We start from the raw sequence: 248,578 nt of genomic DNA on the forward strand, positions 1-248,578 counted from the left end.
TTTGAATAATTGAAAGTAAAAACGTACCACAAATAAAATTTATTATAAATAAAAATAATACTTTTTAGAACGTATTATGAAATTTATTGTATATGAATTACGTATACATGGCGATATGGAATATTGATGAACAGATATAATATAAATACAATGTGGATACAATAGAATATTGATAGAGGTCTAGGTCATATTATTATTCACGTAATCAGTAACAGACACCATCTTTTTGAGTCAAATGTTAACAATGTCTAAAAGCAAAAATATATTTTATTTGTATTATAAATGTACAAAAATTCTGCACAAACGCAACAATTAAATAATTCTTATAGTTAAGATCGAATAAAGTAACAAATTCATATAACTACATTAACATAGCTATATATATCCAGTCGGAAGTCTAACGTCAGTTCAACATTGATTCGACGTCTAAGCGGTTGAGAACTCGTTAAGTCTAATCGAAAGTCGACTTTTGTGCGATATCGCTTATTATTTTGTAATGTTTCGTAATGTCTGAAATTATCTAAATTAAGTAATGTAAGTGATTTTTTATTATTACAGGTAACAAATATTATATAATAATATTATATAAATAGTATTATATATGAATAGTAAAAATTATATGTAAAAAATTTAAAATTAAAAATTTTGGATATATTATAAGTAATATGTTGAATAACATATTTTGGATATATTATAAATTTTGGATATAAGAGGATATTTTATTTAACAAAATACTTTTCGAAAAGATCGATGTGCCGAGAAGTGGAATAAACAATATTAAATATTAGGAATTTGGAATTATTTTACTTCAAACAAGAGAATGAAATAAATTAATTATATCGCAAGAAATTAATTATATCGAACATAGATCACAAATTAATAGGAATGTTACTAATTATCCGGTGATCACTAATCATAGACTTCTTTTTGATCATGAATTTTGCTGGAACGATGTTGAAATTTTAGATGAGATCCCATACTACAATAAAAGACTGATCTCAGAAATGCTTCATATTAAAAGACAAAAGAATGGCTTGAATTTACAGATGGACACAGATAACCTACCGGCCTTATATCAGGACATAATAAATAAGCTTCCGAGAATTTGAAAGTCATGTAATCGTATATAAACAATTTGTTTCGTTTGTTTATTTTTTCCACACATTAACTGTTCGACTTGAGAACGATACTGTTACTTTCATCCGTTATAATATTTTTATTGAACATTCTCTCTCTGTGAGTTTGAAAAAATCAGCGTTAAAGTGGTTTAGTAGAGTGCAATTAGATAATCTTTTTCATACACTTATATCGTGCCACTTTTTAGGATACGATTGGTACCGTTATCAGGTCGGAATGTGATAATAAAATATTCTACAGAAGATCTTGTGGCTCAACCACCATGAAGCCTTACATGGATAGCGTGAGCCCACCAACGATGCGTCTCAGGTCTGAATTGTTTAGGAGTGATCCACCGACAGTTGGTAGTTTAACATGGACTTTAACAAGTCTGTCCGATTTTACGACATTACGTAATTTTTAAATTTATATCGTTTATTAATGCGCTGAAGAAGGCTCAAAGCGAGAGCCAGAAACGTTCGCCTATTTATGTACATATTTTTATTACCGTTGTTTTTATTACCTTGAAAAATCTCGTTAAGAATTTATTCGAGTTTTTTGTATCACTGTGTAACGAATTATATTTTCTGATTATTTACTTTACTTTAAGTTAAATTTAATTCCCATGCTCTCTATTGCCTATTGTTTCTTTCTATTTGTTAATTAATTAATTATCTATTTGTTAATTAATTAATTATCTCTAACTCTTAATTTATGATGTAAATTTATTTTATTTTACTTTGAAATTAAATAATTTCAATTTCCTCTGTTTCTAATATTTTTTAATATTAATTTCTATTGCTAATATAAAAATTATAATTATAATTACATAAAATATTATATTATATTTATAATATTATATTTATTAGAAGTAACATTATTGAACTGAATAATGGACTTTGAACCATCTTTTTTCATATATATGTCGTATCTAAAATAATATATTTTCCTTCAATTTATAAAACATTTTATATGATATATAATTTGCGATGGAAGATAAAATTCTGCTTATTATATATATATATATATATATATATATATATATAAAACATATAAAATATAAGTAATATGATTTTTTATATGATTATTCTTTAAATATTTTTTATTTATTAAAATTAGTAGAATTTTATTGTGATTATCTAAACAAGATCATGTAAAATGAGTTTCAATCTGCAAAACATTTGGGCATAATTAATTGATTGACTCAATATCTCTCGAAATTATGTCGAAATGATAGTCAAAGATCATCAGCAATTAATATTATTTTCGATGTCGATTCAATTAGAAAATTTCAATTTTACTTCAACATTCGATTTCTGACATTAATTTGATGTCACATTAATTATATATTTCTGACTGGATATTACGCGAGATTTTACATAAATAATTATATAAAATTAAATAAAAAATATATATAAATTAAATAAAAGATACTTACGATCTTAATGTTTTACATTTAACAGTTAGTAATAAGTAAGAAAAATGGAATCAATTATTGTAATTATGTGGAAGAAAGACATGTAAATTAAGATTAAAATAACTTTTAATCGGAGGACAGTTAGATAAGAATAACAAATATAATCAAATGTTAGATAAGAATAATAAATACAAACAAAAAGAACCGTAAAAGTTTGAATATCTAATTAAATGAATAAATATGAGACAAGTGTCAAAAATTAACTTCTGATACTTCGCATAATATTTACATAAATATAAAAGTTGTGTGCCAACTTGTGAAATTTAAGATGGTAATTATCTAGAAGAACGGCAACCTCACCGATGACTTTGACCTTGACATATGTGGTCAAGGTCATGATCCTGAGTAACCTCCAAAAAGTTTTAGTTGGCGGTCATTGTTTATTAAGAAGTTATTAACAATTTAATTCTGTAGTAAAAACATAGTAAAAACATACATGGTACCAAGATGGTAAAGGTTGATATTAGGGGACTCACCTCCGATGAGCTTCACCTTGACATATGTTATCAAGGTCACTGTCCTGAGTAACATGCAAAAGATTTTAGCCGTCGCTCGTTGTTTATTAAAAAGTTATAAACAAAAGAAGTTTTACGAATTTCACATAATTTTCGGACACCATGTACAATAACAGACCTCTTGTCGCGTAGAAAGTTATAAACGTGAATAAACGTAAAGAAAAACGCAAAAAAAGGCAAATTAAAGGTAAATAAAAAAAAGGTAAACAATTTAAATTTATATAGAATTTAATACAATTTAATACAATTAAAAAATATCACAAATGTATGTGTACACGCACACACGCGGGGGGTGCAAGGGGGGCCTTCGGCCCCCTCCCTCCCGCAACCACCCCGCCGGTAGGCAAGGTGGACCTCGCTTTACAATTTACAGCATATATCCATTGTGATTGAACTCTTCGCAATGCGTTCCCTACCGGCGGGGTGGTTGGGGGAGGGGGGGCCGAAGGCACCCCCCGCGTGTGTGTGTGTGTGTGTGTGTGTACACATACATTTGAATTAAATGTATTTAAAATAATTATTTTTTTATATAACAGCTAAATTATTGTACATTTCTATTATAATCAATGAACTTGCTAATGAACATATATTATTGATAAATATGTATTTATTCAGCATTATTATTGTTAATGGGATACAAATCTTTTACATGTTACTCAGAACGGTGATCTTAATAACATATAGAGGTCTGTTATTGTACATGGTGTCCGAAAATTATGTGAAGTTATGATCGAAATCACACTACGTATCTACTCCTTCATCCTTCTTCTTATAAATTCCGGAACAGTACATCAAAACAATTACACAGCAGAAGTCTTACTTACATTGTTATAATAGCAATTCAAATATTTTCGGAATCGAATACATACAATAGCACATTTTGTTTCACTGAAAGCAGGAGAAGTGGGAACGATGTATATTGCATGAAAATAACATGGCAAAATACATGCAACAGAGTAGGTCTCCCCTGCGGGGGCCTTCACTTGCGGAAGATATAACCTAACCCAAAGCTATTTCTAATTTAAAACTAAATTTTGCTTGGAAATGGACCTTGCTTTGCGTGAACTGCAATTGCTCACAACTTTTTAACAAACAAAGACCGCCAAATAAAACTTTTTCGAGGTTACTCAGGATCATGACCTTGACCACATATGTCAGGGTCAAAGTCATCGGTAAGGTTGCTGTTCTTCTAGATAATTATATATACCTAGTCTATTGAATATATATAAATCAGGAAGAGAATAAAAGCGATAAAATTTTTATCTGTATTTATATTATATTTATTTATATTTATATGTATATAAAGTAAGTATTTTTTTATTAGATTAATATTACAAGAAGAATTATTAAAGCTGTACACACATAATAAAATTATCTGTGTATTTTATTATTAATAATTTATTATTAATAATTTTTCAAATTAAATTTTTTTGGATTGGACATTTTATGTCTAGATATTTATTTATTCATAATGATTATTTAAAAAATCCAAAGGTCTATTTTTATTAATTAAATTAATATTGTTTCATCTGTTATATATTTTTTATTTTCTTGCGCTTAAACTTTCATATTTATTGTATTTATTACTTAAAAACTTCAAAGAATCAAATAAAACTCAGAAACATGATAAACATACAGACGTTATACGTTTTAAAAATGTTTATCCCCTGGAAGTGAAAAACATTAATGATATCAAGTATACGTTAATATAATATGTAAAATTTAAAAAAATTTTTCAATATTTCAGATTTAATCAGATTGTGCTGAAACGTCATACAAGAAATCGCGATAACTTTTATAATATTGCTTTTAGTTTTAAATTGTTAACTCTCTATTTAACGTAAATATGCTATTTGGTCGCATTTTGAAAATTATCGCAAGCGCTAGTTTATTTTTGTGGTGAAATTCCACACAAAGCAAAGTATGGATATTCATATAAATCGAAACGATATTTTACATATGATCAGTGCGACATTAATTTATCAGCGATAGTAGCAGCGTCCAAAACTTATGTAATATTTCTCTAATGCAGCAAGAATAATAATCCGAGAGAAAGAAAGTTGCATGCATACTTATTGTTTGCGTGTTTTTTCTACCGTTGCACGCGTAATCTTTCAACGATAACGAAAAAATGCATTGTACTCTTGTAAATTGCATTTCCATCTCAATAAGAAAGCTTATAAAATTGAAAGCGCATGCGTTTTTGTCTGCTAGTATATTTTATTCAAAACACTGACATTTGATACATTTAAGTATCGACTTAATGTGTCTTTCTTAAGAGCAGAAAAAGTGAACAATTAATCTAGTAATAAATAATAAATTAAATTTGTTATAAATTACTCACCTCAAAGTTTGCTCGATGTCCCTTTTTGGTCTCCTTTTTTACTTCATGTTTACTGCTTCTTCTTTACATATGATTATGATATTCATCACTCTTTGACACACTTATAAAGTAATAGCTAATTATAATAAACACAGAAACTAATAACATTTTTTGAGTTATAATCCGACAACACACGGAGCTTCAATCTTTCTGTTCGAGTTTCACTGCACGAATCACATTAAATGCAGGGATGGGAAAGTTACATTTTAAAAGTAACTCGTTACCGTTATTAGTTTCTTATTTTTAAAAGTAACTAGTTACCGTTACTTCAAAAGTAACGATTCGTTACTTTTCCCGTTACTTTTAATGTTAAAACAAGATAGAATTAAATAAAAATTTACTTTGGTAATATTTTTTATTAAGATATTAATATAAAAGCAACAAATTCTGTATTTTAAATTTACAAAACCGTAAAAAATTTTTTAAAAATTTTAATTTCCATTAAATTTATAAATACAGCTAAATTTGCATTCTTTTATGCTCTCGTCCGATATTACGTCAAACTTAAAAGCTGGCCAATCACATCCATTTCTCAGAAGAATGAAATAACTGTGATTGATCAATGATGTCATTAATCGCTCCAGAGGTGTCTGTGAAGCTGGCACGACAATCTACGAATTTCAAAAAAATACTAAGAGTTCTGATAGCACTTTTCATAGTTCTACAATTCCTGATAAAAATTAAAAAGAGTTCCGCATTCTTTATATTAAAAAATCGAAATCGAAAAAATGTCGTGCTAACTTCGCGAATCTAGCACGACACACTTCCCTCCAAAGTACCAAAACGCGTTGAATATTATTTTTAGCAAGAGTTCCCGATAGTTCTGCTATAGTTCAGCCTATATATGTAATTTCAGATCGATATTCCAAAAATTAATAATTTTTTATGAATTTTTAATGTTCTTGACCAGCATGACATTTAGTGAAAATGTATCGTGCTAATAATTTTCCGTATTTTTAACGGCAGTTCTGGACGGTTCTATAAAAGTTCTATCCTTTAGGAACATTTTTACGCAGAGTTCCGACCGTTTACTATTTTTTAAACAATTTTTTACAATTACCCAGCACGACACTCTCCCTCTAAAATAGTAAAACGCGATGAAAATTATTATTTTTGACAACAGTTCTCGATAGTTCTGCTATAGTTTAGCCTATATATGCAATTTTAGATCGATATTCCAAAAATTAATAATTTTTTATGAATTTTTAATGTTCTTGACCAGCATGACATTTAGTGAAAATGTGTCCTGCTAATAATTTTCCGTATTTTTAACGGCAATTCTGGACAGTTCTATAAAAGTTCTATCCTTTAGAAACATTTTTACGCAGAGTTCCGACCGTTTACTATTTTATAAATAATTATTTGAAAAATCTCTCTGCTTGAAAAATGTTTCTAAAGAATAGAACTTTTATAGAACTGTCCAGAATTGCCGTTAAAAATACGGAAAATTATTAGCAGAACACATTTTCACTAAATGTCATGCTGGTCAAGAACATTAAAAATTCATAAAAAATTATTAATTTTTGGAATATCGATCTAAAATTGCATATATAGGCTAAACTATAGCAGAACTATCGAGAACTGTTGTCAAAAATAATAATTTTCATCGCGTTTTACTATTTTAGAGGGAGAGTGTCGTGCTGGATAATTGTAAAAAATTGTTTAAAAAATAGTAAACGGTCGGAACTCTGCGTAAAAATGTTCCTAAAGGATAGAACTTTTATAGAACCGTCCAGAACTGCCGTTAAAAATACGGAAAATTATTAGCACGACACATTTTCACTGAATGTCATGCTGGTCAAAAACATTAAAAATTCATAAAAAATTATTAATTTTTGGAATATCGATCTGAAATTACATATATAGGCTGAACTATAGCAGAATTATTGGGAACTCTTGCTAAAAATAATAATATTCAACGCGTTTTGGTTCTTTAGAGGGAAGAGTTAGATTCTGTCGTGCTAGATTCGCGAAGTTAGCACGACATTTTTTCGATTTCGATTTTTTAATATAAGGAATGTGGAACTCTTTTTAATTTTTATCAGGAATTGTAGAACTATGAAAAGTGCTATCAGAACTCTTAGTATTTTTTTGAAATTCGTAAATTGTCGTGTCAGCTTCACAGACACCTCTCAAAGCAATAAATTTCATCCAAAATATTATCAAATTTTATATGAATGTCGGTCGATGACTAAAAATTGAATATGACAGAAATACGATGTCATAAGTATTTTCAAAATATGAAAAGTAACGGTAAAAGTAACTGTAAAATTCGTTATCGTTACTTAAAAAATGTAACTACGTTATCGTTACAGTTACAGAAAAAAAATGTAACGCCGTTACCAGTCCGTTACCAAAAAAAAGTAACTATAACGGTAACGGCGTTACAAGTAACGCGTTACTTCCCAACCCTGATTAAATGTAATTTGAACAAAATGCAACATATAAATATTCAACGCGGAAATTATGTTATAATACATATGTTAAATACATTTCGGAACAACAAATCTGCTGTAACCTCAGTACATTGTGGCGTACTAATGTCTATATTTGTCATACAAATATTTGACCTTCGCGACGTTTAACACAATATTGAAATACGCAGGCCCCGTATATCATCGAATTATACTTCGAGAAGTGCTATTATTTACTAGGTTTATTATAATTAGTTATTAACTCATAAGTATGTCGAAACGATCGTAATTAAGCGAATGATGAGTATCGTAAACGTGCGCAAAGAAGCAATAAAAGATAAACCATGAAGTGAAAAAAGAGACCCAAAGAAACATCGAGCGATTGCGGAGCAATCTCGAGGTAAGCAATTTATAAATAATTTAACCCTTTGCGTCATGGTAGGTCGCTCATCGACCTACCTTTTTTTTCGTAGTTTTACATTGTTTTAATTATTTTTTTTAACAACAAATACCGGGCTTTTTATTTCTACAAAGTCCCTAGAACGTTAATAAATGTAAAAAAATATAATTATTAATTGTTAATTGCAAAAATAAGATATATAATAAAAACAAATAGTCAAAATTAATACTTTTTCACGGAATGAAGAATTAAAAGAATGAAGAAAATAATAAGTTTATGAAAGTTTCCGAAAGATTCCGTTAGTAACTTTTAATTCAATTTTTTTTTTTCAACGTATTTGTTTCTTCATTTGTTCCCTATACGAATTTATATGCTATATGAAATATGATATATATTCTGCGATGTAATTAATCCCACGAAAGTGAATTTTCTAGTATAAATAACAGATTGCGTTTTTCACAGTCACAATGAATCTTATTTTAAATTGAATGATTTGACGAAAAAAGTCTTTGTAATTTTGAAAAACTGTTATGACAAAAAATATCTTATGCATACCTTGCAATTGAAACGTTCTTCTCTCTTCAGGAATTCATTTTCTCTCATTAATTCATTCTAGGATCAGTTTTGAATTATTCAATTAACTTTATAATATTGACGAGATCTTAATCTCACATATGACAATATCTTGCACATTTTTTTTATATTCTTGGTAGACAAGAATTTTTGATAACCGTGCAAGCACAAGGAAACACACGATTGAGTCTTGTATATCTTTGTCAAGTATTGTCACATTAATTTTCCATAGAGTTATTACCCATAAAATTATATAAAATTATTATAGATTCGATTTATGAATGAATAATCTCTTTGGCGTATGCAAAAATGGCGGGAAGGAAGATAAATCGCAATTATTTTACGTGCATAGTAGTAGATACGCACAGCTAATTTACATAACCGAAGATGCGCGATTTCGCATTCATTTACATAAACAAATCAGCTATTTATTGTCACATCGTGCAAGTGTGATTCGCATATTTTTTCTGCATATTGACCATTTTTTCATTTAGAGAAGAATCGCAACAACTTAAGAGATAAATAATTTATAAAAGTCCCGAAAGTATGCAGCGTGATAGAGATTTATTTTATGTATAACATATTAATATAAGCGTTAATGTATAACTAAAATAATTTTGAATTTACAAATGAATAAATCAATTTTTCCTGTGAATGCAATATGAAGTTAATTTCTTTATAAAAAGCCTATTTCTATAAATAATAGAATTGACGCGAATCGCACCAATATATTTATATTTAAAAAAATTTCATGTATTATAATTTAGGACATCTTGACATATGAAAAATTTTGATATGTTCGATTTTTTTATTTTTCCACGTATAGATTTCAAATATGTCTCAATACGATAAGAAGAAAGCACCTTTACGAATATCAAATAAAATTTATTTTCAATATCTTATATCTTTCAGTTTTTTATTATTTATAAAATACAAAATAAAATATTTATTTCAATTTGTGAAATATTATAATACTAATCAATTAATTCTGAATTATTATTTTTATGTTAGTACATCAAAATGTTTCTACAAATTATCACCATAATATAAAATGTGTACATATGATAGTCTAAATATAAAAATACATCTCACATGTAATATATTACATTTTCCGAAATTAAAAAATTATTTATAGTAATATCATTAGGATGATATGTGATATCGATCTGATAAAAATTTAATTTATTTTTTATCGGTATATCCGTACGTGTTCCATTCTGTAAAAAAAAAAAGATAGAGATTAATTATAGTTACATAATTTTTTTCGCATTAACGAAGAGATGCCAGAGTATTATTTAATAATTCAAATGAGCATTTTCTCGTCAATTTTAATCACCTTTAATCTTATCTTCGTAATTTAGTATTGTTGGGTACCAATCGGCGCTAGTGTAATCTATTTCCGGCTGTTCACCGCCATAGTTTTTCGGTAAGTGGCTGGCAGGAATGTGAGTGTGAAGAGAGGACATATTGGTACCGTGGAAGAACATGCGTTTTCTCAGCTTTTCTCTAACAAACGGTTTAAACATTGTCCATACCATGTTAAATAGAAATGGTTGTTTTACAAAATGAACCTGAAACAATATCGAATAATTAGGAATACAATATTCATGTAATAAAAATAATTATTATACTCTTGATTAGTCAAGAATAATAATTATATTTCCAAATAAAGAGTACAGACACGTAACAATTAAATTTATCGATCACATTTAACTTAATCCGCGCAAAATATAAGAATAAGATTTTTTTTATACAAAAATAATTTTAGACTTAATATTATTGATACGAACCTCCTTTAAACGCAATGGCATTGCATCTTGAATGAAACTAAGAAGTTTTATGGAAAAGCTTGGTGGCATTCCCTTGACCTGTTTCATGGAGAGACCGTCGAAGTCCATTATAACAACAACTCCAAATATCTAAAAAAAAGATATACATAATAACTATGACGCGACAAAAAATAGACGCTTGACAAAATGATTCTGAAAAAATTGATTAATATCGATGCTATTATATTGTGTTTAATTTTAGAGTGTGGTATTATTATTTTTTTTCATGAATATTAAATTATTATTCATATTGAATTATTATTCATATTGAATTATATTACTTATCAACCGATTAAAGTACATAATCACGTCTTATTCATGTTTGTATCCTATTTAAGATTAAATTATTTTGCTTCAACATTGTTGAGGCTTAATTACAAAAAGAAATTGTTATTGCTGTTGGAATTTTGGTTCATCTCTAAGATATCCTTCTTATACAATCAGATTTACAATTTTGCTGTTGCATAAGTTACCGCATACACGCGATTCGATAGAATCACCCATACTTAACAATTTCTACAATTTTATATACATATATATACATATATACAGGGTGACCCATTTTAACTTAGGCAGCCAAATAACTCGAAAAATAAGCAAGATAGAGAAAAATGTTTTAGACAAAAGTTGTATGGTTTCGAGGGGGCCATAAGATGGTATCATTGGTTTGACCTCGAAGAGTCATTTGAAGGTCACGTGAAGGTCACTTCAATTTTTTTAAATGGAATACTCTATATATTTTTGTACATTCTTGTAGCTTATTTCGAGAGCTTTCCAAAACACTATAATTAAGTACCTTTCCGTTAAGTACTTTTTGAGTTATGATGCTTGAAATAATTTCTTAATTTTACATAAACCGTAAAATATCTTGTAAAATATTCATTTTTCGATTATCTTACCTTAATACTTTTATGTACAAAATAATGAGAGGAATCAATTGGTGTAAAGAAAACACATAGTTGTTTTTAAGAAAAAATATGGAATTGTTAATTGCAAATTACATATTTTTTCTTCGAAACAACTATGTGTTTTCTTTACACCAGTTGATTCCTCTCATTATTTTGTACATAAAACTATTAAGGTAAGGTAATCGAAAAATGAATATTTTACAAGATATTTTACGGTTTATGTAAAATTAAGAAATTATTTCAAGCCTCATAACTCAAAAAGTACTTAACGAAAATGTACTTAATTATAGTGTTTTGGAAAGCTCTCGAGATGAGCTACAAGAATGTACAAAAATATATAGGATGTTCCATTTAAAAAAATTGAATTGACCTTCACGTGACCTTCAAATGACTCTTCAAGGTCAAACCAATGATACCATCTTATGGCCCCCTCGAAACCATACAACTTTTGTCTAAAACATTTTTCTCTATCTTGCTTATTTTTCGAGTTATTTGGCTGCCTAAGTTAAAATGGGTCACCCTGTATATATATACAGGGTATATCTGAAATGATGCACTAAACTTTAGGAGAGTATTCTAGAGATCAAAATAAGACTTTTTTTTCCTATGAACATGGGTCCGCAAATGAACCCCCTTCCGAGCTAGAGGTCCCTAAAGTTTGGGGAAAAAATTGAAAATTGGCTGTATTTCAGAAAAAAAAAGGTTTTGACGTTACCTATCACCCTCTCTTGAGAGATAAATAAATTTGCGTTGCGGGTGTTTGGTCAATTTCACATATTTTCGAATTTTAGCTCGGAGGGGGGTTCATTTGCGGGCCCATGTTCATAAGAAAAAAAAGTCTTATTTTGACCTCTAGAATACGCTCCTAAAGTTTAGTGCATCATTTCAGATACACCCTGTATATATATATGTGTGTGTGTGTGTGTGTGTGTGTGTGTGTGTGTGTGTGTGTGTGTGTGTGTGTACAGGGTGTCCCGAAACAAACTCTTGATATTTTAAAAGCAGATTCTCTGGCCAATTTAAAAACGATTTTTCCTCAGCGAAAATGTCGAGGGAGATCATTATTTTTTGCATATTCCCAATTTTTGTCATCATGTATCTTTCTAACTAAGCCTTAAATTAAAATTCTATTAAAGTAAACTCTACCTAAAATTAATTAAAGAATGTGACTTTATTAATATTTTATTCCCATAAGCCTTAGTTTGCGAAAAACCCTTTATTTTCAATCGTTTATAACTCGAAAACTATTAGTGCCGCGATATTTTCGCTGAGGAAAAATCGTTTTTAAATTGACCAGAGAATCTGCCTTTAAAATATCAAGCGTTAGTTTCGGGACACCCTGTATATATATATATATATATATATATATATATATATATATATATATATATGTATATTTGTACATACAGAGATTTATAAATATACAAAGATTTAAAGGAAAATATCTGATTTTTAAACACAAATTACTTTTCTTTTTGCTGCATTGCAGTCGATATCTGAACATAATTTTCGATAATTTGGGTATTCAGCCTATAGAATTCACCCTGAAGAATGTATTGAACAATCACAGATTAAAAGCGCTACACACGTAAATACTTTATATATTTTTATATATTATATATTAGATACCTGCGATTCCTGCTCCTGTATGGCTATCAGATGAACTAAATAAAACATTCTCAATATTTGATCACTCGTAACCTTAGACGGGTCCCAAGTTTTGCCGGCTTGGACTATCATCACCCTGCGATTTTTATGATCTCTTGTTTTTAAAACGTTAATAACGTCGTGATTCACGATGGCATCTCTTTCATCACTCGGCAACAGATCATAGTAGAGAACTGCATGCTTATGTCTGAAATCCGCGATGCGTTTCATGAGTTCATATGCGCTCTGCGGATAAAACTTGCACGGACGGAGGAAAATCAGGAGAAAATCGTCGTCGGTGCAGTAGTACAGCGTTTTATCCTCTAAAATAAGAGAAAATTTTACATCAATCGGCGAAGTTATTAATTTTGACATAGGAATAATAGCTGAAGGATTACATATTTAACATATAAAGACCTCTTTATTATTTTGTTCATAAAATTTAGTTAAATTTAGATTTTTCAACCTAGACTTTAATTTGTAAAATCAACTAAGAGTCTTGATTTTGAAACTTTGAATCATAAATTGCTCTTTAAAAGAATCTTTTGTACATATTTTTGCTTCTTGAAAAAAAACAACTAAAAAATCAGGTACTAACATTTAAAGCACATGTTATAATCTGCTCGATACGTTGCTATAAATATTTAATGTTGTTTGAATGTAATCCTCTGTGCACGTGAACAATAAGAATAATCTTATGTGTACATATTTTTTTCAATAATGATTCACTATGCCAGCTATGATCATCCTTCTGATCTAAAAGAATCGTTGGACTTTGCAACGTTCTGTCATGTGTTATCGAAATGTGCTACTTGATCAAGGTACGTGGTTAACATGTCATCATAATCAATAAAAATTACGATTTATAGGTTTTTTTTAACGACTTTTGAACTATTCAAAAGAATAGATTAAGTTTTGCAACTCATTGAAAACAAGATTCTTCTAAAGATACGATATTCGCTAAATTGTAGTCATACAGATGGTTCTTTTGTCAATATTCTTTGTGGCCGTCTTGATAGCAAAAACGTTGACAAATCACTTTGGGGCGATTTCGCGTGCGAGGTCGGAATTCTATTCTTAAAGAAATCGTCTCGGTACTCCTTATTAAGGAAATTGCGAGGGTCACCATTTTTTATTCTACTTAAAGCCAAATAAATGCGCATGCCGTGTGTAAGGCAATACAAATGCGCAATAGCCGACGACGGAAATGAATGACGGACGACCAAAAACAATTTGCAGAACGTCTAGGAATGAAAATGCGCGATGACAAGAGTGCAGATCACGCTACGTATATCCGCATAGCGACTGAGATGCAAGATTATCCAGTTATTGAATAATGATATCAGCTTATCGTGTAATTATTTGCCTCAAATAATCAAATTTATCTCGTGATAAGTATTATGCGCTAAAATGTGTCCAGCATTTCGGATTTTCATTCTACAATCTTGAGATATTTCGTGTGAAAACAGTAACGAGTGTCAAGCATTCTCAAGTTTCAATAATTATCGTCAATAATTTATCGTCGAAAGTTCTAAAGGTTAACACTGCTCTTGAGCAGATACTTATTTGATAGCTACTTGATATCATGTATGTATCTTTTATACTTTATCATATACAAGGGTCAAGGTGCACTCAACTCGAATCGATCGTTGTTATTGTTAATTTTTTTTTATCTTTGGATAATTTACGTAAGGTACTTATGGCAAACAAATATTTTCCATCTGTTGCTAGGAATTACTTCTCATAGCATAGTGTATGTTTTAAGAAATTATAACTATATTTTTAATATACTTATAAAATATATTACACATGTAAAACAACTAGTATCTTATATAATTTTCTTATATAGAATCATATATATATATATATATATATATATATATATGATACTATATAAGAAATATCATGTAAATCGATGAGATAAAAATAATAATTTTAAAAATATATTTTAAATATTTTAAAAATATTATATTTTAATAATTTTAAAAAATTATCTTTAAAGATAATTATCTTTAAAGATAATTATTGTTTTTATCTCATCGATTCACAGATGATATTAGACTCGACAATGCTTAAAATCGAGAACAGTTGAAATTTACTTACAATTAATAGTTTGCAAATAATTATTTTAAGAATTTGTCATGACATGGTTTAAAATTTTAAGAAGCCTTAAAGCTTTCGTCTTAATTTCAGAAAAATAAATAAAAAAGATCAAAGAAATAAATCGAATCTGATTTAGTTCTTTGCAGTGAAACGAGAGAAAAGATAAAACGCGGAAAAAACATTATCAAAATGTCATAGGCGATTTCGATTTATTATTTTTCAATGCATCTATTCAGCAATATTTTACCGAAATGGCTCGTTTTAATTAACTTCAAAGATCATTACATTACATTAGAAAAAAAACTCGTAATTTTTTTTATATAAATTATTTTTAGTTATGTTTAAAATAATAAAAAAATAAATCTTTCGATTGATTCTTTTAATGCAAAACTAATATTTACTATATAAAAAAGATATATATATATATACAGGGTGATTCATATAAAGTGACCGATGTGAATATTAGCTAAAGTTGAAGAGCTATGAAAAAATTTTTATACCAAAAGATGTTTGACACAGAGGGGGACATCGTATGGTACACACAATATTTTTATAGATGAAGGCATTAAGGAGATTTCAAGATCAACTTAATTTTTTTAAATGGATCGCCATATATTTTATTACATATTCTTGTAGCTTACATACTCTTGTACAAGATAATGCTACGTACTCTTGTAGCATTATCTTGTAGCTTTCCAAAACACTATAATTAAGTTAGTTTTCATTAAGTACTTTCCGAGTTATGAGGCTTGAAATCGTTTCTTATTTTACATAAACCGTAAAATATCTTGTAAAATATTCATTTTTCGATTACCTCACCTTAATACTTTTATGTACAAAATAATGAGAGGAATTAATTGGAGTAAAGAAAACACATACTTGTTTCGAAAAAAAAATATATAATTTGCAATTAACAATTACATATTTTTTCTTAAAAATAACTATGTGTTTTCTTTATACCAATTGATATATATATATATATATATATAGTGTGTGTGTGTGTGTGTGTTATAAACAATTTTAATCATGATATAGTACTTATTATAATAAAAAATTCGATAAATTTGGCGTGATAACAATTAATCAACATATACCATACAAAAAAGAAATATTGCAACGTTCAATAATATCAATTTTTCAGATATTGTAGAGCCTCTCGAGTTACTGCACTAAATTCTCTAATCTTCGAGATAACATATCAACATTGTTTTTTATAAATGTAAATCGAGTCATAATTTTTTAGAATTATGCGCACGTAATGAGAATTCTGATTATATCCAGTAGACATATCCTTTCGATCTTTTCAATAGAAATTGAACCGGTTTTATTAAAATAATGATATTCTCAAATAAGTATTAAAGATCAGAAGGCTAAACTTGATAGCTTATCTCTTGTTATGAAGCGGAGCTTGAAATAAGAGAGGGCATAAATGATATATTATTTACATTGATTTTTTATAATTCGTAGCATTAAGGATTTTATTTCATTTTCTTAAATTTATATAATTATGCATCACAGATCACACGATTTTAATTGTAATAATAAATATAAATAAGTTAATTTAATAAGTGAAACTTTAATAGGAAAAAGAGAATAGAATATTTTCTTAAAAATATTCATCCCCTGGACACAGATTATTTTTTACAATAATACACAATAGAACGAATGTGCGTAATTCTTTTCAGCAAGATCACAGAAATAACATGCGGAAAAAATTGAATAACTTTGCAATATTTAAGGAAAAACATGCGCAAAAGACAAAGTCTTTGTAAACTTTTATTCAGAGATCCTCGAATGTTAATTTCTCTAAAATTTAGAATTAATAAAAATTCATGAAAGACGATATATAAATGTGTTTTGACTAACCATCAATATATTTCCTCAGGGTCTCGATGCCGTTCTTCACATTCTCCTCGGTTTCCCTGAGTTCTTTCTCGGCCAGAGCCCTAGCTTCAGGCCCGGGTGGACCCGTTAATATAGTGAAAGACATCTTCGATCGGTTTTTCTATCTTCTCACTGATCTTGGTTCTTACAAAATAATTCTCTAACTAACTGACTGAGACGAATAAACGTTCCTTCTGTCAGGACAACCGAGATTCATCTGCTGCACCACTACGATAAGAACAAGAGCACCTCTTGCGCCGAGGCAATCTTTGACCGCTCAAAGTCCACAAGTCCGATTTGTATCTTCTATCAGCGAGCATTGGTTCTCCACGCTGATTTCTCATATATGTGGAGAAAAATTTAATAACTGCCTGAATTCTTACTGATCTGGATCATGCTGAAGCTATGTTTCCGAAATAATACATCTCAGATAAATTTCTCCACCATTTTTTCGAATTTCATCTGTAAGCTTTTCATTTGATGATCGTGCGCGCGATCTAATCGACATATGTGCAGGTCATATAATTTCTTCGTACTCGAGATCTGTTTCTTTGTTAAAAGAGATTTCTTATTTTTCAAATAAAAAAATCAATTTTTATTTTTAGGAAGTCTACATTTTTTAAATATTTTTGAAATATGTATTTTGGAATAAAATAAAAAAAATTATGAAGTTATAATATTTTATAGAAAAAGCGCAAAAAGAAACAAGCATAAGCTCGATTTTTTATACTTGTTTTTGATACTTGTTTTTTTATCGAAGAATAGATGAACTCTCGTATCTCATCAATCTATATCTTGTATATATGTCACGTATTTCCAAGTCAGAATATTTTTGAATAAACATTAAGAAGCATGCTCTTATTCTTTGTACAAAATAGATACTATTTCAGTGCTGAAAACTAGAGAAAAAATATATGTTGAATAGAAAGGGATCTTATGGCAACAAATTTATTAAAAGTAATTTAACTTACTATAAGAACAACTGTAGAGAAAATGAAGAATGTAAAAAAATCAAGATATTCCAGTCAACTTATTGCACACATGGCTACTGTTAAATTTTTCAGATATTTTCTTAATAACAAATTTGTCAAATATAGATTTATTATAAAGATACTTCAAAACAACATGCAAAATCCTGATAATTTTGATTTCGACATTCGTTTCTTTATATCGCTTTTAAATATTTATATTTTTCTATCTATACAGCAAGAATAAAATAGCTAAGAACTTCACTTGAACCTAAACTAAGAACCTAATTTATATATTTTCAACGAGAAATATATGTTAATATCATACGAAAGCTATTGTCAGTTCAACAAAAATATATACAAATGCAAGAGACATCGCTTAGAGAGAATTGTACATCCAATTCATTAAAAAAGATTAATAGTTCGTATTGATGTAACTGCTGAGCAGGCATTTTTTTTTAAAGCAAGTAATTTTTCATAATTGTAAAGGATAATAAATTAATAATAAGAAACATAAATTTAATCTTATTTATCTGTAATCTTAATGCGAAACTTTGAACGCATTTTTCGCAAAACTATTTTTTCAAAACGTATTCCAAAAATTGATTTATGTGATTTCTCAAAAATTAAATAAGCTAGAATTATAATTGAATTAAAATTTTACAGAAACATAAAAATATACTCCTTTTGTTCAAATTACGAATAAATCGATATTTAAAAATTCTTTTTTATACAATTACTTGAAAAATATATAAAACTATATTAAAGTGTATTTTTTTAAATTAAATATATGAAAAATAATCTTTAAATACTTACAAAAAATCGAAAATTCCACTTAATAAAAATAATGATAATGGTAATAATAGTCGAAATTTGGATGTACATAAGAGGATTCTTTTTATACACACAAACAATAGAGAAATATTTTCCATTTTCTTTATTATATAATATTTTATCAAAAACGAGCAATCAATTCTTCTGTTCATCAGAACTGATTCAGCGTGCTAAAAGAAATCGATGCATGGATGGACGGATGAATTAATCATGAAGATAAAGCGAGAAAGAAGCGGTAGTCAGCAGTAGATTATGAGTAAATCATGAATTTAATTTATGAAACTTAAGACTTTGATTTACACAAGGAACTCTTCGGGAACAATCATCTATCTTTTATCGTGTAATGATCTTTCTGTTGATCGGAACTGATTAACTAACGTTAAGAAGCGAGCAAAGCATGGATGAGTTAATTTATAAAGATAAAAAAGAAATGATAATAACAAAATTGGAATAAATGCACTATAAGTTTAATTTAAAAAGCATAAGACTCGAAATGTTCTTAACTTACAAAGAAACTTCTATTCAAGAACATCAAATAATTGCATGTTTTCGCAGATTGCACGTGCGTTTTAAGCTATCTGACAATGAATCACAAAGTACATAATCTTGCATTCTTTTCTCGATGTGATATTTTTATCACTTATCAATTCTTCAATAATAAGACTATCATAAACGTATTAGATTAGAAATATCCAATATAACAAGATAACAAATATTTCATCATAATATATATAATTTATTACGGCGGGATATTCAAGAGAGTACAAAAGATATGCGATAAATATTATAATAATTTAGAAATAAAGATTAATTTTATACTCAAATGGCAAACAATGTTCTTTTTTATTTTTTGGAAATTTTTAAACATTTTTTATGTTTTTAGGAATTTTTATTAACACGCGCAATCTACAAAGAAATAATTAATTGGATGTTAGAAGGAACTTTCTTTATAAATTAAAAAAATACGGGTTTCATTAAATTTCTTAAATTAAATTTATATACTTATCATATTCCGTTGTCATTCACATCTCTTTCTCTTTCATTTTTCTTTCCATTTATTTTCATAAATTCATGCTTTTCTCGCTTAGCTAATCAACTCTGATCGATAAAAGACATCGAAAGATGATTATTAAGCTAGATATTAAGCTAGATAATTAAGATTTTAAAAAAGTCACTTATAATTTACTTTTGTTTTTAAGCAATCATTTCAAGAATAATTAATGACTTTATTTCTTAATCTGAAGAACGCACCCATTGTTACGCGTAGACAAATATTTTCATTCTTGTTTATTTAAATCGAACAGACATAACATCCGCATACGGTGTAGTAATATTGTAATGTAAAACTTTTTATTGCATATATTATATTATACTCCTGTTATCATCGTTTAATATATTTGTGAAAATGTTGTATTAATTATTATACACGCACGTATATTGCATATAATTTACTTTGTCTTAAATTACAATCTTCTATTAAAAAGAAAATAAAATAACTAATGTAATGTGTAATAAATAATAAATAAAATATATAATAAATAAATAAATATAATAAATATAATAAATATAATAAATATAAATATATAATAAATAATAAATAAAATACTAAAAATATGAACGGACTCTTTTATAAGCTTGATACTCATGATTACCAATTTGAATAAAATAAATCTGATTCATGCAAAACGACGATCATTCATCGCATATGTGATCAGCTGAGATGAAAGAAACAATGAAGTCTTTCCTAAGTTCTTACCTAGATGATGCTTCGATAGCATAACAATAGTAAAGAAGGGGAGAAGGAAGGAATTCAATTGCATCCAATTGGTCCAGCTACATGTGCGTGCGAATCTTCTGCGACTAATCAATTTTATCATTTCAATTAATATGCAATTTTATTTGCACTAGATAATTTATTCACTTGAAAATTATCAATAATGTCAAGAATATAGATGTAAGGGGATGCCGGAGTTCTGTTTTACCGATAAAATGTTATATTTTATTTTTGTCCGAAATCTTTTTATTAGTTGCACAAAATAATAAATGCTCCTCCACGATTAAAGTACATACAGAAACAAAGCGAAAACCTCCTGATTTTATATTAAAAATTTAAAAAAAATTGAAAAATCGTAAAAAGGTCATAACAATATTTGCTTAATATAAAAGTTTTACAGTTTGTATGCACAAAATAAGATAGGTTCCCGCTAGAGATTGTATGAAGGAATATAAATGGACTTTTAGAAATGAGTTTAGAAGCCTAATGAAAAAGATTTCGGTTTATTTACCGAAATCTTAAAAGTTCATTTATATTCCTTCATACAATCTCTAGCGGGAACCTATCTTATTTTGTACATACAAAGCAAATATTGTTACGATTTGACCCCAGAAGCCGATAAAAAACTGTAATTTTGCAATTTTTTCTTAATTTTTAACATAAAATCAGGAGGTTCCCGCTTTGTTTCTGTATGTACTTTAATCGTGGAGGAGCATTTATTATTCTGTGCAATTAATGAAAATGATTTCGGGCAAAAATGAAATATGACATTTTATCGGTAAAACAGGACTCCGGCATCCCCTTAAATTGAAATAAGTACTCCGGATTCTCAAAGAAAAGAATAGATAATAAGGAAAGTCCAGAGATTAAAGGCCGGAAAGAACGACTTTATTATCTCATTCCAGATACAGAAAGCGTAACGTTACGACACGAGAATATGGAACCTGCTCGGCCGAAAGATCCGCTTTCCCTGCATTTATTATACACGTATGTATTATATATTTTTTCTTTCTCTCCCTCTCTCCTATCGCATTTAGTTTCACCAATCAAACATCCCGATTCCCGACCTCGCTCGTTTACACGCAATTCTCCCCTATTCGTTCGTATTTAGATCGACCGCAGGAATTTAACCACCGAGTCGAGCATGGACGGAGCGCGTGGAGGGCGAGAAGGGCGAAGGGCACGGCAGCGACGATGCGTCGCGACGACGCGGCAGCGCGCGCGCGCGCGCGCGCGCGCTGATACGTTCGTCGACCGACTGCGGGGTCCGCGGAGCACGACGGCGCGACGTGACTGACAAGGTGAGGTGAGGCGAGGCTTGGGGTTCGACATGTTCCACCGGCGATGCGGCCACCGTGTCACCCTCAGCAACAACAATTGCACCGCCACGCGCAATTTCTCCGAGTACAATTACGGTCTGGTGTTCAGCGCCGAGCCGCTCCAGGATGACGAGCTGTTCGAAGTCACCATCGACAAGAAGGTACACACGCGCGCGCGCGCGCGTGTCACATACACGCGAATATTTTTCCCGAGAACGGCCTCGCGTCCATGTGTGTGTCCCTGTAAAACACAACAGTGCACCATCTCTGCGGTAATCTTATCGTGGGAATAATTGTGCGATGTAGGTTCTTGTACACGTGGTGCGGCGTTTTGTGTTTATTAGGTGGAAGCGTCCTGTGTGTTATTTTTCTCATCGAGTGCTTGCACGATTGAAATGTTTCGTTTGATTTATTTGAAGGCACTATAGCGATAGATATGTATTTTATGAAAATGTCGATAATTTTGCATTTTAAGCATTCGTTTATTACCTATTTATTGATCTTGTACAAACTGATATTGTATATATACATTTTGAAAATTGTACAGATGATATCATGGAGTGGCAGTATAGAAATTGGAGTGACAGAATGCGATCCGGAGACATTGGAAATACCATCCTGTGCCATAAATCTTCGCCATGGATCTTGGATTATGACTGGTTGTGGCATAGTTCACGATGGAGATCGAATTGTCGATGTATATGGAACGGATCTTAATGATCTGGAGGAGGGAAATACTGTAGGAGTAATGCGGACATCTAATGTAATTTGCAACTCGCTAGTCTGATTTATTATTATTTATACTGCGGATGGTAATTAATGATAATTTTTTATTTGTAATTCTAGCACGAGCTGGTATTTTATGTCAATGGTGTTTCGCAAGGCGTTGCTGTGAGCAACATTCCGGAGCATATTTTTGCTGTTGTAGATATGTATGGCGATTGTGTACAAGTCAATATAACTCATCCCAGACTTGCCACTTTATCTAATATGCCGAAAGATGAAGTTGAGATTAATAACGATTATGTTATGGGGGAAACCTCTAGTTCCTCAACAACAAATCTAGTCGCTAACTTAAATGTTAATTTAAATGTCAATGTAAATGTTAATTTACCGAAAAATCCCACTCCTGCCGCAATAAGGGAAGACAGATTGAAGTTTCATGAAAGAGTCGGAACGTTGGTAAAGCTGTCCAATAATGCCAGGACTGCCGAGAGGCGGAGACCGCTCGATGAATTTAATAATGGTGTCGTGATGACACATAGGCCATTACGAGATAATGAACTATTCGAAGTAAGTATCCAGAGATACATGTAAAGTTATACAAGAGCATTTATGTAAATTGCAACAGCATGTAACTGATTTTTTTCTTGCAATTTTTACAATTATTTTATATTAGAATTGTTTTATTATTTTTTATTTACTTTATAATTTACAAAATTTGTAGATACGAATAGATAGGCTAGTTTACAAATGGTCAGGAAGCATAGAAGTTGGTGTTACAACTCATAGTCCTACAGCGCTAGAATTTCCAGCAACAATGACCAATATGCGTTCTGGCACGACTATGATGTCTGGCTGTGGTATTTTAACGAACGGCAAAGGCACACAACGGGAATACGGAGAGTTCAATTTGGATGAATTGAGAGTAAGACTAGATTTATAATCCTAGACCTCTTGTTTTACTTTTTCCCTTTTGCATCAAATTTATTGTGCATCATTTTTTAGGAAGGAGACCGTGTGGGAATGATTAGGCAGAGTAATGGAGATCTTCATTATTTAATAAATGGTCTAGACCAAGGTATCGCTGCTAAAATACCAACAGGTGTATGGGGTGTAATAGATCTTTATGGAATGACCGTAAAAGTAACCATTGTCGATCGTGACGAAAGGGAAGAGCAAAATCTAGTTACAAGGAGAAACACATTGCAGCTACAGGGTCTGGAAAGTGAAGGTAATAATATGCGTATCTCAAGTTTCTATAGAAATAGAAAGTGCCGTTAACATAGATATTTAAAATATAATGAATTCTGCAGAAGTTGGAGAAGAAGAATTACCTGATAGACTAATGTTTCATCCTTGTTGTGGCACACATGCCGATGTAATCAATAACGGACGTACAGCACATAGACCTAAGTAAATTAAAAGATATATTTATGCAGATTTATTTAGTCATCCAATATATATAAATTTATAAATTCCAAAATCACATCTAATCTCTTCCTAACGATAGATATAAATCTTTTTCAGTGCCATAGATGATTTCAATAACGGAGTGGTATTAACTTCGAGACCATTGAAACCTAATGAATTATTTGAAGTCAGATTAGATAAAATCGTCACAAAATGGGCCGGTTCTATCGAGATAGGAGTTACCACGCATTCCCCGACGGAGTTGGAATTTCCTTTTACCATGACAAATGTTAGGTAGGTAAGGTCGTGAGCATCGGTTTTAAGCGAACTTACAAAGCATGAGGAACTACGAAGGGCGCGGTAAATTGTTTACCCGCTTATGTTATTGCTCGAAGGTGGCTCATATCGCTTGCAGATCCGGCACATGGATGATGACAGGCAACGGCGTGATGCATAACGGTACCACGATGATAGATCAATATGGTCAAAATCTGGACCGTCTGCAGATCGGTGATCGCGTGGGCGTGATGAGAAAGGATAATTCGACGCTACACTTTTACGTGAATGGCGCAGATCAGGGTGTGGCCGCGATGAATGTGCCCGACAGAGTCTACGGAGTGATTGATCTTTACGGGCAGGCCGCCCAAGCTACCATAGTTGATAATGTAGACTTTTACAGTCCAACCACGAACAATTCCAGTTTTAGCAATACGACGTTGTACAGGTACGATTATCCGCCAGAATTCGAGATACAGATTTATAGATTTATTGATATTATATCGTCGAACGTAGATGATGATTGTGCGAATCTGTTGACAGCGATCTAAGGTTTCATCACGTACATGGTAAAAATGCGAGGATCACGAACAATGGTTTAACAGCGTCCAGACCGCGAGCTCTGGGTGAATTCAACGAAGCTATTGTAATTGCGAATCGCGCACTACGCGATGGTGAAATGTTCGAAGTGACGATAGATAAAATGGTTGCTAGATGGTCTGGTGCTATAGAAGCAGGTAATTGCTGTCCCAATTATATATCTGTCAAACATAATAAAAGTTATCCATATAATTTCTCGATGACACAAAACTACAGGTGTTACTGTGATAAGACCCGATGAATTGGAATTCCCATCTACAATGACGGATATCGATCACGATACGTGGATGCTCTCAGGATCGACGGTGATGCGCGACGGAGTTACGTTGCGCAATAATTACTCTTGCGATTTAGATAAATTAGTGGAAGGCAATCGAATCGGAATGATGCGGTGCTCGGACTCCTCCTTACATTATTTCTTGGATGGAGTAGATCAAGGTCCTGCTTGTACGGGATTACCAGTGAACGTTTATCCAGTAATAGATCTATATGGACAATGCGCACAGGTATAACGAATAATGTTCGCTTGATAATGAGAATAATCGTACATTTTTCGCAACTAATTCCAACTGATTTTTTTCAGGTAACGATTGTATTGCCTGAGCGCAGAGATCCACTGACACAGCAATATTTACCATCTGAAAACAGTATCAGTCAACAACCGACTTCGGTGATCCAACCTCAGGCACAAACAGAGATTTTGCACAAGTTTCACGAATCGGTCGGACTGAATATACAATTGAATAGTGATAGAACTGTGGCAACCAGATGCAGAGAGTACAATAACGCCGTGCTGTTGAGTGACGCGCCGCTGGAAAATAATGAGTTATTCGAAATCGCGATTCAAGAAGTAGCGCGTGAGTGGAGCGGTTGTCTAAGAGTAGGTGTCTTGAGTAACGAGACAGGGAACTGGTTGACATCGATGAACCTTGTGCCTGGAATGACGTCCATACCTAGTGATGCTTGGTATCTAACTGGTAACGAGGTGAGGCATATGGGTTTCGCGCTTACCTCGAATTATTGCACGAGTCTGGATTGGTTACGAGTAAATGATAAGATCGGCGTGAAACGTACACCTGAGGGTAACCTTAAGTTCTATATGAATGGCGAGGATATGGGCGTGGCGGCATCTGACATACCGGAGATGGTGTATGCAGTGATCGAGCTATTTGGCAGTACTGTGGCCGTGAACATCACCAGCAGCAAGCAGCAAAATCCCGTGATATCTCCCAACGCCAGTCTGAGGCTGCAAGATTCGTTAGAGCTTTTGCTGGATCCAATGCCACCGAGAAATGACGCGGGAATGGATACCTCCATCGACGTGTCCGAGGGAAAATTAATGAACGAGGCGACGCTTACACCAACTCAACCCGTTGTCGCCAATGTAACTGTTGGTGACGGGGATTGGAGCTACGAGTTCCACGAGAATCACGGCAGGAATATACAGCTGGAGACAAAGACGATCGCCAAACGGGTAGCTAGTTATAATCAGGGTGTAGTGATGTCCAGTCGACCATTAATAAAAGGCAAGCCATTCCAAGTCAAGATAGAGAAGCTAAACGAACGTTGGGTATCGAATATTCTCTGCGGCGTTTCCTGTATATCACCGGAGAAACAGACGAGCTTCCCGTTGACGGCGCTCGGTTTTAAGAGACACTCGTGGATCATTTGCAGCGATTGGATATTTCACAACGGCATGAGAGTAAAAACAAAGTACGGCGCCGGTTTGGAAAATCTTCAGTGCAACTCTATCGTAGGTCTACTGATCGATGAAGACAATCGATTGCACTTATTCATCAACGGCATTGATCAAGGTGTGGCCGCTACCGATCTGCCGCCGTATGTCTTCGCCGTGATCGACCTATACGGTCAGTGCGAGCAAGTGTCCCTCGCAGGCGTCAATGAGGAGTCTACTTACACGAACGTCGCTATCGACAATGCACTCGTGGCTCCTATTGAGTGCACAAACGTGGAAGCGGAAGATGTAGAGAATTCGCGCGAGAAAGCAGATCTAGAACGTCACGAAAAAGAAAATGCGATGGCGACTACTTCGGATCTCTCGCCGTCTTCGACGTCCCCGAGTGTACCAAGTCAATGCGGTTCGAGCACTAGAGATGGCAACCTCGAAGCTGAGTATTCGTCTTTCGATAGTGCGAATCTGGCAAACAATAGTATAGTAAATAAAACTGTATCGAGTGCCGACAGTAATAATTCGGATTCGTGTTCGGAGTTGAGTAATGATGCACGAAGCGCCAAGAATAGAGTGTATCTCGATAATGCGGGACAACAAACGCCATTGAACAATCAGCCCGAAAACAACTCGAACGAGTCTAATCTCGACTCGGCGGGAAATCGCGCGCTTGTAAGCGTCTTAAGTATTAGAAACGAGTGTACAAATGTTGAAATAAACAACGCAACTAATATTAATATACAGAAAGGTATGGTCGCAAGTGCCAGTAATATGAGTAGCCTGAATGCGGCGATCACGGCGACGAATGCCAATAATGCAATTAATGAAAGCATAGCGTCCAATAGTCAAGTTGTCAATAGTAGTACGCAGCAGAACAATCTATCGGATCTTCCCAACAACGTTTGTTCCGGCTTTCACGAACCGCGCTCCTATGCAAGTCGAGACAATATTGCGTCAATCCGCGACAACTCAATCTTCAACGGGAATATACTTCCGAGCCAGAACGCGATGATCAATCAAACGCGAGACGCATCCTCGATACAGCTAATGCCGTCATTACCGTCCACTCCACTTGGCTCTACTGTCGTTGCATCCTCGAGGAAGTGCGACTACCTAAAGGCGTGTTTGCAGCTGAAAAAGTCGCTTGTTTTGCCGGACGAATTTTTCTCCGCCGATGAGATATTGTGCTACTGTAGCGCGTGTTACAAGGTGGACGGCGATAACACGATCTGCAAGAAGGGCGAACCACCTGCAGAGTTCGCGATACCGGTTGGCTGGGCTAGGTTCCCGTTGAAGCAAAGCATTAATGCCAATCAGATCCCACAGAGTACGACAGACAAGTGGCACGTTGCGTTCTATGGCATACGACTAGATGCGATAAGGTAATATGAATAATCTTGACTTTTTTCGATTATATATATATTACATATTGTTTTTCATATTAATTTACACATGACACATGTATAGATTGATCCTAGATAGAGGAGAGCTTATGACCAAAGAGCAATTAGACGTAAGCAACTTGACAGCGGGTATAAAAAGTGAAGATCAGAACTTGCAGGTATCGTTCTCGCCCAGTATCAAGTACGCTGCGTCCGACGAATTTACTAGAAAATATCCGTAAGTAGCTTGTTTATGTAAGAGATGTATGCGCGTTCTTTTTTATATCATAAATTTAATAATTTAAAATATAATTTAACCTTGTCAATCTTGTACATAGGTATATCGATATGCAGTCGAATAAAAAATTGAACGTATCAACTGCGTTCCAATTACTGGTAAGACCAGGCTCGTATACGATTAGTCCCGGCGACAAGGACAGCACCGATTTGCACTGCGAATCCAGCAAATGGGCCACCAAAGAAGCCGGAGCCACAGTGATCGTTGCCCTGCTCGTTCATTTGGATGGATTCTAATTCGTGTCTGTCTCGAAAGTGTTTTCATGGACTTAAGTATCATCACATCGATTTGCATCGAGCAGCGGACCGTGAGTGATTGTACATATGTACAATGTGCCGACCATGTTGAGAGACAGTCTTGTGATCGATATTTCAATTCCGTCGAAATCGCATCGTATATTTATGTTAGACACCGCGTAAGTTCTCCTCGTGCAGCCATTTAAGAATTGTGTCATCATGATTCGTATAATAGAGATTTAATCGAAGTTTTAGAGCATCTCCTTTAATGTTGTAACGTTTATGTACAGTACAGATAATTGTGTAATAGAGAGTTTACACTCGTTTATTTATATATAGAATACAACTCGAGCTTCGACTAGAAAAAGATTCTCCACGAATTCGCTGGATAGCTATGGCAATTTTGTGACGCACCATAAAGGACCTTATATAAGTTTTAAACATTTTAACACACGCGTCCCATATATTTGTCGCTAGACTGGCCTAGATTGATGCTCACGAGAACAAATAGCATAAATGATATATGATATCACCGCGGCGACGATCAGATTCGCCGAGAAGAGAACACAAGTATTTTTGACGCCAATCGATCGCTTTACGCCTAATCGATGTACCAAATCCTTATTGTATTGCATTAGTAAGTAAATCTTAAAACACGCGCGATACGATTTTTTTAACGCACTCTTCTGCAGCATCAATAGGAAAAACGAATAGTGTATTATGTCCATGTTATAGAAATAAACGATGCAAATGCAACTCGCATTGCCAATCAAACGTGAAGCTTACGAATTAATTATATTAATTAATTCCCATTTAATTAATTGATTAGATTAAATAATTTTCATCTTTAAAGTTGATAAGGAAATTTATTTTAAAGTAAAATTATTGAATATCACGCACAAGTATACGTTCGTAAGCTACACTGCTGATAAGAAAGGTAATATTAATGTAATTGTTTATGAAATGGAGATTTATTTTCAACAATATTTCGAAGAAATTTTATATATTTTGTAAAGTTTAGTTTAACGATGGATGCAAGTTGCGAACGCAGTTTAACGTAGATCGAGCTATTGATTATCACGTAATTGTAAACTAAATGAAAGAAGCAGTTTATATCGGTAAGAGCTTAATTGAACCAGGGACTGTGCAGGTTTCGTGCAAGAAGAATCGATCGGCTTTTTTAACATCAATATATTTTTGGTAATATATTTCGTCCGGTGTCTTCTCATCGATCACTTATGTAATCACTTGTTACCGTTCACACCCAAATTCGGACGTTCTGATCCCAGGAGCAACTGGCTACTGCCATCCCGTTGCCAGTGACACTGAGCGACGTCACTCTGTTCTCGTGGCCCGACAAAACACCTTGAAATAAGAACAAGCGTTTTTAAAAGTAACAAAGAGAAGAATTTTAAAAACGTCCGAAAATGTGATTGATACAAGATGCAACGAAAATTCTATCTTCGCGGATATATTTTATCAATATAATTATTAATTTTTGCATTATAAAAATACAGTTCTTCAGTACGAGACACGAATCGATAGATTTACCATTATGCTGATTCTTCAATGTATCCCATATGTGAATGGAATTATCATCACTGCCGCAAAATATGAATCTGCCGCTTAGAGACAAGCCGCATGATGTAAATCCAGGGTTGGAGTTCGGCGGCTTGAAGGTGGCCAACTGCTGGTCGGATCTAAAGTCCCATAGTCGCGCCGTTTTGTCCTCGGACGCTGTTACAAAGCCTTGCCCGGAAGGATGATACTAAATGAACAAAACAACACAATTCGCAACGTATAATCTGCTGAAATATCTCGAATGCAAATCTTGAAAGTACTTACGCAGACGGAGTTTACGTCAGCATCATGACCGAAGAACGTTTGCTTGGCTTTCTCCTCCCGTAGATCCCACAGTTTGCAAGTTTTGTCAACCGAGCCGGTGACATAAGTGTTGCCATCGGGAGACAAGCTAATGCTCACTACGTCGCCTGCATGCGCCTCGAAGTCCGTCGTCTTCTTGTTAGCCTCGAGATCCCATATACAACTAGAGACACACACAAGGTATATTCATCATTTGCATAATTGCTCGTAAAATATTGGCCATCTATCAACGTTATTAACAGATACATTTTCATGTCGCCGGACCCGGTGATGATCTTCTTATCGTCGAGGAATCTGCAGGACGACAGGAATCCTTCATAACCCAGCAGTTCCCTTACAATCTTGGCGGATCCCGTAGCATCGCGATTGTTCACATCATAAACGGTGCACATGTTGTCCATACCACCGCACGCAACAAAGTTGCCGGACTGCGCGAAAGCCACCGACATCACCCAGGCTGAACGCAACGGGATGACCTGTACCTTATTACCGCTCCATGAATCCCAGATGATCAACTTTCCATCCAACGAACCGGTCACGCAATGCCTACGTACGAAAGCATAAATCAATTTTCTCAATACTGAAGACTTATAAAAAATTTTCGATAAAAAAAATAAGTTTACGATTCGTGATTGAGAAATCGTAAAATCTGCTTTAGATGATCTATATAATTGACAGCAAAAATCGAATTCTATTTATAATTTTATGTGCCTTGTATAAAAAATATTCGAAAAAGTAAAATGTTAAAATATATTAGGATATGCGACGAATTATAGATCGTGTAAAGCACGCTTTATTAAGTAGAACTAACCGATTATCGCCGCTGTAATGCACCGAATTGACTTTATTAATATGTCCCTTCAGCAACTTCTTAGTCGACAATCTAACTTTCGGAGCAACCGCCACTCCGTTGCACGCTTGTTCCAATGTCGTATCCTGCTGCTTCTTTTGCTCTTCCTAATGAAGCGAATAAAACAAAGAGGTAAAGCGAATAAAGATAGAATTATACCAAAAAGTCTTATTTATGTATACTAAAAATTATAACCGTGATATAACATAAAACGCTTAAACCTTGCACTTGTTAATGAGATCTTCCAACTCTTTCTTTAGGGCTACAGTTTCTGCGTCTTCTTTGCCCATTTTTATCTGTTTATGTGCGCGATACTGTCTTTACCAGCGTTTAGAAACAAAAGGAAACTAAACACCACCGACGATCGACATGCGAAAACTGCTCAACAATTTTCAACAACACACAAAGGAAGCCTCAGGATCGTCCACTCTGCTGCCCCAGTAATTGTATTAAGTCGTCGGTTAATTCGATTTGTTCGAGCATTAGCTCGGCTCGTTCGCATAATTTAATTATCTATTATACATATATATTGACACTTTTCAAAGAAAACATATTTGTATATATGTTATTTTTCTTTTTTAAAAATACAGACGCTTCTCGGAGCATAAAATGAAGCAGGTACAAAAAATTGTATAAAATGCAAACTTCTTTATCTTTACCAAAGAAAGAAAGTTAATTAAAGATAATCATTTAATGCTGATATGTAAATGTGTGTTGTTCACAGACCAAATCACGGACTGGAATGTTTCGTTCACATTTCATTACAAAACGTCACGGACCGATGATGACATATTCGTCTGGGAATAGGAAATCGATTCGATCGTGCGACGATTAGCCGTTCTTTTCGACCACAAAAACCATCGGCCGTCTCGCTTTCGAGTTTCCCGCTTTCTCCTATAAATGCCCGAATTTTGATACCGATCTAGGCGATTCATCGGAGAGCGATCGATGCCGGATAAGCGCATATTCGAAGAAAACGATATAAATTTATTATTTAATTTATAAATATTTCAATACGGATATTGAAGGAACATGCAAAATATATAAATCAAACAATTGTTGAGATGGCACAGTAAAATAACAATTCCAATTCTCAGTAAATGCAATTATATAAAGCGTTACGAAGATATTTTCCGGCGCATGTGATAACAGTTTTGATAAGATGAGAGCACCGAGTGTCTCGAGAAGATTAACGCTGTTGATTGTTGTGCTCTCGTATCAAGGAAGTCGTCTTGCAGCGAAAAATGAAGAAGCGTGCAAGTTACATTATAATGTTTATGTGCCTTCGAATGATCTCCGATGCCAGGTCAATACTTTGGATAATGATTTATCCGTCATCGAGCGATACAGACCTACGAAGGAATCTTGCACATCAAATTTCGATTTGACAGGTATCTTATCTCTAGTATTTGCTTCACTAATTATAGTCAGAATTTCATTTTTTCAAAGTGCCCACAACATGTCCAATAAAATTTTATAGGAAATTCTATTTTATATATGTAACAAATATAAATATTTTGTTTTATTTTATTAATTGAGTAAAAATAAGATAATTTTTACTATAAAATATACATGCTTGATATTTTTTTGATTTATTATTGAGTTTCAATCTTTTACATTCTAATATTTAACTTTTTTATATATATTCACAAATTACTAATAATTTAATTTATTACATATATTTAACTTTCTTTTTAAATAATAATTGTAACAAGTGATATTTCTTATTTTATCGATATATGTAATAAATATAAATATTTTGTTTTATCTTATTAATTGAGTAAAAATAAGATAATTTTTACTATAAAATATAGATGCTTGATATTTTTTCATTTATTATTGAGTTTCAATTTTTTACATTCTAATATTTTTCTAAACTTTTTTATATATTCACAAATTATTAATAATTTAATTTATTACATATATTTAACTTTTTTTTAAAATAATAATTGTAACAAGTGATATTTCTTATTTTATCGATATATGTAATAAATATAAATATTTTGTTTTATCTTATTAATTGAGTAAAAATAAGATAATTTTTACTATAAAATATAGATGCTTGATATTTTTTTCATTTATTATTGAGTTTCAATCTTTTACATTCTAATATTTAACTTTTTTATATATATTCACAAATTACTAATAATTTAATTTATTACATATATTTAACTTTTTTTTTAAATAATAATTGTAACAAGTGATATTTCTTATTTTATCGATATATGTAATAAATATAAATATTTTGTTTTATCTTATTAATTGAGTAAAAATAAGATAATTTTTACTATAAAATATAGATGCTTGATATTTTTTTCATTTATTATTGAGTTTCAATCTTTTACATTCTAATATTTAACTTTTTTATATATATATTCACAAATTACTAATAATTTAATTTATTACATATATTTAGCTTTTTTTTTAAATAATAATTGTAACAAGTGATATTTCTTATTTTATCGATATATGTAATAAATATAAATATTTTGTTTTATCTTATTGAGTAAAAATAAGATAATTTTTACTATAAAATATAGATGCTTGATATTTTTTTCATTTATTATTGAGTTTCAATTTTTTACATTCTAATATTTTTCTAAACTTTTTTATATATTCACAAATTACTAATAATTTAATTTATTACATATATTTAACTTTTTTTTAAAATAATAATTGTAACAAGTGATATTTCTTATTTTATCGATATATGTAATAAATATAAATATTTTGTTTTATCTTATTGAGTAAAAATAAGATAATTTTTACTATAAAATATAGATGCTTGATATTTTTTCATTTATTATTGAGTTTCAATTTTTTACATTCTAATATTTTTCTAAACTTTTTTATATTCACAAATTACTAATAATTCAATTTATTACATATATTTAACTTTTTTTAAAATAATAATTGTAACAAGTGATATTTCTTATTTTATCGATTGAGTAAAAGGAAGTTGGTGATTGGTGGTTCTAGCTATGGCGGTTTTAGTAAAAGTAACAACTTTCTCGCGATTCCCTTTTAGATATCTGATACTCTTTTAGAGATCGTCTTAAAAGATGAGACTGACCATAAGTTGCTTAAGAGCTGTCGAATTTCTAGATTTCTCCGAGCTTCCACGTATATAAAATTCTTACATCCCTGTCGCATTGAAAATCACGTACTACGTACGGGGTGCCGTAATTCCTGATTACGGCTCTGCCCGATGGTTTTCATCAATTTCCGCACTCGTGATGCGCAGTCGGCGCTAAGCGACGAACGCGGACGCGCGTTATCGAGAAGTGGTGTGCATCAGCAGGATCCCGGGTCGGTCAGTGAAAGAAAGAGAGAGAAAGAGAGGGAGAGATGTTTGGCGACAAAGGGATGACAATCGGACGCTACCTCGCGTGGTGCTGTGTCTTCCTGACGTACCACGTGGTCAGCGAGGCTCCAGCAGCTGACGCTAACGGTATGTCAAGATTGCCCTTTCGGCGAACAAGAAGATCGATACAGAGAGAGAGAAAGAGAGAGAAACGTCAGCTTCGTTCATTTTTTTCGTTCATTCTTTTCTTCACGGTCGGAATGATTAAAACGCGGGGCGATTTCTTTCCTAATATTTTTATTTGAGGAGAGATTTAAAATTTTATTATTTTAAAATTTTAGATTAGAGATTTTAAATTTTATTGATTTAAAATTTAGATAATTCATTAAATCATTTCTTAGATATATACGTAAAAAATGTTAGAGATAAGAATTGAGAAAGAAAATGCATTAAAAAACAGTTCCATTGTTTACGTTAATCATCTAATTAATAAGAAATATAATATATTATAATTATCCATTTGATAAGAAATTATTCGTTAATTCATAAGGATATTATAACTTTTAAGAATATATTAAACTATTAATAGGAAAAGGAGATGCATCTCATTATGAAGGATTATGTCCGAAATTTTTTTATTGAATTAAAATTATTTATAATGAAAAAAAGACGGAACTCTCTCTCTTTATTTTTTTATGGTCTCTCTTATTTCCTTTGTTTTTCTACAACTAATATCCAAATGCATTTCGATATCCATCTGCGTTGATTCTCGATGAGGAGATGCCCGCTTTAAAAGATTTCATTTTAGTCACAATCAAGATATTGTTGAAAGATGTGCCACAAAACGATTTGCGGCAAAGAGTTAATAATATATAATTAATTTTTCTTGATGATATTAGTGGGAAAAGATGACAGCGAAAGTCGACGTTCGTTGACTCGTTTTGGTTCGGTTGACGATAAGTTTCGGCTCTTTTTCCTCCTCGAGGCGAAATGTCTGAATTAATTTATTTTACTTGCAAGGCACGCTTCGCGCATCTCGATATCCTCGTTGATTCTGGGATCCCAAAGTAAATTGAAACCTAATCATAATCCTAAAACATTACAGATTGTTTTCAGATTATTTCCTATAGCACAAGAATTATTAATATTTCAAGTATACGAAAAAATCTTACAATTTGTCTCGTACATCTAATTAATCGAATCTTCTTTCGAAATTCGAAGAATGCTAGAGATAAAGTCATAAAGGCTATCTGGAAGGCATAATCTAAAGTTAAATATTTCTTCTTGCGTGCAATCGGACTTGAATTGTTGCTTAAACGATTATATAATGTGGTCCTTAATTTTCATTGCAGTGATGTTCTTTGTATGGTAAAATGAAGGCTGGCGTTTATCCATCGAGGCGATAATTTATCATTCGATTCTCTACGATGATCAAGCGACATATAGAGGCATGACATAATCGTTTCATTTATGGAACGTGAACTATATAATTTAATACGACTCCGTTTTCTTAATCGACATTTAACCGGATCGAGTGTGTCCTTATCATTTCATTTCCGTTGTTGCTCATCACACGAATAGAAACGCGAGATTTCGAAATTTCTTGATTCCATGGTTATTTTTTTATAATTCGATGATTAACGCTAATCGCTCCTTTCATATTTAACTTCGAGATTAATATATCTCCTATCATTAATATGTTACATAGTATACACAGAAAAAAAGGACATTCTTGTTTTGAAAATATATTTAGTTTTAACATGTAAATCTTGAAATGAGATTATATTGCATTAATTAAAGAAAAATATAATTGCTTGAATAATTGCTTACTTGAATGAAGCCATTTTATATAGTTCAATTCAAGAAAAATATATTCTTATGATTTAAGATTTAATTTTCTTGAATGGAAAAGTAACAATGTTAGATAAAAAAATGATATTTTTAAATCAAAGATTATAATTTTCTTAAAGTAGAATTAAATAATTATATATTCTCGAGATGACAATTACAATATTAAAATAAGACTATAATATTATTGAAATTTAAAATTATTAAATTCTTCTAAGAAGATTATAAATTGTTGCATATATATGAAACAATAAACGCGTTAGTTTAAGTATATAAGTTTTGATTTGACACTTATTTTTTTTCTGTGTACATATATTTCCACGAGATTTTATATACAATTTTCTCGTAAATTGTTCAATAAAATATATAACGTTTCAATATCGTCCTTCAATCGCTTAAGAAAGTCCTAAAGGCATCTTTCCCCTCGAATTTCCACGAACATTCGAAATCGCCCGTTCTAAGAATATCCCGAGAACAGCTTGCGTAAGAGAATATTGACGGCTCAGTAATACAAGCAGAGTGGAAATGCAGCCGGTATACGTGCTGCGGTCCTCGTGGGCGCTACTTCTCGACGTGACATCACAAGCTTGATACGCGATGCTAACGAGTTGATCGGCTGGGTACCAATGACGGAATCGATATATAAAATTTGCTCCCAATGTTGGACAAGGATCCTTTTAACTTTTTAGCATCGTCGATTGAACCGCAAATTTTTTTTCTCTAAATGAAAATTTTGCGATTTATTTTTCAGATTTTTCTTAAAAAAAAAAATAATTTTGAAAAAAAATGATAAATATGTGAATTTTGTGACTAAATTTTCAATTATTATTTCTCTTTTCCGTCACGCTAATTTTGCTAATTATTACATTTCAGATGTCCTGGTATTTACTGTCGCATCCAACGAGACGGATGGCTTGCAAAGATACCTGAGATCAGTCGAAGTCTACAAATTTCGCGATAAATTGAGAATTCTCGGGCTGGGCGAGCCTTGGAGAGGCGGTAATGTTATGACTTATGCCGGCGGTGGATATAAAATCAATCTTCTGAAAAAGGCTTTAGAGGATTATCAGAATGATGAGAAGAAGATTGTCTTGTTCACTGATAGGTACATCATGTCGCGGAAACATTTGTTAACATATAAAGAATACATACATATATACATAATTCCTATTTTCAGTTACGATGTGATATTTCTCGGCGGTTTGTCTGCCATCGTCGAACGATTCCTGGATACCCATGCTAGAGTCTTATTCTCTGCGGAAGCGTATTGTTGGCCGGATAAATCCTTGGCGATTCATTATCCGACCGTATCTGGAGGTAAAAGATATTTGAACTCTGGGGGTTTCATCGGATACGCGTCCGATGTGTACGAGATCCTGGACAAGGCGGACATCAAGGATGAAGACGACGATCAGTTATTTTACACAACCGTCTATCTACAGGATGAGCTTAGGATGCGACACAAGATCAAGCTGGATCACAAATCCGAGATATTCCAGAATCTCTTCGGTGCGGTAGGTAAGGACAAACGCAAATCCGAGAAAGCATCGCGTAATATTAATTATAATTTAATTATTACTAATATCGTATAATTTTTACAGCCGATGTGGAGCTCAGATTTAAAGGAGAAGAAGCTTATGTTCAAAACATCGTTTACAATACGGTGCCCTTAATCCTCCATGGCAATGGATTCAGCAAGCTGGTCTTAAATTCCTTGGGCAATTATCTGGCTCGTGCTTGGACGGCAAATGAGGGATGTTTGGCCTGCTGGGACCGAACCATCGAGCTCGACAAAACTAAGCCGGAAACATATCCGATTATTTTAATAGCCATTTTTATCGAACAGCCTACACCGTTCTTGGAAGAATTCTTTCAAGCTATCTACCATCAAGCCTACCCAAAGTCAAGACTACATTTGTTTATTCACAACAATGTGCCCTATCACGAGAGTGTGATCTATGACTTCTTCGAGAAGACCAACCGCGAGTACCTAAGCGGGAAACAAATACTACCGAGTGATGAAATCAGCGAAGTTGACGCGAGAAAATTAGCATTGTAAGTGTAAAGGGAATGATTTTACAATAATTATCTAAAGAATTGAATGTTAGAGAAATGTTAGTGAATTATCTTTCAATATTAAAGCGACATTTATTAAGAATATTAAAAAGCGATCTACTTCACAGGGAGCATTGCTTGTTGAAGGAGTGTTCCGGATATCTGTCAGTTGACGCGGTTGCACACTTGGACAATGAACATACATTGAAATTACTGGTGGAGCAACAGAGAGGAATTGTCGCACCCTTACTCATTCGACCGTACAAAGCATGGAGTAACTTTTGGGGCGCCATAACGGATGATGGATTTTACGCGCGAAGTTTCGACTACATGGAGATAATAAAGAACGAACGCAGGTATAGTAAATTCACACATAAAAATCTTTTATATTTCTTTCTCAATCGACTATGATTGCGTGTCTGTTACTCATTCTATTTTAGAAGAAAGTTGCTTATTATTCTAGATAAATACTTCGCGATTTTCTAAGACGTTTCTCGCGATTGGGATTAAAAAGAATTTTTTTCTAATTTTTTATCAGGACGATTTATAGTTTTCCATTTCAGTATAAGTTACAATAAAAATATATATCGTTCTGAACCGTTTTTTCTTAGAATCTACCGCTTCATAATATCTATTGCAAAAACTTTACACGTTACCTGGAATTTACATGTTTTACCTAGTTTATATGTTTATTTCCGATCTCTCGCACTAATCGAAAGCGATGGAGAAATCAGTCTTAAAAGACCTTCGATCGATGCTGTACATGTTGTCCGCCGTGCATTCGTAAACCCCGGCATCCATCTGAGTGGCGGGATCGATCTCGAGTTTTGATTTCACTTTGTCAGAATCAACTTGCCACTCATGTATCTGCAAGGAAATGAGATATTATTTTAGCGCTGGATTATCAAAAGTTATTATAGATTATAAATGCGTGCCAACTTGCTTATTGCTTAAGGTTTTTCTAACGAGAAAAATCTTTAAACGCAAACAAAAGATTAATATTTTTTTACATATTGATAATGTACACTGACATGTAGATAATGATGTGTGTAAATCTCGGCGCCATCCTTGAACCATGTGATGTGCGGACGCGGATTACCACGAGCAACACAGAGGAAAGCTATCTTGTGTCCCAAAACATATTCCAGATCGAAGTGCGACGCTAGCAGTATCTTGGCTCCCTAAAAGGACCAATATGCCAACAACAATTTTAATTTGGCATTAGAAAAATGCGTGATAAATAAGCGCGAAGAAAGCTTTAGCGACTCTTCTTTTAGGCACTCTTCTATTTTACATACGTTGTTATTATTGTAATACTGATCACTTTCCGGATCACGGTACTTTCCGGTAATTGGCAATCCAATCTGCACACGAGATTTGCTTCTGCTTCTTCCCCGTCCTCTTCGACCAAGTGTTTCTTGGCAATTGAGCAATAAAATACCCACCAGGATCAGCAATAACATGGAACGTGACATGATAATCTGATAATACGGAATCAAACATTAATCCATTATATTTATAATCTTTGGAGCTGCAGATTTGAAACCATTTAATCAATGTGCAAATCAGAAGAGTGCTCGAAATTAACGTTACATTCGCACGAATCGAAAAATTAAATTTTATTATTGTAGATTTATATAGCGCGTAAAATTGATACTGGGAAGCCTGCTCAATTTAAACGTATTTGTATCAGAGCGAATGCGATGAGGATACTCACCGTATGTAGCAACGTTCGTCGATGACACGGAACTCCGATACAACTGACGGTCACCTACCTACTCATTACTCCCCTAGTATCCTCTCGTATCTATTACAGACTTATACGCAGATAAACTCTATGCGCTATACGTGCTGTGGTTATTCCTTTGGTCCACTACGTGATCACCATCAATTTCTATCAAATCTGCAGACCGCTTATCTATTAATTTAACCATATCCATTCCTTCCGGATGATTCACGTTTACAATTTGGCAATTTTTCAATTTCGAATATTTTTTGCATTTTCATATTAATTGTTTAACGCAAAAGATACGATTCGATTGAAATTAAAAAAAACTCACGAGAATATATTATATCGCATATATCGAAAAAATCAAAATCGAAGAAAAATAGAAGGAACTACAGTCGGAAAAAATAAGCATGTCCACAATGCATTGTAAACACTCGTGCTAATTGTTTATTTCATGTTTGTTATATAGGTTGCTGCGTTCGTCAATGATAATGCAATGAAATATGCCCTTCCATATCACTTTCATGTTATAGCACGACACAATTACCTTGTTAAATTCGCGATGATGAACCATTTTCGATATGTTCCTCACGCTACCCTTTATAATACTCAATCATGCTTTAACGAATAAGAACTGGGGAGGGGAACCTCCCATATTCGTATCTCTTTGCATATCTCATTGATAAATTGCATGAATCTGTTTTGTTTAAAGAAAAAAAGCAAATTATTCGTTTTACTGTCGTGCAAAATATTTTCTGATGTATTATACATATACTATATAAAAATTTTACATCATTGATACATGTTGTAGAGCAAATAGGAAAAGACGAAGAAAATGCTTGAATCTGTCTCGTCAATTATATGTGTGAATTTTTTCAATCAATTTCTTTAAATGATCTCAAGATGTTTGACGTGCGATGTCTCGACCAGTAACTAATAACGTGTCTATTTTATATCAGGTAAAAATATATCAAATAGTAAATCTCTTTGTAATAACAAATATCTATCAACTATTGTTAAAAAAAAATATTAATCTCATTCTAATAAACTATGCGGTCGCGGAGCTACGACTAGAGAACGCGTTTAATACGAGATCATGACATAGTCCGTTCTGAAGCCCCGACGATCGACGGCATATTGATTATCCGCTTGGCACTCGTAGTATCCCGCATCCTTCTGCGTCGCAGGATCGATCTCCATTTTCGATTTTATCGTGTCATTACCGACGGGCCATTCGTGCACCTAGCGATTTAAACGATTCCCTCGATTTTCTCGATCTTTCATGATAAACATTCTCTTAACAATGGATTTTTTTTTAGGACGGCGAGCATCTTTTTAACGGCTATTGAGACCTACCTGAAAGAATTTGTGATGGTACAGCTCGATCCCGTCCTTCAGCCAAGTGATTTCCGGCCTAGGGAAACCGGTAGCCATGCAGAAGAACGTGATCTTCCTGCCTAGCATGTAATCCAACTCAAAGTGCGATGATTTCACGATCTTGGCACCCTGCGAAAAACCCATTATCAGATGATTCGTCACTAGATCGTTCTAATTACATTCTCCTCAACTATCACGTCTCAACTCACATCTTTATTCTCGTAATAATTCGCGCTGGCGGGATTTCGATTAGGTATCAAGATGGGCATCCGCGAGCCCCATGTTCTTCCTCGGCTGCGACCTCTCCCTCCTCTGCCTCCGCCGCCCTTCTGCGCTTCTGTGCTTATCATTAGGGCCGTTAATAGGAACAGATAGAGCAGCCGGCATCTCGTCATTTGTTCTACAACCAGAAAGAGAGAGAGAGATTCTTGACCACCGGGATGACTAACGATGCGGGTAGACTCGTTCGCGCGAACACTTTATATACCTTTCGAACTTGTCCGTCACTATTATATACGCGAAGTATAATTCATCACTCTACTATAATATATTATTATATTATATCTATTGGCGAGCGCGTGAGAAATTCATTGATGAGATAAATGAGCCGCATTCCGCGGGCAATAACGACGAAGGTAATCTATAATGTAACCGCGTGCGCATTTTACGCTATTCACGCAACGTACATCTGCTGTGCTCTTACCGGAGGTTTTGAAGGACTCGGCTAATCCCTGACACGCAGAATGTATGACGGAGATTGGATCTGCTAGACCCTAAAATACGAATGGACCACACGACGCACGCCGGACACACGCAGTCACACGCTAGTGTGACAAGAGTTATGAATCTCAATTGGATAATTATGCATAACCCATTGCCAAGTATGTTCATCGGCCAATCGCGGCTACCACAAAATTACCACGATCACCTTACAAAACACTTAAGCAATGACCTCCGCAAAAACAACACGATGTTCGCTACAAGCGGACAAATACGTCTGCTTGTTGCGCTCGTTGCACGCGCTCTCGTTTCCGTCGTCTCTCGACTCGCGCGGTTCGTCGAATCACGTTAACACATCTGTTTCAGGGGACTGTGGAACGTGCCATTCGTCAGTAACTGCTACTTGATCAACGCGACCATTATAGCAAACAAGGCGACCCGACCGTCCTACGAGGATGCCGAGCTGGATACGGAAATGGCTTTCGCTCGGACAAACCGACAGAGAGGCCTCTTCATGTACCTCAACAATAGGCTCGACTTTGGTCATCTCGTCAATCCTGATACCTACGACATCCGACTTACCTATCCGGACATGTATCAGATTATGGACAACAAGCTGGATTGGGAGAAAAGATACATTCATCCGAATTACAGCGAGAATTTTAATCCCGATAAAAAACTGATGCAGGTAAATGGCTTCGTTAAAGATTTCTCCGAAGTAATGACTTTTATAATTTCCTTGTTTAACCGGGGTTACATAAGCCTATTGTTTGCAGCCATGTCCTGATGTTTATTGGTTCCCCATCGCTACTCTCAGGTTCACCAGTGAACTTATTGGGATCGTCGAGACTTTTGGGCAATGGTCCGATGGCTCTAATCACGTAAGTAGATTCTTTCAATTTGTTTATCAATTTATAGTCCAATAATATATAGAATAATAATAGAAATCCTTGTACTTGTAACGTACATTAAAATTTTCGGCAGGATCCACGCTTGACGGGTGGTTACGAAAACGTGCCGACCCGTGATATTCACATGAATCAAGTTCAATACGAACAACAGTGGTTATACTTTTTGAAAGAATACGTTAGACCATTGCAGGAGCACGTCTTCACCGGCTACTATCATGACGTAAGATTCATTTGTGTATGTCGGATCTCTCTTTCTAGGATTCTCGACTGGAATCCGGATACGAAGCGGTACCGACTCGCGATATTCACATGAACCAAGTCGGCCTCGAGGACGCCTGGTTAAAATTTCTCAAAGATTACATCAGTCCCTTGCAACAGCATGTCTTTACAGGATACGAGGATTACGTAAGATTCTGAGATATCCTGGTATACGGAAGTGATCTTATCGCGCACATAGATCTCGCAATGCACTCGGGTATATGCACAGCTTTCGGGTTACGATTTGCTCTCGTAGTCTGGTTGTACCGCTTCGTAAACGTTCTGGTTATACCGCTTCGGATAAAATTTGAAGAGATCTCTGCAGCATATGTAGAATTATGTCAACAAAGCTTTATTTGGAAAAGAAAGATACATTTATCATAAATCAATCTAGTTCGAATCGATTATTATATTAATTTAATGTCAACAGCCACCGCGGTCGCTTATGAATTTCGTCGTAAGATACCGCCCGGACGAGCAGCCATTCTTGCGGCCACATCACGACTCCTCGACCTATACCATCAACATCGCCTTGAACCAGGCGGGTGTGGATTACGAGGGTGGTGGATGCAAGTTCATCCGATACAACTGCTCCGTCACCGACACGAAGCCAGGCTGGATGCTGATGCATCCCGGAAGATTGACGCACTATCACGAGGGATTGCGAGTAACCGCGGGCACGCGTTACATTATGATCTCCTTCGTGGATCCGTGATGGGACTTATCGTACGCATGAATCTCAAATTATTCGACTGCCAATGTATTAAGAATACATGTTAGAATATAAAAAGAGAGGGAAAATAGAGAGCGTGAATTATAAGAAATATAATTCTATATAAATGCTCGTTGTTGTCGGCTAGAAACGTCAATTGCTACTGATGGACTGAATAGTGCATTTAACAGAAATGAAAACTGCTTGATCAATGTATTATTTTTGTACTTCAACGTAAAAATGTACGTTTGAGCGTGTTTTTTAGCGTATAGTTAACAATCGCAAATTTATAAAAAAATAAAAATTATATATTATACATATTTTACTATAATGTATCATATACATATACATATACATATACATATATATATATATATATATATATATATATATATATATATATATATATAAATTGTAACATTTATTAATATTTGAAATCACCAATCTTCAAAATATATGAACAAATCGATATAATATAGTTTATAATAATAAATGTTATTAAACATTGTGTTTGTCATCATTTATGCTAACATTTTCTTATTTTCTATTTTTAGGCATGGGGAGGGAGAGGTTTAAATCTTTTAAGATCAACGATTTTTTTTTGCTTTCGTTTCTCTTCATTGTATATCTATACAATTTGTTTAATATGTTACAACAGTAGGAACATTCACAGGATAAATAATTAAAAGTAACGTCACCGAATAGCAAATTTTCAAAAATTGATTTTAATTACATCCCTGCACATTTATTTACACAGTAAAAAACGTACCTCCCCTCGGAGTTAATCGCGACGGTACATGTGTTATTATCACACATGTGCAAAACTAACATAATTAAAGCCACGTTGTTTTTTTTTTTCACTATGGAGTAAGTACTCGCGTATGAATCAACTTGTTACATGGGAATTGCAAACACGGATTTATTTCGTTCACTATGTATATTGCTTTCTTATCTCACGAAATTGTCCGAAATACAGAATGTAACTCCATCGAAGTCAATCTTAAAGCACTCCTGGTTTTCACTTCCGTTTAGCGCCACTTGTGTGTATGTGTATACATGTTCAACTCTGGAATGCTACGCGCGTGTGATTTAAAGTGATTTAAAATCTAGCATAAGTATATATAAGAAGCGAGCAAAACGTAAAGCATTTACGCAAAAAATATGTTTCTTTCAACTGAATATTCAGTTGATTTCTCTAACCGCAGACGTTTGGTAATCACGAATGCTATAAATTTAAATTCACAATAACGTTTAAATTAACTAAGTCTTATTTACAGTTGCTTTGTTCGATCCATAGAAAAAGATGATTATATGCGTATCATTTCAGAAACCAGCCCGTTTCAATTCGTTTAACTGATGCGCCAGTTTCTCTTCCTTGGTTCGTCTCGCTTGGCCCAGCTTTCGACATTCGATATACGTGCTGAGAAAACGCTCGACATCGATTTTCCGGTTTAGAAAATCCTCGGCGATTTTTTCGCTCTCTTCGTGACTCTCATCTGCAGCTTCCCTCAAACACTCTTTTATATGATCCGGCGTGAAGACTTCGGACAATTTATTGTATCGTTGTATGAGATTATCGTATCTGGCTTTCAGCACCGTCACCGCTTTTACCTTGTCCGTCACATCAGCTTGCAGCTGCTCCAGCTCAGGTTCTTTGGCTGCGTTGGCTTCTACGAGAAAAGATACGGACTCATTGATAATTGATTGAAACGGAACAATTTAATATAGATATATAAGACAAAAGATAATGGAAGAAAGTAATATACAAAAACTAAATGTTTCACATAATATTTTAATAAAATATCCTTGTTTTTACCGGCAGTTTTTTCAACCCAATCCATAGCATCTTCGATTGCTGTATTTATCTCTTTAATTTGGGAATGTTTCTCCAGAAAGTCATCTAGCTTATCGTCATCTTCACCGAGCCTCTTTAATTCTTCATTAGTTAAATTATTTAATTCGGGAAATATTATGCTCTGCGGAACTTGCGTCTGCGATTGACTCGGCAATGGCTGTTGATAATTCGCGTTCGCGTAATGCGAATTCAAATAAGACGTGCCATGATGATTCGTGGTATATCCCGTGGGTGCGGCATTGTGAAGAGCGCTGCTTCTCGAAGAAATATATGCCGAGCGATGCGACGTATTGCCGAATGATTTCGAAGTCGAGACATACGTGTGACTGGAGTTTGTGTAATTATAATTGTAAATGCACGTATTTGCACTGGAGGACGACAAATGTGGAAACTGCGTATTGTAATACGAATTGAACGATGTCGACGGAATTTCGACAGGATACTGTTGAAGCGAAAAAGACGGCGAGTTCCTTCCTTGTAAATCTGCAATCGTGAAATGAAAAATACCTTATTTTATTGATGCAAGAAGGAATAAGTAAAATGTAAGATATAAGTAAAACATTAATGTATACCTCTATGAGGCTTAGCAGAACTAGGCGAAATGTCCTCTAATAACTTGGGTGGATTCTTACTGAATTCTCTGATGATAGCTTGAACAACCCGACCAAGATCACTGTGCACTGAAAACTAACATAAAAACAAAAATGATTATCTACTTTTAGATACATCGAGATAAAATATATAAAAGGAATATAAAATATAGAGAAAACAATATATGAATCTTTAACAATATATTTCCCAAATTATCAATACATGAATTTTTTTACTCACATTGAGTAATCCCGGTGCACTAGTGATTTCACTGTGCTCGTTGCACCAGGGATGGCTTATCGGTGGGGAAACTCTAAGTACTGGCTTCTCCAATGGGAAATTTGGCAGCAAGGAAACCATGATAGCCATTCGCCTCTCGCCAGCTTGAAATTCCACCTGATAGTCCACATTTTCTCTGAGCTCTATTACACTGCAACACGTCACTATACATTACACTGGTGCAAACATTTGTAAACAACATGACCTTGAGTCAACATTAATTATTTATTACACCAATTCGATTATATTTTCTCTATTAGAAAATATTTATTCAAACAAGTATTTTACTACAATTGCAAACATGATGCAGCAGCAATTTGAAAAAAAAAAAAAATTTCGAAAATAATTCTATCGTCGATGTGGACAATAGAAACCCTCTTTGATGCAAAAATAATATTACAAAGATAAACGTAGCGGATAATGCGATTATTTTCACGTAGGAACGTGGCTGTTTACGAGCGAAGATTGGTGGTAATAAATATATATGAGCGAGGTTAATGAGAGGTTACGACAACGACGACGATGACGAGAGGCTCGTCAGAGTTACTCTTACTTGTCATTAAAGATTTTCAGAGTGTCGATTTGCCGTTTGCGTTTGACCGCGACATTCTCATTTTCCCCACGAAATATTCGCGATATCATTTAAGGGCCTGGATTTCTGATAAATCATCCGCTTGATCCGTCGATCTCTCTGTCAAAGCAACCATCCAGCAGAACAGCTGTTTTTTAACCTCGTCACACTTTACGTACAGAAGGACAGAAGGGCTCTGCTCTATGGGGAATATATAACGTGACGTGAGAGAGGCTCGCTTATTCGCCCTGGCACCTGCCACTACAATTTTACGCTGTCAAATGGCGCTGTCGTCGTCCTCTTGCGGCGAAGATTCACGGAGATTCACGGAGATTTCGAAATTACACACGCCTGAGGAGAAAATCTCTCTTTTTTCTTTTTTTCATAATTAAAAAAAATGCACACAAAATTTCTCGCGCGTAAAAAAACCGTGTCTTTTCCCGCGAAATGAATATTAAATTTATTTTTTTTTTTTTCAGATGAAAGATAAATCCAGAATCTCTTGCGACGCGAATATTTCGTTGATCGTAGAGTTCCTCAAGAGTTAGGACACCGCGTGATGATTTCTGATTGGTCGCGCCATTTATAGGGAAGCAGTGAGTGAGAAAGAGACAGAGAAAAGAAGAAGGAAGAAGACAAAGCTATTCGAGACATGTCACGGTAAATAATGTATAGGTATGTATTAAAAATAATTCAAACATAACAAAGAATTAATTTTTATATCTATTTAATTTCATATAACGATTATTAAGTGATATTTATTAATAAAACGTATTCCTTTATTGTAAATTTATAAACTTAAAACTGAGATATAACTAACCTTAATGTAAAACTTTAAACTTATATATAAAAATAGTTTGGAAAGATAATTTTAAATTAAAAAGCAAATCATAAATTACAAATAGATACAAATAAATTACAATAATATAAATTAAAAACATAATATAAATAATTCCAAGTAGCAAACAAATGTATAAAAAAATGTTTCAAACTTATTTTCAAAGATATTTTTAAAATGGTAAAATAATTGGATAATATCCCTTTTTATTCATTAAAAGAACGTTTATTTTAATGTTACTGTAATATGAATATTTATTTAATGCTTATTAAATATTTATTTTATTAATATTTAATTAATATTTTATTAATGAAATATTAAATATTTAATAAACGTCAAATAAATATTTATATTACATTAACGTTAAAATTTGCTACTTAGAATATATTACAGAATTTTTTATTATTTATTAACATAAATGAAATATAAATCTCTATTTAATAGAATGTACATGATAGAATAGAATGATATATGTCTTTCAAATTGCGCGCGCTACAGTTCCCTATTAATGGCGGACGTTGTCCTAACTCTTACTTGAGGAACTCTAGTTGATCGTGAAATTGCGAGCGAAAACAAAAACTTTGACGGATCTCCGTGGTTCTCTTGGAGGGCCATATGTGGAAGACCCGGCGAGCTTTACGAGCGAGCGAAATTCGAATTCTATAGTTAGATGTAAATATCTCCCCGCCCTGGGCGAACAACCGCTTACACCGGCTTGTATTCTTTCTCCACGGAAATCGCGCAACGCGCCAAAAATAAATCACGAAATCGCCAGACTCCTCGAATGTGAACTTGAATGCTTAGGAGCTGTCGCGTCATGTCGTCCCTTGTGCAAATAGACGGTAGTTTGGGCGAAGGAGTGAGTATCGTATTGGAATTGATCCTCGAGTATTGCCATTTCTCTCTTGGATAAAGTATCTATCAGATTATATGTGCTAAGCGTGATAAATATTTGGTTTATCTCAAAAAAGGAAATGAGAAACGGCTTTGAATATTTTAATTTCTTCTTTACTATTTTCACACAGATGCCTAAATTTCATTGTGAAATATTTTATGCTGCAGAGTTCAGTTTACTTTGTTCAACATTTACGTAGTTTATTTTAGTTGTCAAAATAAATGATCGTTAGACATGCCATAAAAGCTAAATTATTTTATTTCTTTTCGTTATTGACTGCTTCTAATGTAAATCACATATCCCTTACACAATCTTAATTTCCTCTTTTATAGGGTGGGCAAGTATTAAGAATTGCTCTCTGTTTGAGTACGCTCTATGGCATTCCTATTGAAATTGAGAATATACGTGCTGGAAGGCCCAAGCCTGGTCTTGCTGCACAGCACTTGAAAGGTATGTTATAAATGCAAGAGGATTCAATATTTTCATACATTATATACATAAAGCATAGAAGATTTGAAATTATATATTGTTGTAGGGGTGGAACTCGCCAAAGAGATGTGTAACGCTCAAGTTAGAGGTGGATATATAGGATCAACGCATTTGGAATTTCGTCCTGGCCCATTAAACGCAAAGAAGCAACAGTTTGTAGCGGATACGCAAACTGCTGGATGTATTTGTTTGTTGGCCCAAGTAGCTTTACCATGCGCACTCTTTTTTCCATGCACTGATACAATCACGCTTGTTCTCAAGGGTGGCACAAATGTTCCGATGGGTCCACACATTGAATATCTAACAGAAGTGTTTAAGCCAATGTTGAATAAGTTTGGAGCAGATTTTGATTTCATTGTTGTGAGAAGGTATACACTCATCTTATTGCACCTGATCTTGAATTCTCCATGTTTTATTCCATTTATACTAAAATTAATGACAAATGGAGGGGGTATTATCCAAAGGGAGGAGGCGAAGTACATTTACGCATAAAACCAGTTCGTAACTTAAATGCGATTACTTTACTCGATCCGGGAGTTCCGCGAGGAATAACAGGATGGTCTTATGTAGCTGGAGCAGTTAATATAAATGTATGTATCATTTTAATTGAATCTACAAGCAAGGCCGGATTTAGGGGGGGGGGGGCAACAGGGACTGAAGTCCAGGGGCCTCCACAACACAAATTTTTGGGTAAAATTTCCTATCGAATGGTATATAACACTTACAAGGTCTATGTATATTGCTTGACCTTGTTATTTCGCAATAAATTATTTAAACAACGTAAAAATTTCTACTTGATTTGGTTAAAAAATGGTTAGGGGTCTCCACCTCTTTGTTGCCCCAGGGCTTCCACACCTTTAAATCCGGCCCTATCTACAAGGAAAAGTCAAGTCAAATTTGAATTAATCATAATCTTCTAGGAAGCGCATAAAATGGCAAGCGACGCTAAGATGACTTTAACAAATAAATTGATGAGAAGCAACGTTCGAGTGCCACCAATTACAATCGATGCTTACAGGGAAGACAGAGCAATGGCTGTAGGAAACGGCTCTGGTATCAAGTAAGAAATTATCGTGTATTAAAACTGTATTATATATTAAAATTCTTTTTTAATCTTAAATACATCTTAAATAAAAAAAACGCTAGCAATATATAAACATAAATGTGGATATTAGTATAGTATGCAATACCAGTACTGGATGTGTTCTCGGCGGCTCCGGCTTAGGCTCTGGACGTCACGAGGCGTCGTCGCCAGGTGAAACGGCGGCTATTGAGATTTTGAAACCGCTTCTAACAGGGGCATGTGTCGATGAACATACACAGGATCAAGTAAGTGTGTCCGAGGTAGATACAAGAAAAGCCATTTGACTTTCATGTTATCATGTTACTTGTTACAGATGATAATTCTAATGGCAATGGCGAAAGGTATTTCGAAGATTAAAGTTGGGAATAGGAAACTCACTTGTCATACGGAGACCGCGATGCAAGTCGCAGAAATGATGTTAGGTAAACGCGGACTCGCTTTCAATTTGTCGGAAAGCGCCGAAGGCGGAGATACTTTGTCCTACGTTCTGGAGTGTAAGGGCATATCCCCCCCATCAGCCCACATGACTGATTAATGAGAATGTAATTAAACAATGATCATATAATGATGCTTTATAACTTATCACTGCTCATGTGTTTTGATATAAGTATTACGCCAATCGTACAAATAGTTGGATCTTTGCTGTTACCATAAGTAAATTGCAACATCGATATTAACGTTCACATACTTTCATAAACTTTCGATATTCTCTAGTATTTCTAGAATTTTACGATTAATTTAAATATAAATTACACTTTGTTAACAATTATTGTTATACAATGTACTTGTGTATGCTAAATCATGATTATTTGTTCAATGTAATGTATCGTAAAATTAATGGACATTAAGTAAAAAGTCTCGCATCTCTTAACGAGTAAATATTGATTTGTCACATAGGAAACACTTATTTGTTATATATACATGCTATTACATACACAGGATAATATATAACATGTACCGAAAATGCGCATTCTAATTTTGAAAGGAGTCACACACACATCCATAATTTACCACTTTAGAAAAATTACAAGGCAACGAAATTACTCTTGTTTCGCTCGAAAAAACGGCTCGACCGCTCGTAGAAATTCTTTCTCGAAAAGCTGACACGAGAATCGGTTTACAGATGATCTGAAAAGAAAAGTCGAGATAATGGAATTCTTTTCATATCATTTTAATATCAAACAATTATGAATATATATACCTCGCAGCAATTCTAATAGCATTTCGTTCATCCTGATGCATATGTATAATGTACGCTAATACCTTCGCGTATTCTCCTTCGTCTTCTGCTAGGAATCCAGTCACGCTACCCGTTTGCGTTTCTATGATGTCTGCTCTAGGATCATGAGACAGTTTTTAATAAGAAAATAACCGTTTTTCGTTAAATTTTGGCGTTAATTTTTTGTTCCTAGTAAATACCTCGGTCCACCAGAAGCATGAGCCACCATAATCAATCCCGCGGCCATGCATTCCACAATACCGATACCAAAGTGTTCGTTCCACATTGTGTGCAGACCAATTGTTCCTCGTTGCAGTTCTAATACGAGTTCGGAGAACGGTATATTTAATTTGAATTCGACATTCTCGTCTAAAGCCAAGTGTTTAGCCAAATCTTGCATATCCTTGACGCGTGCTTCATCCTCTGCGTCTCGACAGGAACCGATGCAGATTAATTTGACCTAAATAATGTATATATAATTAATTCTAGAATGTATTTTTGTTCCTTCTCAATGTAAATCACTAACTTACTCTTTCCCAAACTTCCTCCTTGAGAATTGATCTCAATTCAAACATGGCTCTTAACATGAGCGGATGATTCTTTTCCGGTCTGAATTGCGCGAGCGCTACTATACGTATACAACCGCCTTTTTCCTCGTCACTAAGAAGCGGCAATTTGAGCAGATGCTCCACGTTGCACGGAGGATACACTCGATGGGTTTTTAATGGACATTTCCAGATAGAATTGATATGATCTTCGGTCCACGACGAGTTCACCATCACAGTTTCGGCGCAGCTACCGACTAGTCCGTACAACTACAATAATCTAATATCAAATAATTGTTTGAAAGCGATTTACCTTTTTCTTTTTATAAAAAAGAATTAATCAAATTTTATAATCTTAAATATATATTAATTATATAAATATATATATATACACTTACATGTGCAAATAATTTATAGTAAAGAATCTTCACTCCCAAGAGAAATGGATTCCTAGTAATGATTCGGCGATTGTTGTACGCGACAATTCTTTTGTAGACGTACCTTAACATATCGGTCGAAATGGTAGGATAATGTGTATACGATCCGACCCGGCAACCACCGATATATTTAAATAAAGGATATGTAAATGCATAGCCCATTGTATCGATATATACGTCTGCAATTTGTATATTTTTATGTACTTTTTATTTATATAATGGAAATTATATAGTAACATTATCAATATATTTAACAATTTATTACGTTACCTGGTGGAAGTCTGTTCAACGCCTCGATACCCAACCAGATAGATCCCAGACTTTGCCCCAGCAATGTGAAATAAGGATACATGGAAGCTTCCACCCATTTTCGCCTATGTAGGTAGACGAATTCAATGTTTGGACGCAATTGTACATTGAATGCTTTTTCGGTTCTGTTAAGAATCTTATCGGGATCAGCATCAAGATCACCAGTATATATAGCTATATGTACATCAGGATATCTAGAAGCATACAATGCGTAAATAATAATAAGAAATATAATTGTTCATATACGAGATGTATGATAACAGTGAAAGTATAGATATATTTTGATTTTGGTAGATTAATTTTTAATTTTTAACATAAATTTTTTAATATTAGATGCTGCAAATTTTATTGAGATACATACTTATTTTGTATAGCCTGAACCGCAGCCCAAAGCACTCTCTCGCCGCCTCCACCTGCATTGCAATATGGATGAAAGATTCCAACGACTGTGCCTCTCCGTTGTCTTTCTTCTCGCTTCTTTGAGTAAAACTTTCTCCATTTTATCAACAGGATTGGTAGAAGCACAAGGATACAGAGTAATTTACACACTGCCACTATTAACAGCATATTTATGGATAGGATGATGGATGTCCTATAATAATAAGCTTGTTTAAACAAATCACTTCTACAGGTAAATCTTATCTTATAAAAACATATCTAAATGTACTTCAATTAATATTAAAATATATATAATAGGCAAGGATAGATAATAAGCAATTAGATAATAAGCAATTAGATAATAAGCCATTTTATAATTAAAAGTACTTATTTTTCAAACAGAATGATCTCATAATATGAAGTAAAAAATCTAGTTAAATTGATGAAAGAAAGAAGTAAGGAAATAAAAATAGACTACAGATGAAGGGCAATTTTTAAGCTAGAAAAGAACCCAATTGCTATTACACACCATGCAGAGAATCGCACTAATGAGCCGTTTTAACGCGGTGTCCTTACATTAAAGAGTAAAGGATCATGCTTGCAGCTGCTCGTAGACTTGCACATGGGACAATCGGATTTGTCGACGTGTAACTGCGGTGATTCCTCAATCCTTATCACCGCGGACGCTTTTCTGTAACTAACCTCGTATTAACCTCGGAAAATCGTGGAAAACTCGAGAATACCTCTCCCTTTCATAGGATAGTCGATATATATTGCAGGTAAATATTTTTACGAGCATACGAATTTAACATTTCATTTTATACATTACATTTTTTAATACATCATATTTAATTTATACATTATCCCGTGGGATAAAAGATAGCATTTAATTGACCAATCAGGACAAAGAAATATCTCTTTGTTTTCTCGGATAGGATTTCCGTTCCAATTATTAATATAACTATTTTATAATCGAAATTAAAAAAAATATATATATATCAGGCGTATAATAATAATATAAGGAAAACTCAATATTTTTCACACGCACAAGTCGCGCGAGCCCATCAGCTGTGCACTTGGCTCGACGCGTCACGTGACTTGCGCGCGGAATTGACAGCGCATTTTGCACGCGTCGCGACGCGTCTCGCCTTTTCCTTGTTCCGCGTTCGTGTCATGCCGCGTGATTTCGGAATCGTGGTACGTGCGACAACGCGCGCTCTCCGCAGATCAATCTCCGACGTGATAATTCGTTACCCCCCGGAGGATACCCCTCTTCGTCGCGCCATCGCGAGAGAGCGATGCGCGGTGTTGTTACGGCTCCGAAAATCATCTGCGATCGAATTTCAGGGACAGGCGACCGCTCAGGTTAAAACCCCATATGAAGAGTCGCGGGAGGACGACGCGTATGTTGAACGGTACGTGTATGCGTGAGTGCGTTTGTTTGAACGCCCATGCACTCTCGGAAGTAGATGTGAAAGACACTCTCTGTGTGTCTGTCTTTTTGATGATGCCATTGCACGCGATTAAGCTGGCTTCTTCTGCCGATGTCCCAACGCCGAGAACAAAGACGGTTGTCGGTTGACACGATTCGCTCTAACATTTTTTAATTTTGTCTGATTGTAGAGGAGAATGAACATGACGAAGATAGAGGAGTGTCAGGCGGCTGTAAAACACATAGATAGAGGTGAGTGCAAGATAAATAATCTTAATTTCTCTAAATTATAAGGAAAGAATTTTGAAAGGTTTTTGCACTGCGATAAGAATGAGTACGATCGATGAGATTCGATGTTTAGAGAGCTTCTTGATAATATAGTGGATATTTTGATGTGTTACAGATGAGAGGAACGATAAAGCTAGAAATGATAAAGCTAAAAGCCAATCTATGAAGAAAAAGTGAGTAAGATATATTTTCCAATGAACAATCTTTTGTATGCATTTATATATTTGTCTGGGTTAAAATGAAGAGAGAACGAATTGAAGAGACAAAAATATATCTCCCAGAGAGAAAAGATTTTCCAATTGATTTTACATAATTTAGAATGAAGGTAAACCTTGAGATAAAGTACCTTGAGCGTTGTTAGTAAGTCATGCGTAGAGACTGTGGCATTGATTTTTATTTTTAATATTTGAATAAGAAATAATAAATACTATCGTATAAAAGATACGTCTTTGTAGTTTGGAGATCTCCAAGGAATGCTGCCGCTTAATTTTATCTTATCTGCTATTGGCTCTCGCTTTATAAAGCGTTGTCAACTGTGTATCATTCATATTATATATATGTATTTATACATTTGCATACAAAAAACGAGTCAGTTGATCGCGTTCAACTTCACTGAGAGCTTTGCATAATTATGTTCTATTCTAATATTGTTACGGTATATTCTAATATCGTTTTAGGACGACAAAGAAGCCGCGTTGCAACATTGGCTGTTGCATATTTTATCGCGTTTGATAAACTATTCCAAAGTATTTAAAATAGTAAGTATTTCAAATAAACTTTAAGCAAGTCTAAAGTTTATCTTAAATACTTACGCATGGCTCTTACTATCAGTTAAAAAATAATTGCTTACTCGATACGTGCTCGATGTGTCAGTAGTTTTTCGTCGAGTCGAAGTGCTCGATATTTGACGAGCTCTCTAATTTTTCCGCGCGTGAAAAAAAATTCCTTAACTCAAATCGCATATTATATATATCAATAATGAACGATTATTTAAGTGTGTCCTAATTCCTTAACCCTTTCGTATCTCCGGGACATATATGTCCCACCTACGAAAAAATTCATAACTTTTAAACAAATAATCCTATCGACTTCTACCTTGGCTTGTTTTAAAGAAGAAGGTTCAAGCTATATGTAAAAAAATCGTGCACTTTGAAATGTAATGTTTACAGTACAATATAATTATCTAAACTTTGCAAAAAATCAAACTTTTAGAGAATGAAGATTAACTGCATATTAATTGAAAAATCATAAAATTTATGCGCTAATTATAAACTTTAAATTTTATTTAAATGTGATTACAACTTTATTATGATAAATATTATAATAATTTATATGTGTAATGAAAGTAAGACGACGCGTGCGACGGACATCCAAGTCTCGCGGCAGATGCGTGGCTTGCAAAAAAAAATGTATAACAACGCTATGAATCGAACGTGTGTGTGTATATTCAGGAAAAAACATAATATATATTTAAAAAAAAATCCAAATAAAATCAAAGCTCATATTTTAAATATATTGATATTTAAGCTTTTCATTGCCATCTTGAATCTGTCATTTTGAATTTAAATTTTGATGGTAAATTTAGAATTAGCACCCCCAAAAACCTGTAAAACTGTCTTCATATGAAACACATCTCTTTTGGGAAAGCCGGAGGTACGAAAGGGTTAAAACAAACACAATTTCTTAAAACAAGATAATTTCTCATGTTGACAAACTGAAATTTTTGCGACGCGTAAGAAAATTCATTAAAGATAAATCTCTCATAATTTTATGAATAAAAATGTAACGTTAATGACACGATCTGTTTGATCTTTCAACCGTAATAGAATTCTTTTATCATCCAATTTACGTAGGCTAAACATACAAACACGAGAACATGATACTGTTTAATAACATAGATACGAGGACACTCTTGTAGTGTCATTTTGTAACCGGATTACCGATCGAATATCGAAATTGTAGTCTTGTAGATCATTCGCATTCGAATCCGCTTGCAGAATGTAATCTGGAAGTATTAACAGGTGCTTCGTGTGTTTTTTAATGTGTTATCGCGTGCATCGAGTCGTTCGATGCAACATGAACGTATGATTGAATTCGTAATAAGTGGGATGTGAGATGCATTATGACAGTTTCGTTATGTTTTAATTATTGTCTTGCTTTGAAAAAACAATCGTAGAAGGAGAGAAAAAAATTCGCTTTAATTAAAACACGCGAGAAATTCGGGGAAATTTTCCGAGTGACGTGACAAAAATGACAGGAAAATCTCAGGATACATGGAAATACAATGCGTTAATCGAGACGTTTGGGTAAGTCACATTACTATCGGAATATCTAAGATTCTTGAAGAATATTTCCACACTTTCGAATACATGAATCACACTTTTATTAGTGTCATTAATTTTCGATGATTATCCACCGTTTATAGCCGATGTATTTTCCGTTTGAAGATTCATCACTGGTGGTATTCAAGTTTGATTAGAGATAGATCCCGAGAGACGATCGATGAAATTGGCTTAATCCTCGTGGTCATTTTTACTTTATTAAAACACGAGTATGTATCATTGTGATTCTCGTTGTCTCGAGATAAATAGCAATCGGGACAATAAATTAAATGCTGCTCTCTATTCGCGCGTTTTAATAGCTATTAAAAGAGATCGCATGCATGAATAGTAACAACGTAACATTGTTGCTATTGAAAGCTATACATCGGACAGAAAAGTTAGATTAATTATATATAATATTGAAAATTAAGTTTAATTTATTTATTTATATGTAATATTAATAATTAATTAATAATATATAATATGAAAAATTATAATATTAATATTAATATTAATAATTTTGAGAATCTTTTAAGGAATAAATTTTATAGCAGGAAATTAATTCTAAATTAATGATTTGTAGATACATTTCTGGGATATTTTTGGATATTTTATTTGGAAAAAAACATATTTAATTTTTTTAATCCTGCTTTGCTGGAGATATTTAATGTATCCTTATTTCAAAACTTCTTAAGCGATTAGATGCAAATATTATCAATAAATTCTTCAAACAATATTTATACAAAATAACATAATATTTATGATGAAAATATTATCATGATTGCTTTTGACAATAACACAATAATTTGAGAGATTTTAATTAATAATTAATAATTACTGTAAATTATGTATCCTAAAGATATACATATCTTGTAAAAATATTTTATACACATATCAATGATATTAGATATTTTTACCTCACAATGCTATAGATCTACAATTTGATTTCGAGAACCAATTGTCGAATCAATTCTCAAAATAGTTCATCGTTTGTTGGAAATGCTTTATCTAGTAAGAATAGTAGAAATAATTTATATATTGCAATATAAATAACAAAATTACCAATAATGACCTATATTTAGTGCCAGACTCTGTGATATATTTCATTTTACTCCGAAATTTAATATCGAAGAATATCAAACTGCTTTGCGTTGGAGCGAGCGAATGTAATGAATTTTTTTTTTCTATCTTTCCATCACGCATAGTATGAAACCTTGTTCAATCCAGCGGAAGATATCACGATCTGGAGCATGCCTTTCTCTCTCGTTATACTTGTCTCAAATAGTCGATTCAGGTAGTTGGCTCATTCCTGGTTCCCCGGATATTCACTCTCGCCTTAACTTATGTTCGTTAAACACGTGCCGTTTTTCATGTCATGCGCTGCCATGATTTCGCCATGTGTCACGTATCTCTCGAGAAACTTTGAATGTTATACGTTCCATTTTTTAATATAATAATATATCTTATTTATATTTTTTAGTAAAAAATATAATATATACGTGCAGAGCTGTTACTTGTGTGTGCGAATGAATATTAAGGTGTTACAAAAAACGTTATTCATGACAATTATAATCGATAATAAAATTTGAAAGTGACCTTTGTTGGATCTTTTTAGACTCACGAAAAAATAGAACAAATTATCTCGCTTGCCTCATAGTCGCATGAGATTCTTACTATCTTATTTTTATAGTGATGTAAATATATTACTTAAAATTAAAATAATAGAGCTTCGAGAATATTTGGGAGAAGATAATATTATGATTTGATGTTATGTGATGTGACAATAAATCGCGAATTCGTGTTATGAGAATAAAAATATCGTGCGATTAAGCTGAGATGACCAAGTTTAAGGGTCCATTGGTCCATCGGGTGAAGCTGACGTATCACGATCTGATGGATATTTCTGTGGCGAACTATATGAGCTCGAGATTGCGCGAAAATATTAGGCTGCTTGGGTCAGTATTATTATTTGTAAGAGTAAAATATATTATATTTCTTTTAAAACCGTTTTTCGAAAAGCTAAGTTTCTTGATTTTTTAATTTTATTATATATATTTTCTCAGAAAAATTTTCAAAAAACGTATGAATCTTCAAATATATCATGTATATATTTTGACATAATGACTAATATCATTAGTTCCTTTTGTACATTTTGCACTATCTATTCTACGCATAATACATGCGTAAATATGCGTCGAACTTGCCAGATGAAAGTTCATCATGAGCAGAAAGCGTGAAAACCTTTTACTTGAATCGCAGTAACTTTCACATTAAAATTAAGATCAGCAATTCTTTATGCAAGATCTTTATACATGGTCTGTATATGAGAGATCAACGTTTTTTGCAATATTTTGCAATGCAAAATAGACCGAGTAGCTTTGCTTTATCTCAGTATATTAATCACCGACTTTTTTGAAAATGCTTCATTTATTGCATATGCATTCTGTGTTTGAGCCGCGATAAGATGCCGTATTGTTCAAGGATTAACAAATCAGCATGCTTATACGGAAATACTTTTGCAGTATAAATTACAGATTATAGAAAGACATTCTTTTCCATATTTATTGTAAAGCTAGAATAATATTAAGATACTTATTATTATAAAAATTGTAAAGTATCTTTTTTTTATTGTTTGTTAACAATTATCCATTTGTGCATCAAAATATTTGAATAATTACAATATTCCTTTGTAAAATATGTAATATGTATAATTAATATTATTGAGTAAAAGTATTGTAATTTCTCTCATATTTTAGCATGCACAAATTTTACTATAATATTTTCTCTAATATAGAAAAATAACGATGCGATGTAAAGAAATAACGAATGTCCTTATCTTTCGAATTTACTCTATTATAAAATGATAAATACTTATGAATGATACTTATGAATGAATATTATTATGCAATAAATATTATCATATTATATAATTGATCATATTATATAATTGATAAATGATAATTGATAATTTATTTATCGATAATTTATTTATCATTTAAATTTGAATGCTTAAAAATTTGACATGCTTGATGATAATTATGAGTAATGCCATTTGAGCAGCATCTTATTTTAAATATATTATTATCATGTATATCAAGAAACTTATCAAAACTTATGTAAGTAATAAAATAATACAATATGTATGTATATACAGAGTGGGCCATTTTAATCCGTCCACGGGAATATCTCCTCAGGTAGGGGCGATAGCGGAAAATGCCTCAGACAAAAGTTGTATGGCTTGAAGGGGGCCATAAGATGGTGTCATTGGTTTGACCTTGAAAAGTCGTTTGAAGGTCACGTGAAGGTCACCTTCAATTTTTTAAATGGAACCCCCTATTTTTTATTACACACTCTTGTAGCTTATCTCGAGAGCTTTCCAAAACACTATAATTAAGTTAGTTTTCATTAAGTACTTTCCGAGTTATGAAGCTTGAAATCATTTCTTAATTTTACATAAACCGTAAAATATCTTGTAAAATATTCATTTTTCGATTATCTTACCTTAATACTTTTATGTACAAAATAATGAGAGGAATCAATTGGTGTAAAGAAAAAACAGTTGTTTTTAAGAAAAAATATGGAATTTGCAATTAACAATTCCATATTTTTTCTTAAAAACAACTATATTTTCTTTACACCAATTGATTCCTCTCATTATTTTGTACATAAAAGTATTAAGGTAAAGTAATCGAAAAATGAATATTTTACAAGATATTTTACGATTTATGTAAAATTAAGAAATGATTTCAAGCCTCATAACTCGGAAAGTACTTAATGAAAACTAACTTAATTATAGTGTTTTGGAAAGCTCTCGAGATGAGCTACAAGAATATGCAAAAGCATATAGTGTGTCCCATTTAAAAAGTTGGAGGGGACCTTCACGTGACCTTCAGGTGACTCTTCAAGGTCAAACTAATGGCACCATCTTATGTCCCCCTCGAAACCATACAACTTTTGTCTGAAACATTTTTTCGTATCTTTTAGACTTTACGACATATTTCGATGGCAAAGTTAAAATGGAACACCCTGTATATATATAATATATATAATAATATATAAATGTGTACGTATAAGAACAATGTATAAGTTAATATAGATAAGATTAAAATAGAAATCGAAAAGAGGAAATTACTTTCTCGATATAAAAGAGAAAAATGCTGGATGAAATTTCATTTCTTGATAATGGCAAAATTAATCCGATTCTAATCATTCCTTATAAGTCCATCCATGGAATTCAAGTATTCCATGGAACTTAAAGTATTCACTCTTCATCGAGCGATTTTCCTGTGCCTCGCGTACAAAATACATGACCTGAAAAGAATATGCAAGATATATATATTTATTCACACGAACTTATATATTAGACGAATATTTCTTGTAATTAACATCAGCATTTTGCAAGATTGTCCAAGGAGCCTCGCTTTACTTCAATGTAGCATAATCGCGTATCAGCTCAATTGTTCGACTCCTTTTATATTCTCAGCAAAAGAAGTGCCGTGAGCAAAAAGATAGCACCGTGAGCAACTGACGAATCGTGGGATAGCGATTATCAGAGGAGTTATCAGTCGTTCGGAGATATCATCGAGAGTATGATGTGTATATTTTGGTGTCGTGATTTCCCCACTGTCGTCATAAGCACCTTCAGAAACTAGATTCTCGTTCAATTGTGGAAATCGACGAGGGATTTTTTTCGCATCATAAAAATCATAGAAGATAACAATCGCGCAATATACGTAATTTTCAATAAATAAATGGACAGTAGTTTGACGTTATACTTAAATCCTCTCTCTCTCTCTCTTCGTGGTAAATGACGATTCACGAGCAATCCGGAGCCTAACGGCGATTTAAATAGAAATCGCGACTCGATATCACGATTCTTTTATCGCAACGCGTCGATTAAAATATCCTTTGAGTATCTCGACGTCACGGAAACTCGTGCTTTTTCAAGCAATTATTAATCAAATCGATTTTATTCCAATATATGATACTCGTATTATTATTTCGCCAAAATATGCCTTGCGATAATATTGCATGAATAGAAATTTTTCGAAACAATTATTCTCCAAGATATAATCTTCCTAGATAATAATTTTCCAGAAATTTATCGAAACTTCGAATTTTGATATCTTGTTCAGAATCAATTGCGATTCATTACCGATCACATTACTATCATTTATAATTGTCGATTATAATTGACGTAATAAAACTTGCATTGTTTTTAAAAATATAAGTCTATTCACAAAAATACTTTCGTGCTTATCTATACTGTACTTTGTTGATAAGAAATAGATAATTCACAAAGGTCGAAATTGAGATAAAGAACCACGTAACAGTTTTCAATAATATCTTTCGAGAAATTTCAATTTTTGAATGATGAAAAAAGAGGATAAACTGCTCCTTCTTCATAAATATTATGACTCCGATATCATCTGGTAAGGCTTCATGAAGAACTCCAATGTTGTATACTTTAAGGAGGACTTGGTGTCCATATTTTCAGACCTTTTTTTTTATAAAACTTCAGACATTAAACAGAAATATCTGTGATTTTTTTAAATTCTGTCTTATCCAGACGCAATCTCGAAAAAAGAATAGAAAATCGGACAGATCTATGATTTTGATTAATGCTTTTGAAAATAATTTTTAGCTGCATTTTCTTCGACATTAACATAAGATAATGATACACGATTCAAGTTTTGGAAAGTATAATTAAATCAAAGAAGAAAGATATTAATCTTTTTATTTTATTAAGAAAAGAAATGTAAATGAACAAATTACATCTCAGAACATTTTTTTGGCTATATTTTAACTTCAAATGGATAACTTATAATACTTTGCCTACATTTTAACTTCAAATAGATAACTTATAATACTTTAGCTATATTTTAACTTCAAATAGATAACTTATAACTTTAATTATTAGTTTTTCAGCTTATTTGTCGTTTGCATATATGTATAACATACAGGGTGGCCGATTTATCTGAAAACATTGAAATATCTCAAAAACTAAGCCCAGCAAACAAAAATGTTTCAGACAAAAGTTGTATGGTTTCGAGAGGGACATAAGATGGTACCATTGGTTTGACCTTGAAGAGTCATTTGAAGGTCACGTGAAGGTCACTTCAATTTTTTTAAATGGAACACCCTATATATTTTTGCACATTCTTGTAGCTTATCTCGAGAGCTTTCCAAAACACTATAATTAAGTACCTTTTCGTTAAGTACTTTTTGAGTTATGAGGCTTGAAATAATTTCTTAATTTTACATATACCGTAAAATATCTTGTAAAATATTCATTTTTCGATTATCTTACCTTAATACTTTTATGTACAAAATAATGAGAGGAATCAATTGGTGTAAAGAAAACACATAGTTGTTTTTAAGAAAAAATATGGAATTGTTAATTGCAAATTCCATATTTTTTCTTAAAAACAACTATGTGTTTTCTTTACACCAATTGATTCCTCTCATTATTTTGTACGTAAAAGTATTAAGGTAAGATAATCGAAAAATGAATATTTTACAAGATATTTTACGGTTTATGTAAAATTAAGAAATTATTTCAAGCCTCATAACTCAAAAAGTACTTAACGAAAAGGTACTTAATTATAGTGTTTTGGAAAGCTCTCGAGATAAGCTACAAGAATATGCAATGACAAATAGTAGGTTCCATTTAAGAAATTGAAGGTGACCTTCATGTGACCTTCAAATAACTCTTCAAGGTCAAACCAATGGTACCATCTTATGTCCCCCTCGAAACCATACAACTTTTGTCTGAAACATTTTTGTTTGCTGGGCTTAGTTTTTGAGATATTTCAATGTCTTCAGATAAATCGGCCACCCTGTATATGATGTTGTTTAATGAACTTCGCAGGAATGATGCATAATTAATGGCACATCATTAATTTATTCATTTATCAAATCTGTGAATGTGTAATATTTTTATCTACGCTCTTTTTATTCGAGAAATGATGAATATGATACTACTCTAGCAGCTTACCGCGTTAAATGTGTATTGCATGAATTTATGAAAGAGATTATTGTTGTAAACAAAGCGTTATTCGCTTTTAAATACTATGAAAATCATCATAATAATTTATTTTACGATAATAAAATCTTGCAAATAGATACTTTAGTTGTTCTATTGGGTGTGAGATATAATCATATTGCTAAAAAATATCTAAATATATAAAATATCACTGCTTTGATGGACATAGTTTATCAACACGAAGTCGATAAATTCTAAACTCTCTCTGTTTGCCTCTTTATCTGGTCTCTCTAAATTTAAGATAAGTTATGGTCTGTATCTTTTCACAACGCCACATGATTAATTTATTAAAGCAGTAAAATATTATTCTTAGGAGAAATTATATTTAAAGATATTTCTGTGTAAAAATAGATGAAATTTAGTTCTTATTATATTAATCGGCATTTTTATCATTTTCATTTATCATATCGCATCGAATTTTAGTTACGAGATACATTGCATCATGAAAGTAATGTTAAGATCGAGCACATTTTCTGTTCTTATCGAACAAATGCCTAAATTATCTGTAAACATTTTTGAAGGGATAGCGATGATGACATCGACTACGAGAATCTGGTGCCACAGGAGCATTCCACGAAAGAGACCAGCGTGATTAAAATCGGTATCCAGGGCATGACATGCCAGAGTTGCGTGAGGAACATCGAGGGGATGATCAGCAAACGATCGGATGTCATCAGTATCAGAGTTGTCCTGGAGGAGATGGCCGGCTATATCGAGTACAGGATGCGTGAGACGACGCCGCGAGAATTGGCGGACGCGATCGAGGACATGGGATTTACCGCCAATCTACCAATGTCCAATGACGCCACGAAGAATGAAACCACGAATACCCTCGTCTCCTTAGTACCTGCCACCAAGACTTGCATCATACACGTGGACGGAATGACTTGCTCGTCGTGCGTTAAGAACATCACCGGTGAGTCAATGTACAGAATAGAGAAATAAATCCAGAATATGTGTGAGATTTTTCAGAGTTCATCAATGACTGAAGAGTGTATCTAAAACTTTATTTTTATTTGTTACATAATTTATTTTTATTTATTACTTTATTTTTGTTTATTACTTTATTTTTGTTTATTACTTATTTTTATTTATTACTTTATTTTTATTTATTACTTTATTTTTATTTATTACTTATTTTTATTTATTACTTTATTTTTATCTATTATATAATTATTATATAAATATTATATAATTATTTTATTAAATTATTATATAATTATTTTTATCTATTATGGAATTTCCTTGTTCTTGTTTGGAAAGAAATGCTTTTATATCTGTATAAGCAGAGTTGTTAAATGCGTTTGAAACTTTGTGAAACTTTGTAAAGTTTTTTATCTTTAAATTTATATTCGCGAATCACATGTATTGTAGCTTCCACATATTAAATCGTTTATATGTATTCCGTAGGTGTTCTCTCCGAAAAGCCCGATATAAAGGACGTCAATGTTAGTCTAGAGGATAAAGAAGCCAAGGTCTCTTACAGCAGCGATGTAACGGCCGATCAAATAGCAGCGTACATAGAAGACATGGGCTTTACGGCATACGTGAAGGAGATAGACGGTGTCAACAAAGTTGTGAAATCTCTTGTTGTCAATAATAATAAAAAAGCGGAACTGATGCAAGTGAACGGTGGTGGTGACATCAAGGGACAATTGTCAAAGTGTTTCTTACACATAACGGTACGTTATACTTTAATCTTCGACTTTAAATTAATTTATTCAAACTCCCCATACAATATAGCGTTTCGTGTTAGTTATATGGATGATGGATTCGTTTGTCGATTAAAGGGTATGACTTGCGCTTCCTGCGTCGCCGCGATAGAAAAACACTGTAAAAAGTTATATGGTGTAAACAGCATATTGGTAGCGTTAATGGCCGCCAAAGCAGAAATCATGTACAATCCCGATAAAATAAGAGCGGTGGATATTGCTTCCAGTATATCGGAATTGGGCTTTCCTACGACTCTAATCGAAGAATCTGGGACTGGAGAAGGCGAGATTGAATTGAAAGTAAGATAATTGACTTATAATTTTAGATTGGTATTAATATATATATATATATATATATATATATATATATCGAATATATTTTATATATATATATCGAAAATTGAGATAGATTGTCGATTAGATGGTTGAAAATCGCGATATATTATCTTTATATACATAGTTTATATTTTGGAAATAAATTATTCTGCTTGCGATATTATTTTTAAATGTATTTCTATTAGTATAAAAAGAAAGATTTGTTCAAGAATTTATGATTACTTGAAAATATGTAGTGGGAGCGCTGCACGTTTTTGATAAAATTAATTTCAGATCTTGGGTATGACATGTGCATCATGTGTAAACAAAATAGAATCGACCGTGAAGAGATTGCCCGGTATACGATCGGCAGTGGTCGCTCTCGCGACGCAACGGGGAAAGTTCAAGTACGACGCGGAAAAGATCGGTGTCAGGGATATTGTCGAAAGTATTAATAAATTAGGCTTCACTGCCAGTTTGTTCAGCAACCGAGATAAAGAGAATAGAGATTACTTGGACCAGAAGTAAGGATAATTTTCTCACGATATGCGTAAGTATCTTCCTTGCAAGATAGGAATTTTTTGGAATTATTGTTTTTCGTGTTGCAGAGAAGAGATAAGTAAATGGCGAACGGCGTTCTTGATATCATTGCTCTTCGGAGTTCCGTGCATGATAGTAATGACGTATTTCATGGTAAGCATGTCCATCGACAACACAACGCATGAGGAAATGTGTTGCATAGTACCTGGTCTCTCCTGGGAAAATTTAATACTTTTCGTGTTCTCCACACCGGTGCAGGTATGCGCAAGATAGAATGTTTATCTCGCTTATTCCGTTATACATGATATGCAGATTTATTTCTTATATTCTCTTTCTTTGCGCAGTTCTTTGGCGGCTGGCATTTTTACGTGCAAGCCTACAAAGCTATAAAACACCGCACAACCAATATGGATGTCTTGATCTCAATGACCACTACGATCTCATACTTTTATTCTGTCGCCGTCCTAACTGCCGCTATGATAATGCAAGAAAATGTCAGTCCACAGACATTCTTTGATACTCCGCCGATGCTGCTAGTCTTCATCAGTCTAGGAAGATGGCTTGAGCATGTGGCAAAGGTACTTTTTCAACAATGATTCAATAAATCACTTCTGCGAAAAGATATACACGACATTAAGAACGCTTTGTTTTTTAGGGGAAAACATCCGAAGCTCTTTCAAAATTGTTATCCTTGAAAGCCACGGATGCTGTATTAGTTACGCTTGGTCCGAATAATGAAATACTATCCGAGCGTTTAATAAGCATCGATCTAGTGCAACGCAACGACGTGTTGAAGGTGTTTCAGGGTGCCAAAGTGCCTGTTGACGGCCGCGTACTGTCTGGTCAGTCGACCTGCGACGAGAGTCTAATTACGGGGGAGAGTATGCCAGTGCCAAAGAATAAGGGTTCAGTAGTGATCGGCGGATCGATCAATCAAAACGGACCGCTATTAATCACCGCTACGCATACAGGCGAGCACACGACATTGGCGCAAATCGTTCGCTTAGTAGAGGAGGCGCAGACAAACAAAGCGCCAATCCAACAGCTGGCCGACAAGATAGCCGGTTATTTTATACCTGTGGTTATATTAGTCTCCATAGTGACATTGATAATCTGGATCATCATCGGTTACATGAATGTCGAGCAACTGCCTTTGGTGCACAACGATCAGATCAATAAGAATGGCATAAATCGTACAGAAATCATACTTCAATACGCTTTTCGAAGCGCCTTGGCGGTGCTCGCAATTGCCTGTCCTTGCGCACTTGGCTTAGCCACGCCAACCGCGGTTATGGTTGGTACAGGGGTAGGCGCGATGAACGGTATTTTGATCAAGGGTGCCGAACCATTGGAAAATGCGCACAAGGTTAAATGTGTTGTCTTCGACAAGACAGGAACGTTGACGCACGGTGTGCCGATCGTCACCAAGATTGGTTTGTTTGTGAATGAAAAGATCTGCTCGTTGGCAAAGTTTTTACTGATCATTGGCACGGCAGAAATAAATAGCGAACATCCTATTGCGTCGGGTAAATCTTTATTATTATCATATTTTATCATATATATTATCATATTTTCTATGTAATTATATTGAATCACATGACAATTGTTATTTTTTCTATTTTAAGCAATCGTACGCTATGTAAAAGATACGATCGGATCAGATGCTACTGGGCAGTGCACGAATTTTCAAGCGGTTGCTGGTTGTGGTCTCAAGTGTAAGGTGTCCCACCTGAACGTCGCTCTGTCCGATGCACTAAAGTCTGAGAAGATCATCAATTATGTGAATCAGAGCAATACGCCGGCCGGGATATATAATCTCAATAACGTGCCTGTCGACAATATACCGATTGTCGAATCGACGCGGGAGAGACAAAATTTAGATCTGCAATTACTGTTAAATCCTGATTCGCAAGGCGATCGGAATATCGCCGATGACATGTACGAAGTCTGTATCGGTAATCGGGAATGGATGCGCCGGAATGCAATCAATATTCCACAAGAGATCGATACGAGGATGGTTAACGAAGAGGATCTTGGACATACTGCCGTCTTAGTTGCTGTAAATAATGTTCTGATCGCCATGATCAGCGTCGCCGACACTGTGAAGCCCGAGGCGCATCTCGCGGTCTATACCTTAAAGAAAATGGGATTGCAAGTGATTCTTTTGACAGGTGATAATAGGAAAACCGCGGCTTCTATCGCTAGACAGGTACGGAGGAGATTCTGTTGCATATAAAAGATTTCATTTTTGTGGCTAAATTCATGTTTATCGGCTTCTTCTGCTTTTCGGAAATGTACAGGTTGGCATCAGCAAAGTTTTCGCGGAAGTGTTACCATCTCACAAAGTGGCTAAAATTCAACGACTACAAGATCAAGGTTTAAGAGTCGCCATGGTAGGAGATGGTGTCAATGACAGTCCGGCTCTAGCTCAATCGGATGTCGGTATCGCTATCGCATCGGGTACCGATGTTGCTGTAGAGGCTGCCGACGTAGTTCTGATGCGCGTAATTATACAACAAGCAGAAATAATGCGTCTTAATCGTTGTACAAAAGAAATAATGTCGCATTATATTGCAGAACGATCTTCTGGATGTAATCGCGTGCTTGGATTTATCACGGAGAACGGTCTACAGAATAAGATTAAATTTCTTATTCGCAAGTATCTACAATCTCTTAGGCATTCCCATAGCCGCTGGAATATTTAGTCCCATCGGTCTCTTCCTGCAACCGTGGATGTCTTCCGCCGCCATGGCTTTAAGTTCAGTTTCCGTAGTGGGAAGTTCTTTACTATTGAAACTGTAAGTAGATATATTGCCGAATCTTTGACTGTTGATTTGAAATAAAATTCTTTAATGACATTGTCTATTTTATAATCGATTCAAATATATTTCAATGCATACCGATTCTTTGTACAGTTATCGGAAACCTACTAAAGCCACATTGGAAACTGCAGAATACCTAGCAGCTATACATGCCCACTCCACAGCGCGAATGATTGATTTAGACGCAATATCACTTCATCGGGGATTGGACGATTCAGTCGCACCGGTCATGAACAGATCAACGTCCACATTATCCAGGTATGCGCAAACGAATGTGTTACTCTCAGGCGTTTCGCAAGACTATAATAACTCTATCGCTTAACGCATATATGTATAGCTAATTGCAAATTGATTTTAGCAAATAAAAAGTACATTATTTATTTATACTAATCTTGTACAGCGCCAGAATTATTTTTGATAATATAACACGCTCTTCCTTATTGTTCATTCACACATATATATTAATACAAATAATATCACTGGAGAATTAAACCAAATGTAACTAATCAATAATTATATGCTTGGAATATCATTTATAATTTATGATTTAATTACGTTCATTTGGTAAGCGGTTCTTTTTATCTGTTTTTAAACATTTATATATTGATAATTGTTTTTGAAAGGTTTTATGTATATGTTTTATGCATAATCTCCTTTTTACTAATCATTTTGAATTATGATGTACAAGTAATGTAAATATTTTTTTTAAAAAACAAATATATTGAAATAAATTCATTTTTTTTCACATGTTGTCACTCGCATTCGATAATAAAGATTTAAAGGTATTATTCTCAATTTTCATGGATTAATAAATATAAATAGTATTATATATATAAATAAATATATATATATAAATAGTGTGTAATCGTCTATTAAATTATTGCTTAGTTGAAAAGAATATTTCTGTTAGTGTTGTAATAAAAGTAATTTATTAATCATCGTAATAATGATTTGTCAGATATTTTTTCCCGAAAAAATTTTGCTTATCTTCTGATAATATTAGTTTATGACTTACAACAAAATATAAGACTGAAATTAAAAATTCATATTATTCAAGAGAAATATATCGTCAGGAAACTATATATATATACAAATATGTATATATTTTTGTTACATATAACATTTTGTAAAAAATGAATAAATAATAAAATGTATAGATTGTCGAGTGCAATATATTTGCTAAACTGTTGTTATAATGTATTATAAGTATGCAATTTTATTGTACAATTATTTTATGAATAAATACTCATGTGTATTTCCAGATAGATATAATATTGCTTCATTAATCCTAATTATTTATTGTTGATATGTATGCAATAATAAGTTGCCTTTTGTTTGTGCTTATTAGAATATAATTATATTTCACATGTGAAATATTTTACTTTTATGTATTTTAGGTGTAATCTCGTTATTTTTCCACTGGGAAAGATAACAAATAAGTGATTCATTGAAATGTGAAACTTTTTTTATAAAAAATATCATATACTAACATATTAACTTACAATCACTTGCAAGGCAATAAATAACATTTCTGTAACAAAAAAAGACCTATAAATTACTAATTTATTGTAAAATACTTCTGTGAAGCTTATTAATTCACTAATAGCGGAAGCAATTAACTAACATAAAGGTTGTCTATACAATTATTATTAAATTTTGTCTTGCATCGTGAAATTTATTTACAGAATATTTGGAAAGTCAAAATCCGATCCCGAAGGCCATCTTCTTGGTGAAGAAGTTGACGAGATTGATTTGGCTATGAATTTTTCACATTATCGTAAAAATGCGAAAAACTCTATAGATATAACTCCTGTATGAATCTTGCAGGGCTACATATGACAAACATGTTTCTTCCATTGACTTATATTTCATAGTAAATTAATAAAAAATTATCTATATTTTTAATATCTTTTACAATTAACTGTAAGAAGTTAACTGTATAGTCAACTAATAATTCTATTATTTATATTTATGATAATTTTTATCTACCGTATATTAGACATAAAAGTTATCAAAAATGATACTATTAACTAGTACAAGACTTTGTTGCTTTGTGAGTTCATACATAGATTAACAAATATATTTTTAAATAGACTTTGTATATTAAGTGTAAAAAAGAATATGATTTAATTTAACAAGTCTTTTATATTGTTTTTTTATTACAATTAACAAGTATAAGTCTTATACCAGTACTTTTTGATACGTACTGCATACAGGTGTACTTAATTTAAATAGCACAGGAAAGGGAAATCATATTTTATACATTAAAGAGAAAATATAATATATATTGTTTATTATAATTTGTCATATTTAGTTTTCAATTATACATGTTAGTTCTTTTGTCATTTTAGAAGTGTTTTATACTTAAATCAATTTGCATTAAACTAAAAATGTAAATATAATGATGAATGAACTAAATATGTAAATGTAATGATATTTAAAATATAAAAATAATTAGACTATAATTGCCATTAAATGAAAAAAAAAAAAAAAAAAAAACACGTGAGATATATTATATATTTGAACGTATTTATTCTTTTTTTAAATACTTAATGTATTATATAATGTACGTCAAATATCTAAGAAATGTAAGTTTGTATATTAAAAACAAAAATCTCTTTTAACACAAATTATTATGTATACATTAATAAAAGCATTTTGCAATAAAAAACAAAAATATATATATCAAAATGTCAAATATTACTATATCAAAATATTTTTAACAAAAAACATATAAAAAAACATATAAAAGAGTTTTCTGAGATATATAGTATTTAAAAAAAAAAAATGCCTACAAATTAGTATATCACATCTTTGTGTAAAATTACTATTGCTAATTTAATCTGCAAATAACATTAAATATATTTTTTTTTAAATATTAGATATGTTTGATGACCAATTTTTGTCCATCTCCTTAATATATGAGTAAGATTGAGATTCTTCAGATGTATTGGCTGTATTTGTTTCAGGAACAAAATTTGTAATGTCATATATTATATCGTTTTCATTGGATGTATTTTGCGATAAAGTATTTGTTGACTCAGAATCCAATCCATGCATATCAGTAGCTACTGAGTTTTCAAAGGTAGATATTGCAGATATTGGATTGAAATTTTTTTCCTTGTACTGATCCACAGACATGTTCACTTTTGCCAAATCTTTATTATAATAGTTACATTGTGTGCTAGTATTGTCTGTATAAAGAGAAGACGACGATAATGGTTCAGATGGCACAGACGCGTCCAAAGCAATATTTGTATTGTTATTACATGGAATCGTTAAGTGATTTATATGAGTATTCCAGTTATTTAATGGGGACATTATGTTTCTCCTTGCCATCACATTGTTGTATCCATTGTTAGTTGCATTATTTATTGTATTGAAACCGCTATAAAATAATCTTTTAAAATTGTAATCTGCTTGTAATGGTTGATAATTAGGAGGAAAGTAATTGAAAGATCCTACTGTAGTATTCCAAGCATTATTAGAAGTAGCAGCTAATGGAATATAACTTAAAGTGTTGTTGTTGACTATTTGTTGAAATGCATTGTTCATTTTTGGAAAAACTTCGCCGCATGCATGCATGTTGTTCCACATATTGCTCGTACAGGCATTGCACGAACAATGAAAAACTTTATTTTCCATACTAAGTAATTTATGGGAATCTGTAGATTTAATCGAAGGCTGAAAGTATGGATTTTCACTTTGTTTCAAATTGTAATCAGCAGCAGTGTATGAATTATGATATTGCTTATCATTAATGAAGCCAGATTGTTCTACTTGATTTTGCGTATTATTGTTTATGAAATTATGACCACTTTTTGATACAATTGGCCAAGGGTTAGGATTCATCAAAATTGGTTGTTTCTCAGATCTCAAATTATTGTAATCTAGATACTGTAACATGTTTCTATTATTATTTAAATTGTAATGTGATTCTTCTTGTTTTGCTATTCCATATGGAATATATTGCAATGCATTGTTCGCATTATTAGGCATAATGTACCTAAATGGTGGTAACATTGAGTTTTCATATCTTTGAGGTTCAAACTTCTTGTATAACATTGTTAATATCTCATTTGGTATCGTAGTCTGTGCTATTTTATTTGATTTCCTTGTTGTCTTCTTCTGCTTTAGTACCTTACCGCTGATAGTTGTTTTCACATTTTCTTTCTTATCATTTACTGATAAACGATTACTTCTTCTGATTCTTTTACTGTTTACTTCTGTGTTCATCTTTCTGTGTTCTTCTATCATTTTATCCGCTATAACTTTATCACGTTCATGTGCTTCATTCCCAATAGAAATATATCTTTCTTCATAATGTACTTTTTTATCCTCGCAACTTTGAACAGCCTCATTTCCTGGATTTGTGGAATTCAACATATTTGGTGAATATACATTATTACCATCAGCATCATCAGGTTGTATCATTGAAACACACTTGTCCATTTCGTGTTCTACTTTTATGATTTCATCAGTTATCAAATCTGAAAGAAGAAATATCTCATATTTATTAATAATTCAATAAAAATCAATAAAATATCACAAATAAGTAAAAAAATATATTGTTATCTAAATAAATAATTTCAAGAAATTCACATTCTATTAATAACTCAATTTAATTCGGAAGTAAAACTTTGTGTAATTAATTTTTATCATTTTTCAAGACAATAAAAAAATCATAAGCGAAGTAAAGAAATTATTTAATCGTGCAATTTACTTTACGTGGCTCTCGTGCTTATTTTCCGATATAACTACGTACCTTGATTTTCCATCATAGTCAAAGGAAATTTTGTTGAAATATCTTGATGTATTTTACGAAATACTTTAACTCGAGAGCCGAGAAAGAGCTTCCTAATAAAATGTCCTCACGTTCTTTGTTAAATATGTCGCAAGAATGTTAACCAAAAATGTTAACGCCTATTAATTCGATCAAACCATAATATCTGTATCATTGGAGAAATTTGAAATTTCAGTCTTTGTGTGTCGATGGTGTCGACAATAGTGCGTCAAATGCTGTCCAATAAAATCGCCAAGAATGATCTCGATTTTATTGGACAATAAAAACGCGCTCTTTTCAATTTAATAAAATCTTTGATATACATAATCGATGTTTGTTTTCATTTTAGTTTAAAAACAAAAAAGCTAAGTATTTTCAATAATGAAAAGATAAAAAAAATAGGCTATACATTTTTTCCTAATTTCAATGCACGTTATTACATCAGAATGGCAATTTTATTTAAAATATTTATCTTGTAACTAATTTTATTATATATATGACTTTTTAGTATTATATCGAAATAAAAATCAATCAGTTATAGAAATGTTTCTTTCAAATATATTTAATGTCTTAATTTTACATCCTTGTTAATATTTTCATATAATACATACATACGTAAATAAAGAATATTTTATATAGCTAAAAAAATTAAATTAAAATATAAAACAACGCATCCATAGAACATTTTATAATAATTTAATACTGTGTATGTTCGTGCAAAATTTTGCAATAATTATAAAATTCTCCATTTTCGGTTACTATTAACAGCATGTGATTCAAATAAATAATTTATACATATATCTATACAAAATTATATAAGAAAATGTTAAAATTATAAAACTATCAGATATTTGCAAAGAGCTTTTTCAAAAAAAATATTTTTCTGATAGCTATTGGTAGCAATTAAGACACATGATTTGCTCTTCGCGATTATATCTGAAATAAAAATTCAGTTATAAATTTCATGCATATTTAAAGCTTTGACAACAACGTGACTTGTAACTTACATAGGTAGAGAGCAATTCTGACAGAACATTTCTGAACAGCCAGTGCATGCAGACAGACAAGAAGAACATAATGTCTGATCACAGTAATAGCATTTGCTTATTGTAGATTGATCTATCAGTCGACAACATCCGCAAAGATCCACTTGGATATTCTAGAAGAAGGAATGTTGCAGAATCATGCAATCTGTCAAGTTATAATAGTCATATACAACTCACATTAATAATCTTATCGCTTAATTTCAGTTGTAATTTGTCGGTCAGTAGCATCTGTTTTAGATTGGACGTTGATTTTAATTTACAAGGCGACAGTGGAGGTAGATCTATAAAATCCATTTGCGCAGATACATTCAATTTGTGGGAGAGTGCCTTTGCACCTGTCCTTAGCAGAGCCAGGGTCTTATCTAAAAAATTTAATAAGAACAAAATATTAAAGCAACAAGGTGCATTATTGTCAAGAATTACAAGTAGAGACTTTTTAATATAAAGAAAAATGTAAGAATAGATGCAGAATTAATGAGAATAAAACAAACATCTTACCGTAAACATCCTTCATCCGTTCGTCTCTCGACACGCCGTTATCTACTTGTTTCTGTCCGACGTGCACTTTCATCTGCGGTAGCAAGTCCGCTTCGAAGGGACAAAGGCGTTTCGGCATTTTTAAAGCCAGCGTTTAGCGAATTCGATCAGCATAAATCGCTCTACTATCTCGCTATCACGACACAATACTCGATGCTTTTAACATTGATTGCGCAGAGTCATCTTATCTTCGTCAGAGAGAAGAATGACCGACACCATGGCTCGCTTTTATTTTAGGTTAGGTGAAACCGGAAATAAGTTAGCACTGGAAGTTCATATTTTTTAATAAACTATAGCTCAAACGATTGCTCCTCAATTGCTCCGTCCGAATCTACAATTGCTCCTCTTCTAAAATTAATAGTTTTTATAATATTTACAAAAAACAAAATTAACCATTTTTACTGAAAAACATAGTTCTAATGGTTTTCGGCAATTATATCCGGTATAAAACGATCCCTAATTGCTCCCTATTGCTCCATCATTAGTTTAACGATTATTGCATTATTTTATCGAAAATTAACAAATAAATCACTTCACAAATGACGACGACGCCACCTTATCGGAACTAAATGTTTAAATAGTTTTCGGCAATTATATCCAACATAAAACAATTGCTCCTTAATTGCTTTGCATTGCTCCATCGTTATAATTAATAATTATTGCATTTTTTTTATCGAAAATTTTATCGAAAATTAACAAATTAATCATTTCACTAGTGACGACGACGCCACCTGTCGGCCACTTATCGGAACTAAATGTTTAAATAGTTTTCGGCAATTATATCCAACATAAAACAATTGCTCCTTAATTGCTTTGTATTGCTCTATCGTTATAATTAATAATTATTGCATTTTTTTAATCGAAAATTAACAAATTAATCATTTCACTAGTGACGACGTCGCCAGCTGTCGGCCACTTATCGGAACTAAATATTTTAATAATTTTCGGCAATTATATCCAACATAAAACAATTGCTCCTTAATTGCTTTGCATTGCTCCATCGTTATAATTAATAATTATTGCATTTTTTTTATCGAAAATTTACAAATAAATCATTTCACAAGTGACGACGTCATCACTTGTGAAATGATCTTTTTCGTTAATTTTCGATAAAAAAAAATGCAACAGTTATTAAAATAATGATTTTATATTGGATATAATTGCCGAAAACTATTAAAACATGTAGTTCCGATAAGTGGTCGATAGGTGGCGACGTCGTCACTAGTGAAATGATTAATTTGATAATTTTCGATAAAGAAATGCAATAATTATTAATTATAACGAAGCAATCGTTTTATGTTGAATATAAGCGGGCCATGACATCTCTCAGTCTTCTCTCTGGTAGGATGTTCAAATGCCGGAACAACAGCGCCTCTGCACCTATTTAAAGCTCGTAGAACTACATAATCACATTCATTTTTTGATGCTGCTGATAAAATTTCTATTTGGTGCGTGTCCATGCTACGTCGAAAATTGTAGAGATCAGGAATAAGTATGGAAATATGAATTCAATGTTTTATTAGTTGCACATTTTTTCATTCTAGTATATACTAACTGGACAGGTACATATTGTTATTATTGAAATATTTTTATATATATAGTGTTCTCATTTAAAAAACTCTTTCTAAAGCAATTATATCTTAAATTTATAAGAAATTCGAATAGATGCATTAATGTGCACGATGCACATCAAATAATATTTTGTATAAATTTACAATAGGTAATAAGCAATATATAATAAGTAATTAAAACATTAAGATATACTACAAATTATTATTATTATTCATATTGAATACAAATATCAGTTGGACACATTCATTCATATACACATACATACATACACCATACAATGAATCATTTAATTTATTAAAAATCAAATATTTCCCTTATAAACACATATTAGATAATTAAAAAAACAAAATCCGTTTATATAAGTGCATTTTATTATATTAAACAAGAAAATCTGAAAAAATGATTTATCCGAAAGTTGTACAATTGTTTTCACTATTTTTGTTGCTTCTCATATAATAATTCAAGAATTCACTAATACGCGTGTGAATACTACAAAAGTCAATTTTATTAATTTTAATTTAATTAATTAATAATTTATGAGCATTAATCTTTACTGATATATATATTTTTACTATATATTTCTTTTTATTATGTTTAATCTTATGGATATTACATAGTACAGTTATCAAACTAAAATGCAATGTGTAATCATGCAATATTACATTTACTGAAATAAATATATATATATATATATATATATATATATATATATATATATATATATATATATAATGAGACCTTTTAAAGCGTTTTCAATTTAAAATATATGATTGTGTAACATACAAACAGTCAAAAAAACAGCTAGATTAGGTATAAACATAGGTGAACAACTCAATCTTATCAAGGTGTGTTGTACGAAGTATTTCTCGGTGATTGCGTTTGAAGAGTCTGTTGCTGATTTGACATAGCTTGTGTGGAGGCTATCGTCGTAGGAGCGATAACTCGTGCGTATACAGCACCACTCGTGGCTTTTAGTCCGGTTGGAGTAGGGATTACTTTGAGTCCATGCAATGTTTTAATATTAAGCAACTGACTTGGCAAAATAATCGGTTGTTGCGTTTGTTGTTGTTGTTGCTGTTGTTGTTGCTGTTGCTGCTGCTGTTGCTGCTGTGGCTGAGAGGTTGATTGCTTGCCTAATACTACATTTCCACCACTGGTGCTCACCGCAACACCGACATTCTTATTACCGCTAGCTAATACGATAGGTTTTCCCGCGAGTTGAGCGGTGACCATTCGAAGAGTCTGAGCCTGTTGTGGTTGAGATTGTGGCTGATGTTGGCTTACTGTTATTATTTTTGATGGACTAGATGATGCTTGCGCTTGTGATACCACCTACAAATATGAGCATTATAAAAAAAAATATTCTATTAATTTTAGAATCAACAAATACATATAAATGTTATAAATTCTTGTTTAATTTTAATTTCTTAATTTTTGATAAAACTATTTTAATATTTTTCTATCTTTAATAATACGAAAGAATGTTAAATGTAATTGTTCTTTTAGACCTAATACTTGTTATAAATAAATCTGACACTTTTTAACAATTTTTTTATTTCCAAAGATTAATATATCAAGTTTTCAAATTTTAATATATTTTATCTAATTTTACTGCCCTCTGTTTTGTTTACTATTGTTATATTATTTTCATTGTTAGTGTAATAGTGTATCATTACAAACATTATATCTTTCTGACATTTATGTAATTTTGCAGTTTTCTATTATCAAAATTATTTTGTTCCTGTTAATAAATAAATTTGACATCAAGAGATACAGTAGTGTTTGGCACCAAGACGTGGAAAAAGTTATGCGCAACAGTAACAAGGCTGCCTATCTCTATACGCGAACTGTTAAGCTATGAATACTTAAGATGGGATTTCAGTGGCTAATCGAGTTATTAATAAATTTAATCAATAACTTATTCAGAAGAAAAATTATATATTATGAAATTTAATTCTTTTATTATGATTTAATATTAAAATTATTATGCAATAATACACAAAAGTAATGCACAATATGATTGTGTATTTTAATAAGCCATTTGTATATATATTTTTTAATATGCTTGTATGTGTACCAACTTATATAGACACATAACTACAAAATATTCTCAGATAATGAATTTCTTGAAGCATAACATGTATTAATAAAGATAATAATTAAAAAATAATTAAGAATAAACAAAAAAATTTAAGGTAACAAAACTTGGTACCATTACATTAATTTTTATTCATTTGATTGTAATTATATATATATATATATATATATATATATATATATATATATATATATATATGTATATACACACACACATATAGCAGCATTTATAATTGTTATCTTTATTACATTTCAAGAAACTCTTTATCTGAAAATATTTGTAGTTATGTAGATTTATTTATATATATAAGCATATGTATAGATAGTATGTGTGTTTATATGAGTTGCCTATATTATATATAAGCATATTAAAAAATATACACAAATGCCTTAGTAAAATACATAATCATATTATGTTATTAGATACAACAATTATTATTATTAGATACAACAATTTTAATATTAAAATATGGTATGTATATAATAAAAGGATTAAATTTTATAGTGCGTATAATTTTTATTCCTAAGTAGCGCATTCTCTTCGAATAATTATTTCTGTAGAAGTGATTTAAGCATTTAATAATGTATTAAACACTTTTTTATGTAATTATTTTTTAGAGAAATGTACAGAATCACTTTCTTCTGTAATAATTTTTTAGACAAGCATGTGAATTTAATCTTTTATTTTATATATTTTTTGTTTTTAAGTTATTAAAAATTCTATAAATTAACTTTAAAAAATGTTTTATATAAAATGCGCACGTAATATGTTAAGTGTGTTTACCTGATATTGAGCTTGTATAACTTGTTTGCCTTGCCTATTAAGTTGATTTGCATGACCAGTGGTAGCCAATTTCAATCCTTTCTGGGCGAGCAAACTTTCGACAGAGATAATCTGTCCTCCACTGCTATTTGTTAAAACTTTCGCCAATATCTTCTGCTGCTGCTGCTGTTGTTGATGGGGTGATTGTTGTATTTGCACGGCAATCGGCTTTCCTCCGATTTGCGCGATTATACGTTGCATCCCCGGAGTCTGCTGTATAGGTTGCTGTTGACTAGCTACAGCACGTTGTTGTTGAAGTTGTTGTTGTTGTTGCTAATATTAAAATAAAATTAAAATCAAATCAAATAATATAATAGCAAAATTTATTTGCAAAGTTACCTTTAATTGTTGTTGCTGCTGTTGTGATTGATTGTTTGATGATGAAGATTGTTTGATAAATATAGTCTGGCCCTGAAGACTATGGCCTGTGAGTAATGACTTAATTTGACTTGAACTAACTAATTTAATCTGTGATGCTAAGAGAGTTTTGCCTGGTAATACATGTGGTTGTTGTTGTGATTGCTGTTGCTTTATATTAGTCGTTTGTAAAATACTTTTCCCTGCTTGATTCGTTACTATAGTTGGTTGTTGTTGCTGATTTTGCATTTTTGTACATGGCAATATTGTCGTCAAATTCGTTGTAGTTCCGTTCGTTACATTAGAACTACTGCTAGCTGAAATAGGTTGTTGTGCAGATTGCAATACAGAATGTCCGGCCAGACGAATAGTTTGCAGACCAGCGGATGTAGATACTTGAATTTGATGATGTGGAAAATTATGCTGATTTGATTGTAGGAGACTTTGTGTGGCATTTGTTTTAACTATAGCAACCGGTTTCCCTCCAATAGTAGATGTCTTTTTCACCATAGTTATTGGAGTGAGTTGCGGTTTCGTTTCCATTGAAACATAATCACGATCTGTATTCGTTATATTTGTCGTCGCAGTCGAAGAAGTTACAAGTGATGCATCTCCCGAAACAGTAGTTTCAGTGGTAGAAATAGTTGATGTTGTTATCGCGCTGACTGCCACTTCTACATTAGTATTAATGGAATGTTCAGTGGAGCTAGGATGTTCATTAACAACTTTCCCTTCAGTTTTACGCTGTTCTTTCCTATAATAATTATACATATATATTACATACACCCATACATTCATGCGCGAACGCACACACACACACACACACACGCACACACACACACACATACACATGTCAGATATTTACTTAGATACAACAGATTGTGCAGGTATAGCCGTTGCTCGCCTTTCTTTTTTGAGAATTTCCTTAGTATTTGGAGATTGCTCCTTATTCATATTAGTTGACTTGAGAATTGGTTGTAGCGCTTTATTTCGTGATGTATTCCCAACGTTTTTTTTATTCTTTGCAATACCTTGCAATTGCTGATGAACCATTTCTAAAATATAACAAAGCTTTTTATATAATCACATAAGCAAATTGAATATATAAATACATCGAAAACACAATTACAATAAATAATTAATAAAATAAGAACAAACCGAATTCAGATTCGGACCGTCCTCGATGAAGATAAAGCCATTCTTTTCGACGAGGATAATATCTAACACAAGGATCTGTTTCATAATGTAATCTATCGAGAGCTCCTGACACCACTGAATGGAGATATCCTTCTTTTTCATCATTGTCTTGTACTTTGAGGTATTGTGAATCTTTCAGTAACTGACAAATATCAGCTCGAGTTCCTTCACCATTAGGAAGTCGGGCGGTAGCATCTCTAACTAATGCTAAAATCGTTACGAAGTTCGGACGATCCTGCACCAGCAATGTATGCTCTCGCGCTTTAGATTGTCCCGAAGCTTGATTAATATAATCAAATTTAATTAGTTTTACATCTTTATATAAACATATATATGTTTGCATACACACATATATAATTAAATAAATGCGCGCACGCATATATATAATTTAAAAATTAATATATGTACGACCAATAATATTAATAAGAATATTTCTATAAAATACCAAACAAGTTTCATACCGATGTTGTGTTGATAAATTCCTTTCACCGGACCAACTACAGACGCGTAACCATGCATGCGATAAGTAAACGCCTTATGAGGTGCAGCATATCGCATACGTTCTTGTCTTCGAAATTCTTCTCGTTCTTCTGCTGTGGATGGGCGAACTTTCCATTCTGTAGGAAATAATGGGCGAGGTGGTTCTGAATCAGTTGCAGTGGGTCCAGCATCTATACTGGTAGATTCCAACACAGGACTTCCGCTTCTACCACTCTGTGAGCTTCCGCTTGTGATCGCGTTATTATTCATATTATTACTTAAAGAAGTAAGCTGAGCCTGCTGTGGTTTTGTAGCTGTTACAGCACTAGCAGTCGAAGTATACGGTGGTGTCAATACATCTCTATAGAAGTAAAATTATTTGTTGAATATAAAATTTTTTTATAACAGAATCATATCTAACTTGTGATTTGTCGTACGAGTATAACTAGATATTAAATGAATAGAGATAGGGACATTCGTAAACTGATTAAACATGAGAGAAATTAAAATAAAATGCTTATTTACGAGTGCCTAGTTAATTCTACTTTACAATATAGCAATCAAGAATTAAAAAGTTTATATTATAATACATAACTATGATACATACTTATACATAAGAAATTTTGCACACAAATCTTGTAATCGAGTATCAGAATCTCGTCCTGCACCAATCCATGCATATACACCTCGACCTTTATTTTCTAGATAGGGTACAAGCTCCTGGTCTCGTTCTTGTCGCTGATCCAAATCTTGAGAATATGTCAATTCGCCAGCAAGAAAACCTAGAGCTAATGGAACCAACGTAGGCCATGAAGATACCAAAGAATACCTACGAATATATAGTACTAGTTATATAATTTGTTAACTATTACTTTCTTCAACATCATAGGATTTTATTCGACGTTACCAGTCATTCAATGGTGAAATGGGATTGCTTTGCCACTGCATTACTGCCTCTTTCATTTCTGCTGCGCTCATGCGATATTCACCCTTAGATATGAAGGCATCTCGCAATAGAGAGAAGAAGCATGCATGTGTTTCTTGCATTAATTCTGCTCCATTGTTATCTATAGTATTTTCATTTGATGGTACAATCACTTCTTTTTCTGGTATCGAAATAACGCTCTCATTTTCGCACCTAATGTCAATTCATTGATTTGAATATTTATGATTATAATTGTAATATAATACTAACTGTAGATATAGAAATGATAGATTTACTTGACATCATTGAGTATATCAATTCCATCATCCAGTTGGATTGGTAACTGTATCATATCAATACTATCTAAATCAAGCTCCTTCTTAGATTCATTTTCCTCCTCTTCTTCAGTTTCAGCTAATATATCTTCATTTATGCCCGAACTTAATTCTGTTTTAACTTCATCATATTCCATATCTTCAACTTCTTTCTTTATTTCTAATGCACTGATTATTACTGATTTGTTATTTTTTGGAAACATTGGACTCCTGTAAATAAAAAATATGAGAAGAAAATAGCATAGTTTTATGTATCTATGTAACTTAAATAATATCAATCATAATTACATTTTCTTTTTAAGTGTTTGATGTGTTTCATATGCATCAATTGGTTCTGATTTTATAGGTGTTGTTATTCTATTATAATCCATGTCCGGAATATTAGGTTGTCTATTATCATCTGTTGTGTGGGAATAATCACTATTGTCACTTTCAAGTTTCACAGAATTGGAATTCGTAAATTTTAATGCGGGTGGACATAATGAATTTTGTTCCAATTTGATTTTCTTCTTGGCAGATGTAATTTTCATGAAATTACCAACTGAAAACTTGTGCTTTTGACCGATTTGCGACCTTTGTGTAAGATCGGCAAGCGCAATTCCTTGAGTGTTCAATTCTGGATGAATCTATGTAATCAATTTTATTTAAATAAATGATTCTAACATATATACCTCCTGGACAAAATTAACGCATAATTTTTTTTCACTTTTTCTTTAAAATTCTTCATTAAAATTTAAATATCAGCTTTTAAAGAAAAAAAAATTATGCGTTAATTTTATTCAGGAGTACATAAACATATGCATAAAGAAAACGAAAGATTATATACATACATCACGACGAGCCCTTCGTTTTTTATGTGCAGCTAACATGGCGCGATAAGTTTCTTCTGTCTGTTCACGTACAAACAGTGATCTGCTCGAAGCATATTCCATTCGCTGCAGAGTGGAAAACACAGGCCGAATTGTCTCGTCTTCGTGGTTGAGTTGTAAGCCTTTAACTAACAATCCTTGAAAACTCGTGGTAGAACGCCGCTTCCTTTTCTGTTTAGCCCCGGACGTTTGATAATAGGGATAATTCTCCTCGTTTTCGGATGTTGTATCAGCAGACAATCTTGTATTGGTTCCAAGTTCCGCTCGAACTGCATTTAGCTCCTCCATATAGCGCAGCTGGGTCTTCTCTTCAACTATCATTCATTTGCGCGTTAGTATTGTCTCCCAGAAGTTATTATATAATTCTCTGCCAAATGGCTGAAGTGTGGGAGGAGTATAAACAGCCGGAAAATATTTGACTATATTTTGCACATGAAATAAACACTTACCCATTACTGGTTTTGGTTTGCGCCATTGAAATTTAGATACTGTTCGATTTGCTGGTTGGCTGAAACCTTGTTTATATGCATTGGACAGTAAACTTTCTCGTGACTTAAGTAATTCTTTTGCTAATTCGTACGAACGTTTCTGTTCCTCAAACAATAATCTTTTTTTCTGCGCTTTATGAACTAAACTGCGTATTCTTTTAATATCGGGACGATAATGACCAGCGGAAAGATGATTGTGAAATGCATCTAATGCTGTTACACCAAATCTACAACAAATATATTATCCAAAATGATATAATATTAAATTATTTTAGAAAATATTTTATCTCTTTTTATTTTGCAAAAAATTTATTTAATGATTTCTACCTATTGTTTTCTCTGTTAAATAGCATTTGTAGTGATTTTTCCATTTGTGCTTCTATATTGCAATCTTTTGGAAAAGTAGGTAAAAGATTATATAATGTTTCTCTTTGACTTTCAGTAAGACATTCATTCCAAAAATGTGGATAATCTAACATTTCCTTAAAGATATTAAAATATTCACAAAAATCCTGTGGCAATTTTACTTTAGTATTGGCAGCAATACAAGTTTCCCATCTCTAAAAATCAATTTATTAGGTAGTAATAACAATAAACTTTATTTATTTTAGTAAATTAGCGAGCGTGAAAGCAGTACAAGATGCAAATCTTACCAAAGTGTCAGGTGGCTCTATGTTTTCCATATATTCTGCATTTTCATTCTCATCTTCATCTTCTTCTGCAGAATTATGGCTTTCGCTACTACTCGTAGCATGATCTGCACTATCCTCCTCACTGTCTGTTGTTGTACTACTGCCGCTCATGGTACTACTGCTACTATCAGTCCTAGAATCGTGCGTCGAAGCTTCATCTTCTTCTTCCTCTGCACCGCTATCTTCACCAGCTGAACATTCATCTATCTACAAGTATAATGCTTATTAATTTATGATGTTCATTCGATTGATTTGTATGTGTGTATAATAAAGTAACAAAATAATTTCATATAAAATGGGGAAAAATATTTTAATATTTTTTACAATATATCCTTTCCTATAATGATTCTTGCCAAATTTTTCTCTGTTACATTAATGCATTAACTATTATTAAGATAAAATGTATAAATAGTTGTAAAATATATCATGTCTAATAGGTAAATGTAATCTGTGTTATTGTTAAAAATATATGCCAAGGCTTGAGAGAAAGAATTTACAATATTATAACATATGGAATTGTATAATACATTGTATTTATATTAGAAAATAATTATATAGCATTGATTTTTCACACACACACACACATACACATACACACAGTAATTAATAAAGACCAACCTCCATTTTTGTGAGTGTCTAACTTTGTACACGTCTCTTTTTATAATGATTTGTATGGTTTAGATAATAAATTCTCATACACCTAATAATAAAACATGTAACTAAGATGTAACTCCACTGGAAAAAAAATCTAGATATTTTCTTGCTTATATAAACACTTCTATCAGTACAGAAAATTAAGTCTGTTCGTATTGTTTGCACTTTTTACTCTTAGATCCGTATTTATAGTTTGTTCTTAGATTGGACGCATCTAATTCATCGAACATCATTGAATTCTATACAGGGTGTCTGGAAAGGTAAGGTCAATCGAATAGGAGGTGAAAGAAATTTTTTTCGTATTCGCTATGGTTTAGAAAATACGCATTTTCGAGAAAAATGTTTTATACAAAAATTGTAGAGTTTTGGAAAGTCCTTGGGATAAGCTACAATAATATGCAATAAAAACTGAGGATACCCATTAAAAATGTCTAGGTTATCTTTACGACCTTGAGAACGCTATTCAAGGTCATACTAATTTTTCTGTGTAATGCTTCACTTAAAACCCTACAATTTTTGTATAAAACATTTTTCTCGAAAATGCATACTTTTCGAAATATTAAGGGATTTCAATACTTTTTATGCACCCCTATAAAGCGCTGTATTTTCTAAACCATAGCGAATACGAAAAAAATTTATTTACATTATGTGTTCTACTCATGCTCCTCTTTCACCTCCTATTCGATTGACCTTACCTTTCCAGACACCCTGTATATATCGAAAATCGGAATGAAGGGGGGAAATAGAACCGGTACAATTTTGAGGAAGAGACATTTGTATATCATGAGACCCAGTATATTATATGTATGAAATATATAAATTATAATTATATATAATATAGTCCCTACTTTCTTTATCTCTATTCTTATCCTCTTCTCTCGCCGACTTGAGACACTCTATTGATTTACTCTACCTTACCAGCTGATGGTCGGAATGTTTAAAATCTTAACATGATCGACGTTGGGGGAAGGGGGAAAGCAATAAACCCAAAGGATGAATGAATGAACAGCATGCCCAGGGCCGGATTTAGGGGGGGGGCAACAGGGGCTAAAGCCCAGGGGCCTCCACAAGAGGGGGGCCTCCACAATACAAATTTTTGGGTAAAATTTCCTATCGAATGGTATACAACACTTACAAGGTCTATGTATATTGCTTGACCTTGTTACTTCGCAATAAATTATTTAAACAACGTAAAAATTTCTATTTGATTTTGGTTCAAAAATGGTTAGGGGTCTCCACCTCTTCGTTGCCCCAGGGCCTCCACACCTTTAAATCCGACCCTGAGGATGCCTCGTTTCTGAATCGGTGTGGCATAAAAGTTCTCTTGCATTTTTTACAAGGAAAGTTGTGCAGCATATGCTGTTGCCAATTAATCTTTTCTTCCTTTACACATATGAAACTTATTTTACATATAAAATATATGATTATTTTGAATATCTCAAAAATTAAGAGGAAAAATATTTTTCATAAAATTTATAGAATTTCGAGAAGAGAAAAATTGATGATTATGAATTTTTAGATCATTTTTTTTCAGATTACATGTAAACGTTGTGCCTTGTTCTATTAAATGGAAAGAGAAATATTTTTTATAGCGAATAAATAAATAAATATATACAATTAGGCTGTTTATAAAATGGAACACTGTATATATCTGTATATACTATATAAAGTATTGTAAAGTAAAATTCCTTTAAATATCAACAACAGTAATAATTAATTTATTATTTTTTTCATTCATTAAAAATAAAGTCTTGAAGTTTAATTTACAAAGTCATCTTTGGTCGCGAAGTAAATGTATAATACACTTTTTTCTCTCTCCCCCTCTCTCTCTTTTCTAAAAGAGAATTAAATTAATAATAAATATATAAAACCGCACATTTTTGTAATAAAAGCGTGCATAAATATCACTGAAAAATAACAATCTTTTATATACATATGTATATGTATGTAATAACATAACGATGACTTTTGTTATTTCAGAGTGTGCCACACGTTGACAGATTTCCTTGGATTTTGAAGCACTGAAAACCAATGCAACCTTTCTGTTGAACCTCTCACTCCTTTTCCAAGTGCTACTTTACCAATAGATATATTAGCAGAGTTTCTGAACGAGCTGACAGAATCCTCGCTGTCACTTGCATGATCAACAATATTAGTGGACGATCCTTCTGGTAAAATCTACAATTTTTGGAAAGTATAATATAATCACAAAATATATCAAAATCAAAATATAAGTCTTCCTATTATAATCACAAAATATATTCTTATTCTACATTACTCGAAAAAGATAATCATTTGAAAATTTGCGAATTTTGTCAATTTTTAAAAAGTGTAGCCACTTATTTAGAGAGTCAAGACATTCAAGAGACCCATTCTTTGAAACGCGCCCCGAAAAATTGTCTTACAATCTTCCAAAACTGAGATGCAATCTCTTAAAAATCGACAAAATTTGCAAGTTTTAAAGCGATCTCCTAATTTTTTTGATAAGTAATTTATATGACACACGCATACATAAAATAATAAATATATTTTTCTATTTATATTTGGAATAATTGATGAAAATCTTTTATATATGATAAAAGTAATTTTTACCTTATTGCATAGCACAATAAGAAACTGGACCGTATCAAGCTGAGTGATTGGCAGATCAAACGTCAAAGTCTCGTTAAATTCAGGTTGCATAACAGCTCTCAAAAATTTAGTTTTCTTTTTTCCTATCTTTTTACCTGTTTTTCCGTTCAACATTAAGACTCTAACATATGGATCTACAATAAACATTAATTCGTTAAAAGCAATTTGCAAAACAAGTTATAATATCAATAGTAGGAGAAAATTGTCTAAATAGCATCATTTTCAAAAAAAGATTATACATATATTTCAAATATTACGAAATATTAAAGATAATAGATTTTGAATATACTATTATGAAGATGGATATTTTCTTATTTTCAATTTTTTGGAAAATTTTTACTGACACCTAAGTATAAAAAAGAAGAAATTATAAGCAAACGATGCCATTTAGACAAGAAGTTTCTTAAATCATATAATAAATTATCAAACTCTCACCCATTGCATAAAATTGAAAAAAAAACGTTTTATGAAATTTAGAAAATAAAATTATTTTTTGTAGACTTATATTTACTCAAATAAATAATATATCATTATTTAATTTTATAAATATTATAGGCTATCTAAAGCCAATTTTTTAGACGACTTTTTCTTATTAACTTACTAAATTTACTTAAATTGGACACCACTGATGTAAATTTAATGTTACGCAATTTAATAATAGTAATAGTCAGTCTCTCTGCGGTAGGCAAGTATTTTATGGCCAATAAAATATTGCCAAATTCCTAAAAAAAACAAATATATATATATGTATAATTACACATATCGTATGCATTTGGAACAGAAATGTCTTAATATATGAATTTAAGTACATATCAAAACATATATAAGAAATGCATGTGTTTTGATACGTGTATAAAATGACATGTTAAGAGGCATTTCCCGTACGTATACATTAATATATTATATAATATATTACCTGATAGGAAGGTTTCATTTTGTAATTGAATAGATGAATTTCTGGGCTATAGAAGATATTTTTCATGTCTTTTAGCGATATTTTAAGCGAAGACAATTCCGTGTGATTTGCATATCTGTCATGATCGTATGCAGTGATATCTAAAATCCATTCCTAAATCATCGAAACAAAATAATCGTCAAAAAAATGATTCAGAACAATTCGCTTTCTTATTCTCACCATAAGCTATTCTATTTGCCGCACAAGTGTTATTTGTATATCAATTATCCATTTACATATTGACATATCTTAACATATATAACATACGCGCTGTATTACATCCTTGCAAAATGTCAATTTACATGTCAAAAAAATTACGTTAACGGTTCGAAAAATATAATTTTTTCTTACGTAAACTCAAATGTATAATATATGTCGTATGATAAATTATTTACTCTGGCTTCTTGCGGTTTTACATTCGCAATAGCGAAAGTCTCCTTGTAAATTGGATTAGCGGTATGTCTGATACTCCTTGTTCTGAAACTATGCAATTTCTGTCGCTTCCTGTGACTCCATGATTGTTTCACGATGTTCAATGCTACGTAAGGTTCTAATGTGCCGTTGTACTGCTTTGGTGGAAGACCGCTCAATGCCTGTAAAACACAAAGAATGAGTTTCATTTTCTTTAAGTGATTTCATTTTGTAAAAGATATACTGAATTATTTTAATGATAAGTCGGCGCAAGATCATCAGCCTATTTTTAATATTTATTTAATATTTATTTATTGAAAATTTTCTTGTTTGTATATAAAATATGGATTGATGTTAAGGTACGCACTTCGATTCCGATAATAAGCTTCCCCGTGATAATACTGTCGCAAGGTGGTAGGTATTGCAAGCTTATTGTTAATTCGGTCGGAAACTCTTTTACCTTTTTGTCGTTCTTTTGCTTATCTATCTGAACCAAGTTCTGTAATTTTTAAAGAAAAATTAATATCAAACGCAATGTAATTTGCCCAACTCAATTATATATAATTACCAGCGTGGAAGAACATTCTGTGTTTTCGCATTTGGCATTGACAGAATTAAATGAATCCCTATGAGATCCCGCATTCTCGCTGATAGTACCTGGATAATACAATATTTGTCTTTGTTAATTTATTATAAGACAATTTCTCAATCGATGAATATTGATCAAGTTGATTAACCCTAAGATGATACTTTTGCATTTGACCTCTCGATCTTTTAGAGATATATATATAAATTATATTGAAATTATAAATTATAAATTTTAATTTAGATGAATTTTTTAAAGAAATTTTTTATTAAAGAGATATATGTATATTATAAATTAGATGTGAATTTATAATATCTATAATAATGAGAAAAAGTATTATTCATACAAAATACTGGCATTTCTTCCTTCTCTTGCTTATAATTCATGCCCCTAAAAGATGACTTAAAGACATTTCAGATATATCCTTAAGATGTTTTTTGACTTTTTTTTGTTTTATGAGAATAAACACGAAATAAAAACTAAATAAAACTTATCAAATGTAATAATCTTTCGTGCAAATAATTAAATTAAATACAATGACAAAAATTAATTATTTATTAAATTATTTTTAAATATATTATTTAAATTAATTAATTATTAAATTATTTAGAAAATTAATTATTTATTAAATTAATTATTTTGTTTAAATTTTTGTTAGAATTTCTTAATAATTTATTAAAATAATGTAAACATATTAATTTAAAAATTTATTTTTATATTATGATGTTCCAAAATAGCCTTTCTCATAATAATTATCCCCAATATATAATTAAACAAATCAATCAAATAATATTCTTTAATGATTTACAATTATTGTTCTTTTAATTTTTGATATAATATAATAGTTCATAATAAAATAATTAGTAAATAAACGGAATAACAAAGTAAATTGAACAAACATAGAATCAATTTCAAAAATCTTCTTAATATTTAAATTAAATGTTAATAAAAGTTTCATACCGTTATTATCATTTTCGTACAAACTACCCAGTCTCCAAGATCTGTAGCTAATATCACTCAATTTCAAATTTTTCTTTTCCTGATTGTTTGCTTGTAAATGAACATTCTTGTTCTCTTTACCTAGAAATAGAAAATCATTTTAAATACATTATTTTTTTCTCTTTTTATGTTTTATTATTATTATTAAATTTTATTTTTATTAGATCGCATAACAACTTAAGAAACATTCTTGCGCTTTTCTCTTGTCGCATATGAATTCCTATTTTTTCGATATATATATATTACCTATTATAGTTTTAATATTTATATAAGATATCTGAATATTTTCATTGCATATAAACGATTTTAATTAAAATATTAATTTTAATTAAAATATTAATTTAAAATATTAAGCGGTTCTTGATACGAAGGCTATGATCGCTAACCATTGTGTTTATAATTGCATAATATGTATATTAAATTTAACGTGTAAGATTTGTATTATGTGAAAAATATATTCGTGAAAATTCGAAATGATGATATAACATCATTCAGGCGTTTCCCGCATCATTATTGAAAGATTATTGTGCATTGTGTTGGCTAGTTGGCGTACCTAATTATATAACAGCAGAAGAAGCAAACTTATGGAACGTCATTTATTCATGTATATATGTCAAACAAGGTATGCAAAGGCGTCATTCGCATATATTTGTAGAATTATTATACATAACTTTGTAACGAGAGATTACTATAAAAATTATAATAAATGTCTATTCTTTAAAATTTATAAGTGTAATAATTGAAGCTGTGATCTATATTTATTGCAGAAATATCTAAAGAATCTAATCATTTATGTATGAAGCACGTATATGAAAAAGCATAATTCGTATACGTGGCTGGAAAATAAAATGTGAAATCGATACTTTGAACAGAAATCGATGTCAAGTACTTTGTACCAAGAATAACATTACGACTACGCTTGATGGCAGGAAAATTAATGATTGCTTTTATTTTTTTCAGAAATAGCGTTACTCGCAAATAATTATATATGCTTAATGCGCGAGGAAAATAAAAAGAAAATCGATGATCTTACTTTGCTTCCTGAAACATTCATAACCGATGCAACCAGGCGTGAGGAAGCAAGCGAACAGCAGCAGTGCAATCAGGATGATTCCTACTCCTATCACGATTATAATTAGCAGGCCCCATGGGCCGAAAAGGTCTTCGTACAACATTCACTGGAATGGACTGAAATTTAATTTTAAAATTTTATTTATATCAATGGCACATGCATATCAACATGTGACGGCGTATGACGAAACATAAAGGTGATTAATGGCCTGGATGAGAAGCTCTCGTATAATATACATATATTTCTTGCATTTGTTGTAATTATTTTGTAATAAAATGATTTTATAATATATCATTACTTTTTTTATTTCAATATTTTTGAAAAAGTATACGCTATATTATTGCATGAGACAGCGAAAATGTTTGACGTAGAATTAGTTTCGTAATGAAAACATCAGCTACTCACATTCAAAGATCCACGTCTTATATATTCCTTGTCGCACATCTGCCAATTGATATTTTCCGATATAAGAACGTGAAAAATAATTTGTATTAGCGTGCATACATCAGCGGAGAGAAAACACTTGTGTCACCAATAATTCGACGCTACGTCCAAACGAAAGTGAACAAAACAAACGATAACACGCAACGATAAGGCAAACCATCAAAACGTATTAGAATAGTTGTCCGTTTTTTCTTTCCGTTGAATAATTTCGATCTAAAAAAATTAAAGATGGCATAAAAATTAATAGAAAGTAATTTTAATTATTTTTTTTGATATTTAATTTTGCATTAAAATTTATTTAAACTCTAAATGTTATTTGATAAAAAAAAAATGAGATTAATTTTGCTTATAAAAAGCGTGTAATTGTAATACGTTAGTACTTTGCATTCATAGATTGCTGAACATTGTGGACTTACTGCGCAGATCAGCGTCATGAAGGTAATATGTATACGGAGGAATAATAAATTTTACACACCGAGGCAAAGTCGCGTTGTGAAGATTAAAAGTGATAATATCTACAATTACAACTAACTGTTGAACCATGTACTTAAAATAATGATAAATGTTCATCATTCCTCTTCATGTTATATATTATATATTATTTCAATCTCTTTTACACATTATGTATGCATGGATGACTGATATCGGCATTTCGACATTTATTTGAAATATTTAACGACATGATCCGCGAGATTTATCATTCGCTTTTTAGGAAATCTTACGAAGGCTTCGTCGCGCATTGCATTGTTGTGACCTTGTATGTATATACAACGTGTCTCACAACTTCCGCACAATATTTTAATAGTTTATTCTAGAGGTAAAATAGAATAAAAAATTCCAATAGGAAAATATAGAGACTATAACAGTTTTAGAGATATAATTGATCAAAATTCGATGATATATTGTGTAATTCAAACCTATAACTCTATTACACGCGTAACGATTTGTTATCTGTCGATTGATTTTTATAAAATAGATAATAAATAAATTCATTTCCATAAATACATCTCTGATAAAAACAAAAATAAACCTCGATTTTTAAATGTGTGAAAATATTAAATTTATAATTTTTTTAAATATAATAATTAGTTAACTATTTAAATTATTATTTAAGAAAAAATTACATATTTTGTTATAATTTATTAATATTATGATATTGATTGCCATAATCCACGTATACATATAAGAAACGATAAAATCAATAATAGATGACAGATCGGTAGGCGTTGGATTTGCGCGTGAGTTTTAAGTGATATAATTAGCAAATTTTAATTACTTATAATTCAAAAACTATTACGATCTTGATATTTTTTTATTAGAATTTTTGATTATTTTATTTCTAGAATATTAATTTGATTTTCTTATATCGAATAATCTGATAATTCATATAAATTATTGATTAATGATCGAGATGTCACTTGTGCGATTATGATAAATTGTTTCAAATTTAATTATCAATTACTTTTTCGCACTCGTTATAAATATCTAACAGTCTGATTTATTCTATCACATTGTAACCCAAAGAATGAATTATTTGCAGCTTGTTTTTGCACTCACAAATGCGAATTCGCGTTCGTATTCGATCCGATAACCGATTAATTGATTTAACGTTTTACTTTACTTCTTAAGCACCGCATTCTCATACGTGGTCGTTCGCGTCTCTGACGAACAAATGTATGTATGACAACGGCATCCCCCCTGCAAAGTTCTACGCTTCTGATTATCTTGCCGGTAGTTCGCGAATAGATGAGTAATGCATTGGCGGCTTCAATCAGGGGCCTATATGTACATTTTTAATACCAAGAATAATAAATTGCTATTGAATTTTTCTCATCTTTATAGCAATCCATTTATTTTAACACATGGAACTCCAAAAATGACGGAAAATTTATTAAAGAATCTTTGTTTATTTAATTCACTTCCTTTAAAGTTCAGCTAAGAGTTTTCGATATATATTTAAATGTGCAGAGAAAATTTTACAATAAAAATTACATGAAGAAAACATTCCTTTTTAACACTTTATTAAAATTGGAATATAATGATTATAGTATTTAATACTATAAAAATTGTAAAATTGATGATTAATAGAAAATATGATATTTATATTCATTAATAAAAGTAATTCACAATACACATTATAAAAATGCCAATAAAATAATTTTTCAAAATTATTAATCAAAATTAATTATTATTTAAAATTATTAATCAAAATTAATTATTATTCAAAATTATTAACATATAACTTTTACAATAAATTATTTCACAATAAATTATTTACATTAGCAATATATACAGTATTACTCCTATTCTAATTATGAATTATCTAGACAATATAGTAAGCCAATCAACCTCCTGCTTTTATGGTCTTATAAATTGATTACTTATCGCCGTTTTGGCACGTAATGTGTTGACGTGTCCTGTATACAAGAGCCTATACGTTAACTTCCAAGGTAGAAATTAGAAGTTGGCCATATCGCAAGACCGAAAATGAATAGGTAGATGTCGCCTGCGACATTTTTAAGATAAAATTCGTATAATTGGTATAATTAAAATAATTACATTCACTCATACATCGTTGTATTTACTTTAAAAATCGTTATAATTTCTGTTATATCGAAATATGTATATTACTAAAAAAATTATGCATATTATTTTTTAAAACAAATGATTTTTGTAAGCAATTTGTTGCAAGCTTTTGTAAGTATCGTTATACTAATTTTAGACTTCACTATAGATTTCAATTTGACCCAATTAATTTGATATATATATTTGTTATATTGTGTGTATAATTTATTTCTTTTAGTTTTTAAAAAATAAAAAAGGATCATGCACTTATGGCGGGTTATCCTGCATATATATTTTTGTATTTACACGCACATATATATATATATATATATATATATATATATATATGTATATACAGGGTGTCCGATTCCTGAGTGACCAAACGAAAAGTAGTGGTAGATTGGATCAAATTGAGAAGAAAAGTTCTCTACTATTTTGCAAAATTCGCAATAATTATTAAGAAATAAGCAAAAATGTTTCGGCGCATGAGAAGCGGTAGATCGCTCGCAGTGTCCGATTAATGAGTGATCAAACGAAAAGTGGTGGTAGATTGGGTCAAACTGGAAAGACAAGTCCTCTACCATTTTGCAAAATTCGCAATAATTATTAAGTTATAGGCAAAAATGTCTTAGCGCATGAGAAGCGATCTGTCTACCGCTTCTTATACTCTGAGACATTTTTGCCTATAACTTAATAATTATTGCGAATTTTGCAATATGGTAGAGAACTTTTCTTTTCAGTTTGACTCAATCTATCACCACTTTTCGTTTGATCACTTAATAATCACACACTACAAGCGGTTTACCGCTTCTCATGTACCGAGACATTTTTGCTTATTTTTTAATAATTATTGCGAATTTTGCAAAATGGTAGAGGACTTTTCTTCTCAATTTGACCCAATCTACTACTACTTTTCGTTTGGTCACTCAGGAATCGGACACCCTGTATATATGTACGTATATACGTGTATAAGTAGTGTATGCGGAAACTATGTGTTATCATTGATAACACACAAGCAAGTGCGTACATAATGTGCACATATTCTATAGTAAAACGTAATTGTTGATAAATATACATAGGTGAAGACCATATAAGAAACATCAAGTGACTGTTTAATTTTTTTTAACCAATATATAATCGAAATTTTTTCAAAAAAATGTTAAAAATATGAAAATATTTAAAAATTTCTTATTAATTGCTTTTTAATTTTTAATTATATTAAGTATTTAAGCTTCATATTAAAATTCTGTAAAAATAAGATTCACCTGGTCATAAAAAAATATGGCTTTCTTGTTCATTTGGCTTATTGAAATTTAATTCGTAAAATCTTTTTTTCCAATTATAATTCGAACATTATTGATATCTCAAGATTTTCTTATGTATTCCAAAATTTAATAAGTTAAAGTATTTTAATTCTCAATGTTAATTAAGTGTAGTTACACATATATATGTTCCTCAGATCTTTCACTCCTCTTTTTCGAAACATATCTCTTGTACGTAGAAAATAAGGAAAAGAAGTAGAATTTAGTGTACGCAGATGGAGTAAAAGAGAAATTTCTCAAAATTTTTGAAGAAAAGAGAAATAATTCTTAAAGTGGAATAATCAAAAGTATACAGAAAAAAGGACATTCTTGTTTTGAAAATATATTTAGTTTTAATATGGAAATCTTGAAATGAGATTATATTGCGTTAATTAAGGAAAAATATAATTGCTTGAATAATTGCTTACTTGAATGAAGCCATTTTATATAGTTCAAGAAAAATATATTCTTGATGATTTAAGATTTAATTTTCTTGAATGGAAAAGAAACAGTGTTAGATAGAAAATAATATTTTTAAATTAAAGATTATAATTTTCTTAAAGTAGAATTAAATAATTATATATTCGTGAGGTAACAATTACAATATTAAAATAAGACTATAATATTGTTGAAATTTAAAATTATTAAATTCTTCTAGGAAGGTTATAAATTGTTGTGTATATACGAAACAATGAACGCGTTAGTTTAAGTATATAAGTTTTGATTTGACACTTATTTTCTTTCTGTGTAATGACCTTTAAAAAAGGGAGTGAAAGAAAGAAGGAAAGAAAGAAGAACAATAGCTCGGAATAAAGATAGAGGAAGTCGATCATTTCAAATATTTAAATTATTCGTTACAAAAAAATGGTACACATACATAACAGATAGACATATTAATAAAAAATGGTTAAAAAGTGTGTATTATTTATATGCGTTATGAAACAATTATTGGATACAAAACAAAGAAAATTTGCTGTAAACTTTAAAAGAAAGATGTGAATGTGTTTGATTATTTAGTAAAAAATATCTTAATGAAGCAGAAATTTGAGGAAATTTGGAAAGATTATAATAGTAGAAGAGTGCTAAGATAAATATATAAAATAATCGCTTAGGATTAGATTGAAACAAGCCAGGATATATCAGAGAAGAAACAAAAATATAGTTTTTGAGAATAGAAACAGGCAAAAAACCAATTAGATTTGAGGAAAAAATTAAAGAAAAATTAAGTAATAATATATTAAAGAAATGCGTTTTAGGAAAATAGCGAAAGGTAGGGAAAACAAATGGGAGGTAGATAAAGAAATATATCTTTGTAGGAATGGAATATCTAGGACAGAAGTTAAAAGATTAAGAAAGAGAGAGAGAGAGAGAGAGAAAGAGAGAAAGAGAGAGAAGGAGGAGTTGGTATATAAATTATCTGAAAGAGATATAAAGATTCCAAAACAGATACAACATAATAAGATTCAGAATTCCAGATATGATACAAGATAAGAGTCATATACGATGGAAATTTCGGAATACTTAAGAAAACGAGGTCAGAGAGATTTTTAAAAATTATTACGGGATTTAGATGTGAAAACGAAGAACTTTGTAATAAATTTTAGCACACATAGAGAGAGAATATGCAATAAGATATATCAGAGTGAAGTCGAGACTTTAGAGCATTTAGCAACAAATTTATCGAAAAGATAAGAAATAATATAAGAATTAATTATTTGAAGAGAAGGGGGAAAAAGTAGAATGAAGAAAGCGCAAAGAAAGAAAATAAGATCAAAGAAAATTTAAGAAAATAAGCTTAGGAAGGAAATAAAAAATTTATTATTAAATAAAAATTATTTAGGCTAAGCGCGCGACACTGTTATATTTAATTTATATTTTATATGTACGTCATTATTATACTGTATAAATTGTAAAGTTTATATAAAAGAGCTCTTTCAAATTCGAAAAGCAAGAAATAAATAAATACCTATCTATCTTGAATAGTGAATTTCCTTTTCAGTAGTGAATTTCCTTTTCATTACGTTATGTCGAGCCGAGTAAATGTATATAATTTGGCTTGTGCATTTTTCAATAGTGACTCTTCAACATGTGCAACTCGCATGCCATATAGCAGAATGACGTTCTTGATTTGTTGATTGCCGATAGATCAGTGACACGAGGCCATCCTGCGACATAATGACCGCATCAATCCTATTCAAATAAAACATATAGCAATTTGTATGTAAATGCGCGACAGAGAGAAAAAGGAAAGAGAGAGTTTACCGAGAGTCGATATCGGCATTTGAATGACCTCGATCTCCGATCCGTTGCTTCTCCTTTCACTTTAAAAGTGCTACTCCTTCTCGCATTGGTTTGGCACCAAAGACATATTCACATTTCGTAACAATATTTCAGTTTATCCTAGAACGTTGATCGGTGAACTATCTCCCATCGGCTCGCCAGGTTTCACTTTCCATCCAAGTCCAAGAAGTCCCGTCTATTTTCGTTGTGTGACAACCTTTTCTTCACTGTATAATTAATCCAGCTAGTTTATTAACTCAATTATTCAACAATATTAATTAAGTTAAAAGCCATCTCCCGAATACATGTTTAATATTCATCGTATTAGTGCATTATATGAAAAATCAACAAGCAACAATTTGAGAAAAGAACGTCTACACTTTCTCGGGAAAATTGAACGTTGCACGCGATTACCCGCCACAAATCTCGCTTTTAGATTTTACTTTCGTGCAATTTTAACCGGAACATTTAGTTACGTGGAACAGTTGGTGGATTGAACACAGTTTAATATAAAATATATATAAGATACGCGAGTGCACATGTGAATAAAATAATAATGATAATTTGCAGTTTAAATTTGGCAAAAACATAAATTTGTGATGACAAACAATACTCTTGTAACAATACTTTTAGTGTGTCGTAAAATTCGTGCAAATAGATTGTGTAAAATTTCTGATTTAATGTCTGAAAATAATAATTTAGTTTGTTTGTGAATTTTATTTAAAGAGATGTAATATATCGATCCACGAAATTGTTATGCAACTTTTTGAGAAATGTTTCATTTTTGCTCTTTTTATAATAATTATTTAATAATAAAAGTTAACACGATCGAGAGCAATGTTATCCTATACAATTAACAGTTTATGTTTGGAAAATTAATTTTTGCTTATGTTCGATTGCAGAGTATCCACGAAAGCTAAGTCATGCATTGATTGAACACATAAGCGATACATGCAGGAATTTCCCTTTCAAAACAATGACAATGATAGTGAAAACTTCAGTCATACGGATATTGCTTTTGATTATTTTCTATGAAAGTAAATGTAATTCATTTGATTCATATGCAACATTCATCATTCAAATCAAAATAAGAATAAGAATTATGGAAAAAAACAATTTTCTTATAGCTGAAAACTAAGCAATTATTAAGATACAATTATATTAATCAATTAATATTAATTTCATTAATTTTCACAGAGCGTTTCGCTTATATTTGTTTATAATTTGTTTATAACAATTGTTAAAAATACACGACAATATATAAAAAAATTTACAGATGCAACAAGTTTGATTATACCAGAAGAACTACCAACAATACTTTCTCTAATTTACTCGAATATCCCACCAATTAAAAAAGGTCTGCATACAAATATATATTAGATAAATATCTATTAGAAATATACTACGGAATTAAATTGTTATAAATTTTTTTATCTTGCATGATTTAAGCTTTGTTAACGTTACATATATTTTATACATAAATTAAAATTGTTATACATTTTATTACTGAAGATAATCTTGAATCATTACTTTTATGTAACTCGCGACATATTTTGTTTTTAGTATTAAATATTAAATATTATTTTCATAAAATCTACTAAAGATTCTCGTTTAATTTCATATCGTTTAATCGTTATAATCATTTAATTTCACAAAATATATAGTGTGTACACATCTGTTATTTGCTTCTCGAAAGCACTTATTTATTCATTTATGCCTCTTCATTATATTAAAAAATTAAATTTTACAGGAACCGATTCCAGATTTGGTATAGGTTTTCGATTAGGTGAACATGCGGATTTTCAGATTCTCATTGAAATGGGTCCACAAACTGAGACAGATCAGATAGGTGCATCTAACGATGCTAAAAAACGACGAGATGTAAGAATTTAATATTTAATATACATAATGTTTTTATTATTTAATTACATAATTTTTAAATCCATATCATATAATTCATAAATTTAATTCAACAAACTTTTTTGTAAATAGGTAATGTTTGATGCCGCGATGAGAGGAGAGCTAGGATCATTCGCACAACAAGTAGCCAAATATCAAATAAAACAAAGACTCGAAAAAGAAAAAGAAAAAGTTAAAACAATAGAGAACAAATTTGAAAAGATACAAACGGAAAATAAGCAGGATGATAAAGATGTAAAAAACAGCTATTATGCTAATTTTTTAATTATAGATAAATCTTTACACAAAAAAAGTCATATTAATATATTTAATATAGTATATTTAATCATATCATATAAAATTATTTAATTCAATAATTCATTACATAATTATTCACAGAAATTTCATTTAAGCAAATTTGTTTCTATAAACACAACCGTCATAGAAAGTTTCTTTATTTAAAAATAACATTTCAATTTTTTAGACTGCTTCCAATAATTGGTTGACGAAATGGAGGAAAGAGATGTCACAATCATCAAAAGATAATATGCCATTAAATTCAGATGAAAATAAAGATGCAAAAATTCAACAAAGAATAGGGAAACCAATTAAATCTGATATTCAAACAGATAAATTGGAAGAACTAACAAAATTATATAAGTCACAAAATATGGATAACAAGGAAATTTTATCATAAATATGATATTAATACAAATCAATTTGACATCATTAGATATCAAAATGACGTGCGCTTGCAATTTGGATACATTTGAACTCATTTTCACTGCACGATCGATTTATTGTATAGTAGTTATATGCATGTACATTGTGATGATTATTAGGTGATATTGATTATTAATAATAAATCCTTAGATAGCAATGTATATTGCTCATTTAACGTCAATAGTTAGTCATTTTAGACCTTCGACATCATATGTGACCAATATAAAACATCATGTGTTTGATTAATTAGTGACTTCGTTATTTATCCTAATTATTATCTTTATAAATATCATTTTAATGATCATGTACTTATAACATCAAACTTTTTACGAATTAATAATAAATTAGTTAACTGATTATTCAGTGATGTATATGTATTATACGTACTAATAGAGATATCAGTGACCAAATAATAACGTTAACTATAATTTAAAAATTACTATATAAAATAATATTATTGCTGCATATTTTACTATAGTTAAATTTTTATCGCTTTTTACACAAAAGTAATAATAATAAATTTAAATTTAATTTTTATATTTTATTCTCTTTTTTGAGAGAGAGAGAGAGGACCCGGACAAGGACATTATCATTAATCACTTACTTTCACCAATTTTTTTAGTTAATGACAGTGAGATTAGAATCTTATTAATCGATGCCAATTTTAATCATAAAAGAAAAAAAAGATGACTTAGATGAATGTCTTTTATGATTTTTAAAATAGATGTTTAACTTAAAAAATGATGTTTTTAAACGTCCATTATTAACTGCTGACATTATAGATTATAAATGATTAAAAGTAGACATATATTATCTTCTCACTTTGATACTTCCCAGTGAGAAATAATAAGTTGAATAGACGTCTAAGACGTTTAATAGATGTCCAATAGACGTTTATTAGACATCTTAGACGTCTAACAAACGTCTATCCGACTTGTCATTTCTCACTGGGTTGAGAAAAGTCCGCTTCGAAAACAAAATTGATTTGTTTTGGCTCTTTTCGGTTATGAAATAAATGAGGTAAAAAGTTTTCAAATAAACATTTTGCAATATACATTATGCATAATATACAATATATGTGTGTTATGTGTAGTATGTACACATATATATGTACATTGTTGGCTGATTTGGCTATGAATACTGTATATGTGTACGTAATACATTAATATGTTATTAATTCAATTAATATAAATGTAATAAATACACAGTAATAAAAAAGTTTACAGTTTAGTTTCTTTGTAAAAAATTTCCAAAAAAGATTTAAAAAAAACGTTTTAACTAGAATATTCCTTAAAAAATGAGGCTTATGGGTAACTTCATAATTATAAATCTTATTTCTTTTTCGAAAAACTCTACATATATACATATATGTGTGTGTCTGTGTGTGTATATGCATACATGCAAAAATTTTATTTATACAAAACAGTTTCAGAATCGCAAATTTTGTTAAATTTAAAACTTACTTTTTCTTTACAAAAACTTGATTTTGAAAATAGCAAAATACAAAGATTTTCGATTTTTTATATTATGTATTATATTTAACAATATTAAATTGGTTTTAATATATTATAAATAATAATTATAAATGTTATAATACATTAATATATTATTAAATACTAATATATTATATTATTAATATAATTATAGTAATTATTAAATAATCATTATATTTCTCTTATACATTTATTAAGTAACTTTTAATTAAAATTCTATTATACATATATTATAAAATACAATTAAGGTTTATTGCAAGTTGCGTGTAATGAAATTTTTATAGTAATAATCTTCTTTTTAATTTTCATTACAATAGACATCTTTTTAAACAAAAAAATAGTACGATATTGTCCCAACCAAAAGCAGTTTTTGTAATATATCTTGTATATGTATTTGTATACAAATATATTTTATGATTAGTAATTAAATTTAGCTGAATTAATTACAAAATATAGATCAACGAAATAATATTTTAGATACATTTAAAAAATTTACATAATAGTGCAATCTTGTTGAGAGTCCACTCCAGATGGTAACGGCAGAATAGGATTTCCTTCAGAGTCAAATTGGAAAAGTGAACATTGTTCACCAACAAGATCTTCTGGTGCTTGACCATAATTTTGCATTTCTGTCATAAGCTTTAATATCGATTCAAACCGATGTTTTTTAATATCTTCTGTATCATCTTTGTTTTCCTCTTCCAATTCAATGCATACCTTATACAAAATATAAATTTGTTAATAACAGAAAGATTTATTGTTTTATTATTAATATACCTTTTTCATCAATTCTGATTGTTTTGTATATCTTTCTAGATCAGAAGAATTTATAGTTGTTTTGTGTTCTTCTAGCCATGCTGGATATTTATCTGATAATTCTTTCAATGATGGATAAAGAATTTCTTTTGACAAGAGATGTTCCATCATTCCTTGCATAAATGGTAATATATCACCAGTGTCGCTATCGAGAGATGTCCGTCCTAGCATAGCCGCTAAATCATCATTCTAAAAAGTATTTTATCTTCTTTAATTACAATTCTCTTAAAAAGATGAACTGAAAATAATATTATAATATTATAATATTACGAATTAATAAATACATATACATTTTTCATTATTATTATTATTATTACCTATTATTATTACTATTATTAATATCATTACTACTACATGCAAAATAAAAATGTAGATAAAAATAATAGTTGCAAATAATATATAAATGGTATCATTATTATTATTTTCTAGAATTAATGCAATCTCAATAAACATTTTCCATATTAATAAATAAAGCATTATTATGTTATAAGAATCAAAATACCTGTAAATTTTCAGAATTTGTAGTCAAATCCTTTAAAACTTGTGAAATAGTGGATTGAAAATCTGTACTAACATTGTCCTTTTCATCTGTTGCATTATTAGTTGATGCTTCTCCAAGCTTTTGCAAAGCAGCTCCTAATTCGTTACCGCCTAATAATATATTTTAATAGTAGTATATTTATTTTTTGTATATTTTATTAAACTCACCATTTTGTAATAAGGTTTGCAAATTTTTCTCAAATTGATCAGCTGTTTGTTTAAGAAAATCTTCCGTCCATTTCTCTGCAAATTCAGTTTCAGGTGTTTCACTTTGCTTATCAATTTGCTTCTGCAAATCCGATGTATTTGGATCCACTACGTTGTCTTTTTCAATATTTGACTCTTTGCCAAAATCTTGTAAAGCACCTAAGAAACGACAAAATTTAAATCTTAAAATATGCAATTAATATATTGGCCAAATCAAAATTTAATAGTTTATATGATTATAACTATATATGTTATATTCTTAATATGAAGAATATTTAAAAAAATCTAAATCATATATATATATATATATATGAAACAATTTCTTATATAACTATGAATCATTATTTATTGACAGAAACCAATCTATGCATGTATGTGCGTAAAAGTTAGTTGATTTTTTTTTTCTAAACGGAATATGATTCTACTTACTATCCAACAAGCTATTTAATTCTTGATCTTCCTCCTCACTTTTCGATTGTTTGGTATTGTCAGTCATTTTTGTATTATTATAAATATAACATTTAGACCTGTTTAAACCCCAACTTCAATTGTCTTATGGGTCAGTAAAAGCAGAGAGGTGACGAGCAAACTCCAAATTGATATTGGAGACCTCGTGCGGTGACGATGCGAAATTCTGAACTCAGGATTACCAATATTGAGAAATAAATTCTCAGATCTGACAATAAGATAAATGTGTATATACAGGGTGTCCCAGACCACCCATACACCCCTTTTAAAATGAAAATAAATGGGTGCATCCAGAAACACAACCGCTCACTGAGCGGCTAAGTAGCAATTGAATGTGATTGGTTTCTATCTTTGAATTCACCAATCACATTCGAGTGCTACTTAGCCGCTCAGTGAGCGGTTGTGCTTCTGGATGCACCCAATGGCTTTTATCAAAAATCGGGAACAATTTTTAAGTAAATCGGGTACGCTCTATAAAATGGTGATATTTTCAACTTTTGATTCCGACCGGAAATACGCCATCCGGATCGGAAGTTGAATTTTTTTAGGGGAACATGGTACTTTTTATTACAGATTCGAATTGTACGTGAAAAAATAAGAAACTTTTGTATCAAACGTTTTTTCTAAAAGTGCTTCTGTCAATCTTAAAATTGACCTTGAAGGTAACTGTGATGAAATAATGAAGATCAATTTTAAGATTGACAGAGGCACTTTCTAAATGAACTAAAGGGACTATAGGCGGCTGTGATATAAAACGATCACGCGCAAAAAGTTACAGTTGTTACAGTTTGTGCGTGCGTCTATAAATTATATTGGAAGTGATCTATACATGAGGATAAAATCTCTTTAAAAGTTCGAAAAATTGTATGTATATCTGTAATATGGCGAACAAAATAGTGAACATGTATTTATGTGTATATATTTAAATATTATGAGATGTATACACACAATTTTATTTAAATATCATGAGATATATACAGATTTATATTTCAAAATATAATACTTCTCGATTTTGAACTTTCGTAATTCTCGTTTTGTGAACTTGCTATACTTAAACTTTGAGATTTGGCGTATATAACAGAAATATGATCGTAATAGATTATTAGATAAATCACTATTGAAATTCAAAAAAGAATTGATCCGTTTGATTATTCATAAAACATGACAGAAATGTGTAACGTTACGATTTTATGGTTTTTCTTATTCTCAATATAAATACGAAACACCTAATGCATATCAAATATGTTCCTGAGCGTAAGTCTTTGACCATCAAAATTGCTTTCTTCGCGCGTATAACAATAAATTGCGTAAATACATTTCGATAAATTAATGAAATATATTATTAATATATCAATAAGCCATATCATGACTATGTTTTGATATACATAAATTTGATATACATAAATTAAGATTGACAGAGGCACTTTTAGAAAAAACGTTTGATATAAAAGTTTCTTATTTTTTCACGTACAATTTGAATCTGTAATAAAAAGTACCACGTTCTCCTAAAAAAATTCAACTTCCGATCCGGATGGCGTATTTCCGGTCGGAGTCAAAAGTTGAAAATATCACCATTTTATAGAGCGTACCCGATTTACTTAAAAATTGTTCGCGATTTTTGATAAAAACCATTTATTTTCATTTTAAAAGGGGCATACGTCTGGGACACCCTGTATATATATATATAATGTGTGTGTGTGTGTATGTGGTGTGTAACATATATTAAATGCTATATATATAAAATATATACATGTAGAAAGCAAAAAAATTTACTAATCATGTGTAAAAAATATCTAATACATTTTAATGTGTAATTATTATATTATTATTATTAATGAATTTTTTGCGTTGCATGACTGAAGACATCGCAGCGTCTGCTAGCATTTTCATGATTACGCATGCGCGAGATCGTCCCTCCCTTCATCAACCATCAACACTGCCTTGGCAAGGGCACCTTGTTGACTTTCACATAGTCTGTGGTGACCTTCGTTTGAACCTGACCCGACCGTGGAGTTGTGTTCTCTGATTAATAGTTAATCTTAAGATTTCTCTCTTTTTCTCTCTTTCTTTACTCTTGTTAAAAAATATTATAAACGGTGAGTCAAAGAATATGAATTACGGACATATTGCTGTGTGCTTTGTTTTAATCCAATTGCATACGAAACCAGTAGTCAAACATCATGCGGTAACAGTACTTATATATTTATCGTAGAGACCTCCGAGTATATTCGCGACATTCGTTTTAGAGTTTTCACGATTGTAATCGCGTATTATTTTATTTAAATAGAAAAAAATAGATCTCTTGTCGACAGAATTTTTTAAGAAGGAAAAACACATGTAAAGTTAAATATCAGGATAATTTGCTAGCACAAATTCGCGGTATCAATAATCTCTGAAAACTTGAGCTTTTGAGTGAACATAGATTTGGAAAAAAAAGAAATAACTAAATAAAGCAATTATATTTGATTACATCATACGATAGAAAATGATATTGATTTTTTTATTATTAAGATATATAAAGATAGATACCATACGTGTATGATTGCAATAACTTTTTCTGTGATAAAGTCAAACTTAATGAAGATAAAGTTCTCTGTTATTTTCCTATTAAAATATTTGAATAAAACATTGAAAAAATAAGTTTCTATTTTAATTATTAAAATGTTTGTTATTTTAAAATGTAATAATATGTATTTTTTAATTAATTAATAAGCTGTAAAATATTAAAAATACATATATTTTCTTATTCAAAAATCTAAATAGATACTAATTATATTTCACTAATTATATTTTATGTAACTTCTATAAATTTGATTTTAAAATTCTCCAAATAAATACTGGTTATATTATATTTTTGTCATACTTTATTTAAAAAAGAATAACATTAACATTGTACACTGTAATACCACTTTTTATAAAATAAAAGTTTAATATATATTATATAAAAGAGGAAGAAAATATATTTTATTAAACCTTATTTCACACTAATAAATATATATTACAGTCAACAAAATATTACAGAACAGTCAACAAAATGTCGAGAGAACGTGCTTCCAGAAGATTTTATCGTGTAGACAGTAGCAATGAATTATTTGAATTTATGGACCGTGGTTATACAGCTCAACATGAAAATCGGTGGAATTTTGAAGTTGCTTGGGAAGTTGCCAACAAAAGTATGACCATACATCTTATTTTTAGAAAGCAATTGTGTGAAACATAGTAAAAATAAAAAAAAAATAAGTTTTACTTGATTAGATAACTTTCATTATGATTAAATTGCAATATTCCTCACATGAAATTACTCCACAAAATTCAATGTTATATTGTGCCAGAATTCTTATTTAAAGCATCATATGTAATGTCTATATTTTGTTAATGAAAATAAATGAAAGTGATGACACTAAAAGAGGTGGCAAAGGAGTTTAAGAAATTGAATTGAAAATCAAGATATTTTTGTATGAAAAAAACAATATTTTTTTATTTTTTAATTAAATTTGTTATTAATTTTAAAGCCTCTCATTAAATTATATATATATTTATATATTAACATCTCACATAATTCAAAAATTCTTTTTCAGTTGGTGGCATTTACACTGTAATAAGATCTAAAGCTTATGTTTCAACTGAAGAAATGGGTGATCAATACTGTCTCATTGGTCCATATAAAGAACACTCAGCACGTACTGAAGTTGAAGAAGATAATTTTCCTCCTCACAATCCTTTACATCAAGCAGTGCAAGTTCTACGTGATCAAGGATATAAAGTAAGCTTGTAAATTTTTTAAATCACAAACTTAATGTGCACATGCATGCACATAATTAGTAATTTTGAAGCAAGTTACTTAAAGAGCTGTAAATGTTTATCAGTGATGTATTCGATGTATTGGTGTAGAGTATATTGTGGAAGAAGTTAAGGGACTAAAAAGAATTTATTAGATTTGTCATGAATACATATCTAATTCAGTGATATACATATATAATATATTTTCACTCATATGATTATTATCATTTATATCAGTATTATTATATCAGTATTATTTTACACATCTATCTACTATTATTCAAAAAATAAAAATTATATTTGTACTATATATCAGAATAAGTAAAAATATATAAGAATAATTAAATAAATAACTCATGTTTTTAAATATATATTTTTACTTTTTTACATAATTTGATAGCATAAATATTATTAATGTTTAGAAAGTTTGATATTTTTCCTTTGACTTAAATAAAGATCAAATTTTTCATGGCATTGTATTTAACTATTGAATTATTATCTTTATCATTATCTTAAACATATGTCTGTTTATTTTTTTATTACTCTAGTGCGTAATAAAAGTTTTGCAATCCAGAATATTTTAAAAAATATAAATTACTATTGAGATTGTAACAGGAACATGGTTGGTGGATGGAAATCCTCAAATAATTTTATTCGATATTGGAAGTGCCGCTTGGAAACTAGACGAATATAAACAAGAATTATGGAGCACTTGTAATCTTGGAATACCTCATCTTGATATTGAAGCTAATGATGCCGTGATACTCGGATATTTAGTTTGTCAATTTATTGCCGAATTTAGGTAGAACAAAATTACTATTACTTCTAAAATTATATTTATGTAACTTAAGTATATTGTATTGTATATAATTTTGCTACAATGAAATAATAGAAAAGCAGCCGAAAGATACTCAGACATTCCACCGAGAATAGTCGTGCATTGTCATGAATGGCAAGCAGGTGTTGGATTAATTGCTTTGAGAACAAGACACGTGGATGTGGCCACAGTATTTACTACTCATGCTACACTTTTAGGCAGATATCTTTGTGCAGGGAAGACGGATTTTTACAACAATTTAGATAAGGTAAAAAAAATCTCTCTTTCTCTCTTTTTCTCTCTTACTATTATGGATACATGTGTGTGTTTATATTAAGTTATATAAACAAAATTAAATTATTTCATATATAAAATGTATGCAATATACATATACAGAGTACTTTTTAGAAATTGACAAATTTTAGTAATACATTCTAGAGATACTTCTTATAAAAAAAAGTCATATATATTATACATATATGTTGATACATAATATACATTATATATAAATGTATATGTAGCTGTATATATGTATACTGTATGTATATATTTAATTATACAATTGGAAGCATATGCACATACACATACACATGAATTATTTTTTAATGCATCATTATGTCTTCTCTGATTGTATTACTTATCAAACACTTTTTGTTTGTATATGAGCACAGGTACATGTATACCTATACGTACAGATAATATGCTGTAATATATTTTTTTAGTTCAGTGTTGATGAAGAAGCAGGGAAACGTCAAATATATCACAGATATTGTATGGAACGTGCAGCTTCACATTTAGCACATGTATTTACAACTGTTTCGGATATCACTGGTTTTGAAGCTGAACACTTGCTCAAACGTAAACCTGATATTATAACGCCAAACGGATTAAATGTAAAGAAATTTGCAGCATTGCACGAATTTCAGAATTTACATGCTATTAGTAAAGAAAAAATAAATGAATTTGTACGAGGTCATTTTTATGGGTCTGTATTATACATATGATAATTTCTAAGATACTATTTTCATATTATATTTGAATTTATATATGTTTTTGCAGACATTATGATTTTGATATAGATAAAACATTATATTTTTTCATTGCTGGCCGATACGAATTCGGAAACAAAGGCGCTGATATTTTTATAGAAGCTCTAGCCAGATTAAATTATTACTTAAAATCATCTAAATCTGAATCAACAGTGGTTGCTTTCCTTATTTTTCCTGCAAGAACTAATAACTTTAATGTTGAATCTCTTCGTGGCCATGCTGTGAGTTGATATTAATATTTTTTTATAATAGTAATAATTGACAATCTGTTAATATTAAATTACCATTTGTTTGTTAATATTAAATTTAAATTATTATCATCAGGTAACTAAATCTTTACGCGACACTATCAATGATATACAACAGAAAATAGGAAAACGAATGTATGATATATGCCTCTCTGGTCGTCTGCCTGAAGCTCAAGACTTGTTGCAAAAAGAGGATACCATTAAAATAAAACGGTTTGTTAATTATCAAAATAACATTTGTAACGAATTTTAATTTATTGATTTCTATTCTTAATTTAATTTATTGATTTCTATTCTTAACTTAATTTATTGATTTCTATTCTGTTTTGTAGGTGTCTATATGCTCTTCAAAGAAATGGACTACCACCAATTACAACACATAATGTTGTTGATGATTGGAATGATCCAGTGTTAAATGCTGTTAGAAGGTGTAATCTCTTCAATACTGTCTCTGATCGTGTTAAGGTATGTACGGAGCGAAACTTTGCCAGTATATTTGAGAAATCATTCTAAAAAGATTCATCATGAGTCAAGTCAATCTTATTATTCGAAGTTTATTATAGTTAATAATCAAAGTTCAATTTTACATTCGATTATAATTTGCTTTTCCTACTTTTCTAATGTGATCAATTTTAAATAAAAGTATAAGACTAGAGAAAAATAAACAAGTGAAAATTATAAAGAATGCAATGGAATGTTTGCGTTATCCAATAATAATAAAAATTTAACTTTATTATTCCATATTTATACAAGGTGAATTATTTCAGTCCATAACAAAGTTGAATTCATCTACAGTATACTTTGTTTAAAATAATATCCTGAATACACTAAAAAACTTCATTCCTAAACTTTATATATAGTATACATTTCTACAAAATTTCGAGAAGAGAATTATATATATATGTAAGATTAATATACGTGTGATACATGTTATTTTATAAATTATATATCATTTACAGATAATATTTCATCCAGAGTTTCTGTCTTCGACAAATCCGTTATTTGGTCTCGATTATGAAGAATTCGTTAGAGGATGCCACTTGGGCGTTTTTCCTTCTTATTACGAACCATGGGGATATACACCAGCTGAATGCACGGTCCTGGGTATTCCTAGCATTACTACTAATTTATCAGGATTTGGATGCTTTATGCAGGAACACATAGCAGATCCAATGAGTTATGGTATTTACATTGTTGATAGACGTTATATCGGCTTGGAAGCGAGCGTTCAGCAGCTTGCTCAATATATGTTCGATTTTACACGACTTAATCGTCGTCAACGTATTATTCAGAGAAACCGTACAGAACGTCTTAGCGATCTTCTTGATTGGCGAAATCTTGGAATTGTAAGATACGAATATACAGATTCCCACATTCATATTTAATTATTTATCTTACATTGATTTTTTATGTACTTTCCATAGTATTATCGTCAAGCGAGAATAAGAGCTTTGACCACTGCATATCCGGATTTTGCTTCGGGATATGCTGAGGGTGGAGTTGGTCGATTCAATTATCCCAGGCCAATTAGCGAACCACCATCTCCATTATCTTCACGGCACACGACACCGGCTGCTTCTGTATACGGTTCAGATGATGAGGATGAGGATGAGGTTGATGAAGAAAAAGAGGTAAGTAGTTCAAATAACGATAATAATAATAAATTTATAATAAATTGTAAAATTAAGAAATATATAAAACTTGTGTGGTTAAGATATACTTTTGCATATTATCATATTTATGTACATCATTTATGTATATATTATAGTTAGAAGAATTGCGGCAATCAAATGGAAGATAAATACGAAAATAGCAATACAAAAGCGATAAGAACCAAAAGTAATAACGTACTACAAGGTTCAACAATAATGTCTGGAATACATAGCACACTGCCAAACATTAATTAATTGTGGTTCCTCCAAGTGTATATCTATGTATTCAAATTTCGAATGGCTGTTATTGATATCTGTCACTGTCATGCAAAACATAAAATAGAATGGTTAGGTAAGAACAAAGTAAAGATATACACATGCAGCAATAATTGCAATGGTTCACAATTATTGATTATTAATTGTTCACAATTCACAATTAATGATCATTATGTGCAATATTATTTTTCGATAAAACTTTATATTATTTTATTTTTTTAATATTATCACTTTTTATTGGAACTTTATATTCTTTAATGGCATGATTTATCCATTTAATTGATCTAATTTTTTGATTGTATATAGTATTAGTATATCCAAATAGTAATATCTCATTTTAATATACTAATACAATCAGAAGTCTGTGTACAAAAGAAGAGAAAAAGATCATATATGTTCGCGTTGCGTATCGCATCATATTTCAGATGCATGTTTATATGTTGTGTCTATACTCATGAGAGTCATACACAGCCATTAAATCTGATATACATAATTATATTATAAATAGAATATTTCTGTTATATATAGATTATATTTTTATTTTAGAATTGCTATTTTAATCAAAGTTTATCTACAAGGGTCAAATATTACTCAATCTTTATAATATATTCGCCACATTATTTACATAATATATATACATAATAATATGTTATATTATGAAAATATATTAATGATAGAAACTATATTATATAATAAGTAAAAGTTACTTCATTTCAATTAGAAGTTTTACTTTGTATCAATTATTAACATAATATACAAAATAATACATATAAAATGGCCAAGTTATATCATTTACGACATTTATAGAACACATTTGCATTTTGGACCAAATTTTCTATTATACATATATATATATATAAATTTTAAATAAATATTTACACGTTACAAAATGAATAATACACAATAATAACTTTATAGCTTATCATAACAAATGCAACAACATATAAAATATATCATAATTTTGGATAATTTGGGAATATATGTATTTAGTTAAAATAACAATACGATAATTTGGAATGACTTTTTCACTGCATGGAGCTAGTTGATTATTATTATATTCGCAATGAGATTCTATATTAGTCTACATATTTTTTAATTCATCCAATCATGCTTTCCTCTCTACACTAAACTATGTTAATAATGTTGACTTTAAATACAAAATGTCCTAATTCCTAATATGTTAATTATTATGTTATATTAATCAAGAATTAAAAAACTCGGACTTTTTTGTTTCCTCTCAATTATGGGGATGATATAATATAATATATAAGAATAAACTAGCATCTGTACCAGAAAAATTTCATGTCACTCAACATAATATCAACTAATTTTACAACTTATCTTCAATCAAAAATATTCACGAATATTGTGTTAAAAATATAACTCAGATAAATGAAAATTAATATTCCTGCAAGAAATAAATTAATGTACAAGCATAATAAATACTATTGTATATGACATTTTTAATCTAAATAGCACTCACATATTAAATACTAGAATTTTACAAAAATAATTAAGAAAAAATAAATAGAACATAAAATGAAAGTATACAACACATAAAAATTTAAAAAAGTATTATAATCATGATATATGTATTTTTACTATTTCGATAATTTAATATAATTTTTTTTTAAATTTATTGGAATATATTATTTGTTAATTGAGCATGAAATAGTTAAATTAAAATTGATAATTTTATGGAACTCTCTTTAGTTCTCCTTAGGAGAAATTGTCTTTAATCAATAATAATTTTATATATATACAGGGTGGCCCATTTTAATCCATCCAGTCGAATATCTCGAAAACCAAGCCCGGGAGAGAAAAATGTTTCAGACAAAAGTTGTATGGTTTCGAGGGGGCCGGGTAAGATGGTACCATTGGTTTGACCTTGAAGAGTCATTTGAAGGTCACGTGAAGGTCACTTCAATTTTTTTAAATGGAACACCCTATATATTTTTGCACATTCTTGTAGCTTATCTCGAGAGCTTTCCAAAACACTATAATTAAGTACCTTTTCGTTAAGTACTTTTTGAGTTATGAGGCTTGAAATAATTCTTAATTTTACATAAACCGTAAAATATCTTGTAAAATATTCATTTTTCGATTATCTTACCTTAATACTTTTACGTACAAAATAATAAGAGGAATCAATTGGTGTAAAGAAAACACATAGTTGTTTTTAAGAAAAAATATGTAATTTGCAATTAACAATTCCATATTTTTTCTTAAAAACAACTATGTGTTTTCTTTACACCAATTGATTCCTCTCATTATTTTGTACGTAAAAGTATTAAGGTAAGATAATCGAAAAATGAATATTTTACAAGATATTTTACGGTTTATGTAAAATTAAGAAATTATTTCAAGTCTCATAACTCAAAAAGTACTTAACGAAAAGGTACTTAATTATAGTGTTTTGGAAAGCTCTCGAGATAAGCTACAAGAATGTGCAAAAATATATAGGCTGTTCCATTTAAAAAAATTGAAGTGACCTTCACGTGACTTTCAAATGACTCTTCAAGGTCAAACCAATGGTACCTTCTTATGGCCCCCTCGAAACCATACAACTTTTGTCTGAAACATTTTTCTCTCCCGGGCTTGGTTTTCGAGATATTCGACTGGATGGATTAAAATGGGCCACCCTGTATATATATGAAAAAAATATTTCTATGATTTCTATGAATGAATTTAATTTAATAATATAATATTTAATGTGATATATATATATATAGTTATTACATGTATCATAATGAAAAATTAATTAATGATGATTTTTTCATTCAATGTTTGATTTTTTAAAAAGAAGTTTAATTTAATATAAAAGTTATGATACAGAGATATATCATAATTAGCCAGAATCAATTTGACTCTTGAGAATGTTTTTAAAAAAAATCTTTCTAATAGCGAATTCAGCTAGCTGCATTCATTCTTCACTTAATGCATACTAAAGATTGCTATCTAAAAGTAAGTAGTGTCTTGTGCCAAGAAAAACACTCAAAATCCTGAAAAATTATAATCCCAAAATTTGAGACATGAGACATCATCCTAAGAGAAATTCAAAATTATTAATCTAATTTAATACTGCAGGAAGTTTGTTTAGAAAATAGTGTGGATATTTTTCTTGTGAATAGCATTTCTTGATGTGAATTATCAAAAATAATGTGATATGATTACTTCAACTATTCAGAAATGTTATCCAGAAGAAAAATGTAGTTTTACTTTTTTCACATATACACATAAACAAACTTCCTGAAATATTTAAATTAGTTTAATAATTTTAAACTTTGAATATGTTTATTAAAATAATAATGAATTTAAACGGCATTCTTGCTTGTTGCAAAATTTACTATATATAATATATTTATATTAAATATTTCTTCAGATATTTAATATTTTATTTAAATATAAATAAGTATTATATAGTCATAGCATACTTTCAACAACTTTGTTACTAAAAGTAAGATAAATAATACACATTTTTCTTTATTATTACATTTATGTATATAAAACTTAAAAAGCATATATATTTACAAAAAAAATATTTTTTCTTTTAAATTAAAAATGAAGTCAAATCTATATACTATCTGAAAACCGTTATGAAGACTGTTATAAAGAAAACTGTTATGTTAAAAAATGTTTTTTTAATATATTTATATTTCTTTAATATATTTTAGCCCTCCAAAAATAGTCATGCAAAAAAATAATGTTCCAATATATACATTAAAATTCAATTCTTTTTTTTTATATCATATTATGAATCCCTTGTTTTATGATATCGAATGAAGCTCGTAATACAGATTATAGGTCAGACATGATAAACACGAGTCAAATTCGGGCTGATATAACGGGTCAAACGTGATAGACACGAATCAGACTCGTGGTACATATTACAAGTCAAATATGGAAGATATTTTACCAAACTTTTATTTAAGATATATATGTAAAAGATATTTTATACAATTCAGAATAATTAATTTTTTTTTTTAGCAATAAATTTTTTTTCTATTAGTCAACCATAAAATTAAATTAAATTAAATTAAATTAAATTAAAATTTTTTGAATGTTAATATTTCATTTAATTTTTAAGACACAAATTATTCTAGTCCAGACAAACCAAACGAACGTTAACAAAATTATAAATACAAGCTCTTAAAAGTTCTTCATTTTTATATTATATTGTTTTTTGTTTTATTATAAAAAAAGTATGTAAAAATATATATTCATAAAAAAATCATATTATATATTATTGTATATTATACTGCATATTTGATGTTTTATAAAAGAATAATTAATTGATGATTAATTTGATAAATTAAGTGTGGCAGATTTTTGTTTATTTCGACATGTAAACAATCTTGTCCTTAACTATGGTGCATGCGGTTACAAATTAAATCGTAAGACAAGGGATTCAAATTATCTATATATTTAATAACACAATACAATTATTCTACTAAGCATCTATTATATATATTAATATGCTTGTATGTACAACTCATATAAACATATATAACTACAAAAGATATTTTTAAATAAAGAACTTTTAGAAGCATATGCATCAATATAGATAAGACAATTAAAGTAATTAAACAAACAGAATCTAATATCACAAAGTTTAGCGCTGCTATATATATATTTATAATGTAATATTTACTCATTCATTCAGATATTGTATTAAATAATTATAATAAATAAAGCACGGCATTTTTATGTAACTATTTTTAAAGGGATATAAAATTTATAGTAAAGAAATATTTTTTTATGTAACAGTTTTCTAGACAGACAATGGATACGAGTCCTTTATTTTTTTTAATTATTTTTAATTATTACAATTATTACTTTTATTTTTAAAATAATTTTTTAAACATATATATGCAATTACTTAAATATAAAAAGATAACATAAACATTTTAAAGAATTAAAACCTAATAATAACATATTGTTGTTATTTAATAAAATGTACATTAATTTTTTTTCACCATCAAGTGTTTATGTATTAGAGAGAGAGAGAGATTTAGCAATCTTTAGTATCCACTAATGAAATATAATACAGGTAACCAAATTTGTTAAATAAGTCATATTTTTACATGTGGTTATTTTGAAATTGAAGAAATAAAGCAACCTTTTGAAAGTAACGCTTATACTTGACTCTAAGCAATCCATGAAATGTATAAAAAAATATTTTAGATAAAACTTACGATTATTTTGTATATACTTTATGATTGTGTATTTGGATTTTTTCTTTTTTTAAATATTTACAATTTTTATAAAATATTCCCATCTTTTTTTGTAAAATTTAAATTTTTGTCATATATGCATAAATTTGACATAAGATTTCTTTCAATTTTTATTCTTAGAATTTTAAATTTTGTGAAAATAATAAAGAAGATAAAGATATTTTTAAAAATATTAGATTTTTGGAAAAACAATTATACAAAATGTTTGATAAAAATTGGCTCAACTTTTGTGAGTTGATAAAGCGCAGTAAACTGAACAGAAAAAACCTTTATCATTTTGTAATTTTTGCAATTATTGAAATATTAATTAAAAAGGATTGACAAATGAGCACGCGTTTCAGTACGCTCTCACGAGCGCTGATCTTTATCAAATACCCTCTGTATATAAAGTACATAAAAAAATCATAAATTTTATCTAAAATATTTTTTTATAAAGTTCACTGTTTTGATTGCTAATTATATATCTTGCCGTTTACATATTTTTATTATATATTGGCAAGTTTATGCTATGTACTTTTTATTATTATTTTATTACACGAATGTCAAAAAGAATACGTAAAAAAGTGCATGTGTCTTAAAAATAGAAATTTTTGTGTTTGATAATATATTTCAAAAAGAATCAAATCGATTCGGGATAATTATGTCCCTTGTTAGTCAATAAGTATCATAATCTTAAATAAAATAATTTTTCCCATAATTTATGTTAAAAATATTAAGTTCCATTAAACTATAATTCATTAATTCTGAAATAGTTATATTGAGGAAATTTTATTGTTGACAAACTTGAAAAGCTTGATTCAATGATTATAATTAGATGCTTTTATGTTATATTGGCAAGTTTATACTGCATACTTTTTATTACGATTTTTTGCGAAGCTTTAATTATGAAGAAAAAGGATGGTATTTCCTTTAGACCATTAATACATACAACCTTTGGTTACATAAGAACATTAATATTAATTATTATGTTATAATACAAATCTCAGACACACACACGTACGCACATCCACGCGTGAGCACGCACGCGCATACACACACATACATGTATTTAAAAACTATTCTACTAGTCTTTAGTTAATTGGCATTACATGGCATATGGCCTCAAGATACAATGGATGAGTCATAATCAGTTCTATATTTAACAATAAAATGTAATTCAGTGTAGTTATTTACTTAATTTATCGTATGACTTTTCTCTAAGCAAATATAGATTATACATAGACTAATTTCAATATCGCGACAGTAAGTGAAAATAATGATTTATCTCTTCCGTCATGTAGAAGCGATGATAACAAATTTTGTGCTACATAATTTTGTGCTATAATATTGCATACATCGATTATTAATTTATTTTATCGAATTTTCAAAAGCGAATTACAAAAGCGAGTACAACTAATTATGAGTAAGAGGGAAAATTTTCATGCTATTATGATGAGTATATGAAGTTTTTAGAGATAGAGAGAGCATTTCTTTTCCACTTTTAAACACATATTTAAATTTTATAAATAAAAAGTTAGAGAATTATCAAGAATACAATATTTAAAAAAAGACTGCCACGAGATACATTCTTTGCATTATCACTGATATGCCAATACATTAAATATGAAGATGATCGTATTCCTTTTATGAATGGACGGATTTTATGTATGACTTGATTGAGTTCCTCCCATCCGTTGTTGCATCATAGTCAAAAGTAATTCGGAATACTGCTGCATCATATTAACTACCTTGCCTTGATCCTGACCAGCGAGTAGTTCTTGAAACTTCGCGGTCGCCTCGTTGGTGATGATACTCTTACTGCTTCCGTCGTTATGACTCTCATTACCGGCAATGACCAATCTTAAAGTACGCATGGTTTCGTTAACAGATGATTCCAGTCCTCGTAACATTGTGTCCCTATCGATCGCTTCTGCAGAGGGGTCATCATTATTGTCTATCGTCAGACGTTTGTACAGTTGCACAACATTATCCGCAGTTCGCATGAGTTCGTCCGCGATCGTATTACACAATTGTGTGGACACTGTGAAAATACATGTCAATATTAGGTATATATTACAAATTTGATAGGATAAAATATGATTAGTGTAAATGATATATCATGCAGAGGGCAGGTTATATTGCTTCTAAAATCCGTATGAGATCATGCTATTATAACTGGTATCTATCGAATCATGTAATCTTCTAATGACAAATTTTTAAGATCTATCGATGAAAAAATATTATCATGAATTTTTGAATGATCTATCTCTATGATTTCTTATAGTATAATAATTAAAACTATATAAATATAAAATGTATGGTACAAATTTATATACAGGGATTGGGGTACGTAGATGTATCTAACAATACAGGTGACAAATATCTTATGAATTGAAAATCTTACTTTACACATTAATTTGTCATAAAATATCTTACAAAATTGTAATATATTGTTTTATTTAAAAAAATAATGCTATCATAGACAATATTAAAAAAAAAAAAATAAAATTTAAGTTTTTTCACTATACATATCTTAAATAAAATACTATATATATCTTAAAACACTATATGCATCTTAAATAAAATAACTTTTATTCAAAATATTCTTTATAACTCTATTATTTAAGAAAATAACTGAATATATACATTTAAACCAAACATATTGTCTATAACTTCAGCAGATTTTTATTTTTAAAATTATTAAAAATTTTGTTTATGAGAATAGCCAATTAGAATGAATGATATGAAAGAATGTATTTGTATTTCATGTTATTGTTTTGCCTAATTATTAAAAATTATTCAATATTTTTATCATCAAATTCAATTATATATTCAGATAAATGATGCAAAAACATCTTCTGAATTGAACAATAATCTATCTTTTGATTTTAAAATTTCATTTTTCCATTTTTATCATGAATGCAAAAAATATATGTACACGTGAACACTCATTCTAGCAGGGAAGTTTCAGAATCAGAAAATACTGAAGAAATGAGAAGTTTCAGGATCCTTATCTTTATCTGCGAAAGGCACGCACAGAAGATCAGATATTCAGATATCCGTCACATCCACATCGTTGGTCCTGAGTGATATCAAAAGCGGGTTATGGAAGTTTTTTGTTAAATAACTTTTAAACTAATGAACGAATTAAAAACTGTTTTAAATAAAAGGATTTGAAGAATAAAATGTTAATTTATTTAAAAAATATCAATTGATATTTTTAAAAATCAAGTTAATCTTGAAATAATCTTTAAAATTATTATCTATAAAATGTTCAAAATCACTATGTTATGTGCCTTCAGAACTTTTTTAAAATATTGTTTTGTATAACTCTTTTTTTTTGTAGATATTTGAATGTTACTTTGAAAATAGAACATCTTGTGCATACATCCACATATATACATAATATGTACAAAATTAATAATATAAATTAAAAGATAAACTAAATAACTATATGAATATCTAGATAATATAATAGATGAAAAATTCTTTGCTAAACAATACAATAACAAGATTATAAATAAATAAAAACAAGTATTTAATAAAATGAATATTTTGAATCAAAGCGTATATTTGTTATTTTGATAGTATATCGTATTCATAAAATTTCATTGTGCAACACATGCAGCATTTATAGTTATATCTGTTTCGTAAACTGTTACGAGCTTGATAATTTTCCTATCATAGCATGATCACTTACAAATTTTGGATACAGTGAAATTATATTCGCGGCACATCATTTTTAACAGGCGTTTTTAGATTACCTAATGTTTTATCCATGCCTACTGCAAGAATAAAATTGATATTAGATATCGGTATATGATCTATTAATTAAAGAAAAACCAATTACCAATTAATCACCAATTATTTGCAGTCATACAAATATCACATTATGGAAAAAAACGATTTTTTAGTATTATTGTTCCTGCAATCTTGCATGCTTATACTTTTGCATGATGATGAAAAGATGATTGATATATTATTACATGTTTATGTTAAATGAATTTTGGATACTCACATTCGGCACTAGCTACATCGATAGTACGATCCGTATCTTTGACTGGTAACTCGTGTGGACTAGGCTCCAGTTGATTTCTATTTGTCGCGGATATTTTGCTTCCATTTTGTTCAATGATACTAGCACCACTCCGACCATTTGTTATAATAATTGTCGACCCAGATCTTCTCATTGTTGTGCTGGGTAAACTTAAACTAATCAAAATATATAATATAGTTGCTAATATATATAAAATTATAGTTTAACATATTTAATATTAATTTTTAATTTTACATATATGGATAAAAATTAAGTATGTTAAACTACTAAATTTATTATTATTTAGTAATTTGTTTATTGCACGCATTTTACTTGCTAAACGTATGTATACAGGGTGGGACATTTTAATCGCCCCAGGCGGATATCTGGAAAACTAAGAGAAATACAGAAAAATGTTTCATACAAAAGTTATATGGTTTCAAGGAGGACATAAGATGGTGCCATTAGTTTGACCTTGAAAAGTCACCTGAAGGTCACGTGAAGGTCATCTCCAACTTTTTAAATGGGACACCCTATATGCTTTTGCATATTCTTGTAGCTCATCTCGAGAGCTTTCCAAAACACTATAATTAAGTTAGTTTTCATTAAGTACTTTCCGAGTTATGAGACTTGAAATCATTTCTTAATTTTACATAAACCGTAAAATATCTTGTAAAATATTCATTTTTCGATTATCTTACCTTAATACTTTTATGTACAAAATAGTAAGAGGAATCAATTGGTGTAAAAAAAACACATAATTGTTTCGAAAAAAAAAAATGTAATTTGCAATTAACAATTACATTTTTTTTCTTAAAAATAACTATGTGTTTTCTTTACACCAATTGATTCCTCTCATTATTTTGTACATAACAGTATTAAGGTAAGATAATCGAAAATGAATATTTTACAATATATTTTACGGTTTATGTAAAATTAAGAAATTATTTCAAGCCTCATAACTCAAAAAGTACTTAACGAAAAGGTACTTAATTATAGTGTTTTGGAAAGCTCTCGAGATAAGCTACAAGAATGTGCAAAAATATATAGGGTGTTCCATTTAAAAAAATTGAAGTGACCTTCACGTGACCTTCAAATGACTCTTCAAGGTCAAACTAATGGCACCATCTTATGTCCCCCTCCGAACCATATAACTTTTGTATGAAACATTTTTCTGTATCTCTCTTAGTTTTCCAGATATCCGCCTGGGGCGATTAAAATGCCCCATCCTGTATATGTATGTATTAAATTACTAATGTTTTATTTTATTATATATTTGTTGGAAATTTCGTTGTTATAAAAGTTAAGAAATATTTAAATTATCAAATCCTTACCTAGCAGAAGAATGATCAATACTAATACTTCTAGGTCTTGGTGGTAACGCCGGTTTCCCTCCATTTCCATTCGAAGAGGTATCCTCTGAACTGGAATCTTCTTGATTTCCTACTTGACTTAGATTAACTGCAAAACAATTATATATTTTAAATAAACATAACAAAATATAATATTTGTATGTCTTTTGAAAAGTAGAAATTTAAATACTAGTTGAGAAAGCTCCTTGCATTCCACGTCTTCTCAAAATTGACGAAACATTGCTACCAGAAGAGCTTGATTTATTTTGATGATTGATTTTGTTTTGAGAACTAATCGTTGGCCTCATTAAACCGCTCATTCTGTTGTTGGTGGATTGACTATTCCATCCTCTACTATTTCCCCCTACTGTACCAGCATCCGATTCTGAATCGCTCTATACAAATTATCATAATTTTTATTTGATGTAAATTTCTTTTAGTTCTTTTTGGGTATGTTACAAAAACTTACTTGGTTTAAAACACCAACGCTGCTGCTTCTTGTTATATGTGTCTTTCCTGAAGCATGTTTGGATTGACTGCTAAGATTGGCACTTCCAGAACCTGTTCTTGACGTTGTGTTTATGTTTTTATTTCCTAATTTTCCTGAAACTATTATCACTAATTAGAAAAAGAAATCTTCTCGGACATAATTTATATATTCTTTTAATATGCGTACAACACACACATATACACATTCTTACATGCGCGAATACATGCATTTATTACGAACTAAAATCTTCGTTGTTTCCGAAGATGTAAAAAAAATTTTGGAAAAAATGCACTAAAATTTGCACTATTTGAAAGGATAAATAATATTATATTAATCAATCAATGATTTCATTTAAAAAATTTCTTCTATCTCTTCTTCTACTTTCCAGAATCATAAATGGACGTATTTAAAACTTCCTAGGTCATCTTATTAATTATCTTGTTTTTACTTTTTCGTTTAAGAGACCACATTTTATATAATATAGTTTGACAAATTAAATCGAACGCTGTATATATGTATCAAAAACTCACAGAAAGAACTTAATTGTAACATGTTTCTGAGTTCAAATAGAGACGAGAATTCTATATATATTCTAAATTTCTAAATTATTCTAAATTAATTCTAAATATCAAAATATGTCGAACATTTGCCCTTTAAAAAAATATCAGAGAGAGAGGGAGAGAAATATAAAAAATTGATTAATTAAATAATTTAAAGTTCACGCATTCAGTGCATTGTACAAAGACAATTTCATAATACATGTAACAATTCTATGCTCATATTCTTTATTGATTAAACATGAATAATTATTATAATGAATATACGTGCAAATAATAATTAAAGTAAGATCATATATAAGGATATTATAAAATATCAAATGTGATATTTAATAAACATGTGACACTGCTTTTAGCCCTGTACAGTGCGCTCAAGAAATTTCATTATAATTATATAATAGAACATTTAACATTTAATTTTAATTTTATCATTTAATTTTAAATTTTTATTTTAATGGAACATATGTATAATGTATTAAATATAAATAGTATTCATAGATAGTATTCATAATATACTATAGAAGCATATATCAAAATTTCAAGATATACATTATCTATACAGAATGATAAAAGATACCTTGCACAGGACCATGCAGTAACCTATTTGAGGGGTTGATGGAAAGATCACTCAGCGAACAGGCACGTCTCATGCCACCCCCTTCTTCTTCGCTATCAATAACTTTTGACGAAATTCTTGTCCCATTACTGCCAACTGTTGACAACGTGCACACACATGCACTAATAGCTACTATTTATATAATATACCCTGCTTAAAAAAATTGATAGAAACGATAGAAAGAAATTTTGTTGTAATTTTTTGTATTTCTATTGGGATATAGAAGAGTTATTTATTTGTATTATATTGTTGTTATTGTTATTTGTTTTTTTTTTAATATATAATTATATCTTATTTAAAACGATTATAATAAAATATAATAAAATAATAAAATATCCAAATCTGTTCAAACAAATCTTTTTTATCTATTTTTTATTTTTTCTATCGGATGATTTTAAACAGGACATTTCTTCTTTTTTTTGTCTCGAAAATTAAGCTTGTCTTCTAAGTTCTTAAATAAATTGCAATATAAAAACCATTTGCTTTTATTAATAGCATGTATAAGAATATAAAAACGAATATAAGATATGTTAAAATATTTAAAATATTTAAAATATATTTTAAATATTTTATTAAAACATTGAAGTTTAAAGCGTAATACTAGTTTTGCAAATTTTTTTGAATTAAACACAGGAATTGTTTTGACATCGAGTTTCTTGCATTAATGTTAAATATAAAATAAAAATTGATAGTAAAAAAATAGGATAGTGATAAAGGAAAAAAAAAAAAGGATAATATTATATTTAATGATAAAAGCATGTGCAATTGCATTTCGTGCCAAATGAAAATAATAATAATATTAATGAAATTATATCCTAACAATTAAAAGCATTCAAAACTGAAAAGTAAGTTGCTGTTGCCTTGAAATAAAATTGGACGTAATAATTGTATTTACATTCACATGGATAGTACGTATATGTCTAACATATTTCTTCTGTAATGATGTAACGTGCTGATGCGATTTACTAGTGCACTGTAATCGCAACATAAATTCCTTGTCGATTTTCGTATTTATAAACTAACTATAACAATTCCAATAACATGTAAAAATACACGCAAGCATTTTCTATTTGCTCAATACCTGCGTAAGGATGTTTCGTAGGAAGAATTGCTTGATTGATCGTCGGCAAAGTTTTTGTCCACTTCATGTAACTTTGACATCGCGAAGCGGGCGGCCACATTCTCTTTGGTGAATTGGTGCAACTTGAAGCAGACGTGGAGGAGCCGCTCTCCATCAGCGATCTGTCCATTGCCGATGTATCGACGCAATCGCAGTCCTCGCCGCAGGAATGTAATTGTACATCGCGCTTATTGACACAGAATTTATTTTCTCGTTCGGCCTGCAATTTAGCGAAGTTCTCGCTCCTATCTTGACACTGCGTCATTCGCAAACACTTCTCCTTCATAAAATATTGTTTCTGTCTCACTAAATTTTCAAATTCCTTCGAAAGTAACTTCACGGTACCCTCGATGGCGCGAGTTATCCTGATATCCATGTTTGCGTCCAGGTTGTCAATTCGTTTATTGGTAGATTGTAAAGTTGAACTATCGGGTCGCGGTGCTATTGTTTGTAAATCGTAGGAGGCCCCACTAGGCTCTAACGAGTCATAAGTTTCCGTATCTTTCGTCGGAATTTCATTTTCGAAGCAGTTTTGTTTCTTATCGGAAGACACGCTTTGCTTCTCGATCGTATGATGAGTTTTTCCTAGATAACGATTCTTCATTAAATGCGAAGAATCGTTCCTGTCACGTAAAAATTTATCTTGCAATACAGTATTGTTATCAGTGCAATGAGCTTGTAAACTGTAGAACTTGTGTCTGGTGTCTTTATCGTTGTCAGATTCTTGCGGGTAGTTCGCAGATTGCAGAACTTGCTCCATTGTCTCGGTACTAATTGGATCTCGTTTAATTTCTGAATCGTTTCGCGCAATTCGATATTCTGAATAGGACGAATTCATGGAAAGCGCTATATAATCGGAATCGGCGGTACTTTTTACAGCAGATAATGATGGCGTATCGATATACTTCCAGCTTGGTTTAATTCTGTTACGCATACTCTGCGTACGAGATACATTTCTTTTAGGTTTCGGTGGTTTATGAGGAACAAAGTTATTCAAAATCATCATCGATTCCGGTTTCACAGGCACTTTCAAACTATTGCTACGCGAGATTGTTTCTGATTTGCCGTAAATTGTCGGATCTACATTTTTCTTATGTTCATTATCAAAATTAAATTCATAGTAAACGCGAGTTTCCGGAGACGCATTATTTTCCATAAAATTTATGTCGTTCTTCGTTTGGTTAATTCTGGTATCTTGCAAAGATTTTGATCTAAATACCGTTCTATACAATGCATTCTCGTTAACGGAATCTTGCGTATTATCTACAGCAGTTCGTATAGCATTATCGGGGTTTTCGCTATAGGTTTCGGAATTTTGCCTCTTTCGTTTGTAATGCGAATCGAACAACATTTCCAAAGGCGCAGATTTCACCAGAGAATCGGAATCATCAGTTAAAACACTTTCTGTGCTTCGGTGTGCGGTATTCTCGCGCAATGGAAATATCTGATAATCCGATTCATCGGTCAATATACTTTCTTGACTTCTACCCGCTTGCATCTTACGCCGAGACAAAAAGAAACTCGCACTTGAATGTCTATCGTGATCATAATGAGTGTAATCTATATCGACACTTTCTTTGGAGAATGACTCAATAGAGGCGTCGGAAAGTATGCTTTCCTGAGAGCCAGTTAAAATTTTCTTTTGAAAATTCTGATAATTTGTATAATTTCTATGGTCGTCCATATGAACGTTGATCTGATAATCACTAACGCAACGTCGGGGCGGATTTTTAAAATCCCCCTCCAAGGAATCGTCGCTGAAATTGCCATTTTCCTCTGCATCGTCCATGGTTTCTTTGAGATTTTCCATGTTACGCTCGTTCATAGCAGGTAAACTTTCAACGGATTTCGCGATGTTCTCCATATCTTCATCCAGACCGATGAAATAGCTGCAAGATTTCCTCTTCTGAGCAAATCTCGCAAACCGAGTTCCATTGCTCTTCTTACATTGCTCCTTCAGTAATTTCAATTCCTCGCATACAGGAGATTCGGGCAAAGATTGATTAGCCTTATTCAAGGACAGCTTATACTTTTCAGTTTTCTTTAATGTCAATGTTAATGGACGGTTAAGATTTGGTTTTGTTTTTTCATCAATACATAATATAGTCTGATTTTTTGGTAAGCAGTTTTCATTTGGTACCTCTAGTTTAGATAATGCATTTCCCATACCTTGAACCTTGTTAGTAAGTTGTTGAGGTTTAAATGTGGACTTTGGATTTAGCATAGGTTTGCAGGGATTAGTCGGTTTTGAAAACTGATTTTTCTGACCGAATCTGTTACCTGTGAGCCTCGAACGATGATGCTTCGTTTGTATATGACTGCTCAAATCGGATATGCTCTGGCTCGATTTCAATGATGATCTGTAGCCGACCTGTATATAAATAATAATCGAAGTTATCGAAAGTCTTATATTATATTTCGTTTTTTCTATGCAAAAAATAATTATTATTTACACTTTGTAATTTCCTTCTAGTCTCCTCTATCCTTCTTTGCAACTCTTCCCGTTTCTTCACTACATCGACATCGCCTCTCGCGTGTTTGGTTGCGTTAACTACTGTTACATTACGTATTGTGGTGCTACCTTCACCGCCACTAAGTCTACAATAGATCAGTTTAATCAATTTAATCAGTTTAAACAATAATTAGAAACTATTAAATATCAATAAAATTTCAAGTATTCGTTAAATCTTATTCTATCCACAATTACATTTCATTTTACCTTCCATGAAATTGGGAACTAATACTCGTCGTTTTTATACGATTCACAGGTTCCTCAGCTCCACTAAGTGACTCGAAGGCGTTTTTCAAATATTTTTCCCTATGATTCTGTTTAGCGAGCTGATCGAAACCTTCTGAACTAGCCTCGGATAATATGGATAATGGATTTCTTTCGGCGCTAGGAGTTGACGCACCACCTTCCGAATCAGATTCATCTTGACTTCCAGACGCGGTCAATTCGCTCGTCCGACTCTCCTTTTCTGCGTTCTTCAATCTTTTTTGCCGCCTTTGCGATCTTTGCATTCAAAGTATACTTTGCGTTATTTCATAAGATACTTACAATCCTAAAAAGAATATATTAACAAATTAAGAACAAACCTTCGAAGCTCCTCAACATCTATTGCATTAACAGTGAATTGATTTGATATAACATCTTCTGATGGAGGATAATATATTAATCTATGATGTGATTTCTCAGAGCCAGTCGTTCCATTTTCTCCTTCGGAATAATCCTCAACATCTCCATCATGTTCAGTGCTTTCATGATCCTGAATGACATAATATTTTTTGATAAGAATATGGTGAGTTGTTATTAATAATAGACATAACAGTTAACAATTAAATATATAGATAACCTATAATTAATAAAATAATATTAATTAAAATCATGATATCATTATGAATATTTGTTATTTACACAATATATGGTGCATTTTATTATGTTAAGAAAAGCGGTTTTATAAATTATATCATAAGAAAGCTATCTTTAAATAATGATTTCTAAAAAACTTTATTTTTCAAAGCTTTACGTTTACGACGTTGTACCTCAAATTTAAAGCTGCCAAGGCTGCTATCATCGGTGTGGTGACGACTCCTTGACTGACGTGTTAATTCCGTGATACTGTTTCTTATTGTTACCTTATCATCAATTATCTACGCCAGCGAGCGAAATGAAATATATTTAGCAAAACACAAATATGATGGTGAGATAAAGAACAATTTAAATAAAAAAAAAGAAGATTAAAAAGACAAGAGCAAAGTAAAATATAATCAAATAAAATATCTGTTTAGTAAAATCAAATTAGAAAAACAAAAGTGCATGCGATTAAATGATATTAATATTCATAATTTAGTTAGTACCTGTTTTGTCTCATTTTCTATCTCTTTGTAACTTTCGGGACAAGGCTGAAATATGTTTTCTCCCTCTCCCTAAAATCCCAATTAAATTAATATTTTGTTCGCAAATTAAAAAATGCAATAGTAATTTATTTTATAAGCTATACATCTATATCACTCATTTATATTCTATATTATTATTATTCATTATTCATATTATTATTTATATTATTCTATACTATCATATTATTGTCTTCAAATGAAAATGATAATTATAGAGAATGTGATTAATAAATGTCAAAAATCAGATACTTAATTTGCATATCTATTTAAATATATATTTTATAATAATACTAACTCTTTTACTAATTGTTGTTTCTCGGCGATATTCACTGCTATATTTCGTCTCCGTGCCACTGTCGATGGAGCTATCCTTCGAACCACCACCACCGCCACCGCCATCCGAATCAATAGCACTACGAGAAGGAGGAAACGGTATAACTTCATCACTATCGTAGACGGATTTTACAGTGATACCATCGCTCTCTTGAACTCTTTGTGCCCATCTTCCTTTGGGTAGATCAACATTGAGGGACCTGACATTTAAGTCAAGTACCGCGCTATCATCAGTATTTGCGGTATTTATTTGTTTCTTCGCCCATAATGGCAATTGACCCACGCTAAATCTGTAATCCATGCCGATACCTTGAGGCGTCGGATTCGCATTGGGATCAAGGAAATCCGGTGGGGGTGATCCGAAAGTTTCTTTGTCCAATCGCATATCAATACTACTAACATTGACTTGAGGCAGTCTCCTACGAATACAACATATCCGATAATACAATTTTTAATTGAAGTTGCGACTTTCATATAAATCAATAAGATTTATAAATAAATAAATAAATAAAAATATATATATAAAAGTGTAGAGGCAAGAAAAAGGGATTACTCACTTGCCGGCACGCATTGCTTGTTGAGCTAGACGAGCTTGCATGGTCACAACCATATCATGTGGAACGCGCCATATGAACACACAACCATCGCCGCTCGCAGATACGAGGTGACGACAGTCCGGACTGAAACGTAAACCTGTCACCAGTTCCGAGTGACCGACCATAGTGGCCATACACTCACCGCTGTAATAATCGTATACGCAAAGCGTTTTGTCTGTACATGAGGTAGCTACATAAATACCGGACGCATCTGAAAATATATAAAACATTAAATAAAACATTTGTAGATTGAAGCAATTCAAAATAAATAGCTATTTTATTTTATTTCTATTTTTTAATATATGAATTTTTTTAAACAGCAAGATTGGAAAATTATAAATTTAAGTAATTTAGAATTTTACTAAGAGAATTTTAATTTATTTCTGTAATATAAAAATATGATTCCATAAAAATATGATTTTAATGAAAATTTAATCCATTTGTTGAATATATAAAAATATAATTCCAAAAAATAAATAATTATATTACAGTAGAGCTTCCATAAATTAGATCTTTATTTTTTAAATTTCTCTTCTAAATTTTACTAATATTAATTATGTTATTTTCATGTCATAAATTACGCAAATTACATGATAATGTATGTAGCAACATATATATATATATATATACACTACCCTCCATAAGTTTGGAAACACATTCCATTTTACAGATAAACAATCGCATAGCAGCAATCTGTGCAGATTTTTCATATGAATATATTGCAAGACGTTTAAATGATGATATGACGCCTGTTTATACCGAAAATATGTCGAATAATTATTACGCGGCACCGAACTGCTCGGAGTTAAATTTCGCGCGTTGATTTGTTCTGCCAATTAGTGCTACTACAGCATATCAGATGCTGTAGTGGAATGCCCGTAATGTTTACGCGCATTAGAAACATACATCAGAGTAATAAGAATTTAATTTAAGTGCAGTTTGATTTTAGTTTCTGTAAAAGTAATAAAAATTACTACAATCATTAAAAATGGCTCCGACGTGCCAGATTCCATATGAATTGCGAGTCAAGATTATTACTTTACAAGAAGAAGGATATAACATCCGGCAAATATCAAAGAAATTAAAGCTATTTTCTTTATATTGTATACCTTTATAGAGTGTTTCCAAACTTATGGAGGGTACTGTATATAAAAATTATGAATATTTAATTATTCTCGGGAATGCTGACAGCTTTGCTTACGCAACTGTACATAATTATTCCGCGCAAATGCATGCAAAATGCACCGAGTTTCACGCTATAATAGGAGGACGGATTCTACAAGCATTCTTTTCCAAGAATTTTTCACTCTTTGAGTCCTTTGAAGCAATAATTATAATGGTTTTATTGTATTTTTATATGTATTTAGTATTAATATTTATTAATTTTATTCAATATTGATTTTGTTAGGGAATTTTTCACTATTATAATAGAACAATTATTAATTATCTTACCCAGAACGACTTTGATTAGTGAGCCATCGTCACTAACGGAGCCTTTAAAAGTTTTATTGTGTTTACCCGTTGCAACATTGTAAACTCTAATGTTTCTATCTTGACACGCAGTTAAAACATGCTTTTGTCCAGAATCGACTTCCATATCATACAGAGTAGTTTTTCCCTGAGCGTTATGATCTCTTGCGAATTGTGGCATTCCACCTGGTGTCTATACACAAATGATAATCATATTAATATATTATTTTGAAAACAAATTGAAACTGATCATCGATTATTGAATTAAATTATTTACCGATTGCAGTTGTCTAAAAATAATACTTTTATCGGCGCCGCAGGATACCATCTGTATTTGATTATCCTGATTTGATTGGTTGAAGAATCTGACAGCAGTAATGGACGAACTGTGATCGTCGAGCGTTTGCAAGAAATTATATCCCTGATCCACGCTAAAAACGTGAATTAACCTATCTCGTGACGCACTTGCCAATAGCCTGGGGACATTTACCGAGTATTGCGAAAATTTCGAATACTCTAAACACAACACCTCAGCGTCATGTGCCTCTATTAAACACAATTCTTCTAACGAAGATACATCGTGAATTCTAATATTACCAGATCTGTAAGAGTAATACACGAATGTTATATTTCTTATCTCTTTTTTTCCATTATTTTATTTACTTTTTTTTTCGATCAGCTATATATGTATACAGAATAAGGGAGTAGTGTATAGGATAAGGGAGAAGTAACAGAATGCTCTGAAATTTCGAAAACTATAGATTTTAGAAAAAAATATTTAGACAAAAGTCATAGAACATAATGTGTTCTAATTATTATATTATATTGTTTTGTTAATGCCAGTGATATTGTAAATTTGATGATTCATAACTTAAAACTATTGATTGATGATTCATAACTCATAAATACCACATTAGCTATAAGAATATAAATAGATAATAGGGATTCCTATTTAAAAAATAGAGACAATCTTCATACGACTTTCATAAATTTAAGATTTAAAATGACACAATTGCTAAATAAATTGACCATCTATGATTTTTCTTTAACAGATTTTTTTATAAAATCGATAGTTATGAAATATCAGAGCGTTTCATTTGCTGTATATGTATTAATTAAATTTTTCTATTTTACCTATCTCCAGAGGCAAGATGTTTGCCATCAGGACTGACTCTTATAGATCTTACGCCATTACGACCATCATAAGACGCGTCGCTTTTTTCCGTGGATCCTGCAGCGGCTAAGTCCAGATCCTTCAGATAAGTCAATTCTGGATCCACATACAAGACTTTGAGCAATTCCTGTTGATAAAAAAAAAAGTGTTATGAAATCGGCTTTATACAATTGTGTCTCATTCTGTTATATTTTGCAAAAAAAGGATAAAGCGCTCTTATATACTGACGTTGCTATAAATGTTTCGTTTGTACAATGTATTATTTGGCGAGATATCCTTTTCCAGATTCCAAATCCTTATTGTGTCGTCGCTGGAGCAAGTGATGAAGCTCCCGAGCGGCATTGCACCGATAGAGTCTGGACCGGCTGGATACATCTCGACACCCCAAATGCAGGCCGAATGATATAGAAACGAGTGCGACTTTCCGACTCGCCTGATATCTTTCACGTCCCAAACGTAAATACTATGGTCATTGTAGATGCAGGTCAGCTTGTTGTTTCGTTCGTCGAACGCCAACGCAATTGTATCTGGATACCTCGCGTTAGATGGATGTTGAGACATATGACTAGAAAAAACGAATAAAAAAGTATTCATAAGTCTCGCGCATGACCAGATATCATGAACCAGATATCAGAGAATTGAAGCAATATTATTATGAACCTGATGGACAATCCTTGCGCGACATCAACCCCCAAATAGTGCGTCCGCGGTAGTGTAGTGATAAATTGAAGCGTGCTAGGACTAAAACACCTCACAATTCCTTCGGCGCATCCGATGAAAATATATTTATCTCCGACTGTCATGCAATTAGCACTGCTGGTCTGAAAATGTAATGAAGTTCTTCTCACTTATATATGAATAAACTTAAAGTAGATTGATTATATTTTATTCCTTTTGCTTCATCCCAATGTAATTGCGTATAAAGACAGTCCTAAGCGTCCAGAATAACTTACTCGGAGTTCGACCCATTTGTCCAAAAGCCTCCTATTATTAAATTCGCACAACAGGCCCGTTTTGGTAATCACATACGTAGAGTCTGCCATTTCCCCCTTGCCACAAGCTACGTCAACGAAGTCGTTATTTCTTTGTTCCCCTAATATGGCAGATCGGCCCATCAAAGGCACAGGTTCCTTGTACTGTGCAATAGAACCATATATGTTAGAAAGCTATGTATCTCTATGCCGCAATGAAAGTTATTGTTAAAAGTTACCTTGGCACTGCGAGAATACTCCAAGTACCAAAACTTGACGTGTCTGTTACCCACTGTAACGAAATAATTGCCATTTTCCGCGAAGCAGACGGCCTTCACTTTGCTCGAAACTTTGTTGGATGCTACTTTAACGTTGTTCCTCCAATCCCAGACGTTGACGATCATGTCGTGCTGCGAGCCGACCGATACGACGTACTTGTTGCTTGGTGAAAATGCCTGAGATAAAAATACAACATCGTTTTAGTACATGTACTTATTATAATTCGCTTAATTATATAATATGTATAGAATATTAATTAATTTCACTAATTGTAAGTACATGACAATATTCTTTGAAAAATAAGTTAATAATTCTTTGAAAGGTTCTGAACCATTTTTTTACGATGTTTAACGAAAGAAGAATTTTTTTAATGAGATACATCTAATTATGCGGACGCGCACGCATTACACACGCACGCACACATGTGTAACGGAAGTCACGCGCGTTCCAAAAAGATGAAGTAGAAAAAGAGTGCGTACGCAACGCGGTATCCGCCGACGCAGCCGGAGATCGATTTGAGCTTGGAGAGCAAGCTTATATTATAGCTAAGTTATGTGAGTGGAAATGTTTTTTGCTTAAATTAAATTACAGTTGTTTCCTTTCCTCTTACGCAATTACGAATACGTAATGAAATAATGTACATATTATAGGAAATAATTTAATTATAAGAGAGGAAGCAAGAGAGAAATATTTTTTTATGCAAAGAGAAAAAGAAATTTATATTTTTGCAACAGATAATGGAATAAAATGAAGCAATTTCTATCTAAAAATTGTGACATAAATTATACATGTAATCTTATGCTAATAATAGCATTTTTATTTATCTAAAATTGCTGAAAAATCAAAATTCATTTTAAGATATGAAAATAAATATTTTTTAATAGCGATATGATTAGAGACAATTTTATTCCATTTATTTAATTATCTGGATTGTAATTTTTTTTACAACTTTTCCATCGAAAACATAAGAAAATTATCAGAAAATTAAAGTTCTTAGAAATATTAGAGAAACCTCGTAATAGTGCACCTCGAAATAGCACGCGAAATCTCTCCTATAGGTGCTAAATGCACGTGAGGGTATAACGGTCTAACCGCGCAACAATGCGTATCTGTCTCTCGGTGGTGTATTGGAAAGTAATGTGTGGACGAAACGATACCGCTACGATCTTGAACTTCATACTTTGGGAATAAAGTTGAAGCAATCTCGTTATTGCCTTCAAGGATCCGAACCGCGCACTATTAAGAGGTTTTACTGTAAATCTAACATAATAAGACTAATATAACATGCAAAAATAAAAAAATAGTCCATTTTCTTTTTCTTCTTCAAAGAATCTTCAATCTTATAGATTTGCATGCATTTTGTGTCATTAAAATAATTAATAGTAAATTTTCACACTACTTAAAAATTCCGCTGAAAGCAAATTTTTTATAAAGAAAATATGTTCTGAATTCATTTTAAAGGAATATAAATCGCTGTTAAATCTTTACAGAAATTTATATAACAGGATTATTTAAATTTTTACATATGTTGTGGAAGGTTCATTTTTGAGTAACATATGTTTGAAATTAGAACTTTAAATTTTTTAGTTAATAATATACAACTAAAAATAAGAACAAAAATGATCAGATGCCTTAGAATGTTATTCTCTCATAGTATATGTATTGTACGCAAAAACAATAAGAAGCGTTAAATGTTTTTTTTTAGTCATGTTTGCCAATCAGTATGTTTTACCTAAAGCATTAAGTTTTTAGCTTTCAAACTGAAAACATCTCGTATAATTTAAAAATGGTTTCAGTCAAATTAGCTGAAATTGATACAAGTTGTAGTTTAGGTGCCAATCAAAAAGTCTTCACGGACATGAAAATCGAAACTATAAAAGCTGGTTTAAAATTGAAGCTTAAAAAAATTCCTGTTTTTTAATACATAGATTAAATTAATATATAAATGTTTGGAAAAATGTATATATATGTAATGTACGTGAATGTATGAATATGTTTCAACTTCAATCATTTTGACTGAAGTTGAAACTTTTACATTTCAAATGTGTGGAATTTTTCATTTATTGCCTACTATCTTTTTAATAATTTTATACATGTATACACATTTATATTCATTATAATAGAATTAAATTATTATTTATATACTTATTGCAAAGTAAATTCACGGACAATAGAGATGATATTCTGTTTCATTCTCTGCATTCACCCCGAAAAAATTTTAATCTCAAGCTACTGATTTACAATTAAAATTAGATTTGAGTTAACATTGTTTAGGAATGATGATATAGAAGGAGGGGTAGAGCCTTTTCTCCACGTATTTATTTAAATATATAGCTAATTAAAATTTATGTACGATAAAATTCAAATTATCATATTTAACGGTTCATATTTAACATATTTAATATTTTGCATCATCAATTTTATTCATTTTATTAATAATAAATAAATTTTTGTCAAGATTATTCAGAATTTCATCATATTGATAAAATCAAAGTCATTTTTCGTCTGCTTTATTATATATTTTTAATATGTAGTAGTTTAATAATTACTGAATCCTAATTTAAAATATCTCAAAACTTATAACAGATTGCCGACTTTAGACAGATATCAAGCGCATGTTACTCAAAAATGAATTTTACAACATATGTTAAAATTAAGATGATCTACACTATGTAAGTTTTTGTAAAGAATTGATAACAAATCTCTATTTCATGATGTGTTTGATTACCTCAGCGCACATTATCAGTTCCAAAGTAATCATATAATTCAAGAATTCGTAATCTATATCATCGGCATATTGTGCAAAATAGTATACTTTCATTCTCATTTAAAAATTTTAAAAGATAGCTTATATGCTCTTTATAATTTATAAAATTAGTTGAATAAAAGACTGAATAAACAACTGAATAAACATTTTAAAATGTTATTTTTAGCACATTAAAATCGCTTGAATAAAAGACTGAATAAACATTTTAAAATGTTATTTTTAGCACATTAAAATCGCTTTTACGTATTTAACATCTAACGTCTGGTCTTTAGCCTTTTATTCAATTAATTTTATAAATTATAAAGAGCATATAAGCTATCTTTTAAAATTAACGTGCTAAAAAATAACATTTTAAAATGTTATTTTTAGTACGTTAAAATCGCTTTTATTCAACATCTAACGTTTGGTCCTTAGCCTTTTATTCAATTAATTTTACGATTTATCATTTGGACCTTTTTTTTCTTACATATTTCTTTATAATTTAATCTTCAAGTCCCCTTCGCAAGATCTTGAATATTTTTTTAACTTTTGGATATATTGTAATCAATAAAAATATCCAATAAAAAAAATATCCAATGAAATATTGCGCGTAGCACTCACCACGCAATTGATGCCGTACTTGTGCCCGGCAAATTCCGCGATCTGCACGGCATTATGCGGATCGGAGATATCCCAGACACGGACGTTCGGCATGTGACCGCATTCACCCGTTGCCAGAAGCTTGCCATCTCCGGCGAGCGCTAGAGAAGTTACGGTTTTGCGACAGGCGTTCAACACATGCGCCTGACTATTCTTCCGTGGATTGAATAGAACGACGGTGCAGCTGCAATAGAATACAATAGAAACAGATACTATCTGTAAAATGCAACCAATCGAGACAATTTTATAGTCGTTAAGAGAGTAAAATCGCAAATTTCTAATGCAATCTATAATATGCACGATAATGTTTTATAAGCATGACAAGTTTTAATTAATGTACAATATTATTATTTGCTGTTAAATTTAGATTTAAAAATTAATTTAAAAATTAATTCGATTTTATTTAGTTTAATATGAGAAATTATATAGTTTAATATGAGAAATTTTATATTGCACTGATTTATCGCAATTTTATCAGTTTGCGGTCACCAAGCATAATTGCAGGATCGAAAATTAAAGTTCTCGTTTGCCATGTCGTTAAATATTTTCTATTCCTTCCTTGCGATTTCTCGCCACTCGATTAATTTTATTTTTTCGCACATAGTGAACCTAAATTCATCAAGTTTACCGAAAGTGCGTGTACCATTTACGCACATTTAAAGAAACGATGCTTTTTATAATATTTTCTTTCGTTAGAAATAAGAAATACGACTGCGATATTAACTAAAATTGGATATCGTCTTATAACTGATAATTTATACTAATCTAAAGATAAAAAAATATATATAAATAAGAAAAGAAATAAGAAAAGTGTGCGAAAGAGAAAGGAGAAAGAAGAGGGAAAGGCAGAGGGGAAGGAAAGGGGGTGGACCGATTTTAATCTTTTCTTCGTTCCCAACGGGTTTTTCTTGTGTGGAGAAGATGAGGCCGTGTGAAGAAGATACGTTCACTATGCCTGCAGCTTAGTAAAACTAGCACGCTAGCCAAGAGATACCGCTCGACACGCATCAATGGCATACGTGATAAACCGTAGGCTCCATGTCTGATGGATACAACGCATATATATTCACTTGCACATGAGGTACATCCGTTTATTGTAGAGAAGTTGAAGTCGCTATCAATTTAAAATTTATTGGGTTAATTATATTAAATATATTAAACGAAATATTATACTAATTACTTCGAGAACAGTAATGAATCATTTAATCGCATGCGAACTAATGACAATGACGATAACAATCATGTGATAGATCACAGTCTTCTGAAATTAATACATGATGACTCAATATTAATTTCTATATTTTATTAAATATTTTAAAATATATAATAATGATAAATTAAATCACTGATAGCCATCGAGGTCTTTAAGAAACTCGGCGGTTTATTAATTACGTTCTGTTTATTTTTAAGCTTGAGAATTTATGCAATGGAATCTTTTTAAATTTGGCTCAGTTAATATTAATGCCCTGTACGTGTACCATCACAAATATTAATATCGCATTTTCTTTCGCATAGTCATAATGGGCAAATCATGTAACAGCACGTGCAGATAATAGCTTCGTGTGCGCAAAAGAAATTAATGTTTGTATGATGATTGGATAGCTCACACTTGTCAAGGAAATATTTGTTAACTTTATCAAAAAATTTCCGCTTCTATTTTCTTGATAAATTTAACGAGTTTTATCAATAGAAAATATTTTATTTATATAAAAATCACTGCAATGCTTGAAAACAATCAGTACAGATTTTTTAATCTCTTTTTTTTATCTTTTTTTATTTTTTATTTTTTATCTCTTTTTTAATCTATTTTTTAATCTTTTATCAAATATTATTAATATTTAAAAAAAAAAATAGAAATATGTTCGAACTATTATTTTAATATAAATTAATCTATTATATTAAATTAATCTATTATATGTTATTATTTATAGTTTAAATTTTAAAACTATCTAAACTTTATGCGTCTCATTTCGAAAAGATAATTTAATTCTTTGTGCATTAAAGTGTACTAAAAAATTATATAACTTATTTAAATTTATATCAAATATATGTATATACAATGTACATTTGATTTACATGTATGTACAATTCCCAAAAACAAAAGAAAATAGATAATCTTGTAATAGATAAAAATCAACCGTTCAAAACATTGGAATTTCTATGAAGAATTCACTTACAGATATTCTTCAAGTGAATTCCAAGTGATTTTTCATCTGGAAACTTGCATATTCGTAATCTACACGTTATAAACTTCATTTTAAGCTAAAAGTGAAGTCCAATATTGAATTGGGAAAATTTTGGCAATAATTGTCCGCATTCTGTTAAGATAATACAATATATACAGAATGTCCTATTTTAATTGACTACCTCCAAAAACTTTTTTATTTGTGATTCTAGAGAATAATGTTTCAGATAAAAGTTGTAGGGTTTAAAAAGACCTGATCTTATCAGTTTGATCTTGGATGGCGTCATCAAGGTCCGGATAAGACATCTTGAATTATTTAAATGAAACCCCTTATCTTTTATTGCATATTCTTACAGCTCATTTCGAGCTTTCCAAGATACTATAATAAAATATTCTTTTATTAAGTACTTTCCGAGTTATGAGGCCTGAAATAATATTTCTTCATTTTACATAAACTATAAAATATCTCGTAAAATATTCATTTTTCGATTATCTTATCTCAATAATTTTATATTCAAAATAATGAGAGGAATCAATTGGTGTAAAAAAAACACAATTATTTTTAAGAAAAAATATGTAACTCATTGCAAATTACATATTTTTATTCACATTCATTCCTATCTTTACTTGGAAGGTAGCTATGGCCCATTCAGGGCTTATCTGTCACTGTTTTCCATCGGCAGATATTATTATTTATCAGAAGGATCTTGAGGGATGTGATTACTCATGGCGTTGGGCTGTTTTTAAGGAAGATCAGTCGGAAGCCAGCATGCAATGCACGCGAATACCTTCGCTTATTTGGTCAGCAAGTGGCCATTTAGGAGTTCTCCGTGGCAATCGGCATTGCATCCATCGAGTGAGATTCCAACATCGCTCTGGAGTCACGTATGACTGTGTTAATGAGCGGCATTAGATCTAAGTAGTTCAGTGGTTTAGAGCAGTTGCCGGAAAGTGAAAGACTTGGGTTCGATTCCCAATCCACTCGCACCTCACATATTTTCCTAGTTCACGAATATTGTTTTCTATCAATTACTCGTTGGGCTGAAAAATGTGTGAATGCTCTCTTCTTCAGAACGCTTAATTTAATTGGCGTGCAGCACGTGTCCAGCAGCGTAGCATTCTTGAACGATATATTCTCAGGGGTAGCGTACGTTCGCTATTGATGGAAATGTTTCTGTCACCTCGGATGTAGGAACATCTTTATCGGACATGTTGAAAATACTGGACGATTATAAATACTTCTGCCAGACACAAACTCCTTTCGCAGTCACCTTTTACAAATAAAAGATTGCATGTATTTATTATGTTTTGGAGTGTTTTGGAAAGCTCTCGAGATGAACTATAGCTATAAGCTATAAGAATATGCAATAAAAGTAGGGGGTTCCATTAAAAAAATTCAAGGTAACCTTGTCCTGACGCCACCCAAAAATCAAACTGATAAGATCAGTAAATAGATCTTTTTAAACCTACAAACTCTTATCTAAAACATTATTTTCTAGAATCACAGATAAAAAAGTTTTTGGGGTGGTTAATTAAAATGGGACACTGTATGTAATTTTCATGTTCTAAAAATTATTTAATTTTGATTGACAATAATGTAGATACTGTCAGTAATATCTTCTTTCATCCTATTTTTTTTCAAAAGTTGTACATATAATATATTGTAATAATTTATACAGTAAAGTTATAAATATAAAAAGCGTAAAAGAACTGTGAGAAAGATGTTAAAATGCATTCTCGAAGAGCGCGAGAGCGGAACCAGGACTACAATGTCTCTCTGGAATATCTATTTAATTTATTTGCAGAAAATTCTTCTTTTCTTTTTCGTCGTAGATTCTATAGACAGCGGAAAACGATAGTTATCTCCCTCTCATGATGATTTTATTTATTACGAATCGCTTTATTATAAATCAATATTTAAAAAACGCATTTTTTTATTCATAAAGTGACTGTAAATCCTTTGTGTAAAACAATATTTGTGTCATGATACTATAAATATAATATACGTTATAAAGAGGGATTTTGCCAATCGTTAATGTGTAATCTTTGATGTGGGGCTCTCAAATAAAGAAAAAACTCTCTAGAAAGTTGAAACAACATCAATAATATTCATTCTGCAAATGCGTTCTCTTTTCTTATAAAGTGAAGAAAATAATTATTTGTATATACATATATTTGTGCATATGATTTGGGAATATTTTTAAATCTTCATGAAAACAATATTAATCTTTGTTATGATGAGACATAATATTTGTAAGGTTTTCTCAACATATGATGTATATATAATGATAACGATAATCTTTTCAATGCCTTTTCACGCGTTAAAAAAAGTTTAATATCAACTGCAAATAAATCGTGAAATCGAAAGACTGAAGAGATTGTGAGAGATTGGTAAGAAACGCTCTTTATGGAAAGTTGCGGTGAAAACGGTCGAATTGATGCATATGCACAATACCGCATCGTCATCGCTTGAGAAACGAAAGCTATTATATGAAAATTTAGAATTCGGCTATTTCTAAAATCCTGTATCGCTGTACTAATTAAGCTGTCAATGAAAACGGCGGTAGTGTCGATATAAGGTGTTCATTATTTATTGTGAAACTTGTGTCACTCATTTCGCATAACTAAACTGTAAACATTTGCGCGACAAAATTATTTTACAACATCGAAATTTATTATCGATGTAAATCATCAATTATAATTTGAATTGAAGAAATCATCAGCAGTAATCATTAATTTTTATGGCGACGTATAATTTAGTAATCATATTTCTCGCAGCGCGTAGATTAGGTGACGAATGCACGTTAATAGAAAAGTAGGACATCGAAACATTGTCAATGTTGTCGCAGTCTCAATTTCAGAAGAGTATCTGAAATAGAACATTCTGCACGAAGAACATTATATCATTTTTGTTATTGATGTACGAGGCGCGTAGCAATTTTAAATTTTATTTATACCGCGAACATGAATGATTAATAAAGCTTTATTATATAATTTATTATAAAATAATAAAAAAAAAAATCCATTATTTTTTTTTATTATTTTATAATGAATTATATAATAAAGATTTTATATAATAAAGAATTATATAATAAAGAAATTATATAAAAAAAAACAATTCATTATTTTTTTTTATTAGAAACTTATGAAAAATCGCATTATGATTTAAGAACCTATTGTATTTATCTATATTCTGTTTTATTGTAAAGAAATCAATTAAAAAAAAAATCAAGCTTACCCAGCTGGATAAGCAACCAGCTCGATGGTCGTGTCGCAATCAAGGGCTGCATTGCTGGATACAGTTACGCCCAACACTCGTTCTAACTTGATCTAAAACAAATTAAACAAATTTATTTTAATCGCAAAAATTCCCATTAATCCATCGAAATTAATTTCGAGAAAAAAAAATTAAAAATATATATATTATTAAGGCATGAAGAAATAATTCAACTAAAATATATGCGAGCCAAATAATATTTTTCTTCTTTCACATTGTTTGAAATATGTATATATTTTCAACATTTACGATAACTGTATTTTACAAGGTTAATTGATGCGTTCACAGGCTAAAGCGATTAACTCCATTTTTTGAATTTTTGAAAATTCTTATGCTAAAGCACTTGAAGTGCTTTGGCACTAAAATTTAAAATAAAATAATAAATTTAAATTAAAATAAAATAATAGTTAATCGCTTTAGCCTGTGGACTGCTCAATTATTACGCAGTATCGTAGATGTGTATACAGAAATTCGCGGCATGTACATTCGCGTTTACGTATACAGTTTACATATGACGATCATTAATCCCCATACGACGTCAATGCAATGTACAGTATCATGTATTTACAATGTGAATTGTATGTGTGATTCATAAGTGCAAATGCGAATAGACATCCTAATTTCGTGATACTTGTATCAATAAAAAATAAGAATAATTTTATACAAAGATTTTATAAAAGATATAATGTAAATTTGCTCAATAATTCACAACTCTTCTGTAAAATACTTGATATTAAATCTAATGCTCAACAATATATTATTATTATTAGATAAGATTATATTAGACTAGATCTTATACCTGTTTCAAAACCGCAATAATCATTATAAATGCAATTAGGACAATGCGTCAAATGAGATGCACAAACTCTTCAATTAAATAAATTAAAAAATAGGATATTTTTTAACACGTAAAATTTTTATTCAACCAAATAGATAAATAAAGTTCTTTTACATATTTTTAATAATAAATTTAATAATCACAATAAAATAAAAGATATAATAAAATAAGATATAATAAAAGATAAAAAATTACAAAAAAAAATAAAATAATGGCGTTCTAAATAATCGTATTATGTATATGCCCAATGGCTAAGAGAGAGAGAGAGATTCAATCTCGATGCATAAATTATCTAAAATAAAAAATGATTGATATTTTTAAACCTTATTATTTTCGATCCACAATAGCATTTTTCCAATTTCTATTATTTTTTCAAGCTATGAAAAAGTAAAATTTAGATGTATCTAAAAAAAGTTTAGATGTATTTAATTGTACAAAAAAAATTAATTTTTTAAAAATTCCTTCCGTGAATCGAAAATAACAAATATAAAGATAAAAGGATGCTTTTTATTGTAGCTAACTAATTTATCAAGATCGAATTTTGCATAATTTATACGTGTGCAAGCAGGTGATATAATTACTTATAACGCCATCATTATTTTTCGGTTTCAATATCTTACACTTTTTTATATTAATTTTATTACTTTTATTTAAAAAATATATTTTTTTATTAAAAAGTCATTATTTGCCTATTTATTTAAGTAAAAATTTTACACTGTTAAGAAATATCCTAATTTTCGATTTCCTAGACTCTTATAACTTCTTAAATAAATTTGCGAAATAGTGTGTATTTTTTGAAAAATCAAATCCTCGTATTGAATTGTTGGATACTTGTAACTAAAATATTTGATAAATAACACGAGATATAAAACCAGTTGAGACACTTTTAGAGATGACGTTCTTGTATGCAAAAGGCAAATATCTCTTTTTTTCTATCTTCCTCTTTCCTTGACATGTAAAGGTAACATTAAGATAATCAATTCACATGACGATGCAATCTGTCACTAAACGTATCCCGTCAATCAGTGAAAAAATTGTGATCAAGTGTAGAAGATTTGTTTGAGAAAACTCGCCGATAGCTTTATTAATTAGCGCGATGTGAAAATAATGCCCCGCTTCGTTTTGCATATGTATAATCCGCATACGTGGATACAAGACATGCACGCTCCAAATAAGGCGATCTCCGTAAACTAGTTATGTTTCGAGACTCTCTATTGATATAGAAACGTGTGCAAGCAGGTAATATTGCATACCACATTGCGATGACCATAAATTATTATTGAATGCATAGAAAACGATAAGTCTCTATTGTTCTACCTCATACATATGCATAGCATATACACAAACGCATATTCACAAATTAAATAAATAATTATTAATTATAATAATTATTAATTAAATAAATAATTATTAATAATTAATAATTAAATAAATAATTATTAATTAAATAAATGATTATTAATAATTATAATAATTATTAATTAAATAAATAATTATTAATAATTATAATAATTATTAATTAAATAAACAATTATTAATAATTATAATGGAGGAGATAATTCGTTAGAATAATTGTAATTTCAAAAAACTTAATCCTATTTGCTCGAATAATTCAAACATATCTTATACATGTAATATTGTCGTATCGTGGACTTAAAGATTTGATTAACATGATTAGAATATTGTGTTTCGAGGAAATAATAAATTGACCATTTGCTAAGCTTAACTACGTGCTACTGTACTGCAATGATTGAACCGTAGGACGTATACTATAGCACAATTTTATAGCATTACAATGACGCAATGTATAACGATATGAGACAAGGTCTCCTTCGCATATAATTTGTGATGCATTATGTAACGCGATAGATGTCGTCATGTTTGAATGAGAGAATCGGTGAATCTACAATATATATACATATACAGAATGAGGTATCTAACTCGCACACCTTGAATAATTTGTAAATTAAACGTTGTATGAAAAGTAAATAGTATGTTGCCATTTCAGCCCGCATATTTCAAAAACTACTTGTCTGCTTGAATTACTTATGTTTGAGGCAAACGTGCGTGACACACAACTTTTCGCTTAATTTTCTCGAATTGTCAGTTTAGAAACGTAAGAAAAACTATTTTTTTTCTAACAGAAAACAAATGTCAAAAAAAAAAGTTTTTTCATGGGAAAAAAAGCAGAAAATCTGATTTTTCACCATTTTTTTAAATATATTATTTTCCTTCATATTTTCTTATTAATATAATAAAGAAAATTAAAGTTTCTATACTTTTAAATTATTATAATTGGCTGTATACTTATGTAATTTAAAAAAAAAGTTGAATTTATTTTGAATATTGGTAATAATAACATGGAATGTCTCATGTTCTTCAACATTCCTTACGAATTTTTCTGAGTTCAAACATGTAATCCGATACACAGAAAAAAAATAAGTGTCAAATCAAAACTTATATACTTAAACTAACGCGTTCATTGTTTCGTATATACGCAACAATTTATAATCTTCTTAGAAGAATTTAATGATTTTTAATTTCAACAAAATTATAGTCTTATTTTAATATTGTAATTGTCATCTCAAGAATATATAATTATTTAATTCTACTTTAAGAAAATTATAATCTTTGATTTAAAAATGTTATTTTCTATCTAACATTGTTTCTTTTCCATTCAAGAAAATTAAATCTTAAATCATAAGAATATATTTTTCTCGATTGAACTATATAAAATGGCTTCATTCAAGTAAGCAATTATTCAAGCAATTATATTTTTCTTTAATTAACGCAATATAATCTCATTTCAAGATTTTCATGTTAAAACTAAATACATTTTCAAAACAAGAACATCCTTTTTTTCCTCTGATATAAAACAATAATATCTGACATTAACAAATTGCTTTCTCTCATGCATGTGCATAAAGATTTTACCGACACAATTTTGCAAAAATGTGATGTACAGATTTTCTTGTATAAATTACGATACTTCTTATGTAGGCCAAACTTATGTGGGTTTCTTATGTAGGCTGACTGTTAAAAACAAGAATTTCGAAATATAGCAATCGTATTAAGAGAAATGCTATATAACATTCGGTAACGAAGCACAAACTGCTTAATCGTAAGTTTGATTGGAACAAGGTGGAAATTGTGAATGAGGAGCCTGTCCTGAGGAAGAGGTTGTCGGAAATAATATATATTAATCGACAAAAAAAGCCACCTCAATCTCCAGAATGATCAAGTAATAGATTAAACATATATACGCCAATCATTGAGAATTTATCTAAGAGAATTTATCTATTTATCTAAAATTACCACACTATTATTTATGTCACCCCCTCCCTCTTCCTCTCATGTTTATATAGCACATTATTTGCTTGAATTTGTTTATTAATTGTATTATTATTTCATTAAATTCACATATAAATTGTAGTTTGTATTATTATTTGCATCCTTCATCTCTCTTGAATTTGAAGAATCTTTTTGGCTCTATTATTGAGACAATGCAGTTTTCTTTACAAATTGATTCTTTACAAAATTCCTTACAAATTGATTCTTCAGTTTTATATATGATGGCATTTTTTGCAATGTCATGTATGTGTGTTCGACTGGAACCGTTTGGGAGATTCGCCTTGTTTATCTTTTTTATCTGAGACTTTATAGATTGTGTGGGATTGGAGCACAATTTTTTTGTATTATTATATGTATGCACTTCTCTTTTTTTGGTATCATTTTTTATGTATAATATTTTTAACAATTATTTTAAAGATTTTAGTTGTTTCTATTCCTGTTTTCTATCTCTTTCTATTTCTGTTTTCTGCGCTATTGTCGCGGTTTTTTCTTCTTTTTTATATTGTATGTATATAATTGTATATTAATGATATATGTATTTTATATAATTATAATTATATTACAATATTAATATTAATATAATTATAAAATTATCAAAATATTCTCTAAAAATAATTAACAAATATCAGTGGAAATTTTTTTATTTTTATAACAGCGCGTCAAGATTTTAGCATTAAATTTTATTACTTATTATAAGTACACAAATTTAATTGTAAGTATCAAAAAATTTTATTGATAAACGTTACGTCTTAAGAAATTCTTCAGAGAACATATTTTATTGGCTCTGTAATTATATTAAAATATATATACATAAATACACAGTTATATCATTTACACTTTATTTAATATAACAATTTTAATATTAATAAAATTATATTTCAAAAAAGTTAATTTTTCTGAAACTAAATGGTTGTCCACAGGACACAAATTTTATTTGATCTAATATCAAATATTTAAATTAATTATTATTAAATTATTATTATTAAATTAATCTTGAATCTGAGAGATTTATTTATATTACTTTCTTTATGCTCGATCTAAAGAAGCACAGAGGAGAAAAAAAATTGAAAGACTCGTCATTCATTTCTCAACTCGTTCTGCGATGTTCTGATATTTGTTTTTTTGAGATTGATTCATTGATTCTGCCTCTTTGAAAGAGTGTAGGAGGATATGGGCGGGATATTACAAATAAATTTCAAATTAGAGATTAATTTAAGTATTTTCTATAGTGTACCAAGTAAAATTTATGTCCTATGCACAATTATTTAGTTTGAGAAATATTTATTTTTTTTAACTTATTATTATCCGAATAAATTTGGCTCTTATTAGCCCAGAGAATTTAAGTCCTATTTTTAAATTAAATATTTTATGGACGGAATATATATTATGAATACAGAAGCATAAGAACTGTAACAAATTATCTGCAGATATATATATTATTTTAGAAACTATATTATTTGTACATTTTAACAATATCCAAACCATAAACATTTATTTTTGTGTGCTTGCTCTTTCTTTTTTTCCCTTTTTCTTTCTCAAAATAATTTAGAAAATTATCGAAATGGTTTTATTAATCTTAAGCATTGTCAATAATCAGTTGCATCTATTTAATTAAAATCACCTTGAATCAAATGTATTTTTATCTCCTAATAATTGTCGGAGAAAAAAAGGAGAGAATAAAATATGCAAATATATAATAAGTCTAATATTTTAAAAAATACATACATTATTATATATATATTATTATACATATATTATTATACATATATTATTATACATATATTATTATATGAATATGTTCACCTCCTCTCTTATGGATATCAAAATCGCGATAATCCGAAAATTAACGACATATGATCATCAAACGATGATTTCTAATCGTCAATTACAGCGTAAGAGCTGTACTTAACGTGGCAATAATCGCTAAAGAAGACCATACACATACATTCTAGCATACGTACATTGTAGACTGAAGTATTTTCCTTGTCACGTACAATCGGCGAATTATTTTTAGGCAGTATTAAAGCCATTTTTAACGCCAATTTCTCTGTTTACTTGTCGTCCACATAGCTATGCGATTTTCACCGCTATTTTTCTACATGTCAACATTACACAGTGTTACATTTCTCACGTGCTCATACACGTGCACACACACATGCACACACATACAAAGCAGTTTCTAGGTCACTAGGTGTCTCGTGCGAATGTACGTATCTTCACATCCCGATCTGTCTTCTAGAGCCTCATCTCTAGTCGTTTTCAATCAAGATTTACTATTAGCTTCCACGGTTACTGACACAGTCACTGATTTTTGCACACGTGCGGTGTTTTAAATTGCAACTTTTCACTTCTACTGACCTATTGAGTGTTTTCAAAAGCACATTTTACAAAATAGTTTATATTTGAAACACTAAAAACATGAAATGTATGTAAAATTGATTTTGAAAGGCGGTGGTGTAAATTAAGATTTCAAATTTTTACAATAATATTATAATTGTACAAGATTGTACGACTGTCTTTTTATTTTCTTTTTGCGATTATTTTATTTTTTCTTGCAATAATATATTCCAATTTTGTGTACTATTGTTTTTCTTCTTTACACTTGCGTATATGAACTAAATACAATATAAATAAATATATCAACTAAAAAAAAAACAGATATATTTTCTTTCAGAAAATTTTATAAAATAATCGAATGTAAAAGTATGTCTGCTTTTGTGTTCCCTTTCAAGGTGAAAAGATGCATGTTCATACCATCATAAATGCCTTTCTATAAAATTCAAATCTGACGAAGAAATTCTATTTCTATTGTAATGTTAATCATGTAAATAATATAAATATTACTTTGAAAATTTTTGTAAATGTTACTCATTGAAATATTTATAAATGTTACTCAACACATTATATTTACACTTATATTTATAATTTTGCACACATACATATATGTACATATGTATATAAGAATACACATCAATACTTGAACATATGTCTTTAGAGATTTATATAAAACAAATAGCAAAGAATAACAAATAATTATTTTTCATTGTTTAAGCTTCACAAAATTGTGCGCATTCAAGCTACAGCTATTATTCATATTATTTATATTATTCTATTATTCATACTATTCATCCATTTTAACTGTTATACATACAAATAAATATACAGATAGGTATTTTTTATATCAGTGATTTCTCTAAAAAATAAAGCAAAATTCTCTGCTTGTAATCGAATCTTGACTTTCTGTAAAAAAATAATTCTTCACAAAATAAAAATAAAATACCAGTAAATAGCAATAACTGAATAACAAGTTTCTGATGTAACGTTTAATAAAAACAACATGCTACCGATTTTTATTGCAGACATAAAGCTTGTTTATATAAAGCGTACATATCAATTGTTAAAAAAATCACTTGATTTTACTCTTACGTAAGCAAATTGTGAATCATCTATGAATGAAAGGCATTCAATTTTTTACCACGTGTATTGATAACAATCGGACAATCGGACAAAACTTATTTTTCCTTTTTACATGAGTCTCTAATCTTGAGAGCGAATTTGTTCTTCTATATTTGCGAACTCATTTATTACAAATCAAAATTTTACTAGCACAAATTTGAAATATATTATCAATTCCATCAATCACCAGCCGGTATTCATATCTTCGATGCATTTTTTTAAATTTCTAAAAAGAGAGAGAATTCAGTTTGCTCGAAAATATTCGATACTTATGGTCGATTTTAAATTTTACGTAATGATGTTCACGTCTGTATTTTTGAAATGAAAAATAAAAAAAAGGACAACGGAAAACAATGACGTGGAAGAGCGACGACAAACATCCGATTCTATACTGAGGTATTCCGTAAGTTCTACCATCCGACACTATGATTTCCCCACTCTCCTTTCAAGATTCCACTTACTTGCCTGCCATACTAACTGTTACGGCTGCACTTTTTCATTCTACACGTGTACGCTTTGATTATACATCTCTTAAGTATATATATTGGAAAGGAAATTTATCTATGAATTGTACTTGTGTAAATATTTTTATTTTCCTAGACCTTTTGATGATTTAATATTGTCTCGTTATACACATGAATATATTTATTAAATATTGAAAACTATATTAATTAAATATTGTATTAATTAATACAATATTTAATTAATATAGTTTAATATAAATATTAATAAATATTGTATTGTTAAAATATATGATTATATAAAAGTGAAATATCTATCAAGTCTGTGATTGTTTTTTAGCGTAATAGTCTTAAACAAAATTTTCAAGCAAAGTACAGAAAATTATTTATCGTAAAATTTTGTTTATATTAAAATATTAAATAGGTTTCTTATTTGCCTCTCGATCACAGAAGCTTCCTGAATGCAAAATCGTCATTTACATATGTCCGAATTTAATTATCGCAGACTTTCAAATATCACAATATGATATATCCTCTGATAAAAAATAACATGCATTTTAGTTATTGCAAAACACGCGTGCATATAATCGAATCGAAAGCGGTTCATTAAAATACAATCATCATATGTGAAACAGGCAGAAATATGAAAATTTATTTTTTAAACGATATAAATGTAAAGGCTCTTAAGAATATAATCATAAAATTAAATTGAGAAATGGCAAACAAGAATTAACATAATAAATGGAGCTTATAAACTTTATTTTAATTCAAATCATATGTATGATAGTGATATATATAATGATGGAGCGTACGTTTCGATTCCTTTTTCTGAACCATCTTCAAAGTAATCTAATCACAAACGTCAATAATTAACCGAAATAAATCAAAACAATGTCAATAACAATGTCAGACAAGCAATGAATACGAAGATAAAAAAAAATATATATATAAATTAAATACTGTTGTTATACAAATAATCATGTAAAAGTTATTTTTCTCGCATCGTCAAGAGTAGTAACGAGATCGGAGTATAATCTCAAAAAATTATAGTCCGGCATTCTTGAGATGTGTCATTTCTCTCCTAATTAAAGTGCTAGGAAGCATAAGAGAAAACGTGCAAGGCAAAAGTATTTCGGTGTGCGCACTTTCATGCAAAGAAAGCTCTAAGTCTCATTATCAGTATAAATAGTATAAATGGATATTGAAAATAACACCAGAGATTACATGTAATAAACATGAATTTAATTAATTTAATAATTAAATTATCACTACTAAAATGAATAGTTCGCCAGAATAAAATAAATCATACTGGAAAAGAGAAGATGCCTTGGTAAATTTCTCGAGATAGAATAATATTATTTTTTAAAAGGATCTGATACTACATTTTATGAAAAATGAGATTTTCTTATTTTCATAAATAATGCAAACAATGATATTTTTAGCAAGTGTCTTATTAAATGTAAAATCAAATAATTTAGAGTTTGTATGTTATAATACAATTTCGTGGAATTTACAAAATTTAAAAATATATATATTTGTTTGGTGGAGATGACATATATTTTTAAGAGATGACATATCATTTTTAATGAATCATCATCTTATCTTAAATGAAATAAAAGATAATAATAGGAAAAACATTAAATTTTGACGGTGAAAACACAATTCGAGAATCTATGTAATATATTTACTTTACACAATTTATGAGTATAAATTATAAGAATAATTATAAGAATAATAATAGCATTCGAAAAAATTATATCATGGAACATGAAAATCTCGATGTTTAAAAAACTCACAAAAGCACAAAAATTCAATTCTCGATTCAGCTCTCATATATTTTTCTAGTCTGTCAAACATATCGTCTTCTATTGATTATTTATTGAGTTGGAAAATATGCAAATATCCTACACAAATATGTCAGTCTCTATTATGGATGATTCCTACAGATGTCTGAGCTTATGCCACTTTCTACTTCATGCATATATTCCTCTTTATTATTTTAAGGAAGTTTATTACTTGATAGAAGTTTTTTTGTTAATATCATCGGCATTAATATTGTCTAAACTGTCTAAAGTATAGATTTGCACAATTAGATTTATATTTTCATTCATATGTGTAAACATATATATGTTTAGAATAAATGTTCAAATTGCTACAAGTGAACAATCTGACAATGGTGCCAGTTTTTATAAATTATTTTCGTAAAAATAAAGTAAAATTGTAAAGGTAAAAGTATAACTTATTCATTTTTATGAAATATTTTTATTCAAAATTCCATCTATTGCTTTGTTTGTTTTTAAATTGTGTATCTTCTCTTCTATACCTTCATTTCTTTTCTTTCTCCTCTCTTCTCAGCAGATAAGAAGAGGAAAATTGATACTGATATTAAAGATAAGATTAATAAAGATTTATAATATTTAGACATAATTAAAGAAAAGAGAAAGAAAAAAAGAAAATAAAGATTAATAATATATAATATATATATCATTTATTTATTTTCAATTAATGCAATTTTTTGGTATCATCACTTTTCTAGCAAAAGCAGGTGTGATCAATATACACTTGATCAATATACACTTAAATATATTAAATTGGTGTGATCAATATACACTACTGATCAATATACACTTAAATATATTAAATTAATATCTTTTTGAACAACAATTTTTTGATATTACATACATATGAACTCGATTATAATATATTTCTGGAAAATGTATAAATAAAAGCAAAAGGAACAAAAATAGAAGTGTTTCTTGCACAGGAAAATTGTAAAACTTTAAGTGGGCGAAAGTGGAATGCAAGATATAAGTGCAACGAATATGAAATAATAATGTAACCTGTTTACGCATGAAACATTTGCGAAATATATCAATAAATTGAAAAAAATTTATAAATCTAGATTTCACATACATTGAGAAAAGCGAGAATCATGCATCAATTTGGCTTTTTTTGCATTGTTATAACGCAACTTTCAACTGGTATTTATTGGAAAAATTCGCAACAAAATTCACAAGCATTTTCTTCAATAATATTATCATAAATATAATCGAATATATGTAAACATTAATTTTCGTAATGTGTATGATATAAATATATCTCTCATTATTATCACTTACTCTATTCTGTATCCTAATGTTCTCTTGACCTCTCTTTAAATTAGGGGCCCGGAGAACCTTACTCGTAAGCGGTGGTTCCATCATGGTAGTAGATTCCGTTTCTTCAGGATTTCATCTCTGAATAAACGCTCAGATTTCATTTCATTTTCTGTAACAAAAAATACACAATTTTATAATAATTATATAATATTAAATATAACTTTCAAAAAAATAGATAAACAATATATTTATATTAAAGATATATTAAATATATTAAATAGATATTAAATATAACTTTCGGAAAAAATAAAACAATTTTCCATCTTTATACAAAGAGTAAGAAATGAATTATTTTTTCTCTATAGTATAATAATCACGAACTCATGAAGGTAGATCTCCTATTATTGAATACAAATTATACAATTGTATAAATATTTATTTCAACCTTGTTGATAATCTTGCGTCTTCATGCATCTCAAATCGTAGAAATTCATGAAGGTAAATGACAAAATAGAATAATATCAAATTGATTTGACAAATCAAAATTTCTAAAATTTCTAAATTTTCTTGAGGCCTTAATTAAGGCCTGTCGGCTATCATGACGATAAGTGATACACAGCAAAAAGTGAAAATAAGATTTGAAAGACTAAAATTTATATAAATTCCATGTCAGGTTGCAGCTGATACTCGTAAAAATTAAGATTATACAGGGTAAGCCATTTTAAGTTACCCACCCCAATAACTTTTTTATTTTTGAATGTGCAACAAAATGTTTCAAATAAAAGTTGCTTGACTTCGAGGGGGACAGAAGATGGTGGCAAAAATTTGACCTTGGATAGTCATTTGAAGGTCACATAAAGGTCACCTTCAATTTCTTAAATGGAACCTACTATTTTTCATTGCATATTCTTGTAGCTTATCTCGAGAGCTTTCCAAAACACTATAATTAAGTTAGTTTTCATTAAGCACTTTCCGAGTTATGAGGCTTGAAATCATTTCTTAATTTTTTAAACCGTAAAATATCTTGTAAAATATTCATTTTTCGATTATCTTACCTTAATACTTTTACGTACAAAATAATGAGAGGAATCAACTGGTGTAAAGAAAACACATAGTTGTTTTTAAGAAAAAATATGGAATTGTTAATTGCAAATTACATATTTTTTCTTAAAAACAACTATGTTTGTTCTTTACACCAATTGATTCCTCTCATTATTTTGTACGTAAAAGTATTAAGGTAAGATAAGCTATAAGAATATGCAATAAAAAATAGTAGGTTCCATTTAAAAAATTGAAGGTGACCTTTATGTGACCTTCAAATGACTATCTAAGGTCAAATTTTTGCCACCATCTTCTGTCCCCCTCGAAGTCAAGCAACTTTTATTTGAAACATTTTGTTGTACATTCAAAAATAAAAAAGTTATTGGGGTGGGTAACTTAAATGGCTCACCCTGTATATAAGAAGGTTCTTACACGTACTAATACTGATGATGAACTTATTGAAAATTTGAAATGCAGCTGAATTTGATTATCATTGTATTATCATTGACATTTATATTTTATTTATATTTTTAACAATCATTCGTAATGAATTTTACGATGATTTTGTTTCAGTATTTCTTTTGTGCTTTTGCGATCCCTTGATGAGTGGCTTTTCTTTTATTAATTATAATTTTCCGTTTCTTAACAATAATCGATGCATTGGCTCTCTTATTAACATGATGATGGAGTGCAGCACATTGTATATTACATTGTTTTTCCTAACGGTTGGAGCTGGTGAGAGGCTCCAGTCTTTAGGAAATTATTTTTCCATATTGTATGTTAATTTATTTGTACAGTTATTGAGAAGAGGGAGTGAAATGTTTAATAAATTTACGTAATAATTATTAGGAAGTCTTATTATTTTTTACGCTTATTACCTCGCGCTAGACTTTTATTAGCTTGTTTTCTGTGTAAGATTATATTAATATTCTGAGCCTTTTATTGATCATATCCGCATTAAACTGTATTTTTCGCTTTTTAGAAGCTTTGTGTACTATTCTACGGCTTCTCATACGAAATGTTCGCGACGAACCATAAGATATTGCACATGTTCCATCGATCATATGATATAATTCTGTCTTATTATTTATCGAATATTTTCTTTTTCATTTTTATAATTTGCATCTACTTCTCATGTATGTATTTATTTTTCCTTATTGTATGTTAGTTTATTCATACAGTTACTGAGGATGGCACGAGGTGGGAATGAAAATGTTTAATAAATTTACCTAATAATTATTAGAAAGTCTTATTATTTACGCTTATTACCCCGCGCTTGGCTCTTATTAATCTGTCCTCTGTGTAATTTATATCGTAATATTCAGAATCTTATTGATTTTTATCATTGATTATAGTCAGTTTTAAATTAACGGAGTTTATGCATATTAAATTGTGTTTTTTTTTTTTGCTTTTTAGAAACTTTGTACGTTATTTTTTGTTCCGTTTTTTCTATTGTTCTAATTCTTACTTTATTTTTCTATTTCAGTTTTTTCTAGTAAATTTTTAAAATGTCAAAACGTGAACGCGTCTGAATTTAATAAGGATAAATGAGCTTAAATTTTATTATTACAAAGATTACCTCAAATAAAATTACTAAACAGATGAAATATTCTCGATGCATCATTTAAATAACTATTACATAAATAGTCGAGACCAATGTTGTATTTATTTTGATTTACATTTAAGAAATAAAAAATTTAAAGGTACCTGATAATTTTGAACATATATAGTTTGTGTAAAAAATGTACATATACCTATATACATTTTGAATTTGTTAATTTTGAGATTAAATAATCTGAAAAAATTAAATAAATAAATTTAATTAATTAAATAAATTTAAATTTAATTAAATAAATAAATTTAAATTTAAATAAATATAATTGATAACTATATGATACGTTCTCTCTCTTTCAGTGATATAATTCACAACTTTCCCGCAATAGATATCATATTTAATAATGCATATAATAATGCACTTAAGAAGTAATTAAATAATTAATAAAATACGCATATGTTAATATTGTCGATACTTTATTGACAATTAACAGATTCATAATAATTATATGATTATATTATGATTACGTTATATTTTGAATTAATTAGATACTCATATTTAAATAAAGATTAAGATAATATATCGATTAATATTAATTTAATATTAATTTCATTTGCATCTTAAAGAATTCTAAACTATATTTTTCAATTTTTAATATAATGCTAAAAAATACATAAACCATTTAAAAAATTTAAAATACCGTAAAATGACCGACAGTATTTGATAGAAAATTATTTTATATTTTTATATTATTTTATATTTATTATTTCTTTGAAATAAACTAAAAGATAGTATAGATAAAAACAAAATACAAACTATTATTGTACGAAATGCTATTAATTTTTATTTTTCATAATCAGGCACTAGATTTACATCAGTCTACAGCTTGCGGTCCTCCTTAAGCATCGGATTTCCAGTTGTGCAAAAATCATTTGCATAACAGTAACATATGACTGAATGCCGAACGGTTCAGTATAGTCGAGAAGTCGTAAAAGAGAGAAAAAAATTGCGGTTGTCGGAGTAAGAACGTCATTAAAAGAGGTTTCATTGTATCTCGTTTCATTGTAATACTTCACACGAAAGTCGCGTTTGCATGTGTTTTCGTCTGCTTACTTATGGGGCGCGTTACAAAACATTCAAAAGCATTAGTAGCATTATGATCAACGTATAATTATGATAAAAATATAGATTAAATATTTTTTAGCTAATATTTATTTTCTTGCATCGCATTTCATTGGATTTCAAAATACATGGTTGTAAATTTTTAATGTGGCACGAACGACATGTGTGCATACAATTGAGCTGTTAATTTACATAAAAGAGGCGTTGCAATTTACAGTAAAACATTTCATATGACAAACAGATGGCCGTGCATTTATGAATCTTATCACTTCAAATGTAAGTTTTAGAGAGATTACAGATATTCCATATCACATGTATTACATCACTTGCGAAAAATCAAATTTAATGAATCTCAATACTTAATACTTAAAAAAACATACTGGATTATTTAGCTATGAGCACAGCTACTATTAGAATCGATTACGAATGAATAATAATAGATAAATAGACATACATCGTAAGTGCACATTGTGTGGATGATAAATTGCATCGTTGCATTATGTTATGTCATGATGCAATGTGTACAAACATTACTTGGATAATAATCCTTTGTAGAGGTGGCATATATATTTATCATGTATTTATCATAACAAAATGTATAGTACCAATTGCTTTCAAATTGTCAGCGTTGACTTATTAATTGAATGAAGACATTCATTTAATTCGATTTTATTGAATAATATTTTATTGAATAATTTGCAATTAACAATTCCATTATTTTTTCTTAAAAACAACTATGTGTTTTCTTTACACCAATTGATTCCTCTCATTATTTTGTACATAAAAGTATTAAGGTAAGATAATCGAAAAATGAATATTTTACAAGATATTTTACGGTTTATGTAAAATTAAGAAATTATTTCAAGCCTCATAATTCAAAAAGTACTTAACGAAAAGGTACTTAATTATAGTGTTTTGGAAAGCTCTCGAGATAAGCTACAAGAATGTGCAAAAATATATAGGGTGTTCCATTTAAAAAAATTGAAGTGACCTTCACGTGACCTTCAAATGACTCTTCAAGGTCAAACCAATGGTACCATCTTATGGCCCCCTCGAAACCATACAACTTTTGTCTGAAACATTTTTCTCTCCCGGGCTTGGTTTTCGAGATATTCGACTGGATGGATTAAAATGGGCCACCCTGTATATACAGGGTGTATTTGAAATGATGCACTAAACTTTAGGAGCGTATTCTAGAGGTTAAAATAAGACTTTTTTTTTCCTATGAACATGGGTCCGCAAATGAACCCCCCCTCGAGCTAAAATTCGTGAAATTGACCAAACACCCGCAATGCAAATTTATTTATCTCTCAAGAGAGGGTAATAGGTAACGTTAAAACCTTTTTTTTTCTGAAATACAGCCAATTTTCAATTTTTTCCCCAAACTTTAGGGGCCTCTAGCTCGGAGGGGGGTTCATTTACGGACCCATGTTCATAGGAAAAAAAAGTCTTATTTTGACCTCTAGAATACGCTCCTAAAGTTTAGTGCATCATTTCAGATACACCCTGTATATACAGGGTGTTCTAAAAAGGTATGTCAAAAATTTAAGGAGATATTCCTCACACCTGAAGGATGAAAAAATGTTATATGGACATAGGTGCGGAAATGCTTATTTCAGGAGTTATGTTGAAAATACTGTTAGCTGTATTACTTACACAAGGAAAAATTTAGGATTAATTATTGTAGACGACAATCGTTTAATTAGGCTTATTTACATTTGGTTTTAATGTGACCTTGAGTATGTTACAATAAATGTTGAAAATGTTCACCATTTTCCTGAATATAAGCAGTGACACGTCGACGCATCGATTCACGGACACGTTCAAAAATGCCTGGCGTACAGCGGATTGTCTCGCAACCTGCAGTGATACGGTCACGAAGATCTTGAATATCACGCACTGGTGTAGCATGTACGATTGTCTTTAAATGTCCCCACAAATAAAAGTCTATCGGATTGAGATCCGGGGAACGTGGTGGCCACAAAGTAGATCCAAGTAGGTAAATAAGCCTAATTGAACGATTGTCGTCTACAATAATTAATCCTAAATTTTTCCTTGTGTAAGTAATACAGCTAACAATATTTTCAACATAACTCCTGAAATAAGCATTTCCGCACCTATGTCCATATAACATTTTTTCATCCTTCAGGTATGAGGAATATCTCCCTAAATTTTTGACATACCTTTTTAGAACACCCTGTATATATATCTATAGAAAAATATGTTGACATTTATCATGGCTTATCTGGAAAGCTGTACATTAGTAAATTATATTGTATAAAATATACAACATCAAGAGATAAATATATCATCAGAAACGTACAAAATAAAAGTATAAAAATCACATTATATAAATATATATATGTAAATATTGTGTGTCTTATCAATATAATTTCCTAGTATGTAATTTTCTAGATAAGCCATGATAAATGTCAATATATTTTCTAAAAATATATTGACATTTATCATGGCTTATCTAGAGAATATATTTTTTAAAAATATAATAAATTTTCGAAAAATAAACATTTTTCGTTGCAAATTTTTTAAAAATATTTTCGAGGTATGCAGAAAATTAATTGCATACAATTTCAATTATTACCATCGCTTAGAGCCCGCAGCCATCCTCGTAACCTTGATAGCATTCGATTATAAGAATGCATTACCTTTATCTCGTAACGATGATGACGGTTATTATTTATAGAATCGATTCTAAATCGTCACAGTACAATAGGCTATTATTTAGATTATCTTTAACTGCACTACGTCAAATTCTGTCCTTCTGCACTTAAGATTACATGTATATATATATGCGCATTACGCGAATACATGCACTCCATATTTACAGAAAAGAGATAGATCGAATTAAAAAAAATAGAGAAAAGGAGGAAAGAGACATTAGAAAAGAAATAAAGACGGAAGGAAGAAAAATAGTGCAATTTTTATTTATGATTATTCGCGAATGCATATATCACACATACAGGCTTGCGTGTTGTGTGTTTAAATGTCAAATTTAAAATCGTTTCTTTGTCAACGAAGCGCACCTTCGTGCAATCAATTATGTATCTATCCGTCAAAAGTGCTTCCAATCGATGCGTTGCATCGTCGATAATCAAAAGTGTTCACGATTGGTGTTGGTTATGTAAATCAAGAATTCAAAACGTAGAACACGTAGATGCAAGCACAGATGGGCGAGCAAAGGTAAGGAAGTATCGGTGGAACAATGAAAAAAAGGGAAGAAAAGAGAGGGAGAGAGAGAAAAATATATGTGTGCAAAGATATCGTTCAACGTGGACGTAAACGCGTTGTACGTTGGAGGTTACGTTTGGCGGATAATCATTAAGTGATAAGCGTTACTTACATATTGATCCACGCTGCGAACATCGTGCATGTCTCGTGCTGCCGATCCCGGGGAGTAAAAAGTCGAACGCGACGAATTTCGACAATGAATACGAAACAAACACAACACACGTCACAAAATAGACGGAACAAACTAAATCGGCTCGCACAGTCGCTCGTTGGCTTAGGCGCCTCGTTCTAGAGTGCACTGCTGCTATCTATCGGCGACATATGTAAATACAAATTGCAGCGGAATTTTTGAATGGCGTATCTCTTTAGACTCTCGATACGCATATAATATATAATCCTTTTTCTGGCATCATTTTATTTTAAAAGATTTTTAAATTACTAATTTTCGATATATATTAATTTAATTTTACATATAATTTTTAATTTATTTATTAAATATTTGATTTTATTCAATTTAATTTAGTTTTTTCTATAAGTCCTTTTTTTCTTTTTTGATTTTATATTAACGTGATTTTCTTAGAGAAATTAATAATTTCGTATTCATTTGTATTTTATATGTAAAATTAAAAGACATTCTTTAAATTATTACTTTTTAATATTAATTTAATTTTAATTTTTAACTTATTTATTAAGTATTTTATATAATTTAATTAATTTTCTTATTATTTCTTTCTTTTCCTTTCTCTCTCTTTGTCTCTCGTGATTTAATATTGATATAATTTTTTATAGAAATTAATAATTTTTTATTTATTTGTTATATGTATGTGCATAAAATTAAAAAATAAAAAAATTATTATTATCATCCGTTTCATCCATTCTTTTTATGAAAAAATTAAACTAAGATCCACCAAACAGTCCTCTATAAATCGAAAGATATTTTACATGAAAAAATATCAGTATAAGATATGAAATGTTTAAGAAAAATTGATTGCGAATATTTTTATATGTAATATTTGAATAAAAGAAGATATTAATTGAAATAATATTGCTTTAATATAACAATCCGTTTTCTTAAAACTCTTATATAAATATACAAGACGAAAAAAAGCTGCAAAAAAAAATTAACGCTATCATGTATGAAAAAGCAGCAGTTCGTTGCCGGTTTCGTAGAAAGGAGACAGAAAATAATATAACCTCTATTACCCGAAGTTAGCCAAAGTGTCGAGTGTCGAGTTCACATGTTTTGTATTTTTTTACATGCATACACATATACGTGATTTTCGCATAGAAAGTCGCTTGTATGCTATGGGTTTTTCTTGGCGTGTTTTTGAATTTATTTAAAAGTTTATTCCTTTGATTTTTTATTTGATTATTTATTCCTCTGATTCTAGTAATAAGTAATTTGTGAAGATAGCAATGGATCAGATATACAAGATTTATAGTCGCCAAGCATCGCCAAAAATTTGTGTGAAGAATTACTTTCAACAATACAGCGAATTATTAAAGTCCTTTTTATGTCATAATTTAAACGAACAAAGTGACGAAAAGATTTTTCAACTTATGGATGTTGATCTCCCACAAGCGAGAACTCTTTTAATCAAACACTATTGCAGGTATTTCATTACGAGATATACTAAAAATATTACTATATTTTCAAATAAAAATGAAAAAAGAAAATATATATTGATTAGAATTTTTTTTTAATTTTGCAGTATTGATAATTTATCACCATTAATGGAAGCCAATACGAAAGAAAAGGAAAAACAGGAAAACACAAAATCTGAGCAGAGCTTAAATAATGTTCCATTGGAAACAATTAAAGTGTTAAAGACATTATCTAAGGAAACTCTATTAAAACCGAGGTTTCAAGATGGGATTCCAATTGTTAGTAATTATTTATAAGAAAGCATATGAAAATCAGAAATAAAAAAAGCAAAAAGGAAAGAATATATGAAAAATTTATAAAATATTTAAATTTGTATCAAAATTAAATTAAAATTTTGATTATAAGTACTTTGTGATACTATACTATTTTTCTTAACAATGAACTGCAAAAATTTGTTTTTTATCAGTAATATATCAAGATATAATAAATTAATTTCTTTTTTTCAGAAATATGATGAATCAAGATATCCCAATAATAATTCTGTAGTACCATATGAGGAATTTTTAGTTTATTGCAGAGTGTATGAGCCATTTGAATGCCAGAATCGTCCTTATAAACTAAAAGCTCCAGTTGTTAAGCTTAAAAGTGTCATATCGATTCTAGGATGTCAAACTCTGTATGAACTACGTCAAAAGATAATATGTCAATCTGATTTATCAATTACAACAGACACTAGTAACAAATCAAATCGTCACAAACTTGGATCATTGGCAAAAGTAACTGTTTTTTTTTTCAATTTTAAGCTTTATCTGTTTTATAATATTTCTGTATGCAAATTATAGATAAAAAATAACTTTTTTTTTCCTTTACTTATATTTTCTCTATTTACAATTATAGGATGTCTACAAATCAGGATTCTTTTACATTGAAGATACATTTTATAATGATACTAGCGTGGAAACTAACATTGATTATAGTAGAGTTATATTAGAATGGGCAGCAACTCGTGATTTAGGTCCATTTAAAGTCGCAACCATGGATGCTCAAATAAATTCTCTTTGTGCAAGATTTGGTTTTCCATGGGTATATGTACATCAGGGTTGTTGTGAACATTTAATTGTACTGACTGATGCCAGGTAATTTTTAATATACATATATTAGAAACATTTTTAAAATTTTAAATGATGCTAATTTCTAATATTATAAAAAAGAATAGTGACAAACATAATAAAAAAAAATCAAAGTTATGCATATTCTTGATGTCATTTTATTTAATCATAATCAATTATTTTTTATAGGTTAATGACTGAAAATGATGTATTATCATTAGCCGCCTATCCAAGAATAGAAAAAATAAGACCTGTCAGTGGAAAAAATTGCATTTATTGTGGAATATTTAATGTACACTGGATTTTAACAGAACATAATAGAATACCACATGATATAAGTTATTTCTGTAATAAATGTTTTATATCTTATAATTATGTTGATGGTAAAAAAATTGGAAAGTTTAAAGCATATAATTATCCTTGTATACCAGAACTAATGTTTGTAAAAAAACGTACAGCAACTAGAGAAGAGAAACGTACAGCATCTAGAGAATAAAGTTTCTGTCAATTCTCTTTTGTTAGATTTTCATTTACACACATTATTTATAATATAAATTTATAAAATATATGAAATTTTATAAAAAATTATTTTATCGATGTCTCTAATGTGTATAATTTTTGCAAATTCTCCTTTGCGCTGGATAAATCTGGCTTTAATTGTAGTGCTTTCTTATACATTTGTTTTGCTGCAGTTAATTTATTCCAACGATGATATAAAACACCTAGATATAAATTTTAATTTTATTAATTAAATTATAAATTATATAATTTTTAATTTGTCTAATTAAAGTTTAATTCTATAATTTTTACTAGCCAAATAATATTGAATTTATATTAGTTTTAAAATAAGTTACAAATAGATTTTCTTGTTATACCTAAATTTGCATAAATCATAGGATCTATAGGGTTTCTCGATATCGCCAATTTAAATTGGATTTCTGCTTCTTCATATTTTCCTTTTTTCCCCAAAATGTTGGCAATATTAAAATAAATGGCAGCATGATCTGAGATAAATTTTAAAGCTGTATTTGCCATTCTTAAAGCTTCTTCTGTCTTACCTAAAATTATACATTAGCCTTTAGAATGTAATATAATTCACCATATTTAATACACACACACAAGAAAAAAATTCATCAATTTAAAGATATACACAAACCTAAATCATCTAATAGTAATATCATATTCGTCCATGCTCGTCTATGTGTAGGTTTTTGTCTGGTTGCATTTATCCAAGCTTTCAGTGCCTTATCGTATTGTTTTTGCTCCAAATACTATAAAAATAAATATTTCTATTATTTATAACTTGATAATTAAAGATAGTTTAAAATTACATTTTGATATATTTTACTCACTAATATGCCTAGATTATAATAACAATCTGGATAATTTGATCGGTACTGTAGAGCCATGAAATAGCTGGTTTCTGATTCCTTGTATTGTTTCAATGATGATTGAGCTATTCCTAGATTCATCCATGCTGTAGCAAAATCTTTCCTAAAATTCAGATTCTTGTGTATGTCATTCTCTCTCTCTTTCTTTCTTTCGACACATAAACATACTCTACACATACATGTATATATGCATATGTATGCATAAATGCACATCTATACATATATTTTTTCCTTGCAATACAAAAAAATATTTGATTTGATTATTAATTTTAAATCTCAAGTGACATCTAATTTAAATCTAATGTGACATATAATTAGACTTACTGCAAATTGATAGCTTGTTTAAATAAACTTATAGCTTTTAAAAGTTGTCCGTCATCTCTGAGCAAATTACCGAGATTATTCATAGCTTGAGTATAATTTAGATTTAATCTGCAACATAAATAATATAAATATATGATCGATGAATTTTAAGAATTTTCTTAAAAATTTTAATATTTTATATGCATATACCGTAAGGCTTCTTGATATTCTAGTTTAGCAAGATTAATATCTCCTGTATCTGCAGCATTTTTTGCGATATTGTAATGTACCTTTGCATTCAAAGGACATACATCTAATGCTGACTGGAAGAGCAGCTTTTCATTTCTCCACTGGCTACTTCTCATCCAGGAACGTGTGAACAATAATATAATAAGCATTATATATGCCAATAATGCCGCTTTAGGTAAAAAAAATCGAGCAGAGAATTTGTATAGGCCAATTGTAAACAACAAACAATATCCCGCTGAAGGAATATATAATATTCTCTCTGCCAAAACAAAACCAACATTGAAGAAGATATTACTAGCCGGCAGAAATGGAAAAATTAATATTGCAAGTCCCATAATTATGTATCTGTAAAAGTTCATATATTTTTTATAATTTTTATGTGCCACACACATACGTATGCGTGCGTATATTTACATATATCGGAAATCATGATACAAAGTCGATTCCTCATATAAATGTAAATTAAAAATATAGAATAAAATTTTACAGTACTTTATTGGAAAATGGATGTTGAAGATAAATCAGAAATTTTTTTGTTGTATCATGCTTTCCGATACATCTTGTACATGTATCTCTTACCATTTGCATGCATTACACATGTACATATGCACACATACACACACATTCTCAGCATGTACATATTATTTCAAACTCTCTTTTCTCTCTCTCTCTTTTAAAAATTTTGAAATTACCTCAAAGTTTTATCCTTATGAAGGATAAATGTGTACATAATTAATGTTCCAAATAGTAACCAGAAAATAATAACTACAAAAATTCTGTAGTCATAGCCAGTAATTAACGATATACAACCCATTGACCAATCAAAACAGAGCCATACAGGACATATAAGTAACCATATATTCAAACAATAGATATAGTTGTAATTAAGTATGCGAAAAACTATACTATTCATGAAAGATGCTGGGTTATCTACTGGTTGAAATTTAGGAGCAGAAAATCTCATAATATTAAATCTTAGAAATAAAAGTATTATTGCAATGAAAAAAAGTATAACAAGTCGTAATACTGCATTGTTGTCTTTAATGAAATTATTAAACTTTTTATTTGAATGTTTAAACAAAAGTAATTTAATTATATCAATTGGATATATTTTGTTCACTATAACTATATCATATACTGCACAAATTCCCTAAAAAGTAAAGATATAAAGATAGATATTTTACACAATTATGTAAAAAATTCAAATGTAATTTTAATACTCACAATGGCAGTGATTCCAGTTTCTTTACATAGCATTGCTATAGTTATACAAATAGCAGAACCAGACATAGCAATCCATGCACGAAATGAATTTTTTGCATATATTACACAATTGTATAATAAAATTGAGAACCATGTAAATAAAGTGCATAATAATTCAGCACGTCCTACAATTCCAGATACCTAACTTATAAAAATATAGCACCATTTAAAATGTAATATATGCTTAAATATAAACAAATGATAATATATATGAATTTCTTACAGCTTCTGTATGAATTGGATGAACTGCAAATAAAGTTGCAGCATAAAAAGAGATGTTCTGTTCATTTGGTCCCAGAACTAGATTATATACAAATAAAGTTAACAGACTATTTATACTGTGTAATATTATGTTTACTATGTGATAGTCTTGTGAAATTAAATCTTGTCGTAACCAATAATGTAATCTATAAAGGTAAAAAGAGCATAAAATTAATATTTGCATATTTTTTATATAATATTATTACATATATTACAAAAATATTTAAAATTTCTGTTTCTTCATTAAAGTAATATTAAATTATTCCCTATTTAATATTAATTTATGTCAGAAGAGAGAAATCATATAATTTTTTTTCTTGTAAAAAATGTATCAAAATAGTTTTTCTGATACCTTATAACTCACATTTTTAGAGTGAATTGATAAAATAAACTAAAAATTCTTTTTTTTTATGCACTTACATTAGTAAATGTATATGATAATGTCAATCTGTATGAGTCTTTTCAGTAAAAATAAACCTTATAATATTATATAATAATTAAGTCAAAATTTACAGTTTTTTGTTAATTCATAAACGAAAATAACAGATTTCTGATCTATATTATTAATCCTGAATATGAATAGCATATGAAAAAACTGATTTGATATATTTTGCAAAATTTATAGCATAAAAAATTAGTACATTACAAAATTTATATTATTACCAATTTCTTATACGACTGTAAGAGGCTAATAATATGCATATACATAATGATATTTCACCTGAAACTCAAGATGGTAAAAGGCCTATATGACTTATGGCTTTGCTTATGGGATAATTTAGTGCCCCAAAAGTCATTTTTAAATATTTCCCAGATTGGTGTATCATATACATCATGATTATTAACAATAGCTTCGATATCATCAAAAACAAAATCTCCATTGTAACTATTAACAAAACAAAGTGACAAAATCACAATTGTCCAATAAGAAAGTAATGGTGATACTGCTGAAAATTCATAAAATGTTTATTATTAAATATCATTCAAAAAATATACACATACATACATATATATATATATGTGAAATGTATAAAATCTTTATAATTGTAATAACTCATACATACAGACACACACCTGGTAGATGAGTTGTTATTTTACTTTTCATAGTATTCTCAATAAAAATAGATAGAAGTTATTACCACTTATTACATTGTGCTTTTGTTTACATGCAATTAGGTTATGTTTCGAAATCGTTCCGAAACTCTTTCTGATTGGTTCCGACAGAGAGAAGACTGAGAGATGTCATGGCCTGCTTTTAGGTGATCCCTGAAAGCGATACTCCCTCTATGGACATTGAAAACGTGGACACCCAATAAGCAATTTGCGCGCAAATTGCCAGCAAATTGACGACAAATTTGATCAAAACTTGGCAGCAAATTGGCATCAACTATGTCCGCAATACGCTCGTGTTTTGCTGGCAAATCTTGCTGACAAAACCTGACAGCAAATTGATGGCAAATCCCGAGCAAAGCTTGCTAATGCTTGACGTCAAATTGTCGGCAAATTGTGAGCAAACCTTGACTTTCCGAAGCCATTTTATGGATATTTAATTTTTAGTTTCTAATTTTTTCTCTTTAAATAATTGAAATTATTTACATAGAAAAAACTATTTTATTTTATAAATATAATACCATATAATACCAATTATTTTATAAATATTGTACCATATACAAGTCTTATATTCAAATACCCACACAGCACATGATATCATTCGAATATTCTATACTCATACTGTAAATATACGTTACAGATGTAATATACTGAGAATAATCCCATAACATCTCTTGTTGTATATCGCGTTGTCACGTCGTCGCATCGTGTAATAACGTATGTGCACGTGTCTTTCTTTAATCGAGTGGTTTTTAATTGCCAACAGTGATTATTCGACAGTGATTGATAGTGATTAGTGATAGAATCGTTGGTAAATTTCTCGTCTTATCGAGTGAGTGAATGAATGTGATTATGTTGAAGTTTATAAAAGAATACAGTTTATGAAAGAAAAAAGAACTTTCGATTAATTATTTAATATATATCTCTGTCCTTTAGAACGTGTTATCTACGTTCAATTTGAGTGAAAGTACGATCTATCGGAAAATTCATTTCTCAAGGAATTACAGCAATACATCGAACAAGGTAATAATAACTATTCTTTAGTGTTGTGTGAAAATAGATTTCGGAATGTCAAATAAATGGTGTTAGAGAAAATTCGCGAAAGAGGGGTTTTTAGTGGGTAGAGAGTATCGAGTTGGTAATTCGACTTGGTACTCGAGTCCCACATAACTCACCGGACCGCCCGGTGAGTATGCATAAAATGCATTTTCCCCTCTTTCGTAAAAAAAAAAAGAAACAGTACAATTTAAAATAATAATAATAGTTAAAGCGAAAATTTATAATAATTAAAAGTAAATAATAATTTAAGTAAGAATAATAATGACTTAAAGTGAGTAAGCAAATGAGAGAGAGAGAGTGAGGGAGGGAGATAGGCAGAGAGAGAGAGAGAGAGAGAGAGAGAGAGAGAGAGAGAGAGAGAGAGAGAGAGAGAGAGAGAGAGAGAGAGAGAGAGAGAGAGAGAGAGAGAGAATGAGAATGTATGTATTCGCATGCGTGTGTCTGTAGCAATCAGGTGATCGCAGCAGGCGCCCCGCGTAAGCACTCGCGTCTGACGGTGAATCGCGCCACCCTTGCCTGCCTCTTGTATCCGACCCGTCATAAGTTAATTACTTCTTTTAATAATTCAAAAACTAAGCGTCGGACGAAATTTTGTCAAAGGAAAAATCGTCTTAGAATTGACTCAAGAATGTGTCATTTTAAGGACAATTAGGTTATTTTGAATCACCCTGTATATCGTTCCGCGGACGCAACAATTTATAAATTATTTATCATTAGTATATATTCAAAATATACATATTTCACGTTTCGTTTTATTTCTTTTATAGTGATTCAATAGTGATTTTAAATTGTAACATATACAGGGTGGACCATTTTAACCTTTAATGGAGAATAACTCGAAAACCAAGCCCGGGAGAGAAAAATGTTTCAGACAAAAGTTGTTTGGTTTCGAGGGGGCCATAAGATGATATCATTGGTTTGACCTTGAAGAGTTATTTGAAGGTCACATGAAGGTCACCTTCAATTTCTTAAATGGAACCTACTATTTGTCATTGCATATTCTTGTAGCTTATCTCGAGAGCCAAAACACTATAATTAAGTACCTTTTCGTTAAGTACTTTTTGAGTTATGAGGCTTGAAATAATTTCTTAATTTTACATAAACCGTAAAATATCTTGTAAAATATTCATTTTTCGATTATCTTACGTTAATACTTTTATGTACAAAATAATGAGAGGAATCAATTGGTGTAAAGAAAACACATAGTTGTTTTTAAGAAAAAATATGGAATTGTTAATTGCAAATTACATATTTTTTCTTCAAAACAACTATGTGTTTTCTTTACCAGTTGATTCCTCTCATTATTTTGTACGTAAAAGTATTAAGGTAAGATCATCGAAAAATGAATATTTTACAAGATATTTTACGGTTTATGTAAAATTAAGAAATTATTTCAAGCCTCATAACTCAAAAAGTACTTAACGAAAAGGTACTTAATTATAGTGTTTTGGAAAGCTCTCGAGATAAGCTACAAGAATATGCAATGACAAATAGTAGGTTCCATTTAAGAAATTGAAGGTGACCTTCATGTGACCTTCAAATAACTCTTCAAGGTCAAACCAATGATACCATCTTATGGCCCCCTCGAAACCAAACAACTTTTGTCTGAAACATTTTTCTCTTCCGGGCTTGGTTTTCGAGTTATTCTCCATTAAAGGTTAAAATGGTCCACCCTGTATAATACATATACTGTCCTCTTCTTCTATCCGAAGCTCGCCGAAGCGCCGAGCTCACACGTACGCTTACGCTCACATCTCCGTTACCCTCTCCACTACGCGTTGCATGTTGCTTGCGGAGACAATCTTGCATCCCTGCCACGCACCACTTGGATTAAAAAGCTCAAATAATAACAAAGAGAAGAAGATATGTAAAGATGTTGTCGACGACGTCAAAAGATTCAGAAATCAAAGACGGAGAAAATAGGACTTTAATTAAGATCGTAGAACGACCAACGTTCATATTGAAAACTCGAGAAGGAGAGAGCAGAGCCGTTTCCCCAAGCCAACGCAATGGGCACAAGTATGTGCCGTTTAATAATTATTAATTTACATATTTTGTCATTTGTTACAATGTATCCTATAATAAACAAAAAATTTTTAGAAAGGATACCGATATATCTTCAGGAGCACCAACGAAAATACCAGATTGTAAGTAATATATAAAGTAATTTATATATGAGCTATGTGTATATCAATATTTCAATTTATTTAGAAAACTTATATATTATCGCTGAAAAGTAATATATAAAATATATATTTTAGCAATCCGTATGTTTTCAACATGTCCTGAGATGAGTACTTGTATTAAATTCATGGATGAAAATATGCAGTTGTGTGAAAATCCAATAGATTATCTTTGCGACCAACAAGACTTTCTAGTTGTTGGGTGTCTAGGTGCACAAGGTGTTGGCAAATCAACAATTATGTCATTACTAACGTCACATTACTCGTATGTATTGCATTTATTTACGTTAAGTTACTCTTAATTATTTTTATAAAAATTAATGCGCTATTTTAATAATTTTATATTACAATTAGATCCAATATTTTTCAAGTCCAAGATTTATCACATTATGAAAATGATGCAACAAATTGTACTACTGGAATAGATTTCTATATAAGTAAAAATAGGATAATATATTTGGATACACAACCGATCCTTTCTGGACTTGTAACTGACTACTCTGTATGCTTTGATCAAAAGAAAACCACAACTGATTTTGTGAATACTGATTCTAATTTGGAGTTACAATCTCTTCAATTTGCAGCATTCCTGTTTTCAGTATGCCATGTTATTATATTTGTGCAAGATTGGTTTATTGATCCAAATTTGGTGAGGTAATTGTATAATAGATAATATTTGTCTATTTCTTGAGAACATAACAATTGTTTTGTTATAAAATTTATAATTAAATAACTAATTGACTAATTATAATTAAATAACATTTCTATATTTCTCTTATAGATTTTTGCAAACGGCAGAAATGTTAAAACCATCTTCAACAACAATTATGGATCAAGATTATGTGGAATATTATCCACATGTTGTATTTTTGCATAACAAAGTAGGACTGCAAGATTTTATGCCAAATATTATTGACCAAATGAAGGTACTTTGTTATACATTATATATTAAATATACATTTTTATCTTTTAATTCTCTATTCTCTATCTCTTTTACTGTTCTATTCTTAATTAGCTCAATTTCCTTGAACTTAATTTCTTTTCTTAAGTACTTTTCTCTTGTTTATCATTAAATTTTTATTCATAACATTATGGATCTCTCTGCTTTTTGAGTCGCTGTGTTTCTTATTCTAAATTGTTTTCATTCTATGCATGTATATTAAATTGTTAAAATGAATACAAAAAGATTAAGAAGTAAATTCAAAATAGAGAGATCACTTTTTTAATTTCACTAATATACTAAGAATTTAATTCTATATTTAAATATGCCTACATTTTCAGAATTATTGTATTTTTATATCTTTTTTGTAGGAATTTTATAATAAAGTATTTTCAAGTTCTCGACTACAAACTCATAGTGGTATAGATATGAGTCATTGTTCGACAGAAAATGGTTTAAACTTATTTTTGATACCTTCAAGGAAAGAAGGTATATATAAATGTCAGCTTCACGTCATTTATGGAAAATTGTGTTAATATTTGATACAATTGTTGCAGAAGACATGATATTTTGTGAAAATGAAAAATCTCTCATAGACAAGCTACGGACAAAGGTACATGGAGTTACCAGGAATTTAATGACGCCGTCTGTATTAACAGAAAAAAGCTGGTAAAATAATACTCTAGATTTAATATTTTATATCTCAATCAAATTGTTGTAGTCTTGATTTAAAAATGAATTTACTTATCTATTCTTACCTTTTTAATTTTCTGAAATTTGATTCAACATTTAATATATAAATAACAAAGAATAGGCAAGCTAATTCAGTCTTGATAAACAATGAATACACAAGAATCTAACTTATAAATTAATATAATTACATATACATAAAATAATGTAGGTGTTATTGATAGGTATCATTATGTTTCAAAAGTCATGGAGGCAATAAAGAAAAGCCATCTATCTTCTGAATATGGAAGACTAATGCCTTAAATATATAAAAACTATTTAGAAGGAATACAGGTATAATTCGCTTTATTATGATACATTGCTTTTATAAATTATGATAAATAAAATTATAATGCATAAAATACAAATATTATTAGATTATAACACAGAATTCACTCTTTTGTGAATAATAAAATTTATATTTAATATTCTCCGTTTTTTTTTAATTCAATATTTTTTAATTGCTATTATTTTCATCTGTATCTATTTTCTTAATATTTTGTTCGATATATTAGAAATATTTTGCTGTTAAAGTACAAAATTATGTGTATGCGTGTGTATGCACGAAGTTATTCTTAAATATAAATTTTGTCGTCTTTGAATTTTATGAATAATCTTCCTGTTCACTGTCAACTTGTTGCATGGATGCCATTTGTGCAACAGCCTGTAATTGTTGCCATTGTTGTTGCTCTGCCACTGCTTGTTCCTCTCTTGCTTTAGCGAATAGTTCTTGTTGTTGTCTCAACAATTCTTCTTCTGGAATTCCTAAGTTCTCCAATCTAGTACTTTGACGCCTTCTTTTAGCAGCTACAGCCTTGCAATCTCGTAATACAGCTTCCGCTTCCGCATTGTAATCGCCAAAACCTAGTTTTTCAAGTGCTTGCAAAACGTGTTCTGCATTTATAGTTTTCTTCTGTTGTTGATTACAGATTTCATTCGCCTCGGAAGATAATAAATGAATGAATTCTGTACAACAATTCAGAATGAGCTCTCTGGATTCGTTTGCAACTCGCACGTGGGGTAAGATTTCCTTAATTATTTTGTTAATGGATGCACGAGGAAGAGTGAGCTCGTCATCATCAGTTGGCGACATCGTAGCCGAGGCCATTTGGTTTCTGGAACATCAAATATCAGACATTTTTAAAAATTTTCAGACTACATCAAATTATTTTACATGAATTTAGGACATGTATATATCATGTATATGTGTGTGTATATATATATATTTTAATTATTATTAATATGAATAAATCTGATATTTTACCTTTCGTTAATTGTGGTCATTATTTAATTCGGAATTAATAATTCTCGTTCTAAAATTAATTCTTACTCAGCAATTTATATAACTTCTCGATTATTGATTCGTCAAACAATATAATATTTACAATAAAAATTCCTCATTGTATTTATCGGTTTATCATAGCAATTTGTAAGATTCTTAAGCACTTAAAGTAAAATTATCAGATAAGTATTATCCAGATAAGTTTTGCTAGAGATAATTTTATTTAGACTTTGAAATTGAAATAAAGCACAGTATTTTTATTAAATGAAGTGGATATCTTGTGCTCAATAAGTTTTAGTGAAAAGTACTATAAAAGTACTATAAAAGTACTATAAAAGTACTATATATAATAATAATATAATATGTAACATCTAATTGTTTATATAATGGTTCTCCTATTATCATTATAACATGAGATGTTTGTACAGTGTAAGTGGATTTTAATATATAACATAATTATTATATTGTTTTTATGTTCCAATACAACATGTACAACAAATGCAAAGAATGCAATGAGATTTGCTGGCATTGTGGAAAATGTCACAGTGTACGCTTTAAAAGATAAAAATTATCTTGAAAATGACAATATTCTCAAATCATTAAAATTAAACATATCTTGGATACCACCGAATAAAGGAAAACAACCTTCTTCATACAGGTAAATGAATGTTGTTATTTATAAAGATCATCTAAATATTTAAATTATTACACATACATTTAAATGTGTTTTTATATATTATAGTATTATAATTACATGCATTCCAAGAGAAACCAATATAGATAAGATAGAATGTATAGAAAGTTCTGCATTCTATAATGTGCAAAATAAAAGTCCATTTAGCTTATTAGTACCGCAAAATAAATTATTGAATGATATGTCGGAAATACAAATACGTCCGAATTGTACATATAAGATACAAGTGTATGCCAATCCAAGAGCTAAACCTGTAGGAAAATTGCCAGAGGTAAAGTTGAACACATACATATATACACATTACGTATACACATTTTCAAAATATATATATTATATAGGTCATCTATACAGTTCCAAAATGTATAAACCATAGATGCAGTTGTGTGGATGCAAAAGTGACCTTGCCTATTCCAAAAGTAGAAGTAATTCAAATGAAAAAAAATATTGTTATAAATTGGAATATTACATCAAATAGCTCTCCCATTCATTCTTATGTTATTAGGTAAAATTTCTTGTCTCTTCCAACTGTTTGATTCTTTTATTGTTTTATTTTGCATTTTAAATTAAGCGACATGATATAATATATATTTATAATATTCCAGTATTGGCATACCACTATCAACATCAAAAGCAGGGCATTCTATATATAATATTACGAAAATAAGTAATGCAACCTTTACAAAGAATACATTTAATTGGGATTTGAAGATTAACAATCAGTATGTAAAAATGAAAAATGGATACAAAATATTTGTGGAAGCATTAGATTACCAAGGTTGTTCAGGATCTCAAGGCAGTTTTACTATTACTAATATAGATGAAATTGAGACATTAGATGGCAGTATCGTTGTATGTATCTTTTTTAAAAAATATGTATTTTGACAATTAATATATAAATATGAAATATTAATATAATTATGTTGCAGTGGTTGTTACTTGCTGGTATTACTATTTGTATTATATTAGGATTTATCAGTGTTGCATTGATACATAATAAAACTGGATATCAATTCATATGGCCATTTAGACAGTAAAGTAGCAATTTGTCAAACTTTTCTTACTTTATCAATCTATTACATGTTTATAACTTATATTTTTGAATGATAGGGGACAAACTATGCCCGGATTTACTGCTTATAAATTGACTCAATGGCCCAATTTAGTTTCTCAGTGCAATAGTGGTACATATATTGCACAAAGTTCAGAGGTAAATGAAAAAATATCAAATCATAACAGATTTAAAAACTTAAATGCACTCATCAAATTTATTGCAGGAAAATTGTTGCAAAACACAAGATAATGAATTTGAAGTACCATACAAATGTATAAATCTTATATGTGAATTAGGAAAAGGACAGTTTGGCAGAGTATATTTGGGCAATTTAAATAATAATGAAGATACATTAGTAGCTGTTAAAATGTTGCAATATTCTGATACATCTAATGAATCTGAAGCTAGATGTCAATTATTGGAAGAAATTAAAATAATGAAAGCTGCTGGTTCTCACCCACATTTAGTGAGCCTTATAGGTTGCTGCACCTTACCAAATAATCCTACATGCATACTTTTAGAGTACATGGAAGGTGGAGATTTGCTCGCATATCTGCATTCTAGAAGAAGAGTTGAATTGGATGATTTATCTTGGTACTGTTTCGAAAAGACTGTATCTGGATATGTAAATATTATTGGAAAAAACAAAAAGGATGAAGATTTATATGGTGAAATTAACAGACAACAATTTATAAAATTTGCACTTGATATTGCAAGAGGAATGGAGCATTTAGAAAGTAAAGGAATCACACATAGGGATTTGGCAGCAAGAAATATCCTGCTCACTTCAAATCTAACACTTAAGGTAGTGCATTTTGTGTTATAATTATTAAAAAAATTGATTTGAAAAACTATAACAGTTGATTGGATGTAGGTTTCTGATTTCGGCTTATCTCGAAATGGAATATATGTGATAAATCATATGGCAGGAAAAGTTCGTCAACTGCCAATACGTTGGATGTCACCAGAAGCTATACGTGATCGTGCTTTTTCTTCCAAAAGTGATGTCTGGTCATTCAGTGTTGTTCTTTGGGAGATTGGAACTCTAGGTTCTTTCCCGTATGCTAATATACAAAACGATGATTTGCTGCTTTATTTAACTCAAGATAAATGTCGTCTAGCCTGTCCTAATACTGTTTCTCGTGATATATATAAAATTATGTGTTCTTGTTGGAACACAGTGCCACATAATAGGCCCAGTTTTGCGCAACTTGTTTTAGATTTACAGACGCTCAAAGAACCTCTACATTTCATGAATGAAACAAGTAATCCTTGTTACACATTATTATCACACTAATATATCTTTGAATTTGAATACATAAATATGTATACATATGTGTATATATATGTAAGTATATAAATAAAAGATATGACTTGAGATGTAAAGTGATATTAATATTTAAGTATTATAAAAAGAGTATCCTATCCCAGAAAGATACCTATTCAACTTATAAAAATCTATGCAGGTTAATTATGAAATTTTTATTTTTATAAAATAATATAAAAGCTAATATTAAGAAATAAAATGTTTGTTATATATAAATATTAAAATATACATATACATATATATAAATTTAAAAAAAATTTAATTTTTAAATGTATGTTAAATTAACAGTCATCAGGAAAAGTAAATACTTGAACAAAGTTATAGATTACCAAGGTTATGTTCAAACAAAACACATGATAAAGAATGTTAAAATAAAATGAATTTTAAGTATAAAGTTGCAAAAAAAATGCAAGAAAATACAGTTATAAGTTTGTGCTATTTTCTAAAAGTAATTTTTTAATATATATGTATACGTATATATAATATACATTACAATACTTTTAAAGCGATATTTTTCTACGTATCAGAATAATAAAATAGAAATTGGGTTTGTTTTTTAATTCACTTACTTATTCTTTTACTTATCGACGAATTGTAAAATAATTAAATGCTAATATTGGTGTCTCGTTTTATTCTGTTAATTCATACTTCTTCCTTATGGCTGATTAGATTCCTAAAAGGATTCGCCCATGATGTAAGAAAACAGAGAGAAGACTGACAATTTAGATGAAAAGTCTCCTAAAGTCACTAGATATACAAAGTACCGCAATCATTCGCCATTTTGGCTCCAATAAGCGGTTCATTCAAATTATATATTTACATGACCCCTTAATGATAATGTATTTTTGGCAATTAATTTCAGCCATTTTTTGCATTTTTTGTTGTTATTTTCGCTTTTTGGGATGCGAAATAAACGAAAAACCTTTTTCGCTTTGATTTCTATAGCCTTTTACGCAACAACCTAGTCACGAATGCTTCTCAGATTTCACAGAGTACGTTTACACGGCAACGTTACTCGTCACTCGTTGATACTTGATTATTCAGGTTGGCAATACGATTGTTATAACTCTCGTAGCGTTTACGCGTCTTCTTAAAGCCGGATTTGTAAATCTATTCCTTTTCCTCAGCAGGAGTAGCGTTACAACGAAGATATCTGGCAGCATGGGCGAAAAATAATATTGCCCAGTGCCACAACAGAAGAAGAAGAAGAAGAAGGAGTAGCGTTACTACGTCATCTTATTTCGCATATACTTTAATTACACATATAAATTATTATATTTATCATAACAAAGGTGTAATCACATTTAAATAAAACTTTAAGTTTATTATTAACGTATAAATTCTATGATCTATTTTTCAACATAATATACGGTTATTCTTCATTCTCTAAAAGTTTGGTTTTTTGCAAAGTTTAGATAATTATATTTTATTGTAAACATTATATTTCAAAGTGCGCGATTTTTTTAAATGTAGCTTGAACCTTCTTCTTTAAAATAAGCCAAGGTAAAAGTTGATAGGATTATTTGTTTAAAAGTTATGATTTTTTTCATAGGTGGGACATATATGTCCCGGAGGTACGAAAGGGTTAAATTAAATTAAATCTAAAATAAATCTTTATTAAATCTAATTAAGCAAATCTTTTTAAAAAATACAAAATCAAAGAGAATTGCTTAAATTGCTGACAATGATAAAAAAACTAATATTTTTCAATATTTACTTTTTAACGTCTGTTCCAAAGAGATTCTATCTGTGTTAAATGTGCGTGCACTGTATTTTAAATTAATTTCAAGTTGATTTGTTTTAATAATAAAATAAAAATATATATACATTGCATTACTCTTCTATTTATATCTTCTATAAATAAAACAAATAATATAATTGACATAAATATTTAATAAAAATAAATGAGAAAATTATTTAAATATCAATTCACTCTTTGCTCTCGATTGGAAAATATCTCATCAAGGCTTCCTTGTTGACCACCTACCACTTACCGAGAATAAAATTGAAATGAAAGAAATGAGGAACTCGAGAAAGACTGAAGTTTGCATTGACAGGACATCGCGATTAATCTTGGGAACTTCTCTAAAGGACATGGAATTAGAGAGAAGCTTTTGCATGGAATGTCTACAAAGGACTTTAAATGTGTACGGAAGATATTTAAAAAGAATTGTTTCATGATGGTCATTAAAGGTAAAAGATCCTTTCTATTAGAACTCGTGATTGCAAGAACTTCGGAAAAAAGCTTATTATATCTAGAATAGAGTCAAGAGTACGAATGGTTTTATTGAGATCTTTATTTCTACAGAAGGATTTAGAAAGATTAGATTTTGCAGTCAATCTAAAAAAGATTAATTTGTGAAATTCTTTGAGCTGGAAGGAAAATTGTGAGACTCTAAGAAATTCTAACGTTTTTTTTTTAGATACATTTAATAAAATAATATAATGTTCGATCTTTTAAGAGAATAATTTCTTCACTTTTTGAGGAAATATCGGTAAATTTCTGGGAGACCTGAAGCTAATATTATCTAATCCAATAGAAAAAAAATCAAACATATCAAAATTTTTAAGATGAAAAAGTTGAAAAGATGGAATCACATTTTCCTAGCTCTTTTTCAGAAGGAGCTGAAACAAATGATGAATTTCTTACGCGTTTTGCACCAAGTTCATTATTGACAACATATTCTAAATTTTTGGTGATGTATATATACAAATATTTATAATCGAAGAAGTCAGATATTAATTACAAACATCATTTATCTAATTACAAGTCTGTTACATGGCAAAAGTATACAATATACACATTTATGTATATCAAAACATAGTTATGATATACAAATATTTATAATCGAAGAAGTCAGATATTAATTACAAACATCATTTATCTAATTACAAGTTTGTTACATGGCAAAAGTATACAATATACACATTTATGTATATCAAAACATAGTCATGATATGGCTTATTGATATATTAATAATATATTTCATTAATTTATCGAAATGTATTTACGCAATTTATTGTTATACGCGCGAAGAAAGCAATTTTGATGGTCAAAGACTTACGCTCAGGAACATATTTGATATGCATTAGGTGTTTCGTATTTATATTGAGAATAAGAAAAACCATAAAATCGTAACGTTACACATTTCTGTCATGTTTTATGAATAATCAAACGGATCAATTCTTTTTTGAATTTCAATAGTGATTTATCTAATAATCTATTACGATCATATTTCTGTTATATACGCCAAATCTCAAAGTTTAAGTATAGCAAGTTCACAAAACGAGAATTACGAAAGTTCAAAATCGAGAAGTATTATATTTTGAAATATAAATCTGTATATATCTCATGATATTTAAATAAAATTGTGTGTATACATCTCATAATATTTAAATATATACACATAAATACATGTTCACTATTTTGTTCGCCATATTACAGATATACATACAATTTTTCGAACTTTTAAAGAGATTTTATCCTCATGTATAGATCACTTCCAATATAATTTATAGACGCACGCACAAACTGTAACAACTGTAACTTTTTGTGCGTGATCGTTTTATATCACAGCCGCCTACAGTCCTTTTAGTTCATTTAGAAAGTGCCTCTGTCAATCTTAAAATTGATCTTCATTATTTCATCACAGTTACCTTCAAGGTCAATTTTAAGATTGACAGAAGCACTTTTAGAAAAAACGTTTGATACAAAAGTTTCTTATTTTTTCACGTACAATTCGAATCTGTAATAAAAAGTACCATATTCCCATAAAAAAATTCAACTTCCGATCCGGATGGCATATTTCCGGTCGGAATCAAAAGTTGAAAATATCACCATTTGATAGAGCGTACCCGATTTACTTAAAAATTGTTCGCGATTTTTGATAAAAGCCTTTTATTTTCATTTTAAAAGGGGTGTACGGGTGGTCTGGGACACCCTGTATATTAAAATTAATCTCTAATTTATTCTCAATTATTCTTCTTATTCTTTTTTTGTATATATAAATAGAATTTATTATACAAGAGAGAAAAACATACATGGACATATTTTATATGTATATTTATATTTGATTTCACGTATATTGAACTCTTTTTTCCAAGTAGGTTTGCTGTCAAAACATCAATTTTCAATCACTTTTTCAATATAGATTGTACCTGTAATACCGCAAACATTATCTACCCATCCTGGAAATGGTTCTTGATACGCTGCGCAAACTATACTCGGTCGTACGATCGCGATTGGTAAATCGCTTCCCTTGGACAGTACAATCTGCTCTGCCAAACCTTTGGTCAACGTATAAGTATTTGGATGATTACCGATTAGTCTCTTCTCTATTATTCCTATCGTTTCGTCATCCAAATTTTCGCACATATCGATTACTGTGTACGGCTTTATCTCCGTGCTGTAATATTAGTAATGTGCATCATTATAAGGATATTTTTCTACACTGTGCTTATTAAATATATATTTATTATCGCGCGTCGAAAAACGAATTTAATTTTGCAGAATCTGGTTCGTATCATGTATAAAAAAATAAAACAGAAAACTATACAATATAAATGTATAAAAACGAAGCCCAGTAAATATTGTGTTGTAATAATATAATTTTGGAATAATTTAATAATTTAATAAATAATTTTATTAAAATTTTTATTTGTGAAATATTTGTACTTTTTTTTTTAAGTATAATTGAAAACTTACGTATATATCGATTCCTCAATTTCTCGTCGATCGGCGTTACTGTAGGCCGTGCTAACGTGAATGACGCTAATAAGGTTCGTCATGTGCCTGCACAAGTCCAGCATACGTCCAGTGCCTCTTGTGTTCAGATTAACGGCTACCTTCAACGGCTCATTAAAACGCACGGTGGCTGCACTATGGAAGACAATGTTAACTCGCTGTATTAACATATCCTTGTCTTCGGGCTGAAGTCCCAGTTCCGGCATGCCCACGTCGCCCTTCACGGGGAAGATCTTATTTATAAGATCTTCCCCGTGAAGGGCGACGTGGGCATGCCGGAACTGGGACTTCTGCCCGAAGACAAGGATATGTTAATACAGCGAGTTAACATTGTCTTCCATAGTGCAGCCACCGTGCGTTTTAATGAGCCGTTGAAGGTAGCCGTTAATCTGAACACAAGAGGCACTGGACGTATGCTGGACTTGTGCAGGCACATGACGAACCTTATTAGCGTCATTCACGTTAGCACGGCCTACAGTAACGCCGATCGACGAGAAATTGAGGAATCGATATATACGTAAGTTTTCAATTATACTTAAAAAAAAAAGTATAAATATTTCACAAATAAAAATTTTAATAAAATTATTTATTAACGGCTTATTATTATTTAGATTAACTAAGTTTAGATTAAATAAGTTATTATTTAGATTAACGGCTACTTTCAACGGCTCATTAAAACGCGGTGGCTGCACTATGAAAAACAATGTTACTCGCTGTATTAACATATCCTTGTCTTCGGGCTGAAGTCCCAGTTCCAGCATGCCCACGTCGCCCTTCACGGGGAAGATCTTATCTAGGGCGCCAGGAAATTCCGATCGTATTCTATCAAAAACCTGCGACAGAGAAAAGAACCGTTGTTTCGTAAAAAATGCGCATCTTTCAACTTATAAATATACAGTTTGTAACAATAAAAAATAAAAATTATAAAATAAAAAATATCTACTGATAGAGAGTTTAATTTTTTTAGAATTTTAAAATTTTTTTCTATGCATATTTTTTTCCTATAGCATACATTTAAATGCTAGTCTAATTCTATCAACTCTTCTCACTTTCGATATATTTGTTACTATTTTATATGTACTGAAAAATATTTGTGGCGCGATTTTTCTATCGATTTTTCCCGATATACGTATCAATAGACATAGCTTCATTAGATAATAATTAGGGGAAATAGTCGTGAGAATGGTAACAATCGCGATCTTTCGTTTTGATGACCGTATTTGACACTTCCTTCAAGTATAAGCATGCCACAGATAAAATATTTAAACCACCCCCTCTATAGACGAAGTTATACAGTCAAAATCAATATTAGCATTAATTTTTAATATATGCGTATACTATTACGTCTATAAGGAATATCAACCTGCGAATACAGCAAAATTAATTTATGAAAAAATTAAAGAAAGGAGGTAAAATGAAGCTTTATACGTCAAGATATCTGTAAATTCGATAATGTAGGATTATTCGAAAGAGAGAATATACCTCTATTTTTTAAAAGAGCTTAATTTTGGTATCTTTCAACTTATAAATATGCAGTTTATAATAATGGAAAAATTTGCTGATGAAAAGTGATAGACTGTCTGAGACTTTAATTTTTTTAGAATTTTAAAATTTTCAATCTATGTTTTTTTTTTCATAACGTACATTTAAACGACAGTCTAATTATGTCAACTTTCTTAATTTCGATGTATCCTTTGTTACTATTTTTATTAGTTTTTTATTCAGCTTAATGAAACTGGGACACTTCGATATTTTCTTTTCGAATAATCTTGGGATATGATAAGCGTGTATCTATACAAACAGGATTTTCCAGTAGTTTCCTGAAGCGTTCTTCGATAGACTGATTTCTTTTTGGACGGATTAAAACGAAAATTGTGGCCACACGAGAACACGAGCGCAGCAGCTTCTCCAGGAGGGCTTTCCCTAAGAAACCAGTAGCACCCGTTACAAAGATCACCGTTTCGGCGAAGAATGTGTCGATCGAACTTCCTCTTGAGTGAGTCTCATCGTGTGCGTGTCCCGAAATGGTTTGTGCGTCCGTTGTTCCCATTTTGATATGTGTTTCAAATTTTACGCAGTATCTATGAAAAAAAATATATTAACATTAGAAAATAAGTCGATCAAGTCATATATGTATAAAGATGTGAAAAAGTTGTTTTCCTAATAGAAAGAAACGTTGAAAAAAAATAAATTTGGTTTTTTCCGTTATATTTTTTAAATGTAACATTATTTTTCTTCATATTTCTTTATTAATATAAAGAAAAACTCTAACATGCTTGTGTTTTTAATTTATCTTTTTCCGAAAGTAATTTTAATGGATTAATAAGACTTTTATGGCAAATTATAATTAAAAAGAAGAAAGAAGATTCACTGGAGCCTGGATGCAGTAAATATAATAATTAAAAATGTAAATGTAATAATTAAAATTTTATAAACGTGTTAAAAAATACATAATTGAACAAATGTTTCGATCCTTTGTGGATCCTTTACAAAAGAATGTTAAATTAAATTAAAAAAAGAAAAAAACTTAAATAAATCATTGATCGATATAAATAAAATAAAGGTTATATAATCGATAGCACATAAACATAATTAGAATAAAAATAGACTTATGTTAAATAAAATTTATTTTCATAAATTAACCGCTTATTGAAATGCATATAAAATGCATGCATAATATACCTCATATAGGAAGTATTAGAATGTTGACAATAGATCCTATAGATAACGTCACAATAATTTATTCTTAATAGAGAAATAATTAAATCTCCTTGAGATTTAATTATTTCTCTATTAAGAATAAGTTATTAAATCTCCTTGAGAATAAATTATTAAATCTTCTTGAGATTTAATTATTCTATTTAGCTTGTCAATGCATAGATAAGCTGTAGATTTTTCAGAATCTTTAATCACTGGAACGAGACACTCAGTAAATCCAAACATAAGTGAAGTAAGGAAGAGAAACAACAGAGGAACCAGGTGGAGAATGATTGTTTTTTCTGTATCAAAAATATCAATCGATAATTATTCTTAAAAAAAATAGTTCGATTGATATCAATCTCATTTTTTATTTGAATGGAATTTTATGGAATCGTGGATGTGATAACTTAAAAATGCATGATGCATAATAATTAACATTTTCATAACACGTTCAACAAATTTTAATTATTGCGCATCATTTACTGCGTCCAGACTCCAATGATTCCTTTTTTTCTTTTTATGAGCAATCATTTAAATTGCATAGGTTAGAGGATAACAAAAAGAATTTTTATTATATATCTAACTAAAAATTATATTATATTTGGTATCAGTTTAATCACAAGAATTTAATTAATTTATTAAGTTGTTTTCAAAAAGATAGAATAAAAATAAAATCATTAATTTTTAGTTTATAAAATGTTTTACATTCGTGAACTGCGAATAGAAGAAAGGAATCGATTGTAAAAGACTTCGATATTCTTTAGTGATAATAAAGATATTAAAGTCACATAAACAAAAAAAAGAAGGCTGGAAGGAGCAGACACATAAGAATAAAAAAGAGACTTTAAGCGGTTGCAGATGTTTGAAAAAATAAAATCAAACGGATAATCATTTCGATGATTCTAGTGAGATTAGTTTGTGAAAATCGAGGATGAGAAAGTTTAGTAACTTATTCACTAAACCAAAAATGATGTCCTTTTTATGATATATAATGTGTGTTTTGTGACAGGAAGTTTAAAAACCTACCTGAAAGAGTTGATTTAGTGTACCAATCAAACTCAATGAATTCCTCATTAATTATGGTGAAAACGTCCAGAAAATTGATACGGTTGTTTTTATCAATTTCAATAATAAATTGAAGTCTCTGGTAGAAGTTGAAAATGTTTAAAATGATTAGATGAAAGGAAAGAGAAGCAGCAAGGATAAAAAGGAATAGGTAACTTTGAAATGGCCTATTCTTCAAGATCTCAAAGAACTAAATCTGCTAAGATGGGAGAAAAGAGAGAGCTCATCGATGTGCCAAATGACTGTTTGTATATCTTGTCAATGAATTAAAAAAAAGTAGAATCGAGCATTCAACGTATGCCAGCAATAAACAACATGAGGAATGAATCAACATTCTTCTTAATAAAATGCCATTGTTTGCAATCAATACCTTTGATGGCAAAATTCGGCACACTCGTGAAGTTGTCTCTTTTTTATTCTTGTATGTTTGCTCCTTTCAGTTCTCCTCATTCACACCTATCCTCTTATTTTCACAGTCCCTTATGTGAATTTTACAGAAAAATTCAGTCCGCTGGCTAAAATTTCAGAAGAGTTGATTATTTAATTGTATCATTGAATAAAATGAGGAAATTTATTAAAAATTACGAGAAAAGATCCTCTTCCTTGAGTTAATCATTCAAATGTTGTTTACAGAATTAATTATTAAATATTTATTAACAGCTTTTCCTGTTTTATAAATGATAATAATTTGCCTATCGGTTGCTATTTGCCTATTGGTTTGCTTTGCACGTCTTTGAAAGATGTTCATAGAGTAACCACAACTCTCAAGATCCCTCTAGTAAATGATAATATCCCCACTATGCTGGTGAAAAATAGTGGCGGATGGACCTTGAACGGGCCGTAATTGGCCTCCAAGAATAAACTAATTTTTTAAATAAAAGTACTAATTTTTTTCTAGCAATTAATCATCATTATGTAATAAAAACATTTGAAGAGAAGCAAAAGACTTTATGCAAAGCTTTGCTCAGGTGATATATACATGATTTATGCAATGATTATAGTTGCACCTTGACCTGGAATATCGTAAAAGCCTCTAGTGTATATCTTAAATCAATATCAACCGTGGTGACGGTCATTAACCGACGTCGGAAAAAGCTCTTATTAATATTTCAATAAGAACCAGAATATACGGTTTTGTGATATAGTTGAACGAAAGGTTATGTATGTCGCTCGTGAGCCTACTTTACTCAATATGATATTTCTTTATATGTTATCTAACAATGTTGAAAATATTAAGATTGATATTAATTTAAAATTTACACTAATTATCTGTTAGAAATTATTTTATTTAATTACTCGAAATAAAATCCTGTTTGAGAAGTAGCCTATTGTACGAAAAAGCTTTAAAAACGTTCTTCAAACATATATTTTAACTGTGCTTCAATTTTATTTTTTATATTGAAAGAAGAAATTTCATGATACCATTTTAAGATTTGTCTTGAAAAAAGCAGTTTTCTTTACATAAAAAGATACAAATGTATATAATATTTATATAAATTAATAATATAAATTATAATTTATATTTAGATACATATATATATTTACCTTATTTCATAAATTATATATATATATATATATATATATATATATATATATATATACAGGGTGTTGAAAAAAAAGGGTCACATATTTTGATAGCAGGTAGTATTGATCAAAACAAGAAGAAAAGGTCTAATTAACATGGGTCCTAAGACTAATATCTTCAAAGATACAAGCTATTTTGTTATTTGAGCTCTTTGTCATTTTCTTATTAGTCGTGTCATCTTTAGAATGTAATGAACAAAGGAGTAGGGGAGAGTGGGGTACAATGGGGATATCTTTTTTCTAGGTGCCTTAAAAAATAAAAAATAAACAAAGAGAGATAAAGAAACAATTTTTATTTTAATATGAAATGTAATCATTTATCTTCCATAAAAAAACTGAAGTAAAGAAACTGAATGTATGATAACAAAATAAAAACTCTTTTTTTACAAAAAACAAAAAATTTTAATGCTGACTCAGCATTAGAGGAGGTGCTCTATGTGATTGCCATTCACTCTCACGCATCTTTCAGCTCTACGTCTTAGAGAATCACGCACTTGTTCATTACATTCTAAAGATGACACGACTAATAAGAAAATAACAAAGAGCTCAAATAACAAAATAGCTTGTATCTTTGAAGATATTAGTCTTAGGACCCATGTTAATTAGACCTTGTCTTCTTGTTTTGATCAATATTACCTGCTATCAAAATATGTGACCCTTTTTTTTCAACACCCTGTATATAACTTTTGTATGAAACATTTTTCTGTATCTCTCTTAGTTTTCTAGATATCCGCCTGGGGTGATTAAAATGCCCCACCCTGTATATACAGGGTTTACCAAAAGTGTGGAAACCCTTTAATATTTCGAAAAATACGCATTTAAAAAAAAAATGTTTCATACAAAAGTTATAGGGTTTTATGTGGCGCATTACACAGCAACATTATTATGACCTCGAATTGCGTTGTCAAGGTTATGTGAAGGTCAGCTTCAATTTTTTAAACGGAACCCTATATTTTTTATTACATTATCTTGCAGCTTATCTTGAGAGCTTTTCGAAACACTATAATAAACTATTTCTTCATTGAGTACTTTTCGAGATTTAATTAATCGAAATTTAATAAATTAAATTAATTTGCAATTAACAATTACATATTTTTTTTTTAAAACAACTATGTTTTTTCTTTACACCAATTGATTCCTCTCATTATTTTGTACATAAAAGTATTAAGGTAAGATAATCGAAAAATGAATATTTTACTAGATATTTTATGGTTTATGTAAAATTAAGAAATTATTTCAAGCCTCATAACTCGGAAAGTACTTAATGAAAATTAACTTAATTATAGTGTTTTGGAAAGCTCTTGAGATAAGCTACAAGAATATGCGAAAGTATATAGGGTGTCCCGTTTAAAAAGTTGGAGGTGACCTTCACATAACCTTGACAATGCTATTCGGGGTCATAATAATGTTGCTGTGTAATGCGCCACATAAAACCCTATAACTTTTGTATGAAACATTTTTTTTTTAAATGCGTATTTTTTGAAATATTAAGAGGTTTCCACACTTTTGATAAACCCTGTATATATATATATATATATATATATATATATATATATATATATATATATCTTAAATCTTTGCAAATCGTATTGGACTGCCTTGCACTTGCATAAACGTTTTTATCGATACTTTATGATCCAATGCGTATGCTCCCATTTTTTATTAATAAAAATTTTAAACATTTTGAATCATTTAACATATCTTAGTATTTCATGATATGTGTAGAGTATTTTATGTATCTTATAAATATTAAAAAACTAACTAAAAGAAAATATAGTAATAAATATTTGTAATTTGGATTATTCGTGATGTATATATATACAAATATATAATAAATAATATAGTAAAAAGTAAAGATTTAATTATATACATATACTATCTATCTTAAAATAATAAGAAATTATAAGAGCGATGCAATAAAATTATATTTTTTTATAAAAGTTTTCTTTTACATTAAATAAAAATTTTTGTTTTTATTTAGCTTTTTTAAATTAAAATAAAATGTATATTTCTCTCTTTAAAATGAATGCCATTTCTAAGATTCCTTATAATTTGCAAGAATTAAATTAATACCTCACAAGATTGTCATTAAATTTTTATTACTCCGTATAGATTTAATATTTTTATTTCCATTGCAAGAAAGTAACTACAAAGTAACGACTCGTTACTTTTTGAGTAATTGTAACTGAAACGCGTTACTTTTCAGAATCGGTAACTTGTAACTGTAACTAGTTACATTTCTTAATAAAAAAAACTGTAACTGTAACTAAATACTTTTATAAAGTAACTTTCCCAACTCTGTATTTTGACAATTAATGTATAAGTAATTCAAACAAATGTATTATGGCAAATGATACAAGTCTATCTAAACGTGATATCGAGTTATTAACAGATTTGGAAAACAAATAATGCAATCAGTATAACTATACTGAATTTATCTGTTTTCAAGGTTAATCAAATTGTATAGTTAATTTCTTAATTATGTGATTTATGATAAAAATAAATGCAAAAAGCTTTATTTCTCAAATTTTTTAATTTTTCCTACGCCCAGTGAAATAAATACCCAGAACGCGTTGTGGTTAAAAAATTCGGGCAATGGACAAATTCGGTGATTGCGAGTAATATATATACAGAATACTAACGCAACTCTGTATAGCAATCGTAAAACAGCTTATGATTTTTTTATTTATGATTTTCTATCGAATGGTACTTAATTTTCCATTTTGTTACAACACAACACAATTTATTTAACAGTCGCCTTTTTTTCCAACAAATTAAAAATACACTATATTGAAACGTAACATATGAATAATATGACCGCTGCTAATTCAACATATAAAATTAGATTTTATTATATCACGTATATTCTCAACTGTTGCATTGCAATCATTAATCACTCATTAAGCATTTCTTTCTGCTGTAAATGCAATTATTTGTCATCATTTTTCACGAAATGTATATACAATCTATTGATTCAATAGTAATCACATTATAAGAAAATGATTTAACATAGGGGTTGAAATAAAAAAATTATATCAATATTGATAATATTTAAATCAGCAAAAAGAAAAGTTGGCGCCAACAGTACATGGTGTTCCCAAGCGGTCACCCATCTTAGTACTAATCACGCCCAACGTTGCTTAACTTCAGTGATCGGACGAGAACTGGTGTGTGTGTGTATAAGTTGTTTATTGAATGCCCATTTTAGTTACAAAAATTTTTTAGAAACCAATAAACGAGTTTTTATATTTCATCTTTTGAATGTCACTGTAGTCTCCGAGGAAAATCTCTCAGGACTTATTAGTTATTTATTATAATTATTCTATGGTCGGTATGGTAGTTATTTTTATTATCGAGGTGATTCGCGGACGGATCTTTACAGGTCGGTATTATGTAATGTTTATCCAGAGAAAAAGGCGCAGGAAAAAACTCCGGAGGACGAGAACTGGTGTTTTACAACGTGGTATGACCGTTGACAGTAATAAATCTTCCGGTTGCTGAAGATATTTTAAAATTTTGTAGAACGTCTTATAAATTTTTAAACGTATTGAACGCATTTATTTATAAATTTTCAAACGCTACGAATGCAGTTATTTATTATCATTTTTCACGAAATGTATGTACTTATGGTAAAAATAAACGCTTTATTCCTCAAATTTTTATTTTTTGGACTTGTATCACTTGATATTTGTTATTCATATACTTTCGAAAATCATTTTGGTTAGACTTATTGTTAGTAATAAATAGAAGGGCTCCGTTTGCTTTGTATTCTCAGTTGCTAACTGCTTCGTTTGCGCACAGCATTTTGCCGACAGCTGCTTTTGCCAACATTCCTGATTGCCTGCACGTATTATTGCACGCACAAAAAAAATGAAAATACAAGAGTACAATTGCACACATGATATTGCGCATTTCACATTACACACATGACATTATTGCACACATACATATTGCACATATAATATTATTATGCATATATACATTGCACACATGCACATTGCACACATGACATTATTGTACATATAAAATAAGAAAATCATACACTAAAATTAACACTTTTCATATACGACTTTATTGCATACATGCACATTGTATACATGATGTTAATACACACATATTGAATATATACACATTGCACACATACAATAAGAAAATAGTTTTGCGTAATTAAAATCCACAATTAAACACAGATTAATACTGGATTGCTCACAGAATTTCATCTTAAAATTTTTAATCAATTGATAAGACTTTCATACTTCTACTTCCAAATTTGATCAACTTTTACAGGCATATAGTACTAAATAAAATCGAATGCTATGAGCGAATATACAAAACCGTTTATTTTTTGAGATATTTAAATTTTAATTATTTCCTTAAGTGAACAATATTTAAAATTTCTATACAGAAAAAAATATTTTGGATCAAGGATTATACTTTAGACATAGGAGTGGCTCTCACTTCGTGTAAAAGTTGAAAACCCATATGAAACAGAACAATTATCTCCTCGTTTTGGGCCGCATTATGTTCAGTGACCCACTCAGTTTCCAAAGGATCGACCTTGTTTACGCATTCGAAAAATCCAATATCTAGACATATAATAAAGATTTGAATATCGCAAGAACGAAATGTTTTTGCCCATTCGCATTTGTGGCATTCGACTTCATTTAGTACATACTACATGTCTGTAGAAATTGATTAAATTTGGGCATTTTGCATACGAAAGTCTTGCCCAAAACATCAAATTATATTTTTATTTTTTTACATGAAATAATATCATGTGTGCAATGTTCATGTGTATAATAATATTATGTGTGTAATAATATCATGTGTGTGATCTTCATGTATGCATTAATTTCATATATGCAACGTGTATGTGCGCAATAATATTATGCGTGCACTCATAATTTCGTATTTTAATTTTTTTCGTGTGTGCAATAATACACGTAGGCAATTAGGACGTAGGCAATTTGGAATGTTGGCAAAAGAAGCTATCGGCAAAATGTTGTGCGCAAACAAAGCAATTGGCAATCGGGAATGTAGGCAAACAGGACTTTCTCGTAATAAATTATTGTTAATTAAAGATACGAAGAAATATGAAAAGTTATTATTTATTTGGAATATATATATATATATATATATAAATATATATATATATATATATAAATATATATATATATATGTATATATATGCTGCTCAACAAAATTATCGCGTAGGTAACTTCACGTCAAAATTTTGTAAAGATTCAAATAAGCATAGCTCCGTAAAAAATTGTTGTATCTGAATAATTTTTTTTTCTTTCTCAAGAGAATGAAGCCTCTACTTTAAAAAGTCAGATTACTTGTCAGATTTTAAATTACCTTTCCACCATCTTTTCAAAAGTAAGGACGTGTTTGTATAAAAAAAATTGCATAGTTTGACGCACTCTACAAGGTAGTATCAATGTTTCTCGCAAATTTCATGATAACTATCATAAAATATGAACTTTTCTTTATCAATTAAAAAAAAATGAAATTTGTACGATTTTTTTTCACGGAGTAATGGCGTATTAAAGTATCTATACATTTTTGTTCAAGTACCGACAACATTAGCATTACCTAAACTCTCTCTGCCATGTATGCATGTGCGTGTGCGTGCACGTGCACGCAAACACACGCATGCATGCATACACAAACACGGACACACGTACGCGCGCACGCATACACAAACAGATGCACACACATCCACGCACTATGCACGCACACACACACACATGCATGCACATACACACATACGCCAAATCCGATTAGCAACTTCCTCGTGGTGGCCACTGATTAATGCCAATGTTGTTGGTACTTGAATAAACATGTATTTACTTTAATCCGCTATTAGTCCATGAAAAAAAATCATAAAAAACATTTTTTTAATTGATAAAGGAAAGTTCATATTTTATTGATAGTTATCATGAAAATTGCGAAAAAAATTGATTCCACTACGTAAAGTGCGTCAAATTATGCAATTTTTTGGATACATAATACGACCTTATTTTTGAAAAGATGGTGAAAGGGAGGGAGGATAAATTAAAAATCTAACAAGTATTTTTTAAAGTAGAGGCTTCATTCTTAAGAAAGAAAAAAAAATTACGTAGATACGACAATTTTGGACAGAGCTGTGTTTATTTGAATCTATGCGAAATTTTGAGGTGAAGTTACTTATGCGATAATTTTATTGAGCAGTGTACATATTCTCTAAATAAATATAAGTTTTATTATTTATGAAATATATGACACTATTTTTTTACCTGTACTTAATGTGGTTCATGTAATTCAATAATTAATTTATTTGCCAACCAAAATATGAACGGAGACTTATAATCTTCCGTTAATTTTAAGATTATATTTAAAAATTCTACAATTATTTATATAAGATATCATATAATTTTATTATTTTAAATTAATACAATTTTAGCGATAATTTATTTTAAATATATTTATCTTTTTATTATTACCATTAGATTTTTATTGGAAAAAATAATGACTGCTTCTGAAAAATAATGAGCGGAAATACTTTTGGACCAGGTAAGGTGTATACCGTTTTAATAGGAGGTCGTCGATGATAGTAATTCAAAATAAAATAACTTACGATACCTGCCAATGCAATTAACACAACACAAATAACATTATTAAATGATAACAGTGATATAGTAGGTTTTACTACTATGTATGTTACTACCTTTCTGTAGATGTCATGGGTGCTTTTATTATGTCTTCCCCACCCAATCATACTATAATAAATAAAAAAACACAATTTACATAATGCGTCCTTTAGATTAGAAAGTAAACGTATTAGTTTATTGAAATAGCAAGTCTCACATAAAAGTCAAACGTAAAAGATTTCAAGAATTTTGCATTTCAAAAAAAGATAAAAATTAAAGAAGTTTTGATTTAAAATGCATTACTTCTTAAGATTTTAAACGATAATAATTTTGATGTTATATGTTAAATGATAATTTTCACTTTGCTATTTTTTAAAATTCTTTTAACTTAATATTTGAGTTATTTTATCTTTAAAGAAAGAAAATCAAATCTTTCAATAAAATTCAAATCATTTAAAAAAAAAAATAAATATGAAATGAAAATATTAATCAAGATAGAAATCCTACTTTCGGTTTTCTCTCTTGTCTCTCTCTCTCTCTCTCTTGTTCTTAGGATTAAATTATATTATATAAAGGTTAGATGTGTATATGTATGTTTAGATATATAGAATGTTTTTGAGGATTAAATGTCCTAATTTAAAGTATAAATTTAGGATTTATCTCAAAAGAAGAAAAAATTTTCCTCTAAAGATGTGCCCGTAAATGTTTTGTTTAAAAGATATTTGGCTTTCTACTATTGATAAAGATTTATGTATTTATAGTGCTATTTCTATTTTTCATAGATTTCCCTTGCCTCTTAGGCTAGAGACCGATTTATTATATATGTTATTATATATGTTAATAATATTTATTATATATGTTACTAATAATAAAGCTAACTAGTTTTTATATTTGGTAGCATAAACAAAAAATATATCGATGTTTGTGGAAAAGTACATGTTATAATTTATTTATATGTATCAATGCAATCACGTAAAAATATTGTACGGTAACGAATTATTTCAAGATTAAATGTCCTAATTTAAAATATGAATTTAGGACCTCTACAAGTACCGATTGTAATATCATTCATAAATGTGACCATATTTTGTGATATTTTTAGATAATTGCATTGACATATATAAATATATAAATATAACATATATAAATATAACATATATAAATATAACATATATAATTATAACTTGTACCTTTCACCATCAATATGTTTTTCATTTATGCCACCAACAATGTTGCATAAAGACTAACTAGCTTTAATAACATATCTAATAAACTGGTTTTTGTCTTAAAAGGCAGGAAAAATCTATGAAAAAATTGAAATAGCATTCTGAATTCTTCAACTCTTGATTAATAGTAAAAAACCAAGTGAAAGGAATACATGTCCATGAATTGTTGAATGAGAAATGATAACTAACAATTATATAAATGTTACTTGGTTTGCTGGGTAGTGGCTGAGAATTACCGGATTGATTTTTAATATTGTATTTTTGATTATCGATTGTATAATTAAAGATTATTATCATATACTATATATCCCCTGTATTTATCGATTAACTAAATTTAATTATATAATTTTATAGTAACAGAAAGAAAAGAAATATATATATATATATATATATATATATATATATATATATCTCTCCCTTTCATATTACGGCGGTTTGCTGCGCCGCGTCTCCGCGGACTATTTCGTGGATGCCGGCTATAACCGGCTTTATGAGCGAAAGGGATATATATATATATATATATATATATATATGGCAAAAAGAAAACATTATCCGTCGAAGAAATAATTCGAATACAAGAAATCGAAGAAATAATTCGAATACAAGAAATCGAAGAAATAATTCGAATACAAAAAATATATCGACAAACGTATGTTTCAACCCAATACGGATCTTTTTCAATGTCTTAAACAGTAAAAATTGTGAACATCTTTTCTTCGTGCTGTATGCTTGGCATGATGTTCTTGCTGGATTGTGTTTCCTCTTTTTTTGCGCATTCTTTAACAAGCTTCCACCTCGTTATCAATTAAATCACTTTCTTCCGGCACATCTGGGAAGTTTGGATTTGGAAAGGTTTTCCACGTTCTTATCTTATTGGGACTATTATATTTTTATTACAACGACTCTCATCAATATGGACAGCTTTTTATAATTTGAACTTCTCATCGTTGGATTAAGGCAAAGTATATCTTTCCCTGATTCCTCGCGTCACATGGACGATTTTGATAGCGAGATGAGCGTTGCGCTTTTTGCTCGAACATGTCATTGCCTTGCTTCTATATTTTTTGTTTTATTATTTTTGTACAGACGTTTTTTGTTTTTCGACCACTTTTACTCTCTTGTATTGTCTTTGCGTTTTATTAAATCTTTTGACCGTTTTAACATGTTTATTTGACCTTTCGGTTATTTTATACTGTGCGCGCCCTTGTAACGTTCGCGTTTTAATTACTTTTGTGCGAACTGTTTAAGACATTGAGAAAGATCCGTATTGGATTGAAACGTACGTTTGTCGATATATTTCTTGTATTCAAATTATTTCTTCGACGGATGTTCCTTTTTTGCCATCAAATTTGTTAAAGAATACTCAAATTTTCTGTCTTAGATTTATGTTCTGATTTTAATTACGTGCTAACAACCTATACCACGGTTATTAGCCTTTTTTTTATCAATTTTAATTTATTACTTGTTGCTATTTACGATTCTTTAAAAATTATAAGATTTTACTAAAAGCAATATATGGATTTCACAAATTGGTCTCGATACAGAATAGTCTTATTGTTAAATGTCATTTAATCATAATATATTTTAACATATAAAGCAAGTAAGATTCCGGAGAGTTTCGAAAAATGATTGCTTTCATGCATAATGAGTCTTTCGACGTCAAATAAGACTTGAAACTCATTTGCTTGAGAAGTGGATGAATAATTTGTGACTTTATAATTCACACAAAAATCGATAATCGGATTTCTCTACAATATCATACGGCGAATATGGTCAACATAAGATTGGAATGATTTATAAAATACTTTATTTCTTGAAGTTAGAGAACTTGCCCCTTTGTAGATCTTTAACACTTTCAGCAAATCTTTTCTTTAGCGGAAATTTTAATTTCAAAGAGAAAAGGATGATATATATATCATCCTTTTCCCTTTGAAATTAAAATTTCCGCTGAAGGAAAGATTTATATATATATATATATATATATATATATATATATATATAAAAATAAATATTTATTTTATATTTATTTTAATATAATATAATACAAATTTATAATAAAAGTTATCTTGCTTAATAAAAGATTATAATAAAAGTTGCCTTAAATTGAAAAAAGTTATTTATTGTATTTTTCCGAAAATAAGAACTGGTACTTTCATCCCCAGACTATGTTACTTTCATCCCAGGCCCCCAGAACAAAAGTAACCATCAATGTACTTGCGAAAAGCTGTAATGTTTTAAATATTTATCATTTGAGATTGAAAATAGGTATAATAATAGAACAATAAATGGAGTTTTTTAACATATAATCTTTTTTGTTATATCTCTAACGATAATTAATTAGTGACCTATAATACAAAAAATGTTACTTCCTAACATGTATTGATGTAAGTACGCATCCCAATCTAAACTTTTGATATCTACGTTGAAATCGTTACAATTCCCCGACGCTCTTACAAATTTCACTAGCTTCGTCATGTTATCAGCACAGAATTTCCATTCGTTCATCGCGAAGAACTCTCCAGTTTTAGCGGCGCGCTCGAAACGTTTGGTAAGTTTCATCATTCTGAAAAAGAAAGAAAAAAGTAAGAGAAAAGAGAAAAAAATCGTCACTCGAAATTAATTTATTATTATAATTTATTATTATAAATATCATTTAGAATTTATTATTATAATTTAGAATTTATAATATAATTTAGAATCAATTTATAATATATAATATTTAGATAATATTTAGAAATAATTTATAATTTATAATATAATTTAGAGTTTATTATTACATTAGAATTTATTATTATTAATATAATTGGTTAGAACAAGAGAAAGAAAAAAACTTACATAGGTTTGCAACCTAGGACCCTTAATATAAGATCTACGATAAATGCAGGTAAGAAGTGCAACACAGCTACCATGATAGTGTGAATGAATTTGTTTGTTCTAAACGTAAAGTCTGGATACCACATCACGTATTTCGATGGAGATTCTATAGCGTGCTTCCTTGTAAGATGTCCGAATTCACGCCATCTGCAAAATCACACATTTTTTTTTAATAGTTTCTCTCACTATGTCCGTAAATATCATATGAATATCATATTTTTACTTATTGTTTCATTACGTTACTATATTCCAGTTTTTTCATATAAGCACGTGATCGGATGCAACGAGCTGCTGGTGCAATTATAAATCTTTATTGTATCGGAACGTTGCATAACGTTATACCAAGACGCGCATATTAATGTATCGACCACAATGTCGACAGGTACAACGTCTACTACTAAATTTGCGTTGCATATGATGCTCCTAATGGTACCTCTACCTATCCCTGTCATTATACCTATCAAATAATAGGATATAATGTATGTGTATGCGTCTATATAATTGATAGAAGATAATTAATTCACTAGAAATGGTCGGTTCATTTTATATAATTTAAACTTTTAATATATTTTTATTCTTCATTATATAATAATTTGTTATATTTAATAAAATTCTTCAAGTTAATGTCACAAACATGTTACAAGAGCGATTAATTATATATATTGTGCTTATTATTTCCCATATTTTTAATAACTTTTTATATAATAAATAGCAATAGGCTTAAAAATTACATAAAATAAATTAAGCAATTTAGGCTTATAAATTATATAAAATAAATTATATATAAATATAATAAAATATCCATATACTAAAGAAACGAGATAAAATTGCTCTTATATATAATCATATATAAATATACAGGGTGTCCCAGACCACTAGTACACCCCTTTTAAAATGAAAATAAATGGCTTTTATCAAAAATCGCGAACAATTTTTAAGTAAATCGGGTACGCTCTATCAAATGGTGATATTTTCAACTTTTGATTCCGACCGGAAATACGCCATCCGAATCGGAAGTTGAATTATTTTAGGAGAACGTGGTACTTTTTATTACAGATTCGAATTGTACGTGAAAAAATAAGAAACTTTTGTATCAAACGTTTTTTCTGAAAGTGCCTCTGTCAATCTTAAAATTGATCTTCATTATTTCATCACAGTTACCTTCAAGGTCAATTTTAAGATTGACAGAAGCACTTTTAGAAAAAACGTTTGATACAAAAGTTTCTTATTTTTTCACGTACAATTCGAATCTGTAATAAAAAGTACCATGTTCCCCTAAAAAAATTCAACTTCCGATCCGGATGGCATATTTCCGGTCGGAATCAAAAGTTCAAAATATCACCAATAGATAGAGCGTACCCGATTTACTTAAAAATTGTTCGCGATTTTTGATAAAAGCCATTTATTTTCATTTTAACAGGGGTGTACGGATGGTCTGGGACACACTGTATATTAAAATTAATCTCTAATTTATTCTCAATTATTCTTCTTATTCTTTTTTTGTATATATAAATAGAATTTATTGTACAAGAGAGAAAAACATACATTGACATATTTTATATGTATTTATATTTGATTTCACGTATATGAACTTTTTTTCCGAGTAGGTTTGTTGTCAAAATTTCAATCAATTTTCAATCACTTTCAATATAGATTGTACCTGTAATACCATAAACATTATCTACCCATCCTGGAAATGGTTCTTGATACGCTGCGCAAACTATACTCGGTCGTACGATCGCGATTGGTAAATCGCTTCCCTTGGACAGTACAATCTGCTCTGCCAAACCTTTGGTGAACGTATAAGTATTTGGATGATTACCGATTAGTCTCTTCTCTATTATTCCTATCGTTTCGTCATCCAAATTTTCGCACATATCGATTACTGTGTACGGCTTTATCTCCGTGCTGTAATATTGGCAATGTGCATCATTATAAGGATATTTTTCTACAGTGTGCTTATTAAATATATATTTATTATCGCGCGTCGAAAAACGAATTTAATTTTGCAGAATCTGGTTCGTATCATGTATAAAAAAATAAAACAGGAAACTATACAATATAAATGTATAAAAACGAAGCCCAGTAAATATTGTGTTGTAATAATATAATTTTGGAATAATTTAATAATTTAATAAATAATTTTATTAAAATTTTTATTTGTGAAATATTTGTCCTTTTTTTTAAGTATAATTGAAAGCTTACGTATATATCGATTCCTCAATTTCTCGTCGATCGGCGTTACTGTAGGCCGTGCTAACGTGAATGACGCTAATAAGGTTCGTCATGTGCCTGCACAAGTCTAGCCTATGTTCAGTGCCTCTTGTGTTCAGATTAACGGCTACCTTCAACGGCTCATTAAAACGCACGGTGGCTGCACTATGAAAGACAATGTTAACTCGCTGTATTAACATATCCTTGTCTTCGGGCTGAAGTCCCAGTTCCGGCATGCCCACGTCGCCCTTCACGGGGAAGATCTTATTTAGGGCGCCAGGAAATTCCGATCGTATTCTATCGAAAACCTGCGACAGAGAAAAGAACCGTTGTTTCGTAAAAAATGCGCATCTTTCAACTTATAAATATACAGTTTGTAACAATAAAAAATAACTCTCCTCACTTTTGGTATATTTGTTACTATTTTATATGCACTGAAAAATATTTGTGGCGCGATATTTCTATCGATTTTTCTCGATATACGTATCAATAGACATAGCTTCATTAGATAATAATTAGGGGAAATAGTCGTGAGAATGGTAACAATCGCGATCTTTCGTTTTGATGACCGTATTTGACACTTCCTTCAAGTATAAGCACGCCACAGATGAAATATTTAAATCACCCCCTCTATAGACGAAGTTATACAGTCAAAATTAATATTAGCATTAATTTTTAATATATGCGTTTACTATTATGTCTATAAGGAATATCAACCTGCGAATGCAGCAAAATTAATTTATGAAAAAATTAAAGAAAGGAGGTAAAATGAAGCTTTATACGTCAAGATTTCTGTAAATTCGATAATGTAGGATTATTCGAAAGAGAGAATATATCTCTATTTTTAAAAGAGCTTAATTTTGGTATCTTTCAACTTATAAATATGCAGTTTATAATAATAAAAAAATTTGCTGATGAAAAATGATAGACTGTCTGAGACTTTAATTTTTTTAGAATTTTAAAATTTTCAATCTATGTGTCTTTTTTTTCATAACGTACATTTAAACGACAGTCTAATTATGTCAACTTTCTTAATTTCGATGTATCCTTTGTTACTATTGTTATTAGTTTTTTATTCAGCTTAATGAAACTGGGACACTTCGATATTTTCTTTTCGAATGATCTTGCGATATGATAAGCGTGTATCTATACAAACAGGATTTTCCAGTAGTTTCCTGAAGCGTTCTTCGATAGACTGATTTCCTTTTGGACGGATTAAAACGAAAATTGTGGCCACAAGAGGACACGAGCGCAGCAGCTTCTCCAGGAGGGCTTTTCCTAAGAAACCAGTAGCACCCGTTACAAAGATCACCGTTTCGGCGAAGAATGAGTCGATCGAACTTCTTCTTGAGTGAGTCTCATCGTGTGCGTGTCCTGAAATGGTTTGTGCGTCCGTTGTTCCCATTTTGATATGTGTTTCAAATTTTACGCAGTATCTATGAAAAAAAATATATTAACATTAGAAAATAAGTCGATCAAGTCATATATGTATAAAGATGTGAAAAAGTTGTTTTCTTAATAGAAAGAAACGTTGAAAAAAAATAAATTTGGTCTTTTCCGTTATATTTTTTAAATGTAACATTATTTTTCTTCATATTTTTTTATTAATATAAAGAAAAACTCTAACATGCTTGTGTTTTTAATTTATCTTTTTCCGAAAGTAATTTTAATGGATTAATGAGACTTTTGTGGCAAATTATAATTAAAAAGAAGAAAGAAGAATCATTGGAGCCTGGATGCAGTAAATATATATAATAATTAAAAATGTAAATGTAATAATTAAAATTTTATAAACGTGTTAAAAAATACATAATCGAACAAATGTTTCGCTCCTTTGTGGATCCTTTACAAAAGAATGTTAAATTAAATTAACAAAAGAAAAAAAACTTAAATAAATCATTGATCGATATAAATAAAATAAAGGTTATATAATCGATAGCACATAAACATAATTAGAATAAAAATAGACTTATGTTAAATAAAATTTATTTTCATAAATTAACCGCTTATTGAAATGCATATAAAATGCATGCATAATATACCTCATATAGGAAGTATTAGAATGTTGACAATAGATCCTATAGATAACGTCACAATAATTTATTCTTAATAGAAAATTAATTAAATCTCCTTGATTATTCTATTTAGCTTGTCAATGCATAGATAAGCTGTAGATTTTTCAGAATCTTTAATCACTGGAACGAGACACTCAGTAAATCCAAACATAAGTGAAGTAAGGAAGAGAAACAACAGAGGAACCAGGTGGAGAATGATTTTTTTTTCTGTATCAAAAATGTCAATCGATAATTATTCATAAAAAAAATTGTTTGATTGATATCAATCTCATTTTTTATTTGAATGGAATTTTATGGAATCGTGGATGTGATAACTTAAAAATGCATGATGCATAATAATTAACATTTTCATAACACGTTCAACAAATTTTAATTATTGCGCATCATTTACTGCGTCCAGACTCCAATGATTCTTTTTTTTCTTTTTATGAGCAATCATTTAAATTGCACAGGTTAGAGGATAACAAAAAGAGCATTTAAAAAGTTGGAGGTGACCTTCACATAACCTTGACAACGCTATTCGAGGTCATAATAATGTTGCTGTGTAATGCGCCACATAAAACCCTATAACTTTTGTATGAAACATTTTTTTTTTAAATGCGTATTTTTCGAAATATTAAGGGGTTTCCACACTTTTGCTAAACCCTGTATATATTTATATCCCTTTCGTTACGGCGGTTTGCTGCGCCGCGTCTCCGCGGACTATTTCGCGGATGCCGGCTATAACCGGCTTTAGGAGCGAAAGGGATATATATATATATATCCCTTTCGCTCCTAAAGCCGGTTTGAAAAAGATCCGTATTGGATTGAAACATACGTTTGTCGATATATTTCTTGTATTCGAATTATATCTTCGACGGATAATGTTCTTCGACAAACGTATGTTTCAATCCAATACGGATCTTTTTCAATGTCTTAAACAGTTCGCACAAAAGTAATAAAAACGCGAACGTTACAAGGGCGCGCGCAGTATAAAATAACCGGAAGGTCAAATAAACATGTTAAAACGGTCAAAAGATTTAATAAAACGCAAAGACAATACAAGAGAATAAAAGCGGTCGGAAAACAAAAAACGCCTGAACAAAAATAATAAAATAAAAAATATAGATGCAAGGCAATGACATGTTCGAACAAAAAGCGCAACGCTCACCTCGCTATCAAATTCGTCCATGTGACGCGAGGAACTAGGGAAAGATATACTTTGCCTTAATCCAACGATGAGAAGTTCAAATTATAAAAAGCTGTCCATATTGATGAGAGTCGTTGTAATAAAAATATAATAGTCCCAATAAGATAAGAACGTGGAAAACCTCTCCAAATCCAAACTTCCCAGATGTACCGGAAGAAAGTGATTTAATTGATAACGAGGTGGAAGCTTGTTAAAGAATGCGCAAAAAAGAGAGGAAGCACAATCCAGCAAGAACATCATGCCAAGCATATAGCACAAAGAAAAGATGTTCACAATTTTTTCAAAAAGTAAATAACAAGAACGCTTATACATTAGCACAAAATATAGTTGTTAGAAATAATAATTAGAGAGAAACCGAAAGATGAAATGAACGAAAGTACAAAATTAAACATACATAAAAATGTGAAGATAAGAGAAAAAGCAATGTGTAAAGAGAAAAGGAGTGTGATCACAAGAGAAGGTAGGAAGAAGAAGGTAGGGAAGCGGGAGATTGTGAAAAAATAAGATATTTGTTGATGATAGGGAGGTAAAAGTCATCAAGTAAAACAGTGTCATTCTGGATGTTAAGACTATTTTTTTTGTTGGCAAATGTGCAACATCACGGATATAAGTGTTTTTTATAAGGTTCTTCGTCTAAAATTGTTATGTCTTCCCAATTAATCAGGGCCGAGTAATCTGTGTTGACACAACTGGTAGGGAATCTGACGGTTTATTAATATTCGATCGATGTTCTTTTAGTCTGGTGGCTAATCGTCTCTCAGTCTGTCGCATCTATGACGCGTCACAGTCAATTTTATAAATAATATTAGAATGATTCAATTTAAGTAAAGGATCTTCGTGCAATTTAATCAAACTATTCAATTTATTGTTAACTGAAAATGCTAATTTATTGCCATTATCTTGAATCCTCGTATAGAGTTTTCTGGGGATACCTTTCATGAACGGAATAACAAAGAAATAAGGGCTAGGACACGGGTGGGAGACAAGCACGGATTTGTATTGGAGATGAGGAATTTTAATCTGCGAAAAATAATTTTATGTATGAAATGGATAAGATAGGAATTGTCGAGGAGAATTAACGATATGAGAGAGGTTCTGTTCGTGGAATTTCGGATGGGAAGGGTGGAAAACTCTGTCAACGAGACCCATAATAATGCCGATTTTATAAGCAATAGGATGGTGTGAGAGAAGAAGTTCAGAAACCTTCCAGAGAAGGTGGGTTTGCGAAACCAATTGAATTCTAAATGGTTTTCATTAACGATCAGTAGTGCAAGAAACTGATAGTATTGTTGTTTGCAAATTCAATAGTAAATTGTAATCTCCTGTGGAAAGAGTTAAAAACTTTCAGAATGGTGGAGACATGTAAGGAGGGGGGAATTTTATTTCGTATGTTTAATACGATTTTTGTACTTTCGTTCATTTCATCTTTCGATTTCTCTCTAATTATTATTTCTAACGACTATATTTTATGCTAATGTAAGCGTTCTTGTTATTTACTTTTTGAAAAAATTGTGAACATCTTTTCTTTGTGCTGTATGCTTGGCATGATGTTCTTGCTGGATTGTGTTTCCTCTTTTTTTGCGCATTCTTTAACAAGCTTCCACCTCGTTATCAATTAAATCACTTTCTTCCGGCACATCTGGGAAGTTTGGATTTGGAAAGGTTTTCCACGTTCTTATCTTATTGGGACTATTATATTTTTATTACAACGACTCTCATCAATATGGACAGCTTTTTATAATTTGAACTTCTCATCGTTGGATTAAGGCAAAGTATATCTTTCCCTGATTCCTCGCGTCACATGGACGATTTTAATAGCGAGATGAGCGTTGCGCTTTTTGCTCGAACATGTCATTGCCTTGCTTCTATATTTTTTGTTTTATTATTTTTGTACAGACGTTTTTTGTTTTTCGACCACTTTTACTCTCTTGTATTGTCTTTGCGTTTTATTAAATCTTTTGACCGTTTTAACATGTTTATTTGACCTTTCGGTTATTTTATACTGTGCGCGCCCTTGTAACGTTCGCGTTTTAATTACTTTTGTGCGAACTGTTTAAGACATTGAAAAAGATCCGTATTGGATTGAAACGTACGTTTGTCGATATATTTTATGTATTCAAATTATTTCTTCGACGGATGTTCTTTTTTTGCCATCAAATTTGTTAAAGAATATTCAAATTTTCTGTCTTAGATTTATGTTCTAATTTTAATTACGTGCTAACAACCTATACCACGATTATTAGCCTTTTCTTTTATCAATTTTAATTTATTACTTGTTGCTATTTACGATTCTTTAAAAATTATAAGATTTTACTAAAAGCAATATACGGATTTCACAAATTGGTCTCGATACAGATTAGTCTTATTGTTAAATGTCATTTAATCATAATATATTTTAACATATGAAGCAAGTAAGATTCTGGAGAGTTTCGAAAAATGATTGCTTTCATGCATAATGAGTCTTTCGACGTCAAATAAGACTTGAAACTCGTTTGCTTGAGAAGTGGATGAATAATTTGTGACTTTATAATCCACACAAAAATCGATAACCGGATTTCTCTACAATATCATACGGCGAATATGGTCAACATAAGATTGGAATGATTTATAAAATACTTTATTTCTTGAAGTTAGAAAACTTGTCCCTTTGTAGATCTTTAACATTTTCAGCAAATCTTTTCTTTAGCGGAAATTTTAATTTCAAAGGGAAAAGGATGATATATATATCATCCTTTTCCCTTGAAAAATTAAAATTTCCGCTGAAGGAAAGATTTATATATATATATATATATATATATATATATAAATAAATATTTATTTTATCTTTATTTTAATATAATATAATACAAATTTATAATAAAAGTTATCTTGCTTAATAAAAGATTATAATAAAAGTTGCCTTAAATTGAAAAAAGTTATTTATTGTATTTTCCCGGAAATAAGATCCGGTCTCCCCTATATATATAAACAAAAAGCCAAATTGCGCGGAGAAAAATGTCTTATTTTAATTATTTAAAATTATAAACATATCCAAAGATTTTCAAAATAAAGATGGATATGCAAACGTTTTTATTACTTATTCTTAGTAATTATATACCAGGGTTGGGAAGTAACGCGTTACTTGTAACGCCGTTACCGTTATAATTACTTTTTTTTAGTAACGAACTGGTAACGGCGTTACATTTTTTTTTTCTGTAACTGTAACGATAATGTAGTTACATTTTTTTAGAAACGATAACGAATTTAACAGTTACTTTTACCGTTACTTTTCATATTTTGAAAATACTTATGACATCGTATTTCTGTCATATTCAATTTTTAGTCATCGACCGACATTCATATAAAATTCGATAATATTTCGGATGAAATTTATTGCTTTGAGAGGTGTCTGTGAAGCTGACACGACACTCTAAGAATTTCAAAAAATTTGTTAGTTGCAAATTACATATTTTTTTTTTAAAAACAACTATGTTTTTTCTTTACACCAATTGATTCCTCTCATTGTTTTGTATATAAAAGTATTAAGGTAAGATAATCGAAAAATGAATATTTTTCAAGATATTTTATGATTTACGTAAAATTAAGAAATTATTTCAAGCCTCATAACTAGGAAAGTACTTAACGAAAAGGTACTTAATTATAGTGTTTTGGAAAGCTCTCGAGATAAGCTACAAGAGTGTGCAATAAAAAATAGGGGGTTCCATTTAAAAAATTGAATGTGACCTTCACGTAACCTTCAAACGACTTTTCAAGATCAAATCAATGACACCATCTTATGGCTCCCTTTAAGCTATATAAATTTTGTCTGAAACATTTTTTTCTAACTTTAAGTAATATCAAGATATTTGACTGACAAAAATAAAATGGGACACCCTGTATATAACATAGGGAAATGTTTTCAAATCTTCATCTTTGAACTTTGAATTCTCTGTATATGTATATGTCTTGATAGAATAACACAAAATAAGAGACATAACATTTTTTGTATGTGTCAATTGTAGGATCTTTAAGATAACTTAATAATTATCGTGGAAAATATGTGAGATATGTGAGAAAATGTTTTAAACAAAGATTCTATAGTATTTACAATCATTCTACATTTACACTTTTCAAAATTATATTTTTTTAACTACATTTCTCTTCCCTTCTCTCCTTCTCATTAATATCTGATTTAATTAGTAAATTAGTTACTTGATAACACTTTAGTACTTCAAAGTTATATGTTCCTCTTTCCTAAAATATTTTCCATAATATTTTTACAGTGTTCCTAAAATTGCGATACAAAAGCTTTCGTATAATTTCTCGATGACATCACTGACCGGCACACTTGATCATTATTAATAACACGAATATACTGAATACTGTGGTTAATATATGCATCCAGTACAATCTGCAATACATTAATAACCGATTTATTTTTCCTGCGAAACGTTTACCTTGCAAGCGTGAAAATGTAAATTAAGAATATGAAATTGGAAGACTTACTTCGATAAACGATTTCGGGCATCATTTAACGTATCTGGAGTGTCTTTCAAAATATATTTTCTAATTCCTAACATATATTGATGTAAGTACGCATCCCAATCTAAACTTTTGATATCTACGTTGAAATCGTTACAATTCCCCGACGCTCTTACAAATTTCACTAGCTTCGTCATGTTATCAGCACAGAATTTCCATTCGTTCATCGCGAAGAACTCTCCAGTTTTAGCGGCGCGCTCGAAACGTTTGGTAAGTTTCATCATTCTGAAAAAGAAAGAAAAAAGTAAGAGAAAAGAGAAAAAAATCGTCACTCAAAATTAATTTATTATTATAATTTATTATTATAAATATCATTTAGAATTTATTATTATAATTTAGAATTTATAATATAATTTAGAATCAATTTATAATATATAATATTTAGATAATATTTAGAAATAATTTATAATTTATAATATAATTTAGAGTTTATTATTACATTAGAATTTATTATTATTAATATAATTGGTTAGAACAAGAGAAAGAAAAAAACTTACATAGGTTTGCAACCTAGGACCCTTAATATAAGATCTACGATAAATGCAGGTAAGAAGTGCAACATAGCTACCATGATAGTGTGAATGAATTTGTTTGTTCTAAACGTAAAGTCTGGATACCACATCACATATTTCGATGGAGATTCTATAGCGTGCTTCCTTGTAAGATGTCCGAATTCACGCCATCTGCAAAATCACACATTTTTTTTTAATAGTTTCTCTCACTATGTCCGTAAATATCATATGAATATCATATTTTTACTTATTGTTTCATTACGTTACTATATTCCAGTTTTTTCATATACGCACGTGATCGGATGCAACGAGCTGCTGGTGCAATTATAAATCTTTATTGTATCGGAACGTTGCATAACGTTATACCAAGACGCGCATATTAATGTATCGACCACAATGTCGACAGGTACAACGTCTACTACTAAATTTGCGTTGCATATGATGCTCCTAATGGTACCTCTACCTATCCCTGTCATTATACCTATCAAATAATAGGATATAATGTATGTGTATGCGTCTATATAATTGATAGAAGATAATTAATTCACTAGAAATGGTCGGTTCATTTTATATAATTTAAACTTTTAATATATTTTTATTCTTCATTATATAATAATTTGTTATATTTAATAAAATTCTTCAAGTTAATGTCACAAACATGTTACAAGAGCGATTAATTATATATATTGTGCTTATTATTTCCCATATTTTTAATAACTTTTTATATAATAAATAGCAATAGGCTTAAAAATTACATAAAATAAATTAAGCAATTTAGGCTTATAAATTATATAAAATAAATTATATATAAATATAATAAAATATCCATATACTAAAGAAACGAGATAAAATTGCTCTTATATATAATCATATATAAATATACAGGGTGTCCCAGACCACTAGTACACCCCTTTTAAAATGAAAATAAATGGCTTTTATCAAAAATCGCGAACAATTTTTAAGTAAATCGGGTACGCTCTATCAAATGGTGATATTTTCAACTTTTGATTCCGACCGGAAATACGCCATCCGAATCGGAAGTTGAATTATTTTAGGAGAACGTGGTACTTTTTATTACAGATTCGAATTGTACGTGAAAAAATAAGAAACTTTTGTATCAAACGTTTTTTCTGAAAGTGCCTCTGTCAATCTTAAAATTGATCTTCATTATTTCATCACAGTTACCTTCAAGGTCAATTTTAAGATTGACAGAAGCACTTTTAAAAAAAACGTTTGATACAAAAGTTTCTTATTTTTTCACGTACAATTCGAATCTGTAATAAAAAGTACCATGTTCCCCTAAAAAAATTCAACTTCCGATCCGGATGGCATATTTCCGGTCGGAATCAAAAGTTCAAAATATCACCAATAGATAGAGCGTACCCGATTTACTTAAAAATTGTTCGCGATTTTTGATAAAAGCCATTTATTTTCATTTTAACAGGGGTGTACGGATGGTCTGGGACACCCTGTATATTAAAATTAATCTCTAATTTATTCTCAATTATTCTTCTTATTCTTTTTTTGTATATATAAATAGAATTTATTGTACAAGAGAGAAAAACATACATTGACATATTTTATATGTATTTATATTTGATTTCACGTATATGAACTTTTTTTCCGAGTAGGTTTGTTGTCAAAATTTCAATCAATTTTCAATCACTTTCAATATAGATTGTACCTGTAATACCATAAACATTATCTACCCATCCTGGAAATGGTTCTTGATACGCTGCGCAAACTATACTCGGTCGTACGATCGCGATTGGTAAATCGCTTCCCTTGGACAGTACAATCTGCTCTGCCAAACCTTTGGTGAACGTATAAGTATTTGGATGATTACCGATTAGTCTCTTCTCTATTATTCCTATCGTTTCGTCATCCAAATTTTCGCACATATCGATTACTGTGTACGGCTTTATCTCCGTGCTGTAATATTGGCAATGTGCATCATTATAAGGATATTTTTCTACAGTGTGCTTATTAAATATATATTTATTATCGCGCGTCGAAAAACGAATTTAATTTTGCAGAATCTGGTTCGTATCATGTATAAAAAAATAAAACAGAAAACTATACAATATAAATGTATAAAAACGAAGCCCAGTAAATATTGTGTTGTAATAATATAATTTTGGAATAATTTAATAATTTAATAAATAATTTTATTAAAATTTTTATTTGTGAAATATTTGTACTTTTTTTTTTAAGTATAATTGAAAGCTTACGTATATATCGATTCCTCAATTTCTCGTCGATCGGCGTTACTGTAGACCGTGCTAACGTGAATGACGCTAATAAGGTTCGTCATGTGCCTGCACAAGTATAGGATACGTTCAGTGCCTCTTGTGTTCAGATTAACGGCTACCTTCAACGGCTCATTAAAACGCACGGTGGCTGCACTATGAAAGACAATGTTAACTCGCTGTATTAACATATCCTTGTCTTCGGGCTGAAGTCCCAGTTCCGGCATGCTCACGTCGCCCTTCACGGGGAAGATCTTATTTAGGGCGCCAGGAAATTCCGATCGTATTCTATCGAAAACCTGCGACAGAGAAAAGAACCGTTGTTTCGTAAAAAATGCGCATCTTTCAACTTATAAATATACAGTTTGTAACAATAAAAAATAAAAATTATAAAATAAAAAATATCTACTGATAGAGAGTTTAATTTTTTTAGAATTTTAAAATTTTCTATGCATATTTTTTCCCTATAGCATACATTTAAATGCTAGTCTAATTCTATCAACTCTCCTCACTTTTGGTATATTTGTTACTATTTTATATGCACTGAAAAATATTTGTGGCGCGATTTTTCTATCGATTTTTCTCGATATACGTATCAATAGACATAGCTTCATTAGATAATAATTAGGGGAAATAGTCATGAGAATGGTAACAATCGCGATCTTTCGTTTTGATGACCGTATTTGACACTTCCTTCAAGTATAAGCACGCCACAGATAAAATATTTAAACCACCCCCTCTATAGACCAGGGTTTGAAAAAACCCGGGTTTTTTTAAAAAGCCCAACCCAGTGGGTTTTTTTTTAAAAACCGGGTTTTTTTGGTTTTATTGGTTTTTTTGGGTTTTATTGAGTTTTTTGGAGTTTTGTTGGGTTTTTAATTTTTTTAATTTTATTTTTTATAATTCGCTAATGATTAAGAAAATTGGCTATTTAATTGGCACAATTCCTTATTGTGAATTAATTTTTATTTAATTTTTTTTATTTATTAATGTAATAGACGTATATAATACATAGTCTATAGTCTATAGTCTATACACTGTATAGACGTATAGACTATACACTGTATAGTATACAGGATGTTTAACGTAAGCCGTGTCAATAAAAAAAGGTGCATAAAAACTAAAAACGTTAAACCAAAAGAAATGACCGTAGCCATTTTGCAAACAATTACGTGAAATTTTAGTAATGAATAAAAAAACAGGAAGCAACATGTGCGATGCGATATGCGATCGACTCGCGTAGCGGAATAGCTGACACGCGTTAACGCGTCGCGTAAGACGTGAGCGGCAGACAATTGTCCGCGCGCTATTCGTTTGTTTTCCCGACATGTTAAGAAAAATCTCACACTCAATATCAGTCTAGCAGTTCACTGCAACAAACAACGTCGTTTTTGCAGTCGCACTTTTCGTTTTCGATTTCGGTAATATTTGATTATGTCAAAAGGTAGAAAAAGTGCCAGTGAGTGGTCCGAAGTTTTAAAAATAGACGGCGATTCGAAATGTAAACGCAAATATTGCAATGAGCTAATCAGTTGCAAAATTGAAAGGGTTCGAGCTCATTTAAAAAAATGTAAAGCTCGAAATTGCGAAGAAGAAATCGACGAAGTCTCAGCATTATTGGAAAAATCCCAAGCACAAATGACATCTGGAGAAATTGGTAAAATTTGTAGAACAATTTTAACAATATCTGCCTGAAAATTTAAGTCCCGTAATTAAATCTATAATATATAAATATATACGAACTATAATCTGTCGTAACTACAATCTGATTGTAAGTGTCACAGAGAGATTTTCTTGCTAGATTTGACTAATAGTTAATAGTTTATATATAAATTCTGTCACAGTCATCTTTATTAATTGGATACATAACATATGCGATATCGCAGTACTTGCCCACACGGAACAAAAACCTCTAATGGACGTCCACTAGACGTCTACCATGGAGATTCGAAACCTCCATTAGATGTCCATGAAACGTCCCGTAAATATCTACTGGACATCCACAGTTCCGCATTTCATACCTCCATTCGACATCCATTAGACGTATTCATAGATGTCATATGTACGTTATATGGAGTAATTATAGATATTGAATGAAGCGTTCATGGATGTCATATGTACGTTATATGGAGTAATTATAGATATTTTGTGGAGCTCTTATGGATATCAGATATACGTTATATGGAGTAATTATAGATATTTTGTCGAGCTTTCATAGATGTCATATGTACGTTATATGGAGTAACAAATAGATAATGAACGGATCATTTTCGTTTATTGGCCGGACATTTACTTGTCCGACTTATAAAATCGATTTAATATCTGATGTTCCTCTATTGAAACTATATCAGAAATTAGATCGAAGTAATACTTTTAATTTTATCTGTCGCCTTTTGCAAGCTTTATATAATTCTCATGACTAAAACTCAAGTACGAGAAAAATAGCGCACCATAGCGGTAAACGAACGAACTAGCGCGATTACTGATTTTACAGTGAAATTTTACTTCCACTGACTATAATTATTAGTGAGATATAAGATAAAGTAACAAAAAATAATATTTACCAATACTAGGGAAAATAATTAATAAAAATTATTTATGTTAAGAGAAATGTGTACACATCTATCATACATCCATAACCGACGTCTAATGGACATCCATGATGAATTTACAAACGACATCTACCGTGGAGATAATATGGATTTCTATTAGAGATCCATTGAACATCCATCGTGGAGATAGAGGTCACATGGAGGTTATATGGACCTCCAATGGATGTCATGTTCCGTGTGGGAAATTAAGAGAAATAAAACTATCATTTTTATAAATTGTTTAATTTAAATAATTAGTTTCTCCTTTTTATGTACATATCACTGTATAATTGTATATCAAATACAAAATATAATATGAATGTTTTTTTGTATTTGATACACGTAAATATATATATATTATATGATGAGTAAACATTATAAATTCAACAATTTATATAAGTGATAGCTTTGTTTTTGTAAGTAAAACAACATCTATATGATAAATCAATATAACTTCTAATTAATTTCTATTAGTCATCCATAAAAGTTCCACAAAATATCTATAATTATTCCATATAATGTATACATATGACATCCATGAAATCTTCACTAAATATATCTATAATTATTCCGTATAACATACATATGACATCCATATAAAGAGTAATCATAGATATTTCATGGAGTTTTCATGGATGTCATATGTATGTTATATGGAGTAATTATAAATATTTTGTGGAGTTTTTATGGATGTTATATGCACGTTATATGGAGTAATTATAGATATTTTAAGGAGTATATAATAACAAATTTATAAGTATACTTTTAAAACATTAGCTAAGAATTTTAAATAAAAATTAAATTTTTTGCTTTTTAGAGAAATAATATGTAGAAATCTATCATACATCAATAACAGATGTATAGTAGACATCTATAATGGATTTGTAGATGACATCTACCATGGAGGTAATATGGAGTTCTATTAGAGACTTAGTTGTATGTAGAAACCTGTCATATATCCATAACAGATGTCCAATAGACATCCATGATGGATTTGTAGAAGATATCTACCATGAGAGATAATATGGACTTCCATTAGAAATCTATTCAATATCTACCATGGACATAGATGTCGTATGGAGTTCTGGAGGTTGTATGGACGTCCAATGGATGTCAAGTTCCGTGTGGGTGTGTGTGTTATCTATTTTATTATGATAACAAATATTTCATATTTATTTATTTAGGGGAAAACCAGGAGCAAACACATATGCATGATTTATCTCAAATTAAAAAGCGAAAAGCTCAAAACACAATTACTGATTTTGTTATTAAAACTACAAGCAGCCAACAAGCACAAATCGATTAAAGTATTGCCGAATTTTTTTACGCAGCAAATCTGCCGTTTAACGCTGCCCAACTAAAGAGTTTTGATAAGATGATACAAAGTTTACGACCAGGTTATAAACCTCCTTCGTCAAAAATGATCGGAGGACAACTTTTGGACATCACGTATGAAAAAAACGAAATTGATCTTAAAGAAAAACTACAATCAAAAAGCTTAATTCTCACGATAGATGGTTGGTCGAATGTCCGTAATGATCCTATCCTGGCAATAAGTTTGCATACAGGTATTGAAAGTTTTCTTTTTAATGCTTATGATTCTGGATCGGAAAAGAAAACCGCAAAAAAATGCAGTGAGATTGTAGAAGCTGCTATAAAACAATGTGAAGAAAAGTATGACGCAAAGATTTTTGCCGTGGTTACGGATAATGAAAATAAAATGTACAAAATGTGGCAAATTTTAAAAGAAAAACAACCAAAATTGATTGCGTACGGATGCTCAGCACATCTCTTAAATTTAGTGGAAAATGATGTAACGCCTCAGACCATTCTACATAAAATTATTAAAAATTCAAAGGTATTTTCGTAATGTACATCAAGCACATGGATGGCTCAAGGAAAAGGATGGTCTTATGCCACAAATTCCTAACGAAACCAGGTGGAATTCGTATCCAGAATGCGTCAGGACCTTCGTCGCAAACTACCATAAATATAGGGAAATTGCTCTGGAGCAAGATAATGAGTTTAATGATTCGATTTCAAACATTTTAAATGACATGGCAATTTACAGCGAATCGGTATATTTAGAAAAACAACTCTCGATAGTCGCCTCAGCATTAAACATACTGCAGCGTGAGTCGACGTCTATATCGGAGGCAGTCGATGTGCGGTCTAAATTATTAAAGGAAGAAGTTTTGAAATCGTATAAAAACTTTTTTCAAAAGCGATTCAATCAAGCGATCACACCGGTTCATCTATTAGCGCATATGATGGATCCGAAATATAATAGAGAACATCTGAGTAGCGAACAAGAAGATATCGCCGAGGAGTGGATATCTAACAATTATCCTGAATATCTTCCAGGCATAATGGCTTTTAAAATTAAAGACGATGAATTTTTTCCGAAGACAATGTTGCAAGAAAATGTCATCAATGGGTTTTCATCTTCGAAATGGTGGAAAATCATGGAGAAAAAAACTGAGAAATCCACTAAACTGCCAAGAGGATTCTGCGATTTCTTTTCAAATTTACTGTCTTGTCCTGCGTTTTCGGCATCCATTGAGCGATTTTTTTCAACTTTTGGTCTTGTTTGGTCGAAACTACGAAATCGACTCGGAATAGAAAAAGCCATGAAGCTGGTAAAAGTTTACCGTTTTTTGCGATCTAATGAGGATGAGAATGTAGATATTGATTGCGATCTAATAAGAATGTAGATATTGTACAAAATATATTAATCTATATTCAGTTCCATTATGTGTCCTTTTTCTTTTACCATGTATGTGTGTACTTCTTTATTTTATTTATTATAATATCAAATATCAAATTATACTAATTTATATATATTAATTAATATTAAATACTTCATTTATAATATTATTAAATTTTTAGCATTTTTGGATGGGTTTTATAAATGGGTTTTTAAGTAAGTTTTTTAAAGTGGGTTTTAAGTAAGTTTTTTAAAGTGGGCCCAACCTAATAAAACCCGGTGGGTTTTATTGGGTTGGGCCCACTTAGTCAAACCCTGATCTATACAAACAGGATTTTCCAGTAGTTTCCTGAAGCGTTCTTCGATAGACTGATTTCCTTTTGGACGGATTAAAACGAAAATTGTGGCCACAAGAGGACACGAGCGCAGCAGCTTCTCCAGGAGGGCTTTCCCTAAGAAACCAGTAGCACCCGTTACAAAGATCACCGTTTCGGCGAAGAATGTGTCGATCGAACTTCTTCTTGAGTGAATCTTATCGTGTGCGTGTCCCGAATTGGTTTGTGCGTTCGTTGTTTCCATTTTGATATGTGTTTCAAATTTTACGCAGTATCTATGAAAAAAAATATATTAACATTAGAAAATAAGTCGATCAAGTCATATATGTATAAAGATGTGAAGAAGTTGTTTTCTTAATAGGAAGAAACGTTGAATAAAAATAAATTTGGTTTTTTCCGTTATATTTTTTAAATGTAACATTATTTTTCTTCATATTTTTTATTAATATAAAGAAAAACTCTAACATGCTTGTGTTTTTAATTTATCTTTTTCCGAAAATAATTTTAATGGATTAATGAGACTTTTGTGGCAAATTATAATTAAAAAGAAGAAAGAAGAATCATTGGAGCCTGGATGCAGTAAATATATATAATTAAAAATGTAAATGTAATAATTAAAATTTTATAAACGTGTTAAAAAATACATAATCGAACAAATGTTTCGCTCCTTTGTGGATCCTTTACAAAAGAATGTTAAATTAAATTAACAAAAGAAAAAAAACTTAAATAAATCATTGATCGATATAAATAAAATAAAGGTTATATAATCGATAGCACATAAACATAATTAGAATAAAAATAGACTTATGTTAAATAAAATTTATTTTCATAAATTAACCGCTTATTGAAATGCATATAAAATGCATGCATAATATACCTCATATAGGAAGTATTAGAATGTTGACAATAGATCCTATAGATAACGTCACAATAATTTATTCTTAATAGAAAAATAATTAAATCTCCTTGATTATTCTATTTAGCTTGTCAATGCATAGATAAGCTGTAGATTTTTCAGAATCTTTAATCACTGGAACGAGACACTCAGTAAATCCAAACATAAGTGAAGTAAGGAAGAGAAACAACAGAGGAACCAGGTGGAGAATGATTTTTTTTTCTGTATCAAAAATGTCAATCGATAATTATTCATAAAAAAAATTGTTTGATTGATATCAATCTCATTTTTTATTTGAATGGAATTTTATGGAATCGTGGATGTGATAACTTAAAAATGCATGATGCATAATAATTAACATTTTCATAACACGTTCAACAAATTTTAATTATTGCGCATCATTTACTGCGTCCAGACTCCAATGATTCTTTTTTTTCTTTTTATGAGCAATCATTTAAATTGCACAGGTTAGAGGATAACAAAAAGAATTTTTATTATATATCTAACTAAAAATTATATTATGTTTGGTATCAGTTTAATCACAAGAATTTAAATAATTTATTAAGTTGTTTTCAAAAAGATAGAATAAAAATAAAATCATTAATTTTTAGTTTATACAATGTTTTACATTCGTGAACTGCGAATAGATGAAAGGAATCGATCGTAAAAGACTTCGATATTCTTTAGTGATAATAAAGATATTAAAGTCACATAAACAATTTCAATAATAAATTGAAGTCTCTGGAAGAAGTTGAAAATGTTTAAAATGATTAGATGAAAGGAAAGAGAAGCAGCAAGGATAAAAAGGAATATGTAACTTTGAAATGGCCTATTCTTCAAGATCTCAAAGAACTAAATCTGCTAAGATGGGAGAAAAGAGAGAGCTCATCGATGTGCCAAATGTCTGTTTGTATATCTTGTCAATGAATTAAAAAAAAGTAGAATCGAGCATTCAAGCCAGCAATAAACAACATGAGGAATGAATCAACATTCTTATTAATAAAATGCCATTGTTTATCAATACCTTTGATGGCAAAATTCGGCACACTCGTGAAGTTGTCTCTTTTTTATTCTTGTATGTCTGCTCCTTTCAGTTCTCCTCATTCACACCTATCCTCTTTTTTTCACAGTCCCCTATGTGAATTTTACAGAAAAGTTCAGTCCGCTGGCTAAAATTTCAGAAGAGTTGATTGTTTAATTGTATCATTGAATAAAATGAGGAAATTTATTAAAAATTACGAGAAAAGGTCCTCTCCCTTGAGTTAATCATTCAAATGTTGTTTACAGAATTAATTATTAAATATTTATTAACAGCTTTACCTGTTTTATAAATAATAATAATTTGACTATCGGTTGCTATTTGCCTATTGGTTTGCTTTGCACGTCTTTGAAATATGTTCATAGAGTAACCACAACTCTCAAGATCCCTCTAGTAAATGAAAATATCCCCACTATGCTGGTGAAAAATAGTGGCGGATGGACCTTGAACGGGCCGTAATTGGCCTCCAAGAATAAACTAATTTTTTAAATAAAAGTACTAATTTTTTTCTAGCAATTAATCATCATTATGTAATAAAAACATTTGAAGAGAAGCAAAAGACTTTATGCAAGGCTTTGCTCAGATGATATATACATGATTTATGCAATGATTATAGTTGCACCTTGACCTGGAATATCGTAAAAGCTTCTAGCGTATATCTTAAATCAATATCAACCATGGTGACGGTCATTAACCGACGTCGGAAAAAGCTCTTATTAATATTTCAATAAGAACCAGAATATACGGTTTTGTGATATAGTTGAACGAAAGGTTATGTATGTCGCTCATGAGCCTACTTTACTCAATATGATATTTCTTTATATGTTATCTAACAATGTTGAAAATATTAAGATTGATATTAATTTAAAATTTATACTAATTATCTGTTAGAAATTATTTTATTTAATTACTCGAAATAAAATCCTGTTTGAGAAGTAGCGCTATTCGGGGTCATAATAATGTTGCTGTGTAATGCGCCACATAAAACCCTATAACTTTTGTATGAAACATTTTTTTTTTAAAATGCGTATTTTTTGAAATATTAAGAGATTTCCACACTTTTGGTAAACCCTGTATATATATATATATATATATATATATATATATATATATATATATATACAGGGTTTACCAAATTAAAAAAAAAAAAAATATATATATATATATTTTAAATCTTTGCAAATCGTATTGGACCGCCTTGCACTTGCATAAACGCTTTTATCGATACTTTATGATCCAATGCGTATGCTCCCATTTTTTATTAATAAAAATTTTAAACATTTTGAATCATTTAACATATCTTAGTATTTCATGATATGTGTAGAGTATTTTATGTATCTTATAAATATTAAAAAACTAACTAAAAGAAAATATAGTAATAAATATTTGTAATTTGGATTATTCGTGATGTATATATATATACAAATATATAATAAATAATATAGTAAAAAGTAAAGATTTAATTATATACATATACTATCTATCTTAAAATAATAAGGAATTATAAGAGCGATGCAATAAAATTATATTTTTTAATAAAAGTTTTCTTTTACATTAAATAAAAATTTTTGTTTTTATTTAGCTTTTTTAAATTAAAATAAAATGTATATTTCTCTCTTTAAAGTGAATGCCTCTTTAAATTGATTAAGTTTGGGCATTTTGCATACGAAAGTCTTGCCCATAACATCAAATTATATTTTTATTTTTTTGCATGAAATAATATCATGTGTGCAATGTTCATGTGTATAATAATATCATGTGTGTAATCTTCATGTATGCATTAATTTCATATATGCAACGTGTATGTGCGCAATAATGTTATGCGTGCACTCATAATTTCGTATTTTCATTTTTTTCGTGTGTGCAATAATACACGTAGGCAATTAAGACGTAGGCAATTTGGAATGTTGGCAAAAGAAGCTATCGGCAAAATGTTGTGCGCAAACAAAGCAATTGGCAATCGGGAATGTAGGCAAACAGGACTTTCTCGTAATAAATTATTGTTAATTAAAGATACGAAAAAGTATGAAAAGTTATTATTTATTTGGAATATATATATATATATATATATATATATATATATATATATATATATATATGCTGCTCAACAAAATTATCGCATAGGTAACTTCACGTCAAAATTTTGTATAGATTCAAATAAGCATAGCTCCGTCAAAAATTGTTGTATCTGAATAATTTTTTTTTCCTTCTCAAGAGAATGAAGCCTCTACATTAAAAAGTCAGATTACTTGTCAGATTTTAATTTATCTTTTCACCATCTTTTCAAAAGTAAGGACGTGTTTTGTATAAAAAAAAAATTGCATAGTTTGACGCACTCTACAAGGTAGTATCAATGTTTCTCACAAATTTCATGATAACTATCATAAAATATGAACTTTTCTTTATCAATTAAAAAAAAAATGAAATTTGTACGATTTTTTTTCACGGAGTAATGGCGTATTAAAGTATCTATACATTTTTGTTCAAGTACCGACAACATTAGCATTACCTAAACTCTCTCTGCCATGTATGCATGTGCGTGTGCGTGCACGTACACGCAAACACACGCATGCATGCATACACAAACACGGACACACGTACGCGCGCACGCATACACAAACAGATGCACACACATCCACGCACTATGCACGCACACACACACACATGCATGCACATACACACATACGCCAAATCCGATTAGCAACTTCCTCGTGGTGGCCACTGATTAATGCCAATGTTGTTGGTACTTGAATAAAAATTTACTTTAATCCGCTATTAGTCCATGAAAAAAAATCATAAAAAACATTTTTTTAATTGATAAAGGAAAGTTCATATTTTGTTGATAGTTATCATGAAAATTGCGAAAAGAATTGATTCCACTACGTAAAATGCGTCAAATTATGCAATTTTTTGGATACATAATACGACCTTATTTTTGAAAAGATGGTGAAAAGGAGGAAGGATAAATTAAAAATCTAACAAGTATTTTTTAAAGTAGAGGCTTCATTCTTAAGAAAGAAAAAAAAATTACGTAGATACGACAATTTTGGACAGAGCTGTGTTTATTTGAATCTATGCGAAATTTTGAGGTGAAGTTACTTATGCGATAATTTTATTGAGCAGTGTACATATTCTCTAAATAAATATAAGTTTTATTATTTATGAAATATATGACACTATTTTTTTACCTGTACTTAATGTGGTTCATGTAATTCAATAATTAATTTATTTGCCAACCAAAATTTGAACGGAGACTTATAATCTTCCGTTAATTTTAAGATTATATTTAAAAATTCTACAATTATTTATATAAGATATCATATAATTTTATTATTTTAAATTAATACAATTTTAGCGATAATTTATTTTAAATATATTTATCTTTTTATTATTACCATTAGATTTTTATTGGAAAAAATAATGACCGCTTCCAATGAGCGGAAATACTTTTGGACCAGGTAAGGTGTATACCGTTTTAATAGGAGGTCGTCGATGATAGTAATTCAAAATAAAATAACTTACGATACCTGCCAATGCAATTAACACAACACAAATAACATTATTAAATGATAACAGTGATATAGTAGGTTTTACTACTATGTATGTTACTACCTTTCTGTAGATGTCATGGGTGCTTTTATTATGTCTTCCCCACCCAATCATACTATAATAAATAAAAAAACACAATTTACATAATGCGTCCTTTAGATTAGAAAGTAAACGTATTAGCAATTATTGAAATAGCAAGTCTCACATAAAAGTCACACGTAAGAGATTTCAAGAATTTTGCATTTCAAAAATAGATAAAAATTAAACAAGTTTTGATTTAAAATGCATTACTTCTTAAGATTTTAAACGATAATAATTTTGATGTTATATGTTAAATGATAATTTTCACTTTGCTATTTTTTAAAATTCTTTTAACTTAATATTAGTTATTTTATCTTTAAAGAAAGAAAATCAAATCTTTCAATAAAATTCAAATCATTTAAAAAAAAAATAAACACATTACATTTGTGACGCGCACGTTCCTGAGGTTACCGCCGCGCTCCTTAGTTACGAGCGTTCGGCTAAGGCGCGCGCGGTGAGAGGAGAGCGGTAGGCATGAACTAAGAAATCCGGCCGAAAGTTGCAAATAATTGACAGCACTGATATATGTTATTATATATGTTAATAATATTTATTATATATGTTACTAATAATAAAGCTTACTAGTTTTTATATTTGGTAGCATAAACAAAAAATATATCGATGTTTGTGGAAAAGTACATGCTATAATTTATTTATATGTATCAATGAAACCACGTAAAAATATTGTACAGTAACGAATTATTTCAAGATTAAATGTCCTAACTTAAAATATGAATTTAGGACCTCTACAAGTACCGATGGTAATATCATTCATAAATGTGACCATATTTTGTGATATTTATAGATAATTGCATTGACATATAGCATTGACATATATAAATAAATTATAACTAGTACCTTTCACCATCAATATGTTTTTCATTTATGCCACCAACAATGTTGCATAAAGACTAACTAGCTTTAATAACATATCTAATAAACTGGTTTTTGTCTTAAAAGGCAGGAAAAATCTATGAAAAAATTGAAATAGCATTCTGAATTCTTCAACTCTTGATTAATAGTAAAAAACCAAGTGAAAGGAATACATGTCCATGAATTGTTGAATGAGAAATGATAACTAACAATTATATAAATGTTACTTGGTTTGCTGGGTAGTGGCTGAGAATTACCGGATTGATTTTTAATATTGTATTTTTGATTATCGATTGTATAATTAAAGATTATTATCATATACTATATATCCCCTGTATTTATCGATTAACTAAATTTAATTATATAATTTTATAGTAACAGAAAGAAAAGAAATATATATATATATATATATTAGAAAATAATAATAAATATATATAAGAAAAGAAATATATATATATATAAACCGCCGTAATATGAAAGGGATATACAGGGTGACCCATTTTAACTTAGGCAGCCAAATAACTCGAAAAATAAGCAAGATAGAGAAAAATGTTTTAGACAAAAGTTGTATGGTTTCGAGGGGGCCATAAGATGGTATCATTGGTTTGACCTTGAAGAGTCATTTGAAGGTCACGTGAAGGTCACTTCAATTTTTTTAAATGGAATATCCTATATATTTTTGTACATTCTTGTAGCTTATTTCGAGAGCTTTCCAAAACACTATAATTAAGTACCTTTCCGTTAAGTACTTTTTGAGTTATGATGCTTGAAATAATTTCTTAATTTTACATAAACCGTAAAATATCTTGTAAAATATTCATTTTTCGATTATCTTACCTTAATACTTTTATGTACAAAATAATGAGAGGAATCAATTGGTGTAAAGAAAACACATAGTTGTTTTTAAGAAAAAATATGGAATTGTTAATTGCAAATTACATATTTTTTCTTCGAAACAACTATGTGTTTTCTTTACACCAATTGATTCCTCTCATTATTTTGTACATAAAACTATTAAGGTAAGGTAATCGAAAAATGAATATTTTACAAGATATTTTACGGTTTATGTAAAATTAAGAAATTATTTCAAGCCTCATAACTCAAAAAGTACTTAACGAAAATGTACTTAATTATAGTGTTTTGGAAAGCTCTCGAAATAAGCTACAAGAATGTACAAAAATATATAGGGTATTCCATTTAAAAAAATTGAAGTGACCTTCACGTGACCTTCAAATGACTCTTCAAGGTCAAACCAATGATACCATCTTATGGCCCCCTCGAAACCATACAACTTTTGTCTAAAACATTTTTCTCTATCTTGCTTATTTTTCGAGTTATTTGGCTGCCTAAGTTAAAATGGGTCACCCTGTATATATACAGGGTGATTCAAAATAACCCCTGTGTCCCTGAAATGACATATTCCTGAATCAATTCTAAGACGATTTTTCCTTCGGCAAAATTTCGTCCGAAGCTTAGTTTTTGAATTATTAAAGGAAGTAGTTAACGTATGACGGGTCGAATACAAGAGGCAGGCAAGGGTGGCGCGATTCACCGTCAGACGCGGGAGCTTACGCGGGGCGCCTGCTGCGATCAGCTGATCGCTATACACATACAGACACACATGCGAACACATACATTCTCTCTCCGTCTGTCCGTCTGTCCGTCTGTCCGTCTGTCCGTCTGTCCGTCTGTCCGTCTGTCCGTCTGTCCGTCTGTCCGTCTGTCCGTCTGTCCGTCTGTCCGTCTGTCCGTCTGTCCGTCTGTCCGTCTGTCCGTCTGTCCGTCTGTCCGTCTGTCCGTCTGTCCGTCTGTCCGTCTGTCCGTCTGTCCGTCTGTCCGTCTGTCCGTCTGTCCGTCTGTCCGTCTGTCCGTCTGTCCGTCTGTCCGTCTGTCCGTCTGTCCGTCTGTCCGTCTGTCCGTCTCTCTCTCTCTCTCTCTCTCTCTCTCTCTCTCTCTCTCTCTCTCTCTCTCTCTCTCTCTCATTCGCTCACTCCCCTGTAAATTTTTTTTTTTTTTTTTTTTTACGAGAGAGGGGAAAATGCATTTTATGCATACCCACCGGTCGATCCAGTGAGTTATGTGGGACTCGAGTACCAAGTCGAATTACCAACTCGGTACTCCCTACCCACTAAAAACCCCTCTCTTTTCACGAATTTCCTTTGACACACTGTCCCTCTGACTTCTCGAGATCTGTTTTCACATAACGTCAAAAAATAGTTATTATTACCTTGTTCGATGACTTTTGATGTATTGCTGTAATTGCTTGAAGGAGAAATGAATTTTCCGATAGATCGTACGTTCTCAAATTTAACGTAGATATTACGTTGCAAAAGACAAGAAATCCACACTAAATTATTAACTGAAAGTTTTTCTTCTTTCATGAACTGTATTCTTTTATAAACTTTAACGTAATCACATTTATTTACTCACTCGATGAGACGAGAAATTTACTAATGACTCTATCACTGATCACTATTAATCACTGTCGAATAATAACTGTTGGCGATTAAAAATCACTCGATGAAAGAAACACGCGCGGACACGTTACTACACGACGCGACGACGCGACAATGCGACAATAATTATTCGGCGACTGCAAGCAGTTTTTTGTCATGGTAGGTTGCGGTAGGTTAAGGTACTACTGGCGCTATCGAACGCGATCATGTGTTCGATTGAAGAATGCGGTAAACATAATAAACATTTAACATATTAATATTATTATTATCATGAATGTGTGTGATATCCATACATCGTATGATATCTATTTAAAAATTAATTAGATTAAATAAGTGTTTTTAAAATATTTATTACTTTTACTATTATCTTAAATAAATATTTAATATTAATATTAATATTTTATATGATAATAGTAAAAGTAATAAATATGTTAAAAACACTTATTTAATCTAATTAATTTTTAAATAGATATCATACGATGTATGGATATCACATACATTCATGATAATAATAATATTAATATGTTAAATGTTTATTATGTTTACCGCATTCTTCAATCGAACACATGATCGCGTTCGATAGCGCCAGTAGTACCTTAACCTACCGCAACCTACCATGACAAAAAATTGCTTGCAGTCGCCGAGTAATTATCGTCGCATTGTCGCGTCGTCGTGTCGTGTAGTAACGTGTCCGCGCGTGTTTCTTTCATCGAGTGATTTTTAATCGCCAACAGTTATTATTCGACAGTGATTAATAGTGATCAGTGATAGAGTCATTAGTAAATTTCTCGTCTCATCGAGTGAGTAAATAAATGTGATTACGTTAAAGTTTATAAAAGAATACAGTTCATGAGAGAAAGAAGAAAAACTTTCAGTTAATAATTTAGTGTGGATTTCTTGTCTTTTGCAACGTGATATCTACGTTAAATTTGAGAACGTACGATCTATCGGAAAATTCATTTCTCCTTCAAGCAATTACAGCAATACATCAAAAGTCATCGAACAAGGTAATAATAACTATTTTTTGACGTTATGTGAAAACAGATCTCGGGAAGTCAGAGGGACAGTGTGTCAAAGGAAATTCGTGAAAAGAGAGGGGTTTTTAGTGGGTAGGGAGTACCGAGTTGGTAATTCGATTTGGTACTCGAGTCCCACATAACTCACTGGATCGACCGGTGGGTATGCATAAAATGCATTTTCCCCTCTCTCGTAAAAAAAAAAAAAAAATTTACAGGTGAGTGAGCGAATGAGAGAGAGAGAGAGAGAGAGAGAGAGAGAGAGAGAGAGAGAGAGAGAGAGAGAGAGAGAGAGAGAGAGAGAGAGAGAGAGAGAGAGAGAGACAGACAGACAGACAGACAGACAGACAGACAGACAGACAGACAGACAGACAGACAGACAGAGAGAGAATGTATGTGTTCGCATGTGTGTCTGTATGTGTATAGCGATCAGCTGATCGCAGCAGGCGCCCCGCGTAAGCACCCGCGTCTGACGATGAATCGCGCCACCCTTGCCTGCCTCTTGTATTCGACCCGTCATACGTTAACTACTTCCTTTAATAATTCAAAAACTAAGCTTCGGACGAAATTTTGCCGAAGGAAAAATCGTCTTAGAATTGATTCAAGAATATGTCATTTCAGGGACACAGGGGTTATTTTGAATCACCCTGTATATATATATATATATATATATATATATATATATATTTATCCCTTTCATATTACGGCGGTTTGCTGCGCCGCGTCTCCGCGGACTATTTCGTGGATGCCGGCTATAACCGGCTTTAGGAGCGAAAGGGATATATATATATATATATATATAAATATATATATATATATGGCAAAAAGAAAACATTATCCGTCGAAGAAATAATTCGAATACAAGAAATATATCGACAAACGTATGTTTCAATCCAATACGGATCTTTTTCAATGTCTTAAACAGTAAAAATTGTGAACATCTTTTCTTTGTGCTATATGCTTGGCATGATGTTCTTGCTGGATTGTGCTTCCTCTTTTTTTGCGCATTCTTTAACAAGCTTCCACCTCGTTATCAATTAAACCACTTTCTTCCGGTACATCTGGGAAGTTTGGATTTGGAGAGGTTTTCGACGTTCTTATCTTATTGGGACTATTATATTTTTATTACAACGACTCTCATCAATATGGACAGCTTTTTATAATTTGAACTTCTCATCGTTGGATTAAGGCAAAGTATATCTTTTCCTAGTTCCTCGCGTCACGTGGACGATTTTGATAGCGACATGAGCGTTGCGCTTTTTGCTCGAACATGTATGTCAAAGCCTTGCTTCTATATTTTTTGTTTTATTATTTTTGTACAGACGTTTTTTGTTTTCGACCACTTTTACTCTCTTGTATTGTCTTTGCGTTTTATTAAATCTTTTGACCGTTTTAACATGTTTATTTGACCTTCCGGTTATTTTATACTGTGCGCGCCCTTGTAACGTTCGCGTTTTAATTACTTTTGTGCGAACTGTTTAAGACATTGAAAAAGATCCGTATTGGATTGAAACGTACGTTTGTCGATATATTTCATGTATTCAAATTATTTCTTCGACAGATGTTCTTTTCTTGCCATCAAATTTGTTAAAGAATATTCAAATTTTCTGTCTTAGATTTATGTTCTGATTTTAATTACGTGCTAACAACCTATACCACGGTTATTAGCCTTTTCTTTTATCAATTTTAATTTATTACTTGTTGCTATTTACGATTCTTTAAAAATTATAAGATTTTACTAAAAGCAATATACGGATTTCACAAATTGGTCTCGATACAGATTAGTCTTATTGTTAAATGTCATTTAATCATAATATATTTTAACATATAAAGCAAATAAGATTCCGGAGAGTTTCGAAAAATGATTGCTTTCATGCATAATGAGTCTTTCGACGTCAAATAAGACTTGAAACTCGTTTGCTTGAGAAGTGGATGAATAATTTGTGACTTTATAATTCACACAAAAATCGATAACCGGATTTCTCTACAATATCATACGGCGAATATGGTCAACATAAGATTGGAATGATTTATAAAATACTTTATTTCTTGAAGTTAGAGAACTTGTCCCTTTGTAGATCTTTAACACTTTCAGCAAATCTTTTCTTTAGCGGAAATTTTAATTTCAAAGGGAAAAGGATAATATATATATCATCCTTTTCCCTTTGAAATTAAAATTTCCGCTGAAGGAAAGATTTATATATATATATATATATATATATATATATATATATATATATATATATACAGGGTGAGCCATTTTAATTAACGCACGCAATTATTTCGGAAACAAAGCATTTTAGAGAAAAATGTTTCAGACAAAAGTTTTATGGTTTCGATTGGGCCATAAGATGGTATCATTGGTTTGACCTTGAAGAGTTATTTGAAGGTCACATGAAGGTCACCTTCAATTTCTTAAATGGAACCTACTATTTGTCATTACATATTCTTCTAGCTTATCTCGAGAACTTTCCAAAACACTATAATTAAGTACCTTTTCGTTAAGTACTTTTTGAGTTATGAGGCTTCAAATAATTTCTTAATTTTACATAAACCGTAAAATATCTTGTAAAATATTCATTTTTTGATTATCTTATCTTAATACTTTTATGTACAAAATAATGAGAGGAATCAATTGGTGTAAAGAAAACACATAGTTGTTTTTAAGAAAAAATATGGAATTGTTAATTGCAAATTATATATTTTTTCTTCAAAACAACTATGTGTTTTCTTGACACCAGTTGATTCCTCTCATTATTTTGTACGTAAAAGTATTAAGGTAAGATAATCGAAAAATGAATATTTTACAAGATATTTTACGGTTTATGTAAAATTAAGAAATTATTTCAAGCCTCATAACTCAAAAAGTAATTAACGAAAATGTACTTAATTATAGTGTTTTGGAAAGTTCTCGAGATAAGCTACAAGAATATGCAATGACAAATAGTAGGTTCCATTTAAGAAATTGAAGGTGACCTTCATGTGACCTTCAAATAACTCTTCAAGGTCAAACCAATGATACCATCTTATGGCCCCCTCGAAACCATAAAGCTTTTGTCTGAAACATTTTTCTCTAAAATGCTTTGTTTCCGAAATAATTGCGTGCGTTAATTAAAATGGCTCACCCTGTATATACAGGGTGGACCATTTTAACCTTTAATGGAGAATAACTCGAAAACCAAGCCCGGGAGAGAAAAATGTTTCAGACAAAAGTTGTTTGGTTTCGAGAGGGCCATAAGATGGTATCATTGGTTTGACCTTGAAGAGTTATTTGAAGCTCACATGCAGGTCACCCTCAATTTCTTAAATAGAACCTACTATTTGTCATTGCATATTCTTGTAGCTTATCTCGAGAGCTTTCCAAAACACTATAATTAAGTACCTTTTCGTTAAGTACTTTTTGAGTTATGAGGCTTGAAATAATTTCTTAATTTTACATAAACCGTAAAATATCTTGTAAAATATTCATTTTTCGGTTATCTTACCTTAATACTTTTATGTACAAAATAATGAGAGGAATCAATTGGTGTAAAGAAAACAGTTGTTTTTAAGAAAAAATATGGAATTGTTAATTGCAAATTACATATTTTCTTTTAAAAACAACTATGTTTTTTCTGTGTGTTGAAAGTGTTTTGAAAAGCTCTCGAGATAAGCTACAAGAATATGCAATAACAAATAGGGGGTTCCATTTAAAAAATTGAATGTGACCTTCACGTGACCTTCAAACGACTTTTCAAGGTCAAAACAATGACATCATCTTATGGCCCCATTCAAGTCATACAACTTTTGTCGGAAACATTTTTTTCTAACTCTAAGTAATATCGAGATATTTGACTGACAAAAATAAAATGGGACACCCTGTATATAACATAAGGAAATGTTTTCAAATCTTCATCTTTGAACTTTGAATTCTCTGTATATGTATATGTCTTGATAGAATAACACAAAATAAGAGACATAACATTTTTTGTATGTGTCAATTGTAGGATCTTTAAGATAACTTAATAATTATCGTGGAAAATATGTGAGAGATATGTGAGAAAATGTTTTAAACAAAGATTTTATAGTATTTACAATCATTCTACATTTACACTTTTCAAAATTATATTTTTTTAACTACTTTTCTCTTCCCTTCTCTCCTTCTCATTAATATCTGATTTAACTAGTAAATTAGTTACTTGATAACAGTTTAGTACTTCAAAGTTATATGTTCCTCTTTCCTAAAATATTTTCCATAATATTTTTACAGTGTTCCTAAAATTGCGATCCAAAAGCTTTCGTATAATTTCTCGATGACATCACCGACCGGCACACTTGATCATTTTTAATAACACGAATATACTGAATACTTTGGTTAATTTATGCATCCAGTACAATCTGCAATACATTAATAATCGATTTATTTTTCCTGCGCAACGTTTACCTTGCAAGCGTGAAAATGTAAATTAAGAATATGAAATTGGAAGACTTACTTCGATAAACGATTTCGGGCATTATTTAACGTATCTGGAGTGTCTTTCAAAATATATTTTCTAATTCCTAACATGTATTGATGTAAGTACGCATCCCAATCTAAACTTTTGATATCTACGTTGAAATCGTTACAATTCCCCGACGCTCTTACAAATTTCACTAGCTTCGTCATGTTATCAGCACAGAATTTCCATTCGTTCATCGCGAAGAACTCTCCAGTTTTAGCGGCGCGCTCGAAACGTTTGGTGATTTTCGTCATTCTGAAAAAGAAAGAAAAAAGTAAGAGAAAAGAGAAAAAAATCGTAACTCGAAATTAATTTATTATTATAATTTATTATTATAAATATCATTTAGAATTTATTATTATATTAGAATTTATTATTATAATTTAGAATTTATAATATAATTTAGAATCAATTTATAATATATAATATTTAGATAATATTTAGAATTAATTTATAATTTATAATATAATTTAGAATTTATTATTATATTAGAATTTATTATTGTAAATATAATTGGTTAGAACAAGAGAAAGAAAAAAACTTACATAGGTTTGCAACCTTGGACCCTTAATATAAGATCTACGATAAATGCAGGTAAGAAGTGCAACATAGCTACCATGATAGTGTGAATGAATTTGTTTGTTCTAAACGTAAAGTCTGGATACCACATCACATATTTCGATGGAGATTCTATAGCGTGCTTCCTTGTAAGATGTCCGAATTCACGCCATCTGCAAAATCACACATTTTTTTTTAATAGTTTCTCTCACTATGTCCGTAAATATCATATGAATATCATATTTTTACTTATTGTTTCATTACGTTACTATATTCCAGTTCTTTCATATACGCACGTGATCGGATGCAACGAACTGCTGGTGCAATTATAAATCTTTATCGTATCGGAACGTTGCATAACGTTATACCAAGACGCGCATATTAATGTATCGACAACAAAGTCGACAGGTACAACGTCTACTACTAAATTTGCGTTGCATATGATGCTCCTAATGGTACCTCTACCTATCTCTGTCATTATACCTGTCAAATAATAGGATATAATGTATGTGTACGCGTCTATATAATTGATAGAAGAAAATTAATTCATTAGAAATGGTCGGTTCATTTTATATAATTTAAACTTTTAATATATTTTTATTCTTCATTATATAATAATTTGTTATATTTAATAAAATTCTTCAAGTTATTGTCACAAACATGTTACAAGAGCGATTAATTATATATATTGTGCTTATTATTTCCCATATTTTTAATAACTTTTTATATAAAGTAATAGGCTTAAAAAATACATAAAATAAATTAAGCAATTTAGGCTTATAAATTATATAAAATAAATTATATATAAATATAATAAAATATCCATATACTAAAGAAACGAGATAAAATTGCTCTTATATATAATTATATATAAATATACAGGGTGTCCCCCAGATCACTCATACACCCCTTTTAAAATGAAAATAAATGGCTTTTATCAAAAATCGCGAACAATTTTTAAGTAAATCGGGTATGCTCTATCAAATGGTGATATTTTCAACTTTTGATTCCGACCGGAAATACGCCATCCGAATCGGACGTTGAATTATTTTAGGAGAACGTGGTACTTTTTATTACAGATTCGAATTGTACGTGAAAAAATAAGAAACTTTTGTATCAAACGTTTTTTCTGAAAGTGCCTCTGTCAATCTTAAAATTGATCTTCATTATTTCATCACAGTTACCTTCAAGGTTAATTTTAAGATTGACAGAAGCACTTTTAGAAAAAACGTTTGATACAAAAGTTTCTTATTTTTTCACGTACAATTCGAATCTGTAATAAAAAGTACCATGTTCCCCTAAAAAAATTCAACTTCCGATCCGGATGGCATATTTCCGGTCGGAATCAAAAGTTGAAAATATCATCATTTGATAGAGCGTACCCGATTTACTTAAAAATTGTTCGCGATTTTTGGTAAAAGCCATTTATTTTCATTTTAAAAGAGGTGTACGGGTGGTCTGGGACACCCTGTATATTAAAATTAATCTCTAATTTATTCTCAATTATTCTTCTTATTCTTTTTTTGTATATATAAATAGAATTTATTATACAAGAGAGAAAAACATACATGGACATATTTTATATGTATTTATATTTGATTTCACGTATATGAACTTTTTTTCCGAGTAGGTTTGCTGTCAAAACATCAATTTTCAATCACTTTTTCAATATAGATTGTACCTGTAATACCGCAAACATTATCTACCCATCCTGGAAATGGTTCTTGATACGCTGCGCAAACTATACTCGGTCGTACGATCGCGATTGGTAAATCGCTTCCCTTGGACAGTAAAATCTGCTCTGCCAAACCTTTGGTCAACGTATAAGTATTTGGATGATTACCGATTAGTCTCTTCTCTATTATTCCTATCGTTTCGTCATCCAAATTTTCGCATATATCGATTACTGTGTACGGCTTTATCTTCGTGCTGTGATATTGGCAATGTGCATCATTATAAGGATATTTTTCTACAGTGTGCTTATTAAATATATATTTATTATCGCGCGTTGAAAAACGAATTTAATTTTGCAGAATCTGGTTCGTATCATGTATAAAAAAATGAAACAGAAAACTATACAATATAAATGTATAAAAACGAAGCCCAGTAAATATTGTGTTGTAATAATATAATTTTGGAATAATTTAATAATTTAATAAATAACTTTATTAAAATTTTTATTTGTGAAATATTTGTACTTTTTTGTTTAAGTATAATTGAAAGCTTACGTATATATCGATTCCTCAATTTCTCGTCGATCGGCGTTACTGTAGGCCGTGCTAACGTGAATGACGCTAATAAGGTTCGTCATGTGCCTGCACAAGTCTAGCATACGTTCAGTGCCTCTTGTCTTTAGATTAACGGCTACTTTCAACGGCTCATTAAAACGCTCGGTGGCTGCACTATGAAAAACAATGTTAACTCGCTGTATTAACATATCCTTGTCTTCGGGCTGAAGTCCCAGTTCCGGCATGCCCACGTCGCCCTTCACGGGGAAGATCTTATTTAGGGCGCCAGGAAATTCCGATCGTATTCTATCGAAAACCTGCGACAGAGAAAAGAACCGTTATTTCGTAAGAAATGCACATCTTTCAACTTATAAATATACAGTTTGTAACAATAAAAAATAAAAATTATAAAATAAAAAATATCTACTGATAGAGAGTTTAATATTTTTAGAATTTTAAAATTTTTTCTATGCATATTTTTTCCCTATAGCATACATTTAAATGCTAGTCTAATTCTATCAACTCTTCTCACTTTCGGTATATTTGTTACTATTTTATATGTACTGAAAAATATTTGTGGCGCGTTTTTTTTATCGATTTTTCTCAACATATGTATCAATAGACATAGCTTCATTAGATAATAATTAGGGGAAATAGTCGTGAGAATGGTAACAGTCGCGATCTTTCGTTATGATGACCGTATTTGACACTTCCTTCAAGTATAAGCACGCCATAGATAAAATATTTAAACCACCCCCTCTATAGACGAAGTTATACAGTCAAAATCAATATTAGCATTAATTTTTAATATATGCGTATACTATTACGTCTATAAGGAATATCAACCTGCGAATACAGCAAAATTAATTTATGAAAAAATTAAAGAAAGGAGGTAAAATGAAGCTTTATACGTCAAGATATCTGTAAATTCGATAATGTAGGATTATTCGAAAGAGAGAATATACCTCTATTTTTTAAAAGAGCTTAATTTTGGTATCTTTCAACTTATAAATATGCAGTTTATAATAATGGAAAAATTTGCTGATGAAAAGTGATAGACTGTCTGAGACTTTAATTTTTTTAGAATTTTAAAATTTTCAATCTATGTTTTTTTTTTCATAACGTACATTTAAACGACAGTCTAATTATGTCAACTTTCTTAATTTCGATGTATTCTTTGTTACTATTTTTATTAGTTTTTTATTCAGCTTAATGAAACTGGGGCACTTCGATATTATCTTTTCGAATGATCTTGCGATATGATAAGCGTGTATCTATACAAACAGGATTTTCCAGTAGTTTCCTGAAGCGTTCTTCGATAGACTGATTTCTTTTTGGACGGATTAAAACGAAAATTGTGGCCACACGAGGACACGAGCGCAGCAGCTTCTCCAGGAGGGCTTTCCCTAAGAAACCAGTAGCACCCGTTACAAAGATCACTGTTTCGGCGAAGAATGTGTCGATCGAACTTCCTCTTGAGTGAGTCTCATCGTGTGCGTGTCCCGAATTGGTTTGTGCGTTCGTTGTTCCCATTTTGATATGTGTTTCAAATTTTACGCAGTATCTATGAAAAAAAATATATTAACATTAGAAAATAAGTTGATCAAGTCATATATGTATAAAGATGTGAAAAAGTTGTTTTCTTAATAGGAAGAAACGTTGAAAAAATATAAATTTGGTTTTTTCCGTTATTTTTTTTATATGTAACATTATTTTTCTTCATATTTTTTTATTAATATAAAGAAAAACTTTAACATGCTTGTGTTTTTAATTTATCTTTTTCCGAAAGTAATTTTAATGGATTAATAAGACTTTTATGGCAAATTATAATTAAAAAGAAGAAAGAAGAATCATTGGAGCCTGGATGCAGTAAATATAATAATTAAAAATGTAAATGTAATAATTAAAATTTTATAAACGTGTTAAAAAATACATAATTGAATAAATGTTTCGATCCTTTGTGGATCCTTTACAAAAGAATGTTAAATTAAATTAAAAAAAGAAAAAAAACTTAAATAAATCATTGATCGATATAAATAAAATAAAGGTTATATAATCGATAGCACATAAACATAATTAGAATAAAAATAGACTTATGTTAAATAAAATTTATTTTCATAAATTAACCGCTTATTGAAATGCATATAAAATGCATGCATAATATACCTCATATAGGAAGTATTAGAATGTTGACAATAGATCCTATAGATAACGTCACAATAATTTATTCTTAATAGAAAAATAATTAAATCTCCTTGATTATTCTATTTAGCTTGTCAATGCATAGATAAGCTGTAGATTTTTCAGAATCTTTAACCACTGGAACGAGACACTCAGTAAATCCAAACATAAGTGAAGTAAGGAAGAGAAACAACAGAGGAACCAGGTGGAGAATGATTTTTTTTTCTGTATCAAAAATGTCAATCGATAATTATTCATAAAAAAATTGTTTGATTGATATCAATCTCATTTTTTATTTGAATGGAATTTTATGGAATCGTGGATGTGATAACTTAAAAATGCATGATGCATAATAATTAACATTTTCATAACACGTTTAACAAATTTTAATTATTGCGCATCATTTACTGCGTCCAGACTCCAATGATTCTTTTTTTTCTTTTTATGAGCAATCATTTAAATTGCACAGGTTAGAGGATAACAAAAAGAATTTTTATTATATATCTAATTAAAAATTATATTATGTTTTGTATCAGTTTAATCACAAGAATTTAATTAATTTATTAAGTTGTTTTCAAAAAGATAGAATAAAAATAAAATCATTAATTTTTAGTTTATACAATGTTTTACATTCGTGAACTGCGAATAGATGAAAGGAATCGATCGTAAAAGACTTCGATATTCTTTAGTGATAATAAAGATATTAAAGTCACATAAACAATTTCAATAATAAATTGAAGTCTCTGGAAGAAGTTGAAAATGTTTAAAATGATTAGATGAAAGGAAAGAGAAGCAGCAAGGATAAAAAGGAATAAGTAACTTTGAAATGGCCTATTCTTCAAGATCTCAAAGAACTAAATCTGCTAAGATGGGAGAAAAGAGAGAGCTCATCGATGTGCCAAATGACTGTTTGTATATCTTGTCAATGAATTAAAAAAAAATAGAATCGAGCATTCAACGTATGCCAGCAATAAACAACATGAGGAATGAATCAACATTCTTATTAATAAAATGCCATTGTTTATCAATACCTTTGATGGCAAAATTCGGCACACTCGTGAAGTTGTTTCTTTTTTATTCTTGTATGTTTGCTCCTTTCAGTTCTCCTCGTTCACACCTATCCCCTTTTTTTCACAGTCCACTATGTAAATTTTACAGAAAAATTCAGTCCGCTGGCTAAAATTTCAGAAGAGTTGATTGTTTAATTGTATCATTGAATAAACTGAGGAAATTTATTAAAAATTACGAGAAAAGATCCTCTTCCTCGAGTTAATCGTTCAAATATTGTTTACAGAATTAATTATTAAATATTTATTAACAGCTTTTCCTGTTTTATAAATGATAATAATTTGCCTATCGGTTGCTATTTGCCTATTGGTTTGCTTTGCATGTCTTTGAATGATGTTCATAGAGTAACCACAACTCTCAAGATCCCTCTAGTAAATGATAATATCCCCACTATGCTGGTGAAAAATAGTGGCGGATGGATCTTGAACGGGCCGTAATTGTCCTCCAAGAATGAACTAATTTTTTAAATAAAAGTACTAATTTTTTTCTAGCAATTAATCATCATTATGTAATAAAAACATTTGAAGAGAAGCAAAAGACTTTATGCAAAGCTTTGCTCAGGTGATATATACATGATTTATGCAATGATTATAGTTGCACCTTGACCTGGAATATCGTAAAAGCTTCTAGCGTATATCTTAAATCAATATCAACCGTGGTGACGGTCATCAACCGACGTCGGAAAAAGCTCTTATTAATATTTCAATAAGAACCAGAATATACGGTTTTGTGATATAGTTGAACGAAAGGTTATGTATGTCGCTCGTGAGCCTACTTTACTCAATATGATATTTCTTTATATGTGATCTAACAATGTTGAAAATATTAAGATTGATATTAATTTAAAATTTACACTAATTATCTGTTAGAAATTATTTTATTTAATTACTCGAAATAAAATCCTGTTTGAGAAGTAGCCTATTGTACGAAAGAGCTTTAAAAACGTCCTTCAAACATATATTTTAACTGTGCTTCAATTTTATTTTTTATATTGAAAGAACAAATTTCATGATACCATTTTAAGATTTGTCTTGAAGAGAGCAGTTTTCTTTACATAAAAAATACAATTGTATATTTATATATAATATTTATATAAATTAATAATATAAATTATAATTTATATTTAGATACATATATATATTTACTTTATTTCATAAATTATATATATATATATATATATGTGTATATATATATATATATATATATATATATATATACAACTTTTGTATGAAACATTTTTCTGTATCTCTCTTAGTTTTCTAGATATCCGCCTGGAGCGATTAAAATGCCCCGCCCTGTATATACAGGGTTTACCAAAAGTTTGGAAACCCCTTAATATTTTGAAAAATACAATTTAAAAAAAAAATGTTTCATACTAAAGTTATAGGGTTTTATATGGCGCATTACACAGCAACATTATTATGACTTCGAATAGCGTTGTCAAGGTTATGTGAAGGTCAGCTTCAATTTTTTAAATGGAACCCTATATTTTTTATTACATTATCTTGCAGCTTATCTTGAAAGCTTTTCAAAACACTATAATAAAGTATTTCTTCATTGAGTACTTTTCGAGTTATGAGGCTTGAAATAATTTCTTAATTTTACATAAACCATAAAATATCTAGTAAAATATTCATTTTTCGGTTATCTTACCTTAATACTTTTATGTACAAAATAATGAGAGGAATCAATTGGTGTAAAGAACAAACATAGTTGTTTTTAAGAAAAAATATGTAATTTGCAATTAACAATTACATATTTTCTTTTAAAAACAACTATGTGTTTTCTTTACACCAATTGATTCCTCTCATTATTTTGTACATAAAAGTGTTAAGGTAAGATAATCGAAAAATGAATATTTTACTAGATATTTTATGGTTTATGTAAAATTAAGAAATTATTTCAAGCCTCATAACTTGGAAAGTACTTAATGAAAACTAACTTAATTATAGTGTTTTAGAAAGCTCTCGAGATAAGCTACAAGAATATGCAAAAGCGTATAGGGTGTCCCATTTAAAATGTTGGAGGTGACCTTCACATAACCTTGGCAACGCTATTCGAGGTCATAATAATGTTGTTTTGTAATGCGCCACATAAAACCCTATAACTTTTGTATGAAACATTTTTTTAAAAAATGCGTATTTTTTGAAATATTAAGAGGTTTCCACACTTTTGGTAAACCCTGTATATATATATATGGCAAAAAAAAACATCATCCGTCGAAGAAATAATTTGAATACAAGAAATATATCGACAAACGTACGTTTCAATCCAATACATCTTTTTCAATGTCTTAAACAGTTCGCACAAAAGTAATTAAAACGCGAACGTTACAAGGACGCGCGCAGTATAAAATAACCGAAAGGTCAAATAAACATGTTAAAATGGTTAAAAGATTTAATAATACGCAAAGACAATACAAAAGAGTAAAAGCGGTCGGAAAACAAGAAACGCCTGTACAAAAATAATAAAACAAAATATATAGATGCAAGGCAATGACATGTTCGAGCAAAAAGCGCAACGCTCACCTCGCTATCAAAATCGTCCATGTGACGCGAGGAATTAGGGAAAGATATACTTTGCCTTAATCCAACGATGAGAAGTTTAAATTATAAAAAGCTGTCCATATTGATGAGAGTCGTAATGAAAATATAGTAGTCCCAATAAGATAAAAACGTCGAAAACCTCTCCAAATCCAAACTTCCCAGATGTACCGGAAGAAAGTGGTTTAATTGATAACGAGGTGGAACCTTGTTAAAGAATGCGCAAATGCCTTTTCTTTTATCAATTTTAATTTATTACTTGTTGCTATTTACGATTCTTTAAAAATTATAAGATTTTACTAAAAGCAATATACGGATTTCACAAATTGGTCTCGATACAGATTAGTCTTATTGTTAAATGTCATTTAATCATAATATATTTTAACATATAAAGCAAGTAAGATTCCGGAGAGTTTCGAAAAAGATTGCTTTCATGCATAATGAGTCTTTCGTCAAATAAGACTTGAAACTCGTTTGCTTGAGAAGTGGGTCAATAAATTTGTGACTTTATAATCCAGACAAAAATCGATAACCGGATTTCTCTACAATATCATACGGCGAATATGGTCAACATAAGATTGGAATGATTTATAAAATACTTTATTTCTTGAAGTTAGAGAACTTGCCCCTTTGTAGATCTTTAACACTTTCAGCAAATTTTTCCTTTAGCGGAAATTTTAATTTCAAAGGGAAAAGGATGACATATATATCATCCTTTTCCCTTTGAAATTAAAATTTCCGCTGGAGGAAAGATTTATATATATATATATATATATATATATGTTCCTAAAGGATAGAACTTTTATAGAACTGTCCAGAACTGCCGTTAAAAATACGGAAAATTATTAGCACGACACATTTTCACTAAATGTCATGCTGGTCAAGAACATTAAAAATTCATAAAAAATTATTAATTTTTGGAATATCGATCTGAAATTACATATATAGGCTGAACTATAGCAGAACTATCGGGAACTCTTGCTAAAAATAATATTCAACGCGTTTTGGTACTTTGGAGGGAAGAGTGTCGTGCTAGATTCGCGAAGTTAGCACGACATTTTTTCGATTTCGATTTTTTAATATAAGGAATGCGGAACTCTTTTTAATTTTTATCAGGAACTGTAGAACTATGAAAAGTGCTATCAGAACTCTTAGTATTTTTTTGAAATTCGTAGATTGTCGTGCCAGCTTCACAGACACCTCTGGAGCGATTAATGACATCATTGGTCAATCACAGTTATTTTATTCGTCTGAGGAATGGATGTGGTTGGCCAGCTTTTAAATTTGACGTAATATCGGACGAGAGCACAAACGGAATGCAAATTTAGCTGTATTTATAAATTTAATGGAAATTAAAATTTTTTTATTTACATGTGAATTTACATGTTAAATGCTTTAAAATCTATATATCTTTAAATTTTTTACGGTTTTGTAAATTTAAAATAAAGAATTTGTTGCTTTTATATTAATATTTTAATAAAAAAATATTATCAAAGTAAATTTTTATTTAATTCTATCTTGTTTTAACATTAAAAGTAACGGGAAAAGTAACGAATCGTTACTTTTGAAGTAACGGTTACGGTAACTAGTTATTTTTAAAAATAAGTAATTAATAACGGTAACGAGTTACTTTTTTTACTCGGTAACGAGTAACGGTAACGAGTTACTTTTAAAAAGTAACTTTCCCATCCCTGTTATATACATGCCATTTTTGACAGCGAAAAGTTTAAAAATTAACATTAAATAGACCATATCAACATCAATCGAAAAAATTTTGAATAAAATAAGATGTTTTGTTTGTCACACAATTGTAATACTTCTTTGAATTTTAATCTTATTATTTAATCGTCAAATCATATATTATAAACGATTGAACTTCCGCATATATTTTAAAACACATTTTAACATGTTTCATCTACATCTAGATTCATATCTAATTTCTAATTTCTAATTTTTATCGCTAGTCATGCAACATATGACTGATAAAATGCAAAAATAACGCGTATTTGAAAAGATACATCGACTAGAAATTAATAACAGTTGATATAAATGATATGATATTGATATTATTATGTATATTTATGATATTATATATATAAATATATGTATAAATAAATATATGTATTGCATTAAGTAATGTCAATCAAGCACCGACTTTCGCGAAATGTTTATTATAAATATTTATTATTAATAAATATTTAAAGTATTACATAATTTCTTGCATTCATTGACTTCTGAAACATTTGGTTATTTGTGATGCAATCAGTCGTTCTATCAAGGCCAACTTTAGACATTTATCGCTATAATGGCTGATAGCTATTTACTCTTTTTCCTTTTCCTCTTCCCTCTCTCTCTCTCTCTCTCTCTACTTGATGCAAGAAGATAAGTCATTTCCAAGCTCTGACTTCAAGATATAATTAAGCAGTAGCTCGCGATAGATTCTTATCACCGGAGACAATTATCAAAGACAGTGCACTGACCTAACTCACATTGGTTGCGTTCAGCAGGAAAAGCTGCTTTGCAACTGTTGTAAAATTCATGAATCTGATTGGCGTATGCTCTTAGATCCAGTCAAAATTAAAAGCATAGGCCAATTAGATTCACGAATTTTACAACAGTTACAAAGCGATGTTAATATAAATATTATATAAATATAAATATAAATATTAATGCAATTATGAGAAATCATAATGCATCTTTATAAGAAAATGTATGAAAAATACAACTAATAGAATAAAATAAATAATAATAATATTATTATTATTATTATTATTATTTATTTTATTCTATTAGTTGTATTTTTCATACATTTTCTTATAAAGATGCATTATGATTTCTCATAATTGCATTAATATTTATATTTATATTTATATAATATTTATATTAACATCGCTTTGTAACTGTTGTAAAATTCGTTATTAAAATTCGTAATTATTGTAAAATTCGTAATTATAATAATAATAATAATAATAATAATAATAATAATATTATTATTATTATTATTATAATTATTATTATTATTATAATTATTATTATTAATATTATTATTATTATTATTAAAATTTTTGTGAATTTTTTGGTGCAAAATATATATGCTAAGAATCATTTAGTAAGGAAATAGCAAGGTAATTTTAGTAAACAAACATATAATTCATATGATTCAATTTACACGTGTCCTACGTATTTTACATAGAATTTATTTTCCGCATAAAAACCCCACACAGCACATTATACTAAAAGATATCGAAAAGATGTCTTTTTTAAGTTATCTTTTCGACAAAATGAAAAGATGTGTATAAAGACATCTTTTCGCTTTGTCGAAAAAGATGACATAAAAAAGACATAATAGTATGGGGCACGTGTTTCTTCGCTTGCCACTACGCGACGAGCCACTCTTAACTTATCTCGTATTTAATATTTATCACAAAATGTACATAAAGAATTAGTAATTAATATAAAATCTAAAGCATACTTTTGCCTTTTATGAGCAGTAATGCCAGAAAAAGGATACTGCTCGCACGCATCAATCAGAGAGAGCCACATACATGTGCTACGCGGAATGATTGCATGCGTGTGAGCCGCATCCTTTTCCTGACATTACTGTTTATAAGTTTATTTCTGACAAATTGAATTTAAAATAATTTATTTAATAATCTGGATTCCTTGTTGGGATTCAGAATATTAAGCAGATTATTAGAAATTAGGCGGATAAATGGGAGAAATAGCTCATTTATTGCGTGTATTGAAGTATTCCTACTACCGAGTGTCGATAATCTGTGTATAGAATGAATCAAGTCATCTTTTAGTCCTCATATGGACAAGACTAAAAAGTCACTGAATTCGGGTCATGAGACGAGTTTTAGCCATCAAAAAAGTTCCCGATGTCGAACATTGCGAAGTCTCTTACATGACACTTTATTTATAATATTCACGAATATATGTCAGAAAATAAAATGCATTTTTTATTCATTTGAAAGTAATTTTAATAGAATAATGAGAATGTTGCGATTAAAATAATATCAAACACGATATAAATCGCATAAATTTAGTTAAATATATAATTATAAAACTTGTATTATCAGACTAATTAAAAATTACCCGATTTACGCCATGTTTGATATCATTTTAATCGCACAAAAATCTCATTAATTTATTAAAATTATTTTCAAACCGATGAAATTAAAATTAAAAGTTTCAATTTTTATTTTATAAGATGTTTACATTTTCATGAATTCGGAATGGATAGAGGAAGCGAAGAAACCGATTGTAAGAGACTTCGGAACTCTTTGATGATAGGTCATCTCGCTCGCTCTCTACTCATGGTCTTGCTTTCTCCGTCACACTTGACAATCGTGATAGACAACTCGAAAAGATAAGTGGACCCAAGAATCGAGAGCGAGTGAGACAGTAATAGATGCGAGCGAGACAATAATAGGAGCGAGCGAGACAGTAATAGATGCGAGCGAAAGGAAAATAATAGTGTGAAAGAAAGATCCGATTCTCGAGCTCGAGTTCTCGTTGCTCGTGCTATTTCTATCTCGTTCGCTCTTATTGTTATTTCGTTCGTTCTTATTATCTCGCTTCCTCATGTAACTCTCGCATCACTTTTATACATACATACGTCCATACATACACACACCCACACTCATACCCATCCACACACACACACACACGCACACACACATATATACATACACGTACAGATTATATATTTTATCAGATGCGGTTTGCATGTGCGCTCTAGTTATTAATTAAAAAATACTTTTTAAAAAATATTTATCCCAGAGACGATTTATGCGTGGACTGGTGGTTTTTAGAAATATTTCATACCAGATGCGGTTTGCATGTGCGCTCTGGTTATTAAAATATTTATTTCAGAGGCGATCTATTCGTGAGCTGATTATTAAAAAAAATTCCAGAGGCGATCTAATTCGTGTGCTGGTTATTCAAAAAAAATTCAGAGGCGATTTAATTCGTGTGCTGGTTGTTTTTAGAAGTGTTTCATACCAGATGCGGTTTGCATGTGCGCTCTGGTTATTAAAATATTTATTTCAGAGGCGATCTATTCGTGAGCTGATTATTAAAAAAAATTCCAGAGGCGATCTAATTCGTGTGCTGGTTATTCAAAAAAAATCCAGAGGCGATTTAATTCGTGTGCTGGTTGTTTTTAGAAAATGTTTCATACCAGATGCGGTTTGCATGTGCGCTCTGGTTATTAAAATATTTATTTCAGAGGCGATCTATTCGTGAACTGATTATTAAAAAAAATCCAGAAGTGATCTAATTCGTGTGCTGGTTTAAAAAAACCCAGAGGCGATTTAATTCGTGTGCTGGTTATTGAAAAAAAATTCAAAGGCGATCTAATTTGTGTGCTGGTTTAAAAAAAATCCAGAGGCGATTTAATTCGTGTGCTGATTATTCAAAAAAATCCAGAGGCAATTTATTCATAGGCTGGTTGTTTTTAGAAATATTTCATACCAGATGCGGTTTGCATGTGCGCTCTGGTTATTAAAATATTTATTTCAGAGGCGATCTATTCGTGAGCTGATTATTAAAAAAAAATCCAGAGGCGATCTAATTCGTATGCTGGTTTAAGAAAAACCCAGAGGTGATTTAATTCTGATGCTGGCTATTCGAAAAGTATTCCAGAGGCGATTTAATTCGTGTGCTGGTTATTCAAAAAAAATTCGAGAAGCGATCTTAATTTGTATGCTGGTTACTTTCAAAAATGTTTTACATCAGATACGATTTGCATGTGCATTCTGGAAGCGAAATTTAAACGAAATTTAATTCAGAGATCATAAAGACACTGCCTCAACTAAAAGGCATATTTGATAAGAATAAAAATCCAGATAAAATGAATCATTGAATCGATTTTTACACGTTATAAGAGGATTCTTATTTCGAAAGTGTGCTATATATTGCGATAATTCTTATATAATTGTAGCATATCATATAGCGACAAAAGTTAACAAATTATTGGAGCAAATTATACTGATCGCTGGCGATTTTTTTTGATGACACCAAGCTTCGAATGTACGATAGCCTACCCGGCTATGTGGTGTCTATTGGTGCCTAAAAAAAAATTACTTTCATTGCCGTTGCCTACAAATATAATATTTGAAAAGCTTCGACTTGATAGCATATGCTGTGAAATTTATGCTGCGGCTTTCACTATACTACTATAAACTATAGCCTTAGAAGGAAATCCTTGTAAGGAAAAATATTTCAATAATGTGAAATGTACAAAGCAACATTT

The 248,578-nt window shown here is 30.1% G+C and overlaps 25 protein-coding genes and 3 long non-coding RNA genes across 76 annotated transcripts; 11 read left to right on the plus strand and 17 right to left on the minus strand.

The window, feature by feature from the left end:
• Positions 1-9,775: 9,775 nt before the first annotated feature.
• On the minus strand, positions 9,776-17,479 carry LOC145973210 (retinaldehyde-binding protein 1). The gene is made up of 5 exons (XM_083102451.1): positions 17,232-17,479; positions 13,245-13,585; positions 10,669-10,797; positions 10,215-10,449; positions 9,776-10,095 (listed from the first exon to the last, which is right to left on the minus strand). The coding sequence occupies exons 1-5, from the start codon at positions 17,353-17,355 to the stop codon at positions 10,061-10,063; spliced, it is 864 nt and encodes a 287-aa protein (XP_082958577.1). The 5' UTR covers positions 17,356-17,479; the 3' UTR covers positions 9,776-10,060.
• A 4,226-nt stretch (positions 17,480-21,705) lies between these two features.
• On the plus strand, positions 21,706-29,989 carry LOC145973201 (neuralized-like protein 4). 2 transcript variants are annotated; one of them, XR_014439387.1, is made up of 15 exons: positions 21,706-21,812; positions 21,937-22,305; positions 22,692-22,907; positions 22,991-23,437; positions 23,592-23,792; positions 23,873-24,098; positions 24,181-24,280; positions 24,395-24,571; positions 24,693-25,001; positions 25,097-25,290; positions 25,370-25,659; positions 25,737-28,225; positions 28,311-28,463; positions 28,564-28,938; positions 29,099-29,989. XR_014439387.1 is itself a non-coding variant. In XM_083102435.1 (14 exons), exons 2-14 carry the CDS (start codon positions 22,156-22,158, stop codon positions 28,757-28,759), a joined length of 5,148 nt encoding a protein of 1,715 aa, XP_082958561.1. In that variant the 5' UTR covers positions 21,706-21,812; positions 21,937-22,155; the 3' UTR covers positions 28,760-29,989. The 2 variants fall into 2 exon arrangements, 1 of the variants encoding a protein (XP_082958561.1); XM_083102435.1 differs by having other exon boundaries at positions 28,564-29,989.
• Gbeta76c (guanine nucleotide-binding protein subunit beta-2) lies at positions 28,827-31,891 on the minus strand. Its single transcript, XM_083102450.1, has 6 exons — positions 31,715-31,891; positions 31,455-31,600; positions 30,890-31,189; positions 30,605-30,806; positions 30,311-30,527; positions 28,827-30,124 (listed from the first exon to the last, which is right to left on the minus strand). The coding sequence occupies exons 1-6, from the start codon at positions 31,781-31,783 to the stop codon at positions 30,018-30,020; spliced, it is 1,041 nt and encodes a 346-aa protein (XP_082958576.1). The 5' UTR covers positions 31,784-31,891; the 3' UTR covers positions 28,827-30,017.
• A 364-nt stretch (positions 31,892-32,255) lies between these two features.
• Positions 32,256-44,723, plus strand: Plod (procollagen lysyl hydroxylase). 2 transcript variants are annotated; one of them, XM_083102442.1, is made up of 9 exons: positions 32,256-32,884; positions 37,519-37,750; positions 37,823-38,163; positions 38,247-38,700; positions 38,829-39,056; positions 42,893-43,214; positions 43,303-43,407; positions 43,511-43,657; positions 44,126-44,723. In XM_083102442.1, the coding sequence occupies exons 1-9, from the start codon at positions 32,656-32,658 to the stop codon at positions 44,408-44,410; spliced, it is 2,343 nt and encodes a 780-aa protein (XP_082958568.1). In that variant the 5' UTR covers positions 32,256-32,655; the 3' UTR covers positions 44,411-44,723. The 2 variants fall into 2 exon arrangements, with proteins under 2 accessions (XP_082958568.1, XP_082958569.1); XM_083102443.1 differs by lacking the exon at positions 32,256-32,884 and adding an exon at positions 34,698-34,944.
• Positions 35,525-37,512, plus strand: LOC145973213 (uncharacterized). The gene is made up of 3 exons (XR_014439389.1): positions 35,525-35,864; positions 36,150-36,411; positions 37,046-37,512. It is a non-coding gene; the product is annotated as an uncharacterized LOC145973213 (long non-coding RNA).
• Positions 39,063-42,838, minus strand: LOC145973211 (immunoglobulin domain-containing protein oig-4-like). 4 transcript variants are annotated; one of them, XM_083102452.1, is made up of 6 exons: positions 42,510-42,838; positions 42,016-42,206; positions 41,786-41,935; positions 39,999-40,181; positions 39,732-39,881; positions 39,063-39,567 (listed from the first exon to the last, which is right to left on the minus strand). In XM_083102452.1, exons 2-6 carry the CDS (start codon positions 42,199-42,201, stop codon positions 39,409-39,411), a joined length of 828 nt encoding a protein of 275 aa, XP_082958578.1. In that variant the 5' UTR covers positions 42,202-42,206; positions 42,510-42,838; the 3' UTR covers positions 39,063-39,408. The 4 variants fall into 4 exon arrangements, with proteins under 4 accessions (XP_082958578.1, XP_082958580.1, XP_082958579.1 ...); XM_083102454.1 differs by lacking the exon at positions 42,510-42,838 and adding an exon at positions 42,294-42,442; XM_083102453.1 differs by lacking the exon at positions 42,510-42,838 and having other exon boundaries at positions 42,016-42,276.
• Positions 44,724-45,111: 388 nt separating the features above from the next.
• Vsp37a (Vacuolar protein sorting 37A) lies at positions 45,112-48,229 on the minus strand. Its single transcript, XM_083102448.1, has 5 exons — positions 47,686-48,229; positions 47,094-47,283; positions 46,835-46,949; positions 46,224-46,745; positions 45,112-46,077 (listed from the first exon to the last, which is right to left on the minus strand). The coding sequence occupies exons 1-5, from the start codon at positions 47,772-47,774 to the stop codon at positions 45,731-45,733; spliced, it is 1,263 nt and encodes a 420-aa protein (XP_082958574.1). The 5' UTR covers positions 47,775-48,229; the 3' UTR covers positions 45,112-45,730.
• Positions 48,205-51,574, plus strand: Rtca (RNA 3'-terminal phosphate cyclase). The gene is made up of 8 exons (XM_083102449.1): positions 48,205-48,378; positions 49,090-49,400; positions 49,769-49,886; positions 49,972-50,293; positions 50,374-50,515; positions 50,846-50,985; positions 51,101-51,254; positions 51,323-51,574. Exons 2-8 carry the CDS (start codon positions 49,338-49,340, stop codon positions 51,542-51,544), a joined length of 1,161 nt encoding a protein of 386 aa, XP_082958575.1. The 5' UTR covers positions 48,205-48,378; positions 49,090-49,337; the 3' UTR covers positions 51,545-51,574.
• On the minus strand, positions 51,000-55,098 carry Alg11 (ALG11 alpha-1,2-mannosyltransferase). 3 transcript variants are annotated; one of them, XM_083102447.1, is made up of 9 exons: positions 54,946-55,074; positions 54,427-54,588; positions 53,881-54,111; positions 53,481-53,713; positions 53,172-53,389; positions 52,759-53,043; positions 52,429-52,688; positions 52,211-52,345; positions 51,000-52,137 (listed from the first exon to the last, which is right to left on the minus strand). In XM_083102447.1, exons 3-9 carry the CDS (start codon positions 54,084-54,086, stop codon positions 52,050-52,052), a joined length of 1,425 nt encoding a protein of 474 aa, XP_082958573.1. In that variant the 5' UTR covers positions 54,087-54,111; positions 54,427-54,588; positions 54,946-55,074; the 3' UTR covers positions 51,000-52,049. The 3 variants fall into 3 exon arrangements, with proteins under 3 accessions (XP_082958573.1, XP_082958571.1, XP_082958572.1); XM_083102445.1 differs by having other exon boundaries at positions 54,474-55,098; XM_083102446.1 differs by having other exon boundaries at positions 54,427-55,095.
• On the plus strand, positions 55,036-73,051 carry Atp7 (copper-transporting ATPase 1). Of its 5 annotated transcripts, XM_083102436.1 has the most exons (15): positions 55,036-55,312; positions 55,521-55,581; positions 55,733-55,790; positions 65,505-65,899; positions 66,394-66,665; positions 66,774-66,995; positions 67,305-67,534; positions 67,619-67,808; positions 67,895-68,128; positions 68,206-69,076; positions 69,176-69,759; positions 69,851-70,054; positions 70,128-70,348; positions 70,466-70,630; positions 72,058-73,051. In XM_083102436.1, the coding sequence occupies exons 2-15, from the start codon at positions 55,527-55,529 to the stop codon at positions 72,188-72,190; spliced, it is 3,834 nt and encodes a 1,277-aa protein (XP_082958562.1). In that variant the 5' UTR covers positions 55,036-55,312; positions 55,521-55,526; the 3' UTR covers positions 72,191-73,051. The 5 variants fall into 5 exon arrangements, with proteins under 5 accessions (XP_082958562.1, XP_082958564.1, XP_082958566.1 ...); XM_083102438.1 differs by lacking the exons at positions 55,036-55,312; positions 55,521-55,581; positions 55,733-55,790 and adding an exon at positions 56,877-57,923; XM_083102440.1 differs by lacking the exons at positions 55,036-55,312; positions 55,521-55,581; positions 55,733-55,790 and adding an exon at positions 59,706-59,893.
• Positions 72,669-75,569, minus strand: LOC145973205 (uncharacterized). The gene is made up of 2 exons (XM_083102444.1): positions 75,138-75,569; positions 72,669-74,862 (listed from the first exon to the last, which is right to left on the minus strand). Exons 1-2 carry the CDS (start codon positions 75,151-75,153, stop codon positions 73,244-73,246), a joined length of 1,635 nt encoding a protein of 544 aa, XP_082958570.1. The 5' UTR covers positions 75,154-75,569; the 3' UTR covers positions 72,669-73,243.
• A 121-nt stretch (positions 75,570-75,690) lies between these two features.
• Positions 75,691-77,473, minus strand: LOC145973214 (uncharacterized). Its single transcript, XM_083102456.1, has 4 exons — positions 76,700-77,473; positions 76,379-76,563; positions 76,163-76,314; positions 75,691-76,091 (listed from the first exon to the last, which is right to left on the minus strand). The coding sequence occupies exons 1-4, from the start codon at positions 76,815-76,817 to the stop codon at positions 76,046-76,048; spliced, it is 501 nt and encodes a 166-aa protein (XP_082958582.1). The 5' UTR covers positions 76,818-77,473; the 3' UTR covers positions 75,691-76,045.
• Positions 77,474-79,020: 1,547 nt separating this feature from the next.
• Nfrkb (nuclear factor related to kappaB binding protein) lies at positions 79,021-87,359 on the minus strand. The gene is made up of 15 exons (XM_083101983.1): positions 87,192-87,359; positions 86,535-86,780; positions 86,209-86,441; positions 85,843-86,108; positions 85,355-85,707; positions 84,813-85,150; positions 84,486-84,734; positions 84,172-84,402; positions 83,872-84,093; positions 83,246-83,625; positions 82,746-83,063; positions 82,453-82,642; positions 81,570-82,341; positions 81,192-81,503; positions 79,021-79,642 (listed from the first exon to the last, which is right to left on the minus strand). The coding sequence occupies exons 1-15, from the start codon at positions 87,195-87,197 to the stop codon at positions 79,151-79,153; spliced, it is 4,608 nt and encodes a 1,535-aa protein (XP_082958109.1). The 5' UTR covers positions 87,198-87,359; the 3' UTR covers positions 79,021-79,150.
• Positions 87,360-88,922: 1,563 nt separating this feature from the next.
• On the minus strand, positions 88,923-96,015 carry Syt20 (synaptotagmin 20). 11 transcript variants are annotated; one of them, XM_083101599.1, is made up of 12 exons: positions 95,883-96,015; positions 94,742-94,840; positions 94,287-94,538; positions 93,843-93,997; positions 92,771-92,890; positions 91,793-91,881; positions 91,592-91,723; positions 91,209-91,406; positions 90,775-90,927; positions 90,460-90,580; positions 89,820-89,992; positions 88,923-89,405 (listed from the first exon to the last, which is right to left on the minus strand). In XM_083101599.1, the coding sequence occupies exons 4-12, from the start codon at positions 93,982-93,984 to the stop codon at positions 89,199-89,201; spliced, it is 1,335 nt and encodes a 444-aa protein (XP_082957725.1). In that variant the 5' UTR covers positions 93,985-93,997; positions 94,287-94,538; positions 94,742-94,840; positions 95,883-96,015; the 3' UTR covers positions 88,923-89,198. The 11 variants fall into 11 exon arrangements, with proteins under 11 accessions (XP_082957725.1, XP_082957724.1, XP_082957722.1 ...); XM_083101598.1 differs by having other exon boundaries at positions 95,788-96,006; XM_083101596.1 differs by having other exon boundaries at positions 94,742-95,136; positions 95,788-96,006.
• Positions 93,119-94,175, plus strand: LOC145972741 (uncharacterized). 2 transcript variants are annotated; one of them, XR_014439273.1, is made up of 3 exons: positions 93,119-93,431; positions 93,577-93,694; positions 93,770-94,175. It is a non-coding gene; the product is annotated as an uncharacterized LOC145972741 (long non-coding RNA). The 2 variants fall into 2 exon arrangements; XR_014439272.1 differs by having other exon boundaries at positions 93,577-94,175.
• On the plus strand, positions 94,710-103,250 carry Snsl (snustorr snarlik). Of its 7 annotated transcripts, none has more exons than XM_083101615.1 (6): positions 94,710-94,763; positions 101,374-101,514; positions 101,748-101,828; positions 102,222-102,352; positions 102,464-102,625; positions 102,855-103,250. In XM_083101615.1, exons 2-6 carry the CDS (start codon positions 101,448-101,450, stop codon positions 103,065-103,067), a joined length of 654 nt encoding a protein of 217 aa, XP_082957741.1. In that variant the 5' UTR covers positions 94,710-94,763; positions 101,374-101,447; the 3' UTR covers positions 103,068-103,250. The 7 variants fall into 7 exon arrangements, with proteins under 7 accessions (XP_082957741.1, XP_082957739.1, XP_082957740.1 ...); XM_083101613.1 differs by lacking the exon at positions 94,710-94,763 and adding an exon at positions 100,544-100,678; XM_083101614.1 differs by lacking the exon at positions 94,710-94,763 and adding an exon at positions 100,546-100,633.
• Positions 96,613-101,260, minus strand: LOC145972740 (uncharacterized). Its single transcript, XR_014439271.1, has 3 exons — positions 100,454-101,260; positions 100,158-100,381; positions 96,613-96,831 (listed from the first exon to the last, which is right to left on the minus strand). It is a non-coding gene; the product is annotated as an uncharacterized LOC145972740 (long non-coding RNA).
• Positions 103,251-104,121: 871 nt separating the features above from the next.
• Positions 104,122-106,764, minus strand: Pex19 (peroxisomal biogenesis factor 19). Of its 2 annotated transcripts, none has more exons than XM_083101610.1 (5): positions 106,579-106,764; positions 106,111-106,308; positions 105,905-106,038; positions 105,364-105,591; positions 104,122-105,303 (listed from the first exon to the last, which is right to left on the minus strand). In XM_083101610.1, the coding sequence occupies exons 1-5, from the start codon at positions 106,643-106,645 to the stop codon at positions 105,079-105,081; spliced, it is 852 nt and encodes a 283-aa protein (XP_082957736.1). In that variant the 5' UTR covers positions 106,646-106,764; the 3' UTR covers positions 104,122-105,078. The 2 variants fall into 2 exon arrangements, with proteins under 2 accessions (XP_082957736.1, XP_082957735.1); XM_083101609.1 differs by having other exon boundaries at positions 105,905-106,053; positions 106,579-106,762.
• A 1,737-nt stretch (positions 106,765-108,501) lies between these two features.
• Glys (glycogen [starch] synthase) lies at positions 108,502-115,897 on the plus strand. The gene is made up of 12 exons (XM_083102965.1): positions 108,502-108,713; positions 109,639-109,790; positions 110,196-110,380; positions 111,003-111,199; positions 111,290-111,482; positions 111,937-112,199; positions 112,274-112,484; positions 112,588-112,724; positions 112,844-112,976; positions 113,471-113,857; positions 113,936-114,142; positions 114,280-115,897. Exons 2-12 carry the CDS (start codon positions 109,652-109,654, stop codon positions 114,310-114,312), a joined length of 2,085 nt encoding a protein of 694 aa, XP_082959091.1. The 5' UTR covers positions 108,502-108,713; positions 109,639-109,651; the 3' UTR covers positions 114,313-115,897.
• Positions 115,898-118,153: 2,256 nt separating this feature from the next.
• Positions 118,154-163,865, minus strand: Wdr62 (WD repeat domain 62). Of its 10 annotated transcripts, none has more exons than XM_083102959.1 (26): positions 163,692-163,865; positions 156,637-156,784; positions 145,373-145,464; positions 139,911-140,133; positions 136,504-136,719; positions 136,247-136,429; positions 135,954-136,114; positions 135,522-135,858; positions 135,254-135,420; positions 134,397-134,721; positions 134,102-134,312; positions 132,611-132,860; positions 132,016-132,472; positions 131,682-131,750; positions 131,367-131,474; positions 130,920-131,089; positions 130,543-130,836; positions 130,277-130,421; positions 130,104-130,194; positions 126,665-126,799; positions 125,510-125,649; positions 125,231-125,435; positions 125,023-125,149; positions 123,671-123,864; positions 123,417-123,437; positions 118,154-121,693 (listed from the first exon to the last, which is right to left on the minus strand). In XM_083102959.1, exons 2-26 carry the CDS (start codon positions 156,718-156,720, stop codon positions 121,314-121,316), a joined length of 4,785 nt encoding a protein of 1,594 aa, XP_082959085.1. In that variant the 5' UTR covers positions 156,721-156,784; positions 163,692-163,865; the 3' UTR covers positions 118,154-121,313. The 10 variants fall into 10 exon arrangements, with proteins under 10 accessions (XP_082959085.1, XP_082959084.1, XP_082959078.1 ...); XM_083102958.1 differs by having other exon boundaries at positions 126,665-126,832; XM_083102952.1 differs by having other exon boundaries at positions 127,785-130,194.
• On the plus strand, positions 163,404-166,807 carry Pbp49 (proximal sequence element A Pbp49). Of its 2 annotated transcripts, none has more exons than XM_083102967.1 (6): positions 163,404-163,531; positions 164,971-165,192; positions 165,292-165,463; positions 165,692-165,961; positions 166,083-166,321; positions 166,484-166,807. In XM_083102967.1, the coding sequence occupies exons 2-6, from the start codon at positions 164,996-164,998 to the stop codon at positions 166,788-166,790; spliced, it is 1,185 nt and encodes a 394-aa protein (XP_082959093.1). In that variant the 5' UTR covers positions 163,404-163,531; positions 164,971-164,995; the 3' UTR covers positions 166,791-166,807. The 2 variants fall into 2 exon arrangements, with proteins under 2 accessions (XP_082959093.1, XP_082959092.1); XM_083102966.1 differs by lacking the exon at positions 163,404-163,531 and adding an exon at positions 164,724-164,877.
• LOC145973503 (protein O-mannosyl-transferase TMTC4) lies at positions 166,549-171,003 on the minus strand. Of its 3 annotated transcripts, none has more exons than XM_083102963.1 (11): positions 170,836-171,003; positions 170,483-170,705; positions 169,724-169,907; positions 169,462-169,641; positions 168,930-169,387; positions 168,199-168,582; positions 168,010-168,117; positions 167,647-167,788; positions 167,451-167,565; positions 167,170-167,352; positions 166,549-167,016 (listed from the first exon to the last, which is right to left on the minus strand). In XM_083102963.1, the coding sequence occupies exons 1-11, from the start codon at positions 170,864-170,866 to the stop codon at positions 166,880-166,882; spliced, it is 2,145 nt and encodes a 714-aa protein (XP_082959089.1). In that variant the 5' UTR covers positions 170,867-171,003; the 3' UTR covers positions 166,549-166,879. The 3 variants fall into 3 exon arrangements, with proteins under 3 accessions (XP_082959089.1, XP_082959088.1, XP_082959090.1); XM_083102962.1 differs by having other exon boundaries at positions 170,483-170,708; XM_083102964.1 differs by having other exon boundaries at positions 170,483-170,647; positions 170,826-171,003.
• A 2,654-nt stretch (positions 171,004-173,657) lies between these two features.
• On the plus strand, positions 173,658-177,056 carry LOC145972952 (nonsense-mediated mRNA decay factor SMG9). Its single transcript, XM_083101999.1, has 9 exons — positions 173,658-173,949; positions 174,031-174,077; positions 174,192-174,378; positions 174,468-174,767; positions 174,895-175,039; positions 175,425-175,542; positions 175,611-175,722; positions 175,968-176,076; positions 176,712-177,056. The coding sequence occupies exons 1-8, from the start codon at positions 173,804-173,806 to the stop codon at positions 176,044-176,046; spliced, it is 1,134 nt and encodes a 377-aa protein (XP_082958125.1). The 5' UTR covers positions 173,658-173,803; the 3' UTR covers positions 176,047-176,076; positions 176,712-177,056.
• Positions 176,072-180,854, minus strand: Nc2beta (negative cofactor 2beta). Its single transcript, XM_083102000.1, has 2 exons — positions 180,706-180,854; positions 176,072-176,897 (listed from the first exon to the last, which is right to left on the minus strand). The coding sequence occupies exon 2, from the start codon at positions 176,888-176,890 to the stop codon at positions 176,387-176,389; it is 504 nt and encodes a 167-aa protein (XP_082958126.1). The 5' UTR covers positions 176,891-176,897; positions 180,706-180,854; the 3' UTR covers positions 176,072-176,386.
• Positions 177,183-180,195, plus strand: LOC145972951 (vascular endothelial growth factor receptor 3). Its single transcript, XM_083101998.1, has 8 exons — positions 177,183-177,722; positions 177,807-178,029; positions 178,097-178,260; positions 178,361-178,607; positions 178,685-178,788; positions 178,866-178,965; positions 179,033-179,614; positions 179,684-180,195. Exons 1-8 carry the CDS (start codon positions 177,481-177,483, stop codon positions 180,104-180,106), a joined length of 2,085 nt encoding a protein of 694 aa, XP_082958124.1. The 5' UTR covers positions 177,183-177,480; the 3' UTR covers positions 180,107-180,195.
• Positions 180,855-182,998: 2,144 nt separating the features above from the next.
• Positions 182,999-189,907, minus strand: LOC145972792 (putative fatty acyl-CoA reductase CG5065). The gene is made up of 5 exons (XM_083101727.1): positions 189,016-189,907; positions 186,682-186,961; positions 185,648-185,713; positions 184,842-185,098; positions 182,999-184,542 (listed from the first exon to the last, which is right to left on the minus strand). Exons 1-5 carry the CDS (start codon positions 189,093-189,095, stop codon positions 184,260-184,262), a joined length of 966 nt encoding a protein of 321 aa, XP_082957853.1. The 5' UTR covers positions 189,096-189,907; the 3' UTR covers positions 182,999-184,259.
• Positions 189,908-200,161: 10,254 nt separating this feature from the next.
• On the minus strand, positions 200,162-224,882 carry LOC145973009 (fatty acyl-CoA reductase 1-like). Of its 8 annotated transcripts, none has more exons than XM_083102118.1 (14): positions 224,816-224,882; positions 221,274-221,418; positions 219,506-219,629; positions 213,704-214,020; positions 213,157-213,404; positions 211,767-211,953; positions 211,458-211,643; positions 210,925-211,185; positions 204,332-204,611; positions 203,167-203,483; positions 202,622-202,869; positions 201,232-201,418; positions 200,923-201,108; positions 200,162-200,650 (listed from the first exon to the last, which is right to left on the minus strand). In XM_083102118.1, the coding sequence occupies exons 2-14, from the start codon at positions 221,351-221,353 to the stop codon at positions 200,425-200,427; spliced, it is 2,847 nt and encodes a 948-aa protein (XP_082958244.1). In that variant the 5' UTR covers positions 221,354-221,418; positions 224,816-224,882; the 3' UTR covers positions 200,162-200,424. The 8 variants fall into 8 exon arrangements, with proteins under 8 accessions (XP_082958244.1, XP_082958243.1, XP_082958238.1 ...); XM_083102117.1 differs by having other exon boundaries at positions 213,166-213,404; positions 219,350-219,629; XM_083102112.1 differs by having other exon boundaries at positions 219,350-219,629.
• An 8,290-nt stretch (positions 224,883-233,172) lies between these two features.
• On the minus strand, positions 233,173-238,085 carry LOC145972893 (putative fatty acyl-CoA reductase CG5065). Its single transcript, XM_083101926.1, has 7 exons — positions 237,812-238,085; positions 236,528-236,844; positions 235,981-236,228; positions 234,596-234,782; positions 234,287-234,472; positions 233,736-233,996; positions 233,173-233,640 (listed from the first exon to the last, which is right to left on the minus strand). The coding sequence occupies exons 1-7, from the start codon at positions 238,058-238,060 to the stop codon at positions 233,562-233,564; spliced, it is 1,527 nt and encodes a 508-aa protein (XP_082958052.1). The 5' UTR covers positions 238,061-238,085; the 3' UTR covers positions 233,173-233,561.
• Between the last annotated feature and the right edge of the window lie 10,493 nt (positions 238,086-248,578).

Source organism: Camponotus vicinus, unplaced genomic scaffold (assembly GCF_025532165.1).
Source record: "Camponotus vicinus isolate PSW18456_S1 unplaced genomic scaffold, iyCamVici1.0 SCAF_6, whole genome shotgun sequence".
Classification (NCBI taxonomy): Eukaryota; Metazoa; Arthropoda; class Insecta; order Hymenoptera; family Formicidae; genus Camponotus; species Camponotus vicinus.

Coding starts and splice junctions, on each gene's coding strand:
- LOC145973210 (XM_083102451.1), bottom strand. CDS start 17,355: ATGTCTTTCACTATATTAACGGGTCCACCCGGGCCTGAAGCTAGGGCT. Junction 13,586..17,231: donor CCTGAGGAAATATATTGATG/GTTAGTCAAAAC, acceptor CTCTTATTTTAG/AGGATAAAACGCTGTACTAC. Junction 10,096..10,214: donor TTACGAAGATAAGATTAAAG/GTGATTAAAATT, acceptor TTTTTTTTACAG/AATGGAACACGTACGGATAT.
- LOC145973201 (XM_083102435.1), top strand. CDS start 22,156: ATGTTCCACCGGCGATGCGGCCACCGTGTCACCCTCAGCAACAACAAT. Junction 23,793..23,872: donor TCAATTTGGATGAATTGAGA/GTAAGACTAGAT, acceptor ATCATTTTTTAG/GAAGGAGACCGTGTGGGAAT. Junction 25,002..25,096: donor AGCAATACGACGTTGTACAG/GTACGATTATCC, acceptor ATCTGTTGACAG/CGATCTAAGGTTTCATCACG.
- Gbeta76c (XM_083102450.1), bottom strand. CDS start 31,783: ATGGGCAAAGAAGACGCAGAAACTGTAGCCCTAAAGAAAGAGTTGGAA. Junction 31,601..31,714: donor ATCTCATTAACAAGTGCAAG/GTTTAAGCGTTT, acceptor TCGCTTCATTAG/GAAGAGCAAAAGAAGCAGCA. Junction 30,528..30,604: donor CTGACGTAAACTCCGTCTGC/GTAAGTACTTTC, acceptor TTGTTCATTTAG/TATCATCCTTCCGGGCAAGG.
- Plod (XM_083102442.1), top strand. CDS start 32,656: ATGAGAGCACCGAGTGTCTCGAGAAGATTAACGCTGTTGATTGTTGTG. Junction 37,751..37,822: donor ATTGTCTTGTTCACTGATAG/GTACATCATGTC, acceptor TCCTATTTTCAG/TTACGATGTGATATTTCTCG. Junction 38,701..38,828: donor GACGCGAGAAAATTAGCATT/GTAAGTGTAAAG, acceptor TCTACTTCACAG/GGAGCATTGCTTGTTGAAGG.
- LOC145973211 (XM_083102452.1), bottom strand. CDS start 42,201: ATGACGAGATGCCGGCTGCTCTATCTGTTCCTATTAACGGCCCTAATG. Junction 41,936..42,015: donor ATTATTACGAGAATAAAGAT/GTGAGTTGAGAC, acceptor GGTTTTTCGCAG/GGTGCCAAGATCGTGAAATC. Junction 40,182..41,785: donor ACCATCACAAATTCTTTCAG/GTAGGTCTCAAT, acceptor CCGTATTATCAG/ATTATCATGTCACGTTCCAT.
- Vsp37a (XM_083102448.1), bottom strand. CDS start 47,774: ATGATATCGCGAATATTTCGTGGGGAAAATGAGAATGTCGCGGTCAAA. Junction 47,284..47,685: donor CTGAAAATCTTTAATGACAA/GTAAGAGTAACT, acceptor GACGTGTTGCAG/TGTAATAGAGCTCAGAGAAA. Junction 46,950..47,093: donor GTGCACCGGGATTACTCAAT/GTGAGTAAAAAA, acceptor TTTTTATGTTAG/TTTTCAGTGCACAGTGATCT.
- Rtca (XM_083102449.1), top strand. CDS start 49,338: ATGCTTAGGAGCTGTCGCGTCATGTCGTCCCTTGTGCAAATAGACGGT. Junction 49,887..49,971: donor TGCTGCACAGCACTTGAAAG/GTATGTTATAAA, acceptor ATATTGTTGTAG/GGGTGGAACTCGCCAAAGAG. Junction 50,516..50,845: donor CTGGAGCAGTTAATATAAAT/GTATGTATCATT, acceptor ATAATCTTCTAG/GAAGCGCATAAAATGGCAAG.
- Alg11 (XM_083102445.1), bottom strand. CDS start 54,493: ATGATCCTTTACTCTTTAAT. Junction 52,346..52,428: donor CATGCTTCTGGTGGACCGAG/GTATTTACTAGG, acceptor TCATGATCCTAG/AGCAGACATCATAGAAACGC. Junction 52,138..52,210: donor GCTATTAGAATTGCTGCGAG/GTATATATATTC, acceptor TTTTCTTTTCAG/ATCATCTGTAAACCGATTCT.
- Atp7 (XM_083102440.1), top strand. CDS start 59,775: ATGACCAAGTTTAAGGGTCCATTGGTCCATCGGGTGAAGCTGACGTAT. Junction 68,129..68,205: donor GGCTTGAGCATGTGGCAAAG/GTACTTTTTCAA, acceptor TTTGTTTTTTAG/GGGAAAACATCCGAAGCTCT. Junction 69,077..69,175: donor CGAACATCCTATTGCGTCGG/GTAAATCTTTAT, acceptor TTCTATTTTAAG/CAATCGTACGCTATGTAAAA.
- LOC145973214 (XM_083102456.1), bottom strand. CDS start 76,817: ATGCCGAAACGCCTTTGTCCCTTCGAAGCGGACTTGCTACCGCAGATG. Junction 76,315..76,378: donor TAAGCGATAAGATTATTAAT/GTGAGTTGTATA, acceptor TCCTTCTTCTAG/AATATCCAAGTGGATCTTTG. Junction 76,092..76,162: donor CAGAATTGCTCTCTACCTAT/GTAAGTTACAAG, acceptor TTTTTATTTCAG/ATATAATCGCGAAGAGCAAA.
- Nfrkb (XM_083101983.1), bottom strand. Junction 86,109..86,208: donor TTTAACAGAGAAAACAATAG/GTAGAAATCATT, acceptor TATTTGTTGTAG/ATTTGGTGTAACAGCATTAG. Junction 84,735..84,812: donor CAAACACTTAAAAAGAAAAT/GTAATTATGATT, acceptor TTTTATTTACAG/GAGTCCAATGTTTCCAAAAA.
- Syt20 (XM_083101599.1), bottom strand. CDS start 93,984: ATGTTGTACGAAGACCTTTTCGGCCCATGGGGCCTGCTAATTATAATC. Junction 91,882..92,770: donor GTACGAAAATGATAATAACG/GTATGAAACTTT, acceptor TGTATTATCCAG/GTACTATCAGCGAGAATGCG. Junction 90,581..90,774: donor AAATGAAACCTTCCTATCAG/GTAATATATTAT, acceptor TGTTTTTTTTAG/GAATTTGGCAATATTTTATT.
- Snsl (XM_083101615.1), top strand. CDS start 101,448: ATGACAATGATAGTGAAAACTTCAGTCATACGGATATTGCTTTTGATT. Junction 101,515..101,747: donor TATTTTCTATGAAAGTAAAT/GTAATTCATTTG, acceptor AAAAATTTACAG/ATGCAACAAGTTTGATTATA. Junction 102,626..102,854: donor ATAAGCAGGATGATAAAGAT/GTAAAAAACAGC, acceptor TCAATTTTTTAG/ACTGCTTCCAATAATTGGTT.
- Pex19 (XM_083101609.1), bottom strand. CDS start 106,645: ATGACTGACAATACCAAACAATCGAAAAGTGAGGAGGAAGATCAAGAA. Junction 106,309..106,578: donor ATTAAATAGCTTGTTGGATA/GTAAGTAGAATC, acceptor GTCGTTTCTTAG/GTGCTTTACAAGATTTTGGC. Junction 106,054..106,110: donor GCAAACCTTATTACAAAATG/GTGAGTTTAATA, acceptor ATATATTATTAG/GCGGTAACGAATTAGGAGCT.
- Glys (XM_083102965.1), top strand. CDS start 109,652: ATGTCGAGAGAACGTGCTTCCAGAAGATTTTATCGTGTAGACAGTAGC. Junction 111,200..111,289: donor CAATTTATTGCCGAATTTAG/GTAGAACAAAAT, acceptor ATGAAATAATAG/AAAAGCAGCCGAAAGATACT. Junction 113,858..113,935: donor ATTGGCGAAATCTTGGAATT/GTAAGATACGAA, acceptor TACTTTCCATAG/TATTATCGTCAAGCGAGAAT.
- Wdr62 (XM_083102952.1), bottom strand. CDS start 156,720: ATGATGGAACCACCGCTTACGAGTAAGGTTCTCCGGGCCCCTAATTTA. Junction 132,861..134,101: donor ACTAATCAAAGTCGTTCTGG/GTAAGATAATTA, acceptor ATATATTTTCAG/ATGCGTCCGGTATTTATGTA. Junction 131,475..131,681: donor TAGAAAATGAGACAAAACAG/GTACTAACTAAA, acceptor TCGCTGGCGTAG/ATAATTGATGATAAGGTAAC.
- Pbp49 (XM_083102967.1), top strand. CDS start 164,996: ATGGATCAGATATACAAGATTTATAGTCGCCAAGCATCGCCAAAAATT. Junction 165,193..165,291: donor TTAATCAAACACTATTGCAG/GTATTTCATTAC, acceptor TTAATTTTGCAG/TATTGATAATTTATCACCAT. Junction 165,464..165,691: donor TTCAAGATGGGATTCCAATT/GTTAGTAATTAT, acceptor TCTTTTTTTCAG/AAATATGATGAATCAAGATA.
- LOC145973503 (XM_083102962.1), bottom strand. CDS start 170,866: ATGAAAAGTAAAATAACAACTCATCTACCAG. Junction 167,566..167,646: donor ATTATAATCTAGGCATATTA/GTGAGTAAAATA, acceptor TTATTTTTATAG/TATTTGGAGCAAAAACAATA. Junction 167,353..167,450: donor ATTACTATTAGATGATTTAG/GTTTGTGTATAT, acceptor GTATAATTTTAG/GTAAGACAGAAGAAGCTTTA.
- LOC145972952 (XM_083101999.1), top strand. CDS start 173,804: ATGTTGTCGACGACGTCAAAAGATTCAGAAATCAAAGACGGAGAAAAT. Junction 175,040..175,424: donor ATATTATTGACCAAATGAAG/GTACTTTGTTAT, acceptor TCTTTTTTGTAG/GAATTTTATAATAAAGTATT. Junction 175,543..175,610: donor GATACCTTCAAGGAAAGAAG/GTATATATAAAT, acceptor CAATTGTTGCAG/AAGACATGATATTTTGTGAA.
- Nc2beta (XM_083102000.1), bottom strand. CDS start 176,890: ATGGCCTCGGCTACGATGTCGCCAACTGATGATGACGAGCTCACTCTT.
- LOC145972951 (XM_083101998.1), top strand. CDS start 177,481: ATGTTTGTACAGTGTAAGTGGATTTTAATATATAACATAATTATTATA. Junction 177,723..177,806: donor AAACAACCTTCTTCATACAG/GTAAATGAATGT, acceptor TATATATTATAG/TATTATAATTACATGCATTC. Junction 178,966..179,032: donor ATATTGCACAAAGTTCAGAG/GTAAATGAAAAA, acceptor AATTTATTGCAG/GAAAATTGTTGCAAAACACA.
- LOC145972792 (XM_083101727.1), bottom strand. CDS start 189,095: ATGAGGAGAACTGAAAGGAGCAAACATACAAGAATAAAAAAGAGACAA. Junction 185,714..186,681: donor GGAAACTACTGGAAAATCCT/GTTTGTATAGAT, acceptor TCTCTGTCGCAG/GTTTTTGATAGAATACGATC. Junction 185,099..185,647: donor TCTTCCCCGTGAAGGGCGAC/GTGGGCATGCTG, acceptor TTCCCCGTGAAG/GGCGACGTGGGCATGCCGGA.
- LOC145973009 (XM_083102112.1), bottom strand. CDS start 221,353: ATGAGGAGAACTGAAAGGAGCAGACATACAAGAATAAAAAAGAGACAA. Junction 211,186..211,457: donor GTCCTAGGTTGCAAACCTAT/GTAAGTTTTTTT, acceptor TTTCTTTTTCAG/AATGATGAAACTTACCAAAC. Junction 202,870..203,166: donor ATTGAGGAATCGATATATAC/GTAAGCTTTCAA, acceptor CCAATATTACAG/CACGGAGATAAAGCCGTACA.
- LOC145972893 (XM_083101926.1), bottom strand. CDS start 238,060: ATGGGAACAACGAACGCACAAACCAATTCGGGACACGCACACGATGAG. Junction 236,845..237,811: donor GGAAACTACTGGAAAATCCT/GTTTGTATAGAT, acceptor TCTCTGTCGCAG/GTTTTCGATAGAATACGATC. Junction 236,229..236,527: donor ATTGAGGAATCGATATATAC/GTAAGCTTTCAA, acceptor CCAATATCACAG/CACGAAGATAAAGCCGTACA.